Source organism: Carassius gibelio, chromosome A20 (assembly GCF_023724105.1).
Source record: "Carassius gibelio isolate Cgi1373 ecotype wild population from Czech Republic chromosome A20, carGib1.2-hapl.c, whole genome shotgun sequence".
NCBI classification, from domain to species: domain Eukaryota; kingdom Metazoa; phylum Chordata; class Actinopteri; order Cypriniformes; family Cyprinidae; genus Carassius; species Carassius gibelio.
The window spans coordinates 24,204,509-24,492,866 of NC_068390.1; the positions used below are offsets into that span (position 1 = coordinate 24,204,509).

The 288,358-nt window shown below is 35.9% G+C and overlaps 11 protein-coding genes across 20 annotated transcripts; 5 read left to right on the forward strand and 6 right to left on the reverse strand.

The window, feature by feature from the left end:
- The first annotated feature begins 251 nt into the window (after positions 1–251).
- Positions 252–10,100, forward strand: LOC127938090 (adenylate cyclase type 8-like). The gene is made up of 19 exons (XM_052534496.1): positions 252–656; positions 2,108–3,074; positions 3,250–3,399; positions 3,549–3,679; positions 3,998–4,109; positions 4,252–4,379; positions 4,552–4,710; positions 4,909–5,110; positions 5,243–5,428; positions 6,307–6,407; positions 6,538–6,742; positions 6,985–7,083; positions 7,170–7,342; positions 7,455–7,521; positions 7,670–7,828; positions 8,128–8,274; positions 8,378–8,470; positions 8,572–8,692; positions 9,163–10,100. Exons 2-19 carry the CDS (start codon positions 2,124–2,126, stop codon positions 9,588–9,590), a joined length of 3,612 nt encoding a protein of 1,203 aa, XP_052390456.1. The 5' UTR covers positions 252–656; positions 2,108–2,123; the 3' UTR covers positions 9,591–10,100.
- Positions 10,101–10,654: 554 nt separating this feature from the next.
- On the forward strand, positions 10,655–25,839 carry LOC127938729 (poly [ADP-ribose] polymerase 1). The gene is made up of 23 exons (XM_052535554.1): positions 10,655–10,910; positions 11,666–11,828; positions 11,958–12,073; positions 12,168–12,382; positions 15,207–15,288; positions 15,963–16,079; positions 16,209–16,385; positions 16,481–16,652; positions 17,824–17,964; positions 18,192–18,434; positions 19,170–19,235; positions 19,331–19,463; positions 19,805–20,000; positions 20,329–20,457; positions 20,568–20,651; positions 20,771–20,893; positions 20,972–21,100; positions 21,200–21,298; positions 22,633–22,785; positions 23,127–23,254; positions 24,577–24,638; positions 24,750–24,864; positions 25,009–25,839. Exons 1-23 carry the CDS (start codon positions 10,788–10,790, stop codon positions 25,088–25,090), a joined length of 3,048 nt encoding a protein of 1,015 aa, XP_052391514.1. The 5' UTR covers positions 10,655–10,787; the 3' UTR covers positions 25,091–25,839.
- A 2,614-nt stretch (positions 25,840–28,453) lies between these two features.
- On the forward strand, positions 28,454–35,666 carry LOC127937987 (protein lin-9 homolog). The gene is made up of 15 exons (XM_052534345.1): positions 28,454–28,576; positions 29,727–29,759; positions 29,855–29,946; positions 31,310–31,414; positions 31,504–31,634; positions 32,092–32,217; positions 32,382–32,539; positions 32,703–32,836; positions 32,922–33,047; positions 33,545–33,646; positions 33,733–33,813; positions 33,905–34,030; positions 34,189–34,371; positions 34,875–34,972; positions 35,102–35,666. Exons 1-15 carry the CDS (start codon positions 28,546–28,548, stop codon positions 35,205–35,207), a joined length of 1,632 nt encoding a protein of 543 aa, XP_052390305.1. The 5' UTR covers positions 28,454–28,545; the 3' UTR covers positions 35,208–35,666.
- A 126-nt stretch (positions 35,667–35,792) lies between these two features.
- Positions 35,793–37,667, reverse strand: LOC127937988 (homeobox protein OTX2-like). The gene is made up of 3 exons (XM_052534346.1): positions 37,396–37,667; positions 37,089–37,297; positions 35,793–36,799 (listed from the first exon to the last, which is right to left on the reverse strand). The coding sequence occupies exons 1-3, from the start codon at positions 37,493–37,495 to the stop codon at positions 36,128–36,130; spliced, it is 981 nt and encodes a 326-aa protein (XP_052390306.1). The 5' UTR covers positions 37,496–37,667; the 3' UTR covers positions 35,793–36,127.
- Positions 37,668–42,375: 4,708 nt separating this feature from the next.
- Positions 42,376–49,007, reverse strand: LOC127938063 (uncharacterized). The gene is made up of 21 exons (XM_052534456.1): positions 48,838–49,007; positions 48,637–48,740; positions 48,434–48,529; positions 48,223–48,347; positions 48,008–48,148; positions 47,824–47,928; positions 47,582–47,746; positions 47,416–47,512; positions 47,055–47,272; positions 46,836–46,989; positions 46,556–46,764; positions 46,364–46,481; positions 46,069–46,268; positions 45,888–46,002; positions 44,397–44,566; positions 44,217–44,326; positions 44,004–44,134; positions 43,616–43,805; positions 42,770–42,908; positions 42,605–42,701; positions 42,376–42,483 (listed from the first exon to the last, which is right to left on the reverse strand). The coding sequence occupies exons 1-21, from the start codon at positions 48,858–48,860 to the stop codon at positions 42,407–42,409; spliced, it is 2,784 nt and encodes a 927-aa protein (XP_052390416.1). The 5' UTR covers positions 48,861–49,007; the 3' UTR covers positions 42,376–42,406.
- A 3,181-nt stretch (positions 49,008–52,188) lies between these two features.
- LOC127938990 (matrilin-3-like) lies at positions 52,189–60,340 on the reverse strand. Of its 5 annotated transcripts, none has more exons than XM_052535955.1 (7): positions 60,118–60,340; positions 58,475–59,410; positions 57,213–57,788; positions 53,540–53,665; positions 52,789–52,887; positions 52,451–52,520; positions 52,189–52,366 (listed from the first exon to the last, which is right to left on the reverse strand). In XM_052535955.1, the coding sequence occupies exons 1-6, from the start codon at positions 60,272–60,274 to the stop codon at positions 52,465–52,467; spliced, it is 1,950 nt and encodes a 649-aa protein (XP_052391915.1). In that variant the 5' UTR covers positions 60,275–60,340; the 3' UTR covers positions 52,189–52,366; positions 52,451–52,464. The 5 variants fall into 5 exon arrangements, with proteins under 5 accessions (XP_052391915.1, XP_052391914.1, XP_052391917.1 ...); XM_052535954.1 differs by lacking the exon at positions 53,540–53,665 and adding an exon at positions 56,241–56,366; XM_052535957.1 differs by lacking the exons at positions 53,540–53,665; positions 58,475–59,410 and adding an exon at positions 56,241–56,366.
- A 198-nt stretch (positions 60,341–60,538) lies between these two features.
- On the reverse strand, positions 60,539–66,705 carry LOC127938994 (lysosomal-associated transmembrane protein 4A-like). The gene is made up of 7 exons (XM_052535962.1): positions 66,465–66,705; positions 64,288–64,408; positions 64,062–64,138; positions 63,053–63,175; positions 62,846–62,941; positions 62,648–62,746; positions 60,539–61,630 (listed from the first exon to the last, which is right to left on the reverse strand). The coding sequence occupies exons 1-7, from the start codon at positions 66,588–66,590 to the stop codon at positions 61,556–61,558; spliced, it is 717 nt and encodes a 238-aa protein (XP_052391922.1). The 5' UTR covers positions 66,591–66,705; the 3' UTR covers positions 60,539–61,555.
- Positions 66,706–69,014: 2,309 nt separating this feature from the next.
- LOC127938988 (MAP/microtubule affinity-regulating kinase 3) lies at positions 69,015–124,422 on the reverse strand. 5 transcript variants are annotated; one of them, XM_052535953.1, is made up of 19 exons: positions 123,773–124,422; positions 113,824–114,015; positions 113,241–113,294; positions 94,608–94,656; positions 89,859–89,924; positions 89,627–89,697; positions 86,850–86,906; positions 85,028–85,264; positions 84,535–84,654; positions 83,284–83,383; positions 81,455–81,567; positions 80,393–80,543; positions 80,102–80,313; positions 79,180–79,283; positions 77,108–77,287; positions 75,469–75,738; positions 74,845–74,871; positions 71,815–71,859; positions 69,015–70,500 (listed from the first exon to the last, which is right to left on the reverse strand). In XM_052535953.1, exons 1-19 carry the CDS (start codon positions 123,821–123,823, stop codon positions 70,155–70,157), a joined length of 2,445 nt encoding a protein of 814 aa, XP_052391913.1. In that variant the 5' UTR covers positions 123,824–124,422; the 3' UTR covers positions 69,015–70,154. The 5 variants fall into 5 exon arrangements, with proteins under 5 accessions (XP_052391913.1, XP_052391908.1, XP_052391909.1 ...); XM_052535948.1 differs by lacking the exon at positions 77,108–77,287; XM_052535949.1 differs by lacking the exons at positions 74,845–74,871; positions 77,108–77,287.
- Positions 124,423–126,744: 2,322 nt separating this feature from the next.
- LOC127938993 (chloride intracellular channel protein 5) lies at positions 126,745–139,551 on the forward strand. 2 transcript variants are annotated; one of them, XM_052535960.1, is made up of 6 exons: positions 126,745–127,464; positions 134,255–134,364; positions 134,726–134,851; positions 135,297–135,403; positions 136,456–136,637; positions 137,530–139,551. In XM_052535960.1, the coding sequence occupies exons 1-6, from the start codon at positions 126,949–126,951 to the stop codon at positions 137,692–137,694; spliced, it is 1,206 nt and encodes a 401-aa protein (XP_052391920.1). In that variant the 5' UTR covers positions 126,745–126,948; the 3' UTR covers positions 137,695–139,551. The 2 variants fall into 2 exon arrangements, with proteins under 2 accessions (XP_052391920.1, XP_052391921.1); XM_052535961.1 differs by lacking the exon at positions 126,745–127,464 and adding an exon at positions 130,706–130,969.
- Positions 139,552–148,177: 8,626 nt separating this feature from the next.
- On the reverse strand, positions 148,178–173,562 carry LOC127938991 (runt-related transcription factor 2-like). The gene is made up of 6 exons (XM_052535959.1): positions 173,002–173,562; positions 171,546–171,702; positions 169,599–169,703; positions 157,397–157,570; positions 155,523–155,684; positions 148,178–150,745 (listed from the first exon to the last, which is right to left on the reverse strand). Exons 1-6 carry the CDS (start codon positions 173,272–173,274, stop codon positions 150,258–150,260), a joined length of 1,359 nt encoding a protein of 452 aa, XP_052391919.1. The 5' UTR covers positions 173,275–173,562; the 3' UTR covers positions 148,178–150,257.
- Positions 173,563–268,795: 95,233 nt separating this feature from the next.
- On the forward strand, positions 268,796–280,966 carry LOC127938958 (opsin-5-like). The gene is made up of 4 exons (XM_052535892.1): positions 268,796–269,174; positions 273,524–273,817; positions 277,165–277,490; positions 279,960–280,966. Exons 1-4 carry the CDS (start codon positions 269,105–269,107, stop codon positions 280,380–280,382), a joined length of 1,113 nt encoding a protein of 370 aa, XP_052391852.1. The 5' UTR covers positions 268,796–269,104; the 3' UTR covers positions 280,383–280,966.
- Positions 280,967–288,358: the final 7,392 nt, after the last annotated feature.

Below are 288,358 nucleotides of genomic sequence, written 5' to 3' on the forward strand. Positions count from 1 at the left end.
CAGCCAATCAGATACTTTATTTTGGTATCGTTTACTCCTCTACCCAGCCTCTATATTTAAACTATCTATTCCTTTAAATATAATCGTATATAAGTTGTATGTGCCATTACATTGATTTGAGTCCTGTCTGTACTTATTTTGTATTCTTTGCATATAAATCATTTGTAATTTATATGGTTTATCTCTTATAATAATAACACATATTTCATGAGATAGAGTGTTGATAAGGTACTGAACTTTGACCCTGGAAGGTTCTTGTTATCCTCAGGTCTTCTCTGTGCATCATGTGACGTCAGTGATGGATGCTTTGAGTAGCCTGGGCATGAGTGCTGAGTAAGTAATCCTATTTGCGCAACTTGAGCTTCCGTCTCGCTTTCGACGCGGCAATCTGTTGATCACTTCTCAACTCAATGAATCAGAAAAAACATGTTCATCTCTCATGAAATGTATGTACTTTTTCATCACCAAGCTGGCATATAGATTGTGTAAGTATTTTGCTCATGCATTTCTTTTTCCTGAATTTTGAGAAGAGTGTTGTTCATAACAACAAGATGAAGAGAATCAAAGGAACGGCTCTTTGATGGAGCTGAACAACTGGATTTCTCAAAAAGCAGCAAAATGTACAAAAAGGCATTGGGAAGTTTGTTATCTAAAAGGTAAGCAAAATATTTTTTATTCTCATTATGTTAGGCTACATGATGATGTATAATAAATAGAGGTCGACTGATATTGGTTTTGTGACAACCGATTCCAATATCTTGGAAAGCAGGGTGGCCAAAGGCTGTTATAAAGCTGATATAATTTCATTCATTTTAATTAATATTTAAGAAATTTGAAATCATTTAAAAATTTATTTTTAAATAAATGTGTAAAATACACATACTTAGGATGACAAATTATTTTTCACTATTAAATATTTAATTAAAATATATTTAAAAAGGAAGTAAACACTCTAACCAACATTAGTGTATTCCAGAAAGTGTTTGTTTTGTTGGAAACTCAAGGTTTTTTAATCCCAGGAAAAGGGAAACTCAGTGTTTTTGGTTCCAATAAAAGACAAAACTAAATTTCTCTGTAAATTACCATACACTGAAAAAAGTATTTGTATTATTTTTTAATTCAAAACATCGACAGATATAAATATTTTTCTTTAAGTGCTCAACTAAGATTTTTTTTTTTTTAACAAATGTAAAATATCAAGGTTGTATTAACACATGCCACTGAAAAATGGACAGTTCAGCTGTGACATTCGGACAGCTGTGTCCTGTGTCACTGGATATTGTCCCGATCATGTCGCAGTATGTTGCCTACAGTTGTGACTGGCAGATGAGTTGAGCAGCTGTAATTGTAACACAAAAATACTAAATAAAAGGCTGAATTTAGTGATTTTTAAATAAATGCCCATTAAATGGATTTAACAGTCTATTATATGTTTTTCAAACACTACAGAAGGTGCGAAACCCTTCGTCTCTTGTTTTAGTGACTCATGCCACTGTCCACACTGACACATGCCACCGGATAGTGTCACTGAGCAATAGTGGCATGGGCCAATGGCATCTGTGCATCAGATTCATGTCACTTTAACATTAAAACTGCTGCTGGGCAGGTGCCTATATTTGAAAAATGCCAAATATCGGCCGATATATCGGCCTTTGCGATATTTTTTAGTTAAAATGTTTATATTTTAAAATGTTTAAACTGTATTGTACTTTGCAGTAATGATTGCATGAAAGATCTCTTGCATTGTAAACTTCTGTTTACACCTGAAATCTGCTAACTGATCTATGCTTTCTGGGAGAAAAGCTAATTATTTTGGGATCACAGGAATGGGATGGATTGTCTATGTTGATATAGAGTCACACAGAAAGGGATTGTTTATAGCAGATTACAGTATTATGTAGTTCAGTGCTAAATCTGGCAACCTCTTTTAGAGCACATGGTGACATCACAGGTCCAGTTTAAAAGTCTGATGGTGTGAACGATACGATAAAATGTTGTAACTTATTTAACTAATACAGTAAACAACAAAACTTGGAATGTAAAAGTTTTTGCTTTTCATTTCAGAAGCAAAATAAATGTGATGTAATTCCCCTTTTTCTCATTTCAGACGAGGATGACCCCTAATGGGCCACCTAAACTCTGAAGAGAGATTCAGCGAGTCACTATCTCAACCTGTTGTTGGCATGGTAACATTCAGTGACACATCTGACATGCACAAGATGCCGCCACCATCTTGTATACCCACTCCACTGTCGCCAGGCTTGCGGCGCAAACAACTGCTGTGGCAGAATGCTGTGAAACACATCATCAGCCAACGGGGGCTGAGACAGCAGTTTGGCGTCGAGCCGGCTCGGAAAATTCATGTCACTGATGCCTACATTGAGGAAATCAACCAACAAATACGCAGCAAAGCATCACGGGGTATAACAAAACGGCGTTCCTCGGTTGCCAGAGTTCATCCATCCTTTTTCGGGGAACGTAGCAGTTCATCCAGTACTAACACTAGAACATCTGCAGATTATGCCAGTGATGCTGACTTTTTTGTGCACTGGGGCCACATCATCCACGGGGTGTATGTGCCAACATTGAGACACATCTTCAAATCCAAAGACCTTGAGAAGCTCTACCAACGTCATTCCTCACATACTAGAAGAACCTCATTAGTTGTCACAAACATTATTGATGCAGCTGCCAAACTGCACCTGCTTTTGCTCTACCTGGCACTGGTGCCTGACGGTTCAGACATACTGCTAGGCTGGTTTACGGGGTTCTTCATGGCTTGTGCAATTACCCTGTGTGTTTTGGTACTTACCTGTAAACGCTCACATTCTCCAAGATGGTTGCATTATGCTGGTATGGCTAGCTGGTTGTCACAGACTGCTCAGGTATTGGGTGGGCTGGCATATGGGTTGGAAAGAGACCAATCCTGGTATGTTCTTTTCACCCTGTTTGCAACATACACCCTATTGCCACTGCCACTGTTCTGGGCTATTGGAGCTGGCACCCTCACTTCCATACTGCACCTCACTTCAGAGTCAATACGTCATGTCAGTGAAGTGGGACTTTTAAGAAAGGTAGAGATGGATTGGGTGTATGGATGATAGATATATGGAAAGGTCAATGAACATGCATATGGTGATTGATGAGTTCCCTATAGTTTACCAGAAAAATAATCTGTCAGACTAGTTTCCATTTCTTTTTCCTTTCCTTAGAGATTAGTTTTCAATGGCCCTCTTGGTTTGTCTTTAGATTATCGCCAAGGCTTTACTGTACACAAGCATGAATGTGGCAGGTCTGTTCATCCATTACCTGACCGACCGGTCCCAGAGACAAGCCTTTCTTGAGACACGTCGCTGCATTGAAGGCCGCATGAAACTAGAAACGGAAAACCAGAGACAGGCAAGAGAACTTGAATTCTTTATGTTGTGCTAACAATCTATTATCCTTTGTCCAGTACTATTAACAAATTTGTTTTAATATGAACATCTCATATGTGTAAAAGGTGGATAAGTGAAGATATTTTAGGACAGCGTTTGTTCCCTCCTCAGGAGCGGTTGGTGCTGTCAATCTTGCCCCGCTTTGTGGCCTTGGAGATGATTACCGATATGACTTCTATGGATGATGAGCTTGATCCACAAGAGTTTCACAGAATATATATCCATCAGTATAAAGATGTCAGGTATATAGCTATCTATATAGCTATATTTATCATAGCTTCTAACAAGGGATGTTTCATTGATAGTTAGACAGTAAAGATGAATATACTCTGACCATTCCATTAGCTGAGATCATTTGGTTTTCAAAAGCAGTAACAATTTTGATACTTATGGAAAGATGCAATTCATTACTTACTGATTGTAGATCAAAAAACGGTTTATAAAATTAGTAACACATTACACTGAATATCGTAAGCAGTTTTGCTTGTACAATGAACATTTTTTCTCGTAGTTATTTGACAGTCTTCATCATTATTTCACTCATTATCTTTCCTTTCTAGCATCCTCTTTGCTGATATTAAGGGCTTCACACTGTTATCCATGAACATGTCTGCTCAGGAGTTAGTGTGTTTACTCAATGAGCTCTTTGGACGTTTTGACCGGCTAGTCGAGGTATGCTTTCAATTTAAAGGTTTTTCTGAGGTTGGGATTTTAGAGTTTTATCATTTAACATCACTGAAAAACACCAAAGTACATTTTCAAAGTCACCTAAGACTTGTTCAATTGATGATTCCATTGTGTTTCCTCTTTCTAGGAATATGACTGCTTGAGGATAAAAATATTAGGGGACTGTTACTACTGTGTATCAGGGGTACCAGAGCCTCAGCGAGCACATGCACGCTGCTGTGTGGAGATGGGACTAGCTATGATCAGCACCACACGGTACAACGCAGTGCCTTTCCCTGTATTACCAAATGAGTAGTTCCCTGTGTTTCTGTAGAGTTAGAATTAGTGGGTCCACATATATTTGTGACTTAATCTGACACTAATTTACTATACTTCTGAGCTTATTTGTACAGTAAGTCATCAAGGAACTCTATCTGTATATTCGTAGATCTGTAAGGAAACAACTGAATTTTGACATGGATATGCGAATTGGGATCCACTCTGGCTCTGTTCTTTGTGGGGTTCTGGGTCTACAAAAATGGCAGTTTGATGTGTGGTCCAGGGATGTAGGCATTGCCAACATGCTTGAAGCAGGGGGGATCCCTGGGTGAGTGACCAAAACTTCATAAAGGAGATTTACCAGAAGTAAACATCATATAAACAGATCCCAATGTTACATTGCCTCAGTCTTTGCTCTAAGGCTTGAAACAAACTAGATACGAATGCTTCAAAAGTTTGACTTGGCTGTTACAAAGAACTACAATTGTGTGCAAGACTCCCTTTTGACCGTCTACGATGTCAACAGACGCATCCACATTTCACGTGCTACTTTGGACTGCCTGGATGGAAGCTACCAAACGGAGGACGGGCGTGGATATGAACGCAATGAGTTTCTACGAAAACACAAGATTGACACTTTCCTTATCTGCCATAAAGAGGAGGATCTAGATGAAATTGAAGCAGATCATTTTAAAACTCGGCAAAACTACCGCCCCTGGAACAAAGAGGTTCTATTTAGCAACATAATTGATTTAATATCTGTGCATTGCTTTCTTTCAGTAGAAGAAAGAAAAACATTGACAATGATTTACAATTTTTGTATAATGGGTCTTCTCCTCTGGTGAACTGTAAACTTACAGATCTTGGCCTCCTTCTCCAATGGCTCTTACACACAACTTCCTACATCCTCAGTGTGCAGATCTACATCCAAAGAGATCAACAAACGGATAGAGCATGCTATTGATCTCCGCAGCAGTGAGCGTATGCGTCAGGAGCACATCACTTCAGCTACGATGGTGTTTAAGGATACACATATTGAGGAGAAGGTATAATGGGCAGGATGTGACATGGTTGTTACATGGAGACAGTTGATTGGCTTTTAAAGGAACACTTACATTTTTTGGAAAATAGGCCAATTTTCCAACTCCTCTAGAATTAATCAGTTGAGTTTTACCGTTTTTGAATCCATTCAGCCGATCTCCCGGTCTGGCAGTAGCACTTTTAGCTTAGCTTAGCATAGATCATTGATTCTGATTAGATTGTTAGCATTTAGCACACAAATGACCAAAGAGTTTCTATATTCTTCGTATTTAAAACTTGACTCTTCTGTAGTTACGTCGTGTACTAAGATAGATGGAAAATGAAAAGTTGTGATTTTCTAGGTTGACATGACTAGGAACTATACTCTCATTCTGGCATAATAATCAAAGGATTTTGCTGCCACACCATGGGTGCAGCAGGCGCAAACTAGCACAAACTAGCTGGGGACTATTTTCAGCCAGAATGAGAGGAAAGTTCCTAGACATTTCATCTGAGGAAATCGCAACTTTTAATTTTCAGTCTGTCTTAGTACACAATGTAACCACAGAAGAGTCGAGTTTTAAATACGAAAAATATAGAAACTCTTTGGTCATTTTTGAGCGAAATGCTAACGGTCTAATCAGATTCAATTATATATGCTAAGCTAAGCAAGGTAAAACTCAACTGTTTAACTTTAGGGGAGTTGGAAAATGAGCCTATTTTTTTTTTTAACCACAACACTGTTCCACAACACTGGTCATATAAATCACTTTGCAATTTCCAATTTATCAAAACTTTTGTAGTTACTGAAATGTGTATGTACCCTAAGACTTGATTCTTTCCAAGTCCAAGGGTGTCTTCTGAAACAAAAAACTGACTATTTATATTTTGCTTCATGTTTCAGTTCTCACAGGTAAGGGATGAGATGTTTAAGACCAATCTAGTATGCTCCTTCATCATGTTTCTTCTTCTCATGGCTGTCCAAGCCCTCATTCCTGTACCCAGGTAAAGAATCTAGTCAATCAATGTTCAGCACCTGAATAAGATTATATTTCTGTCACTCTTACAAACCATTGAGCTTAGATATGTTAAACTCCCCCTCCATTCCCTTCTTTGTTCATTGTTTTACCTACAGGTTGTATTACTGGACAGCATTGCAGTTCGCTCTGTTCTTGCTTGGATATCTATTACTGCTTATGATTGTCCTGGCCGAAGAGTTCAGACATTCTCCCGGTGTCCTTCAGCAGTTCTGCTGCTGGATCCATGAAAACAACAGTATGCGGAACCTCCTCACTCTCACAGCTATATCCATCAACTTTAGCATGGCTCTGTTTGACATGGTGAGCCTTGTATAAGTTAATTTTTTTATGCAACTTGGAAGGCTGACACCATAAAAGTTTAAATTTCTGATCTTCTGCTTTAAACGTCATCAATTTGTCTCTAGAGTATACATACCCAAACATAATATATATAGTTATTTCGGGTGCTGTGGCATAGTGGATAAAGTTCAAGGCTTGTAACTTTAAGGTTGCTGATACAAGAACCATTGGGCATAGTAGTTTTTCATCTTGTGATTATCCAGATATGGTGTAACTCTACTGAGACAAGAGAAATAAGCACCAGTGAAACAGAGGGATATAAGACCAGCCAGAAGCCCCTTACTGCCTGCACATATCCAGAGGTGGGACTTCTGTATAAAACAGTTCTTTTATGAAGACTACACCTACCTGTTGTTCAATGTCATGCCTATTATATCTATGCATACAGTTCTTTGTTCTAAGCGGGGTGGTTTCTATGGTGACCTGTGCTGTGTTCTTGAGGCTGAGCTCTCTCTTAAAGTTGGCTATTCTGTTATTGGTGGTGGTCATGTATTCTTACTTCATTGAAGTGTCCTTCCACATGCTGTATGTACATGAACCAGAGCAGGAACAGTCAAGCAGGTGAGTTTCTATGCCAGATCTCTAACATATTTGATTTAGAAATGCCTTTAAAATACTTTCATGTGGTTATAATTTGTTTGCATTTCATACTCACATGGTCCCACTATCTCAGAAGGAAGGGAGTCTCAATTCTGTTGATGGCGATGTTTGTCATAGCTGTGTTCTACAATGGTCGACAGGTATGAGTATTCAGTTTTGACAATGCAATGCCCTGAAGCATTGTATTCTCTATAGCATGTATCCATTTATCTGGCAGGGAATGGGAAGATGTAGGAAAAATGGAATACACATCCATATTATCTGGATCTTGCTTATTCCCCAATTCAGTGGGAAGCAACAACACGGCTAGACTTCCTGTGGCGTTTGCAAGCTCAGCAGGAAGTGCAGGAGATGAGAGATCTGAGGGAACACAATGAGAGTCTGCTGCATAACATCCTGCCTGCACATGTTGCTCGTCACTTCCTAGAGAGGAACAGACATGATCAGGTATAGAGTCATATGAAAGCCACTATCAGTGATGATGTTAATTATGACTGAAAATGTGAGTGGTGCTTGCCTTTGCAAAAATGGCTCCCATGGTGTTAGGTTGGGCTTATCATCCACCAGGTGAAAACTGAAAGTCTGATGAAAAATACCACACCTCAGGTTTTAGGTATAATTAATGTCAATAGCAATTAAAGGTATCATTTAGATCCCTAAACCTTTAAGCTATGGTAATAATGATGCACCACTAATAAACTAAATAGACCAACTAAATGCCCAAACTTCATGTTATATTTATCCAGGAGCTGTATTCTCAGTCCTATGATGAGGTGGGGGTAATGTTTGCCTCCATCGCTGGCTTTAATGAATACTACGAGCAGAAGGAGATCAATCACGAGGGAGTTGAGTCTCTCAGACTGCTCAATGAGATCATTGCAGACTTCGATGAGGTAGGACTTTGAGCAAAGTTTATACTTTTTTTTTTTAACTGTTGTTTTTATCTCTCAGTGTTTCTTACAAAGCCACTATTGTTTTTGGTTCTCCCTGGAAAAGCTGTTGGAGGAGTCATATTTTTTGGACATTGAGAAAATCAAAACCATTGGGAGTTGCTACATGGCAGCATCTGGTCTATCACCTGATAAACAGGTAAACAATGTTAAAAACAGCCTTCTTTATTGAATATATACATTTGGAATTTCCCATTTACTGTCTATGCACCGTAATCGTTCTGTGTTCTATCCTGACAGTCTCGTGTTGTAAATGACTGGCATCATCTCAGTGAGTTGGTTCTGTTCGCTCTGGCTATGAAAGAGACCCTTAAAGAAATCAACAAAAAACATTCCTCAAACAATTTCCAGCTCCGCGTTGGTAATGGGTCAATGAATAGACCCCAGTCAGAGTATATGCCATATTTAATTTTGATGTGAATGAAGCTGTAAATAGAAATAGAAGAAAATATTTCTGTACTGTTGTTATGCACCTGGTTTTAGTAACAATACATTTCGACAAAATATGGGTTGTATGACAGATTGAACAGACTGTACTAACAGTCTTGTTTTGTTTCATGTTATGTTCAGCTAAGTTCTGCTAACTTACAGTTACGTTTTTCAGCAAATACTAACTTCAATTTCAGTCTACACCTATAGGATCAAATGCCTTCGACTTGACATTTTTGGATCTTGACAAACCCTGGTCATTAAACCCTTTCATTGTAAAATATTTTAGTTTTTACATCTCCTTAAATATGTCAGGTACTCTGATTATGAAGCCTATAAAGTTACCTGTAATTTATGCCAATAACCATGAGTATATATGAGTAATTTCAATGTACCCCCTAGGAATTGCCCATGGTCCTGTTGTTGCTGGGGTCATCGGTGCCACCAAACCGCAGTATGATATCTGGGGCATGACAGTGAATTTGGCAAGTCGAATGGACAGCACTGGAGTCAGTGGAAGGATTCAGGTCCCTGAGGCCACACGTAATATTTTAGAAGAATGGGGATTTGTGCTAGAGTTGCGTGGTGAGATATACATAAAGGGTGTCAGTGAGAGAAAAGGACATATCCGAACGTACTTCATCAGCACCAAAAGGCGTCCGCTGTCAAGAAACGGGATTACAGACAGAGGACAGAACAGACGGAGTGGGAGGACCACGCTTGCCGCTGTGGTCTTTGACCTTGTACAGGCCATTCACAGAGAGAAACAGAGAGGTACCAATGGAGGTTTCACTCTGCCAAACAACAACTTCGACAACTTAAAATTATGAAATGAAGCATCAAACCTATATTTACCATAATTTGAGGGGCCCCAGATGAAACACTGCCTTCATCGTTAAAAGGATACCTCAAATATCATATAAAATTCTTATATGGATTTGTCTATAAAGTAGAATAATTATTTATTTTGTACCTATTTCATAAATACCATATATTTTCATAAATTTCACACATTTAGTGAGGTTCTTGATAGGCTAGATTTCACTTTACTACAGCCAATGTAAATATGTTCAGAAAATCACATGAAAAATACAGTTTACAGAATTGTTCCTCATACATGCCTGACAGCATAAAGTAAAGAAAAAAAAAACTCATATGTACCATAGATACAAAGTGTGCACAAACTGTTACTTCTTTATGAGTTCTATGATCTCAAAAAATAATTGTGTACCTCACAGGATTATTAAAGACGATTCAGAAGATGTTATATATATTTTTTAACATCTATAATACTTGTTTTTAAGGTTAAATATAGTTTTAGCCTATATTTAGTATAGTATAAATTATTCTTTCTTATAGTACTGTGAATCCAATTGCATTTGTATATTTGCACAATTTGCATATTAAAATGAATGAATGAAAATAAATGTATGTATCTGCCTTTTGTCTGTTCTTTTCTTTATGCTAGAAATCCAGTTGCGTTCTCAGCAGAGTTCTTATTAAATTACAAAATTGAGTAAAAAAGCTCATCCCATTGCTTTCAAAAACGCTTTACCATGGTAAACAATTTCCCCCTGAAAATATAATTATTTGACCTCTGCTGTTTTAAAGAAGACATAAGGACCTAAAATAAGACAGAAAGGTATTTTTTTGAGGAAGCACATTGCTTACCATGGTATCTTTTGTAATGGACTTCTACGAGTGAATTAATAATTTATTAAAGTTATAATTGAAACATATCGACTCTGTTTCTTACCAATATGGAGATACACATGTTGTGTTGTTTTAAACGAGGCTATACATTTTCAGTGTTGAATTTCAATATTTAACACTACAGGTATTCGCCAGTAGCTCTGAGTTCGATTAACTAACCACTTTAGAGGAATGTAGACTCGATTGGTTTGGGCTGGTATTCTGCGCGGGTGCTTCTGCACGCGGGTTGAGCGCCGCTGTTGCATTGTAGTTGTTGCCCTTTCTGACCACAGTTAGATTGGAAACTTCTGCTTTTTACAATTATAAACGGAGGAATGGCTGATTCACAGGATGACAAGCTCTACAAAGCCGAATATGCGAAAAGCGGACGCGCCTCTTGCAAGAAATGCAAAGAAAACATAGCAAAAGACTCGCTGAGAATGGCCATTATGGTGCAGGTGAGGAATTGTGTGCAACTTCAGGCAATAGTAACTGATACAATAACATATGTGGTTTTGGAAATGCATTTGTGTTTTGCATTTATGTTCTAGGTGTAATCGATGCGATTGCATATAACTTTACAAGAGAATGTATTGATGTCATGAAATGAATCTCAGGCCCAGGAGGAGTTTAAATGGTGCACAGTCAAGGAAGGAAAGAATATTAGAAATCAGCTCTGAATTCCTATGGTCATCGGTTTACATTTGCTTTAAGTGATGTTTTGGGCAACATTAGCAAGAAACAAATGTAAAGAAGAATGTTGTTTTTGGTGCTTTTGATTTTGTGGGACTAATAAACACAAAACTGTTATATTAGCAATGCATTAATAATACAGTGAAGCCCAGTAAAAACGTGTTTTAAATGGCCAAGTCATGTCTGTTTTTAATTTTAGGTCTATGCATTTATGACCTATTAAACTCGTTGTTTACATTTGGTTGTTGTGACTGACTACTGAAACACCATAGACAAGAAAGAGCACTGTATTAAAAATGTATTTAAACCCTAATATTTGTTTAGACGTGATCTGTTAAGCTGTACATTTTCAGCTGTTATAGGACCGGAACTAACCAGTTTGGTGACCGCTGTGACGTTATGTTGTTATGTGCTTTCAGTTTCAGTTTGCATGCATTTCATGCATTGCTGCATAACACGGTTGCTGTATCCAGTTGGTTATTTCTTGTTTAATGGTCCAACACCTGTCTGTGTTCCACAGTCTCCCATGTTTGATGGCAAAGTGCCCCACTGGCACCATTTTTCCTGCTTTTGGCTCCGGGCTGCAGTACAGTCACCCTCTGACATATCTGGATTTACTGATCTCCGCTGGGATGACCAGCAAAAAGTGAAGAAAGCCATTGAGAGCGGAGGTGCTACAGAAGGTGATTTGTTAATTTTCCTTTTAACCTAAGCACAGATTTTGCTTTGTTGAGTTTGCCATATGGGCTGCAAAGTGGTTAGGCTTGAGTCACTAAGTCTTCATTAATTCATTGATCCTCATTGCTTTGCAGGGAAAGGAGAGCAGAAGGGAGCAGCTAAAGGAGAGAAGACACTGAATGACTTTGCAGTGGAGTACGCCAAATCCAACAGAAGCACCTGCAAGGGCTGTGATCAGAAAATCGAAAAGGTGTATTTTTGCATTACCTTTTGTTAAACAAATGATGCTTTTGAACACAACAAGTTAGTTATAAGTGTATCTGTTCTTCCCTGCTGGTGTTCAGGACCACATCCGTGTGTCAAAGAAGACGGTGGACCCAGAGAAACCTCAGCTTGGTCTAATCGATCGCTGGTACCACACGGGCTGCTTTGTGGGTCGCCGTGAGGAGCTATTGTTTAAACCAGAATACAGTGCCTCCCAGCTCAAAGGATTCGCAGCTCTTCGAGATGAAGACAAAAAGGAGCTGAAGACAAGACTTCCTGCAGTGAAGAATGAAGGGTGAGCTTGCAGTTTCTTATTTAGGTTGCGGTCATGTTGCATCAAACTATATAAGCACCGCTTTAGGATGCTTTTTGACTTGTTTATTCAGATTTACCAAAAAAATCTGCATAACTATTTATGTTTACTGGATAGGTTTGTGTAGCAATTTCAGCTTAAAAGATAGGCGTGCTCCAATTAATTGGCTACCAAATATCTATTTAAAAACTGCTGTAAATATTAATGTACCTACCAAATCTTTGTCGTGTATGTTCTGTATCATTGCTTTGAGATGCCACTCGTCACTTGATGTTCGTTGCCTATGTTCTGCCAATGCATTTGTCGTCGTTGGATCTACCTGGGGAAAGTTCTTGCACCCATTAGCAAAAGATGCCACATATATATTAATTTATTTTCTCTCTCCCCGTGTCACTTTTCACCCGTAGCTGTGATATGGGCTTTTATAAGCCTTTCATTCTAATGGGAAGAATGCTCTTGTTTGTGTTTGGTTAGCATAGTTTTAGACTTTAAATTGTACACGTATGTACACTTGGACACCCTGAAAGAGTTTGTGGTGATGACTGTACATTTAACTTGCTTATTACAAGACTACTTACAAATATAGACCCAGCTAACAAGTGTTATTATAGTATTGTTTCTATAATATTAAAGATAGTATTTATTGTCACGGGACGAGCACAAGACAGACACAGTGGGCGTGGCGTCAGGCCTCGGAGAGGCTTTTATTAACAGAAATCATAAAACAAAGGGAATAAAAGTGGCCAAAGGGGGAAAGTGTCCAAAATAACAGGGGATCTGGTGTCCTCGTTGTGCTGCGGGGTTTGTGTGGGTCGGGCAGTGTTCATCGAGGAAGGGTCCAGGCAAGGGGCGGAGTCCGGCGGCCGCACGCGCTCCCCTCCTTGGTCCGGGGCGCGAGGGGCGGCGGCTTCTCCTAGCGGCCGCGTCTCTCTCGTTGGCCGCGGCGCTGGTAGGGGATGGACGGCCCGGCATCCTGGCCCGTCGGCCGTGTATACGGGTGCGGTTCCCATCCGGATCGCGGGTCCGGCAGCTCACGTCTTGGTGGCGCGGGAGTCCCTCAACGCACCCTTCCTGGACCCACGAGGACACCAGTGTGCATGCACGGGGAAGAGACCGGTCTCCTGAGGAGAGGCGCGTTGGGCTTTTAAACAGCGGCGGTAATGAGGCTCCACTTCCTTCAGGTGTGCCCCATCACACGCCGCCAGCCCTGACTCGTCCAGCGCCCCTCCTCTCACACACCCACTCCAGTTGGGAGCCTGGTGAAGGGCGGCGATTTAGGACGGGGTGCCGGTGATAATCAGGGAGGAGGCAGCTGACTCGTCACATTCCCCCTCCCAAGCGACATCCCCGTCATCAGGGCGCCGCCCACACGGGAGTGCTACCATCCTCAACCAGGCTCCAAACGGTCGGAGTGGGCGGGGCTTCCTCTCCGGGCGGTCCTCCCTCTCGCAGCGCACCAGAGCAGGGACAGAGAAACCGGGTTTTAGTGACAGCCTCAACCAACCACAGGGTAAAATGACAATGGAAAAGTCACTTACCCCTTGTGTGGCTGGGAGGCTGTCCCCAGTTTTCCTCCGTCCCAGTCTGGGTTCTCACGAACGTTTGCAAGCGAGAGGGAGTGACGTCACCAGACGTTTCCCAACTGCGCTGTCTAGGCTCCGCCTTGCCCGCATTCTCCACCAGTGTCACGGGACGAGCACAAGACAGACACAGTGGGCGTGGCGTCAGGCCTCGGAGAGGCTTTTATTAACAGAAATCATAAAACAAAGGGAATAAAAGTGGCCAAAGGGGGAAAGTGTCCAAAATAACAGGGGATCTGGTGTCCTCGTTGTGCTGCGGGGTTTGTGTGGGTCGGGCAGTGTTCATCGAGGAAGGGTCCAGGCAAGGGGCGGAGTCCGGCGGCCGCACGCGCTCCCCTCCTTGGTCCGGGGCGCGAGGGGCGGCGGCTTCTCCTAGCGGCCGCGTCTCTCTCGTTGGCCGCGGCGCTGGTAGGGGATGGACGGCCCGGCATCCTGGCCCGTCGGCCGTGTATACGGGTGCGGTTCCCATCCGGATCGCGGGTCCGGCAGCTCACGTCTTGGTGGCGCGGGAGTCCCTCAACGCACCCTTCCTGGACCCACGAGGACACCAGTGTGCATGCACGGGGAAGAGACCGGTCTCCTGAGGAGAGGCGCGTTGGGCTTTTAAACAGCGGCGGTAATGAGGCTCCACTTCCTTCAGGTGTGCCCCATCACACGCCGCCAGCCCTGACTCGTCCAGCGCCCCTCCTCTCACACACCCACTCCAGTTGGGAGCCTGGTGAAGGGCGGCGATTTAGGACGGGGTGCCGGTGATAATCAGGGAGGAGGCAGCTGACTCGTCACATTATTTACTAATATTTTTAATATTAGCTTTCACTTTTATATTTGCAGCTTTTTAGTTTTTTTATATATATATTTATATTTAGCTTTTGTATTTCAGTTACTTACGGTGGCAGTATTGCTAATTAATTTTTTAGGATTGTTTTATCTAATATTTGTATTTTATTTTATTCAATCTTTATTTCAATTAAAAAAAATTATTTGTAATAGCTTTAGTTAATCATAACAAAGCTGTGTAGGTTATTACTTGCCTGGGTCAATGGTAAGTTGTACAATGTAGCATCATTATGCAGAAGAAATAGCAAGTGAAAGCTACAGCTGACCTTTCAGAATCCGCTGCAAAGAACTGAATTTTCAAATTATGTCCTTAGGATATAAATGCAACACATTGTGTTTTCATAAAGTGTTTTATGCTCATGCATCCGGTTGTTTTTTTTCTTTCTCAGGAAGAGAAAGATGGATGATGTAGATGGAGAAGTCTCCAAGAAACAGAAGAAAGATGATGAAAAACTGGAGCTGAAACTCAAGGTATGAGTTGTGTCTGATATCTTTCTTATGGCTAGGATTATTATGGATAACTTTTGCTTATAGTAACAAATGAATTTGCACCAATATAATGTAGAGATTTTGGTGCACGCTTTTCCATTTTTGCTGATTAGCCTATCTATTTATTATCTTAACAGGATTATATGGAATTACTGAATTTTTATTTGTTCAAATACACTTTATTATTTGCATTAATAAGTTATTTATCTAGTACCAGAAGAAACCTAAGAATTTTATTACCGGTACATTAGTTGTGCTATTTGTAGAAATGAGACTATGGTGTTTTCTCCCAACTTTTAAGTGATGTGTCATTCACCCATACTCAGAATTCGTGCTCTGCATTTAACCCATCCAAAGTGCACACACACAGCAGTGAACACACACACTGTGAACACACACCCGGAGCAGTGGTCAGTCATTTATGCTGCGGCGCCCCGGGGAGCAGTTTGGGGTTCGATGCCATGCTCAAGGGCACCTCAGTCGTGGTATTGCCAGGCCAAGATTCGAACCCACAACCCTAGGGTTAAGAGTCAAACTCTGTAACCACTAGGCCACGACATCCCCAGACTTTTAACTGATTGCTCTTAGTTTTTTTCCAGAAATTAAAAACTATATCAGTCTGAAAATGCTTTTGTCTGGTTCCTGATGTATTCTAGGAGCAAAGCCAGCTGATCTGGGGAATTAAGGACAAGCTGAAGAAATTCTGTTCTGTCAATGACATGAAGGAGCTGCTTATTGCCAACAATCAGGAAGTTCCCTCTGGGGAGTCAAATGTAAGTGTGAAAAACAGGAAAACTACTGACGTGCTGATTTGACCACTGTCAGTTTCAATAGCAGCATCAAACGTCATTTCAATATTTGTGTATCATTTCTCTAATGAAATGTGTCTATTTAATTGACAGATCATAGACCTGCTTTCAGATTGCATGGCTTTTGGGTCCTTGAAGCCTTGTGAGACTTGCAAAGGACAGCTTGTGTTTAAGAGTGATGCGTACTACTGTACTGGAAACATCTCTGCGTGGACCAAGTGTGTATTCAAGATTCAGACGCCTGATCGCAAAGACTGGGTCACTCCTAAGGTAAGCGCTGTAGATCTGTGGTAGTTGGGTATTCACATCTGCATGCAGGTGAATTTCAGCACCTAACATGTCCTGCAAATGTCATTCTTCCTCAGGAGTTCAGTGAGATTCCATTCCTGAAGAAGTTTAAGTTCAAACGGCAGGACCGTGTGTTTCCCAAAGATGCCCCTCCTGCAGCCCCCGCCCCTTCTGCTGCTGCTGCTGTGACCTCAGCCGGCCTGAGCGCATCCACTGCCACCAGTAAGAACCTCACGGAGGTGCCTGCAGGTCAGTGACTCCGAGAGAAACCTTGAGAAATACTGGGGCTTATTTAGTGGTCAATCATTGTAGGTTACTGAACAGTGGATACCCACACGAATAATGATAGCAAGGTAGATGCACACAAAATTAGTGAAATTATTTAGTTAAAGTTCATAAAGTAATTGATTAATGTGTATTTTCTGTTCAATTTGCAACAGTGTTTTAGGAATTGTATGTGCTTTTGTCACTGTTATTTTATTTATTTTAGTTTTAAAGCTAAATAGAAACATTTCTCATTTTTCTTTGTTATATATATTTTTTTTCTGATTTACTAGATTCATATTTTAATAGTTTTAACTTTAGTACAACATCAAATTTTATTTGGGAAAATAAAGAAAAACGTGAAAAATAAAAGTTGTGGACAATACGAGGCTACTGTGGCTGTTTTATTCATTTTAATAAATTACAGAGACAAAATGTTATTTGCATCTTGATGTTTCAGGGCTCCAGACTGGGCCTAAAAATAAACATTAGTTTGCTAGTTTAGTTTTTTTGCTGAAATTTGCAAGTAAGATAAAAAATGACAGAGACGTGTAAAGTTAAAGTGCAGAAAAACAGTGTCTTTTTCGTGCACAACTTGACCAAACTACAATATCAGCTGTGTGGACATTAAAAGTATCATTAACAATTCTCATTTAGAATCTGTACTGATTTGGCTTCTTGTTATCAAGCTCTTTAGTCTCTGCTGGTGTTTTCTGGTAATGTGTGAATGTGAACTTCCTATTATGGGCGGCAGTGGTATAATAAAAAAAACAGTGCTTTAAGCTAGAATAAAACTGATTTTTTTGTTTAAGAGAAGATGCTTTGATCTTTATTTTGGTGCATTGCACATTCAAAATATTCATACAGCTAAATATACTGTAGGCCATCAAATTTTTGTGAAAATCCTCAAAATTGCTGGTGGTGGCTGGCAACTTATTTTCAAAAATGCTGGCGGGGAAACATTTTAAAATGTGTTGATGGAAAAACGGCTGATCTCAAAATGGCCAGATATTGGACAGTTGCTTGGGTCTGCAGCTAGTTTTATTTATTATTCTCTTAAAAACTGATCCTTTGGCAAACACATTAAGTGGTTACTATTATGCAACGCTCTTTCAATTTTTATGAGTAAATTTTTTTTTCTCAACGTATTATCTAGACAAGCCTCTGACAGGACTGAAGCTACTGGCTGTGGGAAAACTTCGAAAGAACAAAGATGAGCTGAAAAATGCAGTGGAAGAACTGGGTGGAAAAATCACAGGCTCTGCCAACAAAGCTGCTCTGTGCCTCAGCAGCAAGAGTGAGTGATGTTCTCTGACTCTTTTCCAAACCTTAGTGAGCTCCCATGCTGTCCAAGTAGACAGATATTGTGTTTTACATGTTTGCAGACTGACTAAAATAAGTGATGCTCCGTACAAAACAAGGTGTGTTTGTTAACTAGGTGTCCTGCTTGTAGTTGCTGATTTGTCTCTTCCGGTTTTTCGTTAACTTGTTTATTTGTTGGCGTCCGTTCCTCTTGTATCTCAGAGGAGATTGAAAAAATGAGTAAGAAGATGGAGGAGGTGAGAGACTCAGGTGTGCGTGTGGTGGCAGAGGACTTCCTCACTGACATCAAGGGGTCCGGCAAGGCCCTCCAGGAGCTCATCTCCCTGCATGCCATCTCACCCTGGGGTGCTGAAGTTAAAGTCGAGTCCCAGGCTGCAGCCCCCGCCTCCAAATCCACTGGCGCTCAGTCCTCAAAGAGTACCGGCAGAGTCAAAGAGGAAGAAGGTAAGAGAGGCATTTCCATTTTCCTGAAAAACGTAGACAGAAAGAACAAATATTTGACTCCTGTATGCACCTGCATAAGATTAAATTTAATTACTTAAGTTTTACTGAAAGACTTTGAATTATATTAATAATGCATTTAAATTAAATAATAGTGTTTCGGAGTGAATCTTAATATGGCAAATGATTTTAGGCAGGATTTTATTAGGTGAAACATGTTAGGAAGTGATATGATTCAAATTATTATATTATAATGGAAGCACATTCACACATTCACTATTAACTAAGAATTCTTCCTGAACAAACTCTTAATTTGCTGCTCGTTAATAGTTAGTAAGGTAGTTGATAAGTGTAGGTATGGGATGGGTAAAAATAAGGGATCTAAAATATGGTCATGCAGAATAAGGCATCAATATTTGCTTTATAAGTACTAATAAACAGCAAATATGCTAGTAATAAGCAATTGTGTGTGTGTGTGTGTGTGTGTATATATATACAGTATATATTATCCACTTTTGAAAACATTAAGACATGCATTAAGAAATAAAATGTGTTTTTCTTTTGAAGTTGTTGTAGTTTTGTTCTAGGATTGATAAAACCTTTTTAATTGTCAAATTTCATTTATATACGTTCAATACATATATACGCTCAAATGCATAGACGATTTTTTATTTGTAAATCTTAAAAGGGATTGTTAGACACTTGCTGAATAACAGTCCTGTTTTCTTACTTCGGTAGGTGGAAGCAAATCGAAGAAAATGAAACTGACCGTGAAAGGAGGGGCAGCAGTTGATCCAGACTCAGGTGAGACGGACTCATTTTCCAGTCAGGATGTTCTGTTTGGATTTGTTCACTACACTTAGTTTGTGCAGTGCCTTAATCATGAATTGATTGCTCAGGTCTGGAAAACTGTGCTCACGTACTGGATCAGAATGGGAAGATTTACAGTGCCACACTGGGTCTCGTGGACATCGTCAGAGGGACGAACTCGTACTACAAACTACAGCTGCTGGAGGATGACGTCAAGAAACAGTGAGCATTTGGATTCCTTCTACATAAACATGATTTTATCCCAAACACAGAACTTCATTATTAGACAGCCAATTTAATTGTACAATATAGATAATCCATGGCAATTTCATACTGTATATACAAGTTTCTTTGATGTAATAGTACTTTGCAAGCAGCATTTTAACCAACAGCTGCTTCAAAACCTTTTTTTTTTTTTTTTGCAAATGTTTCCCATAAGGTATTTCTCTAATAAAAGTGTGAATTTAGGGTATGAATCAGTTCAGTTTACACTTTTTATGTGAAAAAGACCTTTTATTTATTTGAACTGATTTGTCTTGGGCATGCTTATGCTGCTTTTTTAGATACTGGGTGTTCAGGTCGTGGGGTCGAGTCGGCACCACCATTGGGGGAAACAAACTGGACAGTTTTTATGACAAGAACTCTGCCATGGACAATTTCTGCAGCGTGTATGAGGAAAAGACTGGGAATGCCTGGGCGTCCAGCAGTTTCACAAAATACCCCAACAAGTTTTATCCTCTAGAGATAGACTACGGACAGGTAAGAAGTGAAATCAAGCCAGAACACTGTTGGAAACATGAGAGTGTGATTTAAAAATTCCCTCATGCAGTATATCCAGGGTATGCAAGATCATGAGAAACCTGGTTCATAAAAAAATGGCATGTGTTAAGGAATATGATTTCAGTTTACATCTTGATATTTTTGATGTTTTAGCTCATTTTAAGCCTTGTTTTGTATTGTTTTTTTTAAATAAGTTAAAGCCATTTCACATTGGAAGTGTGCTAAGGCTTTCTACTGGGTCCTGGATTCTCTGATGGAGAGCCTACAAATATAAACATAGTGATAAACAAATAGTTTATGTACCTAGGACGAGGAGGCAGTGAAGAAGTTAACTGCGAGCGCAGGTGCCAAGTCCAAGCTGGACAAACCCATCCAAGACCTCATCCGAATGATCTTTGATGTGGAGAGCATGAAGAAAGCCATGGTTGAGTTTGAGGTGTGTTCACTTCTTTCTTTTCTTTTTTAGAAAATGTAAGACATGTAAGTGCAGTAAAATAGCACTAAAACGATCTACATTTGTTGTGGTCATATATTTCTCCTCTACAGATTGACTTGCAGAAGATGCCTTTGGGAAAACTGAGTAAGCGACAGATCCAGAGCGCTTATTCCCTCCTGAGTGAGGTCCAACAGGTTTGTCTTAGTGGTTCTGAAACCTGGATCTCAACCCTATATATGTATTAAAAGCCCAGTTCTTCCTATTTCAGTTTCCTTCATCCTAACGTCCTTATTGCTTTCATTCATTTCTGTAGGCTTTAGCTGATAGCGCAGCAGAAGCACAGATCTTAGATCTGTCCAATCGCTTCTACACACTGATACCTCACGACTTCGGTATGAAGAAACCACCACTGTTGAATAACACTGATTACATACAGGTATGACTTGGGCAACCATTTAAAAATTGTCAATGCAACAGTCTTGATGTGATTGCACTCAATTCTGTTGCATTTTAGCAAAAGGTGCAAATGCTGGACAACCTGTTGGACATCGAGGTGGCCTACAGCCTGCTACGAGGAGGAGTGGAGGACAATAAGAAAGATCCCATCGATATTAACTACGAGAAACTCAAAACCAAAATTGAGGTAAAATGTCTTTCACTGGAAGAACTGTGAAGTATCCATCTCTATAACCATGAAGTGGTCATGTTGTTGTAGTGATTGATACCGATGTTGTGTTTATAGGTGGTTGACCAGTCATCAAGTGAGGCTCAGCTTATCGTTCAATATGTGAAGAATACACACGCTGCTACTCACAACACCTACACACTGGATGTTGAGGAGGTGAGGTTAACCCTGTTGTTAACCCTACTGTATATGCATTATTTGTTTTGCCCCCACAATTATACTTACCAAACTTTTATTCAAAATAAATAAATAAAAAACTAAGCTTTTAAATGAAATCTTGGTAGGACATATTATTCGGGAAATATAGAGTGGTATTTATATGTATTTTATGCAATGAGTTTGCAGTACTGTTATAAAGGTCTCATTGATTTATATTCAAAGTTATCAAAATTGCATACTTTTTTCGACCCTATCAAAATCAGCAGCTGCACAAAATGAAATATTTTTGCTCAATTTTTGAGGAAAACATTTCTGGACTTTTCTCCATATAGTCGGCTTCCAACGTTGACCAATGGGTTGGAGGTCCAAATTGCAGTTTCGGTGCGGCTTCAAAGGGCTCTATACAATCCCAGCTGAGGGATAAGGGTCTTATCTAGCGAAACGATCGGTCATTTTCTAAATAAAAAAAACAAACTTATATACTTTTTAACCACAAATGATCCCTTTGAAGCTGTATTGAAACTGCTTTCAACTTTCAACCCATTGGTCCCCGTTGAAGTCCATTATATGGAGAAAGAGTCCTAGAATGTTTTCCTCAAAAACCTTAATTTCTTTTCTACTGAAGAAAAAAAGACATAAACATGTGACATGGGAGTGAATAAATTATCAGGAAATTTGAATTAAAATTTGAAAATGAACTTATCTTTCTTTTAAGGGGTTAGTTCACCCCAAAATGAAAATTGTCATTAATTACTCAACCTTATGTCTTTTCAAACCCTTTTAAGACCTTCGTTTATCTTCGGAACACAAGGTATTTTTGATGAAATTGGAGAGCTATCTGACCTTCCATATACAGCGACGAAACTGAAATGTCGAGAAACAGAGTTAATACATCGGTAAAATAGTTCATGTGACATCAGTGGCTCAACTTCAGTTTTGCGATGCTACGAGAATACTTTATTTTATTTTATTAATTTTTTTTGCGTAAAGAAAACAAAATTTTTTTTATTTACTTAACTATTCTTCTTCCCCGAATTACGTTGACTGTTCTACTGATGTATTCACTACGTTTCTGAGTTTCATATTGCGTTGCTGTCTATTGAGGGTCAGATAGGTCTCCGATTTCATCAAAATATCTTATTTTGTGTTCCGAAGATCAACATAGACCTTGCCGGGTTTGGAACAACATGAGAGCGAGTAATTAATGGCATCACTTTCATTTTGGGGTGAACTAACCCTTTAACCACTGCTTCATAAATGAGTTGAACCATAGCTGTAAAATAACACTATTATCTGTTATTACTATTACTACTGCGTTTTTGTATTGTTAGATCTTTAAGATTGACAGGGAAGGTGAGTCCCAGCGTTTCCGGCCCTTCAGAGAATTACACAACCGGCAGCTGCTGTGGCACGGCTCCCGCACCACTAACTACGCTGGTATCCTGTCTCAGGGTCTGCGTATCGCTCCTCCTGAAGCTCCAGTGGTAAGTGTCTGCACCTTCATTGACATTGGCTGCTTCTCTCTGGAAAAAAAAAAAAAAGAGCATGCAAAAACCTTTGTTGATTTAATTACTGTAATGGAGCAGTTTCTATCTTCTAGTGCTCATGAATGTTCTTGATATTTACAAGAACATTCATGAGTTTTGCCAATTATTGTAAACTTGTTGCCGTTTCTTCAAAACATGTTTTATTTAAAGATACGGCAGTGCCAAGCATTTTATCCTCTGAGGTCACATTTCATGACCCCTTACGTTGACATTTGACACACAGGCAATAGGACTGTACTCTAACCATATCTGTTCTGGTTATGTGATTTTTAATACAGACAGGTTACATGTTTGGCAAAGGTGTTTACTTTGCTGACATGGTTTCGAAGAGTGCAAACTACTGCCACACGTCTCAGGCTGATCCTGTTGGCCTCCTCCTGTTAGGAGAAGTTGCCCTCGGAAACATGTAAGAGATGCTCCTTTTGTCCTAGTTTCAACATGACTACAGTTTAACAAGTTAATATTCTAGAGTACAAAATTTGGGGTCAGTAAGAGAGAAAGATATAGATATAATATGTATATTTATTATATATATATATATATATATATATATATATATATATATATATATATATATATATATATATATATATATATATATATATATATATATATATATATATATATTAGGGCTGATCATTTAATGTGTTCGATTAATTAATTATGGAGAACAATAATGCATTAAAAATAACTCGCCCCAGATCTACCTGGATCATCTGTCATTTCATACAGTCGATTAATGACTAATATGAGGCAGGGCAACAACTTACAGCGCAATGGAGCCTAAAATACAAAGTACGGGGCAAAACACCCGTTTGAGATTGTGACTCATATTTGCATCACATACAGTAGTTAAAAAATATCAGATGGAGCACACGAGTGCAAATGTGATACTCATCTTTTATACAACAGTTCATTATTTTAGACACGATGTTGTCTGTTTTGCTCAATTTTGCCAACAAGAAGATAAAGACAAAGCAGAACTGTTCATTTCCGTTTTGAATGAATTTGGTGAACCATTTGGCGCGTTGAACCATTGGCTACATTGGCTTTGAAGTGGCGCTGCACAGACCGATCGGTGTGTGACATCAAAGTATTGCGAGAGCGATTCAAAAGCACAAGGAGTCGTCTGCTCTCTAAGCTCATGCAGTTCTTTGATGTCACACACCGATCGGTCTGATGGTGATGATCCGCTTTGAGTTGAACAAGCCTAATGATTCAATGAACCATTCGTAAAGAACCATTAACTTCTCTCCTGAATGAATCAGCCATTTGAACGAATCAATTGAATGAATAAATGACTTGATGACTTAATCATGAAGACATTTACCACAACCTACTGGCAGTTTTAGTTTATTATTTAGAGTATCATTATTTTTTTTATTATTATTTTCAATGTTGAAAATATTTCTTAATATTTTTGTGGAATCCACACTACATTTTTCTCAAAAAGTACAGCATTTATTTTACATGGCTTTTGTAATAAGTTACAAAATAAGTTTAATCTTTTTAAAATTTCTTTTATTTTGCATTTAATAAATTTGTATTATTACTATTTGTATTTTTTTTTTTACTGACCCCAAACTATTGAACAGAAGTGTATGTCAGCAGTTTGAAATTAGTAAAAATATATGCAAAGTATATTTGCAAAATGCACTTTTTTGATTCATTCTTGTCATTTACTACTCTAAAGATCTGATTGTGTTTTTTTTCTTCTTCTATTCGAAGGCATGAACTGAAAAAGGCCTCACACATTACAAAGTTACCAAAGGGTAAACACAGTGTAAAAGGTAAGATGGCTCTTCGTTCAGAAAGATACCTTTTTAAGCTGTTGTTTAAAATGTTCAAAGCTCAAAAAGTACAGAAGTTTCTGACAGAAATGTTTTAATGTCTGAATGAAGGTTTGGGAAGGACTGCTCCAGACCCAAGAGCTACTGTATCTCTGAATGGAGTGGATGTTCCTCTGGGCAAAGGCATCAACACAAACGCTGAAGACACAAGTCTGCTCTACAACGAGTATCCTTTTGTTTTCTGCATTGTTCATTTTCCTCCTTGCTGTTGTTTATCTGTTGTTTTAGGTAAATGTAAATCTCAACTATATTTAGACAATTGCACATTCACTGTCTTTCACAGTTTCCCTTGACTCTAACTTTCCTCCAGGTACATTGTGTATGATATTGCTCAGGTTAACCTGAAATACCTGCTGAAGATTCGCTTCAACTACCAGACCTCTCTCTGGTGAGACAGCAGATGAGATCTGTCCAGGTGGACAGGCTTTTGGACACCACTGAAGCCCACTGCCACAGCTTTAGCACCAAGACCAAGCAGCATATGGGTTGACAAATGATTAAATCGTTTCTCTAGTGCTTCGGCAGCACATTTTCTGTTGCTCTAATCTGTTAGTTTGGAGTTAAGTGGCTATACCTAAATCGTATTACAGCATTGTTGCAAATATTGCATAATACAGAACAGAGGATACATAATCACAGAAATGAGTGATCTGTGGAGATCTTGCTTCTAAGCTACCAATGATGATAGGTAGACAGTCTTCCATTTGATTCAAAGGCTTTCTTTGTTTAAATAGTTTTGCTAAACCTGGAATCAGGTTAACGGTTACATATCTAGTGTATATTTTTGTTTGTCTTCTTGATATAAAAAAAGAGAGTGTACGGTTTTAGAAAAAATGTTGTAAGCTAGCAAATAGCCTGCCATAAGTAAGTAACCTTTTACTAGAATTGCCAATGTATGGACAGATGTTTTGTATGTTAAATCTACTTTCCCAGTTTTGTTATTCAGTTTGAAGTCCTTATCAAAATGTACTCTGGCCAACTAAAATGGCAATGAAAACTAAAAGCAATGGCGGCTGCTGTACTCGTGCACTTGTAATCTTTAGTTTTTTGGTAAATGTTGCTCCACTACGGTTTTGTGGCAAGAAGCTGCTGCTGTCCTGACCGATGTCTTTGCATCATAAATAAAACCGTTTTTGGCTTATGTTTGAAGCTCATTTATTTGTCAGATGCTTCTATTCAGTTTCACAAATAATTTGTGTATGAGACAATCCAGAGAAAAAAAGATTTTTATTACATGGATATTTTAACTCAAATGTACCAAACCAGCTTATTTCTGTACATTTATAAATAAAATGTATCAGGACTTCATATTACAGCATTTGTTCTGACCAAATCTCTATGAAAAAGTTTTGTATATAAAAGTTTTTTTTTTTTTTTTTATAAAGCTATACACTATTGTATGTTGTTGGATATTTGCATTTAAATCATTTGACTAGTAAAGTAATCTAACTAATTATAGCTATGATCCTGTTTGAAGTCGCACAGTAAAAATGTTTATATCTTCAGGAACTATAATAAATGTAGATCTAGATTAACAAAAAAAGCATCATGGTACTATGGTTTTAGCAGTGTTGGGCTCATTACTCAAAAATTGTAATTTAATACGCCTTACAAAAATATTATTTACATCCCCTGAATATAAGCATTTCCATATTCCTAGCTTGCATGCTACACTGGTGACGTCATGTGTCTGTGCGAGCTGTGAAAATTATGAAGATAAATCTAGTTGTTTGATTTAAAATCAGTAGGAGTTTAGGCATCTAAACTAACAAGCTGCTAATATATGGTAACTGTAATATTACTGAATTCTTATTAAACTACTAGTTACTACAAAATGTAACAAATTTTTACTATGTTACTGTGTATGTGTGTCTCTGACACGAATGGAATTCATACTTTTACCTGTGGTAACTACGATTTTGCAACAAATTAACTTTGGCAGTGGTTCAAGGGTCAAAGGCCCATCATATAAGCTTTAATATATCCTCTGGTATCTTCTGCTATAAACCTGCTTATTTTCAAACTATTTTTATTAACAGAAAATATGACCGAGTTTCCGCGGGGTCTTAAAAAGTATTAATGATAAATCAATTTAGAAAAAATAAAGGCCCTTAAAAAGTATTAAATGCCATTTGCCAATGTATTACATTTCGTATCAGCTTTTCATTGTGTATATTTTCCGATTTTTGTGTTCGCTTCCGCAAACATTCTAATATTGTATATATTATCCGCGCATTATGGCGCCGCTGTCAGTATGTGGGTATTTAAATCCTTTTGAATGAACGCTCGCAGTCGCAGTTCACTTTCACTTTCACTTTTGCGATCACGCGCACACTGTGTGAAGCGAGCACACGACACGAGATATTTGTATTAATGAGCTCTAGTTCTGTTGAGGGGCAAATCCTCCAACATCTTGTCAGTCATCTCTCCTTACCTTTGACCCGTGATCAGTCAAATCTGACTACTGCAGCTCGTGTTGGATGGAGGGTTGTTGTTGTTATTGTTTTCCACGAAATTGGGCTGCTTTAAAACTGTTGCCATGGGTTGATTTTCCCCAGTCGGTTAAAGGTTTGAAATGCTGTATGCATAAATTACATTTGTTTGAAATGCTTGTACTGAAACATTGTTGCATTCTACCTGTAATAAAACTGTGCTAAAATGTTTTGGGCCACACTAGTAGGAAGACATTTTTTGAGCTGTGTTTATGAAAAATGTGCATAACAGTGACTGTAAAATATGTATTTTAGGGATGCAAATAATTTTTTATATTTGGGACATGGTAATTGCACTACTTTGGGCTGTTTTTTTTTTACTGGCATGGGATGTACAATTAAAATGATATAATAGTTGTGATCATTACTTTACCTTTCATGATCATTCAGACTTGATCATGGGCAGTGTTACTGACACTCTGTCAAGTCTGAATCAAATCAAGCACTCCATAATCACAGGTAAACTGTGTGATCACTCAGATGTTTGTCATGAGAAGAGTTCCACAAAACACCTATAGTTTGCAGACAGTTATAAGAGTTGATGTGACAAATACATCTCTTGAATATACAGTGTGAACTCATTGCCCATTAGCCCGGAGAGCTTTATTTCCCTCCTCAATAAGTTTTGTCAGTTGTTTTATTTAATGGTCTAATTCTTGTTTCTTGGGTTGCATTGGTTAGTCTCAATTCTCTTGTGCTTAATTCCCCTCTTCTGAATTATGTTGCATTGATAAGGAGTCATCACAAAGTAAGGCTGTTTAGTTGTGCTATCTTACAATCAATTTATAGTAAATTAAGTGAAAGTGTCACCGATGTAACCGATTAAAACATGGAGCGGTGATGAGGTCTTACAATGTATGGAAAGGGTCTTAAAAGGTATTAAATTTAACTGCATGATTTCTGTATGAGTGTAAATATGTTAAATTAATTAACTACAATTATTTTGTTATTCCAGCAAAGTATTCCTTAATAAAACAATTGTTCAGAATAATGTTTTGTAATGAAAATCATTTTTTATATTAAAAGATAAATAAATAAAAACTCAGTTTATGCCTTAATTTTACGTTTTTAGTCAGAATATTTTAAAATAAGAAAACTGAAGTCATCCTGAGGTTCCCTAATGGGCCCAACACTCCTGGTTGTGAATCAGTAAACTACGGCAAACTTTTCCAAAGCCTTTCCCAGTACTGATGTATTTTAAGATTCTTATTTCGTACCACGTTACCCAGGCTGTGCATGAAATCGCAAATATTTTGATAGTTTGTGATCGCAGACTGGAGTGTTTGAACTGCCCTCTCCGTCCCACAATGCATCGCGGCACTCGGCCTTTGAAAAACCGGCGCGGCTAATTCAAGATGGCGGAGCTCGAGCAGCTGTTAGACGAGAGTGAGTAATAAAACTAACTCCTCACTAGACCTTTATAACACTCTTGTCGAGCTTGTGTAGAGTTTAAAGGCGCTTTATAACAGTTTTTGTTTGACATAAATTTAAAGTGTTTTTCATTGTTGTGAGTGGTGTTAAAATAGACGCAAAGTTATTAGCGCTGGGGCTAACGTGCTAACAGTTAGCTTTCAGAAGCTACTACTATAAATAAATATCATACCTGAAGAGGTTTTCGCTTAACAGTCATTTTCTAATGCCTTATTTTTAACTAAAACTAATCTTAGGGTTGAAAACAGTAGCGTGGTGGTTAAATACGGACAGAGCTTAACTTCACGGACGTTTTTATGGTAGAAACTCGATGACAGCTGCTGGGTTTTGTTGTTCTTGTCAGTGTCAGTCTGATAGTATAGTAAAATACTCTCCATATAATAAATAAACACTTTCCATATGTCCACCGCACTCTTCCTATGTTAAAAATACACTCTCTATATGATGCAATGCTGGTGTCTAGATTTTAACTGGTTCATCACAATAAATCTCAGTAGATTTTTTTTTCGCTGACACAGATTTGCTTTGTTTTTATTGCATTAAGATTGCAAAGGATGCAATTCCTCATCTGTGCTGTTCGATTGTTTCTTGTTACTATTATATTATAATTACTACTGTTAATATTTGCAACAATGGCAATACTGCAGTGTTTACATTTTGAACTAGAGCAGTGATAAAAGACACGACATTGTAATATAGTCAGTACTATAAGCAGCTTATGTTACAAAGAGATTATTTGTGGTTTCTGAGTGGATCAGTCTGGTTAGTTATCCAAGTTAATATATATATATATATATATATATATATATATATATATATATATATATATATATATATATAATTTAAGGTTGTTATAGTAACTGCCCAAAGCATTGTTGGAATTATTATTATGCAGTTAAGCTTGTTATATTATTACTTTTAGTATCTTTGTGAAATGAGGTTAATATGAACTTAATAATGACCTATGCCTTTGCCCTAGGTGTGTTGCATAATTTTAAGATTTAGACACTTAATCATACCTTACTTTTGAAAATGTTATGTTTTGATATATATATATATCTCGAAGAAGAAGTCCATTGTTCATCAATTGTTCTTTTGTCTCTAGGCTCTTCAGCTAAAGCCCTTGTCAGTTTAAGAGGTAGGTCAGTCTACGTTTGTGACACCCACAACTAAAGCACTGTAAATTGTCACAAAATGCTGAGGCTTTACATACTGCACTGTTGTTTTCTACAGAAGGAAGTTTGTCTCATACTCTAAATGAAAAGAACAATTTACCAAAATCTCAGACCACCAGAGGACGGAGCAGTTACGTTTCTGTGGAAACGGTAAATTGTCATTAATGCTTCATACTTGTACTGTTTGCTGCAATTCCAGGTTGGCTTGTACCACCATGTTTAATTTTTGATGGGGATGAAAACAAAGCTGTGAGGGCACAGTGAGTACAATGCATTACAATTGGATTGTACTGTTGTTTAAAAACATAGCGATTGTTAAAGTGATTAAATGATTAAAAAAAAAAAACTCAGTAAAACTGTATGTTAGTTGTGTAAATTTTGTGATCTAGGACCCTTAAACAGCATTTGTCATTGTAAACATGGTTTAACCATCACAGCTTCCTTTTCATATGCCTTAAATTCAATATGGTGCCTAACCTGACTAAGGTCTATAAGGGCCTTTCACACCGCTTTAGTTCCAGAACTAAATGTACAGTACTGAAATACTGGTACGATTTTGTGCAAACTATTTCCCAGTACCATTTAAAGGGTTGCATTCGCGCCAACCATGTGTACTTGGATGTGACGTAAGACATTCAACAGCAATGTCATTTGTGCGCGGCGTTCAATGTTAACAAAGAAGAATAACGTTAACAACAGGAGGATGGAGGACGCTGTGATCAGAGCTGTGTTTTTGTTGTTTCTCGCGGGTTTCACAGTAATTGAATGTTGAAGTATAAATAAAGCATTTAAAAGAATGGAAAGGAGGATTAAGAATCTCCAGCGACAACTGGCAGTGCTACATTTGCTATAAGTTTCTGCACTGTATATTTATCGCTGTTCATCATACTTGTGAAATAAGTTGACACAATGTTTACAGTATGTTACACATCGTTTTAAATAGGGGTGCATGATAAATATCGGCCGATAATTAATGCACATCTCATCAGGTGCATGATTTCACATAGAGCAGCTGTTACTACACAGAGCCATGGTTAACTGACAAGCTGCGCAAAATCTATTCTGATAATGAATGTGGATTTGTGCAGCTTGTTACTCTGTATAGTAACAATTGCTCTATGTGAAATCACACACCTAATGGAATTTACCGCTGATTAGAGAACCGGCTTTACTGACGAGATGCGCAGTAATTATCGGCCGATATTTATTTTGCACCCCTAGTTTTAAATAATTGCGGGTGAGGGCCTTTTCGAACGCGTCTGGCCAATCAGTGTCTACTTATGTCTCCATTAGTACCGGATGTCCTGGTTAGACCCTGCTCCGGAGTAGGAGCTAATTTGGTTCTCGAAAAAGGCAGTCTGGTACTAAAATCACACCCAGTTCCTGTTCTGCGAAAACGCTCAAAAGTGAAAAGTATGAAAAGGTTCCTGCGGTTCAAAAGGCTCTTATGGTAGTAGTTTTGTGTCTGAATGTTTACAGTCCCTAAATGTCTCCTGTCTGCTTTGCCTTTCAGCCAACAAGGAGCTCAAAGAGGAGTCGACTGTCGTGTGAGGATGAGGAGCGGCCGCTCGCCTCCAGATCTCCCAGGAGAAGCCAGAGGGTCACCACTGTGCCTCAGGTGAAGGAGTTGTCCTGGATGCACTTTCCGAAGGATAGATTAATCTTTTAACATAAAGATCATTGGTATTGAATGTTTGCCATTTGCAGAAACTTACAAATGTTACAACACCAGACAAAAAGGCTTCACAGAAAATTGGACTGAGACTAAGAAACTTGCTCAAACTTCCTAAAGCACACAAATGGTGCATCTATGAATGGTTCTACTCAAATATTGACAGGTATGTTCTGTAGACCATATATTTTCAATCACTTTGTGCAGTTTTTATGTTGTTAATATTCACGTTATTATATTTGTATAATTTTGAGTATTGGAAAATGAGAGTAGTGTCTGCCTTCCATAAATATGAGATTGCATTTCCATTATTAATAGACTATTAGTATAAATAGACCCAGTAAATGGGCCTAAACAGTCTGCTTGGCTAATTAATTTTTTTATTAAAATATTTATTGCCCCTTGTATCAGTTCCAAAATCTTCTGATAGTCTTGTCATTTTATAATAAAAAAATGTCTGCGTTCAAATTTAGTAAATTCTAGATAAAGATTTTGTAAATAGTATTATGTATGTGTCATTTGCTAACTTTAAATTACATTAAGTATATATCAGCATTGTATTGGCATATTGCTAGAACGCTTATTTATTTATTTATTTATTTTATCTTTTTCATGTTCTTCAGGCCTTTATTTGAAGGAGACAATGACTTTTGCCTGTGTCTGAAGGAGTCTTTTCCCAATCTAAAGACCAGAAAGTTGACAAGAGTTGAATGGGGAACAATCAGAAGACTTATGGGCAAACCTCGAAGGTTAACTGACTGATCACTTTTAACCTTGCACAGTAATAAATGTCCATAACATCCTCATTATTAACAGTTATAATATGTATGAGTATAGACTGGCACATAATAGATGGGTTAGAATGCCGATATCTTGGATTCAGATGTTTGGACTTATGTCATGTGTTTTTCAGATGTTCCTCAGCATTCTTCGCCGAAGAGCGAATGGCTCTGAAACAGAAGAGGCAGAAGATGCGTCTCCTGCAGCAGAGGAAAATCACAGATATGTCTCTATGCAAAGACCTGCCAGATGAGATCCCCTTGCCCTTGGTCATTGGCACCAAAGTCACAGGTGAAGATCTGATTATACACGTTTAATATCTGAGCAATTCAAGATAGATTTGTTTTCAGATTTTGAGTTGAGTAAATTGAGTTCAAAGATTTTTTGGTTAATGAAATGTTTTGAATGAAAAAAAAAAATATATATATATTTTGTATTTTTCTTTAAAATGTAGCTCGTCTTAGAGGTGTCCACGATGGCCTGTTTACTGGTCAAATTGATGCAGTAGATACCAGTGCAGCAACGTATCGCGTGACCTTTGACAGAAATGGGCTTGGCACACACACTGTTCCTGACTACGAAGTGCTTGTAAGAAAATGTTGTTTCTGTTCATAAAAACAGTAAAGTGTCATTTGACTTGAATTGCTAAAACTGCCCAATGCTTTCTCTCCAGAGTAATGAACCTCATGAGACGATGCCCATATCAGCTTTTGCTCAGAAACAGCGGCCACCTCGTTTCCAGAACTTTCTGACCCCACCCCGCGGGTCTTATCCCGGCTCAACCCAGTCCATCTTAATGGTAAAATGTTTTTTGAATGGGGTGGTTAACTGGCATGTGATTATCTTGAAATGTTTTGTGAGATCCGTTCTGCTAAGATTGCAGGAAACATAGACAAAAACCATGCTAAGTGCTAATAATAAAGTGCAGCAACCTGTGGTTTGTTCCAGCCACAGTGTTTTCTTTGGTAAATAACTGAGTATGCAACCATTTTAAGAGTCATTTAGAAACCAAACACTAATTTTTTTAAAGAGTGTTCTCTTTAGTCTGTGTTATATTAATAATAATGGATATTGTTGGGCCATTTATACATTTTAGTGTTTTATTTAAGGATATTGTTGTTTTTGATATTATGACAGTTTTGGAACTATGCAGGGTCACACTTCATATTCAATGTAAAATCTGGGTCCTAAAGCAGAACTAGTTGAGAATTAATGACATGAATGATAAATGTTAAGTAATAATTGCACTAAAGTGTTCAGGAAAATAATCATAGCTTCTTCTTGCTCTGTTCCCAGGATAATGACCCTCTGTTCAGTCAGTCCCCCTGGAGAAGTAAACTAACAGGAACTGATGGAGAGACACTGGGTGGCTTTCCTGTCAAATTTCTTGTGCAAGTGGTGAGAATTCCCATTGCTAATGTTGTCTGTTTACTTGGCATTCACTTTACACAGAATTTCAACATTTTGTTTTATGTTTCTGCTAGACACGCCTGTCCAAAATCCTCATGATTAAAAAAGAACATATAAAGCATTTGAAGGAGATGAACACAGAAGCTGAGAAGCTGGTAAGATTTAAAGTCACCTGATGTGGTGTTGTTTTTGTGCATGTTCATTCAGTATTACACTATGCAACTGTTTCCACTGTTTTGTCTGCAGAAGTCTTATTCCATGCCGATTGGGTTGGACTTGCAGAAGAGATATGCCACAACAGTCCTGGACCTGGAACAGCTTAATAAAGACCTCAACAAAGTCCTTCATGAAGTACAGCAGTTTTGCTATGAGGTACTTATGTTTCTTTTATTCGCCCTCCGACATGACCACAGTTTTTTTTCTAGACCTTCAGTTCTGGTTTTCTTCAAAAAAAATCCTGGACATAAAGCATGCATTTAAATTCACTTTCACCCATTTCCCACTCACTTTGCATGATCTTCCCTGTTCAGCTGGCTCCAGATCAAGGCATGCAGCCTGCAGATCAGCCCAGTGAGTTGCGACGGCGCTGTGAAGAAGAGGCGCAGGAAGTTGTGCGTCAGTGTAATGCATTGCCTGAAGGAGAACAGCGTGTCCAGAACCCCAGCCTCACCCAACTCGTCTCTCATCTCACGGCACTCCTCCTGCAGATCAGGGTACCAGACTAAACAGTTTACAAAAACAGAACGTTTTTACATTTTCTGATGGGAAACATGCCTTATCATTATTAAAGTTTATTTTGACCATGCTATTTAAATAATTGCGCATTTTCTTTTTTCTCTGAATTCTGAGTTTGTCTCGTAATTCTATCTTTTCTTTGCCACAAAAAAGAAAAAGTAATTGTGACCTTTTATCTCACAAGTCTGACTTTTTTCCTCACCATTCTGGGTTTGTCTCATTCTGACTTTTTTTTTTTCTTCTAATTTTGAGACAAATGTCCAAAGATATTTTTTTTAATTCCCTGTCTGAAATAAGCATTAATGCATGTACAAAAAGCACGGACCAGGATCTTGTGACCTAGAACTACCATGATGAAGCTTGGTCAATACTAATTATTTAACAATTTAGCCAAGTTGTTCATCCAGCTCTGTCAAGCACTTTCAAATGCCACAAGTTCACATGCACATGTACCTCACATTTCTCTCCTTATTTAATGCAGTGTTTAGCCGAAGGGGGAGACCTAAATTCGTTTGAATTCAAATCGCTCACAGACTCTCTGAATGACATAAAGAGCTCAATAGATGACTCCAACCTCAGGTAATATATATTTGCTTGCATTTCTCTCTCTTTTCCTGCATTCATATTCTGTTGTTATTTTTCCCATTTTAAAAGTACTAGTTGCGCTGTGGAAGGAATTAATCATCTACAATGATCTCTTTTCTGCAGTTGTTTTCAGGATAATGTGGAGATCCATGTAGCACATATACAGAGCGGTCTGAGCCAGCTGGGTAACCTCCATGCTTTCTCTGCCAACAACACAAACACAACGTGACTGAAATAAACTTGCACACCTCCCGGGAATCCCATCTCATATCAGACAGCAACTCACCTCTTCAGTTCACCACTTTGTTATTTTGTGTTCATTCTGAAATAACAGTAACTTTACCTGCACAAGCAGTGCTAAAATTCCATGCCTGAAGACGCCAAAGTTGTCTGAAGATTTTCAACTAGCTGGCAAAAAAAAAGTAGAGTGTGAAGTTGTTTTGTAGATGTAACTGTTTTACATTATTTCAGATGTTGCTCACACTCAATTTGGTGCAGTTTGTTTTGACTGAAACTGTTTTGTGTAATTTTATTTCCTCTGTCTCTTTCACCAAGTGCATAGCTTTGAGTGCCCTGAGAGATGAGGTACTGTTCTGTCTGTTTTAAACTGTTCTGTATGTTTTAAATATGTACATTGTAGATAACTGTACAGTTCACTCAAACTATATCAATAAATTGATCATATATAGGGTAATGTGGACATTTTTTGACTTGCCAGATTTAGGTATTTTTGCAAAGCTACCAATCTGTTTATACAAGTCCTATAATAGACAGCTGTGTGGAATTAAACAGTTTGTCTTGTCCTTAGAAGAAGAAATGATCACCCAAATGCCCCTCTGGTGTATGTTTTAAAAGAGTTTGTTTTCTGTGGGGTTCTTTTTTAACCTGTTAACTGTATGCATGACACAAACATTTGTAAATAAATTGATTTCTATTATCTTCATAAAGGCTCAGAGTCTGCATTTTGATGTTTTATAAAAAAAGATTTATTAGAATGTAGAATGTCTCCCTTTACACCCACATTGTGTGATAAACATACATAACAATATACAATAATATCTGAAATATACAATAAATATCGCATTTTAAAACTTGAGATGTTCTTCAAAGCTTCAGATAAATTCTGTAAGAGTGTTAAAATTGAAAAAGCTAAATAAACCCATTAAAACCAGACATGGCTTCTCTTTCCCAATCCGAATCGGAATCTGAGAACTCGACGGCTTCGCTTGTTCTAATGGGAGAGAAAGTTCCAAAACTTCCTGGCTGGACCTTTACTGGCATATTTTGGACAGAACAGGCGACATGTTTGGGGGATGATGAAGACATCATGAAGTTATTCTGTGATGGGAGGGGTGGAATAACAACCTTCATCTCTGGCCCAATGGTCTTGTTTGGAGGGAAGTTATCATATTCCACCAAAAACTGCTTCATTGTAGATTTAGCATGGCTTGTGTTTATAAAAGGCCCATGTCCCTTTGGATACGGCTGTGTGTAAGTGCGTGGCACCACAACACTCAGGTGATCGGTCTTGATCTGGTTCTCCTCAGTTCTGCTGAACATGCATGGAATCGTGGTTGGGTTGTACACGTCACCTTTCATGGTGCAGATCTTCTCATCTGAAGAGTTGATCAGCTGTTGACTGAAGTTGTCCATCGTGGTGAAGTTTGGCAGTCTTTGTGTCTCCAGGCCAGTGTGATTCTGAGGTGTTGTAAACTGGTTCATAAGGAGACTGTTGGGGGTCAGGACATTTCCACTGGTCTTATTTGAAACAGGAATTCCCACTTGGCGCCGTGACTTGGCTCTTCGGTTCTGGAACCACACCTGAATAGAAGATTAGCACTGGTTTACTACATATTCAGTGTTATGCTAAGAAGTAAACAATAAAACCACACTGGTAAGTTGTTATATAGTACAATTTCATACAAAATATTACATTTTTCACGTTTACAACATGCTCCTACAGTTTACACCTAAGACAGGCTTCATAAGGCTAATCCTAAATACATATCAAAATGGTAGATTTTTCTTCCCCTTACTACTTTTGAAAGTATTTTATATTTTTTCAACAAAAAAAAAAACAAACAAACAAAAAAAAAAACATAAATCTCACCTGAATTCTCGACTCTGGCAAGCCGGTCAGTGCCTCAAGTTTCTCCCTTAAATAAATATCAGGGTATTTGGTGTCCAAGTAGACTTTCTCCAGGACGTCGATCTGCTGCTGCGTGAAGTTAGTGCGTTTTCTGCGGTGCGTAAACAAGCTCGCGCTGTCCGCTCTGGTGACGCCATGGAGGAACTTCATCCTGTCTTGAGCTACGTAATCTGAAGAGAAATTGAGGAAAAATAATTTAAGTTAGACGCTTTGATTACTTAGTTCCTCTCAAATGCATTTCCAGAGAGATTCCTGCGTAAACACCCACCTGTTGTGTGCATGTTAGTCCTCCTTTCCAAATCTGCAGTTGGAAACAGCTGGAACTGTTTTAAGTGTCCATTCCCAAGGTTGCCATGCACGACTGCCATTGTGACCTAACTCTACCGGTGGTCAGATTGAAATGATCGGACATCTCTACGAATGGCATTAAATATCCAGCCAGCCAGCCTTCTGTCAGAGGTGATCAAAGTAAGCCGAGTGGCGGCAGGACGCAGACATTCGTGGCACATTTGCATCTGTAAAAGGTTCGTGTGTGACTTTAATGGGATCTCCACCCGAATACACATGACTTGAAAAAACATGTACGTGTATTGTTGGGTTGAGGTGTGTTCTAGTCAGTTTGAAGCCTTGCACTTCCTGCAGACGGCTCACCTGAGCACAATATTCGTAGGCTAAAAGATCTTAACAGTGCATTTCTCTCAGTATATGAGACATCATGAACATGTCATTTGTGTAATAAGTCAGACAATAGTAAAGATTGCATTTTCACTAAAATGTTATATTAGCAGAATTTTTAAAATGTAGAAAATGCAGTTAAGTGAATTAATATTTTATATAGCTACATATGAAATATGAGAATTTCCAACAAAATGTAAATATGAATTAATCCACTGTATAATGTAATTTGTGTAAGAAAAAAATAATAATTATTAAAATCGGTATCGTCAGAAAATGTTTTTATATTAGCAGACATTTTATAAATTTAGTAAAAATGTATAATTGCATTCATATTTTATATACATAGCATAAAAATAAAATAGTCGCATGGATATGATAGAAAATCATGTAATTGGAGTAAAAAATAAAATAAAAAAAAAGAGTGAGAGATAAAATCAGAATATTAAGTGTTAAAATCTATTTTAGTAAAGAGCTACCCCTGGACACAAAGGTCTCCATACTCAAAATTATGGTATATTAAAATACCTTATTCTATAAGCAGTTTATAATATTTCTTTTTAGCATGGATTGATTGTTTTTTAATAGAATATAACAAGCAAATGTCATAGATAAATCTGGCCCTTAAGAGAACAACCTGTAAGGTTCATGTAAAGGCGTAACCTGACAAAGTTTCAGAGAAGTTTTCTTCACACAGACAATATATTCAGAATCCAGTCTGTCTGTGTTCTTTGTCCTGTCTGCAATTTGCATTTTCAGACCTGGCGAAATTACATTTTACTCCAACGACCATTTCTGTGTTGCTGAATGACTAGAAACTAAACTGAAAAAAAAAAAAAAAAAAAATCATATTGCAGTCGATTTGCAATAATGCACTCCTTTAATCCTCGTTTGACTCATTTTAAATGCCTCCACTAGATGAACATTTTCAACTTTGATCAGATCAAAAACCACAATGATTAACTCACCCATTCACAAATATCACCATCTAGAAACATCAAACATGTGGCCGTGTCTTTTGATGGAGCCAGCTATAGAAGCTAATGATCAGCCGTTAACACATCAGATGCCATCTCTGATAGACAGAGCTTTCTCACCTCCAACATACTGCCATAGACAGAGGGATTAGCCAGGGACAGTTTGCTCCTAATGCCAAAAAGTTGTTGACATCATTTGTCTAGACATTTGTCTAGAGTTTTTCCCTTCACTCTTACTTTTCTGAAAATGTAAAAACTAATCTAAATATACAAACATAAAAAGCAGGAAGAAAGGTAATAATAAAAAAATAAAAAAAATAAAGTTGTATCCTTAAAATTAACACTTTTTGTTAATGAACCTAATAACATCTATAAAATAAAATAAACTATATTCAAACTAGCGTGATGCAATAATGCAAACCCACAAATAAACATTCTCTCAGTTTCTCTTCATGGGATAATGTTCTTATGCCATATTTTAATCTTGGAACAATCTGTAAACAAATTGCATGCAAGTGCAGCTGTTCTTGCCAAGTAAAATCCAACATTAGTGATTTCGAAGCACAATGTGGCATTACATTTATATTCATGTAACCCAGCCACTGCACAACAATATCAACATTGCAACAGCCCAACTAATGTGCAATCAGCATAAAATGAAACAAACACACAAAAAAAACTAACAAAAATTGATATCATAATAGGACTCGATGAAGGATCTAATTTTGAGGATTTACGGTCATTGTGATATACATCTCCAAACCCTCCCATTGTAGAAAAACCATTGCAACACTTGTTTACGCTCTTAAATGTAGCATAAAATTTTTTTGGTCATGGAACACATTTACAATATGAATATCCCATGATTACAAAATCACATGTTGGTTGCCTACAAAGTTTGGGATCAAGTATTTCACTTGAAATATATATTAATCTCTCTGTATATATCTATCTATCTATACACACACACTTTTTAGAACCAGTGGCTTTCAAAGAGTAAAGAAGAAAACCCTTCAACATGAATGCACAAGCATGCAGTGATTACAGCTGATGTTATCAGAGGTGTGTCTGAAAAGGCTGTTTCATTCAGCTCAACTCTAATGATTTCCTTTTGTATTCACGCCGCTTCCCAAGCTTTTATTCCCCCATAATGTCCCATCACCCCAAAGACAAGTTTTTTATTCCAATCTGCATCATTACATTTAAGACTTCAAAAGAAATCGCTGATCCACAAACATTTAGCAGTTTGTGAGAAAATTACAGTTGCTGAGAGCCTGATATTGGCCAATAAAACATTTACGTTAAAATTTCAATCACTACTTTTGATCATGGTCTTTTCTGCATTTTGTAAATATCAGAACGTTTCAAGACTGATTCGAAATGTTAAGTAAAAATCATTTTATACAATATATATATACACACACAGCACCCAAAAATAAAAGGGACATAATGTGCAATAGGAAGTAGAAGTGTCAGTGTCATAAGTCTGGCACCCAGACCACAGCGAAGATAATTGTAGAAGTGTGAAGCTCTCCACCCCCAACATACATTCAAGATAAGCTGCTCACCTTTGAAGGAACCATTTAAAGCCAAAATCACAGGTTTACCATATTTTGTAGTTATTCCCTTTTGAATTAAGTATAACGGGAACACCCACAAAACAGGTACAGCTGTAGCTTATGATAATGTAAAGAAAGAGAAGTTTAAGTATATATGTGTGTGTGTGTGTGTGGTAATTGGGGCAATACCTTTGAAGTGTACATTTGCACTTTATTTACCCCTAAAGTCTACATATACATCAAGTACATCTTCGTATCTAAAGTGTACATATTAGTACCCTCTGATAAAGGTCTGCCACACTAGCTTTTGTTCCTTTTATTCTGAAAGTGTTTGAAAGAGGCCTCCTGCTGCCCAAGGCTGTGATTAATAAAAATAAAATAACACTGCAAAAAGAGTAATGTTGTGAAACATTACCATTTAAATTACTTCAATTTGCTTGTGGCCATGTATAGGCCAAGCATTTTGGAAAATGGATGAAGGTTTTCTATTAGTAGATGTTAAAATGAATTTTCAGCTTCTTTACTCCACACTTCAGTGTCACATGATCCTTCAAATATCATTCTAATGATGGTGATTTAATGCGATTTCTAATAATGATGCCGTGCTTTTGAATATGCAGAGAAACATTTCTTGTCAATGTTGATAACATTTGTGGTGCTTAATATTTTCTTCTAGACACTTTCAGGATTCTTCAATGGAAAGTTCAGTGTAAACTGTTCTTTTTGATCAATTCAGCATCATTGCTGAAAGTATTAATTTCTTTAAAAAAATCAGCACATGACTTGATGGTTTCCCACTTTGTTGTTAATGCTTTTTAAAATCACTCCTTACACATTTTCTACTCCACCTGCCAAAATCACTGCTTCTTTTCCAAGCCACCCTTTGACTGTGCTACTATTCTATATGCTCCACGTCAACCACAAACAGTCCACAAATGCAAGTTTGAGAATTCCCTCGTCTTTTTGCATCTTTTGGTAAAATTCTTCTGAAACCAAGCTGTGCCTTCAGTCCAAGAGCTCAAAGTGGACCAAACTGTTACCAATTGCAGTTGATATTGCACTGACATGTTCATTTGTTTTGGGTTTCAAAAACAACTCAAAAGACAAAATGTCAGATAATAAAGTTTTCGGTTTATTTTCTGTATTTTCAGTGGGGCCCACAGACTGTGATGTAAATGTCTATAAAAACTGCAGGCAAATATTTATATATAAAAATTAGAAGTTTGATAACTCGTGCTGAAAGTACAACCAAATGAGTGCGTTGCAAATAGGATCCAAATAAATATGACAATATTCGCAGTGCATTTCCGTATTTAGTTGCATTGTCTTTGCATGTGTTGTCATTGATGTGGGTCTCAAATAGCTAGGGTTTCTCTAGTTGGTGGGAAGTCGTGGCCTAGTAGTTAGAGTTTGACACCTAACCCTAGGGTTGTGGGTTCAAATCTTGGGCAGGCAATACCATGACTGAGGTGCCCCTGAGCAAGGCACCGAACCCTCAACTGCTCCCCGGGCGCCGCAGCATAAATGGCTGCCCACGGCTCCGGGTGTGTGTGTGTGTGTGTGTACTTTGGATGGGTTAAATGCAGAGCACAAATTCTGAGTATGGGTCACAATACTTGGCTGAATGTCAAGTCACACACACACACACACACACACAAAGGTTGAGGTTTCTTTGCCACCATTTTAGTGCAATTTAAAACACCATGTTTTTGTTAAATGGGTTATTAATATTTCAAGACTTTAAAATGTAGTAATCGACATGCAAGAAGCCATATTGTAACATGTGACAGGAAATTACAAGATTCCACTTGTGGACTGAATGGTGTTTGATTGGAAATAAATGTGCAAAATCTGTTTTTGAAGGCATGACGCAAAGAAACGGATGAACTGCAAAAAATAAAAATAAAACCACTGCCACCAGAAACTGTAAATGCCACGCCATCTAACTTCCCAAACTAAAAGCACTGTGACCTTAAGCAGAGGTTGCGCACCAGTACTCAAGCTCATGAAAATTAATTTACACTGGACATGCCAAGATAAAAGCCATTTGAATGAGACTTTATTAAGACTAAGAGCTTGAGAACATAATTTTTCTTGATGACAGCTGTACTCTCTGGGACTGGGCATTAGTCGTCTCTCTTCGTACTTGTCAAAACACACACACACACACACACACACACACACACACACACAAACCCCACAAGTTAACAGACCAGCTGGTAATATGTGCAAGCTTAAATTAAATTAATACATAGAATGGGCATACCTTTCTTTCCAGTTTTTAAAGGCAAGGGAGATGGACAGTGTCTCTTGCAGATTCCATCACTGTCGTCACAAAGCACAGCTTCACAGTGTACAAAAATCTGAGGAGAGTAATAGTCAGTGATATGCCCCAAATACACAAATAAGGTCTCAGATGAAATAAGATTACCTGATCTTGAAGTACGACATCATTCTCCACAAAAGTAAACATCTTGACTTCAAAGTGCTTCACATGCATTGGGAACGGAATGCTGTTAGGGTCAACAGGGTGGAAAACGGTCTCGTAACCATCAGCCAGATTCACACAGCTGTTGGGATCAAACAGACAAATTGGATTCAAAAATAAATAAATAAATGAAGGGGCAGTTTCTAAGATAGGGGTGGGCAGTAATGTTTAATAGACGAGGCTTGGTCGAGTTTACATACACTCTGCAGTGTTTTAAAATAAAAAAAAAACAAAAAATAAGAACGACCCCATTTAGTGCTGCCTTTCAGAAGCCCTCAGAACCCCCCCCCCCCCCCCCCCCACAGAAAAAGTTTGAGTTTACCCTGATCTTCAAATTCAAAGTCTTCACCTAAAGGTTCTTGCCTCATGTTTCCTTCTGGAGCATCAATGAGCATTGTCTTTTGTAATGGTTGTGTACATGTCCTTCAGTTGACCTCCGTGTGAAAAGACCTCACGATCATTGTTGGAAAGGGTTTAAATACGCAAAAGATGCTGGGAAACTAAAGGCCTGCTGTTATTCTGAAAAATCTTTCAGGTCAGTTAATACAAGGGACTTATGAACTACTAAAAATCACACGCACAAAAAAAAAAAAGCCTGTGGACATGGCCTTAAATCAGAAATATGTAACCTTTTGAACTGGGTCATTTCTGTAAATTTAACCATTTTGTCTTGTGGACCAAATGGAAACACCTTTTATGTGAAGTGCAGATACTGCGAAGTCCATGTAAACTTTTGGCCACAACTGTATGCATGTATTGTATTGATACACAACGTTTAAAAACTATTACCCATCCACTATCAAGTCCCATCGTGGAGTAGAGTTCCGGTCTTCTTTCAGAGTGGCCCAACAATTCTCCAAGACTAGCTCTATCTGAGGATCAGTGGACTGAAGCAGCATCACCTCAAAGAACAGAGGACTTCCTAGGTACTTTACAACTGGGTAATCCTCCTCTACATAGAACTGATTAAAAGAGCCATCTGGGTGGAGGGAGAAGAAAAAGCAACAAAATTCACAAAGTGCACTTATCTGAAGTTTTCCTGCCATTTTTAAATACCAACATATCATGGTTGACTTCAGGTGATTGGATCACAAAGTAGTATAAACTGCTCCAACAGAATCAAATCACCGGTCAAGTAGCATTGTGGAAGATCTCCTAAAATACAGCATTAGCATACCCAAAGCAAGTCTCAGTACAACTTGCAGCTCTCCAAAACCAGTCTCTGGCATGGGTTCATTTTCCCGCGGCTTTGTGAAGAATGCAATCGTCTGGGTATCATTTAGTATGTAAGAGCAGGACATGGTAACACTAACAAGGAGAAAGAATGCACTTTAAAAAGACATCCATTAGCAGGCGTGATGTACACCAATTCCAACAAATTCCATCTCACCGATACTCTGGATCTGGAGAAGCAGTAGGTACTCCTTTACTCAGCTGGTAAACTGGCAGCCCGTTACCCAAAGTGATTTCATTTTGATACGTCACAACGCCATCATGGAACTGAGGGAGAAACAAGAGCCTGAGATGGTGAGCATTTAATACAAGTACAACTAAAACATTACCTCCATACCGTTCTAGTGGTCCCACAACTGTTTGCTTCAAAAGAGAAGTAGGCAAAGTGATCATTGCTGAATTTGGGTCTACATGAGGGATCCCTCAGGGTAAGCTGATGAGGGACAAGCTGGGGTACGGATTCTACCTTCACTGCCAGGGCTGACATTGTGCCATTGCTGAAACACTCTTGAAAAGGTCAAGACAAAACCATTACTTCTCAATCCCAGTCCTCCCATACCACCGCTCTGCATTTTGTGCATGTCTCTTTAACACCAGATTCAGATGACCACCTTGTTAGAAGCGAGCCCATGCATAAACGGTGTTCCAATTGACATGGTGAAGCCTACAGTGTTCTTTGCTTCCTACTCCCCGAACACAGGAAATCCTGTGTTCTTTAGAGCATTCACAGATTTGCCCCACACCATGGCCTGCAATATTCTCACGCAGATGAAACTTACTGGAGAAGTGTGACAATACGCCCCTGTAAATAGTTTTTTTTTTTCCTCCGTGTGACGGAAATGTTATCCTTTACCATAATGTGATTTTGTTCTGGCACGACAAAAAAAAAAAAAAAAAAAAAAAAAAAAAAACCAAGACAAAAAAAAAAAAACAATGCATTTAAATCGCATCCAGTGAGGACGATAGCGGATTATGACTTGTAAAGCCTTTATGGGTTGCACATTGTGCCACGTAAACAAAACTATGTCTTTATTTGGGATCAGAGAAATGACAAACAAGCGCTACTCTACACTGCTCAAAACTCATGTTTTAATCAGTGGCAAATTCTTTAATTATGAAAAACGTACTCAAAAACGGAGTCGGAAGCACCAGGCAGTCCTTAAAGTTGGAATTGCCCCACTTTACAGAAGCACACCAAATTGTAGGTTACTCTGCCAGGAAACTGTCCTCGTCCTCTGTAAAATATGCTGCACACATGTGAATATATTTGTTTGAACAGTTCTGGAACGGTGTTGTAAATACAACTTAACCACTGATTTCTAGTGGGGTCTTCTTTTGGAAGGCCAAAACTCAGCTTCTCCACAACATGGCAGTGGCAATTGCGATTGTAAAAAAACAAAAAGGTTACACCCATCTTTGCGTGAACATTTGGCCAGCATTATGTTAATGTGTGTTACAATGAGGCGTTTTAGGAGGTTGTGGTCAACTTTTATAAAGGATTTCTTTGGATTTGAGATTTTGGTCTTTGCAATCTCTATTCGCCAAGAGCTTGTAACACTCCAAAGATAAAAGGAAAAATGGATCATATGATCCCCTTAAAAACTCATGTCTCATACGCTTGAATGTCCATTGAATGGAACATATACATTCCCCTCGAACTGGAATCATGTGAAGTTCACTTCTTAGGGTACTTCGTCAAATAGAACAGACATCTGAAGTGATAAGTGATGCAAACAAACGTGCAGAGCGGTGGTACACAAGGACTGGATTGGAGCCCTACGCCAGAGCCTGCTAAAAGCATTACAAACTACAGCTTGAAAGAACATACCAGTCATGGTCATGGGAAAATTGCAAGCCAAGGAGAAGTCACTTAGTGTCCATTTTTTTGAGGGATCCCACAGTAGCACATCAATCCGAGCCCTCAAGGATGATGCATACATCAGCTGAAAATTAAAGAGACAAATACTAAAAAGGTCTACACACACACACAAAAAAAAAGGAAGTCATACCTCATACACAACATCAGATGCAAGGAAAGGCACTGCCAAGCTTGTATGGGTGTTGTTCTCCTTTACACCATACTCTGCTTTCCGGTCTGGGGTCATGTCATGTGTACCAATCATAATATTAAAGTTTTTGCCCAGGTTTCCAAATGAAATCATGATGTGGAACTTTTCATCATCACAGGATCCTCTCACAGTTGGGAGAACTGGATGGGGAAATGATCCATTGACAATGACATTAAACCCTTGGGAATTGATAGTGGAGGGGTCTGACATCCTAATTAGCGGTGTCAGCACTTACTGACATCTTGAAGGGTTACGTCAACAGAGGAACTGTAGGAGAATGGAGTGTATTCAGGCAGGACCATAAAACCGTAGATGATGCCAAGAGTATAAACTCTAACAACCACATCAACTTGCTGCAATGAAAAAATGCAGATCAGAAGCAGCAATAAAGAAAAAAAAAAGGCTTTAAACGACATTAGACACTCACAGTTATCACAACAAAACTGTCAGAGAAGGGGACTTGAAGTCTAAATGCCTTGGAGCCATTTTGAAAGCGTTGTTCCTGTATGTTGATGCCCCTTGCATTGGCCTCTGCCACAGTAAGGACTTCAGTGGAAAAAGTGATGTTCACCAACTCAATGTCATTAAGGAAAGGACCCAAGAGTACATCAAACATCTTTTGGTCCACATCAGTGACTACAAGGGAATAGAAGTCATCAAGTTGCAAGCCATTTAAAAAAAAAAGCCAAAGAACAATCAACACTCACGGTCATCAAAGTGGGGTGGTCTAGGCATAAAAGGGGTCTGGATGGGGAATAGGACTTTGTATCTAGTAGTATCCATTGCTCCGTCACTCCACAGTAACTCCAGCATTGGCTCAATGTTATACGTAATGTGGTACTGGTTATTTACAGCATGACTCTACAACAGAATGACCATTAGGTTTAGCACAAGACTTAATGTTAAATTAAAGCGAGAAACCAAACCTTGTAGTAGCCATCTGGTCCACCGGTTGGTATTTTCATTACGATCAGGTCATCCACTATGGTCAAATAATAGCCTCTAGCTTCCATTTGCAAAGAATCTATCTGCTTTCCATCTATCCCCATGAACACCTCAAGGAGATTGGCTGCTCTAGAACTCATTAGTGGATTAAATCGGGGGAAGTTCCAGGTGATCATCTCATCCGTAAAAGAAAGCCCACCTGTAAGTGAAGCAAAAGATCAGGGTTCTTCCATCATGGTCACAGAGACCCACTTACCTGCAGTTTAGCAAGACACCGAACTGTGATTGGAGAACCCAAATGCTGCAAATATGATCATATGCTATTGGAGCGTTGTCACGTACCAGTCGGACATGCAGCAACAGTATCTAACATGGTTACGGACCACTCTTTCTTGAAGTAGGTGGTCACCTTGATGACTTTCATTGGCACGCCATTCACCTGTTAAACCAGTTACAACATTGGTTCAAGAAAAACTCTAAAGGCAGACACCACATTTTCTATACTCACATTTTCCACATAAGTCTCTGGCATGTCATAACCACTTCGAAGCACCAATCGAGACCTTGTTGTTGCTATGCTATATCCTGTTCTCAGGGCATCCTCTAACACCATAGCTTTTTGTTTGGGAGTGAAAAACACCATTCTCCAGATGTTTTGCCTAGAGGTAATGGCCTGGAAGGCATGGACAGAGCTCATTTGATCAGGCTGCATGTGCGGAGCGGAGTAAAATAAAAAAAACAAAAAGGTACCTCCGTAACCGTTTCGGACCACTGGTCACCAAATTTTTTTGATCGGGGCAGCATAACCTGCTTACGCAAAGCTGTAATTTCCTCTGGCAATCGGTTAACAGAAACCTAGGAGAAACCATTGTTAGGACACCTAAAAACACGGTTCCTTGAGGTTTCCGTGACTTAAGTGAGCCTAGGTCTTTACCTCCATGTAATTCCGAGTGCAAAGAACTTCACGGGGGGACCACTGGTCATAGTTACAGGTCTTTTCCACCTCAAAGACATCTTGTGCCGCTTTGACACCACGCATCCGGACGCGCATGTCAATATCAAACACAGCATCATCCTGAACACAGAAAGAACTACTGAAGTGAAAAACAGCAGAATACGACAACGGTTTAAACTCGGAGAGCTGGTTACCTCATTCCCGGCAAAACAGTTGAGGAGAGATGCAAAGACTTTGTAGTTACCCCAGGGATCAGAGTCTATACGAAAGCCACATTTAGCAGCCAGGCTTGGAGTTAAAGGTTCAATTTGGGAGCCATCTGAAAAGGGAAAATGCTAAGGTTATGACACGAGTGTAAATTACGATCATCTTTCTTGCCAACATAACTAATTGCAGGTAACTTACTGACAGCATCAAATTCAACTTCATTGCCAAAAGCTAGAGATTTATCTACAGTTAGCCTCATGTAACTTCCCAGACATGAAGTCTCCAGGCCTGTTCCTGAAAGAGACAGAATTTAAACAAAATGGGAGGAAACCAAACATTACTGGCAAATGTGGCCTACTACACCTAAACGAGTACACACACGTGCATACACAAAAACCTACGCTGGTTAAAATTCTGTGCTGGCACCACATTGAAACTCTTCTGTGTTGACAGAACATTGAAATTCTTCTGTGCCAAAACCATGACCATCAACAGCCAAAAAGTACTGAAAGAGAATTAAAACAAATGTAAAAAAAACACGGAAAGAAAGGAGAAAAAAAAAAACACTTTTTATTTTTTTTTAACACCAAAACCTAACTTACCAAATACAGAGAAACCATGTCATCTTTACTCAGAAACAAGGCTGTTTTGGGGGAGTAAAGATCTTTAGAAACCACTACAATTTAAATCTTTCTAACACAAAATCTCAAAATGATGTGCTTTCTGAGGGGAAATGTATAAATCATCTTCCTCTTGTGCTCAGGTGACGCTAGTCATCAAGTAAAGAGCAGGTGTCATGAATTAACTATTACCCCTCGGTATTTAGAGGGAGATCTCTCAAACACATTTCCGGAGCGAAAGCTGGGCTCTGCCAAAGATCATCAAGGAAAAAAAGTTTTATTACTTGGAATGGTATAAAGTGTTGGTTACTAAAAAGGTTGAATACATTTGGTACATTATAAATAGTTACTACAGTGTACACTGATGAGTAGTTTTTCCTTTGAGGTATTTTTAAACGTTAGGGTATAAACTATAATGTAATACAATTAGATATAAATCTACTAAAAAGTACAAATGATTTATGATTTCATGTTTGTTTTTGGAGTTAAATATGTCCCGGGCATTTTCTTGACCGGTCTCGTGAAATTCAACAAAATATATTTTCAAAGTTTACAATGCCTTTATTAAAAAAACAAAAACAAACAAACAACACATATATTTATTGCACCACTTGTGATAGAGAAATCTAATCAAAGTATTCTGAAATGTACATTCAGGCATTTTATGCATTCAATCATATTTTGATCACTGAGCAACAGAATTGCAGTTTACTGATCAATTAAGGACTATTAGCTGGTAAAAATAAATAAATAGCAAAATTAAAAAATCAGTCTAAATATAGAAACATTAAACGTTTGAATGTTATTTTAACTCAAGAATGCACAATCATCTCCATGACAATATAGTTGAATCAACAGTTCAATCAACTTAATTTGGATGAGAAATGTAAACTTTGATGACTAATTCTCATCAGCAGCATCTCTTCACCTTTTCTTCACTGTCCAGGAGTGTCTGACTCAACCTTTCTTTAGCATCTTTAAAATCAGGATTCAGCTCCAGGGCTCTCAGAAAGTCACTCTCAGCCTCCTTGAAGAAGCCTTAGGAGGAAAAAACACATTGAAATCAAATAGCACCCCTTAGTGGAACAGAGTTGGTTTAAGATAGTCTAGCTGGTCTCCCAGCCAAAACCAGCTCAGGTCGTCTTAAGAAGGGTTATGGGATTTTTTTTTTTTTCACAAGCACTGAGGTAATGCATGAAGAAAATAGTTAAAAACATGATCTACAGCAACTACAGACCATGTGTTATCGTTCAACTTTGTTTCTACCCAATCTTTAAGGTATCAATCCTCTGTTATACAGACAGTGTCACTTCAAACTGGCTGTTGATCTGTATGGCAGCTTCATAGAAGTCCACCCTCAGAAACTTCACCTGCCCTTGGTTATTATAGGCGATGGCCAAATCATGAGCACGGCAGTCTCTAGATAAACATAAAATGTGATTATTAGCGGAAACATTATCTTCATTTATCAACTAACTCAATGGAAGACGATCTGTACTTGACAGTTTACTCTGTGCTAATGTTTACCAGTGTCCTCCTGACTCATTTATTCAAATAAACAGTTGTTAATACCTTCATTTGATGCAAGACTCGATTAATTGTGTGTATAATTGCTCTGCTCGTTTATAATTCTTACTGTTGAACTCGTGTGTATTTTGTAGGCTCATGATGAGCTCGCATGAATATTAATTAGAACATAATTAGAACTGACGTTGGTTTACCTTTTTTCTAGAACGTCCAGTCACTGAACCTAATTAATATTCATGAGAATACGATAGTTTTCTGCAATCTGATTTGTTGTTTCTGTGCACTTGCGGTGTGCGATCGTCACCGTGAACACTTTCAAAGTGCCACATTAAATAATGATTGTATGCTGTCAAGGTAAATGCCCCTCAGCTAAATATATTAAATTCCTCCAAACATTTCGGTTAGGCTACCCTTAGCCTATTTGAATTTGCATAATATTTAGTTGATGATTATATATCAAAATACATTTTCACTTTATGTATATATTACAGTGTAAACGTGAAATAAGCAGTTATTTGCATCGCACTTAGGTTTACCTCATACAAAACATCAGTCTTCTGTGTAGCAGATGTTAATAGCTTGGTAGGCTAATGTACTGTAGCATATGCACTGATTACCATATCAAAATAACATACAGAAAATTCAAGTATCCTAAACTGAACTCACAAAAACAAACTTTGCACAGAAATTGACCTCTGGGTTTGTCGATAAGCACTGCCTTTCAGCATAACATTTTTTTTTAAGATGGACATGCATAACCTTTTTAACTGTGGTGATTGGCTGGGGAATTTCTCATCTCCATGCTTACCTGTGAAGTTAGGATGTGAAAATATTTACCAGACCTGTTTTTTTTTTGCCCAGTCTATGACGGAATTGATGGTGGAAGAGACACGTGGAAGATATACATGTAACACAGAAGGAATGCTTTGAAGATAATCATTTATGTCCACCACAGTGTGCCAGTCAAGGACAAGACAGCAGACATATTTTATACTTCAAAAGAATTGTGAAAGTCTCACATTTCAATCGTAGAAACTCGGCTAGGTTTTCAAGAGGTGAATGGTTTGAAATGTACCAGTGGTGCCTGGTGCACCTTCACCCAGATTTCAGTGAACTTCAAGACCTCATATTCTGGCAGATGCATTTTTCAAATGATCTGAATGGTCTTTGCATACCCTTATGACTCAAATATGGATGTTTGCTGTGAGAATTAACATGTTACAATGAAATCTAATGTGAGCAAAGCCTTGAACAGTCCTGATCTCTCCAAGAAAATGGTGGAGATATTGGTTTAGGCACATCTCACAGTGGCTGCAGACAGACGAGTTCTTCACATCTTACTGTTAAACCTATAGTCTGTCTAGCTGAACGACGTGAAGATGAGTCCTACAGGGACGGCTGTGCCATTTCAATACACCGTGAGCTCATGAAATCAAAACTGGACATATTATCAACTGGACAGACACTTTGAGACTGTTGATTAAAAGTATTTCAAGTTTTAATATAATGAATATTACTGCTTGATTATAAATATTATAGACTATAATGTCTATATCAAATTTTAACTACATGAGAGTCTAAATAAGATTAAACAATAATATGAACATTCTTTCTTTGATATGAACATAAGCAATAAAATACAACTTTGATAATGACCCATAGTAAAATTAGTTACAATATATTGTAGTCTATTTAAATGAAAAGAAAACTTTCAACCATTTCTGGGGAGCAAAAGAACATCATTATAGATACATTCCAGCCCTTAAACTCTTATCAATATTAATTCATATTTGAATATTATTCATATTCTTTTTTTTTTTTTGGATCTGTAAACATTTGTGAACGTGGTTTAAGAAACATAATCTGCGATCCATTTTTGAAGCCATAAAGAGGTTCATGCGATCAGTGTGGCCTTTAATGAAGCTTCAGAGGTGAAGCAGAAGCCGTCTTGTCGTCTAGTGCTCCATATCCACTCCAGCAATCACTGTAAGTACAAAGAAACAGAACAGATGATGTCAATTTTTAAATGTTTAATCATTAGAAATCAAGTCACAGATTCAATGCTTACCAAGAACTGCTCCGTTACATGCGTCCCAGCATGTTTTCCATTTGCTCAACCTTTCTTATGACAGCAGCAAGTATAATGACTGTTAAGGTTGAAGGGTTTGAATTACACCGTTTCAGAAAGAAATCATAAAGTCATAAAACGTTTTATAAAGAATGTGAAATGTGTGAATTGTTCTTTTCTGTTTAAAGAGAGATGACTTGCATTACATTCATCATGGGAAATGTTGCTCCACTTAATTCCCCAATGTACTTTGAGCATTATTGAAGAACGTTATTGTGACGTTACTTCAAACTAAATCAGGAAAAACCAAAGTTTGATTCAGGACTTAGGAAGGATATGTTTGCCGTTGAGGTCCTGTAGGGAGGTTTGTGTCTGCCTCTGGAAAGCCAGTCGGGCCTCACACATGCAGGGGTCCTGAACGATCTCCACCTTCACCTCTTCACATCACAAACAACAAACATCACAGGAATACCTCGCAAAATTAGGGGTAATTATAGATCAAATGATCTACCCCACAAGCACAAAGTGAAAGTTTCTTAGTAAATATGTAACACTTTGCAACAAAGTTCATGCAATGTTGTACTTTTCTGAATTCCTCACAACATTGTGAGAGTGTTACATAATATGAGATACAAATATAAGTTTGTATCGATGTTGAATCAGTGTTCAACTGACTAAACATGTCAAAAATTACAAGACACTGACAGATGAAGCTTTCCCTACTGAATCCAATTTATTTTAATGAATGATTTCTGAAACATGACTGAAATAATTCAGCGTTGCCATCACAGGAATAAATAGAAAACATGCCTTTCAGATTATAATAATATTTCACTTCCATCAATCATGAGGAAAATCATTCAAACGTCATATACTTTTTGGTTCTTGAAAGTTATATATTGTATCACCATATAATGTACTAATATTAATGTTTCAATAGTGCTTGTTTGATTTTTTTCCCCAATTTTGGATGGCTGTTGGATTCAATATTTCCAATATTGATGTCCATTGTCAATCTTTTTATTATTTGCGCCTACAACAAGTGAAGTGAACGGTAATAGAAGAAATAGTTCCTCTCTGAGCTCTTACGTTTTTTGGAACATGATTTCTTGTCTTCTTGTAACACAAAACCCCCATGGCACTGACAGTGATAGGAAGCATCATCATTGACGCAAATGTGTTCACATTCATGACCCAGCGCACAGTAGTCCAGACCTGCAATAAGTTCAAACTCTAGAGCCATGAAGCTAACAAAGCTCAGCAGCGTATCACAGAAAATACAACTAAATTATATTATACCTCTAAATATTCACTATTTCTCCTTAACAGAACATTAAACTCGGGACAAAGATTATTCAGCTAGCTACAGAAACCTATCATAAAATGGTATGATATCAATACCATTTATGACGGTCTAAAGCAGAAAACTCACTGGCACTGGCACTACCATCACCATCAGCGTCACTGGCTTTGAAACATGATTTCTTGTCCTGCATCAAGACAAAACCAGGAGGACACGTGCAGTAATATGAAGAACCGCTGGAGACGCATGTGTGTTGGCAGTCATGGCCCAACATACAGGCATCCACATCTGAAAAAAGTCATAGTGTCGACCAAAAGGTGGGGGATTTCAGAATACCCACTGGGAAATGTAAAAATTTCTCTTAAATAATATTAACAGAAATCTGATCACAGGTCTAATGATTTGATGGGATTTCATGTAATGTTTTTAGATCACAAAATGGTATGAATGAAGTCATAGTCATTTCTGATCGTAACTTACTAGCACTACCTTCACCATTTTGGTTGCCATCATTCTTTTTGTTTCGGTCCCCCTTGTGTACACTGTCACCATGTTCGTAAGCGCCAGCGCCTCTAATGGAGCATGTTCGCATGTCGTCGTTCAAGACAAAGCCTGAGCGACATTTGCAGTGATACGAGTTGCCACTGCTCACACAAATGTGTTGACAACTGTGTCCAATTTCACAGGCATCCATATCTAGAACAAGCCATAGGACATTTACAGTAACACTTGTGCAAGGAGATTTCCTTAAAAACAATTAAGTAAAACACCTGGGATTTTCTTTTGGCTTCTTAGGCTTTGGGGATACAATAAATGTTGTGTAAAAGTGGGAAATGTGATTATAGCCAAGCTTATCATCTCATTCGAGGCAAAAAAAAAAACTAACACTGATACTCACACTGACTTACCAATGAGATTTTTGGAAATAATTGGAAAAGTAAAAGCTTTGAACGCTTCACTGCAAATAATAATCTTGTTTCCAATGATTCCCTCCTACCTCCAAGCTTTCTAGTTAAAATATATATAAAAATGACTGAACAAGATAGATTTACTTTACATGCAAGACTGTATAAAATATTAAGACTTTTTACAAATTTTTTATAAAAATCTCCCAGTGCAGAATTACAAAATACACTTACATTTTATATTGAATCTATGTAAACAAATCTTAATATTTGTTGAAATCTAACTTTTTAAGTAAACTGGTCTTGTTTTAAGAATTTGTACGATAAACAAATTTTCCCGGCATTTTCAAGCCAACACATAACTAGCACACCTTTGTGCCATCAGATCCATTTGCCCCATATGAAAAACAATCTTCCTCTAAAAATGTAGATATGGTTTGTCATCTGTCTGAGATGTACAGCAACACGGACAATGTACTGTACGAAAGAGTAAAGAACAAAAAAGCCACAGTAATTCAACAGTGATTTTGAATGGGTTGAATCAGTGGTCAGAATTTCCTGCTAGTGAGCTAGACTGTAGAAGAAAAATAATTACATTGCACACATTTAGCTAAATTACAGCTTGTCCCAAACCCTAGTGAGCTGGCTCGAAACAAAATATCTGAAAACGCAAGGGCTGTTCCAAAACATCAGCTACAAGATTAAGGTGCCTTCTAAAATATAATTCTGGCCAAAATCTAGGGCAGCAGCGCATTCATAAATAGAGCTAATAAAATAGACATCTTTAACAAATATATATTATATTATATATATATATTATTCTCATAAAGTTGAGCATGCTAACATTGGACTATTTTGTGTTAAGTCTCCTGTATGCTTTATGGGAAGAGCACTTTCTATGTGAAAGTGTCCCAAATCCATCACTTGCATCACTGTTAGAATGCTGCCTATGTAGGCAGCAGACAGCATGGCAGCTCACTAGGTTTTGGAACAAAGTTTACATGTTCATGTAAGCTGTAACTTAGCACATACAATCAAATTAATGATATCTCGTGATATCATGTAATACAATCAGAATTACTGCTAGCTAAACGCAGAACCTGATTTTACCAAGTGAGACATGTTCCTGGGACAACATCTTTGTTGTCCCTGGAACAACATTGTGATTAACCAATCAGATTTGAAGAACCAGTTTATAGGTTTTGTGAAGTTTACGCTTAAAATCACTGTTTGGTGCTTGTACATCAGTGTCATTTATCTATAATTTCCTCTGATTTTAGGGATTACTCATGGTTAAGGTTAGGTTTAAGTGTAGGGATATGGTCAAGAATATATTTTTGGAGTAAAATGTTAATCCAGGGTCAACAAAATATGTTGACCTAGGAACACATCTAATTAAGCAAAATCAGGACGTGGCTAGCTAAACAGGTTAGTTAAATAGGATGGCAAGCGTTGTTGCAATGTAAGCATTCTCTATTATTAAGCTTAAGTTAGTTACTGTTAGAGAAAATCAAATTTGTTTGTACTAAGTATGTCTTCAAAATCTAAAGTAAAGCAGTAAGCATAATCTGCTGGCTCTTACGTTTTAGGGAACATGTTTTCTGGTCTTCGTTCAAAATATAGCCCTTCCGGCACTTGCAGTAAAAGGAGGAGCCACTGCTGACACATATGTGCTCACAGTCATGTCCCATTGCACAGGCGTCCAGACCTGGAACAAGCTTTCATTACTCAACTGGAGTGAGGAGGCCACTCTAGCAAGAGTAAGTTCATGGGCAAGCAACTGTCTGGATTTCTTAAAAAGTTTGCTTCAGTTTAAAAAAAAAAAAAAAAAGTCCCTTAAGGACACACTAGAAACTTAATGTGACTTCTTTTGGGTCTTATTTGATAAAATTACTCAAATGATATGCCCTTAGTTTGCATAGCATGTAGCATCATATCAGTGTTATGGTACTAGCTGGCAGCTGTGCTAAGCGTAACTAGCAAGCACTTTTCTAGCGCAGCAATTGTTTGAGAATTTTTTATGTCCAAAACATCAACTCTTGCCCTGAAAAAGACAAACAATTTTAATTATCCACAAACAGTCAAATATTCAAGGCTTTCAATTATCAGAGGTTTCTATGAAAAACATACTTGAAGTACACTAGTCTCACAACAATTGTGAAAAGACACTGACAATGTTAAATACCAACAGCATTCCATTCCAAGACCTTAATTCCACAAAAATAAGATGCAAAGCACAATTATTAGCAGATTCAAAGCATTCAAAAGAGCCAAACGTTAAAAGAATGCCTCTTTGAATGATCGGTGGACGTCATTTCTTAGCACTCACATACTGAAGAAAGATTTCCTTCAGAATGTGTAGCGATCCAATGATTCAAACTTCTGGAAAACAAGATTACCTTGAAAGATAGAATTTATGCATGTTGAATTATATTCATGTCTGACCCAACTGTTTTCCAGAGGATGAATCATCACCCACTTCCAAGAATTGAGATATATTTTGTAAACAGGAAAGACATAGAGCCCCATCCCCCATTTTTTGCATTAACCCTACCGCACAATGTCTCCCGGAACTTCGATGTGAGCTTCTCAATGACACCGTAGGTCTCCACGTAGAACACATGGTCCTCAAGTGGATTGCTGGCCATCAGCTTCAGAGACTGCATGTCAGCCCTGTCCACTCCGACTGCGTAAATCTCAATCCCTGAAGCTCGGGCTGCAGCCGACACCTCCTCGACTTGGTCTTGAGGACGTCCATCAGTGACAATGATGGCAACCTTTGAGATGTTCTTCGATTTAGGCCGTGCTCCTGACTTCTCAGTGAAGGCTTCCTCCATGGCTTTCTTGATGGCCATACCAGTCATGGTTCCTGCAGCCAAGGGTTCAATGCGGTTGATGGCTTGCTTTATGGAGTCCTTCGTGAGATGGTTTTTCAGCAGGAACTCAATTTTGACCGTGCTGGCATAGTTCACCACTGCAACACGTGTGGCATCTGGGCCAACGTCAAGAGTGTCCACCATGTCAGCCAGGAAGATCTTGACCTTCTCAAACTCACCTGGACGCACGCTACGTGAGCTGTCAATGATGAAAACCAGGTCCAGTGGACGGCTCCTACAATGTGGATCTGTGGCTGAGAGTTGAGCAGAGATTGTTAAGCACTTAGAAGCTGTTACTCTTTGTCAATATGATATAATGAAGACTGGAGTATTAGTTCATTAATGGATTAATAAAACAACAAGATTTAGAATGGTGTATGGTTGACCCAATGGAATGATAAATGTGAGTAAAGCATATTCTTTGCATGCAGGCCAACGGATTAGTCAGATTAGATTAGTCAGTTAACTAAGAAATGAGTTTGGTCACTTTTAAAATGACTTTTAAAACAAATCTCATCGGATCTCAGCAAAATGGCATACTTTGACACACTGGAGCAATATAATGGTTGTGGAATATGAAATATCAATTTCTGCTCTGCAAGGTACAAATGGAACAGGACACGACTAAGGATAATTGGGGCCTTAATGTCATTTTGCTTTGTCCACCTTTGAAACTAAAATCCTTACGATCCCTACTGCTTTTGTGTGACGTGTGTCCAGTCCTGCTCCTGGAAAGCCACTGTCCTGCAGAGTTTAGGTCTAATCCTGATTAAACACACCTGAACCAGCTAAGCAAAGTTTTCAGGATCAGTAAAAGCTTCAAGGCAGGTATGTTGGGGCTAAATTTTGCAGGACAATGTCCCTCCAGGAGCAGGATTGGATACCCCAGCATGAACAGATGGTGGGTTAAATGAAGCAGTACAGTATACATGAACTATACCTGTCCTCTCTGTGATGGCTACCCTGCTGTGGGTAATTATCCTGCCTGGTGCCTCTGGTAATGATTCTTGTGGCACAGTAGACATTGGTGGAAACTGTGGTGGGGTGGTCTGAATATGTGCCTCTTGGGAAAATGGCCCTGATCTGTGAGTGGACACTGGGAAAGGCTGGGGTGAAGTGCTTTGGGGATATGTTTCTGGGATCATTGTGGATCTTGGCAGGGATTCTAGGAAGGCACTTTGGTCATATGGCTCTAACACAGATTGGGGTGGGATTCCTTGAGGATACTGGCCTCTAGTATAGGTGAACTTTGGCAAGGTTTGGGATAAAGTGCTCTGGGAGTACATCTCTGGTGTAAGGGTGGATATTGGCAGGGATTGGGGTAAAGTCCCTTGTGCGTTTGGTTCTTGCGCCAATTTTGACAAGGATTGTGGCATAGGCTTTTGAGGCAGGGAGGGATTCAAAGATTGTGAGGCTGTCATTGATGGCTTCAATTGGTGAAAACTTGTCTCAGGAGCAACTGTTGAAATGGTGGGCTGGTTATTTGTTGATTGCTCCAGAGGAACCACAGATTTTTCTGGACCTAAATACAGTTCTTGTGGAACAAGAAGTGGTAGATTTGACACCATGCTTGACACGCCTGTACTTTCCCCTGATTCTCCTGTAAGTACAACTATTTGTTCTGGATCTTGAACTTTTCGGCAAACTATTGGTGCCCATTCACCTCTCAGGTGCATGCGTTCCTCAGGTGGAGAAGGGTCATTATTATTTGTATTATGCACCTTTGTGTTTGGTGTGTCTTTGAGCAAGTCATATATTTTGGGTTGAGAAGGAGCTGTGGGTCCTGGAAAAGCTACTGGGATAAGATGGGGCAAAATCTTCCTCCTCTGTTTGTTAGGGTGACCAGGTCCATCTAACCAGTATTTACTCCTGTATACTATGGACCGTCAGAAGGTTGAAGAGGAACAGGAAATGAGCCGAACAGAAAGTCAGACAAACTAATACAACTGGCATTGTTTGCAATACATGCCTTAATTCTTCTTTATTGTAACATTTTACAATACATCCCACTCAGATATTACACAAATTGTTTTGAAGGACTTATGCACTTAAAGGGATAGTTCACACAAAAATAGCTTGCTCTTTATATTTACTTACCCTTATGTTATTCCAAACCTGTATGTATTTGTATCTTCTGCAGAACACAAAATAAGATTTTTGAAGAGCATTGGGATCCATCGCATTGGAACCCACTGACTTCAATTGTTTGTGCAAAAGAGGCTTTTTAAAAATATGTATCTTGTGATACATATGAAAATCATACAGGTTGAGCAAATCAAGATAATTTGTATTTTTGGGTAAACTACCTCTACTCCACGTGCTTGAATGTGGATGTATTTTATTTCACATTTGATATTATAAATGCACTAGACATATTTCTAACTTTGTGCATTTCACTAGAAATTGAATTACATTCATATTCTTGTTACAGCATGCACAAATCCAACAAATAATTTTTGTAGTGCATCAAAGAAAATAATGAAACCATAAATGTTCCATTGCGGTGATGCAGCTCAAGATACAATGCAAACATTGAACTGAGAACATAATAACTAAGAAAATGTTTCAAGATCAGAAACTTACCTGCTGGGCTCAGTGTCCGTTGTGGAAACGCATTATTTCTTCTTTGTGCGTAAGTCTGTGCTAAAATGTGGGATGGATTGTAAAGGTCATAGGATTCACAGAGATCAGCCAGCAGAAAAGAGAGGCAATATACCAAACTCCCAATGAAGGACTTCATTGTTTCTCTGCTTTTCTCAAGTATTCAAGTTTGTGAGCGGTCCTCTTGACTAAACTGACACCAGTACGACTGTGACAGCATCCTAAACTGCACATTTGAAGGGCTGTGAAGAAACATGTCAGATTTTTGTCCAATCCAAATACAGGAGGAGGAGTCCCACCTCATATTACAAGGAATCTGAATTTTTTGAGTTACAGAAAATGCACATTGATTAATACTAACGACACAATGTACATTGTGGGGAAAAAAAGTCTGACAGCAGACTTCTGTTTTGAAATATTTATTAAAGTAATTAGATTACAGAACATGTACAAGAAAAGAAACAGACCACAAACTATTAACATGCATCCATTGATTTATACAGCACTAGCAGTTTCCTTTTTTAACTCTATATCATTGTCGTTCATGTGAGGATTCTTCTTGCGTGTTACCCAGCAGGTAACATAACAACAGATCACTGTGATGGCTGCTAACAAGATGGTGCACAATGGTTCAATGGATGGAGAACACGAACACACACTCATTATATAAACAAAATAAAAAGCGCTTTGAGTTCTTTCACTTTTTTAAGGATGAAAGTCTTACGTCCACTAATAAAGTACACAATGGAAAAAAAATATAATTTTGAACGATCCCACTGGATTATCTAAACAGATTTTTAATACAACAAAACAGATTTATTAGCCAAGGTGATTCTAAATGCAAGTGCCCTGTCATGGCTAAGTTGATTTTCACAATAGTTCTTCTACTATGACAATCAGGAAAAAACACAGCACTGAAAAGCATGGAAAAATAAAGATCTCAAGGTGGCAAGTAAAGTGAAAGCTTTCATTGGTAAAAATGTCAAACGGCAGATTACCTGCCCCATCTCAAGATTCATTTCATTAGTGATTGACTATGAACTATATAATTCAGTCATAAGCACAATTTATTGCAGAGCCCGAGTCATGATGTTCACAAAAGAGAATAGCATATCATATCTCAGATACAACATTAAGTAATTAAAATAAATCTTGCCTTAACCGATCTATTAGCCAACACTGTACCGCTTCAACCATTTTTCGCATAGTTTTACAAAAATAGATCTGCAGTGATGAGCTGTTACGAGAGTCATGCGAAAGAAATAGTCACGGATAAGTCTATGCAAATATGTAAGCTGCTGATGTGATGAGTGGACGCTGGGAGTCTAAACGCCCTCCATGGGTTGAAATGGAAGGCAGGATCGAAAGGCAGAGATGGGTGTCTGCACTGGCTTTTACTGAAGAAAGCAGTCAGGGGAATTCAAGCTGGCATGTAAGGAGGAGGAGGCTCCTTCGCTGGCATTGTCATGGCCATTTCATAGGTGGGAAGGATGTACTATGATAAAGAAAAGATCCCATTAAAATTAAACCAATCTGAAGCTACACAACACACTTTCCAGTGGTAACAAACAAAATCAATACAGCTGGTGTTCTCCTGAGGAGTGTCAGAAAAAAAACATTTGCTCAAAAACCTCTTTTGGAGGCAAAGAGTGCCCTCTGCTGTAGCAGAGTGAATGGTGTATCTGAAGGGGCTACTTTTTTACTTACCAGAGAGGTTAAGATGCTATCCTTCTCAAAACAAAATGACCACCAAAAAAATTAAATAATTGTATTTGTTCCTATCATCCACTAAAACAATCAGTGTTGTTACTGTTAACTAAAACTATATATATATATATATATATATATATATATATATATATATATATATATATATATATATATATAAAAAATAAAAAAAAATCAGTAATTTAAATACAGCTAAAATAAAAAGCAAAAGGCAAAATTAGAAAAGCTCACTTGGCAACTAACTAAAATAAATTTTAAGTACTAAAATGACTAAAATTTAAAATGAGTAAATATAGCTACATACAAAAAAAAAAAAAACTAATATAAATAAAATTGCTAAAACATACTAAAATGAATATGTATGAAAATGTTTATTCAAAATATTAAAATAATGCTATATTATAACACAGTATATAAATAATACTAACACTAAAACAACATTTGTACAGATAACACGTCTGTGCTCAAAGACAAACACTTTGTTTAACTTTACTCAAAAAGACCAACAACATATTTTAAAGAAATGAGGGAAACAGGGAGCAACAACTACGTCAATAATACATTTTTTATTTATACAGTCTGACTGTATAAAAGTATAAACCTTGTTATTGATTTAGTGCTTGGATTGGTACAGTGTTGTTGATTGTCATGTATAATACCTAATTACTTTCTCTAATGATACATATTATTTTTAGATTTAATCTAATTACAAAATTGTAATCTAATATCATCTTCTCAGGTGTAACCTACAATCAGGCTGGGAAGCCTGTTAAAATGGATTTACCTGAGGTGGGGTATCAAAAGCAGGATAGACAGCAATCTCTGGAGTGTTCCTGTTGTTTATGTACTTATAGCAGTTCCAAACGCAGTTGATCAAGTAGGCCTGAAAAAAAACCCCACAGTCAAAAAACAATCGGTGTCTTAAAATAAGACATATAACCGGTTCAGTGTCTGAAAAATCAGGTGAGGTTTATATATCTACCTTAAGGACAATGAGAACGGCAAAGAAGATGAGCACAAACAGCAGGAGACAGCTGGAGTCCATAGAGAGCAGGCTGTCTTTGTATGGGAAGTCCGGCTAGGAGAGAAGAGATATTTTTTATTTTCATTTAAGAATTCTTCCATTAACCTCTAGTGTCAGAGGCTCAAGAGACAAGCGGTCAGCACTGGCAGCAGACGGCAGACTGACCAGCTGGTCCAGGTAGTCCTTGATTCTGGGCAGGTACGTGAGGGAGCTGATGGCCACCAGGCAGCTCAGAGCAAAGTCAAACAGCTGGTAACAAAAGAACGGGATGAGCCAGCCATCACGATTCTACGCGAGAGGGAAAAAGAACAGCCATGTCATGAGGTGGCCTTTCGTTTTTAGACTGTTTCTCACCATTTTAATGCTGATGCAAACCTGTAAAACTCCAGGGAACCATGAATCATCCAGTTATTAAGCTAAAACGAGAAGCTGTGGTGAATAACTAAGCTCAGAGAATACTCAACATGGAAAGGGAGCTATTAGCAAGGCCATGACTCTACTGGAATAGCATTTCACTGCCTTTGAGGCCTAAAACTTGTGGTCAGAGGATATTCAGGGTTGAAACACATTTAAGCTCAATGTCCACTCGAGGTAAAAAGCTCAGGTATGGCAAATATGCATTGTCAGCAGAAAGTACTATACAACAAAAGTTCACTGATCCAACCTGGTTTTTAAAGATGACTTCAAGCAAGACTGTGAAGTACAGATGAACACAGTGGTGAAACACATTATTCTAGAATACATGACCCCATCAAACGTTTGGGGAAAAATTGATGCATTTTATTGTATTGCCTATAAATGTCAAAGAATGTATACAGTGTTCAATGCTCATTATAAGCAATATGACAACCCTTTTAACCCTTTTTTTTGCAAACCATTTTTTATTTATTTTGTACTTTTTTGTCCACCATCTTGTGGACACTACCAGCCTACTAAAAGTTATTAACTAATATATTTCTTGTTATGTTATAGTATTGCCAAGATTTAAGATCTGGTGACAATATATCATAATAATGAAGAATCAACAAGGCTGGTCATTTCTGACACAGAAAAAAACATCAGGTAAATAATTTTCAGCACAGCAAAAGGCTTAAAAATGCCAAAATGTTATTTTTTTTTAATCTTATATAATGTAAAATGATTAGCAAAGGTGTAACAATTTATAGAAACTTACAGTAATAGCTCCATACACCATCATGGCACTAATGGTGAGCATAAGGAGAGAGATGGCAAAGCCCACACAAGCATTCTCTGTGAGGTAAAAGAGAAAGAGAAATTATAAATATAAATTAAATTATAAAATATATAAAAACTGCTAAAAAGTAGAACTACATTGCACTATATTAGTATTAAATATAGATTTACAGCATTCAATTATCAAAAACATCTAATGAACGTACCTGACATCCTGTCTGAGGCAAAGTAATGCTCAATAACTTCATACTGCAGGTCAACAGTAGGGACGTTCTCAGGGTGAGTTACTGCCACAGTCAACAGAATACCCATCAACAGGTTCACCACCTTCAGAGTGAGATTAGATTAGTAAAAGTACAGATGGGATAGTAGGACATAATATTTAACCAGCCTCATGAATAAAACCACATTTTCACAGTGTCATGTGACTTTCTGAACAGTTTGTTAGTGCAGTTCAAAAGGACTGAAAATAGGTCAAGGTCTTAAAACATTTGCTTGCCAATCTTTACTAAGAAATGGAATATATAATAATAATAATAATAATAATAAAATAATAATAAATAAATAATCTGCCTCATTTAAAACCAGTCAATCTTAAATGGAAACATGTGGTCTAGTTTTCTGGAAACACCAAGGTCCAGACTCTGGCATACAATTATTTACGATTACATTTCCCACTGACAGTTAAAGACAGATTCATTTGTTACTGCCAGTGTCATTTTATTCAAATGTATTCATAAACCTTGCCAGGCAACAGATTGTTTAAAATCTAGTTGACACCCTAATTACTACTATATACTGTTATTTAAATTAAAGCTACCCTCTAATATATACTAATAGCTATATATTTCTAGATAATTTACTTTATTCAAACGTATTTCGTGCAAATGACCAACAAAATGAATGTCAATCCCATGACAGTCAGTGTTGGGGAGTAGCTAGTTAAATGTAACAGAGTTATGTAAAATAAATTCAACTGTAATCTGCTGCAAAAATGTTTGATTAAATTAGTTACTTATGAAAATGTTAACAATTACAAAAAAGGGGTTGCATCTGAAAATATTCACACACTTTGTGAAGACACTTTATAGACTTCCATTGATTTTCTATCAGGTTAATGATATTTTCTATCAGCTAACTCAACCCCAACCCCTAAAAAACATCTTTAGACACACTGTGTGCGTGTGTGTATTGCTTTCCTGTGCGCTCTCTCTCTCTCCCTAAAAAACTTGTTACTTCTCTGCCATTACCCCTGGACTAAGATAAAGCGAGCATGTAGTTTTTAGTATGTGTTTCTCTATTTCCAAGCATTTATAAATGTCCTCACTATGTCCCTAGTATATAAAATGTACTCACTATTGAGTTGTCATGATCTTCCACTATTTAAGTGAGGACATTTGTTTCTCACAATCATAGTTAAACCAGTACACACACACACACACACAGATTTAATTGATTTCTTTCTCCAAATGCACTGACTGTTCTAAAATATGAGACAACAATGTTTAAAAGTTTAGGACACAGAACAGGTCACACGCTTACTCGATAACTTTATTTGATAGCTTTATTTTTTTTTAAGATCTTAAGATTTTTCTTCCCCCAAGGCATTGTTAGATACCAGAGTTTCCTGACATTAGCTAGGTGAAGATTTGATTTCAAAAACAGTATCATAGCTATTAAACTATATATTGTTATGTTTTCCAAGTAAAAAGAGGTAATTAAGTCTGATTTTGTGATGGTTGTGCTTTAAATTTTTTTTTTAAATAATAATTCAAGTGGATTTTTGAAGATTTTGAAAGTCTGACTGTAGTCAGAATTCCACTGTAAGGTTTAAATGTTTCATTCAAAACATTCATTAGAAATTTATAAAAGTAGTCAAAAAGTAATCAGTTACATAACTTTAAAATAACTGAAATAGTTACGCTACTTATTACATTTTAACTGCGGTAACTTGTAATCCTGTTACATTTCCAAAGTAACCTTGCCAACACTGATGACAGTTTAGTCAATTCAACCTGAGGCCTCAGCTAGCGGTTAGCCGTCTACAAATAAAAGATAAATAATAAACACCTACAAATAATTGCCAAATCAAGTTATTCTACTTCAATAAACAGACAAGGTTCTTACAATTTGTTTAATAAACGTATAACTGGTTTAATCACGTTTATGTGCCTTATTTGCTGATAGTTTCAATTCAAAACATTGAGTTAGCCTAGCAATCGTTAACATCGAGCTAACGCTACAGAGTCAGAAAAAAACATCCACACAGACGCACTTTAAAACATAAACACACCTCTAAACTACGCGAGGAAAATCTACTGATGTATTTCATTTGTGTTTGAAAATATAAAACTATGTTTAATGTATGTTTTGAGCCTCGTACCATGTACCATGTACCCAGGATGATGGTTCCAGTCCGCACGTGACAGCAGCCGCAGCAGCGCGCGCTGTACAGTCGGTCTCGAGATGGTTTGAAACGCATGTCGTTCTCGGTGCTTTGAAGAAACATCGAGGAAAAGAGACGAAATGAGTCTCCCGTGTCAAAAACAACAGCAGCGCTCGATCCTTCGAGCAAAACTCCTGATTAGAGTTGTGACGTTCGCGAACGAACCGATTCTTTTGAACGGCTCATAAACATGAACGATGGGAGCCGAGTCGCGACTGGAGAGGAGCCGTTCTTTCTATCGTTCTTTTTTCCTATGCGTGTTCATACAAATGAGCTCCGCCAGGAGACAGAACAGTTATAGGGGGAGGGGCGCACCCAGCGCAGGCCAACCCTTTATAGCGTGATGATATTAGTTATTAGTTGTGCATGCATTTACATTGCATTTTGTGTTCATTTAAAACTTATTTTAAAATCATTAAAAATGTTCTTTTGTGATACTGTACTTGTATAGAAATGTTTCACTAAAAGCTGTTTTCCACAGACATTCATTGCAGCCCACTTTGTTATTGTTCATTGACTTGAAGGGGCTGATGTCCTATTTGCAAAGTTTACAGTAGTAATAGTATGTAGTATGTAGACATTTCCATTTTATTTATTCTAATTTTATCTACTTAAAAAAAAAATTAGTTTTCTATCAAAATGTTCTTGTGTGATAACAATGTTCTTGTGTGGAAGTGTTTGTAGTAAAAGCTGTTTTGCACAGAAATTCATTGCAGCCGGCTTTGTTTTTTATGTTTATTTGTGAGTAGGTATTGTATGAATAACATAAGTCAACGTAGTTTTACACACACACACACACACACACACACACACACACACACACACACTTTGTACTAAAGGTAAATCAAAATAATGATGTCACTGTCTAAGCAGAGGGATTTGTGCAACCCTATGGAATATAGTCGACACATGAGAAATGAGGTAATAATCAATATTTCAGAATAATTCAAACTCAGATATTGGTGTGTGATATCTGAGCTTTAATTATTTGACTACAAATCTCACCTCATAATACCTCCCAGTGATTATTTCCAGGATAAACTGAGATGCTCCCAAGCTGGCTTCTTAAAACTGACTAAATATTTAAAAAGAGCCAAAAGAGCCATTCTTTTGAACGGCTCTTTGAAAGGAACGGATCGCGAAGATCCGGATCCCCTCAAAGAGCCATAAATCCCATCACTACTCCTGATGGACGAGAAACAACGGGGGCGTGGTCAAAGACAAATCATAGCGATGCCCGACTCAGAAATGAATCAATCATTTGAGTCGGATCTTTTTTGTTTAACGCTGTTTTTATACCGTCTATGGTTAGAACCAGTTCACAAGATTGAAGTGGTCAGGCCTGAATCAGACTGAGCAGGAATCATACTGAATGAATCGTTCGTGAGTCGAACTAAACGCTTTTTATGGATCAGGCTGAACCGAGTGATTCTCGATTGAGCATCGCTAACTAGCTGACTGAACCGAGAACCGTCATCCGAGGAAAAACCGAGGATTTGACCGATTGCATTACAAATATATGTTCATATAGATTTATTCATATTTAAATAAATATAGAAACGAAATGAATCATATGTATGTTTCAGTTAGAATATGTTATTTAAGCTAACTGTCGTTTAGAACCGATTCGCTCAAAGGAATCACTAACACATCACTACTGAATCATGCGAGGGAAACGGGGCGTGGCTAGACGGACCACGAGTGGAAATTAATGGTATTTTGTCAGAGTTTAATCATGCATGTCTGCGCATACATTTATTACTGCAGTGGTGGGTCCTTAAGGAGAAATCGCACAGGAGGGGGACGATGTGCATGAACTCACCCAGCTAAAGACAGACGAAGCTCAGTGCTGGATGCTTTTCTCGGAAAAGCTTTTATGAGAGCTGTTATATAATAGATAAAATGCTGTAAATTATGTAAGAAATCAGGTGATAGACCAGAGATAGACAGTGGCAGCTTGCAAAGATAAATATGTGTTACTGCTAACAGTACAATTTTAGGGTATAATGCAGTCTGATCTTCCAAAAGACCAATATATTATTATTATTATTATTATTATTATTATTATTAACTAGACAGTTTTATACACCTATTCCGTTGTCTACATTGTAAATATTAAAGTATGGATTTTTGCAAATTCTCTCAAAGGATGCTGACCAGTGGTTGAGGAAATTATAATCTTTGGTGCAGAAATAGACCTTAAACCGAGACCCAGATCCAGACCAAGACCTAAAGCTTGGAGACCAAGAATAATAAGATCACAACATCATGACATAACATCACAACATAAAGACAAGCCTTTGACAGTGCTGAGTATGAGGTTATATCTGGTACTGAAGATCTTCTAAAACTCCCAACTTTATTTTAAGTGTATCAGCTGTTAAAACAAATGCAATGTTCCACCTGTTAGTTCATAGACAATAAGCGTAAATATGTCTGCATTGTGTCTCGTCAAACCAGTCCTACAAAATCCACTCTGCAAATCACTGATTTTCAGTCGTTTTAATGGAGACACTGATTAACCTTATTCTGTGATGAGTTACATTAATTTCCATAGTTTCCGACTTACAGTCAGACTTAGAAAAGAAAAGTATATCAATGTGCTGTTGCTGCAAAACTAAGGTACATTATTTACATTCCAAAAAAAAAAAAAAGAAGAGAAACATCAAAATGAAATAATAATAATAATAACAGTGCTGATGGTTCTTAGGGATGGGAGTGAATACTGAAGCCTAGAAATTGCAAGTTAAAGTTCTGAAGTGAACTGTGTCCCAGAATGACCCTATGGTGCGCCCCGGGGGCCGGAGCCAAAGCAAAGACATTTCAAGAACATCTGAGGGCATTTCATGATCTCTTCAGACGTTTGAAAAACACTTTGTAAGAAATAAAAATACTTCAAATACTTCAACAGACCGGGAAGGAAAACGTTCCCGATCTCATTCTTAACATTCCATTGCAGTGGCCCGTATGAATCCGGGAGGTTTCCTGAAGTGCACTTGCTCCTGAGGCCGTGGGTCGCCTCCTTGGCACCAGAATCTTTCAGATCCCGTCATGTCTAGCACTAAAAATCAACAGGTGGAAATATCCTGAAGAGGGACGGGTTGATGGAAACTGAGGGGAATGGATGCACTGGAGATGAATGGTTCTATGTGAGGAAATGTGCAAATCGTTTTCCTAACTAAATCAATGCTGGCCATTTTGTTTTGGCATTCAAGGACTGGAACAATAAAGAAAAAAAAATAATGGAGTGATTAACCGTCCCTCTTCTGTCTGTCTGGTTAAAATACACATTTTCAGTGACAGGTGTTAATTTTTCCCAACAGGGCACCTGCTGCAGTAGTGCATTAACCAAAAAAGAAAGAAATGAAACCGTCATTGTTTTCCTACAGTTTGAAACCATCCCACAATAATAACGACAATAATAATATTAATAATGCTTCAAAATGCAGGAAATTATTGCCTAAGGCATGATTCTATACAATATTTTCAGTACATACTTTGTAAGTGTTTAAGGAAAACAATCTTTGTATCTGCTACTTGTTCAAAAAGAATGTACAGCTTGATTAATCTAGTTTTGTGCCTTAGTCCTTTTTGCTGCTTTTTTCACATTTGTAACTTTTTTCCCCTTTACAGCTTCAGTTCGTTGGCAATTTTCGAGGCAATGTTCTTGAAAGCGATGGATGTTCCTGATATCCGCTTAAAGCGCACGCCGTTTAGCGAGAGGCGGGGCAGTTTGCACACCTCCATCTCCCATTGGACCAAGCTCTCGGCGTGGCCGTCGCCGTGGACGCATAGAAGCAGGAAGCGCTCGCGCTGCTCGTAATCACAGTTGTTGGCGTCCAGGACTTTGCGGATCTCGCGCATCATCTCTGTGGGCTCCATGGAGGAGGTGGTCTTCATGCTCCATGTGAAGCGTAGCGAGCGGGGTTTGGCGTCTTTATGTTCCTCTTTCTGATCCCCAGACACATTACGACTGCAGGAGAGAAGAGAGAACCGTCAGAGAAATGTTTAGACCTGGAAGTGTGAACATGAGAACAATAATGACAGAAATGTTCACAAGTACGCAACATGAATACACAAACACTTGGCTAATGCATCGATCCCATTGCATTTTTCTAGGGTGCCACTATAGTTTTTATTTTTATTGTATTTCAGTATTTTAGATTCCAAATAGCTTTTATGTTGTTTGTCCATAAAATTAAATTGAACCTATTTGTGTGTAGTTGTTGTTTGTTTTCAATAAAGACAATATTTTAACTCCATAAGGCCGCATTAAATAGATCCAAACTGACAGACTTTACTTTTTGGAAAAGTAGCTTCATTTATTAAATCATCAACACATCCACTACCAAACAAAAATCTGGGCCAATGTTTTTTCCTTTTCTTTTTTTAACTGAATGAAATAACAGTTTTTATTTCGCAAGAACGCATTCAATTGTGCAAAAGCGAAAATAGAGACATTTATGATGTTAGAAAAAGATTAGAAAGATTTCCATTTCAAATAAATGCTGTTTTTCACTTTTTATTCATCAAAGAATTCTGGAAAAAAAATGTCTGCTGAAAATTCAGCTCTGCAACAGGAATGAATTATATTTTTCAAAACATAAACATCATTAAACTAGAGTTTGCATAGCTGGAAGTGTTTGCGTTCACATACTCGTTTGTTTCAGACCTTCGTAGTGAAGATGCTGGTGTGGGTAAATAATAAAAAAAAAAAAAGTTCTTACACAACTTTTCACTGTTTTCAGTGACAACACATGCACTGAAGCACCTGTGCGCATTCGACATGCAGTGAACACAAAAATCACCATGCAGAGACACAGAAACAGTGCAGTGAACCACTATGATGTTACACAGTGTTGTGGCTGGTTTTGGGAGTGATTTCAGTGTTATTATTTTAACAAACCCTTATACCTAAGGGTTGCTTTGACCTTTACTCTTGCCTTAACGTACAGCACTAAATAATCATGTTTCACTTTCTTCTTCTTGCCACAAGAGGGCAGAGCAATAGAGCTAGATGCCAATGCAAACAAAAGCTTATTTCTGTTGTGAAAGATCACAATAAATTAATATTCACAAAACAGATTATCAGAAGCTCACATAAACCTCAGTGGTTAAACTCAGTGCACTTGATCTTTGGGAAATTGTGTCAAATGCCAGTTTATGTACGTTTGTAGATTTATTCAAAACAGTGAGGTTAAGTCTGTGGAGTAATGTCAGGACTATAAATGTCCAAAAGCAGAGATGGTATAAAATCAGAACTGTATGACCAGATGTCCTGTCTCACCTTGAATCCTCATACCTCCCATTTCTATCGCATTCTGCCGGCACTCTTTAAAAAACCAGGATGAAAAAGAGAAAAATAGTTTAGTGGCAAGAAAATCGGAGACTCAGCTGATCAAGGAAAGAAAGATAAGACAACAATAGCTTTTCAGACATCCTAGAGCATCAAAGTTAGAGAGAACGCCAACAACAGATACAATTTCCTGTGTAAGAGGAGAGGAACATTGGACATGCACTTAAAAATTGACCTGTGTGGAGATATGAAATGGGAGAGGAGAAGACAGAGGGTATTACAGATACCCCCCCGTACCCCTATGATTCAACTTCCTGTTCTAAATAGATTCCATGCAGTGGACACAACTGAGCTCATTTTGTCTGGTAAGTAAGAAAAAACACGATTTAAAAGGAAGGGCTCTTATAATAAAAAAAAAATAATAATAATGTGGGGTAAGCTGTGCCACTTTTTACCCAAGCTGTCTGCTGGGAAGGGGAGAAATGACAAAGCTTTAAAATTAATATTGATAATAATAAATATTTGTTCTTTATTTTTGCCATATTATATCCGGATGTCTGCTATTAAATGATATAAGAAATAAAGCTGAAAGCTATTGTTGACACAACTTACCCCAAACCACATGACACACTTTTCCCTTTTGGGAAAGTTGCTTCAATGAATAATGGCAATTTACAGTACACTTAAGATTTTATATTGTTACAAAACATTTATTATTTCAATAAAAAATTTTTTTTTTAGCTTTCCATTCATCAAAGAATTTTGAAATAAGATGAGAATGAGTTCTGAAGCATCACATGAAATTAATAATACTTAAATTAATATTTCATAATATTACTTTTTTTATATATATATATAAATGCAGCCATGTGGAGCAAAAGTATATTTAAAACACAAAAACATACAAAAATCTGACTTTTTAATAATAGTGTATGATGTATATCTGGGGTAATTATATATCAAATAAATATATTTACGATATGAATAATTCTAGCATAAAAATTATTTATTTTCAGTTTAGACAGCAGTGTATGATGGGCTGTTTCTGAATGCATGTTAATGTGATAAGCAGTGCATAGTTCTCTAGAAGCCACTGATCGGAAATCTCCCTTTTTATGACATCAATGCTACACAATACAAAACACACTAAATAGAGAAATATTCATTTTTAAGACATTAATCATCCATTGTACAAAATAAAATATGTACTAGAAGAGTGGGAGAGGTCACGGGCAGAGAGCAGCGGTCAGAGGTCAGAGGTCAGAGGAGAGGATGCTGGCGGGTAAGTGCTCTTATGCTGCCTTTGACATGAACATCTCTCTAACTTCTGAAAGGAATATTACTGGTTAAAATCACTGCCAATACCGAGCACCCTTCTGTATCTAAACTGAGGAACGAGTGAGATTTATTTTCTTCTGTAATCAGATGCTGTCACTAGAGTTTCATTTGTTTATATCCCGGTATATCCCGGTATATTCTTTTAATATAATTAATATACCAGCTTCCCTTCAAGAGCAGAATCCAAACAAAATAAGCCAAGTTTTCTCATTTACATAGAACAAGAGCCTGCAATGTCTTTAAAAACTCTTGATAAGTATTATCTGACCAACTTCTGGATTACAGAAATCAGAAGTTCTCCATCCAAAAAAGTCATAACAGCACTGTTGGGAATGAAAACGCTGGGATTGCGAGACCACCTGGACGAACAGTATGACAGGGTAGGTCAAGAAGGAAGAGGTGGAATCAGAAAATCCTGGACAAATGCTACTTCTAGAGGTCTGGCGCATGATGGGTGAAACTGGGAAAGGGTGGTTGTCGCAAAAGGCAGTCTTGGTACCTTAACTCCAGAAATCTTGTAAAGAACCCCTCAATCACCACATCTGTCAGTTGCTAAATTAAGAGCCCAGTAGGGTGGCCTGAATTACACAACCAAGAGCAAGTCTGTTACCATATCGCAGGAAATGCATGTGCTAATGATGACCTATATAAACATCACAAAACCCATCAGGAACAAACCATATTTCACACCAAAAAAAGAAAAAGAAACAAATTTCTCAAATTTTTTATATTAATTTAATAATAACTTATTTTAGGACCATAATGGATTTTTGCACAACATTTTCATATAAATTAAACATTTAACTGCTAAATAATCATTACTGTAATACAGAAAAAGGTTCTCATTACTGTAAAGCAAAAAGAATTGAATTACTATTAAAAAGTTAGAAAATGATTTAATATTGTATAAATGGTCCAGTATTTATATCATGGTAGTATTTGTTGTACTGCATTAAATTTAGGTGGATTTAAAGAAAAATCGTTGTATTACTATATCACAATATTATAATTAAAAGGATAATAAATTAAAATTAAAATACATTTTAATATTTAAATAAATAAAATCAGAGAATCAACACAAATGAAGACAAATTTAAATATATATATATATATATATATATACATATATATATATATATATATATATATATATATATTACAAGACTCAATAAATATCAGATTTAAATAATGAAATAAAATAAAATAATTTCCAATTTCTTTTGAGTTTAGTTAAAATGTAACCCAGGTATGTTTTATTCAGTTTTTATTTTAAGTTAAGTTAAGGAGAATTCATTGATTTTATAGGGATATCATCGTAGTAATGTTCCCACTATTGAATGCTGGAGGATATTATCTAAATGTGCAAAACACACACAGCCTTCCTTGAAATAAGGCGTGAATGGAAGATGAGGCTCTAATGTATCAAACTGTAAGGAGACGAATGAATCTACTGTGCTCAGTTGTAACCTGTGAACAGGCATGCATGGGTGATTAGTAATGTCTGCCATGTGCTGCTCATCAGAAAACAGCAGAAGTCTCAGGCATGCTCAGTCGCACTCCGATTAAGAGACAGTGAGTCACAAAGGTGAGTGACAAACGATTAATCGAAAACATCTTCACACTAGTGTTAGAGTTTAACTTCATATCCCTAGTAAACTGCACACAGCCCACCGAGGGTCCTACCTTTTGGTAAACCTGAATGACATATTTCTAAAAAAAAAAAAAAACCGAAAACAGAGACAGTGATCATCTAGAGTAGATGTGTCGTCTCTTGAGGAACTTTAGGGGAGTCAGATGCCACTGCCACTGATCTGGGGTTGTCACAAATAGTTCTAATATGCCAAAACCATCCAGTGTTGGGAAGTCAAAGCTACTAACTGAACTACATTTTTCAGTAGTTTTATAGCAGCTGTTTACAAAATAAGAACTCTTTTGAATTAACAAACCACTTCTAAACGAAGCACTAATCAAACTGTTATGGTAGCCTGCTTCCACCACAGAATGAAAAAAAAAAAAGTTGGAATTGCGAGATATAAAAATGATATATTTCGCAATTCTATTTATATCTCACAATTTTGTCTTCTTTTCTCAGAAAACAAATTCCAAATTGTGAGAAAAATGAGAATAGTGAGATAAAACGTTTTTTTATTCTTCGGCAGAAACGTTTCCATAAACGGTTGCATTGTAATGCTCATAAGTTTCAAATTCCCAAACTCCAAATGAGAACATTTTCATTCTTATTCCACTGAAAACCGAGTTCCATAGGGAATAATGGCTTGTTATAGGTGGACTCAAGTGTTTGTTTACCTGCGCGTGAGCTTGGATGTGAGCTTTGTGAAGAGGTTTGTTGATCCGCGGCTCCGGGACTGTGAGAGCGGCGTGGCATCGTGAGATAAGGTTGGAGAGGCTGGGGGTCCGTTATAGGTGGCCGTGCGTCGCTCCCTCAGCTGGCCTCCGTGGAAAGTGCTGCGGCTTAGCGTGCCTCGTGGGAAACGCAGGCGGTCCGGGGGAGTCGCGCTACTAATGCTGTGGGTGGAGGCACCGGGGTTCCGCTGACTCGTCTGAGCCGCGCTCGTACTGAAGAGAGAAGAATCAGGGTCACAGTATGATGAAATAGGAAAATCAGCAAACAACTCTGAGTACATGTAAAACCAGCTGGTCTTTGGACACTTAAAGAGATTAAAATTGAATTCTGTTATCATTAACACATCTTCATATCATTCCAAACTTGTATGACTCTTTTTTTATCTTTGGAAGACCACAGAAGATATTTTGAAAAATGTTTTTGTTGTTTTTACAATAGAAGTCAATGGCGCAATATTTTAGATTTCGAAGTCAATATTTTAAAATACATTAAAATACTTTATTTTGTGTTCTGCAGCTTTGAAATAACATGCGGCTGAGTAAATGATGTGGTGTTGATATTATTAACAAAGTATTACAGATAATTTTCGTTAACTGAAATAAAGCAGAATTAAAAGAAAATATAACTATTTGATGAAAAATACTTAAACTAAGATGTTGAAAATAAGATTAAAGCACTACAGTTACTAAAACTTAAATACAAATAAATGAAAGCTAAATAAAAAATTACAAAAGCAATTTTTTTAAACAAAGTCTAAGGTGAAAAGTAAATAAAAACTGATATAAAAAATAAAAGTAAATTCAAAATATTCATAAATACTATAAAAGTATACAAATAATAATAAAATGACAGAGATTATGCCTGAATTAGCATTTTAGAAAATAAAAATGAAATGTAATTTCTTTAAGCAACTATCCCTTTAAACCACAGTTACACGTCATGGAATATTACAACAGAATGTAACAAAATAGCAAACCAAAACAATAGATCTGCAAACAAACTATGCTAGACTTTTTCTCAGAAATAATGAATGTGCTTGCATTTAAAAAGCAGTGTTTTCTTGATTTTTAGTGGATATATGACATCAGTTCTACTCAAATTCACACAGGTTTCCAAGCAGAGCAACCACAGGTTTAGTTCCTCACATTAATTATGAACATATTCTACATATTTTAGTCTGGTTAAGTCGCTATTATAGGTCTTCAAAATAACGAACATCTATAATAGTGACTAATAGAGCCCTTTAACAATACGTGCTCAAAAAATCTTTATTTTGCATATGTATTTCTTGAACACTAGAATGATCAAAATAATCATAATATATCTCAACAGTCCTTTCACTAGTCATTAAGTAGGTTAATGTAGTTTATATCCTATATTAGTGGGTTTAGACACAAGGAAGTTAGTAAATGGTTTAAATGGGAATATGCAGGAAATCCTCAAACGTTAAAACGCAACAGAAGCTCCACGCCGACTCCTCCTGGCACTTTAGGGATGAGACGAGGGTCAGAGGGCGTTAGAGAGGAGTGCGATGGAGAGAGACACACTAAGATTAGAGACAGACGCTAAACTCGACTTTACTTGGGCCTGAAGAGATCAGAGGTGCCGTCGTTGGGCGGCAAGGTTGTGCGGCAGGTGTGTCCAGAGGCCGAGAGTGACGTGGCCTTTTGGTGCCGCAGACGGACTGAGGCTGATGAGCTGGCGAGAGCAACAGCGTACGCCGTCGGACTCGTGCTGACACATCCCGACATTTTACTCAGGCTGGCCAATGGCAGGCAGGCAGATAAACAGCAGTGAGATGGATCAAACATAGTATTTACAAAGAAAGCAGAGCATATGAGATAAAAACTGTGAGCAGAGAAGAATACAAAGAGAGAGAAAATATAGGATACGGATGGATCACGATGATCGACAAGTTGTTCAAAACTGACTAGTCAACATAAATGTGAGTCTGATTGAATCTCCCCATATAAAGGGTTGGTTTTAGGCCAAATAAAAAAAGAACAAAAAAATCTTCAAAAATGTAGTGGATGAGGATAAGTAAAGGATGATAAATTGCTCACTTTTGATTGAACTATTCCTTTAAGACTAGTCCACTGTTGCTTTGAATTTTGCATTGAATTCAGCACATAGTTTGTCTCTCTCTGTGGACTGCATGGTAAAGCGAAGCGCTTCGGCATGGCAGACTGGCACAGCAAGGTTTTAATACAAACATCCCAAATGAATCTGGAGGAAGCATGTCGTGGTTTGCCCATATATGTCATATTCTCCATCTGTATTTCCACAGATCTTCAGCCAGAAAATGAATCAATATTCAAAATATAATATATTTTATAGCCTTAGATGTTAAAATTCAGCTATTTAGTTTAAGTTGCACTTGATAAAGTAATGTAATGTAAAATATTAAAGGGGTCATATGATGCAATTTCAAGTTTTCCTTTCTATTTGAAGTGTTACATGCTCTTGGCGCTTAACGAAGATCTGTACAGTTGCCATATGTTGTCCATATGTTCACATGTTCACGCAAAGAAAGAAAGCGTACTTTTTATTCTCTCTGGTGCCACCGGTGCCATTTCGTGGAGAAGCTGTGTGTTTTATTGTGAAAGTGAAACTACTTTGTTTGGCCTTCTAAAAGAGCACGATATCCGCTTCGTCATGCCTAGAGCTGATCTGTGCTGGTCGCTGAGGAAATACATCAACTTCATGCTGTGGATCGCCAGATCGGCTTTCATTGTGGACGAAGTGGATTCCAACCCGGGGTCGTCACATGTGGTTGCCGCAACCCCCAGACGCTCCTTCATCGAATCCACCAGCCGTTCCTTGTTATAGCCGCCGGCTGCCACTCACTGAAGCCACTGTCCATTCCTCTTTCTTTGGAAGGACAGTCTGGCACCTTACTCACAGTATGTAAGTTTGTTTTCATATGTAAAGGATTTGCCACTGATGATTCAAATGTGAGTTTTGAGCAGTGTAGAGTTGCACTTGTTGTTTGTAATTTCTTCGATCACAAATGCAGACATGGTTTTAATGTTTACGTGGCACGATATGCAACGGAACATGTAAAAAGACAGTATAAGTCATTATAATAAGTAATTATGTTCCCACTGGATGCAACAACTGTCCTGTTATGCTGATGTTCTGACCAGGACACGGCATAACAGTATATGTTCAGGGACGTAACATAGATGGCCAATCAGAGCACACCTCGCTTTTCTGAGTGATGAGCCTTGTAAAAAAATTTCCCATTTCAGAAGGCAGGGCATAGAGGGCAAACAATGTACATTATGTGGAAAAGAATGTTTTTTGAACCTTAAACCACATAAACACATTTCATTGCACCAAATACACAAAATAATGTTCTTTTTAGCAGCATCATATGACCCGTTTAAACCAAAGCTCCATCTTCAAATACTGCATGGGTGATGGGGGCTAACAGATGACTCTCCACAAACATTTATGTAGGTGTTGATAAGAGCAACAGTTTTTGTGAAAATATTTGGTTGAGGGAGGATAAAAAGACGCAAGTAGTTCCTCGTTGTCAGTCACTGTTTTGATCAACATGGAGGTGTTTCCTGTAAACCGGTGTTAACGCTGAAAGGCAAAAGGGAGATTCACAACTTTTGACCTAAAACTGAGAGGTCTCAGGGGCTCACCTGTTCTCTTTGCCGTTCTGGACGACGGAGTGACGATCTGCAGCGTTCCTCTCACTACACACATATGTGTTTCTCCTGGTCATACCACTAGACACGGAATTGCTCTGAAGAAATAAATATTATAGTGTGAGTCTTAACTGTTTTAAATGAAACACCAAAATGAAATTTTTTATTTAGCCGAAAACCTAAAATAAATATGTTTAATAATCACATAATTATGTTTCTACACCAATTAGTTGTTAAAATGGAAAAAGAAAAAATTATGAACATTAAGGAACATCAAAATCACATTTATTATTTGAAATTTGTTATAAACTTAGAATTTTTTTTAAGTAGCAAAGCACTAATGTTTAGTTAAGTTTTGTTCATGCATCAACTAAAACAGCATAGACTTAAAGATCTCGGTTTAAACTAAAAGATAGACTAAAAACAAGAAATCAATATTTATTACACCTGACATTTACCTGATTAAAAAGTACTCATTCCATCAATAATTTTAGCCCTCCAAAACTAATTTGGGCAAATCCCAAAAAAACATTTTCTGATGACAAAATTGTGTCGATTCATAAAATAACTAAACAAATTTTTTTTATAAAGCTTTAGTACATTTTTTTTGTGTGTTTTTGTCATTTTAAGAATTATATATATATATATATATATATATATATATATATATATATTACATTTTAAGTACTTCCAGTTAAAATGAGAAATTTTGTCTTGGCAACTAGTTGAATTTATTTTTTATTTTTTTGCATTTTATTCCATTTCATATTCCATTTCACAAGGTTGATTTTATTTTTAATGGTACTAGTTTTAGGTAACTATAATAACCCTGGTTCCAAATTGTTAGATTCTCATGAATTCAATTTTGTCATACAAACAACGACATTACAAGAGATCTTGGGTGTTACCAACTTACCCCAGGGGCACCGGTGCTCTTTTTGCTGTCAGGAATGTCGGCCTTGTTTGGATTGTTGGCGTTGCCCAGCATGGGGCTCGGTGGAGTCATGCCACGGCTTCCAGATGAGCTGCTCTTCCGTGCCTGTGCACTGCCCTCCTCTTTATGGTCACTTTCTGCAGAAGTGGTCTGACTTCTCTTGGGGTAACCCACAGAGGGAACGGTTGGACCAGCTGTAGAGGTGAGGAACGGAGATTAGCAAGTCAAAGATCTGACCGTAAGCACCATGTAAAGCCCAAAAAACATGCTTACCCTGGTCACTGTAACGACGCTGTTTCTGGTTGGAGGAGACGTTCTTTTGGACTTTGAGGTGAGATGGTGACTGGCCGTTATTGTGCTCACTATTGGGTCTGGCCTTTGCCAAAGAGAGGTTACTGCTGGAGCTGGAATCACTCACCTCTAACTGTGATCACACAAAACAAAACATAAAAACTGCATGAGGCGACAAAAAAATCCCCCTTTTTTGTCTGGATGAAAATGGAGGATTAATGCACAGTGAGAAATTAGGGAAAGTAACTGGCTAATCCAGTTTAATAAGATAACCAGTGATACGGGTTTAGAATGACTGACATGCTACAAGTTTAAAACATTTATAAACATATGTAGCCAGATGTTTGACTACGGCTATAAAGACTAGGCCACACTGCAGCTCATTCTGTTTCCTGTCTGCTTCAGCAGGAAAGTATTGTCTATCCGACATGACCTTTATGGGTGGGTGAATCTAAAATCGATGACACCACAATAATAGAGCACAGTGCAACTAAGTGGTAACTCATTGAAATAAAGGTACAGCAATTTCCATGATATTTTGTAAAGATAACGTCAAATACATGAGTGAAATTTTTATTTTGTGCTTACATTTCCAAAGAGACTATAAATCTGCAAACAAAGCAACTGTATCGTTGCAACAGTATATATGTATTACTTGCTGGCCTTGAGGCTGAGACTAAGTGTCAAATCACACGAACATATCTTACTCAGACACACTGCAGTTCAAAAGTAAGATTTAGTTAGCAAGAGTGAATTCAATTAATCAAATGCCACATTAAAAAAATGCTGTTCTTCTGAACCTTCTACCAATCAAAGAATATATATATATTATATACTATATTTATAGTATATAAAGTTTTACATTTAATTTTTTTCATACAATGCAGACTAGCTGAACATAAAAGACTTTAAAAAAATATTTAAAAATCTTACCAAATCCCACACTCCTGAACAGTACTGTATGCTCTAATTTAGCTAGATCTTTAACCTCCAACTGTGCATTGCAACCAAACTGCCTTAAAACAGGCATGTGAACTAACTCACCTCAGTGGACTTCCTTCCTAAAAGCAGGTAAGTAGCCGTGATTTCGTCGTACTTCATCCTGGTTAGAGATTCGTGGATTTCCTCCCTTGAGTAACCCATTCCTACCATAATATCTGCAACAAACCATATGCCAACAGTCAATGAAAGATACTGTTACCAGTTAGTTGAGAATCAAAACTGGTTTAGTTCTTCAAAAGCCAAAACAAGCTCAATAATGGCACAAGAATAAACAGCATTGCGCCTTTTAAAAACAACTGATAAAAACCTGTGCATCTAGACCTGTGCATATTTGTGCACAAAAAAATCTGAAAACTGAGATACATGAATCTAAATGCCATCCTAGAACATCGAAAACATGTTTTAAGGTTTATTCCAAATTCTTCATGGACAACGTCTGGCTACTTTTTATCTCAGCAGCCCTCATAAGTAAAAAAGAGTGACCTAGTATAATTCCTGGTATCATTTTAGCTTTAATGTGAAAAAAGTGATTCAATGACGTTACAGTTTCACATGCTAGTTTCATGTGATAGCCTCGGCTCAATTGAACTGTTCCTGCACTCGCTGTGAATGCTGTTCGGGACGCAGAACTGGGGCTCTGAGATCAATTGAGACGGGCCTGCAGCAGCAGTGGAAAGAACAGGGCCTGTCTGGCATCAGCTACCATCGACCCCTGCACGCCACTGAAACCCACAGGCACAACAACCACTATCAACATCACGTTGAAGAAAGCATACCAGACTAACAGCTTCTGTGGACCCCAAAAAAATGGTGTTCGACTCTTAGGACATAAAGCAATGCGATAAAGCCAAACCATCCAAATATTCATATCTCCCTTAATGGCACTCTGGCTCACTTCCATGAAAACACACTAACAACAATAAAATGATGAGCAGGCAGGAAAGCTCTTATTACTTCTCTAAAGCTGGATTCTGTTTTGTCTACCCAGCTAAAAACGTGAATGCTAACATGCGTTGCTGCGGTGGTAACAAATGTCAGTTCTAGGGTTGCCTTAAAATATGCAGTTAAACTGGACTTATTATTCAGGTACATTATCATTAAAATTTTTGTGGTCAGAAAGATTTTATTAATACTTTTATTCGATAAATAAGTATATGCATTAAAATTATAAAAGTGACAGTAAAGATTTATAATCTTTTACAAAAGATTTCTATTTCAAGCAAATGTTCTTTTGAACTTTCTATTCTAAAAACTAAGCAGCATAATTGTTTTTAGCATTGATAATAATAAATGTTTTCTGAGTAGCATATCTGCATATTAGAATGATTTCTGAAGGACCATGTGACACTGAAGAATGGAGTAATGATGCTGAAAATTCAGCTTTGCATCACAGGCATTAATTATGTTTTAAACACATTAAAATAGAAAACAGTTATTGTTTTATCGTATATGTTTTTACTGTATGATCAAATAAATGGAGCATCAGTGAGCATGAGACATCTTTCAAAAAAAATATTTAAAAAAAATCTTACAGACGCCATAGTTTTGCATAGCTAGAAGGGTTTGCATTCACATACTTGCATTGAAAATGTTTTGTACCTAAAATTAATGACCCTTCCCTTCATTTCTGAAACAATCGGGTCTAACTGGGAAGTTTCACATTTAAAACCAAGAGTTCTGCTTTTTTTATTCAAAACAACTTTGTGGAAACAGCAGTAAGGAACATGTCATCATCCACAATTGGTATGAATTTGAAAACAAAAACAAAACAAACATTTACAAATAAAGATCCTTTAATTTTTTGCATGTAAAAGTCCCATTAGACTTAGGCTCAGTTTCTACACATGCATGTAAGAGTGCCGATTTCATACCGATTCTCTTCTGATCTGAGATGTCGAGCTCCGGCTCCACAAACGGCTTGAGCTCGTCCTCATCACAGCCTGCGTTGATCCATCGATCCTTCATGATTTGCTGAAACAGACATAAAACAAGGGCTGTGTGAAAGGTTCTGCTAGATCATGAACATGCATGATTATGCAGGAAGCAAAAAACATGTTTTAAAGTGGGTCAACTGGAAGAATCTTGACACAAAATACAATCTGTTCCTTAAAGGTGGAACAGATTTGTGCAACAACACTGCTGTACGAAGTTACTATGACTTGAAATTAAAATCTAAAAATGTTAATGTTAAGGTTTTAGATTTATGCATGCGTAGTTCTGGACCGAGTGTTTTCGTTTTGCGTATCATTTCATCATATGTAGTGCTAAATAATATGAATATGAAAACGCAGCCACATATTAAGGAGTGGTATAACAGTGCACAGTGTTTCTCAAATCCTCAATTATTCATCAGTGGACGTCATTTCATTCTGAGTTTCCTGCACCATTACTATAATTCAGCAGGTGCATTATGGGCCGTGAAGTGACCAGTAACAGTAACCTGCACCTAAAGCCCCAAACACTGGAGGCGCTGTCTCACTAGAAGATCACTAGAGATCACATGCAAGTTTAAAGCAGGGTGTGTCTGGTCATGAGCTTCATGTGAAATTAATTGGGAAGTGAAAGCATGCTGTGATGAAAGTGTGCACTCCGGCTAAAGGCTATGATGGAAGGAGAATAGAAGGAAGGAGATGAGATGACATGATTTGTTTATTGGGAATGTGGGAGAGAGGTTTCTGTTTTTATTAATCAAGGCACCTTCTATGAACACTATACACTTTGGTGTCCCTTTACGTTCTTAAAACATTAGATACATAAACTCAGATCCTTTTTTGTTGTTGTAAGATCTACTGAAAATGTTTGATTAACCATAAAATAAAAATAGCTAGTTTGAAACATATCAGATATTATATCTGTGAAGCCATTGTCATAATAAATAACTATAAAATAAACATTATCTTTTTTAATTTCATGAATTTTGAATATTTAATTTAGATTTTTATTGCTAGAAAAAAACTAAAATTATTTTTATAACGTGTAATAATAACATGATCAAACAATTATTCCCTCTAATTGTTGGGAAATATAACTACTAACCAACATTCAAATGAAAACATTAGCAATTTATTTTTTATTTTGTACCGTATCTGTGTAACGTGCCATGAGTCTTTACAGTTTCTCACCTCAAGTGTTCCCCGTTTGACAGGGTTCAGCACCAGGAAGCGTTTCAGGAGGTTCTCACAGTCAGTCGACATGTAGAAGGGAATCCGATATTTGCCCCTCAACACCCGCTCACGAAGTTCCTGCAGGTAAAAAGATCATTTTGGTTGTAAAATATCTGATTGGATATGATTTTGAAATCAAAAAGCCAGTATATGCCCAAATCTTTACTGAGATTAAGAATCATTATTTAATTATTTTGTGTCTTTATTGACTGTTATCACTATTTTACAAAAGTAATGAGCCACGAGAGGTTGCACGATACAATGATTTTACCATTCTCCTCTGCATTATAGTATAATGTATAACTTCATAGGGCTTACTGCTTTAACAAATCACTGATTTCATGCAGCATCTTTCATGAGTCACTACACAAATCCACAGGCTTCTCGGTTGTATGAATCTCTGTGAAGGTTTAGGAGTGCAAATGTGACCTTCAGGGTTGAGCACACTAACCTTTAGATTCTGTCCATCAAAGGGCAGTGATCCACTGACCAGTGTGTAAAGGATGACCCCCAGACTCCACACATCCACCTCCGGACCGTCATACTTTTTGCCCTGGAAAAGCTCAGGGGCCGCATACGGAGGGCTGCCGCAAAATGTGTCTAGTTTGTTCCCGATAGTGAATTCATTACTGAAACCGAAGTCTGCGATCTTAATGTTCATATCAGCATCCAGCAGTAGGTTTTCTGCCTGCATGACAGAACAAAAGAAGGTGAGACAAAAAGTCATTTTTCATGCAGACTGAGTTTGTTGATGATTAATGAAATGCAAAGTGAAATTATACTCTCATCACATGAAAACTGAGAAGGACTTGTCTTTGCAATGCTTCACAGCAAAACCAAAATGAAGAAATAGTCACTTATAATTCAACTAATTTGAAATGGATTTAATTTTATGAATATCAATATAAATATAAGAATTGTATTTATTACATATTTTTAAATAAACATGAATTTAATTATATAATCTTACAATAAAACAGTTATAATAATAATGAAACTATAATAAATCATATTTAATTTAAATTTAATTTAATATTATTTAAATAATAATTACATTATTAAATTAGTGTATTTATACCTTTTTTTGTATCGCCTTCAATTTATACACATTAAAAGATATATACTATACTAAGATGTACTGATTAAAAATTAAATAAAAATACTAATAAATAAAATGTTACTAATAATCAGTGATGTGAATATAAAATAAAACACTAAAAAGAATTAATAATTTGAATGATTAAAATTTAAAAAGAATAAAGGACCATGAAAATAAATCTGTGTTTCATTTCTTTTTTCCATGAAATAAGACCAAGACTTTTGTGAGAATCTGCAATTCGCGATCCCGATCTGAACTCCCAAACTGACTCAAATGATTCATCAACCCGCTCCGAACTCCCGAACTGACTCAAATGATTCGCGATCCCCAAACTGACTGAAATGATTCGCGATCCCGCTTTGAACTCCCGAACTGACTCAAATGATTCGCGATCCCCAAACTGACTGAAATGATTCGCGATCCCGCTTTGAACTCCCGAACTGATTCGAATGATTCGCGATCCCCAAACTGACTCAAATGATTCGCGATCCCGCTTTGATCTCCCGAACTGATTCAAATGATTCGCGAACCCGCTCCGAACTGCCGAGCTGATTAAAATGATTCGTGTGCCAGCTAATTTTTTTTTTCAAGAACAAATAATGAGCAGAGATCATTAAATCTAAATTTATCATAACGTTTCTTAGTTATATAAATCTACAATCCAGTCATTATTTGTAGGTTAACATTCAATTATGAATCCCATATTTTGGACCTCACAGTATGCATATTGTAAATGTCATTTCTCTAAGATGCTCCTTACTAACATACATTTAACCAGACACAGACAGCAAAAGAAAGAGTGAAAGTGACAGCACATAACACAACAAAAAAGACCCACAGTTCCACCTGACAGCTTTTTAGACAGCTTCACTCTGACACTGGCCTCATGCATCATTTACAGAGCATCAGTCAAGAAACAAAGTGTGTAATGGAGCATGGAGACTTGGAGGGGGAAAGCAGACGCAAGAGAGACTGGAGAGAGGAAGCAGGATCTTCAGGGGCTCTATCCTGCTCAGAGACATGACCACTAATTGATTTAATCAAACGGTCTGTACCAAAGAAATGGCTTAAGCATCATTTTGGTACAAAAGACGCATCTAGATGCAGGGCTTTTGAGAGAATAGCAGTACTGGGAGGATACTTTTTGTTTGTTGGGACAGAAATATGATCTTACCTTGAGATCTCTGTGGACAATGTGTTTTTGATGGCAATACTGAACCGCTGATACAATCTGAAGAAGAAAAGGAGACAAAGGGGTTTTAGAGCGTGGAGCGAGAGAGACAGAACTGACTGGTGTAACAGCCAATATGCCACATTATCTGGCATCATCGCTTTTTCCCAGAATGCCATTGATTTGACGGGGGAACATGTGTGCTGTGGTTCTGACACATGGTCTGGGATGATGAATGATGGGGGAGAGAGAGGCTTGCTGAAGCACAGCCGACGCTTGGAGCTCGAAAGCATCCGAATCTGGGTGTGAGACTGAGGGACCTTATTTCTTTTTAAATAGAGGATCATTTAAAAAGTAACATATTATATATTATTTTTGAAGGAGCACGTGACACTGAAGACTGGAGTAATGATGCTGAAAAATTCAGCATTGCCTAACGGGCAAAAAACTCAATTTTAAAATTCATGAAAAAAGAAATTGTAAAAATATATTTCATAAAAAGTTTATTTTTACCCTATCTATTTTCTAAATGCATGTTATAGATGGTATTGTGAACAATTTCTCCACATATAAGTTGACCTTATATACTTTTAATAAAAACATCCTAACTGGATCTTCCTGTGAAAATGACAGACTTCTCCAAACTCTTGAACGTTCGTGTAAGTTTGGCTGCTACAAAGAGATGACCAGCTAGACGCTCCTCACATTAAACACAGCGGGCAGGAAAAGTTATCATAGGTGACAAATACGACCACAATTACAGTATTTCTATAATGACATTCGAAATTGAACAAGATTCGCTTCCCAATGTTGATTTTGAAGGGAAATCTGCAGTGGAGCCCATTATATTAGCTAAAACATTCAATAAACCAACACGTACAAATGAAAGATTTCCAAAAGCATTACTTCAATAAAACATTGTGGATTGTAATATGGATTTCCTTATTGAGTTCTCAAATGCACAAGACTCCTGATACTGTTTAATATTCATGCAGCACTCTCCATGTCCCAGACATCAGAAACGGGGACAGATTTCCATTTCTTTCTCCGGCTGGTGGAAGAATCTGGTGGTTTTTACTGCTCTGCTCAGAAATCTCAGCAGTGCTTCATGCCTGACCCAGATAAGCTGTCTCCACAGCAGAGGAGAGGAGGATGGGAGGGAGACCCCATCGCTATGACTACAGATGTCTGCATCAGCTGTGGGCAAACCCACCGTACTTGTCCATTAGACCGATGGGTCACAGTGGGAAGCAGGGAAGTTGAAAGGGGTCTTCGGGTAATTAAAAGGAGCAAATGATTCTGTCAGTGGGGGGCTGTCTCATTAGAGCTCTCTCACTGCACTCAACACCTGGAGGTTTTTTGTTAATGGCACAATTTGGCCTAAATGCGGCATCAAGCAACAGTAAAAGCTTATTGTTGCCATCACTGCATGTATTTGTCACCCATGATAAATTTATTACAAGTAGTTTATGATAATAGAGGGATTATTAAGATTAATGAAGAAGCATCGGGCTGCTCACCTTTATGTAGAAAAAAAATAACTTGTTTGTAAATAATCTAAGATAATAAAATAATTGAATATATACATTTTTGAGTTAAATATAATTTTTTTAATAAATGAAAAAAAAATCGTAATATTATTTAATATTCATAATATTATTTAAAACATGTCAATAGTGCCATTCATTTTTTTATTTTTTTATTTATCGATTTTGAAGATTTTTGCTGACACAAAATTACTACTTTTATTATCATTAGCTAAAACTATAACCATAAAAAAATCAATATTTCATTACTTGAAATAAAATTAAAATTAAATAAAAAACAAGGCAAATAGCAAAATTTCTCGTTTTCGTTTAGTTCTAAAATAACTAAATAAACTAAAACTCAATTAAAACTATATAAAACGTAAATCAAAAGATAAATAATACCACTAATAATAATAATTAAAACAAAAACTTCTATTATAAAATGTTAACAAAAATTATAATAGTATCTCAGTGACACTTAAATAACAATGGGATACGAACAAACCGCTTACTGCAACAAAAGTATGTAAAACCGTAGATAATATGCAATAATAAATGTTTAAAGCTGTTGTTTGCTATATTATCATCACATTATATCGAGTGTGTACCTTGAATTTAGAATAAATGAAGGTTATTGATATTATAAAAAATTAATATTTATTTGAATAACATAAAATTCTATTTAAGTGCATCTTGTGTAAAAATGGCTTAACTTTTGGAAGTCTGATAAAAAAAAATCGAGAAAGAGATTAATTTAGTTTTTAAATATTATCAATGTAAGTTACATTAGTTTGGTCACTCTAGAAGTGCAATGCACTGTTGTCTAATAGCTTTGCTCTTCTGAATACTGAGCACTTTGCAGAACATTAGTGTCCTTGTATTCTATGCATAGAGAAAATTGCATAATATGCACAGTAAACGTATTGTAAAAATGGCATTATTCTATTTTTACAACACACGGCTGCTGCGATGTCAGCAAATTAACTTTGACGAGGACTTGTGGTTTTCCTAAAGTGTTCTTAAACTGTTCAAACTGTATTTAGTTTATGACCCCAAACCAAAAGTCATGTATATGGGCCACATCCGGCCCACTGGGAAACCCTTCACGCAGCTGCCACAGGATCCATCAGCCGCCACTCACACAAGCGTCGCCCAATTGCAGTTCAGAGCTTGGTGTTTCCATGGCAACCAGGAGATGCATTAATGTGTAGGGCGGGACAGGGCTGTATTGAGTACACTGCAGTACTGTACCTGTCTAAATTTAGCTCTGGCCTCCTTCTCCTTCATTCGCCCATGTGCTACGAGGTAGTCAAACACCTCCCCTGTGGAGAGAGGAGACGCACATGGCCAATTATATAGTGTTCATGCGTTCTCAGTTTCATATGCTTCATTATGCAGAATTTCAGAGCTGGTTGCACAAGATTACATAACATAATATGAAGCTCATAAGCAGTCTGTGTCATATTAGCTTTATCAAACTCACCACCACTGGCGTACTCCATCACCAGATAAAGTGTCTTCTCTGTTTCTATGACCTCAAACAGCTTTACTGTAGAAAGAGACCGAGAAAGTCACACATGAAATCAGTGATCATTATTCTGCTTTTTTTAAATTATTCAGACAAATGCATTTTTGCTTGTATTGCAGGCCCATATGACAGTTGTCTGTTATCGTGGATGCAGCAAAACTCAAAAGTAAAAGTTTGTGGTTAAGGGTGTCAAGTCTTATGGACTCGTAATTTTTTTTAATTATAATTATAATGTAACAATGTTACAATAAAATAATGTTAGAATAAAAAAAAAATATATATATAATTTCTCTTTTATTCTGGTTACACTTTACAATGATTTTAAATTCCTTAACATTATGCAACAGGCATTCTGATCTAATAATAATTTTTTTTTTTTTGCATTTTTGTCATATAAAAAATTATGTATATAAATATATATTATTAAAAAAACCTCTGCATTTATTTGATCAAAAATACTGTAAAGACTAATCTTGTGAAACATTATAACAATTTAAAGTATCTAGTTTCCCTTTTCATTATATTTTACAGTTTATTTTATTGTATTTTATTCCGGTGATGGTAGAGCAGAATTTTCAGCAGCCCTTATTCCAGTCTTCATTGTCGCATTTTTATTATTATCAATATGAAACAGTTGTGCCTTTAAATATTTTAATGGAAACAATGACGAATAGATATTCCAAAAGATCTGCATTTATTTTAAAGAGGGAATTACATGTAATTTTAAAGAGGGAATTATATGTAAAAATGTATTTAATTACACTTTTGATCAGTGTAAACTTTTTAACGGTTGTGTTCATTTATATGGAACAAAATAGAGCCTAGTATTATAGTGTAAAATATAGTGTGAAAGTAGAGCTCACTGTTAAATTCATGTTGATATTTAAATTTGTGTTTTTATTTATACAGTTTGCAATGCTAAAAAGTAAAAGTAGAAATTAACATTGACGCAGATGAATAAATGCAGTTAAACTATTGTACATTGTTAGTTTAAAATTCCTAATGAATTCACTAAATGATGTTAGCTTTATTCTTCTGATTTTGGAATGTGATGATACAACCTGGACATTTCTTCATAAGTAAAGTCAAGTATTTTCTAAAACCCTTTGATTCAGCATCTTGATGACATTCTACAGCTGTACTCAAAGTGTCTAAATGAGCTAAAATGTAATTCAGTTCAGAGTTTGCCTGAAGAGCTCTTCCCTGTTGACCTGTAACTGGACAGACATGCACCGTGGCTCCAGGAAAACATGAATGCATATGAATTCTCCTGTTTGAGACGGGAGTGGTGGGCCAGGTTTAAGTAACACTACCCAACAGCACAACATCAAACATGTACTCCCAACATGCACGCTAAATTTAGTAATGCTATAAATGCCAGTGAAGGCAGTGCTCTTCTTCTGTGACAGCGTTGTTTGAGTTCAGAGGCACATAAACACACACTTAAAGCTTTTGTGATCTGTTAACAAAACTTCATCTTTCAGGCTAGTATGCTTCTGCCATCATTAAAAATCTAAATTGTGTCATTATTTACTCACTCACATGTTGTTCCAAATTAAATTTTCAGAATAATTATTATACAACTCTTGCAAGTTAATGACAGATTATAATGATTATCTCTGAACACGTCTGTCAAGCTATGAAACGGACTAAACAACAAGAAAAAAAAAAACACAAGTCTTCTAAAGTTCTATGATCGCTTTGTGTGAGAAACAGACTGATGTTTAAGTTGTTATTAATACACAACTCACTGTTTTTAATAGAGTGGAACAAAGTAAGAATCACATGTTTAGTGATTAACTTTGGTGGAGGCAGCAGTCTGCATTATTTCAACTAGATAAATATTTAAGAAGTATATATATATATATATATATATATATATATATATATATATATATATATATATATATATATATATATATATATATATATATATATATGGATTTTGGAAGTTTTTTAAAACATTTGTTTCATATTTAATTGGTTCCACATTTTTTGCAGATTTTTACTTTTAAACACATTTAAAATGTGTCATTTATTTATTTTATTTGACATCAAGGTGTATGCCGTCCCTCCAAGCTTTCTTGTTTATTTTGCTAATAAACGTTCTACGTTTCTTATTTATTTGGTTATATAGTAATAAAATTTCTCACCGTCACAACCAGTGGCAGAGATGTAACTATTTGAAAATCTGGACTATCAGGGTGCAAAAAAAATAAATAAAAAATAAGGTAAACATTTAGAAAATTGCCTTTGAAGTTGTCCAAGTGGAGTTCTTAGCAATGCATATTAATAATCTAAAATTAAGTTTTAATATATTTACAGTAGGCAATGTACAAAATATCTTCATGGAACATGATCTTAATATCCAACTGATTTTTGGCATAAAAGAAAAATCTATAATTTTGACCCATACAATGTTTTTTTGGCTATTGCTACAAATATACCCCAGCGACTTAAGTCTGGTTTTGTGCTCCAGGGTCTCACACACACACACACACACATATATATAAATATTCAATATTATACTTTATCATATTACATTATATAAAATGTTTTAGATTTTTCCTTCACTATGTTATTCACAAAGCATCATGGGACTAAAGTTAGTTTTGTCTGATTTTTAAATACTTTTTTGCATCATATCAGTTTGCATTATTGTGATTTACCTTGGTTTATAGCTTAAATACTTTAAGGCTTTAAGAATACTTGAAAATAAAGGCTTTTAATTTCAGGTTTTCTCACATTAAAAAGCCTTGGAATAAAGTGGAAAAAGTGAGAGCTTTGTTTGTTTGTTTGTTTTGAGCTTCTCAGACATGCTTGATACATTACAAGAGTTCCATAGTGGTTTTTCAATTATTTCTACAGAAATCTTTCAACAAACCAAAAATAACAGCATACAGGTTGAAACAACTTGAGGGCGAGTACATAATGCTAAAACTTTCTTTTAGCGCTGCCCTGAATGTGCCAGGCTCAGAGTTTGACACATCCCTACCCACATCACCGCCACCCACATCCTCCTCTAGGAATCCACTCCAGATTTTTCCCTCATTTGCGAAAAAAAGGACAAAAAGTAGGTCATCTTTGGGGCAGTGACAGCATGTGACCAGACACTGGACACTAAAGGAGTAGACGATGCCCGAGCGTGTGTTTTACACAGATAATTGCAGAGGGCATAACGTGGAATCGGAAGGAAGTGTTTTCATGACGAAACACTGGATTTCTGATTCCTGGAAAGACGCTCTACATTCTGTGAAATGATGAGTGCAGATGAAAGACAATCGAATGAGGGGCGAGCGAGGAGAAAGGCTGGCTTTAAGAGGTTAAGTGAGGAGGCTGACGGAGGTAAATTCTGAATGAAAGAGAAAGGTTAGGAAGTGTGTGGGCCGTAGTTAGCAATTACTTTTCCTCCTACTCACTGTTAACACGTGTTAATCTTTATGACGTATGCATTAAACACTTTCACTGGTTCAGTCATCCATATGTGAAACATGCATAATGTGCCGTTGGGACAGACATGTATATCACAACACAAACTTACACAGTACAGACAAACTGAAAACTGTAGCGTTGGGAAGTCTGATTCATTCGAGCAATTCAGTTCATTTGGACGCTGCGTTTCAGTGAAGTGACTGAAAGAAATCATTTGTACTGTATTGTTTAAGTTTTTATTCATAAGTGTTCTCAGAAGTCCTCACTGCATTTTTTTCTGGAGCAAAAAATATATTTAATTAAATTGCAAAGACATCTGACCGACAGACAATATAAAGGTCACAGACCGAATTGGACAAATTCAATAAACCCTAACACTTTAAAGTCATCTATCTAGGCATTCTGGCATTATGAATGCTTGAAGCCTTGCAGAAACAGAGACTACATAGTAAAGATACATGTTTTCAATAAACATTATATAATTAAGCTATTTTTTTTATGTGCAAAAACATCCTAAATATGCTGATTTGCTGAACAAGAAGCATTAATTAAATATGTTGGAGACCAGTTGTGCTGCTTGTGTTTTGTTCTCACATATTTATTTTGAATAATTGTTTTTCTGTAACTATGTAAAAGTTTCACTGTCATTTTTGATCATTTTAATGCATCCTTGCTTGATAAAAGAATTAAATTCTTAAAACAATCTTGCAGACCTTAAACATTTGAACATCAGCTGTCTTTATATTTTAAGAAGGGAGTTCCTCATAAGGGCATCATCATATTTAGAAGTATTTGTCATTACAAAGTTTGAAAACTCTTGTAACCATTTCATAGTTTCATCACTGTTTCATCTATCAGCATCCAGAACTAGAACTACATATTTAATAATAGAGAACAAGGGTCTCTCATGAACACAAACACCTGCTCATGTCTGGGAATGGTGGATGGGGGTCAGCTGAGGGCTTATTAAGGTACTGGGGTGAGTGAGGGTCAGGGGCCACACAGAGATGACATCATCAGACAGCATGTGCAGGCCATCAGATGATGGATGCTCAACAATGGAACACACAGAGGCATACAGGAGTGCTTTTGTGCTGCCGGGAGGAGCCGCTCGGCCGTCTGAATAGGAGCGGTGTGGCGGCTCTGGGAAAAGTAGAGGGAGTTCCTGCACTGGGGATTAGAGAGGCCTCCACTGCAGACTACAGTCCACCACATTCCCAAACATCTCCACAGACACAGAGAAAAAGAGACAGAGACTGTAGGACAACTTACCAATATTTGGATGATTTAGAATCTTCATTATTCTTACTTCCCTTAAGAGCTGAAAGAGAAGACAGAAAAAGCAAAACCAGAAGATGAGCTAGATTTTTACAAAAAAAAAAAAAAGTCTACTTTTCAATAAAGTCTACTTTTCAAAAGTTTGAGGTCAATCTTTTTTCTTTTTTTTCTTGAAAGTAATTATAACTGTTCTTTTGAAATTTCAATTATCCAAAGAATCCTGAAAAAACAAACATTTTAAATAGTTTTTCACAAAAATATGAACGGTTTTCAACACTGATAATAATAAATGTTTTTGAGCAGCAAATTGGCATATAAGAATTACTGAAGGATTATTTGACACTGAAAACTGAAACAAAATACAAAAATCATATTTCATTTCAACTAGTAGTAAAAAAAAAATCCTGTAGACATACTTACTGTAGAAACAACAAAAGTAATAAAAATAACAAAAACACAAAAAACTGCTATAATGGAAAATACAAAATTAACATCTATATAATGTAATTCAAAATATAAAAAAACAAAAACTAAACTAGTATTTTAATGATACTTAATTAACACCCCCATCATAGAAATATTTTGTATTTTCAAATATATTAATACAAAAATATTTGTAATTGTAATAATATTTCCTAATATTACTGTTTTTACAATGCAGGTTTGCATAAACAAAATAAACTTCTTTTTAAAAAATTTTTTTAACATATATTACCAAACCCAAACTTTTGAACGTACTCTAAATATGGAAGGAAGTTTCCTCCTTTAACATGAATTTATGGGAAATTAGTTTTATTGTTCACCAAGCAAAAATACATGCAGGATTATTTAGAAAATTATAGAACACTGGCTGTTCGAGTCAATGAAAAAAAACAACTCACTTTTACAATTCCTATTCAATTTCCCATACAACTACAAGGCTTGTGGACCAAAATTAAATAAAAATGCCTTGTATTTCCTGTCACATCATTCTCTCTTTATGTTATGACCATATATCAATGCATTAAAGGAATACTCTACTTTTTTCGAAAATAGGCTAATTTTGAAACTCCCCTAGAGTTAAACAGTTGAGTTTTTGAATCCATTCAGCCGATCTTATAACAATATTGCACAGCGCCTGAAAATATTTGCTGGGGACAATTTTCAGGCGCTGCATGATATCATGGAGCATGCTTCACCAAAGGTATGCAGCAAAATCCCTTAATTTTTATGCTGGAATGAGAGTATAGTTCCTAGCCATATTGGCCTAGAAAATCGCAACTTTTAATTTTCCGTCGGTCTTACATGCTTAGAAACTAAGAAACTCTTTGCTCATTTTTGAGCGAGATGCTAATGGTCTAATCAGATTCAATGAAATGCTAAGCTAAGCTAAAGTGCTACCGCCAGACCCGGAGACCGGCTGAATGGATTTGAAAATGACGAAACTCAAATGTTGACCTCTAGGGGAGTTGGAAAATGAGCCTATTTTTCAAAAATAGTATAGTGTTCCTTTAACTCTCTCAAGCCTTTCAAAAACACTTAAGCATTTCAGCCAGGACTCTTCACCTTCAAACACAAACCTATTATTTTCAAGAGTCTAGTATGTACGTCACTCTGACGCTTGCAGTCACACTCCAAAAGACACTGAAAACGTGAGAAACAGTAAAATGTACAAAATGTTTTGTGCCCGTTTAACAGAGTTCAATAGTCAGTAGTCATTGGATGAAAAGAAACTACCAAAAATCAATACAACCCTCTGAGTACAGGGCCAATTATGCTCTTAGTCAGCCAGCAATGTTCTAAACCAGCAATCTATACTAAAGCACTAGTACAAACCCTATTCACATGCTTTCTCTTATATCTGAACAAGTGGACACGGTCAGGCACTACAGAGATGCAGAATCACCTGAGCTGACATCACAGTGGATGCTTGTGGCCATTGAACCCCATCGCTGTAGTACAGTAGATGCCCAGAGTAGGTCAGATCCACATGATGGCATCTTAGTTCAACAGGTCAGAGAGTGTAAAAGACTAAATTAGCTGAAAACACAGCTTTTGACTTTGTGCATGAAGAGTGGCAACACAATCTGTTCATGCAGCCATTGTGCAGTTTATTTTCGACACATTTAGGATTGAATCTACAGTGCCACAGCAAAATAATTTTTTTTATCAAATAGGCAGACTTTACTAAATGTGATGAGAAAAAAGTAAACAGTGCCAACATAACACATATTTCTATTACAATGTCTTCGTTCTTGTAAGCAAATTAACCAACAAGGATAATAATAATTGTAAGAAATAGCATACAACCAAGGTATTTTTCATTAATTTATACAGTTATGCATTGCTGTTATGCAGCATCTCATTTGATTGTAAATTAAAATTGTTTTTGCAAATTAAGCATTTTTATTTCATGACATTTTAAAAGACTGATTAAAAAATAAAACCGATTTCATGGTACTGAAAATTAAAAGATAGCTCCGTTGAGATTAATTGCGAGGAAACAAATTATTTTAAAATTCATTCTCAAGGTCTTTTTAATATTGTGATGAATATCAATATTGCACGATATGGAAAAAATATATAACGGGATAATATTTTTGGAAATATCGCCCAGCCGTAATCAGAATGGTCAAAAAGCCTCACAAACGAATCCATTCCTGAATGAACTCCCTAACCCATTAACAGTAATGAATTATCCAAAAGACTCACACATGAGTTATTATTTTGAATCAGTATAATTATTCCTTTACTGAATTAACTCGCTTTATTTGTTAGAATGGTAATAAATCATCAAAAAAAGAGTCCAGAACTCATGAGTTTTCTATCTGAATCAGTATGATGACTCCTTCACTAAATGAACAGAGTGGTAATGAATCAGCCAAAAAGACTTAAAAAGTCAGTCCTTCAAATCCTTTACTGAATGAAGTGCCTGAATCTGTTAGAACAGTAAAGAATCATACAATAAGATTCACAAACTCATCATTTTCTGATAAACCCTTTACTGAATGAAATGAATGAACAGTCAAATACAGTGAACAGTGATTTTGTGTGAATCTTAAATTTGTATTATTGCAGACTGGTTGTCCATATGACAATATTGAAAATAAATAAATATAAAAAATTACATTAAAATAAAAAAAATAAAAAAACTACACTAAAATAAGGCTTTAATAATATATAAAAACGGTATTATATATTTATACGCAGAATTATGCAGGAAACACTGATCTTACCAAAACATACACAACAATAAGCTGATATATAAAACTACAAAACAGTGCCGTGTGGTCCCATGATAATCGGGGCCTGATAACAGGATGATGGCGTTTAAACTGACAAAACAGTTTGCCGAGATCATGGTCTGGGGTTTTTCCTTGTTTTTATTGCAGAAAGATGGATGCTGGGAGCACATGTTCTAGAAAAGACTGCACAGCAGTAGTTTTAGCCCACAGCCACCAATTACAGATCGCTAATTAAAGAGAGCGAGGTCTCCGCTAATGAGCGGAAGCCATCCAGACATAGATGGGCATGGTGTCTAGAGCAGAGCTGCTCTGAGGTGGAACATCAGCTGTTTAACATCTTCTGTGAATCGTGAAAGATGAGTCATCAGTGGTATCAGAGATGTGGATGGACCACCACAGCTTACGGTTTAGATGTCAACACAGCACACTGCTGAGAGTGTAAAACAATTACTCATCATTGACCCATCCGCATCACTCATAAGAGAAAAAAAGGATGCAATGAGGAATAAGAATTAAAGTTAACTGATGAATAAAAAGTTATAATGATTTATATTAAAAGATTCTAAAAAGTGCTTCTGCAAAGCACTATATACGGATAATGCTATGAAAATTAGCTCAAACGGAAGTCTCACAATAAAAATAAATGTAAAAAGACAATTAAGAATTCAGATATTATGTATTTCTGGAATCGTCTCGAAGCGTCGGTTTAACAGAGCGAGGTAAGATGAAGATGCAAACCATTTAATAATAATCAAATTTTAACGATACTTTTTACGATAGAAATGTTAAATGACCGACAGCTACAGCCAGTGATGGAAACTACTGGAATATGGCCATTTTGAGAGAGAGAGAGAGAGAGAGAGAGAGAGAGAGAGAATATTCAGTATTCAGATTGCGGTTTAAGGTTTAATGTACATTATTGTTTCTACACTATTTTCCACCTTTCTGAAACGCATTTTTTTTTTTTTTTTTTTTTTTTTTTTTTTTTTTTACAAAGCGCATGAAAAGTGAGGTGTGATCTGATTGACCAACTATCCAGGTGACAGTATGCCCATCTACTTGATCAAATTCTAGGTGGACTGAATGTTTGCCTGTAAATAACACACTGTGTAGATGCCATACTCGTCAGCATCAAGTGCCGATGTTGTGTGTAGGAGTATAGCTGCACTGCAGAGAAAAGCTCTCTACAACACATGCATGCTATTTTGTAAATGGATGCAATTTTGTCTCTAATATACCTACAAGCAATTAGCGCAGAATTTGTTAAGTGCTCACATGCATGTGGGTTATAGTGCACATTCAACATTACTGCATACAAACAATTGCAGTATGCGCTTTTATGTGCGCATCTCAAAAAATGTGTTTTTCTCACGGCCTGAGGTGGAAGCTACTTCCTGTGTTTCCCAAGGAATACACTCAATAGTGTTCTATTGGAAAACACACCTATTCACTGGAGTTTCACAAAGTGATGATACTTCTCTTTGCAATCGCTGAACACCCTCTGCCTTTGCCTTTAGTTCTACACATGGGAAAAGCACACCAAGATGGAGTTGAATGTTGTCAATTCATCAGACACGAGGTTTGTAGTATTTTAAGGGAAAATGAGTATTTGATTATTGGTTGATGCCACTATGGAATCTCAGATGTAAGCAAAATCAATTTAACCATAACCAAAGAACTGAACTTATTCAGGTCTGGCCCCACTATTTACAATCTAATTTGAATATTCGATTTCACTTGGAGGTACACAGAAAAAAAAAATGTTGTAGGATTTATGTTGAAACAATATTCACAAAATGCTAGTAGATTTAACAAATAAGCAAGTAACAAACTGAATTAAACATGAGATTCTGTAGTAGAATTACAATACTTTAAAACATTTTAAATAGTATTTTCTCAAACATACTCTGATCATTTTTAGTTTTAAATGAAATGAAAAGTACAATTAAGTGAGGCCCAAAGACGCATGATGAGCACAAATAGACTAGTTGGAGAAACCACAGAAAACAGCTACGTGTCTACTCAGAGCTCTTGAAGTGACAGGAAGAGGTTTTGTCTGTGCTTTCATATTCACTAACTAAAAGCCAAACAGAGCATTAAATGTAGGCCTGTCAATTTAAAACATTAGTGCAAGTAATTATAAAATAACATTCCTAAGGAATTAGCATCAGAGCCACTGAAGTACTTGAATTAATCACCTGAGCCATAAATGCCATTCGACTAATCACTCTGGAGATGCAGAAAATGACAAGTTTGATTGGCTGATGGCATCAAAAGAACGTGCAAATTCCTCACAAATAACCATATTGAGCAGTGACATCAAAGACAGCACAGCAGAGAGGAAATGTATATTCCAGTTCATGATTTGAACTCTAAAAAATTTTTGTGTAATTTTTGCCTTAGTAAAAAAAAAAAACTTAACTTGACTGATTTTATTTGAACACATTTTAAAATGTAATTTAGTCCTGTGATACAAAGCTGAATTTTCAGCATCATTACTAAAGTCTTCAGTGTCACATGATCCTTCAGAAATCATTCTGTGTTTATTTGCTGCTTAAGAAACATTTTTATTTCTATTATTAAGGTTGAAAATGGTTGTGCTTATATTTTTGTCGATTTATTTCAGGATCCTTCAATGATTTATTTTTCTTTATTATTATTTTCCATTCTTTTATGACTATAAAGTCATAAAGCGTCCTGTGTTGATGTGAAGGAAAAGTAAAAATGCCAGCTAATTTCCTGAGGTTAGTAAAATAGCCCCACCCTCCACTGTCCAAACACCAATCACAAACTGGTCACTCTGGATCCCAGCAGGCAACTGGCAGTGGAGAAACAGGAAACCGTTCCGCAGTCCCTCAACAATCACTGCACACTCCCCTCCTCTCTCAGCACATCTCATAAACAGGAAGTCACCCCGTCCTTTGTTCTGACGTCCACACAGCACACACAGTTCTTACCTCTACAACTGCACATCTGTAGCACATGAGCTGCTGCGGTAAAACAGACAGACCAGCGGTTCACATGTTCAGATATGAACTAGATACACACAACAATAATGCTAAATAATTTGACTGAATAAGTCTCAAATTGCACTAGTTTCAAGTATTCAGCAGCCAATTATATTCACAAATAGTGGTTCACACAATTTGTGTTGGGAAATGTTTACTTTTTTAAAACAGTTTATTTTTCTACACTATTTGCATTTTTAAATAATTAAAAATAATACTATTTAACATTTTGTCTAAACAGAAAAAAATAACATTAAAAAATAAATGTGAATGCTAGAAGTACATTTATGCATCACATAATTATAATATACAGTATGAAAAAAAAACATTTGCTAAATATTAAATTTAATGGTGTTATTCAATTATTAGTGTTTCTAAAGATTAACTATGTCAGCATTAGATAATGGCTAATTTAATTTAAATAGAGGAAATAGGTGAATAAATATCAGTAAATACTCAGTATTAAAAAATATACAGTGCATTCCTAATTACATGGTTATTTGCATTTCATTATTTGCATTTGCACTATCCCATTGTCCTGTTGTCTGAAATCAGAACAAACCTCCAACCCATTTTCAGGTCATATAATGTCTCATATTGGTCAAAACTACCAACAATAGCAACACTGTCTACATGACAGAGAAGTAGATTAAAAAAGTATGTACAGTGCTAGAATCTCTTAAAAAGGACAAATAAGGCACAAAAACTCATGCACGCATACACAAGAACAAACACACACAAGGTCTATTTCATTATCTTTTTTTTTTTTTTGTGCTCTTTTGAAACAAAACATGCCCTTTCAAATAAACAATACATTAAACCCAACTGGGTTTACTTTAGAAGAGCAAGCATCTCTCTTTGAGCACTTCGAATCGATGATCTGTCAAACAGAATGGCCCTAAACCACTAACCACAACAGGAAGTCAAACTTAATGCACAAACACGTGCTATATAACACACAAACATACGACTCAAACTATATTTCCTATTTTAGTAAACATCTGGCCCTCAGATCTCATATTCAGTTCCTTCTGGAGCTAAAGGTGAAACACTGTCCAGTGTCCACCTGATTTGGATGACTTTTGGACAAAGGGGATAAAGTGAAAGTGGGACACAGACATATTTAGATGAAATAATCCAGAGATGAAGGGTATGAGGCAGCTCAATGAATCCTCGAGGTGATATTTACTTCCTAAAAGATTTAATTTAATTTTCTTTTCCTCCTTTCATAAATCCAGGCTGCCAGCCAAGATATTAGGGCAATATATATATAATAAAAAAACCTGATAATCATACAGCTTATGGGAACTATAACAGTAGAAAGGGGATATGTTAAAAGTAATATAAAACACGTTTGGGCAGGACATACAAGTTTGGACACACTTAAGGGTGAGTGAACGCAGACCCTCATCACAATTACTGAACATTATAATTACAGAACATTATGAGATTTGCTCAGAGGAATCTTACTTTCCCTTTTTTAACTTCCTCCACGGCACATTTCCCCGTTTAAGGTGCATGCAAACAGCAGTTACCGTTCCTCACACTGCTCCACTTCTGAGAACATCAAACACTCTCAAATTACTCATGAAAAGAGATCAAATAACTGCTCAGAATGCAGCATGAAAACAAATCCTGCTAGGTTGTCATTAGTGCTTCATTATGTGCTTGTTTAAGGATCTTTTAGAAAAGGCCATACAAGAAATTGAGGCAATAACTGCTTTGCATATTTTTCTTAAGAAAATGTGTTTAGGAGGTGCTTGTTCTGAATGTTTGCCAGCAGTGATGCGCGGGTCAATGTACAGTATAAACAACCCGCACCCGACCGATGTTTTCAACTAACCCGCCCGCAACTCGGACCGCAAAAAAAGAAAAAGAAAAAGAAAATATTGTACCCGACCCGCTTCCTGACCCACATTTTTTAAAAGTAGTAAATGCGTCACCCCTTTGTATTAATTTAATTACTTAAATAGGCTATAGCCAACAGGATAATAAGAGTTATGACCGCACACATAAGGCTTGCCACAAAGAACCGGTAATGATTATGAATATGTCTAAATTAGCAAGGAGACATTTAATTGTTTAGTGATAAACTGGTGTTTTCTGTGTCTCTGCTAAGATGAAGTTGACGATGCAGACTCGTCATGAACGCCAGAGAGAAATCCACGTTTCACATGGATTACATAATCAGATAGTAGCCTATTTATTTTGGTTTGAATTTTTTTCATTTAAAAGTAGACATTTCAAGATTTCTGTAATATATTGCCTATATTTCTTTTTAAACCCACCTGACCCAAAATATCACCCAAAGTTTCTACAGCTTTTTTCTTAGCTATTTCAGAATCTGGGGCTAACTTGTTACTAATATCATTAAAAATATTTTTGGATGACTCGTAACCGATCAACCTGCCAGGACATTGCTTAGCGGTTTGATAAAGTGTTCAGAGTGTTTATGAGTACACTGCAAGTTCAAAATTTGGGGTCTACTCTGTATAATAAAAAAAAAGAGAAAGAAAGAAAACAAAACAAAAAAGAAAGAAGTCTCTTAGGCTCACCAAAGCTAAACTGGTTTGATTCAAATCACCGTAAAAACATTATTATTGTAACATTTTTGTATTTTAATATATTTTAAAATGTAATTTATTACTGTCATGCAAAGCCGAATTTTCAGCATCATTACTCCGGTCTTCAGTGTCACATCCTTCAGAAATCATTTTAATATGCTGATTTGCTGCTCAAACATTGCTGATGCAAACATGCTAAAAAAAAACTTTAAGAACTTAAAATAGAAACTTCAAGATCGAAATATTTAGATGTTTCTTTGTACAAAAATATAGAGCATCTAGGTTTAGATGTGGAGTTGTTTGTTTTAACGCTGTTCAGCGATGCTGGTGAATCAGTCTGCTTTGATCACAACCAACCGTTCACAAACCATTCATTCTGCCAGACGCACACACAAGACAGGACCAAAATATCCAAAAGGTAGACTAAATATCAGCCGCAACAACATCCTGAACTTCAAGCAGGATCAAAGAGATTAAACAACTAAGCTGAAATGAAAGACAAAATTCAAAGAAATGCTGTAGGCTCAAGCATAGTTTCATAACAATGTACAGTACAAACTGACCTCGAAAGAGTTAAAACATGTCAATCAAGTGGGGAAAAAGCACAACGGGACATATCGAGCCTGCTTTGTCTTATAGCTTTAGCCTAACTCGGACAGGTCTCATTTGCCATGAAGAAATTAGGTAAATCTGAGTTTCACAGACATTCTCTGTGATCCTGTCTGAATAAAACAAGACAACAGTGGCAAAATCACAGCACAAATGACCTAGAGTTTTTCAATTAACTCGGGAAATTGAATCCCAAGCAAATAGGAATGTTTGTGATTGTGGTATAGTATTCTTTTCATAACGCTTCTCCTTGCCTTTATTGAATACTGTAACTAAAGCTTAAAGCTAAATATATCAAACCTAAATACTGTTTTGCTGCATGGTGCACCTTTATTATGAATTTAGACATTCTTGGCATTTCAAAACCAAGTTCGTGCTTCTAGTAGAGCCAGTTGAACTACAAGAAACAAGTAAATAATTCTTTGCATACTTTCATAAATCTCTTTTACACTACTATTCAAAGATTTGTTTAGAATATGTTTTTGATGTCTTCTGCTCAACAAGGATTTCTTTTGATGTCCTTAATATCTTCGGCTCACCAAGGCTGAATTTATTTGATCAAAAATACAAAATATTTTTACATGTATTTTAAAGTGTAATTAAATCCTGTAATGACAAAGCTCAGGTTTCAGCATAATTCAGCTTAATTCAATCTTCAGTGTCACATGATCCTTCAGAAATCATTTGAATATGCTGATCAAGAAACATTTCTCATTATTATCAATATTGAAAACATTTGCTGCTTCATTTTTTTTATATAAACTAAAAGCTAAAAAAAAAAAAACACAATTTATTAGAAAAATGTAATCTCATTACTTTCACTTTTTGAACAATTTAATGCATCCTTGCTGAATAACATTTTTAGTTTTAATTTCTTTCCTGACCCCAAACTTTTGAATGGTAGTGTACATAATTACACAATTAATCACATACAATGCATATAATATTGTCACATCCAGACTATACACTCCTATGCTAAATATAACTGCAGATTTCTCGCCCATCCACACACATGCATACCTTATGTTGCTAATTTTAATTCAAATGGGCCACAGAAAATTTATCTCAACCAAATCATAAGCATCACAGACATTTTCTTAAATGTGTCTAAGCAGCTATAGTTAAAATCTATGAAACAAGACCTGCTTCCTGTACGGTCTGTCTTAGGGCTGTGCAATATGGACCAAAAAAACCTATCACTTTTTTTTTTATACATTTAGCAATTTCGATTTTAATCACGATGTTGACACACACAGACATGCTTTACAGTCATAAATGCCTTCAGTATAAATTTGAAACATATTTCCAAAAGAAAACCAATGAGAGCTTTATCAAAAAGTTGTAACATGTCTCTAGAACAGACTTAAGACAAAATAATCACTAAGTAAAGATGTCAAACAAAATCTAGACATATCGCTAAACATTTTAATAAAAAAATAAAATAAAACCCGTAGTCAGGGAATGTTTTTTTTTTTTTGCCATGCATCGGTGCCTCAGGTGTTATATGTTTTGCCCAATATATTTATTGCCCAAGGTTCACACGTACTCCGGTTCAGAAGCAGCAATGAGAGCACATTATTGTAACGCAAAAGCACATTAAAATAATGCACGAGGGTGAATCTATCTGCTTGCACACAGATTTGCTCAGATCATAGACTGTATAAGGCTCAGATACACACTGCCTTACAACGTGTCTCCTCTCGCTCAACCTGTGTCCTGTGCACTCACAACTCTCTCTGTGCTCATGCGCAAGATATTAAATCTTTTCTCATCTTTCTATTTGTAACCTTTTCTGTTCTCATCTTTTTACTGCGTGCAGTGTGAACGTTCTGATCCGTTAACATGGGCTCGAAAAAAAAAAGGCTACGCATCACAGACAGAGTGTGTGAACCTGGAGTTAGGCATATGCCCAGTCTGCACTGTTCTCGTGCTCCACTTAGGTGCGCTGCATCCTGATTGGTTCAGATAACATACTGCGGGAGGCCGGGGCTGCATAAAATCGTGCTATAAAGCTATTTAGAAATCGCGATTTTATTTCGATTAATCGCACAGCCCTAGTCTGTCTGCCATCTAATAACAATTTCCAGACAAAATTAAGAAAATATTCCATCCTTAACACACCTTTCTTTTCAAACTGGTGAAGACCTGGTGATTAAATGCATTAGGCACATATTGCTTTAAATGTACAGTATTTGTGTGTTTTTGTGGACTGGAAAGAGTAAAAGAGTGTCCTGATGTGACTACAGCATATCTCTTACTGACTCATGAGATTAAACTTTTCGCTAGAAATATTTCCGTGAATCAAGCATCTACACATCAACTGATCAGTGACAGTAAATCAAACAAAACATTTTTATTTCAAATAAGTGCTGTTCTTTTGAATTTTCCATTCATCAAAAACATATTTTAAATATTTTAAATACATTCTATTTTAAATATACTAAAATAAAATATTTACTGCAAAATGGAGTCATAATGCTGAAAATTCTAATTGGCATCACAGGAAAAAATTACATTTTACACATTTTACACAAAAAATTATAAATTGTAATAATATTTCACAACATTACTGTTTTTCCTGTATTTTTTTATAAAATAAATGCAGCCTTGATGAGCATAAAAGACTTCTTACATTAACAAATCTTACCGACTCCAAACTTTTGAAAGGTTAAACACACATCATGGTTATATTTGTCTCACTGAATGTAATATCAGCTCATTTTAATTTACTCTTGATTTCCATCTTTGCACTACAGTAATGAGCAAATAATAGAAAAAAGATCTTAAAAACAGGAAAAATATAATTTATTGGTGAAATTCAATCACCATGGCATTGAGATCCATCGATTTCAATCCATATTTTGAAATATATTCATTGTACCATATTTTGATGATTTCAAAATATAAATCACCATACCATTTTCCAAAAAAATTAAAATAAATTGTTGTTCCAGGCTCACTTCCTGAGCTTTCATGTGTGCTTGAATCCTTTTGATATGATGTTTGTTTACAAAAATTGCAGTGTGAATTGCTTCAATAATTGTACATTTCTAAACGCCAGTATTAGAGGAATGTAGTGTGCTAATACCAAAGATTCACGATTAAAAATATCTAATCTGGTTGACAGGATAAAAACAGGAAATGGGATATCCATGATATCAGCAGCTGAAAAAAAAAAAAAGAACAAAGTAGCCACTGGGAGCGAATGAAAGGTGCCACATTTGTGCATTTAAGATCCTTATAAAAGTAATTCATATAATTATGCTTCTTTATAGACAGTATTTTCGATTATTTTAGATGGTAACCAAAACAGGACAGGAACAACCAATCCAGATGTTAAAAAATATCAGGTCGAATCCAGACATAATAAGGCAAACAAGTAACAAATAGACCTGCACAGATGCATTGCTTTCTAGATGATATAAGCACAAATAGGGTCAATGCCAGTGGGACGACAAGCCCGCAAAATGTTGCCAGATTGCAGAGGTTTTGTAAACATTCACATTCCATTTCTTAAATCTCTATCATTTTCCTTCATGTAGTTGTATAATCATCCAGGAGAACACCTATTATGCTCCTATGATTTCGTTGATGTGGAAAACACGGACGAAATGTTGGAATCCAGTCTAACAAAGAATGTCAGAGAAATTGTCAAATTTTGAACGAATATATCAAAAGTAGGGCCGTACTACAAATAAAACCACGGTATTACACATACTCAAGCATGTTACGTAATGCTTTTGGTGTTTTCAGCATTTCATTTGATAAAACTATCATCGTATCATATACACACAGTCCTTTTCAACGTAATAATAAAACTTTATTTTAATACTTCCATGTTCTAATTTAAGCAGTGAACCTCAACCTCAATCTTTTCACTTTGTTTGCCAAAAATAAAAAGAATTGCTAAATTTTCATTTGGTTACATTTTTAAAGACTAAATTGTTAATGTTTTATGCCTTCATTTGATTATCACCACTAATAAATTTGCATCATAAATAAATAAAATATAAATAAAAAATAAAACATTTTTCAGATCCCTATTACTGTAAATAAATAAATAAACAAATATATGTGAAAAAATACATAAATAAAATGTTTTCAAATAGTATCAATTAATTTGATTAGACAAGCTTTTTGATTATTAAATATTTCATTAAATCAGTAAACCATTAATTAAACCTTTAAAACAGAGTCCAGAAAATAAAACAGAAAACAGAATTTAGGAAAAAATAAAACAGATTTTATAGGGCCCTAAATATGCAACTGTTAACTTTTAATAAGTAATCAAGGAACATTTATTATCATTATCAATGTTGAAATCTGTTGTGCTGCTTAATATTTTGTTTAAACATCACACAATTTTTCAAGATTGTCTGAGGAATTGAAAGTTTAAAAGTACAGCATTTATTTGAAATAGAAATCTTCTGTAACATTACAAATGTTGATACATTTTACATGTACTTGCAAATTATTAAATTTTTGCAATTTTTTGTTAAGTTTCATGATTTCAATTACTTATACTTTTTGGACTGCCAATAAAAAAAATAATAATAAGAATCTGAAAAAATAAAATGGAATTTTGGAAAAAATAAAACTCATTTATAGGGCTCTGCACTCTTAAAAATAAAGGTGCCTAAAAGTTTCTTCACAGCAATACCATAGAAGAACCATTTTTGTTTTCACAAAGAACCATTCAGTCAAAGGTTTTTTTAAAGAACCATCTCTTTCTTACCTTTTTATGATCTAAAGAACCATATTTTGCCACAAAGAACATTTTGTGAAACAGAAATGTTCAGATGTTTAAGGCTCTTTATAGAACCATTTAGAGAAAAAGGTTCTTCTATAGCATCGTGAAACATCTTTATTTTTAATAGTGTGACCTATAATTGCTAAAATACCCCTAAGCACTTGTCCTTTCCTCATGAACACACACAAAGGAGAGACCGAACCATCTGTGCATCGCACTAGAAATAAGCATATCTAAACAGGTGTTGGGCGATGTTGCCTTAGGCCGAATAAAATAAAATATGATCAAGAATAAACTTAGGATTTAAGGCTTTCTCAGAGGAGAAATGGTGACTCATCCCATTTTTTTCATATCCCTGATCTCAGATGTTCCTCATTCACTAGAAAGGTAATGCTGTATGAGAGTTTCTAGGATACCTGTGCAGAAAAAAATCATCTGGGATCATTGAACGGCACTGCTCTCTTACTTCAACACCCACACACACATGATCTAAAAACATGCAGCCATGATGTTCACGTGCTTCTTTCAGCTACTGAACGCTTGGTCTGCTTCCGCGCTCTCAACCTCAACTCCATCGCAGGTTTGTCAATCGCTGATATTCATAGATAAAAAGAGGTTAATTATAACAAGGAGATGGAACATGCACCAGAGACTGTCCTGTCTTCCCACTCTCGGAGGTTGCGTAAGAGGTCGCACCAACGAAAAAAGAAAAGAAAAAAAGGCATCGGTGAGAGACAAAGAGGAGAAGTGAAGTGGTCATTGTCTGTGAGAGGGCCTGAGGTGTGTGGGTGGATGCTGTTTTTGAATATTAAGGTTAACGGCAAAGCGCTGCGTGCCAAATGAAACGGCGGCTCCAAGACTTGTAAAAACTGACTCGGTATCAAGCATAGCAATTTTCTCTATGTCTAGTATCACTGCATGTCTTCAAATTGCACTGTAAGTGTCAATAAGATCTCAAGAGTTTCTTATGCTGAGTGATAAACCACAAAGAGCTGCTAACAGCAAACATGAAATGAGAAACATGAACACAAAAGTGCATGGCACTTCAGTTTTTATTTTCAATGTTATATTTTATATATATATATATATATATATATATATATATATATATATATATATATATATATATATATATATATATATATATATATGTGTGTGTGTGTGTGTGTGTGTGTTTGTGTGTGTGAGTGTTTTTGTAATATCACTTTGTAGAAATTTGTATTGCGAAAGAATCTATACAAATCAAATGTAACCGAAATGAATAATACTAAAAATTACGTGTTAGGTGCTAGAAAAAATGTACACACCACCTTAATCATAAATAAATATTATTTTAAAATAACTACAATAATACAAATAATGGTGTGGTATTACTACATTTATTTAGATAAATGCTAAATAAAAGTGTATTCATCCCCCTCCAAATAAATAAATAAATATTTATATTATAACTACTAAATTAACTAAATTATAACTACTACTTCTATTAATGCTGTGGAATTTTACATTAGATAAATAAAATTCTTTTAAAAATGAATACACCCCCAAGGGTGCATCATCAATAGTTTTGGTCAGTTTTCCCAGAAAAGAAAAACTATACATTTTTACTACACATAAAAGGTCATCTTGTTATTATATAGGAGTACACACAAGCAAAGAGATGACCTGAATGCAAACAAATATAAACTAAAAGCCAGAAAACGATAAATGTGATTTGATACGGTCTCATATTAACAACTAAAAACTCCTGAAAACAACCAGAAACATAATTAAATGTACAGTTCGTTCAAAACAGAGTCCTGTCATCACGTTCATACCCTCATGTTGTTCCAAACCTGTATGACTGTCTGTCTTCTGGGGAACACGAAAGAAAAGAATTCGAGGAATGCTGAAAACCAAAACAACATCGGACCCATTGACTTTCATTGTATGGACAGGCATTTTTTCTAATAAATCTTCTTTTGCATTCCTCAGAAATAAAGTCATACAGGTTTATGATGGCAAGTAAATGACTGGTGAAGTATGCCTTTAATAGCATAATTTATAGTTCTTTATTAATGCAGGGAGTGATATAAACGACGACAGTATGGGTCAGACTTTCAGATCTAGCTCTATCACTGCCATCCAAGCCTCGGTCTGTCCACTACTGAAGATTTTATTATTTAACCAAACGGGGTCACCGCTTCCAATTCACTTCCACATGTGGGTCTCATTAGAAAGTCCAGAAAAGAAAACAACAAGCGACTTACACAACAAGCAACACTCAAGATCCCAACACAGATAAACTGCCATTCTAAAAGATTGGTTTTGCACCCGATACTGAATCTAATGCTTAAGTGAAAAATAGGATAAGATAGAAAGATAAAGCTGAAACCAGAACTGAATACAAGTTCTTCCAGTCAATTGGAAGATAAAACAATCCGTGACCCAGTTTTGCTTGAGAGTTTTTTTTACATTTATTTATTTTTATCCAAAACGACTTGCAAGGAAAGTCTCTAACTTCTTTAATTGCAGCTATTGCAAAATTTATAGATGCTGTATGTAAAATTTTGACTCTACTAAAGCATAAAAACACCATAATATGTTTGCAGATATTAACGAAATGTGCTAAGTTAACATACTTGTTTATTTGAAAAACAATGCTACAGTCAGTTATTCTCCTTTGAAAATGTGCGTTCTGGGCCAGAATGTCAGTCTCTGTTTTGGTTTGTGAAACCCGCTCACCGCCCGTTTAGTTACCCAATTGTATTTAGACATCCTGGGTTGCCAGTTGAAGGAAAACAGCACATTTAATTTCATTCATCATCAAGTGCGCTCGTTCCTGTTGGTGTCGTCAATCTGGTAACCTACATGAGCATCGAGTCTAAATAGGAGGGGCCGGGTGAAAAAAAACCCTCTCCAGTATTTTTTTATTTGAACTGCAATACCTAGTTCAACCACTGTGCCAATCCTACATATATATTCGCAGTCTAGCATCTTACCCATTTGGCTACCATTACCCCAACATCCCCTTTTGTTAAAATAATATGAAAGATCAGACATGAGATATCAGAAATGTCAAGCAGTGAAAGTGAGTAACAGGTTCTGAATCAGCACTGATAGTGAGTCAGCCTCCTGTCCAGAACTATGCAGTACAGACGAGCAGTCATTACACACATAGACAGTGATAGCAAACATCCTCTTAGCAGAGATAATGTTTTTGAAAGAAGTCTATTATGCTCACCACCATGGATGCATTTTACTGCATATTGCAAAAAAGAAAAACTGAGTGTATTATTATTTTTTTTTATTAATTTGTCATTCTAAATATATATATGTGTGTGTGTGTGTGTGTGTGTGTGTGTGTATAACAAATGAAACAAATGCATGGAATTTAAATATAATACCATGCATATATCTTGGTCTTACATGTCACCGGCTGCATTACTCTTTATACATCTGTATCAGCCATAACAAATTTGAGCCACTTTAAAAACAACATCTAGCTATTCATTTGCCAACCACAATCACTTTGCAAATGAGTTCCTCCTTTCATGCCTTCGATCAAGAATGCCATGTAAAGCAAACCAAACAATGACAGATACTTTACAATACTAACCAACAGGCCTTCAATAATCAACCTCAGGTTATTGAGGACATGACATCTTCATTGCAAATACATACTAGGGGTAGCAGTGGACTGCACTGGGGCTCGATCACACCCAGTCTTTGCCCCTTATATCCCAAACGGATCACCATCTCTGCTCCAGAGACACAACCTAAGCCATGGGCTGTCATTCAACTCACAAATGGAAAACGGCCTAAATCAATGGCCTGGAAAAACAAGTGCCAGCTAATTATAGGGAAAAGGCAGCCAGTGGAAGAGAACATCAACACCTCACATTGGCCTCAATGTGACAATGTGATCTATACAGTCCATCCGGAGGTAAGAAACACACTCTGGTCACATTTTTTGGCATGAAATATGACGAACTCCAGGAGACCCAAGCTAAGCAAAAAGTTCCATCTAAACACTCTGATTTCCACTCTGCATATGTGTAGTTATTATACGAGACTCTCATTCTGATTTCTCTACTCCGGCTATTATTAGCGGCCTCTGAAATCCAAGTCCACAGAGGATTCCTCCATCAGCTACCGCTCTCCCATCATGCACCACTCCAAACAGAAGTGCCTTTGATTTTTGGTCTGCATCTTGTGCTGATGAAAACAAATGTGTCAACTAATGTCAAATCAAAAAGATAACGGATTTTAAAAATAGGCATTAAAAAGAAAGCGCTCCAAAAGCAACTGTCCCTCGCAAATAAATACAGTCATGCTATCTACATACTGTATGTGGTGAATGTTTAATTCGTCTGGAATTGCATTCTCGCACACTCTTATCCTTAAACAGGTTAAAAGAGAGAAGGCTAGGGCAGACTGAGAACTAGAAGGACTGGATTTTTATAGCTCAATAGTAATCCTGAAATGTTTACCTTTTGAAGGCTGGTAGGATTAAGCTGTGTCTTATCAATTATTTTGATGGCCACCTGCAGGAAAAAAAGAGAAGAAGAAAAAATGTATTTCACTACCTTGTTCAATGAAATCGGACGAGTAGCCAGTAAAAGAGCATCAATATTACGATTTTATCTCCGCAGCTCAACTCAACAAGCATTTGGGTCATATTTTAACCAACAAAATTATTTAAATCAATGTTTTATTATTTAAAACAACAACAAGAACAACAAAAAAAACTCACTATTTATTTATAGTAATTTACTAATTACATTGCTATTTAGAGATTTTTATTTATTTATTTACTGCATAATGACATTATTTTATAAGAAAAAATGTAAATAAATTTTTTTTTTGTCAGGACAAGGACTTTCAATACTGTATTTAAGGGATACATTTGCATCACAGTAATTAGATTTTGGGTAGAAAATGTGTTTAACTGAAAAATAAAAAAAAATAAAAAGCCAAACTCTGCTGTGTGTGTGTGTTTATATATATATATATATATATAGCAAAATTGTGCAAAGTCCAAAAGTTCTCCATTGAGATGTTCAGGAAGCTCACCTCTCGTCCTGTGAGAATGTGTCGTGCCAATTTGACCTTGGCAAAGTTGCCCTTGCCGATAGTTTTGAGGAGCCGGTAGTTGCCGATATGTGGCGTTTCATCGGCACAGGAGGCGATGGAGTTCCGACAGCGGGCCCCTGAACGCCCTGGACGGGACGCCACTTCATTTCGCCCATCCGTGTGTGATGTGTGCTGGAGACAGATAAAAAAAAAAAAAAAAAAAGATTAGTAAAGACAAATGTAGTACTGGTCAAAAGTTTGGAGTCTGTTAGAATGTTTTTTTTGTTTTATAAAGAAAGTCAATTTTGTGCTCAAGGACAGATTACAATAATCAGAATTGAAAGTGTAGACATTTATAATTTTACAAAAGATTTCGGTTTCAAATTAAAGTTTTTCTTCCTAGCATTCTATTTATTAAAAAATCTTTTTAAAAAAATGTAGTACCAGTTCCAGGAAAACAGCAGAACAACTGTTTTCAACATTGATCATACAAAAAAAATAAAAAAATAATCATGAGCAGCAAATCACCATATTAGAATTTTTGAAGGATCATGTGACACTGCAAAATGGAGTCATGATGCTGAAAATTCAGATTTGCATTACAGGAATAAATTACATTTTACAAAAGAAAAAAAACATTCTAAATAGTAAAAATATTTCACAATATTACAGTTTTTGCTGTATTTTTTTAATCGAACAAATGCAGCCTTGTTGAGCATAAGAGAGCTTTCTCAATCCTAAACTTCCATTTCATTTTGTGTGACTGCAACAGTCTTTCAATTAGATAAAACTGTCAGAATGTGCCATTAAAAAGTTTGAATTAATATTCTACTCATGTTAGAGATCTCCTTATACTACATTTGTTTTGGTAGTCTGACAGCTGTTAAACGCCAGGTAAATGAAAATATAAGGAATGTCAAAAGCTGTTTGCATGAAAATATCTGAACCCAACAACCTCAAAGAGGAGCTTCACTGCAGGAAATATCTTCATTTCCTCCCATCAAGGATAAATATCTGTGAACCAAGCCAGTCAAAGAGTTACAGTTGACATCTGTTTGTGCTACAGTATGATGCCTCTAAAGCTTCCCCTCATAAGGGAGACATGTAAATAAAGTAATCTGGACAAAATGTCAGATGGTTTCCTGGATTTCTGCTTTGACTTCCTTTTTCGCTGAAAAATACTGGAGCTGCATCCTTTTACAAATAGATACTTTTACTATTTTCTGTTTTTTTAAAGACAAAGTTTCTTCCTGCCAGTCAAGTATAAGTAATATTTGGTCACTTATAAAAACGGACATCAGTGATTTTATGTGAATATTATATAGGAATTTAAAGTGACAGTAAATTTAAAGGAATAGTTCACCCAAAAATTTCCTACAGTGAAAAAGTAGGCTAAATATCCTGTCGTCCTCTCACATCAGAATCCACAGACATATTCGCATTAGACATTTTTGTAAACAGTGTTTAATCTGTGCATATTTCTCTCCTGATTCAAACTAAAGAAAAAAGCAATATGGAAACGGGGCTTATATTTCACGTGAAAGTGATGGTTCGAACCTTGATGGATTTGATTCTTACAAACACGCAGCTTTTCACTTCACAAGATGACGTTGTGTGGATTACTTGTGAATTACAGTGATGTTTTTATCAGCTGTTTGGACTCAAATTCTGACGGCACCCATTTACTGCAGAGGATTCATTGATGAACAAGTGATGCAATGCTCAATTTCTCCAAATCTGCTCCAATGAAGGAACAAACTCATCTACATCTTGATCTAAATTTTCAGCAGATTAAAATTTTTCGGTAAACCATTTGTTTTAAGTTTGACAGTGAATATGAAGTTATAAGAAAATAAAGACAACTGAGTTCAGCGTAGGGCTGCATGATGTGTCGTTTAAGCACTGATATCGCAATGTACAAATCCACGACAGTCACTGCGATGTAGGCAGTGTTAATTTCGTTGACTAAATATTTTCGTCATTATTTTCGTCACGAATATATTTTTGCTGACGAAAACGAAACGAAAACTAAAATAGAAGGCACTGATGGAGACTAAAACTATGACTAAATTGATTGACATTATCGTCAACGAATAAAGGACGAGACGAAAATAGACTGTGACGAAAATCAAATCAGCAGACGGGAGAGATGCGAGGAATGAGCAAAAGAACCGGCAAAACAGAACAGACTGCATGAGAGAAGAGAACCAATCAGAGCCTGACTTATTGAGACGTGAAGCGAAGGTTTTCAGTTTTTATGAGCTCCCGGGAAGTCGGCATTCGAAGAGGTGAAGGTGATAGGGACTTTAAGCAACAGCCTCTGGTGGAACGGCAACGCCATTCTGGCGTTGTATTGCGCCTGCGCGAATTTAACTGCTACTTTGTGACGTTCTAATTTAACGGTCTACTACGGGAGAACAGCTGATTTGCCAGAGTCGCTACAACGTGAGAGGTTAGGTAAATAAATGTTATGTTTTTAGACTTATTTACATCATACAATATTAAAAACTCCTCTTCTGACAAAAGATTGTCATTTAACGCCAAAAGCAATCCTTCTCTTGCTTTTTTAAATTATATATTTTTTTGGATCTCAATAAATGAATTAATGCTGCGTTGCGCTGTTCTGTTTTACCGTTGCTTAGTGACTTTTACGTTCTTGGCTACAGCGGTGTGACGGCAAACTTCCGGTCGCTGTAGCCGTTCCATTCGCAGCTGTTGCTTAAAGTCCCTACTGTCTAAAAGAGCGACAAAATGTCCACAGCTCACTTCACGTTTGACGACGAACAAAACAAAACAAAGTGTAAAGCACGCAGAGCGCCCATTCGTGGCAAGAACACAACCAATTTGAAAAGACATTTACAGACGAGCCACCCGGACATTTTCTCAAATGTAATTTCACAACGATGTTCTTTTGTTTATTGAGCTAAGCAAAATTGGAATAGTGCAGTGCGTAGATGTTGTAGCATTAAATATTACGAACTGAAAAGTACTGTAAAATAGCCCCTTCTTCAAATTAGATGCGAGCACAATACTAATACGTAATATCATGATAAATACATTTGATTAATACTAATGTTTAGTATATTTTATAATGTTCTACTTGTTGACAATATCACAAATATTTCTATATTAGTCATGTGAAACATGAATGTTCACATCCTATCATTATACATACAAATCTAGCAATATTGTAGTATTTAAAACATACAATATTGCTAGACAAATGAATACCTTATAAAATCTTGTTACTTTTTTTATCCACCTAGCTGCCAACTTATTAAATATTTACTTTAAATGTATGCACTTATTGTTCAGCTCAGCTGTAAACTTTAAGGTCCTGGACCTAACTTTATTTTTCTTTTATTGATGGTCAGTTGGCAGCTAGTTATTGTTTACATTATCATGACAGTGTTTGCTGCTGCATAAAAGCTTTTGAATCGAAATAAAGACACAGTTGTGTTGAAATAAAGTTGAATTTGTGTTTTATATATTTTGGTTAAGTTTGTTTCCTATACCAGTTGTAAAAAATTGTCTAGTAAATCTGTTATTGATTTTAGTCTTATTTTAGTCGACTAAAATACCAAGCAATTTTAGTCGACTAAAATACCAAGCAATTTTAGTCGACTAAAATAAGACTAAAATTAAAACAAATCAGATGACTAAAACTTGACTAAAACTAAAAAGAATTATAGTCAAAAGACTAAGACTAAAACTAAATTAAAATTTCGTGTCAAAATTAACACTGGATGTAGGTTGTCGTAGTTCATCCGTTATTCATTAACTGTACGGGCCAGCTGCTCCCCGGCCCTTGACGAATGTGATAAAAAATGTGAGAGAAAATTTGATTAGATTTCATATCGCAATATATATCGCAGAAAAATAAAATATCGCAATGTCATTTTTTCTCAATATCGTGCAGCCCTAGTTCAGCGCCACTAATGATGATGTTAACATAACAAATTAGCATTACTCAAAAGACAAAAGCTACTGAATCAATAACTGTAATGGATGAGCGATGATAATTAGTGGCCATGGTTGTAGTAAATCATGTCAGCATCACTGAGCAAACAAAAGGCAGAGATGACACCATCGCTTCGCACAGCGATAACTCATCTATGATACATTTTCAAGCAGCATGCCGGTCCATCTGGAACAGAGGGACTTAAATTAGCCATCAAAAGAACTCCAATAGACATCTTAATAATAATATCCAATGTAGATGAACAGACCACAGCATGCGTGCTGCCGGGATGAAGAAAAATGAACAAGATCTCTCAATAAAGGATCCAGGAAATGAGGTATGACGTGGATGGAGACTGAAACAGATCAATGAGATGTTGCCTGCATCACTGCGAGTAATGCCATTCATGTCATGAAAGACCTTAAGCATTACAAAATTGGCTAGTACTAGTAGAAAACTAGTACTAGTAAACTAAAAGATGATCCTGTAGCCTACAAACTACACCAGATTTGACAGTAATGTCACAAGTGTGAGTACCTGTTTTTATTACGTGGTCACTATTGCTTGATATTGTTTGATATGTACTGACTATTTATACATTTTTAACCTAAATCACAGCAGCGTTCATCTATGAAGGATCTAGGCGGACAAACATACACAACTGTTAGCTAATCATACCAGTGTCTACAAGATACCACAGCTATTCAAACAGAGAGTCAAAACAGGACATAAAATTGCCTATTACTACTAAATTATGATGTCTTTTGATGTAAAACATCTTTATAACATTACAAGTGGACCTTAGAGAACACTACAAAATAATAAAAAGGCCGTTGCAATTACCCCTTTTTCCTGTGAAACAAAGCTGTATTTTCAGCATCATTACTCCAGTCTTCAGTGTCACATGATCCTTCAGAAATCATTCTAATATACTGATTTGGTGAAAACGATTTTTTTTATCAATGTAAAAGGCCTTATTGTAATTTTTGATCAATTTAACGTGTCCTTACTGAAAAAAATATTAACTTCTTATTTTTATTTTTATTTTGATTGATAATTTACATTCTGCATGATGACACATCTGGTTTTAAGGTCCCAGATTGACATATTAGTATGTGAGTCATTAAGTTGTTAGTTATTAACTTAATAAAAAGGAATAAAAGAATGAAATCAAGAACAATTATAGGAAGTACTCACAAACCACTTCCCTATATGGGGAACAAAATATTAATTTCCATTACTGATCCTCATGTCACAAGCATTAACTTGATTCCAATAAACTACTAAAGAGAGCCAATCACAATGATTTGTGCTTCTGGTCTTATTGTGAACTATTAAGAAAAAGCAGCTTGTCTTTATGATCAAACACATGTGAGTCTAATCTACTTTCCAATGGATTCAATCAAGTTCTGTCCTATATATTTTTCACTCAAAAATATGTTTCATAACAAGTGAAATGGGCTGCAAATGGCAATTCACATTCAGTAAAAGTAACAGAAAAAGATACATCGCACAGAGATATTATAAACCAACCAGTATGATAGAAATCCATGCACAACATACTAAAAAGCACATTTGTAATGGTATTGTGAGAGCATTCTGCCACCCTGTAATTTATGTGATTCATCAGAGCTTTGTTCCCAGGCTAATACTGAACCCTAAAATGAGTAATATGGCAGATATAGTTTGTAACTAAAAATGTCAGACTCACTCGATGAATAATATCACAGTAAATAGGAACTGGTTAACATTATTACAGAAAATAATGATACATTTACATCTAAACAGGGGGATTTAAAAAGTCTAAACCTATATTCAAACCTAACAATTAAATACAAAAAAAGTAAATGTAATATTAATTAATGTTTACATTCAAAATGGTTACCTAGATTAAACTAGATTAGCAAACAATTTTCAAAGGCCAATCTGAGGAACGCACATTTTTCAGATACAAAACATTATTCAAACTAGCTGTGATTTGTAGAAAAGCAGGTGATGAGTCATTGCTATTTTTTGTCTAATAAGAGACTGAACACTTAAGTCTTAAATGCATGAATGACTGCATTAAAAAAAAACATGTAGTGAAAAGTCTGAGCAAAACCATTTAAAATCATTATTTAGGACCATGACAGATCCTTAAAAAGACGGTGTCCTAAATTCTCCCTCTAGGACAAGCGCTCTCATCTAGGACATTCTAGAGCACAGAGTCACAACATGAAAACCGCCTATAATAACATCGTTCTTGCTGATAGGATCTCAACACAGTTTCATTTTAAATGTCTCAATACAACTTCAGTCAATATCTGATGCAGCCAGTGTTACAACAAAATCAATCGGGTTCTACGCCATTTAAAGGGCTTATCACAACAGTCACTGTAATTCTGATTAAACATTTGCCAAATATGCTCGAAAATCTCACAGCCTGGACCGGTTTCAATGGCATTATACATTAAAACCTTCCTGTGTCAACAAATCTTCTTCCTTTCTGACACTTAATGGCTTTGCACATTACAACGGGCTCATTACAAACGGCATTTTCCCTCTATTCTAAATTTAATCAGCCTAATTAGAATGAGTAATTAGCACTTACTATAGCTATGCGATGCCTCTTGACAGAGTGGGAGCCCTTCATTCTAGCATTGGCGATCTGAATGGCGTCGAAACTGACAGGCGGTCCGTTTTTGTGATGCTGACAGCTCATTGATTGCCTGGCACAAACCGATGCTCAGAGGAGCATGAAAACATTTCCGACACTTGTCGTTAGATGTCTGACGGGTGCAGAGAATTAGAGCTCTTTCTCTCTCTCTAACTCTCTCTAACTCTCTCTGGGTAGCAAAGAAGGGAATTGTCGTCACTCAAGGACTAACCAGTGGTGAGACTGCATAATCAGGCAGGTAAGGTCTCCTCACTTATCTGTTTGTCGCTTTTCTAACCAATGAAGCACAAGAGCTCAAGCACAATAAACTCTATTCATACAGCGCTTTTTTATAGATACTGTAATTCAAAATGCATTTCAAATGAGTGGAGAACTCGATATTCTTTTTTCAGTTTATTTATTATTTTTATGGATTTCATTTAAACACTGCACATCACTGCAAAATTTTACTGTGTGGAGTAGTGTTATTTAACTATTTGAATCACAATTTTTCTAAATTCTTGTATTATTGTCAAGCATGCAGTTTGTATGACCTACTATTAATTGATTGCTCACATGGAATATTAAAGGTCACGTTTTTCGTGTTTTTTTTTGAAGCTTTGATTGTGTTTACAGTGTGCAATATAAAATGTGTTCATGTTCCACGTCTAAAAAAAAACTGTATTTTTCACACGATTTACTTACTTGTATACTGCTGTTTTCACTGTCATAAAAACGGGCTGATGCTTTCCTTGTTCTATAAAGTCCCTCCTTCAGAAATATGTAACGATTTCTGATTGTGCCAGCGGTTCCTGTGTTGTGATTCGACAGCAGCGGAGCGCGCGCTGCCCTCCTGGAAACGCGATTGGGGTAGTTTTGGAGTAGTTTTGAGAAGCAAGTGGGCAGTATTTGTTGTGAAAACCTGGCAATCCTGATCTGAACGCACGTTCTGGAGATGTACTTCTAATCACAGAACGCCTTTACTGACGAATGAAAATACATAGTTTTACATGTGGATTATAATTTTCGGGAACAAGTTAAACATAAATTGTAACCATTGATCTCTAAGTACAACGTCCCTGGAAAGGCCAAACAAAGATGATTGGACTCCGAGATGAAAATAACAGCGTTTCGACGACATACAGTACCCCTTTTTTGTGTATTCCTGTGGGCGGAGGTTAGTCAAAAAACGGTTCTAGTGACGTCATTACTGCAGGAAGTAGAGGGATGTAGTCCAAACTGGTCATTCGATGTAAGCGAATTCTGTTAAATAAAATATCTCTTTTGGCATCGAACTTTGAGCTTGAGAATTTTACAGATATTATTTACACTCTAACAACAACATTACACACTAACTAAAGTTTGAAACATGGGATCACGAAGAACGGGACCTTTAATACTTTTAAATGATTACAGCACTGTCTATGTGAACTGCAAATAAAGTTGCAGCTAAAACAAAAAACAGTTTCCACTAGTGTATGTAGCATGCAGAGTGGAACATTATGTCACACTATAGGAAACATTGTTACAATGTACCTCTGTAGTGAAAATATTGCAACAAAGTATCGTTGTAGTGAAAATACAGTGTAACATTATCACTAGCAGAAATATGTATATATGTAACCTGTAAGAGACAAAAATGTTATATTGAATCAGTTTAGTGGAATTACTGTTATGCTGTACTGGAAATATTATTAAATATCATTATATTTTAAATGGTCAAATACTGTAAAATGGGAATGGAAATACCGTTACAATGAAGCTGAAATATTGTCATTTCATTGTAGTAAAAAAAAACAAAACAAAGATTACACTTGAACAGAAAGAAACAATGCTTCACACTGTAAGAGACATTGTTACACTGTACCTGTTGTGAAATTATTGTTACAAAGTATCATTGTAATGAAAATACAGTGTAACATTAACACTAACATAAATAATGATACATTGTATCATTGAGTAATCTGTAGCAGAATAATGTTAACTTGTGTCAATTCAGTGGAAACACGCATAAGGTAGCCTATATTGGAAATATTGTTCAATATTTCCATAATGGAAATACTGCTACTCAGTAAAACTTTAGTGGAAATACTGTTACTTGAATTTTATTGCATTTTATCACTGTAGTGAAAAAGACCATATTTGAGTGGAAACAATGTTTTACACACTATAGGAAACATTGTTACACTGTATCTATGTAGCAAAAATGTTGTGACAAAGTAACATTGTATTGGAAATACAGTGTAACATTATCACTAGGAGAAATACTGCTACACTGTATCATTATGTGATCTGTAACAGAACAAATTTTACACTGATTCAGTTTAGTGGAAATACTGTTATGCTGTACTGGAAATATTGTTAAATATAATTATATTTGAAATATTGTCACTAAAGTTGTAATGAACATACTGAAACACACTGAATCATTGTAGTGAAAAAAGATTACACTTGAGCAGAAACAATGCTTCACACTATAAGTTACACTGTACCTCTGTGCATTCATATTGTTACAAAGGATCAGTGTAGTGGAAATACAGTGTAAACACTCTAGCAGAACCACTGCTAAACTGATTCATTATGTAGCAGAAAATGATACATTGTATCAGTATAGTAAAAACACTGTTGCTGTATTGGAAAGAGTTAAATATCATTATACTGAAAAAAATATTGTTACTCTGAAAAAAACGTAAATAAGAAATATTGTTACTCACTGTACTAAAAATTGTTACATTGAAACAAAAACAATGCTTCACAATATAGGAAACATTTGTTACAATCTAACTCTGTAGCAGAAATATCTTAAAAACCTATCACTGTAGCTGAAATAATATGCAATCAGCGGAAAAACACTACGCTGCATCACTTTGTTACTCTGTATCGGAAATATTGTTACAGGAAACCGCACGAGGGTGACTTGACAGTTCTTTTGCGAAGTGAAGCTGCGCGTGAGAGTCACGAAGATTTTTTTTTTTTTTTTTTAAGAAAATAATAAAACCAAACAATATAAATACAATACAACATTTAAATGCTAGGGGGAGGTATAATCAATATTACAAGAATACTTTAAAGAGTGTTTATGCTTGTAAATCATGCCTGCTGATGTTTATTCTTTTTAAAAACCGTCACACCGGCGACGGAACAGTACTTGCTTATGAAGCGGTGTAAAAACATGAGGAGAGTGTCACACCTGTGGGAAACAAGTTCACAACCCTGCTAATAGTGTCATCATCGACATATGTTGCGCGAGCGCGCCCGCCCTAAAGTTTAAAAGTGGATATGGATTTTACAGCCAAATGAAGACTGTAAAATACAAAGAAATTCCAGTGAACCACAATGGAATTCATACTTACGTTTTCTGTATCTCTCTCATTGACAGTAGGAAGTGGTGTTCTAGTTGACATTTTAATGTGTCTTTTATCTCCAAAGTGCTTCCTGCAGTCCAAGTGTGTCTGATCACAGCAAGCTTCAGTTCGCAGGGTGGACAGCCGCCGGGCTCCAGCTGATGAAGATCATGGATTCGATCAACATCAAATTCCAGCACAAATAAAAGATCCAGATTAATGCAATAATTTATCCAGACGCATAACGGCACAACAGGTCACCGGTGACACAAAGGAGCAACTCTCCATAAAGATCTGGCAACCAGCAGGTCATAACCAATATGATGCGCTGGGTTACTTAAAAGAAGAAAAAAAAAAACTTTGCCAAAAGTGCCTATTGTAAACTTAAGCACAGACAGTTCCCAGGCCCCTCAGAAACTGCATACAGCGTTCAGACAAGGAAAAGGGGAGGGGGCGTCCGCTTCAAACCGGTTCTGGATCTTGATGTAAGCTTTCCGAATGTGCAGTTTCGTTCCTTGGTTCTAGACAATCTGCTCTAAACCACTCCAGATTGATTAAAATCCTCCCATCCAGAAGTGTAGGGTACACCAGTCCAGACAGAGCTCAGTCCAAGATGGCTGCGTGCGGGCTGATGGTGCCAAGCCAAACCCAGCGCAGCGGCAGCGCAGCCGGAGGAAGTGAGGACAAAGGCGGCTGCACAAGCTCATTGGCCGGCGCGGCGCTGTTTGTTGTTGCTGGGGTGATTACTAAGGAGAAAAATGTACCTGTCTGTCGCACAAAAACCCGGCAAAATTACTCAGTGCTCTATGTTAGGATCGCCCATCCCAGTGATGTCCGTGACCATGAGAATGCTGGACTCTGGAAATCATTTAACTAGTTTATAAAAAGTCAGTGAATGTTTTACCATGTTCCATAGTATGCTACTGTACATTGGAGTACAAAGTAAATAGTGTGGTAAAATAAATAAATAAATAGAAATTAAGACTCTAGTACTTCCTTGTAATGTTTACACATTACCCAATTATATTCATTTACAGCAATGAATTTATTTGCTATTACCCACAAAGGCTATTTTGCTGGGGGTTTTTGATGAGCTGCACTGTTGTGCACATTCTCTGTGCTAGAAAGACTAAACCATATGTGTGTGTGTGTGTGTTTGTGTCTGTATACAGTACAGACCAAAAGTTTGGACACACCTTCTCATTCAAAGAGTTTTCTTTATTTTCATTACTTTGAAAATTGTAGAGACACACTGAAGGCATCAAGGGCTATTTGACAAAGAAGGAGAGTGATGGGGTGCTGCACCAGATGACCTGGCCTCCACAGTCACCGGACCTGAACCCAATCGAGATGGTTTAGGGGTGAGCTGGACCGCAGACAGAAGGCAAAAGGGCCAACAAGTGCTAAGTATCTCTCGGGGAACTCCTTCAAGACTGTTGGAAGACCATTTCAGGTGACTACCTCTTGAAGCTCATCAAGAGAATGCCAAGAGTGTGCAAAGCAGTAATCAAAGCAAAAGGTGGCTACTTTGAAGAACCTACAATATGACATATTTTCAGTTGTTTCACACTTTTTTGTTATGTATATAATTCCATATATAATTCCACATGTGTTAATTCATAGTTTTGATGCCTTCAGTGTGAATCTACAATTGTCATAGTCATGAAAATAAAGAAAACTCTTTGAATGAGGAGGTGTGTCCAAACTTTTGGTCTGTACTGTATATATATATATATATATGTGTGTGTGTGTGTGTGTGTGTGTGTATTATGAGCTGAATTTCCTTGAACAAAAGTCAAGGGAGCTTTCATACATGATCCCAAAAAAAGGTTTACATATGAACAGAATTTGCAAGTCTCCAGCACTCCCAACTAATACAATAACCAAAGTGTGACTGTTTGGCATGACTTATATGATGACATTCAAATTTAATGGGTGGGGGACATATGTAAAAAAAAATACATATGTAGGGTAATAAATCACAAGGGTTCATAACTTTTGTCAGAAATTCCCTGATTTAAGACGATGATAAACAATGTCCGAACTCACAACATGCCATTTTTCAATGTCCCAAACATCAATGTAATGATATAATTTTAGATTTATATGAAGTATGTATTTATTAAAGTAAATGTTAGAACGTAACGTGGATATTTTCCAGCATCTTTCCAATGCAATGAGCTGATGGACTGATACTTGGTGTAGTGCTGGATTACTGTCTTCAATATACCTGATCACTCACTGTCCTCTAGTGGTCATAACTGAGCATTTCTGAAAATTATTTGATTTCCTTAACGTTCCAGGAAAGCTTTTTTTGTTGTTTAGCAAATAAGCAGATGAAAACACACGGACAGGTAAGACTGGCTTTATCGTGTGTACAACAACACACCATGGAAGAACACTTTTGTGTTTAAACGTAAGCTTAGGCCTACTGTCCGACCTCGCTCAGAAATTACTCATAACATCCGAATCACTTGTGTGTTATCATACTGGCATATCTGTGTTGAAGCTGAATATTTAAAAGCAAAATCTTGAAAAGCGCAAACTGTGCTGCCAACACAAGGAATTGTTTTTGGTTTTAGAGCTCTTTTAATACATTTACACACACACACACACACACACACACACACACACACACACACACACACACACACACACACACACACACACACACATATATATATACACACACACACTATATATTGTCTCAATAAATGGCTCAGTAGGAGCTTAACCTTCTTAAATTTTGAATGTTAATCTCAGGAGATCGAACGAAATTTTATATTATTTTGAATAAACCTAAACAAATTAAACTAGTTTGGGACCAAAAGTAGGTTTAGTTACTGAAAACGTATACCCTATTATACCATCAATTAAATTTTTTTCGATATTTTTTCTTACAATAATTTTATTAACAAGGTTGAATTTGTATTATTAACATTATTAATAATACATATTTTGCGCTATAAATAAATAACATAACAGGAAAAAGCCAACTTTTTTCACTCAAGTTTTCGCTGGCTCCTCTCAGGAGGATATGAAGAGTCACTTATTTTATGACATAATCATCGAGTAAAGTTCATTTATAAGTGAGCTGTCATCGTCCGCTGCATCAGCTGAGGCTCGACTTTCCAACTTCTCCAGACGTCCTAACACTTCTCCACAGTCCTGGAAGAGCTTCAATCATGGCCACAAACGTCCAAGAAAACATATATGAACAAATCGAAGAGACGAACGAAAACATATATGACAGACCGTATGAGAACGTGAACAGCAACCCAGAGCCGAAATATGAGAATCAAGACACGAGTAAGGAAATTCCAGAGGAACCGCTGTACAGCACGGTCAATCAACCGTCTCCAGACTACATGAATACGAGAGGAACATCTCAAGAGGAAGAAGAACAGCCGTCACCCTCCAGTGAACCAGGAGAGCAGCTCGAAAGCGAGATCACGGTGGCCTCTCTGACGAATGGAGATGTTTACGGATCTTCATCTTTTGAGGAACCTGGAGACCCTTATGATGACCAGCCCTCACTGGACCACGATGACCTGCTCATGGCTTACAGTCTCCCAGAAGACGGATCTCCAGAACCGGAGGAGGTGGTTGACTACAGCCTGAAGGACGTGGAGAACAGCACCGTGGAAGAGACAGCTGCAGCTCCCGACCCGAATCAGCCTAATATTGCGCTTTTTGTCAAGGTAAGGGCTGCTGGTTTAACAACTGCATAAGAGAACCTAAACTTTATATTTGATTTTATTTTATTAAAGAAAGAAGGCATTAAAGTTGGCGTTACATGAGTCTGAAGGTCAGTTGGGTGTGGTTTGTGATAGCATACCTTTGGCCCTTAAAGACAAGGTGTAAATTAATTTCTCAAACCTTTCATGCCTAGCTCTTAAAAAAAAAAAAAAAAAAAACCCGGAGCCCTATTTTAATTTAAATATAATACTCCAATGTTATATACTGTATATATATATATATATATATATATATATATATATATATATATATATATATATATATATATTCTAATTTTCCTCTTGACAATACATAAATTATGCTAAAATATAATTATCATAATAACTCAATACCAAATGAGTAAAATGATAAATCACGCTGAATCATTTTCAGCATTTCAATCACTGTCCCTCAAGTCTCATTTGACAAGCCTGCTCAATCTCAGTCCAAAGTAGGGGCTAGTTATTTTTGGCATTCTGAATTAATTTTGTCTTATGTAAATGAAAAATTGATTTGACATTCAAGAATGCAAATGAAGATCAGGCGGATTGGAATGTGGTTAAAACAAGTTGTAATGAAGAAATGGGATGTAAATATCCTAGTTTAATGTAGCAGGTAAATACAAATCAATGATAAGCACAATTGGTTTGATTCATTCAGGTAAGATTTTCCTCTTGATCATTAACATGAATAGGGTTTTCAAATGTTCCTCTGCTTGCTCACAGTCTATGAGAATTAGACATCCTGAACTGATTGCATTTCCTTTGGAAGATTCACAGGCAATATGAATAATCATTAACTTAAAGTCCTGACCTGAGTAAATTAACTCATTGCCTCGCTTTGCTTTTGACAGAAGAACACATTAGTCTCTGTACATGATGCGATCACTCAGCCGACTGAGCCACTGTGATTGAGACCTTTTCATACTCATGTTTACATCACATTCTGTGACAAACGTGCCACACTATCAATGGAATTAAGAATACATTTATTTTCAGTTTATAATTGAAAATGGCAATCACAGATGCACCAGGGTGTGACACACATTTTGCGCTCAAGAAACCCTCAGAACAATTCAAACATTACATAACTTTATGGCCACATATAAAAAAGCAGGAATAGTTGTTGTTGAGTGGCACAGCGCAAGGCTGCCTTTATTACAAATCCTCCAAGAGAACTTACATAAATGACAAAAAACTAAAAACCATAACAGCCCTGGTCAAGTAAGTGTTGACCTTGGTTAATAATTTAATCTTATTGGCTGCACTTAATGGGGCAATGAACAGCAGAATAAGCAGACGGTTTTGATTAAAGTTTACATAGCCACCTCTACTAAATGTTACAGATGTTACTAATTAGATTCAATATTAACATTTTAAAATGTACATTAACTATATGCAATAGTTTAAATCTTGTTATTAAAAAAATAAAACAAAATAATAATAATAATGATAATAATAATAATAAAAAAAATAATATATATATATACATATATATATATATATATATATATATATATATATATATATATATATTTTATTTTTTTTATTTTTATGACAATCTATTTATTTAGAGACAAAATATTCTGATTAAATGACAGTGTCCATTTCTGGTATTTAAATGTCAAGCAGCATCAGCAATGTGATAATCAGATGAAGATATTCAGATCCCCCCAGACAACTGCTAATTTGGTTAGAACAACATCAGACTGTAAAATATTCCTTAAACGTTTAAAACACATAGCTATTTTAAAACAATTTTAGCACTTTGGCTCAGCCAAAACACCCCAGCGCAATATGCACAATGCAGAAGTTAATTATTCACTGCAGTGATAACATTTAACCTGTTGGGAACTGAGCCATGAAAAAAAGATGTTTGAGACTCATCTGTTTCTGAGAATGTTTAGTTGGACTTCAGTCTGAAGCTCTTCATCCAGTGGCATTATTTAACTCTTATTCCAACTCATTTAAGGTGAGAGATGATCTACTGTTGCACTTAAGACGCATAATCAGTGATGTAACCTGTGTTCACAGGCCATTTGAATAACTGAGGAAAATTCCTTTCCTACTTGAAAATGATTAAAATTGATTCATATATTTCCCTTGAATTCTATTGTATGGAAAGCCTGTGTAGCCTCTTGCCACCTCTTCCTAGTGCAACATGAATATTGTTATTCTACCAGTAGAGGAAGCTGTTCAGGCTACTATGATAAATTCTATTGCATGCACTTGTAGCACAAAAATACATTTCCTACAGCATAATGATGTTACTAATGTCCAAATTCATTTTTCTAATAGTGGGTCCTTAATAAGATGTAAAAGCATAATATAATGAGATTTAAGACAGACCTTTTTAGAATTATTTGAATAAACGACACTCTAATTTGGTCATTATTTTTACAGACACATGCAGTTGTAGCATGTTGTTTTCAGTGTTAAATATAATTTAAATACAATTATAGTTTTTATTAATATTTTGAATCAGTTTTTAATTAAAACTTTTTTCCGTCATTTTTAAATTTAAAATTAAATTCTCTTGTACATTTTTTTTTGTTTTAATCATATATATATACTGGATATCATCCAAAAGCAGTGTCACATTTTATTTTATAATTTGGCAACATATTTATCCCACAGGTAAAAGCAGTCTGAAGCTAAAGAAACAGACCAAGCACATTAATAGAGATTTACTTGTTTAGTATTCACATATAATTTTCACTCATATCCAGGATAGTCAGCTCTATTTTGGGAAACCAAATGAGTAATCTTCATTTCACGTTCATTTGTCACATCAGGAAATTCCGAATGCAAATTCACGCTATAAACCAAAGCCAGCTCATAAAAAATTTAACAGGGAATCTTATTCTCGTGGGCTCCACAAGATGATCAAATATAACCTGCCGTTGCCTGCCAGCGTGCTGCCTGTGACTCGGACCGCATTAAAAATGCATGTGACTCATTCCTCTACTCAGAGTATCTGGGCCATGAACATGTCACATAGTTACACAGGGACAGAATGGTGCATAAGTTAAGTGGCAGAGACTCTAAAGCTTATATATTTTATGCCAAAACTTTTATATGAACATATGAACATATATATTTATTCTCATTTTTCACTCAAGTTCATCAGAGCTACTTGTGGCAGGGGCAGGGGAGAGTAAAGCCCCGCCCCCAACTAAAGCCTCTCACCTATTCCCTCTCTTTTACATCACTCGTGTTTGGGAGAGAGCTAGATTCACCTTTCATCTTGGCTTTAGCTGACATCAATGCACCTGGTGCCATTGGCTGGCCGTCAAGAACAGGACAAAGAGAATCTAAGAAAGCGTGGCAAAACCTTGACATTTAACCCAAAATATCTGCAAAATACTGCTGGGAGGATGTAGGGGACAGATCAGGAGGGATACCTGAATCAAAGAAAGTGTCTATAATGGGAGACGCTCAAGAACCTGATATTGAGTTGTTTGTCAAGGTAAGGAGAGAAATCTAGCATTAGAAAGAGCTTTATGGAGTTAAAAGCCTCTTATAAAGTCAGTGTAACTCAGTAGCTGTTCTAGAGTAACGTGAGCATATTTGACTAAGGTCATGACCAGGTTGAAAGTAGAATAAATACCAGTAGTTCTTGTGCATTGGATTATGGATCATCAGTTGCATATAATTTGGTGCTAAAATAATATACCCTCAGTATTTATTATTCAGATACTTTTGTTAGAAATACCATCACTAAATACCAACAAGCTAATAATTATTTTCACAATATGGTCAGTAACTGATAAACAAAACTTTTTTTGTTGTTGTTGCTATTTTATACCAATTATAATAAAACACCGAAAACTAAATTCAGTCATTTTAAATGGTAAAAGTGTACAGTACCATAATGTACAGTAATTATTAATGTTTTTAGTGATTTAAGAAGGAAATGTGCATTCACTTTCTATATATATATATATATATATATATATATATATATATATATATATATATATATATATATATATATATATATGTAAAAATTTCTGTCTCCACACACACAAATGCAATAATAAATTCAGTTTTTAAAAGTAATCATTGCAAACAATGCATAAAACTTATTGGATCTGAATATTATGGGAAAATAGCAGCAACATATGAAAAGTATTATAAAGCAAACATAAACATACAGTACACTGACAAAGCACTAGTACTGTACATGCTTCAGTTATGAGTATATGATTAAAGTGAATACGTGTTTTGTGTTCCAACAGCAGCAATGCTGAATCAACTTAATTAAAAAAATGTCAGAAACAAACAAATCCTCTTCCAGGCACTAATCTTTTTATTAAACACTATAAATCAAGTACACAATGCATTTTCATTCAGTCACACCCCGGTCTGTTTACAGCCCTGATCTGCCGGCCAACAGAGCAACCGGTCCTATAGCAAACGGCCTATTGTCCTGCGCTTTCTAGATTGTAGAGGCTCATTGTTCTGCATCCAGTTCTCTCTCTGTTCTGAATTTGCCAGAATGGACAGATGAGTGGAAATGGAAGTCCCCTGACCTTTCACATACCATCTGCCTCATTTATCTATGTGTTATGCAATGTATTTTCTCTTATGATTGAACCGTGTAATGAAAACAAACTGTGTTAAAGTAGAAAAGATGCAAAACAGAAGTATTTTCACTAGTGGACACTGTACATCTATCATATATTTGACAGAATGCTCCTCGTGTTCTTCTCACAACAAGGTCTCAGTTAATGAATGCAGTGTGCATAATTCATATTATGCTGGGTATTATGTCACAGTGTAAGCTATAGCTGGTCTCATGATAGTGGTGCTGCTGTGATGGGTCACCTGATCTCCTCCTGCTGAAGCGTAGAGTAGCAGTGTGAATGTGATAAGCACTGTCACTGACTGATAACAGAGGTCATTTGTACTCTCCATATAAATGAGTTGAATTAGAGTAACTGTATAATCTGTAATACTCATTTTTGACTTTTAAAATTTAAAAATGAGCATAAGCACATTTGTTCTTGCTTCTTGCTGCAATTTAATGATGTCCAGGCTACTTTAAAAGAGACATGGCGACCTCGAGGTGGTCAATGAGGGAACTGCAGTTGTCTGACAATTATTGATCAGAATATGATTATGAATTAAAAACTTTTGTGTTTGTGAAAAAAAGTGTGTTAAACAAAATTACAACATTAACAATTTTTGTGAAGCTAAAGTGTGGCTGACAGTTTCATTGTAAAGAAATTATGTTTTATGCTCCTGACATAAAAAGTAACCGAAAGTTTAAAAGGGATAGTTCACCCAGAAATAAAAATGAATCATTTAGTCACCCTCATGTCATTCCAACCTGTATGAATTTCTTTCATACAGTCGACTCCCGAACTATTTTTTTTTTGTTTTGGTTACCCGCATTCTTCAAAATATATTATTTTGTGCTCAATAGAAGAAGAGAAACTGATATAAATTTGGGACAATTTGAGGGTGTGTAAATGATGACCGTATTTTCAGTTTAAGGTGAACTGATTTAAGGTTTTAGGTGAAATAATACTTTAAAAAAACTATAATAATATGTTTTGAGAAAAATTGTTCATATAATATCTCAAGCAGAGTAAGGTGGTGCTAGCAAAACCAAGGTCATGGGTTTGATTGTCAAGGAAAGCAAGAATGGATAAAATGTAAATGTATTCCTTGAATACAATGTAATTTGCTTCAGATAAATGTGACACTGGGCCATAAAAATAGTCTTTACTCGCTGGGGTATATTTTTAGTAATAGCCAAAAAAAACATTGTATGGGTCAAAATGATTGATTTTTATTTTATGCCAAAAATCATTAGAATATTAAGTAAAGATCATGTTCCATGAAGATATTTTTTTAATTTCCTACTGTTAAAATATCAAAGCTTAATTTTTGATTAGTAATATGCACTGTTAAGAATTCATTTGGACACATTTAAAGATGATTTTCTCAGTATTTAGATTTTTTACACCCTCAGAATTCCAGATTTTCAAATAGTTGTATCTCAGCCAAATATTGTCTGCCTAATAACATTGTAAAAAATAGTAAATGATGGTATAGTAATAGTATGAATAGTAAATTTTTTTAAAAGAAATGTATATTTATACATTATCTGAAAGCTGAATAAATAAGCTTTTTATTGATCTATGGATTATTAGTAATAATCCATAGATCAATAAAAAGCTTATTTATTCAGCTTTCAGATAATGTATAAATATACATTTCTTTTAAAAAAATTGACACTTAAGACCAGGGTCACAAATGTCTGCCAAATGCATAAATGTAAATGTAATTGTTAACGATTATGCAAAACACAAGAAATAATGATAATAATAATAATATTTACTATTTTAAGGAACACAGCTAACATGCAATACATTATGCCCACTTTTTGTAAAACCTCTGGTATATCCTCTGAGATTTAAGGATTTAGATTTTCATGTAATATAAAATGCATTTAACTGATTTTATTTAATGTAATTCTAAAGCGATTCTTATTTTACTTGAAAATGTCCTTGTAGTTAGACTTCAGGTTAACTCTTTTCTCAATGTCCATTGAAACATTGCAGCAGCAGGGGGCGTCATGACACTTTATCATTCTCAATCCATTCTGGTTTCTTCGCTCTAGAACATGAGAACTGGTCTCCACCAAATCTTTGGCTCATGTTATTGGCATTGAGCTCAAATTCAGACTAACTGATCCTTGGATCCTTGGTGATGTATATGTAAAGATGTGTTGTATTTGTAGGCTGGCTGTGATGGCGAAAGCATCGGCAACTGTCCCTTCTCCCAACGCCTCTTCATGATCCTCTGGCTCAAAGGTGTGGTGTTTAACGTCACCACTGTTGACCTGAAGAGGTGAGAACTTCACTGACCTGAGATCGAATGACGTGAAACTTCAATAAGTATATCAATAACAAATGCCACCTCTTCATGTTATTAATTTACATTTTCATTGGATATTAAAATGGAAAAACCTAAAAAAAAAAAAAATAGTGATATATAGTGAGTGATATATAGTGAGTGATATTGTTAAAATATGATCAATTTACCTTATAAAAAAATCAACGCAGGAATATCTAGTTCATATTTTGTCTCTGCAAATATGAAAATGAAAAAGAATCGAATCTAAAATCTCTATTTTCTATGCAGTGCAATGCTGGGCTGGTTGAGTAATAAAATTAAGAAGGTCATAAAATGTTATTTTATTTTAATTCAGGAAGCCGGCTGATTTGCACAATTTGGCTCCAGGAACTCACCCTCCTTTCCTGACCTTCAACGGTGAGGTGAAGACAGACATTAATAAGATTGAGGAGTTTCTGGAGGAGGTTTTGGCACCACCACAGTAAGCTAATTTTCACAAATACACGTGAGACGAATCGTGACCATATAGAAAATCTGCTGTTCTCAACTGGTGATGCTTCGGGACCCAGATTTTCCATTGGACATCAATCATGGTCAAATACATCACCAGAACGGTTTACCCAGTAAACCTTTCAAATCTATTAATATTACTAATAATAGAATATCTAGCATCACAGCCTGTGCAAATTATTTGGAGAGGTTATAAAAATTATTTATTAAGCGTTTATTTGTTATATCTTTATTTGCATTTAGCATTTTTATTTTCTATGGCCTTTGAGAACAGGCCTACAGCCCATTTTTGGGTCAAAAGCCACCAGTTAAGAACAGCAACCCTAGACTTTTTATGCAGTGTATGTTGTATTTAACATCACATGTGAACTAGAACTGTAAAGAAAACTGTCTATGTACCCTTCCTTGTGTCCAAGGTACCCTAAACTTGCAGCCAGGCACAGGGAGTCAAACACAGCTGGGAATGACATATTTGCAAAGTTCTCAGCTTTCATTAAAAACACTAAGCCAGCTGCGAATGAAGGTATGCATGTCAAAATGGATCAAACCGAATGAATGAATGAATAGATTTATTGTATTTTGGTCAGTACTCTGAAACTGTACAAAGTTAAATTCAGTTAACTCCATATAGCATCCACAGTAATAGAATTGTCCTTTTTTAAGATTGGTTAAATGTTCAGTAGGGATTTGCTGAAACAGACATTCTGGCTGATGCGATTACTAGTTCAAATTTTATAATATTTTTGTTGTGGTTGATAACCTATGATGACTGATATTTATTTGCAGTTTTGCCAAATTTTAAACAATGTCCACATGGAACCTGGTACAGACAAATACATTTTTGTTTGTTTTAATAATAGTAATAAATACACACATAGGAATATTTCATATTTAAAAGTAAAAGTTTAAATGTTTATTGTTAATGAAAATAATGTTGTTATTCAGTAAGATGCATTCAATTGATTAAAAGTGACAGTAAAGACATTTATAATGTTACAAAAAGATTAAAATTTAAAATATGTGCTATTCTTTTGAACTTTACATTCATCAAATTTCTGAAAAAAACAAAACAAACAAAAACAAAAAAAACAGTTGTGCTGCTTGGCGGGGATTTAATAATAATAATAATAATAATAATAATAATATATATGCTAATTTAAAATAAAATATTTTTCCACAAAACATTCACACAAGTTTTCAAAACTGATAAGAAGAAATCAATAGATTACATTTGAAAATATATTAAAATAGAATAGTTATTTTAAATTGTAATAATGTTTCACAGTATTATTGCTTTTACCTTTTTAATTTTTTTCCCCATACTAAAGTGTATTTTTTAAATATATTATATTATATTAATATTATAACATTGGTAAGAAAAAACAACAACAACTGTCTAATGGCAAACTAATCAGATTAACACCAATATTAAAAAAAAACATATTTAAAATAATATTGACCATATGGTCGCCAACATACATATTATAAATGTTTCAAAATGTTTTGGGATTCACCATCAAATACTGTGCACAGTAATAAACACTGATTATTAAGAAATGTGTGATGTTTTGTTAGCTCTTCAGAAGGGTTTAACAAAGGCCCTCAAGAAGCTGGACGATTACCTGAACAGTCCCTTGCCTGATGAGGTAGATGCCGACAGCATGGAGGAGGAGAAGGCCTCCAACCGCAAGTTCCTGGATGGGAATGAGCTGACTCTGGCAGACTGCAACCTGCTGCCAAAGCTCCACATAGTGAAGGTGAGCCGAAGTGCTAAGGGGGACTTGTCTCTAGAATTGACCTGCAGTGTTTGGGGGGTAACCAAGGAGGCCTGTAATACCTGGTCAGATGATGACGATGATGATATAGCACTTTATTGTCAGACAAATCTGAAATGTTTCTTGTGTCACAGTATATATGTTTACAACAATCAACATCCTTTAATAATAACATGCACACCCATTGATCTCAATGACAGTTTTGGTATGGCATAGAAAGCTTGGCTGTAATTATAGGTTTGTAAGATTTTTAAATGTGTTCTAAAGAAGACTATTATGCTCACCAAAGCTGCTTTTAATTAATAAAGTAATATTGTGAAATATTATTACAAATCAAATAACAGTTTTCTATGTTAAAATGCAATTTATTCCTGATGCAAAGCTGAATTTCAGCATCATTACTCCAGTCTTTATTGTCACATGATCCTTCAGAATTAATTTACATATGCTTATTTACTGTTCAATTTTCTTTTTGTTATAAATGTTGAAAAGAGTTGATGCTAAATATTTGTGATACCCTTTTTTGCCTTTATTTGAAATAGAAGTATTTTGTAACATAAATGTCTTTACTGTCACTTTTGATTGTTTATTGTATCCTTTCTAAATAAAAGCAGTCATTTCTTTTCAAAAAGATATCTTACTGACACTAAACATTTGAATGGTAGTGTATATGTTTTAAAAGTTTAAATAGCAGTGGTCTAGTAGTAAGCAAACATGAGCAGACATGAGTTGTAATGCAATGCAGATTTGAGTCCCCTTAGCACAGATACAGCAGTGCAAAATAGAGGTTAAACTACAAGGGCTACATTTGTTTTGTTTTTTATTTTTATTTTTTTATTTTCATTAATCTATTTTTATGCACTTTTTTTTGCAGGTTGTTGGCAAGAAATATAGGAACTATGACATTCCCAACGATTTTACAGGCGTGTGGCGTTATCTGAACAATGCTTATGAGCAAGAAGAGTTCACCAACACCTGTGCCGCAGACAATGAGATCGAATTAGCATATAAGGATGTGGCTAAGAGGCTAACTAAGTAAACTAATTTGACAAAAAAAAAAGACTTGGGGTAGATCTTTTCTTGGGGAAGAGATCATGTTTTCCATGTAATTCAAAGCTGTTGATCTCAAACTACAAGTTAGTAGTTTCATTCATTCTGGGTCCTGATAATCAATCACAAATTCACTAAAGACTGGTGCTCTGTTATGAAACACCACATTTGCCTGTCTGCAAGTACCGTGAGTCAAATGTGAATCCAAAACTTCAGCAATCCTCACTCATCTGTTGCTCATATAAACACTGTCCCAAGCGACTTTATTATTGTATCTCTATTTAAAGAGATTTCACAGAGATTACTGTTTTCTATAGTTCTTCCTGTTTTATACTATTTATCATCTTATGCACTGTTTCTTGAGACATGGAATAAAATGTCACAAAACTTAATAATTCACTGCATAAGAGTGAATTAAAGATTTGTGTCACTAAAACATTTACTAGAACACATTATCAGTTTTTTATGATTAAAATGAAATGATACTGTTCATACAGTAAGACATTATGATTCACAACCTCTGAAACCACCTTCCCTCAGCCTGAAACTTAGGCTAATTCTTCATAAAGATTTAAATATACAAGTATATTCAACTAAAAAAAAAATCTGAAAAATAAATATGTAATTCAAATTATATTTTTAAGCATGCGTTACAAAATATTTTAATTACTTTAAATTGTGAGGCTGGTAAATGAGTAAATGTTTTTTAATTAAGTCTCATGCTGACCAAAGTGTTTAATAAAAAATACAGTAAAAACAGTAATATTGTGATTTCTTTTATACAATATCTTTTAAAAACCCAGACAAACCCCAAACTTTAGAAACGTAGCGTAAACTTTTAACTTTTTTTTTTTTGTTTAAGCTATTTTGTCCCAGTACTCAAGAATTGGTGCATAACATAACCTCTCTGATTGTTTTCTATTAGTCAAAAATGACAGCTGAAAAAAGAGATTGTTCAGGTATTTCAAATCTGTAAGAATTATTCACACACGTCTCCTATGGTTTAACAATGTCTGTCAATATTGCTTTCCATTATGTTTTCATTATTATTTGTGTATAACACATGAAAAAATCTGATGTGAACAGTAGGATAAACTTAAAGCAAAAAGGTACATCCTGGGCAGCTTCAAAACCAATCATATATCATTTATGGATTTGTACGTTTCATGCTATTTTATTCGATTTTTTTCTGAAGGAGCACTACATTTTTTTATTTTATGTTTATTTTTTATTTTTTTTTAGGTGCAATGATTTAATGAGGTGCTAATTTAATATGTGCCTTCATTAAAAGAAATGCAGTGTGGCAAATACAGCTTATGCTCATGCTGTTAATGATTACTACATAACTATCCTGCTCTTTTAAAGCCACTAGCAGAGTTTACGAAAAAGGTTTATAGAAAATTCCTCATTGCCTCATCATGTAATTTCCTTGTAAAGTACAAGTTGTTCAGACGTTCCTCTGTTATTCCTCACAACTCATAATTTTGTTTTAAAATTTTGTTTGGGCTTATCTGAAAGTGTTTAACATCAATCAGCCCTGAGTATATCACACTTAAATATTTATTCACAACCCTGTTCATGGGAAATTAACAAGTTGAGATGGAAAGGAGATTCAAAACACACAGCGGTCCACCGAAATGGAGAATAAGGAAATCTGATCGGGCGTTCATCCATGTCTCCTCCTCTCCACTTAGCGCTGCTGGAATATCATTGGGCCCATGATAGCTCCTTGTGGAGCTCCTGCTCTTGTGTGGTTTGGACAAGCGTTTGATATGAAATGAGAATGTGGCGCCAGAGAGGCCTATTCCAAGTAAAGCTTTATGAATAAAATAATATTTTCACAGTTTGACTTGCATTATTTATTTTTCCCTGCGCACACATTTTTGCTAATTTATACAGTTATATGGATCCGTTTGTAAGGAAATTGATATTTATTGTAATTGAAAGCTAACTGTGCAGTTACATTTCTAGATTATTCTGTGTATTTGGACACTTAAGCCGCTCAGAAAAATGTATGAAATTCATTGCACTAGATCTATATGACTATCTGTCTGTCTGTGTCTAAATGTCTAAATTACTGAAGAAATATCCATGTATATATTTAAAAGTTATATATATGTTTTCTTAATGAGGTGGAAAGGCTATTATATTATCAGATGGTATGTCACAGACATCTAAACTGGGTTTCATTGTCCATTAAACGCAAAGAAACAAACTTTGATCTGGTCGTTTCATCCATGGGCAAAAATGAGTGATGTCTGCTAACAGATTTAAACATGAGCTTTCAGGACATGGATCAAAGCTCTACCTTTGGTTCCATTCTCTCATTATGGGGAAAAATCCATCCTAGCCTGTCTCTATTTTTCCTTAAAAAAGCCTCAAAAGTCTCCGAAGACCTGTGCCCGTCAGATTTACAATAGGGAATGGGACTATTTACTAGAAGTAGAAGGCGTCCAGAAATAACAGTGCAAAAAAATTAATGGAGCCTGCTATATTTTTCCACACAAGTAAGAAAATATGCTATAGGTCTTGTGCCTCACTGGTTTGTAACTCTAACATTTTCTGCCTTCAATCTCTGCATCCACATTCAGCGTTTCTGATAATATACAATGCGGCATAAAAGGGTTAGTTCACCCAAAAATGAAAATTATGTTATTAATGACTCACCCTCATGTCGTTCCAAACCCATAAGACCTGTGAACCTGTGTTCATTTTCAGAAGACATTTTAAGATATTTTAGATTTAGTCCGAGAGCTCTCAGTCCCTCCATTGAAACTGTGTATACTGTCTACTCTCCATGTCCAGAAAGGTAATAAAAACATCATCAAAGCACTCCATGTGACATCAAAGGGTCAGTTAGAATTTGTTGAAGCATCGAAAATACATTTTGGTCCAAAAATAACAAAAACTACGACTTTAATCAGCATTGTCTTCTCTTCCGGGTCTGTTGTTGAGCGCGTTCACTGCAGTGTAGTGATGTCCGGTTCGTGAACGAATCACTTGATTTAACCAGTTCTTCTTGAACCAGTTCACCAAATCGAACTGAATCGTTTGAAACGGTTCGCATCTCCAATACGCATTAATCCACAAATGTCTTAAGCTGTTAACTTTTTAATGTGGGTGACACTCCTTCTGAGTTAAAACAAACCAATGTCCTGGAGTAATTCATGTACTCAAACAGTACACTGACTGAACTGCTGTGAAGAGAGAACTGAAGATGAACACCGAGCCGAGCCAGATAACGAATTAAAGATTGACTTGTTCTCGAGTCAAGAACCGCTTGCATCAGTTTTTGGGGATTTGCATGTTCACTAAGTTTACGATTAAATGTAATATTAGAAATAACCAATGTAATCTACGGAGCCCTGCACATGACATGAAAAAAAATGTAAAGACTAAATCGTGTGCATTCTCTCAATGTACTAAAATGTGCACACGATCACTATTGCGTTCCCTCGATTTGCTACTGTGTTCCCTCAATTTTCTTAATTGTGCAAGCCATTTAGCAAATAAAGGGAATGAATTAGTAAATCGTGCACACAATTTATAAATAGAATGAACAAAATAGTAAATCGAGGGAACACAATAGTAATCGTGTGCACGTTTTAGTACATTGAGAGAATTCACATGATTTAGTCTACTATTTTTTCCTGCATGCTATGTGCGGGGCTTTGTAGAACACTGTGTCAACAACTGTGTCATAAATGGACACTTACAAAGGTAGGTGCAGTAATGCGCTGACTTGACCGATTAGCGATTGGCTCTTACATTCAGAAGGCGGGGCTTCCTGAGATTTTGTTCTAAAATAAGGATCTAATCCTAAAGTATTTTGTTTTTAAATACTATTGTTTTCAGTTGTTGGTGAAGTGTTATTTTGGTTTCCAATTACTGAGGAGAGGCTACGCCAGGTCTTTAAGATGGCGGCCGCAACAAAAAAAGTCACATGACTGAAACCCGCCAAGGCCACTTTAGGCAACGGCTCTGACTTTAGAGGTTTACGTCATAATCACGTGATCCTGAGTGGCGCATCTTAGAGATTTGAGAGCACTGAGGTAATTTATTTTTAAAGTTTGCTAAGAATTAAACCAATTTAAATCGAACGTAAAATATAAATTATTTACACATTTTTATTTCAGCTAAATGCAAAAGAACCATTGAAGTTAAATTTAATTAAATTCGCAAATTGGCTATATTTAACAAATTGTTATTTTACACATTTCTGCTTTCAACGCTTCTATTTTCTTAACAGTATACTATGAATTTGTATAAAAAATCTGAATTTTCCTAACTGCAGTTAATCCCCTTTCTTTTGCTATTACAGCTGACAGTAAAAAAAAAAAAATAATAAAATAATAAAATAAAATATATATAAAATATAATAATAATAATAATTGAAAAATGGACGCTGGAACATTTTTGTGATTAATTAATCACCTTCATTTTGTTTTAAATGGGTCAAATTACGTTGCTAAAAATAACATTATGTATTTGATGTAATGTAAGGTGTTTATGTGGTTTAATTTTAAAAAGAACACATTATCTGCAGTTGCAGATCATATCCAGCAGATGGAGGTAGGCTATTACAGCAACATGATATTCTAATCACATTTTGAAATATGTATCTGTGGCACAGCCAGACACATATCTTAAATAGTACATAACTGTGTCCAAAGAAATGTTGGACTGTGAACTAGATGAACAAAGTATCAAATTACTACAATCAGTGACAGCTGAAAATGAATCAGTGTTTGAATTAGTGTCTGTTAGTGTCTTTGTGACTTGACCATATAAACAACAGTCAGTTCTAAAGCTCGGAACAGTAAAAATAAATAAAAAAGAACAATATATCGTCAGATTTATTGAGTATACAAAACCGTATATTATTGCTGAACTTCTACGACTCTTGCGAGTCACCCTATTTAGCCTCATTTTGGTTGCATGTTTGCAGTTCCTCTCCGGATTTCAGTAATATTTAGTTTTTAGGATCACATGAAAGTTTACTGTTGATTTGTGGTCTAGCAGAATGAACTGGTCTCCAGAATTCTGACACAAATGCATTATATCAATTTTATTAGAGCAAAGTGGAAGAAACATAAATCAGAGTTTTTCTTGGAGAAGCGAAATATCAGGTTTTCCCTCACAATCGTAATGAAGTTGCCATGTGACTGACATGCAGTGGGATTTGATGGAGATTGTTAATCTGACAGGCACACGCCTGTGGCTTCGGTAGAAGCATGAAGACCTAACCAGAGGGATTTCTGGCTCTGCAGAGCTTCAGTCTGGCAGACGAACTGGACATCAAAGAGGAGCAGTAGGGTTTAGTATGAACCATGTCATACAGATCTGATCCAGATCCACAAACACAGGGAAATCAGATACTTTTGGTGTCATTTGTATTCCTTATGTACATATATAGTTAATGCCATAGTTAATGAATAGTTAATGCCAACTTCTACCATGTCATTTTGTTTTTGTAAAAGCAAAAACAAAAGATTTTATTTGACATTTTCTGTTTTTCACTTGTATAATTTGTTATAGTGAGATTGTCATAGTAAGTATATTTAAAAACAATCATTAAATAGCTACTGTATTGCTAATAATTTTTTTTGTATATATTCAGAAACTTGCAGCATTATTTTCAGCTTTTAAAAAACTGTTATAATGTTTGCATTTCTAAAGGCATAATCATATCAGACAATGCAATAAATTAACAAACTGTATTAAGTGGTAGCCTGCAATTGTTAAATAGCTATTTTTTTTTTTTTTTTTTACCAGATTTAACCCATACAAATTAGTTTTGTTGGCAGGAATTACTGTATTAAGGTTGGTTCAGTGATGTTACTGTAAATAACATTTTTGATTGAATATTTAAAAAAGATTTTAACGTTTTTAGTGTACTTAAAAATTATTCATATTTTATGTTTAAATTCTACAGAATCTTACATTTACACTTTGTCATTAACAGACACTTTTATCCAAAGTGACTTACAAATGAGGACAATAGAATCTTTATTACTTTATCAAACTGAAAAAAAAAACACAGAATGACCTTATTTGTCAGTATAGAGAATTTAGTTTTTGTATGTGTGTGTGTATTTTAAGATGAGACATTTATTACTCAGCTATATTTCATTTTGAATAATTGTGCCCGCTATATTATTATTTTCCTCAAAAGCGATTGATCAAAGCCAGACCTGTAAAAGAGATTTTCTTCATTAGCTTTTAACATGGAATCATATGGTGAGCAGAAAGGGTGATTACAGCCTCAGCAAAAACAGATTGTCATTTCAGTTTTTCATTTAAGTATGGAAATGTTGCTCTTCCTGTAGTGGCAGGATGTGGCTGCATGTGGAGACAGTTTCGCCTGAGAGGACCTTAATTCATTTAAGACATGACTTGGTGCCTCTGTACGAAACCGGGACAGCTGAGCTCCTTCTCGGTGCTCCATCATACGATATATCTCTCCACATAAGAGTACAATCTGCTGTTCCTGAGCCCGGCTTTACCCACAGAAGCTCTCGCAAGTCCTCAGCTGTCAAGAAAATTCATTTTATCATTCAGCCTTATAAATCATTGCAAGCTCCACAGGAAATCGAGAAAGTTTGACTTTCCAGTCATAAACCATAAAATCTGTCATTAATATAATAACATGCATTGGGATATTTGGAGACAGGGCTAAATGAGTACCAGACCTGGGCATCAATAAAATGGTCTGGCTTGCAACATTGGGCAGGATTGCGCCATCGTTTTCCAAAATACATGATCAGAAATAATAGGTATAATGTCACCAGGACTATATGTCACTCATCATGGGAGCTCTCTGGAAACGTGATTTGACCGGTTTGCATTACCAGTTCATCAGTTCTCAATTAACACTCAGTCACCTCAAAAGGTTTATAGGGCAGTTCCTTTGATGAGAAACATTTCTTTACTCCTCTGTGACTGTCTGAGGCTCAAGATGGAGTTTCTATCCAAATATTTCACATTTTATTGTTTGGCTCAATCCTATGGAAAAAGGCTGTTTTGCATAAATATTTGGCATGCTGCTGAACTCTGTCTATCATATGCAAGTCGATCTTTGCTGAGATGCTCACTTATATTGAGCTGCTTTTGACAGGTTAGATTGAAGATAACTCAAGTCTCCTGGCACTAACCTATAGATTTAACAATGAGATCTATTGTTCATCTGGTAGCTGTCCAGGGTCCTGATATCAGAGCCGTTTGGTCAACACCTACCTTGATTATCATTTAATGTGTTTGAGTGTAATTTGACCAAAACTGCTCCGAAGTTTCTTAACAAGACAGTACAGGCAAACCTTTTGTTTTTTTTAATGCACTGCTCAATTTTGGGCTTTTTTGCTTTATATTGTGTGTTGTTTCAGATTAGTGGAAAGACAAAATACACTTGCAAGTGTTTATTTTATTGCACTTTATTGATTTTTTATTTGTAGATTTCAAATATAATACATATCTTCACAGGCCATTTTCTCGAAATGAGTTATTTTTTCATGCACTGAGTCAGAAATTTCATCTTCAGTAGCACTTCCTAAACTTTTCAGTTTTTTCTATATTCTTCAGGTTTTTACAAAGGAGTCTGTACACACACACACACACACACACACACGCACACACACACACACACACACACACACACACACAGAGAAACACTTCAAATAATCAAACACTTCAAATAATAACTTTGTTGCTTTACAGCATGATTTGAAGACGGATAGAGTATTTGTTTTATCCTACTATATATCCCAACAGACTAAAGGTTCGACCTACTAGAGTCAAGAATTTTGAACCTGCATTATCCAATGTTTAGATTTCTATTCTTGAAATTTATGCAGATTAGTGCATATTTATTAGCATTTTTAAACATTTCAGAAAACACAAATGCATTTATTTATTTATTTTGCTATATTCAGCAGGAGTGTCTTGCCTGAAATGGGTCACATAGCACCACTTTGACTTTGGAACAGTCTGGGGACAACTTTATAAAAGTTGTGCTCAATAAATATATACATTTGATCTTTTTTATGCAATGATCATGATTCTTATTTGGATTATTTAGAGGCATTTACACTCTCTTTTTATGATTATATGAATTAGTATTTTCAAGAAGCGCACAGAGCTCATATTGATCTCTCTCCAAAAGACAAAATTAAAATACAGCAATGATATTAAAGCACCAGATGGTGCAGGTGTGCTAATGTGACTGTATCTGGACCTCCTCATTGTGTTATATCCAATTAAAAACAATCCCAAGATGAGACTGCTTTTATTACCAAAATATTGACTGTAAAATAACCATATTCTACTGGATGAGAACAAAACTAAAACTACTTGATTATAAATTAGTTGATCTGGATCACACTATTGTATTCGGTAAAGCTTCTTTTGAAGTCGTGTTAATTTTGAAGTGCTTTAACCTCATTGACAGTGACTGAATGAAACTGAATCAACATGAAACTCAGTTAATATGAATATCGACACTATTGTCTTCTTTAAAGTTGCTTTATTGATGGGTAGAAGTTGTTTGATAAAAGATTAACATTGTTCTATGCTCACTATCAGCGGAAATTGAAGTCACTGTATAATTGTTGATTTTTATTTAATTTTGGAACAACATAAGGCTGTGTAAATGATCAAATCTTCATTTTGGGTGGACTGTTCCTTTGAATTAATATTTCATTTGATTTTTTATTTCGTTTTAAGCATAAACTTCACTAAATTGAGCTATATTTGTGTAGGAAAACAAAGCAAAGCAAAACAACAACAACCTAAATTAAGAAGTGTGACTTTGCTTTTAAGGTATATTTGTTTTTCAGGTACAGTATATAGCCTTGTTTAAAAGCTGTTTAGATTTGGCCTTTTCTTTAGTGCCCTTAAGCAGACTGTTTGCAGACAGAGTGAAGGTTGTCTTGGGTTGTTTGACACAGAGGTGCTGACTGCTTTGTGGGTGGGTCTCTCTCCTGACACTAATTGAAAGATTGATGTTAAAGGGAGCTTTTCTTGACCAAGAACAATATGGTACCAGATACAGCACCCTCTCAAATATTCAACACACCCAGTATTACTTCAGATTCCACTGGATTTAATAGTGTACAGTAGGGTCCAAAAGTCAGAGAGCACAGTAAAAACATTGGATTTAAAATCTAATTTAGATCTGGAAATATACAGAACAGATTGTTGATGCATTGAAAACTAAGAAACATTCTGAACAATTTCTTTGTTATCCAGCCAGAATAAAAGAATAGTTTACCCAAAAATGACATTTGTGCTGAGACTTGAATAACCCTCAGGCCACTCTGTAGATGAGCCTGTTTCTTCATCAGAACAGATTTTTAGAAATTTAGCATTACATCACTAGCTCACCAATGGATCCTCTGCAATAAATCCTCTGCAGTAAAAATATCACAATAATCCACAAGTAATCCACATCACTCCAGTCCATTGATAAATGTGTAGTGAAAAGCTGTGTTTGTAAGAAACAAATCAGTAATAATGCTTGTAAATAGTGCTTGATCAGACTACTTTTTCACTGGAAAAAGAAAGCAATTTTATAGATAGAGGGGTGTTTTGCCAGAAGCAATGTTTTGAAGTTGATCGTCTTAATAATGTATTTATTTATTACATATCTGCCATTTTTAATTTCACAAAACAATAAATGATGGATTGGAGTCTGGTGGATTATCGTGATGTTTTTATCAGCTGTTTGGACTCTCATTATGATGGCACCCATTCACTGCAGAGGATCCATCGGTGAGCAAGTGATGCAATGCTCAATTTCTCCAAACTAAGAAACAAATTCATCTACATCTTGGATGGCCAGAGGCAGAGTGTATATTTTCAGCTATTTTTCAGTTTTGGTGAACTTACTCCTTTACGGACCTTGTTGTCCCTGGCTCATTAATTGCTGGATGCAGATCAGAACAACTAAAGTGTGAGCATGAAACTTGCTTTACCCACTCAGTTCATATTCATGGAAATCCCAGGAGCTCTCCTGGTTTGAATGGAAATGGATCACTCTCTTATTATGCCCGTTATGTCTACAAGTAATGTGTAACAGTTCCAATTTAACAGACATCCGAACCAGAGAGACAAACGCAGCAATGAGGCCAGCAGTGCACTTCCAGGACCATCCAAAGCAAATGTTGATCCAGACTTCAGTCCAAGTCAGTGCGTTCGACAGTAGTGCGCAATCCCTGAGCTGCTTCCCAGCTTTCATCTCCAGCCAGGTACCTTCAAGGTTCATTGATAAGGCAGTGAAACTGTATGTAAATGGAACAACCTGACGCATGGACTTCTGGCCATTAGTCTTCCCTAAAGCCCCAATGTGACTTTTAATCAACGTCAAACGGGGAAAAAGAGACAGAGGAGAAAGTTTAATGACGGAGATGATATATTTAAAGAGGAACAAAGTAATGCCAGGAAATTATGATAGAACACTACTTTCGAGACGGACGAGATCATTGCAAAAAATTATTTTTATTTCTCTTACAAAGAAAACTTTATTTATTATAACAACATACAACAATCCAAAAAGCCAATTTCTTTCACTGTTGTCATGATAATTTGCCTTAACCCCCTTTTCTATCCGTGGATAAAAGAGAAGAGGCTTTCACAGGGAAGAAAGGCGAGATCATTTAAACACAGATGTGCAAAGGAAACAAAGCATGCAAGAACCAGGGACAAATTTGCCACAAATTGCCCTCAGTTAACCTGTCAGATAAATACTAATTTACAAAAGAAGAAATGAGATAATTTAACAAAACTAGGGTGGTGTATTTACCTCCGAATGTCTCTGAATGTTGTAAACATTTCGTACACTCACAGCTATTTCAACGAATAGGTAAGACGCCCTGATTTGATGCCGTGAGGCTGTCAGGATGGGATAACTGGGAATGCAGACCCGGATCCTGTGATGAATTCAAGCAACCATGACTAGTCCTACCAGACATGCAATACTGGAAAACTGTTAAGTTAAAGAAGGTCAGAAACACATCCAACTCTATTGTAATTTAATTGCTTAAATATAGGCTTTACAAGCCAAATAATGAGCACTGCTTTGAGGAAAGCTTTCAGTTGTTTGGTGAGGTCTGTATAGTTCCAGCGGTAAGGCACTTGATGAGTATAACTCTGTTAGACAATTATAGTTGGGTAAATCAGTCTGTTGATGACTGGTGAACAAGAGGAAAACTAGTATTCTGAAATTATGAAGCTAATTTGCACATTTCTGTGGTGATAATGAAGATTTTCATTAGCAAAACTGACCATATCAATGGAATAAAATATAGCTACACAACTGGTCAAAAGTTTGGGCATGATTTTTTAAAATGTTTTAGAAAGAAGTCTCTTTTTTGTGAACATTTATTTGCTCAAAACAGAGTAAAAACAATAATGCTGTGAAATATTATTTAAATTAAATCTGAACATTATGTTAAAGTGTAATTTATTCCTGTGATGCAAAGCTGAATTTTTAGCATCATTACTCCAGTCTTCAGTGATCCTTTTTAAAAATAAATATAATATGCTGATTTGCTGCTCGAAACACATGTATTATTATTATTATTATAAACATTGAAAACTGAAAATATTGAGAACAATTTCATATGTTGAAAACTAAAATAATTTATAGCTGCATTGTTGCAACTGGTATTATAGTGCCATAACTGAGTTTATTACCACTTTTTTGAGGATATGTATTGCTCCAGTTATGCGGAAAAGAATATCCGTGTACGACACATCCAGAACCTTCAATATTCCCCCACTGGAAACCTTTCCCAGCCACATTTGATTAAGCAACATTATAAATTATCCCAGCACATGCACATCAAAGGAAGCTTGATCTAGCATATTGGCAAACACTTTTGAGCATCCGTGGCTGTTTCTTTGGTTTAAAGCTTTAAAACAGTGAAAAAGTATTTAGTATCAAGCAATATTAACTGCTTACAAATGTAGTGTACTTAGACACAGAGACTTCAGCATACAACTCTGTGTGATCAATTAAGGCACAGAAATTACCGTAAATTAGTTGCATAAACTTGAACATAGATGCTTTACAAAAATATTCCCTCTATGACTCAAGTTCCAAATACATTAACGAATCTATGGCTTTTATAAGTTACTTTAAATCCTTTTATCAAATACGTATAACTTAAATGCTTAACTTAAAAAAAAAAAAGCACAAAAAGAGATATTTGATCACAAACAGTCATACAGGTGTTGTTCAGTGCTTTAAACGATATATTAAAAAACATGCCAAGACAAGTAAATAATAACATAATGCTAATAAAATACTCCATCCATCTCTGTTCCTTCAATTCCAAATAATCCCGCCTATGATTCCCAGAGGTCAAAAGGTCCAGAATAATGTACAACAACAACAAAGTCCAATGTAAAAAATACTTCCCTTTTAACAGGCTCATAAATACTCATGTTAGTGAGGGAAAGTAGCTCAGCGAGACAGGATGAACATCCTAGTAAGGTTTGTGCTTTAAAACCATGCCGTTTGTTTGGAGTTTCTATGCTCACGTAACTGATCAATGATCAATATGGCCTCCACACGCCTTCGTCCATTCTACCAGCAGGATGAAGCAGAGTGGGGGAGTTGCTATGACTACCGTCTCCCTCCACCCCCCCACTTCCATCAGCCTGGACCGGGAGGTTTGGGTTAACCAGGCTGGTTCCTGTGGACGCGGTAGTACAAGGTGGCATCATCCGGGTGGGCGATCGGTCTCCTCCCGGAACCATAGAGAACTGGTAGGAGCCCGAGGAGGCACCGTAGTAGAGATAAGGTGTGCTGCTGCTCTGGAAGGGTCCGCTTTGGTTCTGGGTGGAGCCGGGGTACGGCGGAGGAAGGTAGGTGTGGTAGTGAGCGCTGCCGAGGGACATTCCGGTGGTGACGGGGGTGGGCGTGTACGTGAAGGTGGCTGGGTAGTGCATTCTGGGACTGGAAAACCGGCTCTCGGTGAGTGAGGAGAAAGCAGGGAACTGACGCTCAAACTGGCCAGGAAAAGGACTCAGATCTGTCGAACCTACAGAAACAAATGTTGAGGTTACTTTTTATAGAAGTATGGAAGGATTTAAATACCATTGAAGACAGAAATTACAGTGATGAACAATCATGAGAACACAGTTGAGTTATATTGAATTTTTTCCCCACTTGATTTAACTACAACCCTGTTTAACCAAGAGCCAGTTGCATAAGCAGCCACTATGTTAAAACTAGTTTGACCAAATACTAATTATCCAAGGGGTAATCAGTCTTAGTTTTTAGATTTAAGTTAGACCAATCTACCTTTTTGTAACTGACTTTTAAGAGTTTTGACCAGTTTTGAAGAAACTAAAACTCGAATTAACTGTTTGCTATTGGAATATATTTTAAAATGTAATTTATTCCTGTGATGACAGTTGAATTTACTCCAGTCTTCAGTGTCACGTTCGTTCAGAAATCATTTTTGTATGCAGATTTTCTGCTTAAAGCTGCAGTAGGTAACTTTTGTAAAAATATATTTTTTACATATTTGTTAAACCTGTCATTATGTCCTGACAGTAGAATATGAGACAGATAATCTGTGAAAAAATCAAGCTCCTCTGGCTCCTCCCAGTGGTCCTATTGCCATTTGCAGAAAGTCATCCGCTCCCGGTAAGAAACAACCAATCAGAGCTGCGGTCCGTAACTTTGTTTGTGTTCAAAATGTAGACAAATGTATATAATAAGCGAAAACACCATGAATCCATTTTCCAAACCGTGATTTTGGCTTGTCCTGAATCACTAGGGTGCACCTATAATAAGTGTTTATGTTCAGACTATTTTAGATTGCTTCGGGGGTACCGCGGCGGAGTAACCCAGTACCTTTGTGATTCTTCATAGACATAAACAGAGAGAAGTAGTTCCGGCTACGATGTTCTTCCGCAAGACGCAAGCAATTCTGTTTATTAACCGCTAGAGCGTCAAAAGTTACCTACCGCAGCTTTAAGAAACTTTTTTTTATACATTGTTAAATGTGAAAAACAGATGTTTTATAATTTGTGTGGCAACCACGATACCTTTTTCAGGATTCTATGATAAATGAAAAGTTCCAAATAACACTTACTTCAAACACAAATATTTTGTAACATAAATGTTAATTCTTTAATGCATCCTTGCTGAATACATTTATTAATATCTTTTAAAATATGTTAAAAAATATATTAAATATAATAATCCTGTGCATTTTAAACTAGTTAAAAAAAAAGGTTAATCTAAAAACCAAATTTAAATGACAGAATGTAGCTATTAAAAAACAACCATTAACTTTAAATTAGATACATGCAGAGGAGAACAGTTAATCGATTAGCTGGCTTCACTTCATTGTGGTTATTCCTCTTTGTCACAGACAAGTTCATGTGTATGTGTATTCATGTGTGCGGTTATATGTCTCAGTTCATTTGTCTCTGGGGTATGTATATGCCTGTGAAGTGTGTGTGTGTGTGCATCTGCATTGGCTGCCGCACATAAAACACAACTAGGATGCATAATCGGTCACACATTTGGAAACGTTTAGAGGGGTGCGAGGCAGCATCACAGCAAGAGAGACAGACGTCTGCACTGTTGTGGGCTCCTGGTATCTTCAGCATTATAAACCCAGGCAAAAACAGTCCATCTGCCCTTTTGTCCTTAACATATTCTTTATTTCCTTTCAAAAATCAGAAACCGCTAATGGTCTTTAGCTAGTGCTAGCGCCAAGGAAGGAACAAAAAGAAACAGCCTCGGCTCCCTGGAGCAGAATGGTTTTCATAAATCACACGGCGTCTTTCTTGTCACCATGTCTGCGCCTGTGGGCCAACTGGGTGGCATGGTTAAACGTGGGCGATTTGCAGAGGCATAGCTTGTCACTAACGCTCATGTCTCCTTTTCCCCTCAATACCCATCCCCTTTTTCTTTTATATTCAAAATCTTTGATTCAAGCGGCTGCCGATAATGGTTTTCTGGCCCTAGGGTATTACAGAGAGCCTGTGCTCTGAATAATAGGCCAAATGATAAAAGCAAAAAAATTCTCTGCTAGTCACCAAACATCTATAGATGAGATGGTGCTGGTCTTGAGAACAGATGCTATGCCTGTAGAACTTATAATTTTATGGTAAGAACATTTTTTTCATGTGAACTGAACAATTATTGGTTATTTACAAGTTTAAGCCATATCTACATGAGGAATGATGTTACCATACAACAGTGCAGTAGTTTTTACTCTTTGTTTGCTACAGTGCTAAAGCTAAGCCTCTAACTTTCTAAACCTGACTACTATTTAAAATCATACATTTCAAGCTCCATTGCACAAATGATTTTTATTTTTTTTTTAGAAACGAATCAGACCTATAATTCATATTGCAACTAGTGTTGCTTAATCTAAAGCTATAAAAAACTGAAATAAAAACCTTGAATTATACGAAAATCATAAATTCTGCCTTGACAACTAACTTATAAGTTAATAAAATTAAAATGAAAACAAATGAAAACAATTTAGAAATATAGAAAAACCTAATAAATCATGAAAATATAAAATAATGAAAATATAAAAATAATAGCTAATTCAAAATATGAAAAAAAAACTATGTCAGCAAATAAATAGTACTAAATGACACAAATGTGTTATAAGTGCTACTATAGATAATTTAGCATTATCTGTTAGCATTTACAGATAGTTTTCTCTTTCAGTTCTACTATTGTCATGGCAGAGCAGCAGTTTGAAAAAAAAGAGGTCTGTTAAAGGTGAAGGGCATAGTATTTTTTTATGCTAAAATACATGTATCCCAATTTAATATGTGGAAACAATAAGACATTGGTAGACAGACTTCCATTAAGATCAACAGCAGTTTTTCAGAAATCTGAAATTCTGCTTGGTGGCAAAATAAATAAATAAAAGCTACAATATTAAAAGTAAAGAATGTAATATATATATATATATATATATATATATATATATATATATATATATATATATATATATATATATATATATATATATTACATTCTTCAATTTCAAAAATTGTAGCCAAAAATCTAAAGAATAACAACCCAAGCAAAAACATAACTATTGCCCCCTTGAGTTCGGAAGTATATCACAAAACACTAGACATAGTGCAAAGATGAATTGTCCTGAAAAGTTTTTATATCTGCAATGGAAAACAATAATGCATATTTGTACTGTTCCTCTTACAGTTAAGTTGCAGGACACATCAAAGAGCCATGTCCTTATCTCACATCAAACCTATTATTAACCATATCTCATGTGCCGAGATCAAATGAAAGGATGATATGCCTAAATTAATTATAAATGACAGGCGGGTGGCAGGCGTCTAGAAGCTGGCAGCCAGCGCTCAGGCGAGGGAGATTCTTGTTTAATCACTTTAAGCCTCTCCAGGTTCTCAGGAATGAATAAGGGTGTAGTATGGCATGAACACACTTACCTGGCACTGAGTCAAACAGGTGTTTTGAAATGGAAACTTGTCTATCTACATTTATTCTTTAAAGGGTGCGTTTCTGGGTGTGTTGCAGGGCACACAAGGACAAATTAGCTTATGGGGTGCAAGTCGGGCACCAAGTGGCCTTCCATTCCCCAAAGGTTCTCTGGGAAGCGTAACGCTATAAAGCTACTTTATTTGCCAGCCACCGGCCTGTTATTATGTCTTGGTCTGTTATTAACTATATACCACGCAGGATCAAAGCCATGGAAAGAGGAGCAAAGGAAACCATTTTTTCCTTCCCCACAAGTTTTAAAAATACGCTCATGGAGCAGTCCAATTTTAAAAAGCTTCTCCGTTTACATATCTACAGCACCATTAGCTAATAAAAATCAAGCAAATCTGAGACTGTGTTTCTAACGAATTATGACACTGAAATTTAATGCTATGATTTGTTTAATATGACTGACAGAACATTACAGAAAAATTACAATTTCAGAAAATAGCCCTCCCAAAATGAAGCCCCACACTTTTTCTTCATCGTTACTGATTTTCATGAATCTGATTAAACTGTCATCTAACACATTTAAGAGTAAATTCACAAAATTTACAACACTTTTGTGCACATTTCAGTGTAAAAACCTCTCTAAAGCTAATTAAAAAACAATTAAATTTTAAAACCATAATAGCATATAAATATATATAAAAAAAATAACACTGAATACAAGTGTTTGCTGCTATAGTAGAAATGAGCATAATCTGTTAACATGTATTCTTAGTTTTCTCTTTCAGGTCTTCTGTTATGGCAGAGCAGCAGTTAAAAAAAAAAGTTAGTCAAAGTGTATATTTTTTTTAAATGCTGTAAAATTTTTGCATTTTCCCTGAAACCTGTCTGAAAACAGTTATTATTTTTGGAGTTCTGCTTGGTGGCGCATACATGAAATATTGCTGCACCAGGAATATTTAAATTAAGTTATTGTGATTCTTTTAAGCACATACATACTTATTTTGTTATGCAAATTTGATTCAAATTCAGCTGATTCACCAAATTCAGTGACATTTTTCTTTTTAAGTGTGGTAAATTTCGGAGACATTTAAAAAAAAAAGAGAGATTTAAGATTTAATTCAAAAAAAAATTAATAGGCTTTAATCTCATAAATTAAAACATTTAAACTTGTAAATTCACCTTAGTTTTCAAATATCTTTCAAAAGCTGTATAAACACAGTTGCATCATTCACACAAATCCCCATCCTTCTACAGTTAAAGTGCAAATCACCATAAAACACGTGCCCACCCTGCTGCCCACTGCAGTGTCAGACGCGAGGGGTAGGGGGCGCACCTGCTGTAGGGCTGAAGCTGGAGGTTACCTGGGAGGCGTCTGGGCACATCGCTGATGGACGGCAGCCCTGTGGCCCGGCTGGAAGAGAGCGGGGTGGTGGAGTGCACGGACGGGGAGGCCATGGGACCCAGGTAGGATGGGTACGTCTGGTCATATGACCAAGGTGGGGAAGATTGAGCCTGGCGTGGATCTAAAGGTACAAATAGAGAGAAGGTCAAAGAAAATGAGTTACACGGATAGTCCACCCAAAAATAAAACGCCTGTCATCATTTACTTACATATTGTTTCAAACCTGTAAGATTTTCTTTCTTCTGTGGAACACAAAATTAGAAATTTCAAGAATGTTGTCAACTAAACAATTTTCGGGTCTCATTAACTTCCATTGTTTGGACAAAAATGCAATAGAATCAATATGTTATTTATTTATTTATAGGTTTCAGTGTGTGTGTGTGTGTGTGTGTGTATATATATATATATATATATATATATATATATATATATATATATATATATATATATATATATGTGTGTGTGTGTGTGTGTGTGTGTGTGTTTGTATATACTGTATATATATATATATATATATATATATATATATATATATATATATATATATATATATATATATATATATATATATATTTATACACACACACACACACACACACGTTTGTTTTTGTGAAAAGTGGTGACATCCCATAGGCGTAATGGTTTTTATACTGTACAAACTGTATATTCTATGGCCCTTCACCAACCCTACACCTAACCCTAACCCTCTTTGTGAATTGCTTTCTCAAAAAAACTCATTCTGTATGATTTCTAAGCGTTTTGAAAAATGGGGACATGGGTTAAGTCCTCATAAGTCACTCTCTCCTTGTAATACCTGTGTCATACCCATGCCATTATAGTTGTGTCCTGATATGTCACAAAAACAAGAGCACACACCCACACACACACACACACACACACACACACAGTACGTATATACACTTTAATATGTGTTAATTAATCAGTATATCTTGTCATTAATTTAATTAAAACGGACAATTCAACTGCTCTATTTATATTTGTCTGTCTCATCTAGAGCCTTTGTGTGGTCAGAAAATACAATGTGATCCCTTGGGCAAAGCATTTAAGTGAAGGCATTCTCAAATGTTTGTCTAAGATAACATATTCCATTCCTTATAATTCAAGCTTTCTGTCATGCCAAGTATCAATTTTAAAGCAGGCAAATAATCGCCAGAGTCAACAAAATACGGTGCATTCATTCTCAGATTGAGTCACTTGGCTTGCACCCGGTACAGTAACAGGACCCCGAGTACAGGACATGCGCTCTCAGAGCAGTAATTAAGGACAGGTGATATCCTGTTCTCTCACAGTGACACAACGCACTGCCGTAGGCTGTCCGCACTCGCTTTCCACTTGTCCATCATGTTGCAGTGTGCGATTTCAGCTTAGATAAACTACTTTGTGCTTAGACGAATAGAAATTACTGTAACAGTGACAGACACCAGATCTGCTTGGGAGGATGAGTAAATATAATCACTGTAAGTGAAGACTTTACTAAAAGAAACAATAATTCTGACAGGTTAGCGGCGACTGTAAGTATCATTTACTTCATTCATGTAGGTTTACTTGCAGATGATATCAATAAAACATTTGTAAATGAACACTGCCTGCGTATTTTATGAACTACAAGTAACTTTTTAAACCTTTTAAAATTGTATAGTCTATCTATCTATCTATCTATCTATCTATCTATCTATCTATCTATCTATCTATCTATCTATCTATCTATCTATCTATCTATCTATCTATCTATCTATCTATCTATCTATCTATCTTTATAATCATCAGGAAGCACCTCTCAGAATAGAATAGAATAGAATAGAAATGTCATACCTGTTATCTGCGTCTGCCCCTGAGGTGTGAAGGAGTTGGGGTTGCTAAGCGAGGGCCGTGGCGTTTGTGTTGGCATGGTAACCCGCATGGTGGTCTGCCGGATACGCTCCAGTTCACTGAGGCGGTCAGAGAAGAGTCCGGCCTTCGGCGAGTCATCCAGCTTCGGCCTGTGCCCTGCAAACAACATACTGCCTTTAATAAAAAAAAAAAAAAATTAAATAATAATAATCTAAAATTAAAGAATGTACAAGTACACCACAATATGACAAATATGTCACTTATCAGAGCAATTTGATGAATTTGGCTGCAAATAAATACAAGCAACATGCAGTCTGATTCACGAACAAATGATTCTTATGAGCCAGTTCTTTTGAATCATTCAAAAAGACTCACAAACTCTGGAAAAGCAAATACTGGACTGAGGTCATTTTTTAGAAATTAATTAATGCATTTGCACTCTAAATGTACTCACAACAATGATTTTAATGTTATTATGTAAGCATTAAATGTCCAAATATTTAAGTTATTAAACGAATGATGTGACATTCAGATATTATTATTATTATTATTATTATTAATCAATCAACAGTTTATCAAGTAAAGAAATGACATGAAATCTAATTTGTTTTCTAATTCACTATACAGTAAGCAATTATAAGCACACACACATACACATATATATTTTTTTATATATAAACTAATATTATTACGCACCATATAATTTACTCTAAGCATTTTTATTGGGTCTTGAAATAGAATGTATCTCCTAGCGTGAAAATGTTTGTCTATGATGTGTATGTATTGTATGTCATAGGTTTGACCATGAGACAGGTGTTCCATTTCCCCTCTTTATAAGAGTTTTCATTATGGCCCATGGCATTGAAATCTTTCAAGCCACAATCTACCATGACTCTAAACTAAATCTAATTTAATTTTATAAAGTTTTAAATATTCCATATTCCATATCCTTAAAATATCTATTAATCTGTCCCATCAGGGCGGGGATTTGGCTTTGAGAATGAAGTGCTATGCTTGGCCTATAATAACACACTCAACCTTCCCAAACAAGATGAAACTCATATAATACAAGACTGCATATGCCTCCTCTGAGCACAATGCTTGATGACACTGGCCAGCAACTTTCTGGAATGCTAGAAGAAGAGCGTTTAAGAGTCGAAAGCCTCAAGTCTATTCTCTGCAAATTAGAGAAGGATAAGACAGCAGCGCATGCGGCCCAATACACAACTAGCCCCTTTTCCACATTAAAACGACCCAGTGGTTCCCTCAGACTGCAGCAGTTTTTTGGAGAAGGCCGTAAAGTAAATATCAAACAGGAGAAAGAGAAAAACTCCTGCTGGAGTTGGCAGCGCTCCAGTTGGCCCCGACAGAACAAGTTACCTCTATATTTCGACTAACCGGCCTGTGCCAGAAGAACAAAGAGAAGCTGCAAACACTCAGAAAAGTTTCATAATCAAATCGCTAAAGTACTTTAGAATGTCTACAATATAAACTACTGTATGAATCAGTATTTTTAAGGGTGAAGTGTCATTTTTAATTTTCTTAATATGTAAAAACAGCTATAATTAATTCAAAGATGCTGATAGACTGTATTTAGAGGAGCAATCTTTCATCTCAGCACCCCAACAATTTATAGTATTTTTGTCTTGTTATATATATATATATATATTGCAGTGTATTTTACCAACCTATGTCAGGAAAGGTGTTTAAAAACATTCTTTCATTATTTCCACTTCATCCTTAATATCATGCATGTCTTCTGTAGAAGCATGAGAAATTACAATAATAAAGTATTTCATCACAACGAAAACATTACAGCTAATGGAAAAAACATTAACTTGACTCTGAGTGTAATTTTGGGACATCGTTGCATTGCACTCCGCCTCTGAACTTGCAGGCAATGTGACACATATGTAAAAGCTAAAAACCAGCATAACTCAACCTCCCAAGAAGTGCAGCACTTGAGAAAACCATACCTTTTCACACAAAGCCAAATAAAAAGCCAAACTATATTTTTTTTTAGACAAACTGAATCCAGACAGCAATACTAACATAAATCATGTTGGGGAAATCAAACAGACAAATATGTGCTTCAGCAGAAGTTACAATAAGACCACATACAGGTAATAGGAACACCGGAGATACATTTGCAAAACAATGGGAATTTTCAGCAAGAGTTCTGGAACGTTAAGTGGCCTGTTTTTGATTCTGTCTGAGGAATATGTAGCCACCTCGGTTTGGATAATGTATCCGGTTATATTTACTCACCCACAAAGTATCTCTTGTGGGAGGGGGCAGCCAAGTGGTTAACAATCTGGACTGCTAATGTTTTAAGGTTCAATCCCAACGGTGTGGATAAAATACAAAACCAGGAACTAGTGTTAGAAAGATCACAAGCACCTTTGTGCGGTTCTGTTGAGCTCGACAGGTTGCCTCAGGGCAGCTGTCACTGGACCGCTGAAGAACCTCTGATCAAGTATAGCTAAAAACTAAATAATGCTCTCTCCCACACATGCATGTCAAAAGCTGTGACAATAATAAAATATACATATATCTTGTTTTATGCTTCTGAGAAAAAGAAAAAAAAAATTGTTGGCTGGAGCTGTGGTCTAGTGGTTTTGTGTCTGATTGGCAACATTACTTGCTTTTGTTTCTTCCCCTTCTTCTCCACGATTCCTGTCTACTCTCTATTTGTCAGTCAAAACTGAAAAAAACACTAACCGAAAAAGGCTAAAATAAAACAAATAAAAAAAATGAAACACAAACATGTTTGAGACATTAATAATTATGCGCATTGGAAAGCTACGGCAATTAGACAGAGACAGACAGACAGATATACAGATAGTAAATGATTATGTTCATTTTGTGATTTTATTGTTGTTTTACCTTGAGTTAACCACAGATGTCCATGCAAAAAAATTTCATTTTTTGAATTTTTTTAATTGAGAACTTACCCCTGCTGAAATGCAGGCTTCATGACTTTAAGGGTCCTAAAATATCTTAGTGACAGACAGTAAAGGAATGAGCACAGGGACATCATCTGTATGAGCAAAGGTATTTAAGAGAGCCAGGAAACCAGATGATATCACTGCTGGAGGGAAAGTCCCAAAAATTCCTGTCATCCCCCAACCAGTGGAGTGCAATTTTCGATAGCTAGCACTTCCACGTCCAATCACGGAGTGGAAGGGCTAACACATTCATTCCAGATGTTTAAATAGCCCTGTGGGATGTGGCCCAGTCTCTAGCTGACACAGATCTTATCTCAGGTCGAGAATCACAGAGCAAGAGAATTATAATGGAGTAATTACTGTTTTCAGGCTTCCTTTTTTGATAGGGTTAGTCGGTATATGATCACACCAGTGTGGTTGAGTGTGAAATATATGATCTGAGGTTTCTTGGAACATTATATGAACAGCATGAGAAGCTGTTTGCACAAGTGAATCTATACAAACACTAATGATCCGATAACAAATTCTGATGATGGTAATGAGCAATAGACAGGACATAATGAATTGAAGTCATAGTCAGTGTCAGTTCAACTTTGTCTTTATATATATATATATATATATATATATATATATATATATATATATATATATATATATATATATATATATATATATATATATATATGTATATATATGCAGATGAATTTTACACAGCCTTCTTTGATCATATACCAAGGGTGCTGATATTTTTGGCCATGACTGTACACACACACACACACACACACACACACACAAATACATACATATACAATATTTAATTAGGTTATATAAATGTATTATTTAATATAAATATAATTTATTCTTAATTTATTAAAATAATATATATAATTATATTTCATTTAATAAATTAGTTTAATTAGTTTGCATTTAGAATTTGTAATTTCAAACAACTGTTTTCTATTTTAAATTTTATTTTTCTACTTTATTCCTGTGCAAAAGCTGAATTTTCAGCAGCCATATTCAGAGTCACATGATCCATTAGAAAACATTTGAAATATATTAAAATAGAAAACCGTTATTTTTACCTGTTATAACATTTCAGAATATTATTATCTTTACTGTGTTTTTGGTCAAATGAATGCAGCCTTGGTGAACATAAAATACTTTTCAAAAACATAAAGAAATCGTAATCATTCCAAACCTTTGAACGGTATATGATTAAAACAAATAAAAATAAATTAAATAAAAAGCAGTATTATAGGAATAAAGTCATTAAAGCTTTGAATCTAATTTTGTATTTTAGAACAGATTTCTCAATAACAAGTGTTTTCATGTCAACTGTAATATTTCAAGAGAATAAGTATTTGAGAGAAGGCTAAAATAACCCAAAATATCTTCCTTATCTGTCTCGGTCAGTGGTGCTGTTTCACCTCAAACAAACATTGGTACTGTATATGACATGACTACCTGTGAGTGAGGTCAGTGTAAATGTCACAAAAACATCTACTGAATGCCATCTTAACATCTGACAGAGAATAGTTTGGAGACATCTTACAGATCTTTCCCAACGAATAGTCAATGCACATACAGCAGCCCGGAAATTATGGAAATTCATCACTGGCCGTCATCAACAAGCTTTCTGAGAAAGTCAGCGGAAGAACGGAATAAACTGGAAAAGAAAATCAGAGAAAGAGCGGTGGGGAGGAGAAAAAGGAAAGTGGGAGGAAAAAGCCAGGCTGTTGTGGAGTACTGCCAGGTGTCTGTGTGGTCTTTACATTTCAGCATTTAGGAGGCAAGCCAAGCAGAGAAGGGGTACAGAGACACACACACACCAACGCAAAAGGCCCTCGGCCCTTTTCAAACCGCAGGCACACTTCTTCATCACCTCCATGCGGATATGAAAGCAGGGTTACTCGAAACCGGGCGCCATCTGTATTTCTCGACTTCTAACGATGCACCGATGTACGCAGCGACTGTCCAAACCAGACGCAAACACACACAGCCTGAGCCTGTGACCCCGGCTGTTGGCACCTTCACACGCAGCCTGAACGGATCGAGCCTGCGGTTCTCTCTCCTTCTACTCTCTTGTTTTGGTTGGTTTTATGTGAGCAGTTCCCATTGTAAACTTAACTCGAGCTAAAGTGACCCCTCTGCTAAGCAAAACCCACTTCTTTTTAACTTCATTCATTGTAAGCTTCAGCATTGCCTATCAGTCCTGTGTGGTCTGTTTTAAAAGTAGGTTCGCACAACGCACCAGAACTGCTTTTTTTACTGTAATATCAGCTGCTGTTATTGCTAAGGCTAAATTATTATCCCCTTTCAATTTGTTGATGTCTGAGATTGTCAAAACAATGAGACTCGTGTCAGAATTTTGTGATTTTAGCTTCAAGCAAATCCTCTTGTAAAGAGATTTTAAGCAGATTTACTTGTGGTCTCTGTGACTTCTAACAGTCGTGCCATTTGACTGCTGTGATTGAGCTGTGGAGAGGCGAAGATGCATAGAGCGCTTCCTAAAGGTGCTACGCAGAGTGACAGTCTAACACTAAATCCAAAATTACACAGGGCGCCCCGTGCAGGTATGTTAGTTTAACCAACCCCACCCCGGCTATTAGATCAAATGACGCTTAATGAGTGCTCTTAGGAGTTAGTGTGTATACAAAGACTTAGACACACACACACTTCATCAAGGCTGCAGCAAACCACAAGCAGACATCTTTTGTTAGTATATTTTTTGATTTTCTTAAAAAAAAATAAAAACAACTGGTACTAGCAATATGTCATGCATATTATTTAGCAACTGGTAATTTATTTCACTTTCTATACCACTGACAGTGCACTGTTGAAATTAATAAGGCACAGTTTAAAGTAACCAATAAAATGCTATTTTAGTTGTATAGTATAGTTATTCATATATAGTATAAATAGTTATTAAAAATTTTTTTACTTACCCTACACTGTTTAACGGTATATTACCGTTTAACAGTTTAGGGTATAATACTTTTTTAAAATAATTTTCTATGCATCTTTTCTAATCTTGAAAACACTGATAATAAGAAAAACTGTTTAATGAGTAATGGCTGCTAAAAATTTTAGTTTGCCATCACAGGACTACATTTTTAAATTAAAATAACTAATTATTATTATTTAATAATTATTTTAAATTGTTATAATATCTCACAGTATTACTTTTTTATTGTATTTTCGAGACTTTTTTCAACAATATAAAAATCTTACTTTTACTTTACCTTAATGGAAAAAAGAGAAGAAATTAAAGACAAAGGTGTCTGGTAAATTAATAAAAGAATAGGTTGAAACATCCACCTTGCAACTTAGAAACAATACAGTACTTTGTGTACACTATGTGTTATACAGTATTGTTAACTTCATTCAGATTGTTGTCAGCTTACAGAATAGCAGCCATGTGGCAACAAGTAGCAACCGCTTTCTAGCAATAATCTTTAAAATAGCAAAAAACCTCTCCATAACTCAATTCAAATGTTAGGAGAGCAGGGTTGCACTGTTAAAGTCTGTTCACACCAAGGACGTCAATTATAAAAATAACGATAAAGACATAGTTCTAAAAATCATCCTTTATATTAAAGAAAAGCCAAGTCCACATTACAGACATAACAATAAAGAGATAGATAAATGACATCGTTGGAATCACTTTCAAAACAAATTGTTATTTTCCAGCTGATGAACGCTAAAAACAATGACAGCCAATCAGAATCCTGCTCTAACGGGCACAACAATTTAAAGCGTGCACTTCTGGCTACCAGAACACCTCACGTGTGAGCCAATCAAGAAGAAACTCGCTGAGAGACGTCTGTCACAGTCAAATACTCAACGCTCTCGTTGTCTAGCTCTTTCCTGGCCCTATTGATTCACAGTTCATATGGCACCCATCAAAATCTATTAGATACACAAACACAATAATACACTTCCTGTACTGGATGTCCCCCTCAGAATGAGGCCTGTGTGTCGTGGACAAAGAAAAACACGACCCAAGTGAACATTACAGGCACCCGTACTGGACTTAATGAGGATATTTTGACTGAAATACTAATAATTTTATGTACAAAAACATGTTACAGTTATTTCTATGATTCTCAAAATATATAAACATGTTCCATCAGGTGTTTGGCTGACAGCACACTGTAGGCATTGTCTAGACATGCGAGACGGGCCTCTTCCTTAATTACCTGCTCATTAACACCAATCTGAGGTTTAATGAGGCAGAATTATAAATGAGGCGTTCTTCGATAAAATCAGGGTGAAAAAATGTGAAATTATTAAGAGGGCACGTGTAATTAGTCCCGTAAGGATCAGTGTCAGTGAACATATGGACGTGTGCACGTGCTCAGCGCGCAGGTGATGTTTAACCAGGACTCTGTTCATTTATTTCTGGTTTCATTTATTTCTCCCTTGTCCCTGCTTAAATGAAGCCATGCTTTGAGGCTCGTTTTAAGTTTTAAGTTTCCAAACACCTGCAAAGAGCCTGTAGTTGCCTCAAGATGCTGACATTTGATTTGTATCCATACAGTCATACAGTCTACCTATTATATTTGGTGTACAAGACAGTAAAAGATGTCACAGCAACATAGTTCTCATGTGATGTCACTATGCTGGCCATATGACCTCATCATGTTGCATGTTGTTATTTTAACAATTGTGGCTAGAAAGGGAAAGTCAAGTTTAGTGCCTTTGCATTATGGTAAATATAGTAGGTATTAATGCAGTTCTTCTCTGGCATAAGTAGTCCTATCATACACTTTATCTCAAGTCTTGATGATAAAGTGTATGATAGGACTACTGGCATACATAAAGAAAATTGGCATATTATGCACAGTACATGGCTAACTAAAACTATAATTAAAATGTATTTTATGTACACTAGCTGCCAAGGCATCAATTCAAGTTCTAAAATAAATAAAGTACAAATAAATAGGAAATATATAGACATACTTAACATAATATAAATTACAAACAACAACAACAAAATAACTAGAAATAATAAATAGAAAAAATCAAAATATTAACTATAGAAGTAACAGTGTACATATATACTGCAACAATAGTAACAACAGTATGTATGTTAGTATTCAATTTCAGTATGCAACCATATACTGAATCCCACAATGCAATGCACTCTCTTTTGGTGTATCATGGACGTGGCGTTCTTAAAGCTGCAGTAGGTAACTTTTGTAAAAATATTTTTTTTACATATTTGTTAAACCTGTCATTATGTCCTGACAGTAGAATATGAGACAGATAATCTGTGAAAAAATCAAGCTCCTCTGGCTCCTCCCAGTGGTCCTATTTCCATTTGCAGAAATACATCACTCCCGTTAAGAAACAACCAATCAGAGCTGCGGTCCGTAACTTTGTTTGTGTTCAAAATGTAGAAAAATGTATATAATAAGCGAGTACACCATGAATCCATTTTCCAAACCGTGTTTTTAGCTTGTCCTGAATCACTAGGGTGCACCTATAATAAGTGTTTATATTCGGACTATTTCAGATTGCTTCAGGGGTACCGCGGCGGAGTAACCCAGTACCTTTGTGATTCTTCATAGACATAAACAGAGAGAAGTAGTTCCGGCTACGATGTTCTTCCGCAAGATGCAAGCAGTTCTGTTTATTAACCGCTAGAGTGTCAAAAGTTACTGACTGCAGCTTTAATTGCAATCTGACAGGATATTGTAAAAGTAGAATAATATTTAAGACAGAGCCGAGACAGGAGCTTTACAATATCAAATCAGCAGTACAAAAAAGCCGCCCACAAAAGACCTCGGTACTCTGAGCCTTTCATCTGTTCATACGCACAATAACACCTGCAAGCCTTTCAAAACTTCACTTATAGATAAGGCAGGAATAGAGGAAGTCTTCAACATCAAAGACAAGGCCTGTAGTTGCTAGAGGCCATTGTAATACAATGAAGAATCAAGACCATATACAGTCGTTGTGTCTAAGTGCCTCTAAATACTAGTACCATATGTGTTCATTGAGAATAGTCTGAAATCCAGAGAGAAAAAGAGAGGCAGAAATGTTGTTAGGGATGTGATAGGCTTCATTTCTATGCCAAGACGAAAGTATACATTTTTTCATAATAAAGTAAAACAGCTGCTTGCCAGACCAGTTGGCACTGCAAGATGTAGTAGTTTTTTTTTGCTCTTTTATAAGTCCCATTAAAACAAGCTGATGCAAGCACAATGTTACTGTGGTAGAACCTCTATGCAGACACTAACCTAGCGCTCAGACAGACAGCTTGTTAAGATAACACTGACAGACCAGCTGGCTTCCAGAAACATCCTGGAAACGTGTCAATTCTCTATAGTCAACCTGAAGTCAAAATGAACTCTTCCAGTGCACACAATAATAGTCAAATAAATAATAATTAAATACTTTAAACGTTTTAAAAATCAAAATTTTTTTCTTTACAATTTAAATACTACTACTGGTACTACTACTACTACTACTACTTCTAGTAATAATAATAACTGACATATTAATTACATATTTAAATATTAATAAGAATATAAAAAGTTTAAATAAAATATGGTCTATTTTGATTCATCAAGAATTTAAAAGTCTGTTTTTAACAAACCACTGTTGTGTTTATGTATCTCTAACTACATAACAGATGTCACTTGAACAAAGTCAGAATAGATTGATTACGGTTACAAATTGTTAACTTTTATTATTGGCTTATAAATCTCGCATCACAGTATAATGGCTCTAGACTCATTTTACACAGGAAATTTTAACCTGCATTTCAGTGAGCGAGACAGACTGACGGTTCAGTGAGGAAGTGAGTTGTCTGAATGATTCGGTCCAATGACTCCAGTGTTTAAACAGGAATCATTCAGCAAATGGTCCAACTGATTCATTAAAAAGAAAAGAAACTAGTGATTTGTTCATGAATCAGACAGCAAATATTACATCAGCGGTTTCCAATTCCAGTACTCGTGCCCCCCTGCTCTGAACATTTTGTATGTGTCTCTTATGGCTTCAGATGTTTGTTCTGTTCGAGCGTAAGCTTCTTGCGAAGTGGACATCGGTGGATATTCCACCATGATTCCAGTTCGAGGCGAACATATATGTTCCATTCAAAGTGCACTGAAGTGTGCGAGACGTGAATTTAAATGATATTTATTTACAGAGGTATATGATGTCACACTTGTCCGTGTGTGAAGACATTGCACAGCACAAATCTGCGATTGAATGTTTCCGAAGTGAAGTAAACCTCAACAGATTTCCCCTTCTCAGGGAGTAGGGAGTTATGAACACTGTGTAGGGACCATGTCAATGGGAACACTGTTCATGCAAGAAGCTCACTTCTAACGAGACGATTATCTGAATCAGGTGTGTTAACAAAGAGAGAGACATGCAAAATATGCAGAGATGTGGGGCGCAAAGACTCGGATTGAGAACCGATATGTAACATGAAGTTTTCCTCTCTCGTCAGTTCACAACTTTTAATATTCCCCTGAATATCCCATTTCACTCAGAAGTTTTATATATATATATATATATATATATATATATATATATATATGTGGCGAGTGGGGCGGGGCCGAGAGGCGTGGGAACGAGGAGTGAGGCCAGGTGTAGTGATTGGAGATGAGCTGCACCTGCGCCCCACCGCCGGTATCAAGTCCCACGTAGGAGATGGAAGGATATAAAACTGGAGTGACGACCGTGAAGGACGAGAGAGGACCAGGCCTGGGACATTATTTTATGTTTTGGTTTTTATTTGCGCGCACCAGTCGTCCGCGAGGGGCTGGTGCGCCGTTTTGTATTTATTTTGTGATTATTAAAATGTATTTTGATTGTGCGCCGATTCCCGCCTCCTTCTTCCCGATGAGTAAGAAGTTCATATTGTTACAGTGGTGCCGAAACCCGGGAGAAGGAGGGACGCGCTGCTGAAGATCCCTCGCCGCTGTGGTGAATCCGCGGTGCCCTCGAGCAGGCGAGGTATGTGCCGCCAGGGACGCTCGAGGCGGTGGGCTGGAGCGAGTTGCCGGGGACGGGCGAGCTCGCTGCTGACCGCCCACGACAAGGAGGGGCGGCTGCCGTCCGTGAGGGAGCGGAGGAGTCGGCGCCGTTCGCCAGGGGGCCGGAGCCTGCCGCCTCCGTGACGGAATCCGGAGGGGCAGGGAACGGGGGACTCCTGCCGCTGCCCAAAATCGGAGGAGCCGTCACCGTCCATCGGGCGGTGGAGGAGTGTCGCGCCGTCCGCCGAGGGCCGTCCAGTGCCACCGCCAGGCACCGCGGAGGAGATCACCCAGCTGGTGGAGGGCCGAGCAGCAGTGCGTCTGGGAACCGGATTTTTTTTTTTTTTTTTTTTCTCTCTCCCCTCTCTCGTCCTTGTCGCTCCTCCTTCCATCTCCTTTTCTCTTGCCTCGTCTGTCCTACCCCCAGGTTCCTGCAGGTTCCCGTGAGCGGTCCCCCCCCGGAGGGAAGGGGGGGGGGGAGTAGAGCGCAGTCTCGAGGGTACCCCCCCGGCCTGCAAGGGGCGATGGGGGTATGTGGCGAGTGGGGCGGGGCCGAGAGGCGTGGGAACGAGGAGTGAGGCCAGGTGTAGTGATTGGAGATGAGCTGCACCTGCGCCCCACCGCCAGTATCGAGTCCCACGTAGGAGATGGAAGGATATAAAACTGGAGTGACGACCGTGAAGGACGAGAGAGGACCAGGCCTGGGACATTATTTTATGTTTTGGTTTTTATTTGCGCGCACCAGTCGTCCGCGAGGGGCTGGTGCGCCGTTTTGTATTTATTTTGTGATTATTAAAATGTATTTTGATTGTGCGCCGGTTCCCGCCTCCTTCTTCCCGATGAGTAAGAAGTTCATATTGTTACAATATATATATATATATATATATATATATATATATATATATATATACAGTATACATGATTAGAATTCAGCATAATCAATGAAAATGATTGATTTAATTTTACTTCTATGCAGTAACAGCAATCCAGAAACCTCAACTTTGTTCAAAGCAAAATGAAAGTCATCAGTCTGCCTACCCAGAGAGAATTACTTCGGGCAATGATTTTATGACTTTAGATTGAGGCAGAAATCAAAAAATAAATAAATCAATCACTAGCGCATGCACCGAATGACCGCAAGCCTTTAATGAGGTACGATTGCGGCCCAACAGAGAGGTGAACGTGATGACAGGCCTCATGGATGTGGTTAGTCACAGCAGTAATGTAAGGTGTACTCACTCCTGGGCTCCCGCGGTCCGTCCACCGTGACCTTTATGGCTCTGTGGTAAGTGGCCACTTGCGGTGGGTTTGTGAATACTGTAATCGTCAGGGTGAAGCTCTTCCCTGTGCAAACACAGAAACATTTAAGGGCTTTACTCACTGTCAAAGCAAGACTGAGCATGCTTGTAATTCAGGGGACATTTGAAGATTTTAATATTAGCGATAATGATTTCAGAATACTTTTTGTGCTAGTTTTTTGTTTAATTTTAATGTTCTCAGAACAGAGATCAGTGGGCTGCTGGGAAATTGTGCACCGCTACAATCTAGACAGCTCACTTCCCTAAACACTGTTTCCAGACAATTTGTGCTCTCTGTTGGTTTAAAACAGGGGAACAAGGGATTAACATGACGCTCCAATGGTTCCTACTCATGAATGCCCGTGGTTTGCTGGAGACAGGAAGTAGTGGGTGGAATACTTTGGCAACGCTGGGAAACAGCTGGCAAGATGCGTGGAATCTCAGCACCACACAGCAGCACAGATCTGTTGACACTGATTTTATAAGACTTGGAATACGACCAAATGGCTCTCATAATGTAAAAATAATTTGCATAATATAGAGCATGTCATTGTGACCTGGAATCATGAAGATTTACAAGTAAAGGGAACCAAAAAGATTCCTGTTGCTATTTCATGTTTTTTTTTTTTTACAAAATATAAATGTGAAGTGTGTAAATCTTCAAATGTTAAAATATTTTTCGCGGTTCCCCATGAAAAGCCAACAATAAATATATATATATATATATATATATATATATATATAGTAAGTAATATATATATATATAGTAAGTAATATATATATATATATAGTACACATTTTTGAATGAAGCCTGTGTCTCTCAATTTGGCTCAACCATAGTTGTGAGTTTGGAGGTGTGGCCATCTGTTTTACCGGCCAATTGCAGACAAGGAGAGGGTTCGGGAAGCATCATTACTTTTACAATTTTGTGCACTGATTCTAAAAGCACAGAATTTACAACTTCAAGTTGAAAAAGAATAATACTCTGAACAATACGTAAAATTATATAACACGCAAAAGACTCTTATGCAGACAGATAAGTTACCGTAATTTAATGAGCGCATTCTTACCGGCAATGTGGTGATGTGGTTTCACAACGGTGTTGGCTCGTAACTGATAGCTCAGCACACAGACTGACTACAATTATTCTAAGAATGTCATGTGTCCCTGTGTGACCGCGTGCCTCTGTTACCAAATCTCCCTGGAGAATTTCTCCACATGACATTGTGCAAGTGTAGATAAACACAAAACGATTAAGCTTAATAGAAAGACGCATGGTGTGATAATATAATCTGTAATAGGGTAAGCCTGTGTAAATACACATAAACTGTTATGAAGTGTATCATTAGTTGCACTAGCAGTTAAACGTTCGGGCTTGCTTGAAATTGTTTTATATGATTTTAAAATAGTTTCATGCTAAAATGTTATAAAATAATGTTGTAGGTAAATATGAATTGTTCCTACATATCACCTGTGTGTAGCCTAATTCTGCATTTTAATAGATACATATTTTTTTGAATAGATAGATAATGATAGAAAAGCATCAACTAGTGTCTAGCATCCAAGGGAACTCCTTCAATACTGGTTAAAAAGCATCCCAGGATGATTTGTTTAACATACATTTTTTTCCCCATACTTCCATTGTTGGTTATTTCAATGGTTTGATAGCTGCTAGTATTCTAAAATGAAAGCATCAACAATTAAAAAGGTGTGGCCAAACTTTTTGATTGGTTTTGACAATCACGTGCGAACATGCAATGACTGAAAGTTAAGCTCATGTATGATTTCCTGCACATGAATACATTTCCCAATGTAACCTGCATGATAAAGAATTTTAAAGGTTCAACGATCAGAATCTATCTAAATATTTCTCAAAAGGTGGACTGACCTCTTCCGCTTCGGCCCACAAAGCGCAAATCGTTGAAGCGGGCCACCTGGTTCTTCATTACACCTGAAGCATTCCTGAGCTCAGCTGAATAATTCTCATCATTCCCAGCCATCACTGTGACCACCGTCCCGTCAGGAACCTCTCCCAGGGCCACCACCTGTCGAGAGAACAATGATGCAAGGTTTTACACTGTGCATGTGTGCATATGCAAGACATTCGGATCAGCAGCTACTTCAGACACTTCCTGTAAGTTATTTAATAGCAAAATTTCATGCAAATAATTGCATATAAATGCATATTTATGCAGACTTAATGTGGAAAGAAAATGAGCAATTATAATTATTAACGATATTAATTAATATTATATATTAATATTACTACTAATAATAGTATATAGTATCATTATTTAAAACAAAAATATAACAGATACATTATTTTTAATGCAAAAGTGGCACGGTTGAAGGGATCAAAAAAGGTTCTGGTGAGAGGGCCTAGAAAATGATGAATTCATTTATTTAATAAATCTATATTTAGACTTTCCTTGTATGCCTATGCTGTGTGTGTGTCTATCTATCATTATAGTTATTAAACATTTTTAAAAATTAGGGTACAGATTTATTACTACAGTTGATATATTAGTCACATACATATTGCTCCCAAGGCAATATATTTGCATATCATTTTGCAACTCTATTTCATCATTACTAATCTATCTACTTATCTGGCAAATTACCCTAACAGCTACCCACACCTGCACAGGCCTGACCAAAAACACAAGCCAAGAGCAAAGATTCTGCCCCAAGCCTGAATTACACATCAAACAATGAATAATGCCAGAGCAATTTCATTCTTTCTTATTAAGTTAAACCTTTTCCAGTTAAGTCTAGTGCTACGAAAACACAATCTGTTCACACACTCTTATAAATAGAGTTTAAATAGTACAATGGCACGATTCAGTCCACTGACACACTAACTATCCGTGACAAATTGAAAAAATTGTACAAGACAAACACATTCAGCAGAACCGACTGAAATTCATCAAATTATAAGAGGTACTTTTTGTAAATTGAAGCTGATAGAAATGTTACTATAAATAATAATAATTACAATCTAAATATACAATCTCAATCCCTAGCATATACCACACTTCACTAAATTTAAGCAACACTTTTCATATTTTACCAGGTTAGGCTATATATTATCATTAATGCTGTTTAAATATGTGTAGAATATTAGAATACTAATTATATTCGTATTTGTCATTGCTGCAATCAACAGTGTGCTAAAACGGCATACAAGTTTGACCTCCACAAGCTTCATATTTTTCACTTGATAAAGTTATGTTGACATAAAAACTAACACACAACAATCGTCTAAAACAATTTCCACTTACACTTAATAAATGACTACATTCATAAAGATTAAATTTAAAGCCGATTGAAAAACAAGCTCTTACCTTAAACGCAACAGGTAGCGTTTTATTACACCTCCAATGAGAAGGCAAAACCGAGCAGAGAAAGTTTGGACTGTCGGTCCGCACCAGTTCTGCGGGGTGGTCGGCGATGATCTCGGCCATGGAGCGGTTCTCTTGCGCGCGGAGTCTTGGCACCACCGCGCTGTCCTGCTGCTGCTGCTGCTGCTGTCCTGCGCTAGGGTTCACATCATTCATCTTCACCGACACCGGCGGACTGAACCTCCGGCCGGCGCTGGGATCTACGGGAATGCGCATCACAACAGTCGAAATTAGCCAAAGCCGAACGTATGTCCTCCGTTTGCGTAAACTGAGCGCCGTCAGTCCCTCTCCGCGCGCTCAGCGCTGCAGTCTGATGAGTTTGGGAAGTGCTGCGGGTTACACACACTCAAGCAGACTTCAATTGGCGCTTTGCGCGCAGTCGTCATTAACTACGTTTCCTGTATTAAAAGGCGCTTAATTCACAGCCACAAGGAGAATTCGCACGGTTTGGTCAGCTATCAGAAAGGATTTTAAGACGTTATAGTTCTTTTCATAACAGATTAGACAAACCGTCTAAAAAATATTCAGAAGACATCGGTGTTTCCAACGGAACTAGAGCGCGCTGGCACGCAATCGTTTCCAGTCCGGATAAAGACTTACAGTCGGTCGGATTTCATTGTATATAAACAATAACAGTTATAAACAATAACAGTTACATTAGCATCGATAATAATAAATATAAGGTGATATTTTTTCTTTGATGTGTAGGATCAGTGAAGTTTTACGTAATCGCGCTCCCTGGAGAGCGCAGGATCAAATTAGGCTTAAAAGGATGCAAAGATCTCAGGAGGCGAAATGTTTGCTGCTTCCAATGTGGTTGTTCTTTGAAGACAGGGATTTCTCTTTTTTGTGGTTCATATAGTTCCAGCATCATGCAATTATTACACTGATGCCACTCGAACACGTGATGTCCTGATCACATCATACAATTTCAACTAAAGTCTTTCTACAGCTACAGATCAGTGAGCATTCATATCTTCAGTCACTTTAACCTGTGAAAGTTTAAAACTGCACGGCTGTTATCACTTATAATAACTGAATGAAAAAAGGATCAATTGCCTCTTGTGGTTCTAAACAGATTAAATTACTGCATTAAGAGAAAATCATTTTTATGGTTTCCTTAAAATCGGTCACATAAAGGACAGTATTCAATTAGGGACCTTTTTCTATGCACAATGACAATGGAGAACTGGCATGCGCAGAAATTAAATCATACATGGTGATTACAACATGAACTTCACAAATTGTGCGTGTGTTTTCATATACTGGCCAAAGAAAAAAAAAAAGACTAATTTGATGTATATATATATATATTTTAATGCAGATTATATTTTGAATTTGGAAAGTTTTAATCGAGTGAATATTTTTTCACCAGTTTCTTTACAGGCACATACCTTAACGTTTTGATTATAAAACAGAACATAAAGCTATTGAATATGTCCACTATTATAGCCCAAGAAAGACATGTTGCCCTTTTGTGACAACATGCCCCAAGAGCTGGTTATATGTTTGTCAAACTATAAGGGGTAAGTTGTACCATTAATAATAAGATTTTTCAACCATAATTGAACAGTGAAACAATTCATTTAATAACAAGAATAATAATAAAAATACAATAATACCAATAATACCTAACCCTTAATAATAATAATAATAATAATAATAATAATAATAATAATAATAATAATAATAATAATAATAAAGTATTTGTTGTGTCCAACAAATACTATGATTATTAGATGTTTAACATTTATAATACCCTCCTATCCAAAAATAAAGGCTTTCATAGAAACTTCAGTGTTTAACTAAAAACTGCTCATATCTCTGAGAATGATAGAGTCATAGAGTGCTGGGATAATTTGAATGAGCCATAATGTCAGTATATTTTCAAAATCACAATATACATTTGCTACACACACCTCTACCTCATGAAGCACAGACTAAACAGGCTGCCACTTTAACACCTATGTTTCTTTTGACTCCATGAACAGTGTATCCATACACAACCTTCAATATTCTGGCGGTGCACGTGTCAAATACTAATGCTAACTTTCCATCTCTCAGTGATACTGTAGATGGCAATCTCTCCCTCTGACTCAACAGGCTCACGGATAGTAACTGACCCAAGTCATATGCGTTGCAATATGTTTCACACATTTAAAAACAATATCAGAATAATGGGTCCATAACTTTGATGGGAAGACAGACACAGCCAGTAAACCAAATAGGACACAAAGAAAGCGTCTAATTATTCTTGGCAGAAGCATGCAAGAGAAATCAAACTTGTTTAATCAGTGACAACAGTCAATCAAAATTTTTCCAAATGCTTGGTACCAACTTTGGCTTTAACTTATCCTAATATTTCAGTAATAAGGAAAAACATATGACTGAAATGTGAAAGATCATAAAGAAAGGTAAGAACTTTATAATGTGTCCAGGAAACACTGCCACCTTTAGATATTTGACATTTTTTGCCAATCAAAAGCAACTTGAGCTGGAAAACGGTAAAGTAGCTTAGTACCGCTCACATATGTTGTATGAAAGTCTTGCAGGGTGGCATGAGTGGGGGTGGCGGTGGTCTCATGGGTACGTTTTGAGTATCTTGTACGTGGGAGGGATAGAAACAGCTTCAGGAAGCACTGACATGCATCTGGCACATTGTGAAAAATAGTTTGAGTTATACAAGTTGCGACTGAATTACACTCAATCTCCATTTGCCCCGAGCACTGAAAATGTGTTCAAGATTGGAGGTTATTAAAGATCAATTTACAATTCATAAAAAGACAAATCTGAGTTACAATGGTATTAAAAACACCATGTGTGCTATTCCAACAGTTTTTCCTGATTTTTGCTCAATCACTGATGTGTTTGGCCAATAAAATATACCTAATGCAAGAAAGAGATGATTTATGTTAATTCCTCACAGATGCATGCTCTCAATCAGATGCACGCGAAATTCGTGGCTATCGATGATGCAAATAAAACTTAATAAGAGAAATAAAGCAACTGTCGACATGTCCAAACACGGAGGCGTGTTAAATCATATACACAACTAGATATCAAAGAGCATTTGTCACATCTGAATCCACTTTGTCAGTACAGTATGGCCGCCATCTGCCAGCAATATCAGCGTGGAGCAGCAAACACACGTGATCCGAGTGGCCCAATGTGCCTCGAGAGCTCTACCCACTTCTTTTCGGGTATTGTGTTTGATCTCCTAATGAGACCAGAGGAGCCCACACAGCTGGCTATGATGTGCTACAAAGACGAGGGGTTAGAAGCCGTCCACCGAGCAAGAACCCGGGATTACCGCTCACTATTCTGAGCGGTTTGTCACCAGACACTCATGCTGGATTCGAACCAGCTCAAACGCTGATGATGTGATAAACCGAATGTAACCGGACCCTTATCTGCTGATGGCCTGATATGCCGAGCTCTTAACGGGGTTGACAGCGTAATCCAGCGCGGGTAGCTAATCAAAAACTGCCAGTGTATTGAAAAAAGGCCAGTTTCAACACAACCAGACAAGTAGTCGTGCAAAAATAAACAACCCCCCCCCCCCCACCATGGTGAATTATAAGTGATGACACGGGACAAAGAAACCATTGTTGACTGGTAATGTAAACATGAAGAGACACTGAGCTCGAGAGCTTTAATGACATCCAAATGACTCCAATTCAGATTCATACAGCCCTGGGATTATGTAACGTGCTACATGAGTGTTTTTCTCTGCTTCTTTCTCGTCCCGCATTCTTTCGACTGTTGAGAGGAAAAGTACAGCCACTTAAGTCCCTGGATCAGGGCTCCATTTCACAGTGGTGCATTTTTTGAGACACTTAATTATGGCTTTATGTGGGGAGCAATTTGATGGGGCTATGGAGGCTTCCAATTTTAAATAGTTACTTTCCATCCTTGGCACGCTTGAGGAGAACATACGTGCACTAGCGGGATGGTGATGATTCATATGCAAAATTCATAGCCTTACCTCACCAGGAAGACCTTCTCAATATCCTTTTAACCTCCAGATTTAATCTGAGCCCATAATTGCCGTTTTGTCATTGACTGGTTAGTGACATCAGCACTGCAGACAAGACCTTCAGGACTTTGGGTTGCCAGACAGCAAACTGGGCCCGTGTTATGGTTGCAGATTTCAGGAACACGATGGTTTTTTGGAAATGCACTGTGTTGGTTATGGAAAGTGGAGTGGGCGGCCTGTGGTGGTGGTGGTGATGATGGAGAAGTGGGGGCTGGTTTTGGGGGGGTGGTGGTGGTGGTAGCGGCAGGCTACAAAGACAATTTCCCTTTTGCTCTCATTGGCATGACTGTCTGCCGCCTCTAGCCTTCACGGAGGTCCTTAATTGAGATCACTTGCACATAAAAATAGGAACAGAAAAGGAACTTTTGCGGCTTGTGAAGGGGAAAGGGGGGATATAATTGCTGTTAATATGCGACAAAGGCTCCCATTAAAATACCCTTAACATTGAAGTCAAGTAGGAGACAGAGGGCAATTGCTAATGTGACGGTTTGGAGATTTATCATCTTCCCTGACTTCAAGAACTGTGTAAGTGTGTGACTAGTTTTGTATCGGTTCAGTTCCCCCATGTGAATTGTGTGTGTTGAGAAACATTTCACACTGATATTCCAATGAAGCCTTTAACTGGAATTTGTCAACATGTAGAAATACATTGTTTATAAATATTAAAGATATAATAATTAAATATTGAGTTTGTGTCTATTTTTACTTGCTGCATTTACGTTTTTGCATAATGAGGTAACCATAGCATGAATAAGCTGCTCGATCATACCCTTTCTCAGAGAAATTAGCAATTTTCAGTTAAACGCCTAAATTTCTATGAAAACCTTTCTCTTTGGATTGGATTGGATTGGATTTTTACATTACATAAGAACGAAACTACTATCATTTATACATTCAATAATCACAAAATAGACATTTTTTAAAGATTAATATTACAAAAGAATTTACGATATGCCCCTCTTTCTGCCAGTTACATAGTGGAAAACAAATTAATTTGACAAATTAAAAAAACGCTTAATTCGCTGGGATAAAAAAAAAGTACATTTTGCTTAATGCAAGTTACTCAATATTTACTCTTTTTTTCATCCAATTCAAAGTATTATTGCTTAAGTGGTAAAATACTGTCTTTTTAGCCACTGTTTCTTGTTGTTTTATCACCCGAAACCTCACAAAACCTAAAATAAAACATTTACTTCCATTGAGATGCATAGGTTAGGGTTTGCATTTCCAACTGATATCTGCGGTGTAACTGAGCGAGTGTGGACTGGTGATTTATTCAGCAGAGTCTGAGGAATAATCAAGGGATCAGTCTGAAGCAGACCCTCACACCAAGCACTCCTGGACGAGGGTCGGGTATCACTTCTGTACAAGAGCATGCTTATTTTGGACCAGATTAACCTTGAGAATTCCACCTCACACTTTTCCCTTCCGCTGTGGATTGCACGGTTCTATACTTCCTCTCTGAAACGGCCTGGTTAGTTGAAAAATATTTACAGTTATTATGCCGTTCTCATGTATCCACAGTCAGTTAGTGTGCAAGGTAAAACTAATAGCAGATTTATGTAGGGGGATTTCACCTCATCCCGCAGTAGATTGAAGATGATTTATTGGCTGTATAATGCGAACTACTGATGGATTGAGTAACTGGAGGACAACCTAAACAGACAGGTATCCAGAAAGCAACTCGCAAGGGAACTTTCCCATCACCTCGCTGCTGTACAGCTCCGGCTTTATTTCACTGTTTGGATACAGGAGGGTTCATGCTCAGGTGTTTAAAATAGAAAAAGTCTGGATGAAGGAAAAAAGCAGCTGCAATGAGTTGCTTTCTCTTGAACGTATACCTTAGGAAAGCGGTAAGATATAACCTGGCTTTATGTGCACAGCAGTGGATAAAATTAATTATTCCAGCATGTCAAAAGTCTGTGGGACCAGGTGATTTGCTTGGCTACTATTCTGATATTTCTTTTGCATAAAAATAAGGCTGCCATTGTTTGCTCGAAATTTAGTCATTCTCATGGGGGAGCAAAGCTGTCCAGCTTTCTATTCTTTCAAGAGATTTCAACTATAGTTGGTCGTTCCCGGTGCTTAAGGGAAAACGGTAACACAACCCAAAAACCTAAGGAAAAAAAGTTTAGTCTTCTCAGTCTCTGACTTTCGTGAAGGTTCCTGCAACAGGCTAAATGCAGAGGTGGGTAGAGTACCCAAAAACTTTACTCAAGTAAAAGTAAAAGTAATTCTAGAAATATTTACTCAAGTAAAAGTAAAAGTACTAGTCTTGAATAGTTACTTGAGTAAGAGTAAAAGAGTATCGGATAAAAAATCTACTCAAGTAGTTAGTTACTAGTTACTTTGGGTCATATATACGGAGCCTTTTTTTATATAGATATATAGACAAAAAATGTATGTAATGTATGTGTGTGTGTATAAATGTATATATTTCATCAGCCTTTAATCCAATTTATGTAATTTATTATAAAACCCTGTCTGTTTATTTAAGTAACAAATATAGGTATCATGCCATAACATATTTTTAATACGACTGACTTTATTTTAAATGTGAATTTAACATTGAAAGTTAATGTGATATAAATATTGCTACTAATCTTTCATTGTTCAGAAAGAGAGCAAATAACATTTACATTATTAAACATAATTTTCACTGACAGTCTAGATTTCAATCACTCTCAGAAACTACCATTAAAATCACTGAAACTGTTAACACTGTGAAATCAATATCTTAATTATAGATTCGTACACACATCTGCACTTTGTTGTTTCTGACGAGAGAATTCGGCAGAAAGAGGTATTCAGTAAGTGAGCGAGTGAAGGAAGCACCGGCATTTCAGCGATGACTCATCGGAACACCTCTGATTGGCCATTGCATTCAAAAGCTCAACAGAACCGTGTGTGATTGGTTAATGCGCAGCGCTGTAAAAACGCGTCTGTCTCTGGCTCAGCGCCAGCAAGCGATCACAGATCTGAATTTAGCAGCTGATGATATGACTTGCTGAACGTACTCGCACTGGTGTGATTGTATTAAAATTAATAAAATCTTAATCGGCTATTCTTTGTCTTTTGGAAGCTGCATTCAACCTGTTATAAGCCACACACGTACAACAAACTAATGTCACAGTGGTATCATGTACTGTAATCGAATGTAGCCCAAGTTATTACCTGTTAAACAGTAGACAGCACACGCGTTCATCTAATAAGGATCTCCATCGCAAGCAAATAATAGCCTTTGCAGATTAGCTTTCAATTCAGTGCAGTTCCATAGCCCCGTTTTCAACGCTGCTAATATTCTTAAACGTTACAACTCTGAGTGAACCGCTTCAGACGCTCAGCTCGTGAGGCAGGGAGCTGAACGACTCATTCAAACTGATTCATGAACCAATTCACTCGTTTGCAAATTGGTTTGATCAAGCCTTTGAACAGAGTTGACTCAAAAGAATGAATCATTCGCGAATGGGCATCGCTCATTGTCCAGAGAAAAGTAGACGGCGCGTTTGGAATAAACTGAAGCATTTATTGCATTAAGATAAAGTAACGAGTGGGGCGTCGCCCACAGTAACGAAGTAAAAGTACAGATTTTTCCCAAAAAATGTACTCAAGTAAGAGTATAAAGTACCCATCTTTAAATATACTCCGAAAAGTATTCGTTACCCCGAAAAATTACTCAAGTAAATGTAACGAAGTAAATGTAACTCGTTACTACCCACCTCTGGCTAAATGTGATAGCAGGGAGGTAATTGAGAGAAAATGCTACTGCAAGTATAGGGTAATGATACTGCCACAATGACTTTAGGGTTTGGGAATATTTTCTTTTGGAACCAACTCCAGCCTGCAAAGATTATATTCATCCTCTTTGAACTCTCTCACCCTGTTACAGCACTGGAAGTTGATTGAATGTGTTTAAATGGCCTAAAAAAATAATCGGTTCTCAACATGCAGACATCTCTTTTTAAATCCATAGCAAGATAAATGTTTTTGTTACTTTTGACCAATTTAATGCATTTTTTTTCTGAATAAAATATTGATTTCTTAAAAAAAAAAAAAAAAAAAGTACCCAAACATTTGAATGATATATTTTTTTACGTCTTATAGTATTCACCATCTTTTGTCATTGTGCTTTATGGGATTAGATTCACTGTGATGGCTTCACCAAATATTAATTCTATAATAACAGATATTCTTGAGGCACCCCTGAAGATGATATACCAGTGAATGTGTTCCCATAGATTGAAATGATTCATGACTTCCGCAGCTCTTTTTTGTGTAGCTACACTGAAACTTCAGTAAATGCAAAAGCTATTTTTCCACAGCAGCCCAAATGTGTGCCACATTTTGAAATCCAACTGATATCTAATTTAGGCTATTGAACCAAACTCAGAACATTTGACTGACTTCCCAAATCCCATTGGGAAAATTTATATCATTTGTAATCATAGCACTTGAGAGGTACGCCTGTGGTTTGCCTGCGACACACCAGTGCAATCTAGACATTTTCAGAATTGAACAAAATAACTCTTTGGCATTTAACTGCAGGGAGCTCAGATGTCTCAAATACACTGCATTGCTCAGTTTAACTCCTAAAAAGAGGGTCAAACAACAATAAACTGTCTAAATTATAAAAAAATATACTAAGCCTTACAGCAATTGTGACTTTTTGAAATGCAATATTTATTCTCCCATTATGATACTTTATTAACATTATTAATATGAAAGGATAAAAATAAATGTAATGTGTTCAAAAAATTGCTGCAAGTATTACATTGAATTAAATATGATTTTCTTTTTTAAGTTGAGTGACTGACATAGTGTTTTCTACTAAAACTAAAGATGCCGTGACTAGAAAAATAATATTACCCTTGTGAAGATCTCCACTAGACATCAAGATCTTGATCTAAATGTGCAACACATTTAAGTCTAATTAAATCAACATAAGTTACTTTGCTGGTTAAAAGCCCTGGAGGCCATCCAATTACACTAATTATATATGTTATTGTGTAAATGGCCCCAGGGCCAGACTGTTTGATCTTACTAAAACACCAATTTCACCAATCAAATGGAAATAAATCACACAACAAAACAGAAAACTGTGAAAACTTTTTGTACTTTAAAAACAGTTGCCTCCTATGAACTTAACCCTCGAGGAACTATAAATCAGTGCTTCTCAACCCAACATGTGCAGGTCTGTTCTGATTGGTCTGGAGACAACAGCGGAAATAAAACACTAAATGCACATGACATGCAATGACATGACATATTCCTATTCGGTTTATTTTGTTATTTTTTATTTAAAATTATGTAAAGTCAGAATTTTTAATTTTTGTCTAGCAATTGGTCTAGCATCTCAGAATTATTGTGAGTCCATTCTTCTTAGAAATCTCAGTTTACATGTCACAATTATGTTTTTTTTTCTGCTAAAAAAGAAAAATACTCTTCTATTTCCAAACACTTTCTTTTTTTCTTCCCAGAATTGTGAGTTGAATATGTTGAATTTGCAAATTAATAAACCTGCAAGCTGGTTGTTAGAAATGTGCGAGTTTACAGCAAATACAACTTTATAACTTTTAACTTTTAAAACACTTTTTCATGCAATTCATATCTTACAGTTTAGAGATTATATCAAGCAATTCTGAGTTTAAATCTAACAATTCTGAGTGATTTCTCTTATTAGATTTTTTTTTTTATTCTACAGCAGAAATGAGATTTCATAGCATGTAGACCCAAACACAAAAAGAAATGCATACACTTAGCACTTAGCATGCCGTCACATCACCACAGGGTCATGCCGAAGGCAAATAACAGTAAAGAGCTGGCTCTGTTAGACTTGGGTTAACCGTACTGTAATTCTGAAGCCCTGAGGAGTGTACCAGTGGCAATTTGGTTGCTGTTTACCAGAGAGATAAATTCCACTGTCCCTGAAGGGCAAGGTCATGGGCAGCGCCACGCGTGGGCTGAGTGTGTACACCGGTGGTCAAGTGTAGGTTGGTATGAACATGTGGCTAGAGTGAGTTCACATATATGTGGGATTGTTTCAAGGACTATTTGAATTTGGATGACAACGGGCTCCTTTGTTTCCACAGAGGGTCTTCCAGATGCTTGTTTCTCAGTTCATTTGTGATTAAAAGAAGCTTGTGAAATTGCAAAGCAACATGATGCCAGATATCTTTATGTCTTCACACTCTTCGGCAGTCATCATTTTAATTTATTTTGTATTTTGTACTTACAACAATTACCACTTTAAATACACTGTTCCCAAATTTTATTGCTTTTTAAGTTGTGATTAATTTGAAGTTTGTTGAATGAAGAATGAGAGACCAAAATATGACTAAAGAAAGCACATTCATGTATGTCAAGTATAATCTTTCCATACAATAGTGCCTTTCTTCTAAAGAAAAAAAAAGATATAAAGAATAAAAAGACTGGCCTAAAAATACTGCTGTCATGAAAAAATGCTGTCATTCTTTCTTTGAAGTGCATTTTCTCATAGAGTGTTTCTTTTGTCACTAAGAGTTTGAAACAATACCAATACCAAAAAATAAATAAATAAATAAATAAAAATAACTAACTTCACTTCTCTGTTCACAAATAGTTTTTGCAATATTATGATTTTTCATTTGGTGATATGTGATCAATCCCATAAAATAAATTTCAAGAAAAAAATTAAGCAACACTGATCAGTTTATCAACTGATATTAATAAGAAATATTTCTTGAGCATCAAATCAGCATATTAGAATGATTTTTTAAAGATCATGTGAGACTGAAGACTGAATTAATGATGCTGAAACTTCAGCTTTGTATCACAGGATACAAACAGGATATATTCAAATAGAAAACAGTTATTTTTAAACGGTAATATTTCACAGTAATACAGTTTTACTGTATTTTCGATCAAATAAATGCAGTCTTGGTGAGAACAAGAGACTTCTTTTGAAAACATTAAAAAAATCTAACTGACCCCAAGTTTCTATCTACACTACAGTACATAGAACATTACAAATAAGCCACTTGTGAAGTTTGATAGTTAGGATGCCCTCTGAGTAGCCAGTAGTAGGCCGTGAATCAGCTCACTACTTTGGAACAGAGCAGATGTGAAAAAAAAAAAAAAAAAATCGCAATATGCTTTAAATCCTCAAGTTTCTTGTTAAATCAGTGTTTTTGCCATTCTCTCGCCTAAAAGAACAGACATTCCAGTTCCCACATACACATCAAAACAACACAGAGACATGCACGCCACCAGCAAATCAACTAATGTGCTGTAATTATATGTTACCACTTTGAAGTGCCTAGTATTTGCTGCCCGTGCATATTTACCCTTACTATTCAAAGAACATTAAAGAGCATCTAAAATCAAACTCAGGAGGACACGTTGAAGTGTAAAAGACCTGTCCTGTTTGACTAAAGTTCAAAGACCTGTTTTGAAAACTTTAAAGGGCTTTCTCTCTGTATCCTGCCTGAATACGTGTTGAGTAAAGTGAATTGAGAGCTAAAAAGAATATCCAGCCCCTTGCATGGAGTTCCCAGGACACTATTAGTGTGACATCAAAGGCAATTACCGAACGCAGTGCCAAGGTGTGCGCTTTCCGTCTCTCTCTCTGGCCTTTGTGCTGCATGCATATTTCATTCCGGCCTTTGTGAAAGTGTGTGTGGGCCACTGTAGGCTGAAACGCCTCCCAGAAACCTTTGTGTCCAGTGCGGGACGCAGCGCAGGTGGCATGTCAGTGATTCGAGGGGGGTTTTACAACACATTAGGGCCTTTTGTGCCGTGTGTGATTGAGCTATCGCGTTTAAACGTGTGGGAGGAAACAAGACGAGGGCGATGAAGAAGACACAAAGGCCTCCACCGAAGCAGATGGGTGGTGTCTGATCTGGCCGTTTGTCTCTTGTGACATACTACTGCTCCAGTTCTGAGGCGCAAGGTGATCCCTGCCTTTTTACTTCTTCCTGTTCGTGTCACTGAGCCACTCAGATTACAGCATTAGGCTTGTGTGGGCGTCCACAGCCAGGGCTGGTGTCACAGTGCCAACAAACTGCTCTTCAGGTGTGCAACTGATCCATTTAACACCTCTGCCCTTAAGGGGCTGTGTGGGATGGTAATTGAACCAAATTAAGAGATGGTACCTGTTGCATCATGACGCTATATGTCCAGCCTTTGTCATTTCCGGCACTCAGTCTGTGCATATGCTGCCACCTTGACAAAAGAGATCAGTTTCATGCTCTTCAGCTGTATGACTAAGTGCATTAATCAAATTACTTCTTTCTTTTCTCTACCAGTTTCATCTGGAGGATCAAAGGCTGGTGTCGCACACAATAATATATCCCACCCATGTTAATCAAAATTTAACAGACATTATTTATTATTTATATAGCTAATTCATTATTTATTTATCTTAGGTTTTGGACAGGTACAGTCATCAAATATATTTTCAGCTCACACCAATTTCAGTGGTGTTGTAAAATAAAGTCATATAATTAAAGTGCTACGCACATTTATTTATATAGCGCTTTTCATAATATCCATAATTTTAAATCATGTTGGGGACTTCTGAAATGAAAATTGATGTTACATTTGCATCTGATGTTTTCATAGACACCATTTATCTTACACTATGATCAAGCATTCAATATTATAATAGTTTGGTCACAGCTCTGTCATCATTTACTCAACCTCAAGTCTTTTCAAACTTGTTACACAAAAGAAAACATGTTACATGAATGATGCTGGTGTCCAAACAACACTGGACCCCACTGACGTGATTGTATGGATAAAAATATTTGTAAATAAAGATATTTGTAAATAAATCTATGTTCCACAGAAGAAAGAACATCATACAGATTCGGAACAACATCAGTATATGATGACATTTACAATTTGGGATGAACATTCACATTAACATTGTTTTCATTGAAACCGAGTTACAGCAAAAACTCAACATTTTTAAAAAGAGAACTCAAATGTAATTGTTTTTAAACACTTTACATTGTTTAAAAAAAACATGATTAATATGCAATATTGTAATCATAATGAGCCAATCATAACAATTAAAAGAGCACAGATTGGCATCATAACATTACCATGACATGGTAACCAGCCATTCACAGGCACCGCCTCGTGTCATGTGACTTTTCTCATTTCCAATTTTCAAATCCAAACAATGCAAAATAAATAAATAAATAAAATTAATGGACAGTGTCACTACATTTTTACAGATATATCCATCTGGCTGTGCTTGTCAAGCATTTCACTTGTATAATTGTCGCATGGAAGTAGTTATCATTTACTGAGAAATTAAGCAGATAGATAGATAGATAGATAGATAGATAGATAGATAGATAGATAGATAGATAGATAGATAGATAGATAGATAGATAGATAGATAGATAGATAGATAGATAGATAGATAGATAGATAGATAGATAGATAGATAGATAGATAGATATAGACTATAAGTCCTTTAATAAAAGTCACAGTGTAGACACAAAACTCTACCTGACTATTAGCGAATGAATACACCCCAAGGACCATTCAATATCTAAAAATTGCTGTCGAAATTACATGTTTGCTCGCCAGCTACAATTAAATAGCACTAAATGAATATGGCTTTGATGATATTTTAAGTTGGTCCTCTCCTTCACAGAAGCTGCAGCTCAGGGTCAGAGATTTTCCCCTCGCTTCAATTACCTATTGATGAGAGGGCTTCTCTGCTCTGGCACTGCTTTGGAAAAAGTAAGTCTGGTTTGCTTTTAAGATGTCTTAGGAATGACGGCGGGTTGTGGGATCTGAGCAGACGACACGGGCAACAGAAGCTGCCTTTTAATACTTTGTCTGATGTTGCTCACAAATTATTTAGAATTCTTGGATTCTCTGGAATGCTTATGGACTTTGAGTCCTTAGAGTCACTAAACAGACTTAGTCTCTTTCATCACTCTTAGTTTATTATTTTTTTATATTTCTCTCTTATATTATTGCTAAATGATAATAGCTACCATGGGATAATAGTCAATACAGCTCGGTTTTGATAATGAGCAACAAAATATGCCCTTGAGAAACCTAGAGAGTCTGTCTCATGCCACACATGTAGACAATTACTCCACACCCATCTGCCATTAGGCAGCGTTACAGAGAATGTTTTCTACTTAATTAAATCCAAATCTCTCAATAGTGGAGCCTGAATGAAATATAATGTGTCTGTTTGGGTCTGGATTCTTTTCTGCTGCCTCCTTCTTCATCGGTCGTGACATATATCAGCTCACACTAATGTGAACATTTTCAAACGATCTAATTTTAAATGAGTTCAAATATATAAATGTGTTTATTAATTACAATTGGCAAATATGTAAAATGAATTAAGTTAAACTGATCAACATGTGTCTCACACACACTTTAAACTTTACAGAGACCTCAGTGCTGTATGTTTAGAATAATATTAGTAACTTCAAAAATTAGCCTTTTATTTTCATCACCATATTTTTCTTATATGTTCTTCTGATCTGAACAAAATCTATAAACCAGATAACACTAAAAAGAGGTTTAAATCTGAATCACAAAGTCACAAAATTAAGTCAACAAAATTTAAAAACATTGAAGAAATATACTATAAAATAATTATTACAGTACTCATGTTTTATATCTGGAGTATTTAAGAACACACATAGTAATTTATTTCATGAATGACATATAAAGCATACAAGTCGAAGTAATTTTGAGCTACTAGACTGGACTGGTTGTCTCTAATATCACAAACAGACCATGAGGGTTAAACAGATCTGGTATCAGAATGCAATTATCCACCAAATCTAAAATGTTGCTTTAAATCAAAATATGGCTATTTTAAAATATTGCATATCACTAAACCAAGCATCTGCTGTACCTCTCTTAATAAAAACCACACTGAAATTGAACAAAGGTAGGGTATCAGGTGGGCTTTTTAAGAAATGCTCCCCATCAGCAAGTGCTAAGCTGTCCCCATCCTGTTCTCATCCTAGTCTAGTCTCACCCCTGGGAGCATGCCGAGGATCAGAGGTTAATATGCTAATAGAAGGCACTGATTGCTACAAGTGGCTCTCGGCAGAGAACAGCACGAGTGCTGAGGGAACAGACCTCGCACAGCTGTGTTTGCAAAGCAGACCTTCAGACCTGAAAACAGCTTTACAACATTTCTCTTGGAGGATTCTGTAAAAGCCATACATCAGAATGAATGGGTTCTCTTACTTTCCCTCCATGACATGAGAAAGTCATATTTCTTTATGCACAATATAGGTTTGTGCTTGCCTGTTAGTTAGTTAGTTTTTTAAAAATTTTATTTCAGACATTCTTATATACCGTTACATATATATATATATATATATATATATATATATATATATATATATATATATATATATATATATATATATTATAGTACATAATACAGTATATTTAAAAATATGATTTAAAAATAAATATAATTCTGGAGCCCTCAATGGCATAGCAATATCAATAATAAGAAATTTTAATATATATATATATATATATATATATATATATATATATATATATATATATATATATATATATATATATATATATATATATATATATATATATATATATATATATATATATATATATATATATATATGTATATATATAAATGCAGGCAAGCAGACTTAGAAAGATGCATAGTAAACTTCACTATATTTTAATTCTTTTAAAAATAAGAACTTTTTAAGACTTTAAGGTGCCTTTCTCAACTGTAACACTTCTGGGCTTTCATCTAGTACACACACCCACTAACCTAACAGTCAAACCTTCACTTAGTTTCTTTTATATTAGATTTCACACCCTTGCCTTTATGATGCACATCCCAAAAGACATGCATTATGCTGTAAATGACACTCCAGCACCCAATCTGTCCTACATGGGTTCCTGCATGCAGCCAGGCTTTCCGAAGGTTGGCCTTGCAGAATATTTGTAAACATCAACACATGATTGTTGCCTCTAAAAACACAGATCCTTATAATACACTCTACGGCATGGTCAAAACCAGGGTGAAAACCTCAGGCACTTACCCCAGAAGAAGTTCTGCTGACATGGGGTCATAGAACTAAAGAGGCTGTTGGATGCCATGGTCGCCCAAATTTTGCTTCTCTGTGGTTTTCGGTGACCCTTGATGCCTCTTAGTTTGAGAGTGCGTGGTGTGCCAGGGGAAGATGCAAAAAAGGAAAAAACCACAAAAACATCCACAAAAAATGCGTTTTTGCATCAACTACTTTCATGACCACAAGTAATGACCAGTTCTGGCTTAGGAAAAAAATGCAAAAATCTATCGCCTTATTGGACAACTCAGCACCAAGCTAGCTGCAGAGGATAGCGTACTTACTGGTTGGTGCGGTCCTCAAACCTGAAGCTGACCGGCGACAGTCAACCATTTACGTGCCGCCGTGCAAAAATCCTAAGCTGAACTTTTCTGTGGTTCTGTGGTTGCTCGGGAGGTGAGCAGAGCCTTCACACAAACCCAAAGAGGCACAAGCCTTTAAAAAATCTTTTTTCTTTCCCTCAGAACACTGTCACTGGAGAAGCAGGGTCACATGCTTGTGACATCACTGCAGTGGTGTTGGGCCAACTTTTTTCCTCCGCTGCCGTCCTCTGTTTTCCTTCTTCTGGAGACGCGTGGTTCGCCGGCTCTTCCTGGCACTGGAGAGGGAAGGGGTGGGTGTGATGCTGCTGCTCACCCCTTGTGAGTCATGAGTCTATGGAGGGGGGCGTGAATGCAGAGCGTCTCCCTCTCTGCATATGTTCACACTTCTTTCCCTCCTGCTCTTTTTCTACCTCTCCATCCTTCTTAGTCGGTTGACTTGCTGCAGCCTGTCTCCACTGACCCTAAGGTGATGTGAGGAGAGCTGCTTATAATGTGGAGGTGTGCATCTCTTCTTTCAGTGTCTTACTCAGAGACACACAACATATGCCTGGCACTGTGCATCTATCTTAGTATGAGTGTGCGTGTGTGAGTAAGTCAGCCTTTCTGTTCTCCAAATGAGGGATTCCTGTAAGAGGCAATGCATTATTTGGTACCTGACAGCCGGGTGTGTGAAGAAGAGCATGTGACAAACCACTATCACGCTCTGTGACTCACCGGTTTCACACGGCACGCAGATGTATGCCTGGCAGTGGCTCTGGGTGGCTCTGTGATCCTGTTTGTAGGTATTTGCTTAAACAGATCAAGAACGATGTCGTTAGAATGTATAAAAAGTCTGGAATGTATGGTATGTATCCGATATTTAATTTCAGCGCAAAGTCAACCTGATGGCAAAAAATTATTTTCTCCTTCAGACTTAAGACTTTTTTTTTTTTTTTTACGTTTTCCATTCAAATATCTAAACATTCCTTAAAAAAAAAAAAAAAAAAAAAAAAATTCCCATCAAGTAGTGGTGATACGTGACAAAATGAGACATTGTTGATTTATACGTCATGTTGTTCTGTGCATGCAACTTTAGAGACGAGTGACCTGGTGCTCAATGAAGCAATGAAGCAAAAAAATATTCACAGACCCCATGGAGCATTGCATATTGAAATAAAATAATAATAAGGTAATTTCTGGTTCAAGTTTAATGCAGTATTCATTCAAAAAGTTTTTCCCCTTTTAAACGCCTTCGGAGTTAACTCTTAGTCCCTTGCAGTGTAGCAAACTACCTAAAAAAACTATTAACTGCAGTTTAAATGTATTAAATCATTAGTAGCTTGAAGCTTAGCCATGTAAAGTTTCACAGTTGCATGATAAACAGGTAAGTTAAGATTATAAACAATGGTATTGCATTGCTTGCACAAAATTATGTGACACATGGACTTGTTGGGGGAAAACATCTATAGTACCACAATATACCTTAAAGGACTTTCAACTGAATATTTAAATGCTTCAGAAAGTGGAACACATTCTACAATTTGAATAACTTTTAAGTTTTTTTTTTTTGCTATGTTAATTATGAAAGACATTAAACAATATCAAGGCACACCCAGCGGCTCAAAGCTCATTACCAATTCTTGTGTAAATATTTTTTACTCTCTTCACACCCACATCACAAATGCATTACACTTACTTAAATATTAGCATTGTCTCTTATAACTGAACGCATCTAAATATGACAATGTGCTACTTGATGGTAATACAGCCACCCTTATTATTGTCCCTTGATGTCATTAAATGTTCATGAAAAAGTTAATTTCAGACATACACGTGCCGTTCAAAATAAAAACTGTTTTCAAGGTAGTTAATTTTAGACATAATATTTAAAATCTGCAAATGAACACCACATAATGAAAGACCAATTTGGAAGGCAAAATGTTTTCAAAATGTTAAAAATAAATCTGCAATAACAGATCATATATATACACACACACGTTAAGACTTGGCTCGATGTCCTGCCCGTAGCCGTATGAAACGAACAGGCAGGTACAGTGATTTAGTTTAACAGGCTACATCTGTAAAACGCCAGGCTAGTTTATACTGTGGCCACCTCTGAATTAACATGCTTTTATAGGAAACAAACACCACTTGCAAGCAGTTCCTGTTGGCAGGAGCTACAAATACAAATATTGAGCATCGCTGAAGGTGGGGATGTACTATATTAAGACGATCCAGAATATTACAGAGGAGATGGACTCATGATATACTGTTTAGCCTTCAGAACAGGGCCATTCAATTGGTGGCTGTCCAATCATCTTCATCCGTCCCGTGGCAAGAGTATGCGCAGGTTGCCCAACCTGATCTCACGGCAATTCATCCATTTTTTCATACGTATTTTACGAGGTGGCAAATTGGAATTCATACCACACCTAACACCACCACTAAGCTAAACGGTCACAGAAATCGTACAAAATTGTACAAGTAAGGTCGCATGAATTCCTACGAATTAGCCACATCTTAAAATTCATACAAATTGCTTGTTAGATAGCATTGAGTCATGCACAGCCCTTGAATTGTTTCTTGAAGACAAGAAACAAAAGAAAAAGAGAAATCTCTGGACTATTGTAGCTTGAATAAAATGTTAATCTATATAGTTTATGCATATGCAATTAACAGTTTATTTGAAAAATTTTCTTAAATAAATTTTTTACATATTTTTCAGAGCCTATTAAATTATTTAAAAAAATAACATCTTTCAATTATACTATATTACTGAATGGCAATAATTAATTGCTAAAATTAAGGTTAAAATATATTTAATAGAGACATCAGCATCATGATATCAAAAATACTGACCTTTGTTAATAACAGGCTACTTAGTAAAGAGATGCCATTCTTAAAATATATCACCTTTATGTTGTTTATACATTGATTTGGAGGTTCAGTGTGAAATTATGACAACATATACATATGCAATTAATCACGATTACAGAAAAATGTGCAATTAATTCGTTTTTTTTTTTTTATCGACTGACAGACAGCACTAATATTAAACTTTTATAGATATTAGTGTTGGTAATATTAGTTCATTTTACTGCTGAATATACAATTTAAATGTAATTTCTTATTTTATAGGCCCACCACTGCCTTGGCCCCCAAACTCAAACTCAAATGAAACTAAATGAATAGCTCTGCTCTATAAAGACCATGGCACATCCAAAAAGAAAGAAACTCAATACGTGAAGTAATATTTCCAAAAGGATGTTTATATTTTTAATGTGGATTGTTTGGTATGGTCTGTAAGGTATAATTTGAATGAAATAGATATTTTTCTTTTGCCGTCCAATGGTGAGTTTACATCTTCAAGTGACCTAGAGGGCATTTCTTGTGGTGTCTGCTCAACTGTTTTTGGAGTTGCAGCTTGGAAGGAAAATAAAAATCGCCCTCAGTGTTGAATGGGGGGTTTGGGTGGGCAGAGGGGATGTTTAATATCGAATGGCACCCTTTCAAGTACAACATGCATTAAAAATAACTCCTAGAGCTGAAAGTAAATCAAAATTGTTTAACAAAAGAGTTAAAAAAAAGAAAGTAAGAAAGAAAAAAGTCAAGAAACAGCGAAACAACATTAACATTGCTAAAGAAGATATTTTAGTTCGGTGGCCTAACCACTGCAGACTTAGGCAATTTCTTACTCTCTGCCATTTTAATCATGAATCCCATCCAGGATAAACATGAGTCTACCTACACAGCAGTTCAAAACGCCAAGAGTCTCTGGGGAACTTCAGATGATTTCCAAAGTTTCCTTCACAGGTCAAAAATTGTTGGAGGGCATTTTGAGCTCTCTGTGTACATATACATTTATTGATTTTTCTTCTTCGTGATTTATGAATAGCTTACATGTCCGCTGAAGGTACACGGACTTCTACAGAGCTCTCTGAGCACAAGAATTGCAAAATAATAAATACAGATAATTATGTATTAATAAATACAAAAAGGATTAAACAGACAACAGAAAGCTTGCCTGTTTGAAATTAATAATATATTTTTCAAACAATTTAGAAAGATTTGTTGTAGTAGAATTTACACACAACATGTTTTTCTGCAGTTGATGCAGAAAAGAAACATCAGGTAAAGAAACATCATTCTGGGAAATGTACATACACTGCTGTTTGGACTGGATACGATTTTTGTAACATTTCATATGCCCAGAAAGGCCGCATTTATTTGATCAAAAATACATTAAAAACAGTAATATCATGACATATTATTACAATTTCAAATAACTTTTTTATTGTTATTTTTATTGTTTTTAAAGTTTTATTTTAGTATATTAAAATGTAATTTATTCCTGTAAATCAAAGTTGAATTTTCAGCATCATAACTCTTCAGTCTTCAGTGTCGCATGATCCTTCAGAAATCATTCTAACATGATGATTTGCTGCATAAGAAACATTTCTTATTATTAATGTTGAAAACAGTTGTGCGCATATATATATATATATATATATATATATATATATATATATATATATATATATATATATATATATATATATATATATATATATATATATATTCAAACTTTTAAATGGTGGTATATGAGGATTCATTAAAATTAATCAGAATTAACAACATATATTGCCTAAAAACCCTCTAAATTAAAAATGTAAGATATTTCTATAGACTTTTTCAATTCATTATATTGTGTATTTCCATATTATGAACATATATATATATATTTTTTGCCTATACAGTCAACAGCAACCTATCTCTAAGTTGCCAGACAATGCATATCTGTCATGTTTTTTTTTTAAAGATATTTAAGATGTCAATAAAACAGATTGATGGATGGATAGATAAATAGATCATTTTATTGAAAGTGCTCACTTTGACAGAAAAACCAGCCATATGTCACTGTGATCTACACTGCATTTATATATTTAACGTCTTTTACTCTTGGCCCATTTAAATTCTAAATCCTGAACTGAAATCAAGACATTTTTTAAATTCTGACAACAGGGATTATTCAAATATTTTAAAAGTCTCAAATCAAGAACAAAATCATTGATATATAAATTTATAAAATTTGTAGTTATAATAGAAATGCACTGCGTTGCAATGCATGCCAGATCTGCAAAGCTATGAACATTCTGCACCTAAAAAAAGCAGACATTGTGATTAGAGGTTGGAGTTCAGACACATCTGTCATTAAACATGTTGATGAGATGAATAGTTTAAAGTGGTCTGGTTCAAAACATGCTTATTCAACATTCTTGTGTACAAGAGTAAATAGTCTGCTGAACCACCCTTGCACAAATATTTCAATAATGGGTTATGCACATATAAGACAAAGAACAGCATAGCACTTATTTAAAACTCTTGATGAAAAGTGGGAAAATGTATCCACCTTATTCTTAACACAGCCATTTGTAACTTGAATGTGCGAAATATTATCCAGAGTCACTGACTTCCAGTTATTTTAGCTGTGCAAAAACAGCCATGCTGCTTGATATTGCAAATTATTCTTAATTTAATTTATTATGATAATCAGAAACACTACCATTTACTGCACATTGTTATTCTTCAAGTTATTTACCTTCAGTGGCTAATGAATCAGACACCACAGAAAATACTTCCGCTGTGCAAAATAAGGATGGATACATTTTTCCACTTTACATCCAGAGTTTTAAATAATATTTATTCACCTATTTGTGAAATGAAAGCATGCGCACTATTGATCTAGCATGAGAGGAACACCAGACATCTTCACCTCTCTACCCATTCTTCATCAAAGAATAGCCGAGGGCCTTTGCTTGATTAGTTTGTTACCTTCAGGTCCAAAAGCAGCGTCATTTTATTTCGGTTTACTCCACGGACACATACATGCTGGATTTGGTGATGATCGGTGGCTATACTGAATGCTCCCTATTCAGTCATTTCGCCCTTAGTGGTGATTTTGGCCTGAACCCAGGGCTGTACCTTCAGTAAGTATTACTCAAATATTTACTCTGCTGCTATATTGAGATGGAACCAGGCAAAGATGATTTAATGGGCTCACCAAAGAGTCTGCCTCGGTGCCAACAATCCTCCATTCTGGTGGTCTGTTCAATCCTCAGAGTTCAGATAGTAACGGATGGTTTTATCGCCCTGAGACATCATGATTCAGCAGCAACACTGACACACCTCCAGCTAGTGTTGGATTGTGGGTATAAGGAACGCAGCCTGTGGAGTAAAACCTGATGATAATCGCAGATGACTGAATTTGGGATTTCAGTACTGAAATTCATTAACACCTTAATTAGTTTGGATGTCATTATATTGATGTGTAATTTTAAGAAAATGGATTAAGCATTTGGGTCATTTTGTTTTGAACCGGTCACTGATTTAATAAGATGCTCATTTGGGTCAGAAGTGAAAGCTTAAAGGCTGGATCCAACATATATATTTACTCGACTGTTTGCTGACCATTCCTCAAACAACTGACCCTGTGCAAATGACCATACGCAAGACAGTTTAAACACCTGGGAAGTTTTTCTCCTTTCCCTCAAATGTCGTCTTTCAACCCTGACTTAATTTGGACAACAAATAAAAGTATTTTTCCTCATCTTGACATTTAGAAAAGCATGAAAAGGAAAAAAAGAAAAGCCTGTGTTTTTATTTAGGCATGCAAATCTCCACTAAAAATAAGCTTAGGGGAATTTCTTGGTTTGGTTAACTTCTGCCTTTACCTCAAGCAAGTTGTTGAATCTGACCAGCTCATGTCTCACAAAATATTATAGTTCCTGTAATAAAACCCAGCTTTTCAAGAGTTCACAGTTTCATGCATAATTGACACATTTGATGTTAGCATTACTAGGCTTCACTGGTAGGGAAACAATGGCTGAAGGACATTTTCTAAATTTAGACAGACGTTACTCAGCAAGCACAAAACGCTTTCACAACATTGCATTTTGGTTTCAATCAGGTCCCGTCACTGCACAATGTTTTAAAAAGTTGTCTGCAAACCACACTGTAAAATTTAAATAATACATTTACATTTATGATATTGTGTTAAAAATTTGACAACATTGTATTTTGGTTTCAATCAGGTACAGTCTACAAATTACAAATGTAAAAATCATAAAACAATATATATATATATATATATATATATATATATATATATATATATATATATATATATATATATATATATATACTTGGCAGACATTTTTATCTAAAAACAAAAACTTACAAATATAAATAAGTATAAATAATGTGGCCAATACCTTTGAGAAATGTTGGAAGTAAATGTAGTAACCAGCATTTACCAAATGGGAAGTAACCATCCCTCATTCATTTTTGTGATATTTGTTACTGATTTTTAATGTATAATAAATGTTTTGCTATCGACTACAACCTCAAAGTATAGACATACTGTATGTTTATTACGCACATAGAATGAACGTTATCCCAACCTCTTCACTTCATATTTACGATACAGCTCAACTGGACCTGACAATCAAAATACTATGACAGCGCTCCTGAACCTGAGCACCTTTCCTTCTCTCACTACAGTTTGTGTAATGTCTTTCTTTCTTTGATGGGAAAGATTTGAGTATGGATCTGATATTCTCGAATTGCTTGCTTTGGAAGTGCGAGGGCAAACCTTGGAAGCCTGCAGACTCCTGATGCAGTGTTCATTTGAAAAGAACCTTCCATTATCGCTAACCTTTCAAGGAAATGTGTTATTTTATTCCTTTTAATATTTTCTCTGTTTTACGATTACTCTTACATGTGTGGTCAATAAGGCAGAATATGCTTCTGTGAAAATCTCCAGTAAGGCCTGTAATAGGACGAAATTACACCTAGTTCTTGGGTGGTCATAATGAGGACCATTTGACTTTTAAAATAATCTGTTTGCATGAAAATGTATTACTTCAGGTTTTCCTTTTTGCTTTAATTTCTCTTTCAGTAGAGTGGAGAAGACTAATTTCCTCCCATGATTGTATTACAGGTCTCAGTAATTTGGTCATCGTCAACAGTAATGTTTGTAGTAAAGGTAAGGGAGCAGTAACACTTCCACTGCTCTCCTATAAAAACTTTATACACTTTATTGGATTGTGGATTTGAAAACCTTATTTGTTAACGTAATCTGTTTAACACTGGAATTATTTGGGTGTTTCTTGAACTATGAGCGATTTTGGCCCTTTCAGAAAATAGCAGTGTTTATTTACACTAAGTGCAAATAGCACACCGTGTTGGCAGAGGCACTAACTCCACTCACAAATGTGTGGTTAGATTAGTCAGTATTACAAAAGACACCACCTAAACAACAGATCCAGTGGTGCAGGTGCTAAAATGAGTGGCAGTGCCTTTTTGACACAACTGACCCAAGTTCGAATCCACCTTTTGCCAAACTTTTCCCTTTTCACATCACATATCAGATCGAAAAGGCATTTATTTTTAATAAAATCAAGGAAATAATTGAAAAGTGTCAAATAAAGCGCTTCAGTTAGGGTTAGGCTGAGGTGTAGGGAAGGCTTTTTGTATAAAACAATTTTGCCCAATAAAGTGGCATTCATTTAAAAAAATTAATAAAAATGATCATTTAGACTCTAGTGTATTATTGCATTTTGCTTTTATAATGTACCACGATAATGAGGTGCAAATATCTGTCACTTGCACTAAGTAGTTTAAATAGCATCTAACTTATTGCAAAGAAAATACTGCTATTTTTATATAGCGTAAATGAAATATATCGATATTTGCATTTTGTGTAATTTGCACTAGTTCAATTTGTCAACAATGTCTCCATACGCATACAATGCCTAATCATTTTTATTTTAAGTATTTTCACCACATCTCAAATTGTGTGTATTGTTTACTAGCATTCTGGTGGAAATTACATTTATGGAATAAAATGTCTACTTGATTTCTCTTGCCAAGTCTAATGTAATAGCTAAAACTGTATGTATCTTAAACGCAATGAAGCTATTTTCATAATTTGACAAAACAATATACAAAATTATAATAATATTTTGGAAAGAAGTAATTTTTTTTAAAATTAAAGTTCAGATTTTGGGTTGTAGGGGAAATAAGGCCACAATTATGGGATAAAATACATGTTAAAAATGAATGATTTCATACAATATAAAATCTCTTCAAATATAAAGTTCATATAATAAACATGGTAAAAGTTTTTTTTTTGAAATTATGATTAGTTTTATGATGAATATTAATATTTTTGTAAGGTGTAAAAACAATAAAATCTATGCAAATAATTAAAATCTATAGACTTAATGTGACCTTCATATCATAAAACAAACAAACAAACAACAACAACAACAAAAAAAACCTGCATAAATTCAACCCCAAGTGACCAAAGTTGAAGAAACACCCATTTATTTTCAAAATCACCCCCCCCCCCCACCTCCATATCCACATAACCAAATAAAGACTACAAAAATCTTATTTTTCTGGAAAAGAGCTGCACTCACACTATGAAGCACTTGTTTTGTTTACGCAGTGCTAATGGACTAGCGAATCAAGCTAATGAGGTTCTCACTGCAAACTTGAGTGGCACTAATAACATTAATGTGAATCTACAGATTTGTTGGTTTTGTGGTAAATCAAATCTTGAATTGATCAGTAAACACTCTGGGTAATGTGGTCACTAAGACTGAATTAGAGAGATGGAGAGATTGAAAGGGAACTGGAAGGAGGAAGCTTGTTTCCTTCTCTGATCGATATATATGATTCTGTCTTTCCTCTAGTCGCTGTCCAGTTACTCTACTAAAAAGGCTTACACAACCTGATATCCTTCATACAAACAAACAAGCAGAGCAGACTACACTTTAGTCAGGAAAGACAGTGCAATTCATTTGACATGCATGAAGTATGTGATGGAAGTACAGTCCATTTATTATGCTGTACAACAGATAACGGAGAATCAAACTGACCGGACATTTAAAATGCATCTTTTGTCAAAAGAATGTGTAAAAATCCAAGCCAAGGTGAAGTCTAAGGTCAGTAAAATTATAATATATATATATATAATTTTTGTTATGTACTCAAGAATGCATTAAATTACTCAAAAGAAACAGTAAAACATTTATACTGTTAAAAAGTTTTTCATTTCAAATAAATGTTGTTTTGAACTTTCTATTCATAAAAGAATCCTGAAGAAATGTATCAGATTCCACAAACACATCAAGCATCACAACTCTCTTCATAATTAATAATAATAAGAAATAGTCTTTGAGCAGCAAATCAGCTTATTCGAATGAGTTCTGAAAGATCATGTGACTCTGAAAACTGGAGTAATGATGCTGAAAATTCAGATTTGCATCACAGAAATGAATTACATTTCAATATATCTTCAAAATAGAAAACAGATTTTAATAATATTTTTGTACTGCTGGGACAGCTGTGGCCTAATAGTTAAAGACTTGGACTAGTTACCTGAAGGTTGCCGGTATGAGGCTTGGTGCTGGCAGGTGTTGTAGGTGGGGGAGAGTGAATAAACAGCCCTCTCTTCCACCCTCAATACCCATGGCTGAAGTACCCTCGAGCAAGGCACCTCCAGTTGGTCCTCAGGTGCTGGATATCTGCCTACTGTTCATGGTGTGTTCACTTCTCACTGCTGTGTGTGTGCACTTGGATGGGTTAAATGCAGAGCACCAATTCTGAGTATGGGTTACCATACTTGGCAAATGTCACGACTTTCACGGTCACTGTTTTTGTGTTCAAATAAATGCAATCTTGGTAATCAAGAGACTTCTTTCAAAAATATTTAAAAAATTGCACCCAACACTTTTGACCGGTATCTAACCAGTGATGAGATAATAATGGTCTAGCAGAACTTAACTAGTGTTTCCTAACCAATGCTTTAAACATCCATGTCAGTATCAGAAATGTGGATTTCTGATAGAAACAGCTGACTGTTCTGATATTTAAACAACAACAACTGCAAAACATTAAAATCTCACTGGGACAAATTCTTGAAGTTGAAAAAAAAAATAGAATAGAATAGAATAGAATATGTACCTAGTTTCAGCTCAATTGCTCAGTAACACTTTCACCACTGTGATTCAAGGTGATTCCTCAGTCGGTGTCACCCTGTCTACAGCTTCACCTCACATATGGTTTGAATTCTGTAGTCAGAAGTGAACTGAGAGCTGACGAGAGACGCTTCTATCTCAGTAAACCCACAAAGTCATTGGCAAATCTGAATAATTAGGAGCAAGCGATGCAGGGAGCGACTCCTGGTCCTGGTCCAGAGCGTATTTCAAAGATCGTCACACCAGCTGACCAATTTTTTGATGTATAGATGTGTTTTTAATGACACAGACTAATAATATATTACTCAAGTTAAATACAGACATTGTAATTAATGTTGGCGTGAGCCTAATAAAGAGTCGATGAATGGAACACGCTTGTATTATGAAATACAGCGACGATAATGCTCTACAGCCCAATTCTTCACTTCAGAGTCTCGAAAATGATCATTTCAACATTTAGTCACAGTTTTCCTGTGCAGTTAATCAAGTCTGTGAAATAAATCTACTGTCTACTAAGCTGGGCTGAAGACACGTCCTGTACACATGCTCTGCTAGAGAAAGAGATGTGATTTTAAAACTTCAAGAGAATTATACAAAAAGTTATTTTCATATAAGTTATGTACCATTTGTGCGGCAGAGTTGAGAGGACTTTTGGCATTTTTTAAAGAGATGGCAGTCTTAAAAAAACATAGACCAGAATGTTGTATATCTGCTGCATCCTCCACAAACTAACACTTTTGTGGAGGCAAGGAAGAAATACAGATTTGTTTGTGTGTGTTTAACTGATCTGCACATATTCTGATGGAAAGACGTAATTCTTACAGTGTACAAAATAATATTTTGACGTTAGAGATTGAGTATGTTTTACAAGAAAACACTATTTCAGTCTTTCTACTTCAAAATGTCATGTTCAATTCAGTGTTACATGCTATTTCTTGCCACTTAAATTAACTGTGAAATTTTCATCATTGATAATAATCAGAAATGTTTCTTGAGTTAGAATGATTTCTGAAGGATCATGTGACACTGAAGACTGGAGTAATGAAGATGAAACTTCAGCTTTGCAGCACAGGAACAAATTGCATATTAAAATATATTAAAATAAAGAATAGTGATTACAAATTGTAACATTTCACAATATTCCTATTACAAATATGTTATAATATTTCACAATATTTAAAAATTAATGAAATATGCTTGGTGAATTCTTGCAAAAACATTTTTGTTTAAATCTTCAGATGCTAAACTTTTGGACAGTTGTATGTTTACAAATGAGTTTGAACAGAAATTCAATACTGTAACTAATATAAAAGATTCTACTATGTCAGCCAGATCAGGGGCAATGGTAACTAACTTGTTTGTTTTGTGAGTGTTGGCCATACTGACAGCTGGAAAGGCAGTGCCCTATCGATGCCAAAAGAGTAAACCAGGTTAAAAGACTTTGAAAGTTGTTTAAATTAGGTTTCAAAAACAACATAAAACAGCATTCACCAAACATTTAACTTTCTTGAGCAAAAAGGAATATTCACTTAAAAATGATTTTATCCATTCATTTACCTATGAAGAACACTAAAGCTATACGGGTAAAATATATATTTTTAAATATATAGTGTTTTTTACTTTTTAATTATATATGGCATATATTTAAATATGGCATGTTTATTTACACATATATAAAATATGATTATATAAAATGATTATATATAAAATTAATTAAACAAAAGCAGACACTACCCAATACTGGACAGCAGAAGGAAAAAAAGAAGAAAAAAAAAAACAAGAAAAATAAGTCAAAAAATAAAGAATAACAGTTAAAAATAACTCTCACAATCATAATTGCCCCAGTTTAAATAATAATAATAATTCTGAGATAATTATACAATGCTAAATAAAAGACAAAGAAAAATAACACTGTAAAAAATGGAGAGAGCTATGTACTTACTATTTACTATTTACCAAACTTATGGTAACTATATTACACATCATATTTTTGAGTTGTTTTTCCAGGCTTTATTTTTCTTTTAATGGAATCACGTGAATTCTCCTAAATTAATTAATCTATGACATAATTAATTTAATATAATTAGTCAAACGTGCTAATTTATTTTAAGTTGATTCTCAAAAGTCTGTGATTTTGAGTTTAAAAAAAAAGAAAAACTGTATACAGCCAGACAGCTCAAGTAAGAAAATACTTTATAAATACTGGAAAACACTGCACTAGCACTAGCAAAGCTACTGCATGTTGTTTAAGGCTTAATGGCTTAGAGGAGTAGTATCCATAACCAGAAGCTCTACTCTTCTGCACAATGGTAATGATTGCACTGTGGAATGGAAACTTTAATGTAACAGAAACTCTTTCAAATGTCAAACATAACTGAACATTAAACATAAATAGAAGTTTCCCTTCACTAAAAATTTCTAAATTTAATCTACATATCCAACCATATGGAAAGCATGCTGAGAACTAACAATCACCTCTAAAATAAAACTGCAAAATTAAGCTAATTCTCTTAAAACATAAAGGTAGCCTTCTTTCCTTCTTTATTATTATTTTTTTTTTTTCATTTCCTCAATTCAATCGCCAAAACACTGAATCACAGTTTTTATTTTAATTAAATATACACAATATTTTTAATTATCACCTTATTTTTTTTTTATGAAAATTACAAGACCCATGATTTATTTTTATTATTTTTTTTTTTTGTTTACAGTGAAATCAAAACACTAGCACAAAATGCATGCGCTTTTCTGCTTGGTGTGTGAATGTCGTCTGGGTTCTCTTTGTCCTCAGAGGAAGTTTTAAGTGGGTGGTTTGAAGACCGACTGTGGTGCAGATATATTTCTGGTTTTGCTGTGGGTTGGACACTCCCAAGAACCTCACCAGAAGTATGCAGATCAAGGCCGTGCTATAGAGCAGACGATTAACAGCATTAAACCATGACCTATTGAGGTCGGTCTTTTTCCTCTTGCTTGGAAGTAATCTAATGGTGGTATTAATTGAGTTTTCTCGTCGCTTGAAATAAGAACCTCTTCCTTTTTTAATCACATTTTAGTTCAGCTGAATGGACTGACATAGCATGCTTGGCTAAACAGTAAACGAATTTCAAATTCCAAAATGCCGTTGGAAGTGGGCAGAAAAACATTAAAATGCCATTTATATGCATTTTATGCATTGCAAACCGTGACCATATCCTGTTATTGAAGGGATGGCAGCTCTGCTGCGTTGTGACAGCGTAAACTCATATGGTACGCGATGCCCTGCTGGAACTGGCAATGCATGTTTAGTCATACATTAGGAAGAGGGATTTTTTTAAGTGCTATCTGATGCTTGGGGTGGAGAGTGTGGACACAGTGGGCTTTTTTAGGCATGCCTTAGAATGGACGCACAATAATTTGACCATTTACTGTGGTTGTGTGATGGTGTATTGCCACTGTTATATTGGTTTGGAATGTACTATTCTATTTTTGGGTGGGCTTTACTCAAGAGTTGGGTTTTCAACTACTTATATCTGCAGATCATATCCAAGGCCTCTTGGATTTCAACAAGTCCAGTGTAAAATATAAATCAAGCCGTTTACATTTTCTAAAGGAATTTTAAATACATCTTTTGCTCTTTTTTCTCCACATTCGCAGGCTATGCCAAAGAAAAACAGCATGCCGTGCAGCACTGATGTCTGTTTTTAATATTAACAGGCATGAGTTTGATATTCTGAAACATAGCAAAATAAGCAGTATTTCTATATAACTGGAGCCGGCTGGTGAAGCGAACAAAATAACCCGTTCACATCCACCACTAGGAGCTATCTGTGTTTATTTATCTGGACAGAGCATATCTATGGTGTTTCAACGTTAACTGACAGCCTTCAAAATATTTAATAGAAAGGCACCAAACAGGAGAAACTTCAAAAGGCCTCCATCGTCACAAATACTAGCCTAGATTATTATTGTCAGGCTGTTAGCTTATATCAATCATATCAAACTAAAGAATTATAGGGGAAAATTAATAAAATACAGCATGTTGTGGTGGCAATGCTTTGGCATTTTCTCCCAGAATACATCAAAATAAAATTAATATAAAATAAATTAATTAAAATGAAATAAGAACACAAAATAAAATAAAACTACACTACAAAATTTAACAAAATAAAATAAAATATACTAAATAAAAAAAAAATACTAATACTATTTAAAAAATATTAAAACAAATAATAATAATGTTTTTTTTTTTTCATGTGAATTCATCATTATGGTGATTAGTGTTGAATAGTTGGGATCCTGGGCCTTATTTATAAGCTAAGCTTTATGATTGATTTGTATCTTATATTTAAAAAAAAAAGTTTAAAGTAAACTTTAACCAAACACTCACAGAAATCGACTCTCAGGTTGAACATTATAAAACCATCAACAAATGAAAATAAAGCAGCAATATCAAAATGCCTGAAGTGAATGTAACTTACTGAATTCATGCCTTCGAAACTGTCTGAATCTGGAACAGGGTGAAAATAACAAATGAAGATAAGGTGATGACATGCTTTGATTTGGACCATAGACATTTGCACAGGAAGCTTTTTAATGAGGTGAAGCGATCATACGCTGAAAGCCCCATAATCATATTAGTCCATTAATAATAATGCGAAGTGAGAGCACAGTGGTTCAAAGAGCCAATGTCATTGTGGAGATACTGTGGGTCCGGTCTGGCAGTTCTGCTTTGTTTGTTGTGCTCGTTTCTGTCAAGTCATTGGAAATACGGCATCAGCCAACTGTTCGGCGTCTTGTTCGTACTGTGGCTGCACTCCTGATCAGTGTCACTTTAATTGCAACCGAATCTATCTGGCTTCATGGAACTAATTTAAATGTGTATAATTTTGTATTTCTAAAAACTATGTCATCCCAAATATGTAAATGTTTAAGAGGCAGCCATCTCTGCTTGGCTCTGAGGAATATGGCTTCAATAAACTTGAGTGTCAAGCATGCTTGATTTATTTGAAGTGGAGGGGAAGACTTTAATATGAGGCACATGTTTTCAATAGATAGCTGACGTTTGAACCGATAAATCACCAGAAGATGTAGAACAGCAATGCAGCAGGCAGCCAGTGATTTGTAAGTAATATAGGGCAGGCATACAATACTCTACTTCAGATGATTCACATGCAATTTTTTCCTGTTGGCTACAATTTAGACTGCATGCAATCCGGACAATAATTACGGAGCGCACTGGATAGAGATCCCTGGAGACAGCAAGCTTTTGTCTGATTATGATGGCAAAGGAACAATAACTATAGCAGATCAATAAGTGATTTTCTACTCAACAAAATGTCCAATGCTGCTGTCTTCACATGTATTATCAATGGATGAAGGGGTCGTAAAACAAATGACAAATTAATTTATATATATATATATATATTAATTTGACATTTGTTATTATTATTTTTTTTTCCAGGTCAGTATAATTAAAAGCAATTTAAGAATAGATAAATTAGCTTAATTACTTAGGTGAGCTGCATTGTTATTATAGCTAACTAAAACTAAAATCAAACAACCATTTTTGCTACTTGAAATAAATTCAGGTTAAAGCTGAATCTATATATATATATATATATATATATATATATATATATATATATATATATATATATATATATATATATATATATATATATATATATTCAAGATTTTTATTCATCACATACACAATTATATAGAGCATATATAAAATAATAATCAGTTTGTCAGCCTGTTTTAAAATAGCCATAATTCTTTAGGTGGTGTGCCTTTTAAATCAAATCAATGTCATCATAAATACAGTACAGACTATAAACAGCCCTTTGCATTTTCTGTGCTGTTCTCGGCTTCTTGTGTTTCACTGCAAGACAAACGAATGATTGTAGTCAAAGCCTGTTTGTGCATAGTTGTGCCAGATCAAAAGCCGCACAGACTAACAAATGGAGAAATTCACAAAACTGTTATGAATTACGGGGCTTTCCTCCATAGACAAAACACTGGCAACGACTCCAGCACTCTGTGAGGCTTACCACTCACTAACTACTACAAAAATCTGCCAAAAAACACCATTTATTGATAAAAAGTCTTTCTGCAGAATCATGCATTGAAGGCACAACAGCAGACTTGGCCTATGATTAATATGCTTTACGAACACAAATTATAGCTTACAAGTGTTTTTCACTGGCATCTCGGCCCTCCAGACCACTATGGTCCAGATACAACATTGAGCTTGATGCCTTGATTAAAATTATAGTGTGCATTTGAAACGAAAAACTGCATCATCTATTGATAAAATCCCTCAGCAAACAAATACATCCAAAACATCTCTGTTGCTGAGCAGTTCAGCATAACACATTCAACGTTCACAGATTGATCTATAAACCAGAGTGGGAGGGTTTGTGTATGTGAAGCATCAAAAGAAACAGTCTCAGAACACCATATGTACTCAATGTCGAACGCCCAACTTGATGTGTGAACAGCCAGAGGCCATAACATATGGAGATCCTCTGTATATTCAGCTTTATAGACATGCAACAAAATGTTGATTTACTCATCTTAAAGGGATAGTTACTCTTTCTTGTGTCATTCCAAATGTTCTTTATTTTCTTTAAACATTGTTTAATTTTTGTTTTGTAACAACTGCATCATCTCATTGTTTGACATGCAGGTGAATAAATAATGACAGAATTTTTATTTTCGGGTTCTATGCAAAATCTAAGATTGCCTTACTGCAAAGTTCAAACTGTATCAGAATGTTAAAAATGGCTTCTATAGTCCATTTAAACATTTAGTCAGTGCAGTGGTTTTCAATCAGAGGTGCAGGGCCTGTAGGGTTCCTCAGTAAACCTCCAAGAACAAGCCAAAAAAAAAAAAAAAAAAAAAATTATATATTTCAAATTTTTATAAAACTCCACAACTTAGTTTTTCTTCTTCTTCTTAAATCTGGATGTATGAGGTATCCTTTAAAAACAAACCAACAAACCAACAAAAAAACAACAACTGTGATTTCTAGACCTTGAAAGTCATGGAAATTAATAAAATCGTAAAAGTCTATTGCCATTTTTTTAATGAATATACATTCTTATAGTTTTGCAAAGCCCTAAAATGTTTAATCAGGGAGAAATTGTGGGTATAATATATATATATATATATATATATATATATATATATATATATATATATATATATATATATATATATATATATATATATATATATATATAATTTATTTATTTTTTATTATTATTATTTTTTTTTTCTGTGCAGTAAAGGAAATAATTAATAAATAACAAAAAAATGTATGAAAATAAATAAATACATTTAGGATTAAATAACCTCTAATTTATACAGAGCTCTAAAGGGACATGGGAAAATATGTGGTGGGAGGAAAAAATATTTTTAAATCTAAGTAAAACTTTTTCGTTCTTTCGCAAAGATAATTGTGTTTGCTCGCAAAACTTTTGCATCCCCTAGGCAAACATTTCCTTTTAACTTTACAGCTTGCAGTGGTTCATACAGCTCTGTACAGTATGTTCACACTGGAGTGGTTCATAGAGTTTTAAGACAGTGTTATAAAAGGCTGAATATGGTATACAGTTTATTAATAAAATAAACTACATACAGGAAAGCAGATAAGCACAGAATATGAACAGAAAGTGTTAAATTGCACATTAAGTGTTTCCTCCCATAGAAGCCGTTATAAGCCATTATAAGCCGCTTAATGAAGACGGTGATAAAAAAAAGTCCAAATATGCTATAGAAATGATAAAAAAATATAAACTGTGTACATGCAAGCACATGAGCCCAGAATATGAACAGGCTAAATTACATGATAAACATTTTCTCAATTTTCGAGAGAGTGCAAAAGATTTGAAAATTACTTTTTCCTCCTACCCCATTTGTTTTTGCCACCACCACATCCCTTTAGGGGCTTAGTAAATTTAGGATTAAACACGTATAAATTTATTAATTTTTATTAGTGCTGTCAAAATTAGCGCGTTAACGCATTCGATTAATTTGAAATATTTAACGCGTTAAAAAAAAATAACGCAATTAACGCGGTTGCAGTTTTTTTTTATTTCCAGTTGTGGCCTATGTGTGTTCAACGTGCAAAGAAATATGGATAAGACCAAGGAAGGACTTTTAGACGGAAAGTTTCAGTATAAAACTCTGCCGGATTACTCTCCAGTCTGCCACAAGAAACATTACTCTTCATTTAGTCTGCCACAAGAAACAGCAACATTAAAATCATGAACTCAAATGTCATTGTTTAAAAAAAAAAAAAAAAACAATGACTGTAACAGTGTGTAAATCAGACCTTTCTGTAACGCTAACGTTAATAAGCTTAAACGAAAATAACAAAATAATTGTGTAGCGGAGTATTTTTTGTACACAGTGCCGCGAACTGTCAATCACTCCTGTACGCGTGCATCACTGTCCTCCTCAGCTGCAGCAACTTGCGCTCTCTCTCTCAGGGGCGGCGTTAGGGGTGGGCTAAGGGGGCTGGAGCCCCGAATGTTTTCAGTAAAGCCCCGAATGTTTTTATTACCACCATGCCATCAATGAGTTTTCATGCCCAATAAAGTAATTTATATTAGAATTTAAATAAATAAATAAATAAATATCTCTCGACTCAAGTCCGCAGTGTCTGTAAATTTACCCAAGTAAGTACGCGTCAGGCCCGGCTGCAGGATGAAATGACTGAGGGGGCATGTGAAATTGTTAAGGGGGCTTAACTTTATTACACCATCAAAATGCTTTGATGGCTGTCATGTTCATCAGCTGTACTCTCAATCACACTTTCAGTGTTCTTTTTGTGGTCTGAAATACGCTGCATATACTTTCTTATGTCCATTTTTAATGATATTAATGATAATTCACACTTTGGCTGAAACTGAATTGCTGATAATATCACATGTTCAGATATTTGCTCGATGGACACCGAATGGCGCGGGGTTGGATAAAACCACGCCCCTTGCTTTAAATTTAAACAACTGTATTTTCCATGTGATTTAAAGCTGCGGTAGGGAACTTTTGACGCTCTAGCGGTTAATAAACAGAACTGCTTGCGTCTTGCGGAAGAACATCGTAGCCGGAACTACTTCTCTCTGTTTATGTCTATGAAGAATCACAAAGGTACTGGGTTACTCCGCCGCGGTACCCCCGAAGCAATCTAAAATAGTCCGAATATAAACACTTATTATAGGTGCACCCTAGTGATTCAGGACAAGCCAAAAACACGGTTTGGAAAATGGATTCATGGTGTACTCGCTTATTATATACATTTTTCTACATTTTGAACACAAAGTTACGGACCGCAGCTCTGATTGGTTATTTTTTACCGGGAGCGAAGGAGTTTCTGCAAATGGCAATAGGACCACTGGGAGGATCCAGAGGAGCTTGATTTTTTTCAGATTATCTGTCTCATATTCTACTGTCAGGACATAATGACAGGTTTAATAAATATGTAAAACATTTTTTTTACAAAAGTTCCCTACAGCACCTTTAATACCCACATCAGGAAATCACACAGCCAAGCCAGCGTCATTTATTATGAATAATTAACCCTTTCACACTAAAGTTTAAAATATTCTAACTGACTCCTGAGAGTAAGATTTTTCAAGGCGACAGTTATTTTAGAACGTTCCCCCTTAATGTTTCCATGGCAACGCGTCATATTTGTCACGTGAAACACAGCAGCTACAACAACTGTATAACAGATGTAGGCTATCCTTCCTTTCGTTTTTCCTTTTTTATTCGAAATATTCACAAACTTACTTACCATGTCATCAACTATCCTATATGCCGATTCTCAAATATGTGTAAGTGAGTGTGTTTGGTCGTTTTAAAATCTTTATAACAATAGAGTAAACTTTATAGATAGCCTACTTCCACTGTGTTTATCTGATTTTAAAAACACACGCCGGCTAATTACATTTGAATAGATTGTTTTTGCTGCTTTCACAGACTCCAAATGTAGCCTATTGTTTTACCAGTGCTTACGTGTAGCCTATTTAAATGTATGAAATCTAAAATAAACATTATGAGGTTGAAAACACTGCATAGTTGTGATATGACAGCGCTGAGCTCGTCCGTCTCTGGCTCAGCGCCAACCAACGCGACACTAGCACTTGCTTCCACAGACATCAGTGTGTATTTTACAAACTCCAAATGTAGGCTGTTATTTTACCAGTGCTTATGTGTATTTAAATGTCTGAAATCTAAAATAAACATTAAGAGGTTGAAAACACTACATAGTTGTGATATATGACAGCGCTGAGCTAGTCCGTATCTGGCTCAGCGCCAACCAACGCGAAAGATATTTGAATCTGGCAGTAATGTCACGAGTCACAACACTGAACATTCTAAATCCCATGGGGATAAGGTTAAATTATTATTTAACTCAAAAGGTTTACCATTTATTTTTAACCATGAATACAAAAATGAAACAGAGGGGGCACAAGTCAGATCTGAGGGGGCATTGCCCCCTTTTGCCCCCTCGTGGCGCCGGGCCTGGTACGCGTTGTCATTCACATCCAACGAAAACCGCCCACTGAGTCTAGTGCTTCTGACTGACATGTAAACTGGCCAACCATGGATGAGTGTCTGTACGATCCAGCCAATGAAATTAGATCTTTTGGAGGCAGGCGGTTTGTTGGCGTGTAGTATTTTACTAGATCAATTTATTCGAAAATTAAAATGGATATTTCAAAATTAATCTTCTTCTTCTTAAAAAAAAGAAGTAAAACCCCCCAGCCAAAACACTTGAATGCCAAGATACAACAGCTTACTTCAGGTATCTGTAACTTTTATATTTATTTTTCGGTTTTAAATTGTGTCTGATTTAACGTCACATTTTGAACATCGAACAGTTAACGGTTGCGCAGCACAGTCTGTAGGGGACACACACACACACACACACTTTTTTTTCTGAATTAATCATCCGTTTCTAACGAATCCATTGATTAAATGACTGACCGACTCACTCATTAAGGCAGTCGGCATGCCGCCACCTAGTGGCAAAGTACCATTCTATTCTTTTTTTTCATAATTTCATATTTCTGTAGCCTATTCCAAATTGTATATTTGATACATTAACCTTCTTATGATTAGTTATGCAATTTGTAAGTGCTGTGTAAGTCCTCCTTCAAAAATATAAGTGTATAGAGCCCTGCGTTTATAATTATACTTGGCTTTAAACACAGAGATAAAGTCCTTTGACCGGTATATCTTTATAGAGTAAGAGTATGTCAGTGCACTGCTTCATGTTTGCTTCTTATCCCTGTTCTACCAGGACGAGTGTAGCCAGTCAGGCTTGATTGGAAAATAAAATAAAACAGAGACAGAGACAAAAAAAAAAAAAAAAAAAGTGAGATAGAGACACAACATCAGCATATGTGTCAGGATACAAGGGATAAACTTTAAATAAAATGTTTTAAAAATTGTTTTTATTGTTTTTGTATATTTTAAACTAGGTAAATCTTTCTGATTTATTAAAATAAAAAGTCACATACATGGATTTTTCTGGGCTAAGCCCCGGATCTCCACTCACCCTAGAACCACCCCTGCTCTTCATCAAGCTTTAAAACAAAAAGGGGACAAAAAGATCATATTGTCTTTGTGCATAGGCTATAGATTAATTAGATAAATGAATATCTAAATTTGTGCCTTGCCGTCTATGGTATTTTTTTAGAACTTAGAAAAAAGATGCTGCAGCCAATGAGCAGCCAGCGGGGGCTGCAGGACGACTCAACCTCCGCAGACAGTTTTTAATGTTTATCAGACAATAAATACTCAAGATTTTGCTTTAGTATAACTCACAACGAGTTTCACACACCTTCTCCGGCCACGTTGAGTTGTTGACACTTAACAGTGGGAAAAGCGACACATGCGCTATTCACTTGTATAACTTAAGGGTGAATGGGTAATGTAGTTTCTGCTCTGGGTGGGATGAATTAGGAAGCTTGCATTGTGAAGGGCGCTCTGAAAATCGGCAGTGCAGGTAAAAGATTAAAACCTCTATTAAAACAGATGTCCAAATGAGCGTACCGGTACGCTACAAGCACGTTCTGGGCGCACGGAGAGGTGGCGGTACGCTCAAGAGCTATATTTGGAAGTGGCGGTACTGAGTACCAGTGCGTACCGGCCCACTTAAAGCACTGGCAATGACTATACTTTGGAATTTTTTTGCAGTCCACTTAGAATTCAACATGGAAATCATTTTTGTTTTTTATTGGCATTGATTGTTTTGAAATTCAAATGGTACTTACATGCCTGTGTTTTTATTTCTGTAATAAATATGGCTTTCAAGCCAACAGTTAATTTGGAGGATATTGATGGTTTATTGCAGGTATGTTGTTTACATGAGAAAATCTGTGTTACAAGTTAAACAAAAATTCCAATAAACAATCATATTTTGAATTTAAATAGTTTCTTTGTCTTGAGTTTACATTAATTATTTACATTTACATTTACATATCCAAAAGTTTCAGTCTTTTAATTGCGATTAATCGCGATTAATCGCGATTAATTTTTTAAAATTGTGCGATTAATTAGTTAATTTTTTTTAATCGATTGACAGCACTAATTTTTATATGTTTTACCATAGACTTCATCAGTTGTTTTTAATTTACTGGAAAATGATTATATATATATATATATATATATATATATATATATATATATATATATATATATATATATATATATATATATATTAAGAGTGTCAGGTCTTGAATGTTTCTGTGGACAGTGGGGAACCAAAAGGTGTAGGACTACTACTTTAATGTGAACTGGACTGTGCATGAAGAAAACATAATTTTACATGTTCCACAAAAAAAGCTTCCAATTAGATTAAAAAAGGTTTTACAGCCTATTAAAGTTCCACATAAATGTTTTTAAAGATACAATGCTTTACAGAACCCAGAAACCAGTAAGATGCTCTGAAAAACCTTTTTTATATCTAAAGTACATTAGGGCCTAACTTAAATCAAAGAAGAGCTTAAAAAGAGCAAAAACATATTCTTGATTACAATAAAGTTCTGTCCTGATGCTGTAAAGAACCAGTGAACAACTATTATTTTCAAGAACATTCTCACTCATATGGAAATAAATGTAAACTGAATCCAGGTTTTGCTGACAGTGTTTGGAGTTGTGAAACACATACTCAGATTTACAGCATGTTCAGTTGTTCCACACACACCCTTGATGGTTTGAACATGACCACCAGCTGAGTTATGTAGCCCTAAAACGGGCTAGTATTGGTTTTAAAGGCGGCAATGTATATTTTGATGCTCATTTCTCCTGAAATGCTTCACCTCATAGTGAAGAGAAGCGAGTCAGACCGTTTCTATGGTTTTCCACTTCTGTGTTTCTGCACGGTCACCACTTCTGTGTTTATCCTAATTGGCTCATATTGTGTCTCTCCTGCATCCTGAAAGACATATCTCATAATGTTTGACTCTGTAAAATGGTCTGAAGTGTTTGATTATTAAGACCGTTTTGAGTGGAGAGGGAAAGTCACTGGAAAAGGCCAGAAACGGAGGATAAACATGACCATACTGGTGCCATAGCACACCAATGCATGAATCTGACTGCTGGGCAGTGTGTGGGTTAATTTCCTCACCTGTGTGTGGGTGTTTCCTTAACCAAGAAGCTAACCAAAAAAAAAAAAATAACCTACTCATAAGGATAACAAATGTATGTCTGAAAAACTTGCATGCTTTTCCGTCTGTCTGCCTTATTTCATAACTCTTAATTCGAATTCCTCCACAAGTTTCAATTTTAACTCAGAATAGATTCAACTAGTTGTATTTAATTTTTCTTGTGTCCTTTTTTATTCCCTGAGAAATGGGAATCGTTTTCCTCAATGCACATTTTATTTTGTGCACCGTTAAGAACGTCTTAGATCTTAACATGTATTTATAGGTCAAAAAAACATTCCCAATTAACTCTTCCTTTTTCTCTTATTTAGAGCAAGTTAAAAGGCTTTTACAAGTTGGCTGCATATGTTATGTTGCTTTTACAATGGGGAAAAATAGAAACAGAACAAATGCACTTTTACAGTAAAGTTAGTCAGATGCAGGCGACAAAACATGCAAAGCAAGAAAAAGACTTTAAAGTTCTGCTTTGGTGGCTGGTTCACATCCTGGCTGATTTGTGCCTATATTCACATTAAATTTCTTTTGTCTTTTTAAGAATGGTTGTTAAATGTTGCGCACTAAGAAACCGCCTTTTAATGACATCTTGTTTTTGTTTGTTTTTTTGCCTTTATTTGGAAGGTCTCTAATTAAACTCTATATGAATGTCTTTAAATGTGGTTTTCTGCATCTTCGGCTTGTCAGGAAACAATTCATCACCTGCTAGCTGGTTGGCCAACCAGTGTTTTAAATGACTATTTTTCTATTTAAGTAATACTGGAAAACTTTATTTATTTTTTTTCACAATCAAATCCATGTCCATGTGTCTGGAAACACTTTTAGATGTAACTAATTAAACTGGACAATTAAGTCCTTTCACAAGTCACTTCCAGTGGTCTAACTTCCATGAGACCAGCTTAGATCTAGTCATGCAAAATAAATAAATGAATTAATAAAGAAATACATTTTGTGCCGTTTATATAGTTCACAACCTTAATTTAATTAATGCTACCAAACTAAATTAAATAAATGTTGCCAAACTATACAAATTTCTAAAATCTGGTGCAGTATGTACCAAAAATAAGATGATTAACCATAATAATACTGATGGCAACATAGGTCACATTATAAATTAGATTTAGATCACATTATAAAATGAAATGTTTGCCTTTTTCATGACCAGTTACTAATAAATACTAATTACTGATATGTATATAAAGTGCACAGTCCATCAAAAAAAAAAAAAAAAAAAAAAAAAAAAAAAAAAAAAAAAATTAATACATTTAACCAGTTAAAAGGTTTTGAAGGTAATTAACAGTTACCTTCTCTGTATTTTCAATAAAATAAATCTCTCTTTTTCTTTTTTTTTTTTATGACTAATGAAACATAGAAGCTTCCACTTCGGGGAAATTTTGCATTTTGCACTTTATCCACCTCTGAATGAAGTTAACATATATGTTTTTATCAATCAATTAAAATCACAAACTTTTTTTTTTTTTTTTTTGCAAGGTAACTGTTTCTCCTTGCCTCTCACAGAATCACATCTGGGCATGCCGAGACTTTTGCCTGACCCGCTGAATGAAGCTCTTCCAACCTTTTTCGTCTGAGTATGTGTTTTTGCTCTGGTAAATTAGTCTGTCAAATTAGCCCATGGGCTATGTCAACATTCCTGAGTCTGATGCATCAGAACATCACCTGATATTACATTTTAATACAAATAACACGCTGGAAGATGAAAAAAGGGGTCATTAGCAGCATGTTTTGTTAACATAGTAAATAATAATAATAATAGACTGCAAACTTCATTTATATGCTTTGCAGTTACAGTGGAGGAGAGTATAACACATAATCTACAGTGAAGATCATCCCCACCAGCTTTCCACAGGGAACGCACAACACTGTCCGCCTTGAATATTGGTAGAATCAAGCCGCCACGTGCAGGAATGAACTTGTGTTAATATATCAACATCATAAGACCCTCATTATTACCTCATCATCCAGACACAACAGCGTCTCATCAAAGAACTCCAGGCTTAGACCGGCCTCTTTTTTGTTTGTTATGAGGATGAAATGGATCAGATGATAGCAGTCTTTGGTTAACAGTATAACCAGACTTGGAGAACAGCAGGCCCAGACAGAATCTGAAGGAATGGTTGCATTTTATAAAAGGATGTGTCAAATATAGCTGAGTGTGATACACTTGTACTCATAGCTAAATTAATAATTAGGCAAAATGCCTCATAAACAAACACACAAACAGTGCTGGATACTGTATGTAGAGCTGAATGGTAGTCTTTCAAATCTGTTAGGGCCTGGATATCATCCATTTTTCTCTCTGTAACCACACTATGTGATAAAAGGATGTGTATCAAAAATAATTCAGTTATACAAAGTTTTTGATTTCAATCAGTGTAAGGAAATATTCCATCATTTAAAACAGAATTGAAGGTCTTATTGATACTGTTGTATACACTGGACAAAAGTATCTGCCATCTGACTTGGTCTAATCTAAATGATTGTGTCAATAGAGGGTCCAGGTCATATTTCATCCAAAAATAAAAAAAAAAACAAAAAATAAATCTTATTTTAGGACTATTAAGATTTTTCTTCCCTCACATTGTGAGATTATTTTTTCTGTGACAACTATCCCCTCAATGAGAAAAAATTTCACTTTTATTATTATTTTAAATCTTATTATTGTTTTAATGTACAAATATATATTAATAGTAAACACATTTCTACAACATTTGTTGTACTGCTATTGTAACTGATGCAGATTTAAATATAAAAACTATATTAGTTAATAAAGTAATATATATAGTAATATAGTAATTAAAATTATATGTAAGCTTGTTTTTGCCACAAGATAAAAAACATTTAAAAAGGTAATTGTGACTATTTTTCTTGTTATACAGAGTTTAAATCTCACATTTCAGTTTTTTTTCTGCCACAGAATAATAAAAAAAAGCGGTAATTGCAAATTTTAGATTTTACATCTCACAAACTTTTTCTCAGAATTGCGAGTTTTAAATTGCCAATTTCAAGTTAAAATATTTTTCTGACTTAAGTCGGACTTTTTTTAATCTTGTATGGTGAGAAAAAAGTCTGAAAAAGTTTTTTACATTTACATTTATTTATTTTTAATCCCATGTCGGAAAAACAAGCTTCCATATTGAGAATAAAGGGAATTGTATATATATATATATATATATATATATATATATATATATATATATATATATATATATATATATATATATATATATATATATATATATGTAAAACTTCACTATACGATAATGAAAACTCTGAAGGAAATGGACCTCACTTTTCTTTCATGTAGAATAGGATTTATTTTTATTCAGGGTGAAATATGGCATGTTTCTGTGTAATGCACCTAAGTACTGTAGAGACTATAATAAATTCTGTGCTCTCCACCCAGTACAAGTATAAATTAGCGCAGGGCAGAGGGCACTTGCAGGCTTACTGACTGGACTGTAAACGTGGTCATGCTACTTATATGGAGACTGCACCAGTAATACGGTAAATAATAAGATAAATTCACTCCAGATGTGGCAATCATCCCCAGCCCTCAACCTGACAGTGTGCACAGCAGCATCTGCAGTAGCATTTCAGTGATCGACTCTCCCTCTGTCTCTTTTTCACAGTCACACGCATACACAAACACTGCGGATAGTCCACAATGTTTGCGTTTTTTCAAGAGATTGCTTCCATACCTGCATTGCAAACACTCATTGACTGCGTTTCCTTCCACTCAAGCTGAAATAAAGGCCTTATTAGCAAATAGTGTTTATTTAACCCCTTAATAGATGCACTCTGGTGAAACTAGGTGGAGGCCTTTCTCAAAACAAAGCCTTTGGTTCTTGGCAGCTGACATTTTGATTAATGTGAACTAACACTGCAATTACTAGTGTTGCTATTGAAGATCTGGGACCCAGTGTCAAATACTACATTACACTAACATTAGCACTACATTAGCTATAATCACAAGATACTGTAACAACAAAAAAAAAAATTAAGTATCTCAAATGAATCTAAAATATATGTAAACTAATGTGAAAGCCAGGGGCGATTCTAAGATTTTGATTTTAGGGGAGCTCAGCCCCCAATAAGGGTATGATTAAAAAATATTATTTGACTATTAGGGTAGGGTTGTATACTACTAACCTTATTGCAATCCACTATTCCATTGTATTCCCTGTATTTCATATATGGGAGTAGGAGTACTGACTGAGCCATATACAACACTGTAAAAAAAAACTAATACAGTTTTTTAGATGTGACCAGTCACTGGAAAATTTTGAATTGGGAATGTAGATTTATTTATTTTTTTTACAATAAAGACTAACTGATTCAGTACTAGGACATTCATGTTTATCCTTTGATGATACCACTGCTTTTTCTTATGAAATGTACGTGGAAATCGGCAGAATATTAAAACAACATAAGGGTTCAATGACTGCAATGAATCTTGGGAACACAGTGGTATTGTGTGTGTGTGTGTGTGTGAGGCTGTCTGTTCTATTCTCACCTGACTGTTGCTCATTTGCAGACCTACTCCTGCACAACAAAAAAATGTTGTATATCCATCTACAATTAAATATAAATTATTATATTTTTTTATTATTATTATTATTATAAATTTTTAGCTTTTTAGCCTTTATAATCAACAATACGGTTGGTTATACATCAAGTCAGCCCCTGAAAATGTATTTCATTTCAAATCATTTAACTAACCAGCTAACATTCATTAAGAATATAGACAAAACATGTATTAATGTAATTGTCTATTGGCAATATGTTTAATCTGTTCTATATTTATTTCAATTTATTAAAAATAACACAATTATCAATTTGCCACTTCTATAACTCAATTACTTAAAAAAAAAAAAAATCACAGATCCCTTTACTCTTACTCTAATATATGTATCATGATACACTAATGATTCATTATTACTTAATACAAAATTATATTTAATAATAGAAAACAAAATATCTCCACATGATGTTTCTCTCTCTGTGCCATTTAGTGCTTTCAGACAATGATGTGTGTCGTTAATAATTTATTTTGCATGGCTGCATAATGTAATGCCGAAATACACAATAATATGTTTTCAATTTTAAAAAGTAAATTAAAATAAATCATGATCATTTTCTAAAGTATGTTTTCATGGGTGTTAATCGCTTCATTTTTGTTGGAAGAAAAAACAACTGTCACACTGTGATAAAGGCTGAAGGTGAACGCAGCGAAGACGTACTGGTATTGGATGCGAGAACACACACACGCACGCACACACACACCTTGTACTCTCTGATGTTCGCTCTGCTCGGCGCCACTGTGGATTGAAAAACGCGCTGAATCCATGCAGACTCAGATCAGGGGAGGAGCCGGAACTTGATGCAGCTTGCCACCGTCTCAAATGAGTTTTTAAAGGGGACTGAAGCGATCACTAATTAATTAATCAAATAATTTTTTAGGGGGGCTGGGCATAAGTTTAGGGGGGCTGAGGCCTAGCGACGCCCCTGGTGAAAGCTAATGTTAAGGACTACAAGAAACATTACAAAAGTAGTGTGAATTATGAAAATTTTCAAGAATATAATTTAAATAATTAGTAACACTTTAAGGACCAATTTTCATTATTAACTGACATGCATATTGTAGCTGTTCATTAGTACTTATAAAACACATATTAATGCCTTATTCTGCATGTCCATATTTTAGATCCCATAATCCTACCCCATTCCTAAACTTAACACCAGCCTAACTTAAACTGATTTATGAGTTTCATTTATGATTTACAAAGATTTATGAGTTTGATTGTATTTTAACACCACCAAAAAGCCACAAAGTGAGATTTTGATAATATCCATAGAAGCAGTAGAACAAGTAATATTAACATCTATTGATCTTCATTATGTTGTTAGCATTTAAAAGCTTCCTGTCTTGTCAGTAAGTGAAAATGAAAAAACTAAATTGTATTAACACGTCGATTCTTTTCAGATAAAAATCACTTGAGCATTATAAATTGTAATTAGGATTTCCGAAATCATAAGTAGGAACTTGTGAATGCATCATGTTTATATAATCAATAAAACAGCTTTGAAGAGGAAAAGCTACATGAAAAACTAAGCCATAATGTACAGATTGTATAAGTATCCTGCCATATAAAGTAGCTTTGCCAACATGACAAATAATGAGAAAAACTAATTATGACACTTTGCTGTTTTAGCAGAGCAACTCAGAGGAAACTAATTCAGCTCATTATGCTGAAGTCAAATTTGCTTTATGGAAGTGCTTCTAACAAGTCTTTTAGTCATTAGAACCAACACAATGAGGAAATAGTTTTTACAGGAAAATAAATTCCCTTGATACGCTTTTAAGGACCAGAGAAGGCAGTGTCTCTATCAAATTACATTACGAGACAAAAATGACAGCGTAAATGAAATCAAGCAAACTGGTAGCGCTTTTACAGATGGTGCATGGCCTATGTGTTCGCTGAGGTGTGCATGTCAAATTACTATGCAGAGTTTGGTGATCAGCAAAAATAGCAGTTCTGTTGATTGAGTCGTGGTGGTTTGACCAAATGTAGTCGAGAGCAGTTGCAGCTTTCCTGTCCATTTAGAGTCCAAAGCATGTATGAAAAAAGACGTCACAACAGGAAAAAAAGGAAAGGAAGTTTGCTTAGCTGCTGTTTTGGAGCCAGGTGCAAAAGCTGGTCAGACTCTCTCTCTCTCGTATGTGATCGTTTTAAGTCAGTTTTCATCATCTAACATCTTTATCAAACCCATGGGCCTAGTTTGTGTTTTCTTTTTCTCCTCCTTCTTGGGGGGCCGGCTCTGTAAATTACAGCGGGTGATGGAGAGCGGTCCCTCGTGCCTTTGCACATGATTAATCCATTTAAACGTCCACGTAAAACATGCACCACTAAGAGTCTTTTTGATTACGAGTAGTTGGGTTGTAAAATGCCTCTGCAGACTTTGCTCTTTTCGACTGTGACTTTTTTTGCCTCTTAGATTTTCCTTTTTTTTTTTTCATTCTTTCTTATGCTACATTTGCCTGTAAAGTTAAATGGTTTTACTGAGTGGAAAGGATGGCGCAGAGATTTGACCCGCAGGAGATGGTGCGCTGTATAGACTGCTAGGAAGAGCTGTTTTCTATCTCTTCAAACTAATAACAATAGGCGTTTTACTGAGTTTAATTCTTTTTTTGTTGGCTGCAAATATATTGATGTGATATTTAAATGCAATTAACATGGGAGGAGTAAAGCAATAAGATAATCATTTGGAGTAATCTCAAGAAACTCTCAGACTAAGAAAATGCATGCCATTGAATGCAGATATTAGCAAAGACCTGATTTCTTAAATGTAGGGTTATTTTGATTTCAGCATCCAGTTTCCAGATTTCCAGTATTAGAGCACCACACTTCAGAGGACAGTTTCAGAGAGGCGACCAAAAACAGGGGCCATTCAAGACAAACTTCTCTCATTACTATTTCTATCGCATTTTATTAGCTCAAAGCATCATGAGGATCTATGCTGGCCTTGTTTGTTATTTGTTTGCGTGTTTGTGAGGGTTTCAAACCCCAAGCCTGTGGCAGTCTGGGTGGTCGTCTAGGCTGCCAAAGATGCCCACTGAATGTTTTGATTCAGAGATTTATTTTATTTGTATTCAGGATGAATATGCAAAATGGAAAGTGCGATCCTCTTTAGCACATCCTGTTAACAGCAGGTCGTTCATCCGTCCAGACTGTGGTTGGTCTGCTGAGACGCTGGCTGGCATACACAGATGACCAAGGTGCGTTGGCACACCCCACCTACTCTCAGTTTAGTGGATAAACATTTATTCACCAGTCCAAGTGTATAATCACCCTTTCTGAGCAAGAGCATAAAAATATACCAATGAAGTTTAATGTTTTTTTTATTTGGTATATTGATGATATCCAATAGTTCTATGCTATTCTAACATACAGTGGTTACAATAAATTGGCTCATATTAGCAGTGAAAAGAAGCATATTTTATTGAGGCAAGTATATATCCTAGAGCTGTTTGATTATATTTATATACAGTGGTGTTTACATTATTTTCAAAAGCATTTTTACAAATATGATGGGATTACCTTGTTACATGCCAAAGTGACACTTAGTGTAATTAGCCAGTTATTATACTGTAAACATGATCAGTTGTTTTATAATTCTTACAATTCTTCTTCTTTAAAAACTCCCAGCAATTCACATCGTTTGTTTACTTCAGGCTCACTGAATAGAGATTTGATCTTCTGTAAGGTTTATAAAAAAGAAAAGAAAGAAACTACTCAGTCTCCACACTTGCTTTGTATTCAGTCTGCCCGGGCTGCTACTCAAGTCATCTGGTACGTATTACCTGCACACATGCTCCAGACAGCACCGGCTGACATTCAGGGTTAAACAAATCCAGCCAGTACACAGGCAATAGATCAGTCCAACACCAGTGTCTCACACTGGCTACTGTGTATATCCACTGCCTGTTTTTCTACAGCTGCAACAGACTGAACAGCATGTTCTAGCACAGCTTTTGTTTTGTTACTGTCATACTAGCGGATTCTTCCAAGAGAACATAAAGTGCATTAATTGCAAGGACAGTCTCTAAACCCTGAGGCTAAGGAGTAAGTTCACTTTACAGTTGTGCCAGTTTTATGAACAAAGTTTCAGAACAAAAATTGTTCTTATTCACTAACCAGTCACAACCAGTCTTACTATCTAATTTAAATATGCAGCTGCAAATTAGGAGCTTACACAAAAATAAACAGCGTGTGAGATCTCTATCTGGAACAGTTAGCATGGTCCAGTTACTCTTATTGGTTCCAGAATTTTGCAAGTAGCTGCGTATGTGTGAAATAACCATTTCTGCAAGCAAGATATAAATAACAAATGTTTCATTATATTACACTTTAAACGTTGACGATCAAAATATTTGATGGGTTTTAGTTGGGAAAACTTAAATTAAGCATATCAATTCAAACAAATGAACTTTTATGTGTATTTGGATATAATTTGGCTGCTTCAACACTAACTGCGGTTACTGAAACCACGCCTTCTGTCTTTGTGTGAACATTTGGATGGCATTATGCAAATGTTTCCACATAGTGATGTAGACATGTGGAGGCGTGTTTGAATGAGCCATTTTAGGGAGGCCTGGCAGAGTCTTAACTTTGATAAAGATCATCTCTTTGGATTTGCGACTTTAGTCTTTGCAACTTTACAGATTTTCTTTATGCACCAAGAGCTTGAAACACTCCAAAGAGAAAGGAACATTTTTAAATTACATCGACATATTCAGGTTTACACTGTATACTGTTGATGTTTTGCCATCATCTGAGACAAAAGGAAAGGCCCAAACTTGTAATACTTCTCACAAAACGAAATGTTTTATGTACTAAGCTTAACACGCTGTTGCCATTACCTGCCTTATCAACACTAATTCACGATCAATTCGTATGCATTTTACAAGGTAACTAATTCGCACGACCTCACTCGCAAGATTTTGTACGATTTGTCTAGAACCCAGTTACGGGTAGGTTTAGGATGGGGTTAGGTGTAGGTCATTCGTACAAATTCATAGGAATTGTGCAACTTAAAATACGTGTGATTTAACAACAAATCGTATGAATTCGTACAAGTGAGGTTGTACGAATTAATCACCTCGTAAAATATGTACGAATTGCTGTGAGATTGGATTGGTCATTCCCCCGATCTAACTCTGATTTCATTTCAAGTTTGTCAAATTTAAGATGAATTGCAATTCGTATGACTGCAATAAGTGAATTGTCAAATCAATTTAAATTAATTTTATTTCTACTTTCTTCAATTAAATTACTGTTTTTTATTCTCGATTACCTCTTTTATGTCTCAAACAACCTTGGTGCACATCACAGATTTCTAATCACATACTCTTTCTCTCTATATAAATTTAATGCAAATAAAATCTTCAGTCTATATTTTAAAGCTTTCTTACAAGCCACAATATGTTAAAAACTAAAATTTGTCAAAATAAATATTCGCAGTTCATATAAATGTCCTGTTTATCTACAAAATTGTTGCATATTTTCAATTTCTTGACACGTATTGCCGTTATATTAATATTTTTCAATCGATTTAATTGCCACTTTCCTAAATTAAAAATCAAATCACAATTTTTTACATCAATTACCTTATGTATGGCTCAAACAAGCTGGCAGCAGATTGCTGATTTCTAATCACATACTCTAGGAGGTTCTGCACCAGCAGAGGACCTGCCATTGAGATGAATGGGAACGCTAACAGATAGCTCTTTCCAGGTATCACAGACCTCCTTGGATTGAACCAATAATCATATTATGGGTTAGCTGTCTAAATCACATATCAAGATCTCAGATTATAAGTCTACAACTGCAACTTAAAGTTATTAATGATGTGTCATTCACTGAATAGAAAATGGCTAAGAAATCAAAGACAAAAATGTGATGTTCTAGCAGATGTCATCTGTTAAATGCTGATTTATCAGCTTATGAAACGGGCCTTAAACAAGTAATGGCTAGCTCTGAGTTTCACTCATGAATATGGGACCCCCGCATGTACAGAAAGCTTGAAATCATTTTAGTTTTTACCCTCTGTCCGATTTCTCACTTCATCACATATCAATTGGAACTGACAGCATAATTATCAGATCATCCAGAATTGATCTTCATCCACATGGGTCAGTTCCAAGAAAAGAGGGAGGGTGAAAAGGAATAAATAAAGGGGTGGAAGAAAAAAAAGCAACCATCCTCTTTGGAGAGCTGGCGATGGTTCAGTCATCTTGTCAGCGAGACACGTATGGTTACAGGGAGGCAGCAGTTTGGAGATTGTGTTCCGGGTGTTCCCTTGATGTACCCTGACAGGAACCAGATTCAGAGCCGAGCGGCGGCGTCTGAGCTCTTTTCTTTTTATTTGTCTGGCTCCTTCTGGTTTTTCCTGGCCCTGTAGAGCCGGTTCGCAAAGTCTGAGGCCATTTATGCAGCTTGCTAGCTTTAGTGGGAATAACAAATACAGGGAGAAAAAGTCTTAACTTTCTGTAACAGAGGAGGAGACCACAATCATGCTATTGTTCACAATAAGAAAAAAATAGAAATAAACGAGGAGGTCAATTTTGGTGTGTTTTTCAGATGGTTGTCAGCTTAAACAGATATCAACATAAGCTACATAACAGCATTCATATGTGGCATGCAGTTCTTAGTATAAGAAAAAAATCTAAAAATACAGTCAAATGTTAACATACATATACATTTATGCAGTACAAATCAAAAGCAGGAGTTTCAAGTTCATGAAGGAATCATTACACTTAAATATCCATCAAACTTATTGGCAAATTCTTGTTATCCAATGAATTATGTAGCATTAAATTGTGTTCCCACTTCAAAAATATCATGCTAAAATTGTAAAATTGCCTCCAAGTAACTTACATCTGATCCCAGTTTGTCCTGTTGATTTACAATTAGACTAAGAAACAATGTTGTGTAACATACAATTTATTAATTAACAGTCTTTGACAACTTTGAAAAATGAATTGGAAACCTACTAATGAAAAGTAAAGTAAAAGTACATGAACAGTATTTCAATTCAAGGTGGGCGGCAGAACACAACTAAATATGATAGTTTGAAAAATTATTTTAATAAAATGCTACAACAGATTAGTGAATCATTATTTTTAACCGACTCATTTAAGTTAAACATCTGAACTAGCAATTCGCTAAAATGAAACCGATTTCCTAATTCTTCATATTTCAATTGGGGTTGGGTAGTACAATTAATATTAATAAATAGAATATATATATTTTTAGAAGGAGGATATCATAATATTTAGACTTATAATCTGAATATTTACAGTTATGCTACTGAACAACGCAATGTTAGCAGTGTCATTACTTTAATTCATTTATTATGAAAGTCAACTGACATTAGTTTCATGGACACACAGAACATCCCCCGTCTTTCATATGAAGCTATTGGCAAGTTTGTTTGGGCACTTCACGGATTTATTCAGCATGATTTCATGACTGCATACTTTGGGCTTTATCTTAACAGTCAGGTCATCTCATTACATCACTGACTCTGAACTCTGATGTGGAGAGCCATGGTTTGGCTCTCTCAGTGCTGTTCTGTTAATACGTTTAGCACAAAGATGGTCCAGGCCGACAGTAATTAAACTTCATAGCAACACAAACCAACAGCTTTCACTTAAGAGTCAGTTCTAACCACCTCCACTCTGTGCTGCATTACACAGTGCGGAACAGGGCCCGTCCTGTGCCAAATCTGTCCCTTTCACACCATTCTCAGACAGTTTTCCACCTCAAATGCAGAAAAAAAAACCCTGGTTGTGGGTGGTTTACAGGGGTCAGTCCACCGACAGAGTGCACATTTCATGAGAACGCAGCCACTTAATTCTGCACCATTCGTCAGATTAACTCATTTACATGAGGACAGCTATCATTTTGTGCAAACGCTGACATTGATAAATGAGGCGTTTCAGTTAATAAGCAATACAAACAAATGAGAGGTCTTGAGAGAGAAGATGGTCCTCATTTAACTCCTGCTTGTTGTCTTACTGGGATTGCTTCCATATGATTGCTGCATTAATTCAAGCAGAATCGGAACAGGACTCGTGATTTAAAAGATTTGGTTTTTATTAGGTGGAAAAACAAACCTTGTAGTTTGAAACTAACAAAACACTGAAAATTCCATCCGCATGTTAAAATTTAGTTTGATATATATCCAATAGGTTTGTGATTTTATCTGTTTTACAGTGCAGTGGATCAGACTTACTGAATATATGTATGTGTGTGTTACCATAAAATGTTCCCCCATAAATTAGTGTCAATTTGCACCCGCTTTTTATTTTCAGAGTGTGCTAAAATATTTTTAAATCAAATTAGCAATGCCATAAATGACCATCTGATTGCCAGCAGGGATCCGTGCCGTTTGGAAATGGAAAATTTAAATGTGCATTGAAAAATGATAAATTATTGAACAGAGACCAAAACATATCAGCACTCTGACTGAGCCTTTTTTCCCGCCTGAGTAAAAATATTAGCACAAAAAGTCCTTATTAAGGTTGGCGATGTTATTTTAACTAGTTTGAATCACCTTTGGTCTCTGCGAATCCCTGGGAGCTTATAAGTTCTCTCAAGCAACAGAAGCAGCGCATGAAAAGTTTAACGCAACACTAGCAGAGAACAAGCACTCCTGTCTTCTCTACTTGAGCATGGTAAAGCCGGGTGAGACAGAAATGACAGAGGAGACAGCGGATCCCAATATGTCTCCTGAAATCCACCTGTACACAAATTGTGATAAACAGTCTAAAATAATTAAGATTGTTTATGCAAATTCAATTAGGTGTAAAAGTCATTTCTTTTAACCACCATTTATTCTCAATGGCATCAGTATTTGAGTGTTGGAAAGCTACTTTGAAAATTGATCTTGCCAAGTTACGTTTCATGAGAGTCAACTTTTGGAAAAGGCACTACAAACTACTAACATACGCTAACTAGCGGTGGGCAATATCTTTTAATATAATGCATTATAAAATCAGAGCTGTGTTTTTCTTCAATAAGTAACAATGAGGGGTTTGTTTCAGTGTATGAATCAACTGACAGATTAGGGAGACAGAACATTAAATTTGAGAGAACAAATGTACACTTAATGCACGTCATGACCAGGATTTCTATATTGCCAAAAATATCCAGGTTTTGGCTTTGTTTGAGCTGTGCAGACCAATCGTTGTATGGCATCAGAGTACTTTGATGTCATGCACTGTTCGGTAATTCAGAATGGCACAAGGAATCCAGCAATCATGATTTTCTGACTAACTTTTGAAAAATTTCTGGTATCTCATAACCTGTAGGTGGCACTGTTCAAAACAAAGATGAATATCAAAATTCAGACATTTCTCTGTGGCTCGGTCTGAAGATCATCTAAACCAATTTTTTGTAAGAATTGGACAAATTTGAAAGAAGGAGTAGAGACTAGAGTATTTACACATTTAAAACCCCATTTGTCAAACCACAAGTTATTTAAAGTGAACTGAAAGGAATTTTTTTTTTTACTAAAACACTTACAGAACCTAAAATGTATTTATATACAAATATATATAACATATTAAAACATACATTTTGATGTATTCATACAAATTTTAACCTAATGTTAATTTAAAAAAGCTCACAGGCCTGTTATGTATCGACTAGTCTTGTATTCAACAATAAAAGTACATAAAGTGTGAACTTTTATCACTTGCAGCAATGATTTCCATATGAAATATGCACACATCTGGTTTTCAAATTCATCTTATTGTACTCATGAAGGCCTTAAAACGGTAAAAAAAGAAGAAAAATTTGCATTTTGCATAGCTAAAAAGTTATCAAAGTTATCAAAACGTATTTTCAGTGTCTTGTTTTAAAGCTTTTCTCTTTAAATCTTCATAAAAGTTATGTTTTCTTTGACATTCACACTGCACTAGCATGAAATGATCCGTTCACTGACTTCCTGTTCAGCTAGAATAATTGTTTCATGCTATCATTTACTTAACACTTGTATAAAACTAAACTCTTGAACATTTTTGAATTGAACAGAATAAAATGCACTGGCATTTCGAGCCCTCTCACGTTGAAATCGCAGAACTGGGTTTTGTTGCAGGACTTTACTAAATATCCCATGCCGAAACAAAAATAACACTTTCTGTGCGAGTTAGATTCCGCTGTGCAGCCATGCCCCTAAATGATGGCGGCATACATAATGACCTCAGCCAGGCCTAAGTAATTTTGGATGCCACTTTCAATCAGCAACATAACCACAAAACGTTACAGTGATGCAGAGTGATGCTTTTGGAAATAACATCCTTCACTGTAAAATTATTATCAATATACGCATTGAGAAAATGGGAACAGGTGGGAAAAACAACAAATATAAAAATGAAACCTCAAAGAGCAGATGACAGCTGGGACGTTTCATCTCAAACCACGGCAGAATGGATGATGGCAGCTGGATTACAGTGCCACATGGAGGATTGCAGGCCACTCTTGTAATGCCCAGGGGTCTGTGCGTGGTTTTGCCCCTTTGGTAATAAGTAAGATACTGCATGCAGCCTCACAACGAACGTCTGCAACATGCTGCTAAAATTAACTCCCTAAAACCAGATGAAATTCCCTAAAGAATAAACCTTCTTGCCTCTATTACACAAAGGGCTTCCAAGTACATTGGCTGAAAGAAAAGCAGCAGAGGGGTAACCGAAGAAGTTAATTGACTTTTGTCTGGTATGCACATAGTGGATTGTGTTTCGGGCTCAAACAAGTGGCCATAAACTGCATGCCTCAATCTGTCAGTATACAGTCAAATACAGTCAATACATGAATGATTTAATTCAGAACTTCCATGGAAAATTCCATGTTTGCAATAGTGTCTCAAAGGATGTTCGGGTTGGTGCTTGTAAGCCGATGCCAACAATGTAAATCATCACATAAAATATCACCAAATTTTGAGGTACCAGATGGAAGAAGCTATTATAATGAATTCCTAACCCTACAACGGTGCTAAAAATTCTGATAATGATGTTTCAGACAAAATTACATGACTGCTTTTCCTCAACTTTGAATATAACATATTCAATCATTTTTATTTAATGTATCTGTGTAAAAAAATGATCAGATTTATGTCGAATATATATGTGCCCTGGGTTTCATTGTTGGGTATGGCACAATATAAGCATACATTCTGATCATTTCTTGGTAACTTGAAATTATCATTAAAGGCCAGCAATAAATATATTTTTTTTATTCCATGATGTCAATAATCAAATATGTCCCTTGGCAGCTGTGCTGTCTGATTACTTGATTAAAATTGTTTCTTTTTTTGAAGATTATTCAGTAAACACATCTTTATATCTTTGCTAATTAAGGTTTGTATAAACACAGATCAATTAAAACACAGTTTAGAGATGCTTCAGTTTTAAATTCAATCATTTTAATATATATATTTTTTATATATATAGTTTGCACAGTCCCTTATCAATGCATCATAAATTGTATGTTTTTATGCTGATATTGACCATATTTTGTTTAACAAAAATTTTGGAAGGCACTGTAAGTATAAGCTACTGTATATAAGTGATATTTACATTAATTTTAATTTATAAAAGAATAGGGAGATGTTTCAGTTAATTAATTTTGAAAGCCTCATTCATGTCAAAATCTCAGTTCAATAATTTTTTTTTTAATTCATACTTCAAGTGAGGGTGATGCTCTTTCAAAGAACATTGGGTCTGCTTTCTGAAAATGAACTAAATCTTTAGAGTTATAAGTAACACCAGACCAGGAATTTCCTTAAAAGAAGGAACTGGAAGTTTGAGTGGGAGTTTTAACAGGGTTTGCAGGCTTTGTCCAGGTGGAAACACACACACACACACACACACAAACTTATACACACTCAGCTGGGCCTCACATGTTCATGGACGCCTTCCAACATTTGTGTCGGTAAGGACTTCCTCTCTGCTTACCTGTGTGCTTTTGGCAGCCATGAGGGTCATGGAGAACCTGAGGGAGAGCTGACCTTGTGTCTGACCCGCTCAGGCCACACACCGGAGTTCCTTTCAGCCACATCAAAGCAGCCATTTGTCTTATGTAACATATAGTGGTCTAATTCTGAGGGACACCCAAACAGCTTCTTTTTTTAGTTTTGTTTTAAATTACAACTGGATCAAGAAAAGCAAGTGCAGGGCAGCGTTATGTCCTCAGGCAGAAAAACCTTAAATGAATCATGTGGGGAAGTGAAGAAAAAGAGAGAGAGGGGGGGAGAGAGAGATGAATGCCTTGCTGAATAAAAGTATTGATTTTTTGAAAAAAAAAAAAAAACGTACTGAATATGTCCATGTTTGGGTGAAATTAAGGAGGTGTCAGATAAAATCTCTCTGTACATAAATGACCAGTTGACTCATTGACTCTTTGCTGGGAAGTGCAATTAAAGGCCAGAGACAACAATCTAAGACATGAAACTCCCTAAAATAAAATAAAAATATAGGCTACTGCCCAAGGTCTTCCCTCTTTTAAACAAGATTTGTAAAAAGCAAAATACACATTTATATAAGTGTCCAGTTGTAATTCTATGGTTTGTGGTGTGCTTCAGCAAAGTGGTTGAGGTCAGAGCTAACAATTGGATGGAGACGTTTTACCAATCTGTCTGTAATAAGTGTAGGGTGCAATGAATGAATGAATGAATATATATATATATATATATATATATATATATATATATATATATATATATATATATATATATATATATATATATATATACAGACATATATGTGATATAAACACATACAAAAATACCTTAAACTTATTTATTACCTCAGCTAGTTGTCAAGGAATCATTTCTCATTTTCATTTAGTTTAATTTGAAGTATTTAAAAACCTAATAATAATATATGTAAAAATAAAGTATAACATTTTATTACATATTATATATTTGTATTTTATATAAATACAATTATATTTTTGGTTTAGTTTAATTTGAAGTACTTAAATACATGAAACTGAAAACCTAATTAAAACTTTAGAAATGACAAAAAACAGCAAAATTCCTAAAACGAAGTAAAATAAAAAATGCCAAAACCAAAAATACCAAAATTAAATCTAATTCAAAATATTAACAAAAACTACAAAGCGTAGTCAGTTATACTAAAATAACACTAATGACACCATAAATATGACAACCTCAAAGAAACATGAACAAATCTATGCAAAGCAAAGAGTATACAACCCAGACTACAGCACAGATTCACTTGTAATGAGAATAAAGAGAACACTCTAGTTACAGAGCCACAAAGTCATTAATTAGAACCACTATTTCTTCTATTTTTTCCAGATTTCACCTCTCAAGGTGTTTCCTGCTTTTCTAGCCGAGGTTTTCCTCTGTGGTCTCGCCTGCTCTCCAGATACTCATTATAAATAGGAGTGCATTAAGTTTCTCTAGGTGGGGATAAATATGAGGCACATCTCTCTCTCTCTCGTGTGGGGCAAGGAGAGCAGCTCTGGCCCCTGTGATCTCCGGCAGAGCCTGCATGAGCTCTCTCTGTCAGGAGCAGAACCTCCCCACCCTCTGCGGCCCATCAATCACTGCTGCAGGCTCTCTCAGATCTCCACGCAAAACCCTTCAGTTATTCACTGGCTCTGTACGCCGCTTCACATGGGAGCATTTAGGAGAGGGAAAAAAGGCAAGAAGTCCCTTTGTCCCTGTATTTTTGAGGAAGGGGGGCTGGATTTTCATTGATGCGATAAAGTGGATAATCATCTATTATTAAGGATTTAACCCACAGATATTCTAACAGATTTATAGCGGAATTACTTTACTCTGCCGTTGCTGTAAATTATAAAGATTTTGCAATTGATGAGGAAGCTCCTGAGAAATGTAGGACTTTCTATCAGTCTAATGTGTTCTTAATATGATTGCTGAAGTTAACGTGCATTAAATCTTTTAGATAAATTGTTTAACTTTTAATGCATGAATGGACTTTTATATTACTATTGCTTATATATTTTTGTCAACAAGTCTAAAATGTTATTAATAACTTCAAAAATTCATGAAATTAAATTGCAATTAATTTGAGTTTTAGTATTGGCCACATTAACCTTCGTATTCAGAATCAACTCCTCATATTCTTGAGCTGATTTTCTGCAGACATTCTAAGAAGTGTCTCTATAAGATCGCTGGTTGACATAGAAGAGCTGAATAACAAGATGACTTTGTGACATCAGCCAGAAATGAAGAGCAGAGACATAAATCATCACAATATCTAATTCTATTTAGAAATAAATAAATAACTAACTTGCTTATTGTGATTGTTTGGTTACAGACCACATAATGTATATATAAAAAAATACATATCATAAAATAAAATAAAAATATAATTAAACTGAGTATATAAAAAAATGAAAAATAAATAAATGAAATTTAATTAAATGATTTATTTTTTTTAAAAAAATAGTAGGTATATAAATGGAGACTATTACTTGTGGCAGCAATCTATGATTTAAAAGCATGATAACTTATTTAGACATGCGAGTGAAGGAAAAACGCTTAGTCAACAAAATTATCTAAACAGCAAATAGCAGGAGAGACACTGAACCTGAGAGAGTGCAGCATGGCGTCTATTCTGAGCTGGCCAATGTTGACCTCATAACCCACTTACCAAACTAAAGACCCTGTTTACTGGAAGCATGTCTCACAGCAGACAATAAAACTCCTCTGACCTTCGCTGATCCCACGCATTTGACTGAGTTCCAAGGATCAGAGCATTCAAACACACTGGTCCACTGATGCCATGAAAAGAGTGCTGGAGAATCATCACTGCTGATGCATTCTGTATCATGTGATCAAGCCTTTATCAAACACGTGGCTCATGTCAGAGAGCGATGACAAGTGACTATGATTACGGCATCACTTCTCTATTTTTGGAGTGTTTAGACTCGTATTAAGGGTGCCGTTAATGAGCTCTTTATACATGTTTGGTGAGCAATCCATAGAACATATAGAAATTATAATGGTCATCGGCATGGGTGACATTTAACTCTTGGGGTCAATACAGCACAGTCAAGAATATCTTAAACAGGTTGCCAGCTTTTACTAAACTGTGGACTAGTTTTGATTGATTTGATTTGATTTTAACGGCGATGCTTACCATTTGAAGTGTCTATTGATTGCTTTTCATTTTCAACCAGAAATGTGCATGCTGTTTCTGATGTTGAATGCGTCTGTTTGTTTGTTTGTTTGTTTGTTTTCAGTTGGCAAATCCAGTCACTTGAAATGTATCCATTTTGGACTCACTGCAACCAAATGTGAGACACAAAGACAAAAAATAAAATAAATCAGTTGCGGGACTATATTCAAGCCAGTCATAGATTGCTGGAAATGAAATTACTGGTTGATATGGCCATATCTTAGTAAAGTTGACACATGTTTTTGTTCATTGAACTGTATCTCGCTCTGAACGCATGAGTCCAAGTTCCAGAATAAATCAATGAAGGCTCTTACGTTTATTTTTGTCCTGTCCATTGCTATGGTTATCACTGTGTAAATTATTGCTATTTCGAGAGTGAATCCTATATAAATATGCAGATTTAATTCACAAAAATTTTGCAGTGTGTATCTATCCGAAAAAACTAAAGTTTCATACAAAATCCCTAGAAGTGCGCTCCATTTATGATCACTAAAAAGCCATCACTCATCTTAGTTCTACGCGATCTCACAAAGGTCCATTATAATCAATTAAGCTCTCTAAACTTCACAATAAATTGTAGTTAGTTATGAGAGGATTCATGAGTGTGCAAAACTGCACTTAATAAAGTTTTCAGTGGTGAGTTCATTCATTAAATCAGTAAATACACACAACATCTTTCACAGATAGTGTATTTAACTTATACATTTATATCTAGATTACCAACAGTAAATATATTTAACATACAAATATATATTTCATTTTATATTCAGCAAAATTAAAAACTGTTTTGGTTTAACAATGTTTTGAACATAGTTTGGAAGTAAAAATATGCCTAATTAAAGCAACAAGCAGCGTAGGCTTTAGGAAAAACAGTGAATGGTGGCCAATATGGATTTTAAGTAATAAATAAAGGAGAAATATGTCAGTCATTTATATCATCAAAATTCATCAAATTTATATTCCCACTCATGAGTTTAATCAACACCATTACTTCAATTCTGAATATTAAATAAATGTTTCAGATTCTGCTTGTTTGACTGCACAATGCGTTCTGTGACTGTCTTTTTATGAGGCCTGCTCCTTGCTGTACTGCCTAGACCTCAGAACCTTGTGGTGATGGGGGGTTAAAGTCCCCGCCCACATCAAAAAGATCCCGACCCTTCCTGACCCCACAAGATGGCGGACAGCCGCCTGCCGACTACGCCCCCTCTGCCCAGGATGTAATGACGGAGGCATCAAACAGCATTTATAATCCTGAAGCAGGACGTTTTAAAGTGGTCAGCTCCAGGAGCACTGGAATTGTTGAGCACAATTTGCGGTCGCTGCATTTTCTTGTAAAAGAACCACGTCCTGGCAGAGTTCAATTCTGCCCCTTTTTCTAGTGCATTTGGAAATGTAGGAGACATTTTATATCGTATAACCATTTCATGCTAATTTGGGATGAGGAAGAGTCATGTGTATGGTTTTGAAATGGAAATGTTGGTGTATTAATATGACAGAATGACCTAATCATACTTTTTTGTACCTGGAAAATGAAAACGATAGCTACTGCTGAAATTTCCACTGCTTCACCGACTCCAACCTGCAATTAAAAAAAAAAAAAAACTCAAATAATTATAATTTTAATTCTTATTTTGTCATTAGTATTATCATTATTAGTAAAAGGCTGTAATAGGATTTTTATGTTTTACTGTCAGTGAAATGTATAATTATAAAATACGTTGGTTTAGTCTGAGGTGGTCTCGAACATTATGGACTGAATCTATCAGGGATTTTCAAGCAAACCTGTCTTACTTTAGAAACTAAAATCAGTTTTCCTAGACAGACTTTACAATTTTACACCTCATAAATGTGTTATACTGAGGTACAACTGTATGGCTTAAATTTTCATAGAGTGATGTTTTGCTTATTTTATGAATTTCAGGAAAAAACAACCATAGCCTGTTGTGATGTCCTTTATCATTAAAAGTTCTTCTCCTAATGACCAACATTGGTAGCACAAGTCACAATATTTGTTTCATGTTTCCTCTTGTGGGATGTTGAGAATGCAGAAAACAATGACAAGGGAAAACATTAAAATTATGCAAAACATTATTTATGTAATTTATTTAATTTTACAAAAACAAGAACAATTCAGAAAATATGTTACTGTTCAAATGTTTGGGGTTTATATATAATGCTTGCCAAGGCAGTGTTACTTTAGTATCATTGACATACTAAAACAGTTTTGTTAATATTTTGAATTCAATTTTATTTTTATATTTTTCAGTTTCAATTATATTTTAGTTATCATTGTGCTGTGTGTTTTTCATAAGTGTTTCTTATAAATGTAATTAATTGTGCTGCTTAATATTTTTGAGGAAGCCAAGGTACAAATTATCAGGATTCTTTGGAGAACACAAAGTTCAAAAGAACAGTATTTATTTAAAAATAGAAACCTTTTATAACACTATGAATATGTCTTTACAGTCAATTTTGATTAATTTAATGAACTCTTGCTGAATAAAAGTATTAATGTCTTTAAATCTTGCAGTAGTGGTGGAATAACGTGCATACACTTATTTTTAGTGCGTCTCTTGAGATCGGGGAGTGAGGTTTACCTGCACAGCACTACTCGCTGGCCCCCGTTACATATATATATATATATATATAAATGCTGTTTAGAAAATTAAATCTGTTATCATGCTAAGGTGCTGACTGAAAGCCGGCGACTCCACAGTAGAGACAGGCTTGCATGTTTTCAACAATGTTTCACCTGTATGAGAAAAACATACAGAGAATCACTTAAGACACTTTGCTGTAGACCTATTCCACATAATACTATTCATTAAAACTGTATGTTAACACGTAGGAGATTGCTGCATGAATCCATAAGTAGGCTACAGTTTACAAATCCATGGGAACAGATTGCGACACTGTGCGCTCAGATTATGAATTTGTACAGATTCAAAAACCGAGGGTATGGTTTACAAAATCTGAGCGCACGGATTGGAAATTGGTGGGCTAGGATAGGACATTCGAACCAGAGAGACACAGCTTACATTTTGCTAAAAGGTTTTTGTCTTTATGCTCAACTAAATGTAAAAAATAATGAGCATATTTCCACTTTGAGAAACTCGTGTTGCTCTCACCTTGACTCGCCATGACTGCCACACATACTTGAATAACGGAAACATGCCCACAGTGCGTCTTCGTGTTTACAGTGGTTGCATCCACCAATCCTACAATGCGTTGCTGCTGCAAACAGGTTAGGCTGCACTTCATTCAAAATTATTTATTTATTTTTAAAAATAATGGACAATGCACCATATGGTAACATATGGTAGTAAATGTATTTAAAAAAGTAATGCATTACAGTATTAGTTACTGTCAAAAGTAAGTGCATTAACGCGTTAATAATAACCCGTTACTGCCCAACACTGGACAAACTGACTCAAATGATTCGCGATCCCCAAACTGACTCAAATGATTCGTGAACCCGCTTTGAACTCCCGAACTGACTCAAATGATTCGCGAACCCGCTACGAACTCCCAAACTGACTCAAATGATTTGCGATTCCCAGACTGACTCAAATGATTCGCGAACACCAAACTGACTCAAATGATTCACCATCCTGCTCCAAACTGACTATGATTCGCGAACCAGCTCCGAACTCCCGAACTGACTCAAATTATTCACGCTCCGAACTCCCAAATTGACTCAAATGATTCGCGATCCCCAAACTGACTCAAATGATTCGCGATCCCGCTCCGAGCACCCGAACAGACTCAAATGATTCGCGATCACCGAACTGACTCAAATGATTAACGATCCCGCTTTCTGAACTCCCGAACTAAATGATTCCCGAAACCGCTTTGAACTCTCGAACTGACTCAAATGATTCGCGAACCCGATCTGAACTCCCGAACTGACTCAAATGATTTGCGATCCCCAAATTGACTCAAATGATTCGCGAACCCGCTCCGAACTCCCGAACTGACTCAAATGATTCGCGTTCCCCAAACTGACTCAAATGATTCGCGAACCCGCTCCGAACTCCCGAAACTGACTCAAATGATTCATGTTCTGAACTCCCAAACTGACTCAAATGATTCACAATCCCAAGTTCCCATCCAAATCAAATGACACCGCCAGTGCTGCTATTGGCTTAGTTCTCTAATTTCATAACTTTTACTGAAATTTAGGTACGAAAAGTATGTTGTTAACAAAAAAAATCAATATTTGAAGCTGTTGTGCTTCAAAAGCTCTTGCAGCAGCTCAACACTGGTTTTCTCTGAAGTGGTCGGATCACATCAGATTGTGGTTAATCTTGCACATCTTGATTTATATCTACTCTTCTTATATCTTACTCTACTTATATCTGCAATGCACCATATGGTAATGGTAATGGAGTTAAAAAGTATTTAAAAAGTAATGCATTAAAGTATTAGTTACTGTCAAAAGTAACTGCGTTACAAATAACCCACTACTGCCCAACACTTACCAATAATTACAACCTGATTCAAAACTGAAAATGACATTATGCCTTCTCGATTCCTTTGAAACTCACTGCTCTTTTCTCTTTAAGAATGCAGTTTGATTTCTAACTGAACAAACTTCAGTCACAGATACCGTCGAGAAGAAAAGAGCACCAAACATGAGCAGTGACAGGACAGACGGCCTTTGGGGTGTCGTGGGACAGTCCAAATTAGAGCACTGTCTGTACAGGAAGGAAACGATTCAATACAATGTGCTATTACTTCCTGTTTAACATCCTTGTATTATAAACGGATAAAGGCAGGCTGGCCGGGATCTAAACACTTGGCCTTTTTATTTATGTGTCTTGCCCTGGAAGTCGTCGGAAGCTGACGGGCTGCCAGAATCCCCATAGATATTTGCCTCGTGTGCACCGGAGGTTGTTATCAACATGGCTGTGATAAAGGATAAATGATGTCTTAAGAGGCTCACCCTCCGAAAACTCCACATATGTGTACCAAGCTTAAAAATACAAGCCTTTGAATACAACCCCCTCACATATTGAGGGCTTCATAAATCACTCACACACACACACCGGTCAGTGTACTTTTGGCACATCATCAGACGGCCCTCTGGTGAATACTTCTACCTGTCATTCTAGAGAAGCCACGAGTTAATTAATGTATAGCAATCGAATTCCTCAGCCTCGGAACGAACACACAGTCTCTGTATCTCGACTTCCCCGGGATTATTTTTCTTGGTCCTTGTTATGCTAAGACGCAGTGCGCGTTTGGATATTTATGGATCTGTACAAATGCACAAGGATGAATTAAAACTCAACTGCTGGGACAGCCGCTAAGTAAACAGGAGTGTTTATTCATACGATCTGGGGTTTGATGCGTTTTCGCTGGATGACAGATGAATTTATCAGCTTCACTTTTGTCACAGCTCCATCATGCTCTGTAAGGCTTTTCGGGGGAAGTTTGAACCCCCGCTGTACCAATGTGAATATATTATTTAACTCTGGCAAACATCTGTATATATAATGTCCCATTCTGGTGTAAATAATCAAGGTCATGTCGTATACACATTTCCTGTAGTTTCTCTACACAACATATGCATTGTTATGCGATTTCTATCTATCTGTATGCTCATCATTATGCACTATTTAAAATTAGGGATATGAATCACATGAATCAAACTGAAAGATTCTAGATCTGATTCAATTAAAAGTTCTATTAACAATTATTGTAGTTCTTTTGAGTAAGAAATAAATTGATTTACAGTTCATATAAGCTTCAGTGAAACTTACACAGACTGTCAGGAGTCGTTTTAGGGCTGTCATCTGATTAAAAATCATACTAATTATATATTAATTAATTACTTATATTCATTGAATAGACATTCAATTTATTATTCTTCTCTCATTCTTTTTTACGATATAGAAGTCTTATAGTGTATTTTAATATACATGCATAATTTCTTATATTACACATATAAAACACAGTATATAAGAAAAAAGTTAATTGTTAAATATATATTTATATTTTGTGTATGTGTGTATATATACCGTATATACATACATACACACACATGTGACAAATTGCAAGTCCATCTTTACATGAAAAGTAAAACTCTGTCGCTAAATTAGTGTTTTTTAATTCATTTATAAACTTTATAAGGAGATAATCGTTTGCAGTCATCTAATATTTTTAGTATGATTCCTCAACTTCAGTTTAACAAATAGATCCAACTTTGCATGGCATGAATCTTGTGAAAGAGTCTTTACAAGCTTACAGAAATCAGATGGCATGGGAGGTTTAACTTTCTCTCTTTTGTTTTAAACCAGGTGTAGATTAGATCTATTTTGCTGTGTTGGAACGAGAAAGCAGCGCTTCCAGTGTGTCCATAATGCAATAGTAAAAACAAACAGCTGTGGTGAGTGTTTAGACAGAGCTAAATTAAACCCAGGTACTGCACTGTACACCCAGCTGCCATAATCCTGTTAAGACCTGTCAATCACAAACAAAGAAATCTATGAAGCTAAAAATAAAAAAAAAATTGTGTTCTTCTCAACCCCTGAATCTGCATTTCTTGAATCTGGAGTGGCTACATAGTACTTGAGAGCATTAAAATGTTATCAGTTAGTCATCACGATGAATTAAAAATTTGGGGTGTACCTCAAATGCCAAGAGTGTGTGTGTTTTTTTATGTCTCACATCATTTTCGTATCATTGTCAGTTTGGAACGGATGTGCATGAAATGATGTGAACATGCCAATGCTGACATTCTATTTACATTGTATGTCAATTATTGTGTTTAAGCACTATAAGACTCTAACACAGATTGAGATAGCTTGAGATCATAAAGGCTCCACTGAAGTTTGATTGATGGGGTGATGTTAGCGCAGTGGATAAGACACATGCCTTTGGTGTGAGAGACCTGGGTTTGAATCCACTGTGAGACACCAATGTTTCCCTGAGCAAGACACTTAACCCCTAGTTGCTCAAGAGGTGTGCGACCTCTGAAATATAAACAATTGTAAGTCGCTTTTAAAAATCTAACTTATAGCTAACATGAAATGTATTAATCAAATTTCATAAATAGACACTATAAGTCTATATATATATATATATATATATATATATATATATATATATATATATACACACACACACACACACACACACACCCTGTATTTATGTGTGCACATGCAAAAAAAAGCTAAATTATTAGCTTTATTAAAATTTGCAATTTGCTAAATTTATATGGAAATATACAAAAAATTATTTTTAATAATAAAAAAACGAATTTTATATCAAATGCTTCTTGTGTGTCAAAGTTTATTTATCAACTCACTTTTAAAAGGACATTTTATTACATTTATGAGGATGTAAAACAGAAAATGTCAGCCCTCCACTCCCACTGAACATCTGCACTGATGAATGTGTCATCTCCTAACGAGCTTTTAATTTTCTTAGGGTTTAATTTTGCAAACAAGGTCTTCTCCGTACGAGTCAGCAGCACGGCGAGAGTCTTCACTCAGTAACAATACGCGAGTTTGCAGCATCAACTGGGACTGACGGCCCCTCGTCAGCTAACACCCATGCCGGCGCCACAAGAACACGCCAAACCCTCCTGGAAAAAAAATTCACTGCTCTCTGGAGGGTCCTCGCTCGACTGTTCGCTCTTTTCCTGTCTATCTTGGGCTGGGATGAAGTCTATGTTTTTAGGAAAATTCCTCTGGCGTGACCCCGTAGGCCCAGCGTCTTCCCTGCGATCATTAGAAGCAGACCCCCGTCTTGTGTTTGTCCTATGCAAACAGCTCAGCTACCACTTCATCCATCTAGTTTAGCCTGCCCTGAAACTCCATGCAGCTCCTGAATGACGTATTTTTTCAGTTTTTCCGACACAGTCGCATGGGTTTTCCTCCCTGTGGTCTCGGACCTGTCTGCTATACCTCCTTTAACTCCCACTGACTGCTGCCACTGCATCAAATATTTAACAAGGAGTTTCAAACATATCCGTAAATCAGCAGTGCGTGTCCGTGTGCCCTACATCCGCTCAAACGTGCAGACATCCTTACTTGGCACATAATTCATCTCCAAAGCTATTGAAACAGCAGGAAGTGTGAAGAAAGGACATTTAAAAGAGGAAAGGTTGAGTAAGACGTGTATGTTTGTGAAATGTCGCCATCTCTTGGTGATTTATGGTGAAGAGCTACGTTCCAGGCCTACTGAAGTTCTTATACCAAAGGACTAAAATAACTCAGATGAAAAAATCCTTGGTTAAAGAAAAATTGGCATAACTGACTAGTGAATTCACTTCTAATTTCTTTCCGGCATTCAAGTACTCAATTTTATGAATAAGAATAATTTCTGTGACCGACGACAGCATAATTGCATGGACAAAATCATGTTCTCACCATTCTACTCACATTTATATGTTCCCAAAGGCCATGTTAGGAGGTTATGAAGATGAAGGCAGTCAGATGAACTGGTCACCAGAGGGCCAGGCAGCTGAAATTTCATTCTTGATGAAAGATGCCATAGCCATAGAGTGTTGATGCCAGCTGATTCAGAATGCAAAGTCCCATTCACTGAGCCATCATAACAGAAAGTCTGTTCTATAACCAAAAATGGGTAAAAAAAAAAAAAAAAAAAAAGTGACATGACATTAAAATAAATTCTAATAATAATTTACATTTAAATAAAATAATTTAATTAAAATATTTAAATAATTTACATTTAAATAAAAAATATTATTCCCTACAATATTACTAAAACTTCATGAAAGGCAGAACACTAATATTAACAAAACTAATATCTCAGTGATACTAAAATAACAATGCCTGAGAGCAGCTAAACCAGCTCACACCAGCAAGGCATCTGAGGTTTCATTTTAAGTTAATGTTGTTGTTGTTTTTCATTCAGCAGGAAATGCATCAGTATCGACCAAACATCAGTACAAAATGTACATTTACACATTATGTACAAATACTAATAATGTTTATAAGATGATGATTTAGGACGAAATATGTTTTGCCGTAACGGTTTGACTTCAGATCTTAAACACTCCTTGTAAATGCATAAAACATGGTAGATCACTGCAAGAGAGAGCTGAGAAGTGTTCAACATTTGGATTATTTTACCTTTCCCACCATCACACCTCAGTAGAAGAGAGGAACTGGCAGCGAACTCAGGAACTCAGCGCTCTTGTTATTGGTGACACAAGAGAGCTCTATCATCTCTCAGCTGCGGCTGATTTGGTTGCCTTTGGAAGAACAGTGGCTAAACAGGAAAGGAGAGGAATGGGTGCGTTAAATCAGTTCCACTCTCTTGTAAATTACAGCCCTGCATTTTTTATTTCCTCTCCACATACAATGTAATTCATTGGCGTCCAAGCCAAACATGGGCCAGCAGCCTTTGCTGTGCGCGAGAACAAACCATCCTCTTTTGCGCTGTCAAAAACATGATGAAATGCACACATTCCTTATGTCAAGCTGAAAAGTTTAGAGCCTGTAGATCAACACTAAAACAAAAGGGGCTATTGGAAATGAGAGGGACTGCGGGATGTGACTGACAGGGTCCTGCCTCGGAATCAACCTCATTCCTGCAAGAACAAAACTGTGTGAAAAGTTTCTAAAATTTCACACATGGAGTTTCAGAGGGGTCTTGTAGGTATATTGTATTCATGGACTTCATAATTTGCCTGAAGATATTGTCTTGGCAGTACAAACCACAAGATCAAATGCTGGAAAAGCTGTCATAATATTGTGTTTTATCTCAAAGGCTTTATCTTAATTCCATCTGAAATCTGTAGACCTTTCAATCATATAATCATTTAAAGCATTAGAGGAGATTTCTTTCGCTATTCGTTTTTTTTTTCTATAAATGGTTGCTATTTTCACATTTTATGGATTACATACACTGAAAAAAAAAATGTTGCTGTAGGATTCTGCATAATAAAACAGCTCAGCATTTTTTTGCTCAATAAAACAGTAATATTGTGAAATAATATTCAAATTTCAAATAACTGTTACAGATCCATTAAAATGACTATCACATGGCAGATCATTTCGTTTTAAGGGGTACTGACTGAGATGCTGTGGCGATGTGTATGAATATATCTGTATGTGGGAGTATAAGGCTGGGGGTGACCGTCACTGAAACTCACTGTTCGGAAGGAAACCCAAACATTTAACAAACACGTATGATGCTTGGAGGCCCTCCATTGTCATTTTCACTTGGGACCGGCTCTTGTCAGAAGAAACCTCAATGCTTTGGATGTCCCAGCCGAGGCGGGAGAGCTCAAATGTCCTGTACTGTGTGTCTACACATTATTATGTTTCGTTTTGATTTCACGCCAAGCCCAGTCTAACCATATGAATGAGAAGCATAACAGTTCTGCTCATTTCATCCAATCGTGAAAAAACATGAGCATACTACAGTACGGAGACCAGATGTTTTCACTTGGGCATGTGCTTTGTTTTGCTCTCACAATGTAGCGCCACTGCGCTGGCATGTCGCTCTGGCAGCTCCAGAACTGCTGTTTCAGTCCAACACGCTAATCAATGGATCTGAAATATGCCAAAACATCCCTGTAAGAGCAATAAACTGCAACACATCAAACGACCCACTACCACGTCGCATATTTCAAACCGATTTTGTTAGTGAACCAGAACATTTTACACATGAAAATATTGTGAACGTCAATTGCACTAACATTAATTTCCGTACTATTTTCAGATATGTGAATACTTAAGGAAACCAACCTTGCAGAATTAGCCATTCATGCATATCACAAGTGTGCAGTATGTAATTCCAGGCCTTACGATTATGTCTTGGCTACTTCGCAAGCATCACAGTTTAGTCAGGTATGCACCATTGGACACATAAATAATCTTGCCTTCCTCAGAAGAATGACAAGTGACGCCAGACAGGCGCATTCACTATAGCAGTCGAGTGAAAGAAACCCTTAATTATCCATTGGCTCGTGGGTCAAATGAAGTCTCAATGATTTGGAATGACAACAGAGGAAGAAAAGTTTCCTCCAACCACTTCTGTCCCCCAAATCGATAACCAGCAGACCTCAAGCTCTTGATGACTTCTCCAGAAGGATACAAAGGCCGTTCAACTGTGGTTGCTGTTTGAAATTATGTGACAACATTTTATGAGCTCTGAAACCTCAGAAACTTTTAGTGTCTTGCCAAAATTGATCCCGGCAGATCTCTTTCATGGGGCCTCTTATAAAATTAGGGATGCCTTAATGGAAATAATTCCCTTAATTGCTGCCATCATGTACAACGAATGGTTGAGAGTAAGGTATTTATTTTTTTTTACAGTCTACACTAATCTGTAATACACACACACACACCCACACACACACATTATGATTTATGACAGTGATTTATGTTATAAATTCATGGCAACCGTATTCAATCATCAGTTCTTTAAAAAAGAAAAATGTATGATTACAAAACCATTTCATAGTTTACAATAAATTATTAAAATAACAATAATAACTCAAATAACAATGATATATAATCTTTAAATTTAGTATATTATAAACAGTCCAAAATTATTCTAGGTGAAACAAAACATGGCCATTATATATACTTTTAAATAAATAAATATCTAATTTAATTTAATATCAAGTATAATTTTATTTAACATGGACAGTCTATTCAGATATGTTTTACTTTTTAATTCCTATACATAAATCACAAACCAGTTTCTCTAACTCCTTGATTGAGATAATATAAAGTTTGTATAATTATTAGGATAGATGTGGTTTAGAAAAGGTCAAATGTGTTTTGAAAAAATACATGATTATAATATTGTGCATGCTCTGTTTATATATATTTTTGACATTAAAACAACATTTCTGAATGTTTAAAACATTCCCCTGGAATCTCCACTATGATTTCTAGATGTTGATCTTGGGATTGCAATTGGACGCCAACTCCCGAAGCCAGCATATGTTGAAAGCAAGTTTAGAAATTGGGTGTAGGTTTACATATTTTCTCCAGTTTCGGTCACACTGTATGTTCAACTCCACTGAATGTCAATCGGAATGGAGTGGAGAGAAGGAGAGAATCTCTGTTTGGTTTGTAAGTGTGTCAGGATTCAAAGGCAAACAGGAAATGCGATTACAGCTCATTTGGTCTCATGACTAGGCCCAATTTCACAGCTATTTCTGCGAGACACCATCTGGTAAGTAGTTCTCACTTTCATCTTTCTTGCACAGTGTAAAGCACCTTTTTGTGGTTTCATTCCCTTAGAATGTAATACCCCTAATTTTCTACAAGCTGTTTATACTGTACACTCTGAGTGTGGACTGTGGACACATACGAGGACCTGGAACAAACCGAGGCCTGTGTTTGTGGAAAAACCACCATTAACGAACGGCCGACAAGGATTCAGTTACTATTTGACATTTTTGGGGCCAAAGGTTTAATATTAGTACAGGCTGGAGCTTAAATATATATTATTTTCATAACCTGGGTGGCAAATGAAGGATTATGTGTATCTGGTTAAACATACAGCATAAATTCAACATGTCCAATATTTGCAGTGAAACACACAAGATCTGAACACACAAAATGTAAAATAAAGTCATGAAATTTAAATACTGAGTTCTACTAAATTTATGTTCAGGATTACAGCATTTAAAAATATATTTAATCATTTTATACTTAACTGACTATAAACATATCCTAGTTCTTTTTTTCACTATGAAAGCCTGTTTCTGCCACTGAATGATGGTAATTGTTAATGTTTTGTGAGCTATAAACTTGCAATTGTGAGAAAAAAAAGTTTATATCATGCAAAACTCAGAATTGTGAGAACTTAAGTCACAATTACATTTTTTTTTTTTTTAATCCAGTGCGGGAAAACAAGCGTCCATTCTAATTAAAGGAATATCTCACCTCATCTCACTTTTTTTCAAATACCTTGCTCTTTTCACACAACAAAATTACCAAACACACACACACACACACACACACGCACACACACACACACACACAAACACACACACACACACACACACACACATATATATATATATATATATATATATATATATATATATATATATATATATATATATATTAGGGCTGTCAAATCAATTAAAGCATCTTACTTTGCATTCCACAGAAGGAAAGAAAGTCAAATAGGATTGATGAAAGGTTGAAAGGAAGACAGAATTTTGGGGTAAATTATTCCTTATCCAATTTTAAATCATCTATGACATGAAGCATAAAATGGCTGGAAATACATACATTAAACAAACGAAGTATATTTGAAAAATAATACCTCGTCAGCTTGTGATTTAAAACTTTCCTCCAGCTTTAAACTTCTTAGCATTCGTGATTGTTCCTGGCAAGAGCTTATAAAAACCATATTATCTGTAATTTAATTGCTGAAACAACCACAATTAGTGGGGTAAATCGTATTACATAGTCGTGGAGACTGTGTTTTCGGTCATCCAAGCCCTTTGGTACCTGCGCCAAGACACTGAGCCCAGCAGCACTTTTGCTGGACCACCCAAACGTCAAGGAGGAAAAACCAAGGGTTTGAGCCACAGACTTAGAATAATCTCAGCCTCCTCTTAAAAAGCTTTAACAAAGGACTGATCCCCCTTCATTAACTCACAGGCATATGCTGATTGAAGGTTTCAGTTTTCCATGACTGGACAGTTTCGCAATAGAGTTCGTAAGTGAAGCAGGCTGCCCAGAGCTGCCACTTCACTCATGAATGAGTAGTAGCCGTTGGCGTACATTTCATACATGAAACCAGCTTAAGAACATATTACTAAAACCACTGTGCACTGTTTTGCATTTTCGCCATTTATCATACAAAGAATTATCATTATTATTTTTATACTGAGATGACCTATTGTTGTATTCATGCATTGACCCAATACCCTGAGGCTCAAGTCTCTCTGCTCTATCTGAGATGCTGTATATCAGACTGTCATACAGTAGCCTAGGAAAAAAAAATGAATAGAGAGAGTTTATATGAAGCAAATTCTGGATTCTTACACCATATAATCATTGTGCAATACTGCTCCCTCTTGGTAGAGACTTTAAAAGTTCATTTGAGAAAACAAAAGTGTGAAAGAAAGAAAAATATAAAGAAAGAAAGAAAGATATAAAAGATAATATAAAATAATATAAAAGTTAAATATATTAAATTCAACTTAGAATACTTACTGATTTCTATAATAATATAGTAATACAATATTTTAATAGTGTAACTTTTAATTATATTTTTATTGTGCTTCATTTCTAATCAAGTTGTAATTGTCAAATTCAAAAAGTGAAAATCAATCATTCAATCATACAAAAATATCAAAAATAGATATCTATTAAAATATAATCAAAAAATTACCACAAAAATATTTTAAATACAAAATCCAATGTGTTGCAGTGTGGCAATATTCTCAATCAATATATTTTTGTCACAATTTTTTATTAATTTTTTTTTACTTTTAAACATATATCAACATAAATATTTGTTCTTTTAAACTCTTTAAGATTTAATGGAAAATTTGTACTTTTAAACAATTACTTGTCACAACATTTAAAATGACCTGGCAATCAAGATAAATGGTGAAATTGATGATGGCTAGCTGCAGAATCGTATATCCTTTCATTTTCCCCACATAAATTCAAATAAATAAATAAATAGATTAAATTCAAGACCTGAATTCAAGACCACATTAAAGTTGACTAATGCAAATTTAAAGCGATACTTCACCCAAAAAAATAAAATAAAATAATTACTCACCCTCAAGCTGTTCTAGGCCTATATGAGTAAAACAATCAAAGTTATACGGACTATAAGTCGCACCTGAGTATAAGTCACATCAGTCCAAAACTACGTCATGATGAGGAAAAAAAAAACATAATATGTAAGTCGCACTGGACTATAAGTCGCATTTATTTAGAACCAGGAGAAAACATTACCGTCTACAGCCATGAGAGGGCGCTCTGTGTCTTCATTGGTTCATTTCTCTTGGTTTATTTTGATAAATAAGTCGCACCTGACTATAAGTCGCAGGACCAGCCAAACTATGAGGAAAAAGTGTGACTTATAGTCCGGAAAATATGGTACTTAAAAATGTTCTGGATCTTCCAAGCTTGAGAATGGCACTGAATGGTGGTCCAGATTTTGAATCCTAAAAAAGTGCATCCATTCATCATGTAAAGTGCCTTCAGAAGTGAATCAATGCATTAAATATCCATATTTAAAACTTTATAAACTGCCGTATGCACATTTATGAGAGAGTAGCGTTGCAGCGGATGACATTCTTCCGTACATGATAAGAAATAAATATCCTGTACTAAAGAACAATACTACTCCAGTAATGGACTGTCTGTCTTTCTGTCACCATGTGATGCAGAACTGTTTTTGTAAAACACTGTGATTCTCCTTCCAGTACTATTATTTACTTCTGTGGCAAACAATACTTTAAAAAAATGAATGTGATTTGCATAAAAAATGCATTTCCCTGACCTGAACATAAAGCTTCATGTGTAAGAGCTAGAGTGTGGACTGATGCAATTTTAACATAAAGTTCTTTATTAATCAAAGGCATTTATCAATAGACAGCTTCAATTAAATGAACAACATTCAGTTTTAATGTTTCCTCCTGATTAAAACTTAAAGATTTAAAGCCCCATTAAGGATGCAGCAAAAGGAATGCTCTAATTTGAAGAGGAGGGAATCACTTATGAAAGTGGTAAAACATTATACTGGATTAAAACGAAATATTAATGTAATATATTAAATATGGATATTGAAGTGAAAAGACTGTGTAGTTACGGCATCCACCAGCAGGAGCCATGCTAACCATCCAAACGGTGACCACTTGTTCATTACTCGGTTTGCTGCAGTTTAGTCACTATAGTGTTTAGTGTATTTATTAGGTATTTCAGTCTAGTTAATCTGTTGTTTGGGACTCTCTTTCGTCCTTCTGTCTCAGCATCTCAGTGTATTTAAAGCTTACAGGAGACCCTTCTCCCCTGTCAGCCTGTAAATCCTGCACTCAGCTGCTCAGCCTCATAATTCTAAATCATTTAAGAAACATCTTTGAAGGGAAGTGCTGGATTTTTTATTTTTATTTTTTGCTGGAAGATAGACCACATAAAAAAATAAATGTACTACAAGTCAAAAGTAAAATAAATAATTAAAAAAACCTTATTTGGTCAGCAAGGCTGTGTCTATTTTATCATAAAATTAAGTAAAATAATAGTAAAATATATGACTTAAAATAACTGTTGTCTATATCATAATATATTTTTTAAATGTAATTTATTCCTGTGATGCAAAGCTGTATTTTCAACATCATTACTCCAGTCTGAAGTCTCACATAGCACTTCAGAAAGCATTCTACTGATTTGGTGCTCAAGAATCATGTTATTTCAAGACTTCTTAATTAATCCAAAGTTTGACAGGTTGTGTTATTAATCATCTACTTTATCTCATTTTACAATGTTTAGTAAATTGCAATGCAGAACTAGCAAAAGCTTCACAAACCTTCTTTTATGTGCTTAAGATCTCACTGGGTTTGAAGTTGACAGCCTTTGAAGTAAAACAGTGCTTAAGGAAACTAAAATTTGTGACAACAAGATCCAAACATGCCATTAGTTCACCCTGTAATTACATAAGTTTCCTAAAATGTGTTTAAGATTGATTAACCTGTTTTTCAGCATTGTGCTGAATTAAGTCACTAATGCTTCTACAAATGAAGCCCAAATGCCTCTGGAAAGTCCTTGAACCCATCAGTTCTATTGATCACTGATGATTGATCATTTTTACTGGTTTAAATATAGCAATCTAATCAATCAAGCGGGACTGTTGAGAAAATACTTACTGTAGTAAATCTGGAAGTGTGTTTACAGCAGTGCATGCTGGGTAAAAGAAGGGCTTTTTGAGAGCTACAAGGCAATTTGTGTCACAAAGGCTACAAGTCACAATTCACATCTGTCCTAAATAGAATTCAAATTATTGCAAAGTATATAGTTATTCTTAATTTTTTTTTTTTTTGACATATTTCTAGGGAATATTATAAGTAAAGCAACATGGGAAACAGCAAATGTCACTGTAGGCCTGAACCTTTTCTTCAGTGTTATGCAGAGCCACAGAAAAACATGTGCATGTGATCGAAGCCACAGACCACTACAGAGTAAAGATTATATTCATCAAGACTTACAGTACAAGACTTGCAAAGATTTGAATTTGGCGAAATTTTTATGCTTTTACTTTTGTATTTATGAAAAGGGTTTTGAATTTACAAATCGGATTTATTAACCCTCTGGGGACGGATTGGGCGGTACCGCCCAAAATGGCATACTTTTACAAATGTGTAGTTATCTCAAAAACTATTAATGCTAGAGAGATGCGGTTTTTTTGCCGTCTTCCTCAGATTCCGCTGAAAACAGCGGTGTCCAGTTTGTATATTACACACTTCCCTTATTGCGCAATACCACTGCGTAAACAGGCCAATGAAAACGATTGTGCTAGGCAGATTCAACAAGCAACAGCCAATGGAAAAATTGCCGCTGGGAGGAGTCTTTTTCTAACCCAATCAGAGGAAGGTTATGTCTTCTAGCGATTCAGAGGACTCTGTAGCTCTGCTGTAGCCTTGTAAAAGCTGGCTGGACGAAAGTAAAAGACATATAATCAATAAGCGTTCAGAGAATCAGCATCAGGGTGGAGAAAGCAGAACGCGATCGGAGTATTAGCGAGCACAAAGAGCTAAATTCGAGCGATCGGAGAATCAGCATCACGTGGAGAAAGCAGAAAGCAATCGGAGTGTTAGCGAGCACAAAGAGATAAATTCGAGAGAGATACAGCATTATTACAGAATTGTTTTATCAAAATGGCAAGCAGTAAAAGATTTACGGCAGAACAAACTCTGGAACAATTACTGGAAAGGCCTGGAGAGGCCTTGCTTTGCTCACTGGCATGCCTAGGACTGTTTTTTAAAAAAGTTAATTATTGAATTGTTCTTTACACATTTGATTAAACAATAACACATTTCTGTCAAGCAAAGAGTTTGAAAAAATATATTTTCTTTGTTCAAAAACTGTTCTATATTGTGTGTTTTTCAGTAATAAATGACAAAAATCTAATTTTCGTTTTTGAAATTCTCTAGTTTATTGTAAAATTTTTCACTCATACTTCCTTTATATAAACATATTGCATGCATGCTTATGGTAGCTTAGGGTCTTCTGAATCCATAGATACCAAACACAGGGTGTGTCATCTCCTTTACATATGATTTATAAGCCCAAATATAAAAATAGAGAAAACAGACCAAAAAGGGCTTAGTCCCCAAAAAAAAAAAAAACGCCTAGGACTGTTTGTAAATAAAGTTAATTATTTAATTGTTCTTTACACATTTGATTGAACATTAACCCATTTCTGTCAAGCAAAGAGTTTGAAAAATATATTTTTGGGTCAAAAACTTTTAACTATTGTTGTGTGAGGTAGGATTTTCAGTAATAAATGACAAAAATCTAATTTTCGTCTTTGAAATTCTCTAGTTTATTGTACAATTTTTCACTCATACTTCCTTTATAGACATATTGCATGCATGCTTATGGTAGCTTAGGGTCTTCTGAATCCATTGATACCAAATACATGGTGGTCCATCCTCATTACATATGGTTTATAAGCCGAAATGTAAAAATAGAGAAAACGGACCAAAAAGGGCTTAGTCCCCTAAGGGTTAAATGTAAATTGTGCTGTGCATTTTTTAATTTTGTTTTGTAAATGTATTATTTTTTAGACTGACCTGGCTCCATACACACCCCTGTTGTGAAGTAGTGAACCATTAGTAGCCAATTCCACAACCTTTAGTCAAAGCCAAGCAAACTAAAGTACATTTCTAAAATGACTTCCTCCAAGAAACGAACTGTGAAATAGAACAGCGAGGGGTGAAAATCCATTCACCGGTTCAGTAGTTTGCTTTCAATGTCATTGCTAGATGACATTTGTTCTGACAGCCTTCAGAAAAAAACTGAAGGTGTATGAATGATAAAATTCATATAAAAGATAAAAAAGATTTTTCCACATTAGATCCCCAACATTTCCCATGAACAAAAAGATTTCCACCCGCTGACAGCTACTACAGCAGGGACCATATCCAAAAAGGATAAAATGTCCTTTATAATTATGGAGAGTAAATGATGGACATGAATAATGGAAGAAAATTATGGTAAACAAACTCTTTGAGAAATATCAGAGTTAGTCATCCTTTTGAATCTTCTACATTAATGTATATTTTGTGTGCGTTAGTAGTTCTGTGTCATGTGCTTTTTCTTATTATTACTGAATGTTTCTATAGGTGAATCTCAATAAATTAGAATGTCGTGAAAAGTTCTTCACTCAAATTCTTGAATCGATTTTGCTTGACAATCCACATAAGGCTGTGGTTCTCTCAGTTGGTTGTAAATCTTTTTCTTCCACACTTTTCCTTCCGCTCAACTTTCTGTTAACATGCTTGGATACAGCACTCTGTGAACAACCAGCTTCTTTGGCAATTAATGTGTGTGGCTTACCCTCCTTATGAAGGGTGTCAATGATTGTCTTCTGGACAACTGTCAGATCAGTCTTTCCCATGATTGTGTAGCCTAGTGAACCAAACTGAGAGACCATTTTGTCATGGCAGCTCAATACATTACCAAAAAAAAAGAAAAAAGAATGAATGCGAGGGGCGATGGGGCTATGTGATGAGTGAGGCAGGGCCGAGAGCCATGGGAATGGAGCTAGGCTGGTGGAGTAATTTGTCTCCACACAGGTTCTGTTCTGGGTTAGAGATCTCAAACTGAAGTTGGACCAATCAGATGTGAGAGAAGTGACACATGTCTGACACAAAGTTGCTCTTCCAGTTTATCTTGCTCCAAATTAAAGGTCACTAATGCGAAACCAATTTTTTTTTTTTTTGAAGAAGTCTGGCTTTAATGATAATTACCGAGTCATTTTATGATTTATATAGTTATTGTGATTCTTCTTCATATTATTATTTGTCTTTTACACACAAGCAATTTTAGTTCAACAGTTATTATAAATCGTTTATTTTAAAGGGGGGGTGAAATCCTCGTTTTCACTCAATATCCTGTTAATCTTGAGTACCTGTAGAGTAGTACTGCATCCTTCATAACTCCAAAAAGTCTTTAGTTTTATTATATTTAAAAGAGAAAGATAGTCTGTACTGTTTTTTCCCGGAAAAACACGAGCGCCTGGAGGCGTGACGTGTGGGCGGAGCTAAAGAATCACGAGCGCGGGTAGGCATTTGCATTGAGAGCGTTTGGAAGCTGTGACATTACTGTGAGGAAAAAAACATCATCCAAAACAAACCATGGCTAACAGTTAGATTCAGCGTATATTTAATTTGAGCAGCAGCAGCAACGACTACAGCAGGACGTCTCTATGTGGTATGTATTGAAACTGTGTATATTTGCTTAGCGGGTTTTGGAAAATGACTAAGTTCCACTTTATGTCGTCTTTTTTTTTTTTTTTTTTTTAAGCTGTACATGTGGAAAGTGCAGTTTGATGACAACATCGCATGTTGTTTACTTGATGTGCTTACACGCCGATAGCTAAGTTAACAACACAGAGATATTTGAAGCAGTTTTACTCACCGCCTGCGGTTCCAACACACGATCGTGACCCTTTTTCGTTGGGACTGCATTATCCTTAAGAAATAAACGATACGCAAATCCGGCTTCAAACTGGGCCTTGTTTGTAAAACAAGCATTTTCGAAATGCAGGGAACAAACAAAAACACTTGCACAACTCCGTTGATGCTCTGTAAAAATAAACTCCATCCACTGGTCCCTTAATGTTTTTTTTTTTTTTTTTTTTGGTAATCTGTGCAGGGTTGTTTTGCCCTGGCAACCAAAAACACACTTCTTTTGTGACTTTTCGCGACGCTCTCGCTCTGAGCGCGTGCTCTTCCGGCAGAAGTTCCCTTAGGACCCATATAAGGAAATTCCGCTCCATCTAACGTCACACAGAGCCATACTCGAAAAAAACTTTCTGAAACTTGTGACAAACCCGGAAGAGGTATTTTTGGAACAAAAATACTCCTTCAAACGTACAACTTAATTTTTGAAACTGTCCATATTTAGCATGGGAATCCAACTCTTTAACAGTGTAAAAAACTCAGTATGCATGAAATAGCATTTCACCCCCCCTTTAAATAAATATTAATGTATACAGATCATGTAATATAAGTAAGCTGTAGTATCAAAAGATTGCATTTAAAAAACAATAAATCTGACCTTACATGTTCGAGTCTCTATCACTATTTTCAAATGTATAAACTAAATTAACAAGTTTCACTTGTCACTGCACTGATAGAGCAAGATTATTTATTTTATTTGTCCTCATTCTTTTCAAATTTGTCATATTCTTCAATCTCTTAACCTTTAGCAAAACCTTTAACCTTTAGTTGTGAATCTTGAATCTCGAATCTTGAAAACTGTCAATGCTAACAAGTCCTTCAGTGAGATATGAATGACACGCTCATTCCTACTGTAGGATGGATCATTGGGCTATATACATACATGCTGTTCAATCTAGTTTGGTTTAATATAGTCATATTCATGTTCTACCTTTACACTTTTGAATTTCTGATGACCAAAGTGAAACAATCATTGCAATTTCTTTGTTCGTGGAACCTTATCACTGGCTTCTAGATGGTTGTTGTCATATTCTTGTGACCAAAGATAGCCTGTGAAAATGTTCTGACAGTAAATAAAACCTGAAGTGGACTTATTGGTTACATTACATTATTATAATCATGATTTTAAGTTGTGTGTGTGTGTGTGTGTGTGTGTATGTGTGTCTTGAATAAAAGCACAAAGTCGTCACAGTTGTAAGCATATGGTCATGCTAACTTTGAACTTATGCAACAAAGGTTTGCACACAACAATACATCTTCAAAAATAAAGTAATATCAGGCTAATGTTTTTAAAGAATGGTTCACACTTTGGTCACCCATTGAGGCTTAATTTTAGGAGAAATTCTGGAATTTAATAATGCAAAATTCAAATGGTGATTGAAAATGAAATATGTGCACTTGTGCAGTCAGTTTGTAATATCTGATCAAGAAAGATGGCAGCTGTTTAGCAACATTATTTATACATTGTTTTAAATGCACTTACATGACATTAGGTTTCATGCACAGTATCACTGCAACATCTAACAGGTTGTGACAGATCTTGCTATACTGAATCTCCAGGAACCTGCAGAAGCTGTGTGCAATGAGGAGAACAGTTTGATGCTGCAGACTGTCATGTTGGCACACCAGGGAGAGATATAATCCTAATCAACAGGATGGCACTGAAGTCAGCACACGGGTGAATGAGTTTGCTTAAATTATCCATGTATGAAGAGTGATTACTATGAAAGAAAAGGTGGGAAAAAATGATTAAGTGCATGGTGCAAATGATTTTGATTACATGATGTCAAACTGGAATGTTTTACTGGGGAAGTGGAGGTGAAATTGAAAACCCTTAGATGAGATTTGCAGTCAATTCAGATGGAGAAGCTGGAATTGATCGATACACCTCTAAACTGTCTTCTGCTGTTGATTATAGGGGACATTCTTGCTGGTGGTGGGTAAGTACTGCTTTTTCGTTCTGCTATTGAAAAATACAAGCTAGGTTTTACATTTTCCTATACTAATGACAACCATTTGAATTATACAGTACCTGTAGGAAGTCCTGTTGAATGTATGAAGAAGTTTCATAGCCTTCTTCATGGGTTCTGTATAAATATGAATAGCTGTCACTGGTGAAATATATCATCTGTTGGATCAACATTCACTGATTTGATAAATGCATTTAGTCTAAATGAGATTTTAAGAAACTAAAACATATCCCTTTTTTCTTGAAGTCGTTTGATATATATATATATATATATATATATATATATATATATATATATATATATATTATTGTTATTTTTATAAACAAGGGCTTCACATATCATGTTTCACTGGCTTTACCCCAGAGACACAGTAGTCAACACTGGTGACTGACTAGAAATGACCAAGCAATGGTTTGTCCAAAAGTTCATGCAAAGAGAAAAAAAAAGCCCTGCAATCAAGTGTTTTAGTCTTTTTTTTTCCATCTTAGATCAGTATAAGCCTCAAGTACATATTCATCACTCATTAAATTGCATAAAATTATCAATCTAGCCTCTGTCCCAGGTCAGAGATTATAATGTCACTGATATATTACGCAATTCACCATCAGTAACAGCAAAGAAATGTCAAAGTCAGAGAACCATGGAAACCAAAGTGAATTTTATATTGTATGAGACAAGATACTTCCACATAAATTCCCAAGCATTTAACTGCAGCTGATGTTAAAAGCCACTATATGTTAATGAATCTCTTGTATTATCAAAAACAAACTCAGCAACAAACGCTTATACTGCATAGAAACACAGTCACAACATGTTCTAAAGACTGTGCTCATCTTTAAGACTTCACTCAACATATGATTTTTAAGAACACAGATATAAAAAGGTAGGTCCATTTCATGCTCTTTGCAACATAAATAAAATATTCTGCAAAAGATTCTCCACAGCATGCTAATAACTGAAGGAAAAAAAAGAGATCTCTTTAGTAACATTAAATGCAAACTCTCTTGCCTCTCAGAGGTTTCTCCTGGGGAAAAAGACCTAATCTCACATGTGTCTCCTTGAAGAGATCTCAACAATTTCAACCAAAGTTCCTTCTGTGGAGCTGAAGAAGTGCTCTTTTCATCTCTTTTAAGGTCAGAGGAATAAGATCACTGAACATGTTCCTCCTACTGTATGCCCTTTGGGAGGGTTAGCCGTATACAGTAAATACATTTATTTATTTATTTTTCATTGCAACCACTACATATTCTTTAAAAAAAAAAAAAGAAAGAAAAAAAAAATTGGTGAAGGATTTATTTTGAAACAATTCTCACTCGCAAATGATTACATGGGAATGGCAAGTTACATTAAATTAGTGTGACATTTTGAAACAGAAAGACTAAAATCATACTTTTCTTGTAAAAATATAATACTCTTTGTTTTATTTACATAAACTTGTACATCTAGGTGAAGGAGTCTACAAACGTAACATGCGAAGGTATCTTTATAGACAGGATGCAACACTATATTGAAGGCAGTGTTTTTGAGCTTTTGGACGGACACCCACCCACCAGTTTGTGCAGAGCGCAGGACAGAGCAGCGTTTCCTGAAGGTGCCCACCTGATGTGCTCAAGTGAATGTGTTTGTGCTCCACTGAGCTGTACAGAGCAAATTACTGAGCTGATGAGTGTCTTTGTAATGCTTTCAGAGACATCTCACTTGACTGTGCAAATCCCTAATAATGCACTAAGAAATATCTAACCATGATTTACGAATTTAACCCATTCCTCTCTAGTTCCCAATAATGTACAGTTGAAGGGGTGTAAGTAAATAATGAGCTCTTAAAATCTTATCTTTAGAGCTAGTTATGTAAACAGTTGAACTGCTCCGTACACTAAATTAACACCAGTTTAATGCTTTCCTGCCAAGGATGCTATGCCATATCCGGCGCTTTGTCTGATTAGAGTGAGATTAAACTGAATATAAAGCAGTATTGTTCTTTTGCTTAATTACTTTTTAGTACCTCACAATGAAGACAAATCAGAAAAACTGTGAAAAAAACATGCTGTAATTATCTTTCTAATTAGCAGCTGCCTGCGTTCTCAATGCAGTCAATGCAAGAGCAGTAAAGCGACATATTCATGACTGAGTGCATCATGCTACACCTGCAAAGAATACCTGTAAGGCTTTTCTGACAATCTGTTTTAATCCTGTCATAAGGTTAATATCCCTGCCTGGATTAATCGGTCTATTTATGAACCTGACATGAACAGATGTTGACATTGTTAAAAGGTCAGTAACGTGACATTAAATGTGCTAACGTGAAAAGATCTGCTTCCATCAAACTACAGATAAAGCATCTCTTAAGGCTGCCTTTGTCACACAACAGCCTTGTGTTGGTTATATTTTAATTGGAAATTTAATGAGAAAAACGGCAAGTTATTAATTGCATAAACGAATTGAGGAAGTGTTTCCTTTGCATTACATACAATAGTAGACAGCGTCCTATAAAATACTTATATTTTTGCAGAACTCCATATCTATACATAATGCACTGTTCCAATTGAAATGAACACTAGTAGCAGTAAAATGGCAACAACTTTTATTCCTTTTCACACAAATTTTGATTATGGAGGCAGATTTACCATTGTGCACGATTTGTAAACTAATTCATTTTGACATTTGCATCACATAACCATCTCCATAATAACGGCTTTTTGGTAGAGGTGTAATGATATACTGTACCAATGCCACGGTTATGTTCAAATCACGGTTCGGTTAGTTCGCTGTGGGGGTAGGGTTCATGGTAGAGACCTGCACTCCCGTAAAATTGAAATTAACAAAAATGAACAGTGGTTTGTGAATGTTGATGCTTTAATAATAAATATTTTGGGATTTATGCTTGGCAAGGTGACACGGAAGTTATTATTTCATGTGCATTTAACAGATGTACTATTTTATACAATATTTGTATAATTTATATGGTGTTATGTAATATTACATTTAATGTAAATTTCATGGATGCTTTGAACAAAATATATATAGGCTACATTAATGCAAGCTTTTGCAGGGGGGGATGAAACATAACACTTTATATAATGTGTGTTTTTGCGTGTGTGTGTGTGTGTGTGTGTGTGTGTGTGTGTGTGTGTGTGTGTGTATATATATATATATATATATATATATATATATATATATATATATATATATATATATATGTTTATTTATTTACATTTACATTTATGCATTTAGCAGACACTTTTATTCAAAGCAACTTACAGTGCATTCCGGCTATAATTTTTATATATATATAATTTTTTTTTTTTTACCAGTATTCACTTCACTTCACAATAAATTTGTAGTCAACATTTGAAGTGGATCAAAGTCTTTCTAATACAGTTGCATAAGGTTTTAATTTGCCTCAAGCGCCATGGCTGCTGCTGCTTAAAACTGAATAATTGAATATTACTGTACAGATGTCATCTATCAAAAACACTCGTGTTTTTCTTAAGAATATTTCCAAGAACACTGTTGACTACACAAGAGAATCAGTCAGATCTCTTCCCTGCTTTCTTACTGCCTTTGGCTAGACTGACATGACGTGCCTTGCTGTTCAACCTGGGGTATGCTAAATTGACCTTCAGGTGGATTTTCATCCAGAACAGAAATTTATTTTCACCTGCAGCGTCATCATGGTTGCTTTGTGACATTTAGATTTTTCACCGGTATTACAGTTGTCCCTTCAGCTTATTGAGCTAAAGAAAATATATTTATACAAGCAAACATTATTTCATCAGCATCTTCAAACAAAATACACCGTACCAATACATAAGTGCTGACATTATTTATCAATTTATTATAATTATTTTAGATTTAATACATCTACAATATTATGTACCTGTTAACTCAGTATGAGTCAGGTTAAGTCAATTTAACTCTTTACAAGTTACCATATCAATAGTTAAAGTGTAATCTCACAGCTAATACCTGGATTGGAGGTGACCTTTCCTGCCTGTACTATGGCCTGATGGGTATGATCTTCAGTGTGGCCAGCATCATGCCTCTGAGCGCCGAAGGGGTTAGTGAGATATCTGGTCACAGGAAAACCTTCTGAAATAAGGTACTGTGCTGATTCCATTAGGGCCTAAATGACATCAAAACAACATCTTATAAAGTAAAAATATTCATCATTTTATTGATTCAGTATTTCATTTCATTTCATTGTTGTTGCATCCAAGAACATTGGGTTTTGGTACACAAGAGGTCAATGTGTGTTTAATTAAACATATTTTTTCCCGGGCAAACTGCATACAAGGTGATCACAGTTATATAATCAAAAATCTGAATAGATAGATGAAACATCTGTTGTTTTTGAGTTTTTCTATTGTTAAATCAAGAAAGCAGAATTATCACAAATGGCAGGAAGCCACAAATAACATCGCCAGCACAAATGCCAGGAATGACGGAATGTAAATTGTGCCATTATGTGCTATGCTATTATGTTAAAGTAAAGTTTTCAGTGGTTGAAGCTGAAAGAAAATAGAGCTATTTACATCAAGAATCTATTCTTCTATATTGTGATGTTCATCCAAGTTTTCAAATTAACAACAGACTGTGTACACATTTCAAAAGAGGTTTCTTGTCTAAATAGGCTAATTGCATTGAGTTCTGTCCTTCTCATTTTTTTTTTTTTTTGTGCATTTACATTGCAGTACTAGACTGCGCTCGGCAAACAGAATGACTCTTTAATGAGTGGTTGAAAAAATATTAAATACTTCATTATCCAGAATGAGCTTTTGAAATCTCCTTAAGTACCTAAATGTAGACTCTTATATATTTTAATTTTGTCATTTATTTGCACCCAAAATGTGACTGCTTGCTCTTGAAACACAGGAACATCATCTATCCTTTAAATCTTTATTGACGCATGAAAACTCATTGGAGATTACAGACAGTCATAATGATGGCTCATCTTTAACTCAAGGGATCTATTTAAACAGCCATTATTCTTTTCAAATTATCAACCTGTTAAATGCCTTTAAATATCCTCTCCATTTACAAAGAAACTCTACATGGGGTTGGGGGGGTTGGGGGATTTGGTTATTGACAGTGGATGATCTTTTGCCTATGAAGAACAACATCAAGTAACGTTTTCTTGTCTATCTGTTTCAGACAGCAAGTTTAAAAATAAAAACTATAAGTATACAGATTGGTGTCATCTGGCTGTATTCACTGCTCTGGGATGGGGAAGATATGGACCAGAACCCTTCGGTTTGGCCTCTGTGCACTGGGCCGAGTACCAGCACTCCTTAAATGGCTCTTTGTTCATCATGGCCTTAGCCATCCTGTGCACCCTGATCCCATGCGCGCTCAACCTATTCTCCTACACTGGCATCGCCTGGAAGCTCCACAAGGCCTATCAGTCCATCCAGAGCACTGGAAAACAAAGTACATTTTGCCATTGATTTAAGGATTCATCTATACAGCACATACAAGGTGCAAGTGTTTTTGCTAGTTTCAGCCTGACACAGTTCTCTTTTTCCCATCCTGCGCTGCTTTGTTAGCCGGTCTGGAAATGAAGTGTGTTCAGGCGCATTGATATTTTGAGGAACTGAAAATAGGCAAATATTAAAATTACAGGATTACAATGCAAAAGAATATTATTGTGTAGGCTACATAAATATAAAAATGCCTTTATGACAAAATGGAAAGTCATCGCATGCATCGGAATTGTTTGCAAAATTTTGTCAAAATATCTTTAATATGACCACACCTTTATTGTGCATATTTGATTTCCCAAGTTTTTATCGGAAATATTGTTTTGATTGCATTCTTTCCAAATTTCCTTCTAGGTGACGATATGTACACTGAACATTATAGCTAGGGTTTTTATATTTATTTTAAAGGACAAGTTTGATGATTTTCAACCAGCTTTGTATTGTTACAGTGTCATAGTATATGGAAATGACCTTTTGTATTTTTTCTCCATGTTACCTGTACCCAAATCCTCTGCCCGTGGTTGTCATCAAAAGCCCACCAGATGATGCAAAGCATCAAGGCTGTCACAAGTGTTTAACATCATCTCGTGGACTTTTGCTGGAAGATGAACTGGGAGATCTGGGTGCAGATAACATGGAGAAAGACAATATAAAGATGGTTAAAAATCAGCAAACTTATCCTCTAAGCTTTTAACAACATGTAGGGTCACAGTACGTGCAAACCCTGGAGTGTTCACACATCTGCAGGAGGCTTAACAGTTTTTCCTGCTACAGTGACAGACGCCGATTCACACCCAAGCTCCATCTTCTGCCCACAAGTGTTTTTTTTTTTTAATCTTAAAACTAAAATGAATGTTTTTGCTGTTTGGTGCCCAGATTACAGAAGCGGGTGAAGTGGTTAAAGTTCAAGCTCCATCCAGTCCTTAAAGGTCACTAATGGATGTAAAGGATTTCCAAGAAATAGCCTTGTTATTTTCCAGCCACTTGCATCTAAAGCTTAATAGTGTTTTTTTTTTTTTAGATGTATTGTCAGGGCTTTTCCCCCTGGAGCTAAGGGCAAAATGGTATTTCTGCAATACTTTCCCTGAACCTGCTGTCAGCTCTGATATTTAAGCACAGTTTATGTTGTTTAAGCCTTAATTATCAAATGGTACATGTGCAGCCATCACTCTAAATTAATGAATTAATGCCTTTTTAAAGGGAATAGTTAACCCAAAAAGGACATTTTGCTGTAAAAGTACTCACTCTCAGGCCATTAAAGATGTAATTAGGCTTGTTTCTGGATCATAACAGATGTTGAGAATTTTAGCGTTATATCACTTGCTCACCAATGGGTGCCGTATGAATGGGAGTTTAAACTGCTGATAAAAACATCACAATGATCCACACCCACACAACAGCTCATATTTTACAAATTTAAAGTCAGCTTTCATTTCACAAGACAGCTACACTGTAAAAAATTTCTTGTTGTTTTTACAAAAACTTTTTGGCAGCTGTGGTTGCCAGAATAATTTTAAAAAAATACAGAAAACTGTAAACACATTTACGTCAAATACTGTTAATTTTACAATATAAAGCTGTAATTTACAAACAAGAAAATGTGAATATAAACCAGTAAATTCAACAACACACAAAATTAAATCTGTTTTGTACCTTGAAAATACTGACAACCACCATAATAATAAAGATGGTACTGTATAAGAGAAAGCCACATGAAGTATCAAAGCTCATCACAAGTAGCTTCACCACAAGCAGAAGTATATATTAACATATAGAAGGTGCACATTTATGGAAACACAAAACACCATCATGGTAACACACGTGATACTTAAATAATGCAAAAAAATTTCATTAAGCAACAGAAGATGTAACATAAAGCTCAAATGTACATAACTGATAACAAGAACTATTTAAAAACATGATTATTTAAACAAAATACTTTCAAACGTGGAGTGTCACGCAGGGAATTCTGGGAATATCAGTTTACAGTTTTAGACTGTAAATTATACATTGATTTGTTCTTTTTTTACTTCTAAAAGCTGTATAATTAACAGAATTTTACTGTAAATTTACATTAAATGCTTTGTTAGATCTTTTACAGTTTTTCCCTGTATATAGTACGGGAACTTACTGTTAACCTATTATCAGTTTTTTTTCGTAGCGTTTTTACAAAATTTTACAGTTAAAATTACACTTATTTTTTACAGTGTATCAATAGACTGGAGTCATGTGAATTACTTGTGAATTGTTGTTTTAATCATTCTGGTGGCACCCATTCACTGCAGAGGATCCACTGGTGTGCAAATGATAGAATGCTACATTTCTTCAAATCTGTTCAGATGAAGAAACAAAATCATTTACATCTTGGAGGCAAATTTTAATTAATTAATTTTAATTAATTTTAATTTGTGGGTGGAATTTATCATTAACTTCTGCTTTCAGTTTTTTCTCCTGTTTTTCAGATGGGCATCCTGATCAGTGCCAGCTTTATTGAGTCTTGGGCGCCCTACGTATTCATCAGTCCCTGGACAATGTTTCACTCTGATGGCAAAGATGCCGTCCTATTGTCAGCTTGCTACATTGCCTTTTTGCAAAATGCTCAATGGTGTACAACCCTTTTATTTATCATGTTTTCCACAAATAACTCCTCAGAGAGCTTCGGCAGATCCGTATCTGCTGTTGCAGGCACGCTGTGAGCAAAATAACACTCTGTAGAGGAGCAGAACTCTCAGAGAAAACTAGCAGGGCACAAGAGACAGCAGAAGAGTGAACGCACACTAAATAAAAAGGAAACGATTGCTAGAGGGATTGCAACCTAGGAACGCTTGGACTTGGTATGCAATGGTATGCAAGAGCATTAAGTCTGTGTCTGCAGCCCAAAGTAGTGCATTACTGCATGAACATAGGACATGAAATAAAGTAAGTGGCAGAGGAAATTTTAAGTACAGATTAAATATAAAATATGACTACAAACACATTCCCTTGTGTTCTTTGTTCAGTGGCAAACTCATGTTTATCTGCCTGAACAATATCTTATTCTTTTCATTTTTATTGCTGCCTTACCTTTTCATTTTCAGTTGATTTTTGTGAGATCAGAGCTGTTGTAATCTTTATAAATGATAAATGCGTTATAAGAAGAGACAATTGTTGATCGATTTCTCAATCTTAATTAAATTGTTGTTGTTGTTTTTTTGCAAACCTTTGTCACAATAATTTTGTCTTATGTTCCTTACAGTTTTCTATTGAACCTGTTTTTCATTAATAATTTTCTTGTATTTTCCTCCTGTATACTTCATACTACACTATTGTTGTGAATCTTTCTTTTATCAGTACCACATATCCACATGTATTGCATCCAAAGCTGTAATTACTGGTGAAAGGGGCTGAACATCAGGTGATGTACACAGATTGAAAGGATCCTGTTAATGGCAGTTTGCAGGACTCCTTCAAAACAAACACCCCATTGAGACCTCAATTAAAAAAGTCATGCTCACCATGTCAAATTATAGAGAACAGATGCTACCTTGCTGTTGGACAGAATTCTTTGAAACCTAATAAAGCCACATTGTTTTCCTTTTTTGGTGTTTCCTTCAGTTGTGATCACTTTTTATCAGCACATTAATACAACTTGAAAACATTTAAACATTAAATTATTTGTGCAACACTGCAAATGCCTTTTATGTATGTTACTGTTTTCACCTTGTCCCACACAATCACAAATATTTAAAACAAGATTAGATTGAAGCATATTAAATATAAAATAATTGTAAAATCTAAAAGAATGCAATAACATGTATCATATATTTATTAATATATATATATATATATATATATATATATATATATATATATATATATATATATATATAATATTAAATAAAAATAATTTATCATATGTACAAAATTATGTATCTTAATTTTTGGAAATTAATATGTGTGTGTGTGTGTGTGTGTGTGTGTGTGTGCAGTGCGTATAGAAAATAATTTTGGTCATTGGCTTAGGTTTTATAATTTTTCATAAAACCACTACTGAGAGCAGTAATGACCAGTTAACATAGGAAACTCATCCCTGTGTTGTGCCGATTTCTGCACCCCTGCCAGATTATTACCCCCTAGTATTGGTAGGTTTAGGAGTAGACGTGGGGTTAGGATTAGGCAAGTAGACGTGGGGTTAGGATTAGGTAATCAGGTAGTGATTTCAGTGAAGGGAGTAGTAATCTGGCAGAGGTGCAGAATTCGGCACAACACCAGCAGCTTTCCATTCCCATCTTAACTATCATCAGAGAAGCACTAGCATCTGACACTGACACTATAGCGTCATCACCAGCATCATCAAACAGAATCGCAGAAATAATTGTGTCTAAAAACCTCAACCCACATCAGCCATTGATTGAGCCATTTATCTTAAGTGTAACAATTATACTGTAGCACATCTTCCCATTGAGATTGAAGTGAAGTGCTACATACAGCATAGCCAATTTGCATTGGCCATAACACTAATACAATTAAAGCTGAACCCTGTGAAACTTTCAGAGCTTTAAATCACTTTCATAGAGGAAAGGTTGACAGATCCATGATCTGATAAGATTTTCCCAGAGATCTTAATCACAAGGAAAGACACTGTCTAGCCACTTGGTAATTTCAGTGCTTTTCACATGATCTGATTACTCAAACCACATTTGGGAGCAAACTAGCATATTAAGTGATTAGTCCAATATAGTCTAGGGTATTCATTTCTATTACATCCTGAAGCCTGATAAAATTTTTTAAAGTAATCCCAAACCTGTAAGCAATGAATCTCACTTTCCCATTATGACATTAGTCCCTTTAAAGATATAGCTCACCCAAAAATGAAAATTCTCTCATCATTTACTCACTCTTAAGTGGTTCCAAACCTGCACGAGTTTCTTTCTTCTGCACAACTCAAAAGATTATATTTTGTTGTGTTGGTAACCAAGCAGACCATATTTGTCAGAGAAAAAATCTTTAGATTTCTGACTTTGAACTTCAGTTTTTGTGGTAGCTGTGTAGTATCACTGTTGAAGAGTAATTAACTGAAGTGGATTTACTTATTGTAGAGTTAATGGAAGTTATCATGAGCATTATAACATTCAAAGCAGATGTCATAACAAATGTCTGTAGACCGGGACCCTTTTAAACAGAGTGGTTCATAATTCATACGACCTTACCTTCACATTGTCGGTGAATACAGAGTTCTGAAAGGGGGCAGAGCTACAGAAGGTCTATAGGTGCCACTTTTCTAAAATTTATTAATGTATGCACTCCCTTCCACGTCAATTCTTGAATGTATTCAATAAATGCATTTATAGCAACACACTATAAAACTGATTAAAATGACATCTGGAATTCAACATATGGCCATAACTAAGGCTAATGATTAATGTTTCAAAAAAGTGTTGTTTTTTAAAAAAAAGAACTGCCCATGCATAATCAAATTGCATACTTGCATAACACCAGATGTAAGATGGTAAATCCAGATACTGAAATCCAGATATTTAATATAGATACTGTTGTAAGTTACACATGATTTCAGATATAAGAGTTATGAATAATCCAAATGTATTGAGAACTCTGATTGAGTTACGCAAATGTGTCATGAGAAAGGACAAAACAAAAATCATATGCAAAGGAGGAATAGGACTGCATATGGGAGAACAAAGAAAGGATCCCCTGGTAAGCAAGTGATATAATGCAAAATTTCTCCAGATCTGTTCCAATGAACAAACAAACTCATCTACATATTTGATGGCCTGAGGATGAGTACTTTTCCAGCAATTTTTCATTTTTCAGTGAACTGTTTCAATGCTGCAGAAGAACCAGCTGAAGAAATAAAGGTGAGATTCAGATGAAAAACACAGCTTTAATTATGAATTTCCTCAGAGCATTTGTCTCGTTTCTGCTGTGCACACGTGCAGAATAGATCCTCTAGGTGGATATCTGAATCTAACAGCTTATTTGACATTTCCGAACACTTAAACCTCCATTCAGAGACATCAAATAGCAGAACAGAATCATCTCGGTGTCCTTTACTTCAAAATGGCTCCAGACTTGATAATGCATTATAGTAAATTATTATTATTATTATTATTATTTTACTTAAGGATGAAAGTCCCAGTTTGTTTTATTCAAATGAATTTAGGTCAGGAAATTCTACTCTTGGGAAAAAGAAAAAACTGTGGCTTTCTGATTTGATTTGATTTAATTTGTGGAGATGAATCAACTTGTTTCTTTTCATGTTTTCCGTTTCTGTAATCAAGCGTGTTTTGTGATCTTTTTTTGATTGCAATTTATGGCTGTTGTACAGTGACAATAATCCACAAGTATTCCACATGACTCCAGCCCATCAGTTAATGTCTTGTGAAGCAAAAATATTTGTGTTTGTAATAACAATAAAAAAAAAGATCCACCATTAAAATGTTTCTAACTCTAAACTTTCTAAACTCTTACCTCAGGTTTAAGACTCCTCACAATCTCATTTGATTTAAACAGACATTTTAAACTGTATATGTATATACAGGTCTATCTATCTATCTATCTATCTATCTATCTATCTATCTATCTATCTGTCTGTCTGTCTGTCTGTCTGTCTGTCTGTCTGTCTCTGTCTGTCTGTCTGTCTGTCTGTCTGAAGTCATCACAAAGCCCCTCCTGTTGATGAATTCTCTGAAGCGCACTCTTGTAGAGATGTTCTGTTAGAGGCAGGGTTGAGGGCGTCCAGCGCGCACCGGTAACCTCTCATGGGGAGTTCTTGTGTTTTACTCGTTATTGAGCGCAGAAAACGCCACAGCTTCATCCTGTCGGTCTGTTATTGAGGTGCTGACTTCATTTAATCGCGTTCTTTTCTCTCTCTTGGACGCTAGATGTTTCTGACAGCTGACAGCGGTGTGGATCATCTATAGCTTCTTGTTCCAGCGGAATTTCGCGGCGCGTATATTTTCGGTAACTTATTTCCGAAGCGCAACGATCCATGTCGAGCGCGTTTATCTCGGTGAATTAACAACTTCTTGTCCTGTTGAAGATCTCACTTGTCCTCATGGATATTTATTCCTCTAAACTATCACCCGCTGTGGATTATGTAGTTGGTGCGTTCCTGCTGCTCATTGGTAAGATTGAGTTACTAGATCCTCCAACTTCCCCCCCCCCCCCCCCTTACTGATTCTAGTGCGTAATGGTGAGTTTTTCTCTTTCCAAATGGATAGGCTACTGAAACTCTCCTCCAAACTACACTGAAAAAAGGGTTAATATCTAAATAAAGGCCTTTTTTAAAAAAAAAAAAATCTTATCATCATTGAACCGACATATAGGCCTACATTTATACTAACAAAAAACAGGTGGAAATAGTTCTTAAGGTTACAACTGCAGACTTCCACTCTTTACAGTGTAAACCTCCTATTTCACACTTTTTGGGTATACAAGCAAAAAAAAAAAAAAGAAAAAGAAAAGTTAAATACATCATGAAGGTGGATTTATCATGGTATTCCTTCATTAATGTAAATTTGAGCCAATTTGTCACATTTATTTTAAGTACTAATCCAAGTTTATGCAATGTCTTAAATCAAATGTTTATTGCCCAGAACAATCACATGATATTTTTGTGTGTTACCTCAGAACTTGAACTTCTGAACTTATCTTAAAATCTTTCTCTTATTCTTCCCATCATTCATTTCATTCACTAAATGATCTGAGAATCAAGTTATTGTTTATATTTTAATGGTAGTTTCCTCTGTGACCACATGCTCTACTATAGGTTAGGTGTGTTCAGTGAACTTTCTTTTTTCTTCAGCAACAATTGTTTTTCAGTTGCTGGCTTTTGGAATTTTATTTTATTTTTTTTTATTTTTTTTGCCCTGGTCTCCCCTATACCATAAATAGTGTTAGCAGCTCTTTAAGACACCTGATAACAAGTAGAGAATAATAAGTAATAAATAAATAGATAAAAGAAACATAAACATTATAAACAGCATAAACATTCTAAACCCTAAACAGTAGAACAGCGACTGTATATGTAATAAAGTGAGATTAGTACAGTACTCGTGATATTGCATATTAAAAACAACATATACATAGTGAGCAGTATAAATGGTATTGTAGCAGCAATGTACTATTATAAAGTGGGAAGTGCAAGATGTTCATGAATTGTCAGCAGTGTTCACTGTTATATATACTGTTGGCAGATAGTGTGGATATTGTGAGTTCAGGTTTGATAGAGAGCATTCACAGATCTGGGGAAAAAGTGTTAAATCGGGTAGTTCGAGCATAAATTTCTTTATGATGTCTGCCTGATGACAGCAGTTCAGAGAGGTCATGGCCAGGATGTATGAAGTCCTTACAGATGTTTGTTGCCTTCCTGAGACACCGTGTTCTGTCCTCCAGCACTGGGAGTTGAGTCCCAATGATCCTTTGTGAGCTGGAGTAAACATGCTGAAGCACTCTCCTGTCCGCTGCAGTGCAGCTGAGATACCACGCTAAAATACAGTTTTGATGCTCTCTGTAGAGCAGCGGTAAAAGGTTGCCAGCAGTTCTTGTGCCAGTCTGTCTTTTTTCACTGTTCTCAGGAAATACTTGCAGAGGTGTTAGTGGTCCGTTAAGGTCCTCTGTGATCTGAACGCATAAAAAATAAATACTGGGAACCGTCTCCACCCTTTCTCCACTGATGAAGCATAACCGGAGCATAATTCTGATTCTGGGAATTCCTGAAGTCAATGATGAGCTCCTTGGTCTTCCCAGTATTCACACACAGACAGGTTATTCCTCAAACACCAGTCTTCTAGATTCTCTATCTTGTGATCAGCCCCACTAAAGTCATGTCATCTGCAAACTTTAATATGGTATTAGTGTCAAATGTAGGAACACAGTCGCGGGTGAAGAGGGAGTACTGGACAGAGCACATACCCCTGTGGTGTACCTGTGCTCAGAGTGATGGTGGACAATGTGTAGGGGCCCAATCTTTTGGAGTTTTCTGAGCAGTTTGCAGTGGATGACAGTGTTGAATAAATGTAGGCATCCTCTCATTCTCTCCCATTCTTTGTCATCAACAGTATTCATTAATTTCAATCATTCATTTAGTATTTATATTGAGAATTTAAGAGTTGTGTCATGGATTTCAAGGTACAGTAATCTGAGTATAACGAGTTGTAAAGAGACCAAGGTTATTTTAGCTGATCAGTAGATAGGTTTAACTGTGAAAGATGCAGTTGTGCCTGAGGCAAGAGAAAATCATGTTTGTCTGAGGATAGAGTAATCATTATTATTCCAAGGATGAAGAGACTGATACTGGGTCTCTATTTTCTTTGCACAACCACTGTTGACATACTCTTTTCAAAAACAAGCCATATCCTTCGAGACCTCCAGGTCACCAGAGCAGATAGCATGTGCCACTCAAGTCTTTTCCAATTTTCTATGGTTCAGAGTCCAATTTTACTTTACAAAATTGCGTTGTAAATGGCACAGGGAGACATGGAATTTACATAGAAATCCTTCTTCAAAGTGCTTTCACACTGATGTAGCGTTTCATTTGGTTGCTTTGAGAAAAGGTCTTTGCAACTGCTTGATAAACCTTTGATGCAGTTGGCAGAAGGAGCATGGAAGTTAATAAATTTAGAGGAGCAGATATTGGTATTGTTTAATTTAGAGACAAATGCCTCTGTTTTCAGCTGCAGGGAGATCATATATATTCACTTGTAATGCTTTCAAACATAAGACTACAGATGGCTTGTATTAAACGTAATCCACATAATCTAGCAGATAACCTGGATGAAGGATTTTCAGTACAGCACAGATCAAACCTGATAATGCTAGTAAAATGTAACATTCAAAAACTTTAAATAGTTTCTCTTTCATTTCATGTCATGTTAGATGATACAGCATGTGGGTTTGGAATTAAAACCAACCTATAACTTAATACGACTCATTTCTAATGAGATTGTGCAGGTTGTGTGGGTCTTGCATTTAAGATTCTCGGTTGGAACTGTAAAATGCAGTAATAGATTTGAATTTATTTATGCATTATTTTGTATTTAAATAAGCATGAAAATACTACCATGATTTACAAGTGATACATCTTTTTTTGTGTCGTCATGAAAATTTGATTTTATTACACTACAGAAATGAGAATCAGTCAGGAAATTGATTTTTTTTTTTTTTCTTTTTTTTATATGAATGAAAATATTTATGATAAAAATGTCATTAGGCTATTTGTTTCTTTAAGCATAATATAAATTATTTTATTTTATTTTTGGTGTGAAATATGTTCCTGACATGTTATGCAACATTTACTCCATTAGATCTTGATTGATTGTTGTGTAAAACATATTATAATTTGTCCTTATAGCTTCAACTGTAGCTATAACCCATGGGTTAGATTCCTGAACTAATTAATTGATTAAAAAATATATATGTCTTAAATGCAATATAAGTTGTTCATATAAAGTGTCTGCCAAATGCATACAATAAATGTAAGTCTTAAAGCTATTATATACTGCTAAAAATGCAGTCTAAAGCTCCATGGTTTATGAATGGTCTATCGTAAATTGTAGAATAAGTGTCTTGACAACTCTGTGTGAAACAGCACATTGCTGAAGGACAAACTAGAAGGTTATGGAGGAGCCATTATGACAGATTACTCAGATAAAAGTGAGGCAGAGACACAAAGAAAGGAAAGCAGAGACTGTTTGAAACATGGGGTTAAGACTACTGGAAGAATTTGTCTTTAGGACTTGATCTCAACATTTTCTCAAAAACACTAAATAATATGACCTGCAGATTAAAAGGAGACTAATAATGCCAAAAACACGGGGTTTGAACTAAAAATAATAATAATAATTTTTTAATGCAATCCATACCACTCTGGATGAAACCATCTGCAAAATGCATGCAAAAAACTATACATTAATATAAACATTTAAAAATATAAATAAAATTTATGTAAACATATTATACACTGATTTTCTATAGGGGGGTAGTGTTAGCCAGTCATTATCTCAAAATCAAAAACAGTAAATAAAATGTTTATTTAATATATGGATTAAATTTATATGACCTTTTTTATTATATGTGAGAATGATGAGATCATAAGACTTGACAACAGCTTCATATTCACAAAATATTTGAGCACACAATGCAGCAGGTGACTAATTGAGAATTACAAATGTAATTATTTAGTTACACGAAACGGCATGGGTCATAGCTTCACATACATTATCATTCAAAAGTTCAGGGTCAGTAATTAGTGTGTTTTTTTTAATTAACACTTTTACTCTGTTAAAAAAAATTCAACACAACAGTTTTCAACATTAATAATAAGATTAAATGTTTCTTGAGCACCTCACCTCAATGATTTCTGGAGGATCGAATGACACTAAAGATTGGAGTAATGATGCTGAAAAATCAGTGTTACATCACAGGAATAAACACCTAATTCTTTGTATGTCTTCTTTTTATCTTTCGCATGCAGCAATTATTTCCATTGCGGGGAATTTGATGGTTCTTGTGATGGCATACAAGCGGTCGAACCACATGAAGCCTCCTGAGATTCTGAGTGTGAATCTTGCTGTGACAGATATGGGAGCCGCTGTCACCATGTACCCGCTGGCTGTAGCCTCAGCGTGGAACCACCATTGGATAGGGGGAGACATCACCTGTGTGTACTACGGCCTGATGGGATTTTTCTTTGGAGCAGCTAGCATTATGACCCTAACAATTATGGCTATTGTTCGCTTCATCGTGTCTTTAACGCTCCAGTCACCCAGTGAGTTCCTCTTGGCTCTATCCTTGAACCTATTTCTATTCTGACTCCTGCATGGATTTCTAATGAGTGGTACAACCTCAATGCTCCTGAGATAACATGGAACTGCCTTTTCTTACCATATTAATAATCTGTTTAGAATGACAATGATGAATGTTTCAGAATAGCAGTAGTTAACTTTTTTTTTTTATATATGTTCGGTAATCAGATTCAGTTTACATATATTATTGAAGCCTTTTCCCTCTGTTGTGACAAAAAGTAGGCAAGCTGTTTGGAGTCACTTTGACCCTAGCAAAACACATCGCAAGTCTCCAAAACAGGACCCCAAACATATAACTTTCCAAAATGTAATTGAACACAATTTTTGCATGTTATCTTTTGACTTTTCAAATCTGTTCTTATAAGATGAAGAGAATCCAAGTAATAAATGAATATTCCAGTACAATTTAAGCTTAATCATACGTATTTTTGATTATACTGATAACAACAAAACAAATATTTCCAATTAAAATCTGTGTTTACAGTGGAAGTAATTGTTAAAACTATATGACTCTTTCAATAGTGTAGCCATGACACGCAAACAAAGGGGGGTGTAAACATAGTTTTATGTATTACTTTTTCAGTGTAGTTATATGCAGTTTTACAATGCAACACCATAAACTCTAAAACAAATATGATTATTTATACAGTTTTCAGCTCAAATAACACATTTTAAGGCAAATTAAGGCAAGTGCTTTTATGTAATTATAAACCTTCTATTTCTGCTTTTAAATCCTCCAAACATTGGCCACATTCACTTCCATGAGTTGAAATATTTATTGTGATACTCAACATTATGCCACAAATTGCTGCAAAGGGCAACAGGGACGGCAATTCAGTATGCCTGTACAAATTAAAAAAAAATATTTAAGTCAGAAAACTATAGGGCTTATAGAAAAGCTAAGATCGACTTTTTAATCAATTTAATTTGTTTTAAAAATGTTCATATCTAAATAATTAACATTTATTTCAACGAAGATAATTGTAGCAGCACTTATAAACACAAATGTACTGTATGTTTTCTCCTGCTGTTTCAACACCCCAGCAATGAAAGCAAATGAGCATTCATAAGTATATCACATCTGATATCTTCTGAATAGGTTATGTAAACAGCCAATCACTTCTAATTTATTTAACTATATTACAGGCAAAGCAAGGTTTCGGTATCCTTGAATGGTGAGTGGTCTGGTTTCATCTCTGTAAGAGGTCATGTTCTTGCTGAGAGCTTATGGGGAGCTCTGTTACAGCAGATAGTTGTCATTTGCATACAAACTCAACATGACAGTTCAGTAAAGCTAACTTAATAGAGATTTTTGGCTGACTCATGCCGGGAGACAAACACTGAATTATTGAAATGAAACTTAGCATGGGAATAACTACTCCGTAGGGAAATAACCCAGATTTTTTTTTTTTTTTTTGTGTGTTCATTTAGTGTCAGACGTTTGTTTGTGCATCTATAATCTGGAAAAGCACACAATCCCTGGTTTTCTGGGAAAAGACCACCTACAGTATATATGTGCTACAGAGGACGTTTTAAGCTTTAATCAAGTTTTGCAATTATTCCATTAGAAAGGTAAATGTCAGAGCATCTAATGTACAATTAAATTATCTAGAGTACCTATGAAAATTTATACATTTAAATTAATACATTAAATTAAAAAAAAATTGGGAAATACTGAATCACAGAAAACAATGTGGGTCATATGGCCAAATGTAATCAAATAAAAAAATATATACTCATCACAAAAAATATTGTTAAATTACTCATGGCCTAACATTTGATATACTTTGGTAAAATATACATTTGAATAAAATTAGAAATATTGATTTAATTATTTACATTGTTTGACACTGTAGCCTCAACCAACCCAAATGGGTTCATTCACTTGCTCCTTTATTGGAGATAAACACAAAAATATGGCTCTTTGTGAGCAGACTGAATGTTTATCAGGCAATTTGAACTCAAAAAGCAGCTCATAAATAAGAAAGAGGGAGACAAATTGTCATATAAAACCAGATTATTTTTATTTATTCTTAAAGGTGCCATAGACTGCATTGATACAATATTTTAAATTGTTCTCTGATGTCCCCAGATTGTGTATATGAAGTTTTATCTCAAAATATCTCACAGATTGTTTTTAATAGCTTGTTGAAATTGCCACTTTTAGGGTATGAGCCAAAACGTGCTTTCATTTGTGTTTACATTTACATTTACATTTAATCATTTAGCAGACGCTTTTTATCCAAAGCGACTTACAAATGAGAACAATAGAAGCAGTCAGGTCAAAAAGAGAACAACAAGAGTATACAAGTGCCATGACAAGTCTCAGTTAGTCTAGCATAGACTAGGGATAGACTGTTTGTCCCCTTTAAATGAAAATGAGCTGTTGCTCCCACCTCTCTTTTCAGACGAGTGCAGAGCAGACTTCAAGAGCTCATGCTCGCAGGCATACCGGTGTTACGGTTTAACCGGTGGTGACTGTGTTACTGACCTCACATTCCTTCCAAATGCAATTTTTAACTACCACATTTACAAGTATATTTACAATCATTCTGGTAGCACATTAAGGCAGCATTAGTAAACACACAGAGACAATGGTAGCTTTAGCAACATTAGCCTTACAGAGAACCAAGAAGCTTTTTTGGAAAACAAAATATAATGCGTGATGCTTATTTTGTCCGTAGTCTGTTTGTTTGCACACAAAACATTACTATCGATCACTCTTTTCAGAAGCAATTGTTGCACAACTCCAGCGCTGAACTGACCCTCATTTGTGAGGCAGTCCAGTTTAAAATGTTAGCACAAATGTATAGGACTTTTCAATTTTTTTCCCAGACATTTCTGCGGTCTATGGAGACTCCTATGTTAGTTGGTGCATCCCAACACACGACACTTTTAATGTTTCTTTGGCGCTGACATTGTACCTCCAGCAGCTACAGCAAGAGAACAGTAATGGCAGACCGCAGCTTCTCACTCAAGGATGCATATATGTTAATATGACACAGAGCATCACAAGTGGGCGGGACTTTCACCAGCTATGTCGTCATAGTATTGAGAAATCTGGAACTTCTAGTGTGGAGAGACTGTTTATGAATTATTGGGATTATAAAACAATGAGTGGGTGGACTTTTACCATTATAGGCTGGTTGTTTTCACACACTGCTGCCACACAACTGTGTTCAAACACCTTATAAAAATGATTTTGCATTCTATGGCACCTTTAAGTGAATAAAATACAAAAAAAAAAAATGTAACAAATGCTTTTGTATGTAAATTCTCTTTTCATACCTTTAACTGTTTCTGTCCACAGAAGAGAAAATCAGCAAAAGGAATGCTAAGATCCTTGTGGCGACCACTTGGCTGTACGCGCTGCTCTGGGCTCTTTTTCCATTGATTGGCTGGGGAAAATACGGCCCGGAGTCCTTTGGCCTGTCTTGTACTCTGGCCTGGAGAGACATGAAGGAACATAGCCAGTCTTTTGTCATTACCATCTTCCTTATGAACCTCATCCTCCCAGCCATCATCATCATCTTATGCTACTCTGCTATAGCTGTGAAACTATACATCACCTACAAGTCTATGGACGACACCAACCGCATACCTAACATGATAAAGATGCAGCGGCGACTCATGGTGGTGAGTCTGTTGTACATTTTGAATTCATCTAAATGTGATATGAAACCCAAGAGCATTGAAGCTTTCTAGCTGATACTAGCTATCCTCAATAACTCACACAAGATGTGTACAGAACAGCAATACAGATGCAGATGCAATTATCAGTTATTTTAACTAGGTATGGTAAGGTCATTGTGGCCAGGCATCAATTTGACACTTCTTTAAATATTTATTTACATATTAAAAATATATTTTAATTTTAAATAAAAAAGGCACAGACACACAAGAATCCCTATTTAGCAACCTGTACTAAGGAATATAGTTCACTAAAAAAAAATTAAATTCTGTCTTTTTTTTTACTTGCTCTTCCAAACCTATATGAATTTGTTTCCTCTCTGGAACACAATAGATGTTTTTCACAGGATAGTTTCCAGGGTTTAGTACATTCAAACTTGCTGCCTCAAGATGCATTCACAAACAGCTACATTTCCACCCTATTCCTAAGTTACATTTTGTAGAAAATCAGAGCATTGCAAAAACAGTTTGCAAAGAAAGAAACATTTCTATTCCATGTGTTCAAGAAAATCTAAATCATCACTTGAATCTGGCACAAGAAAGAAGAAAGAAAGAAGTTTTGGAAAGAAATAGCCAATCAACTGAGCAAATTATTTAGTCACATGATTTGCTGAGACGCATGCCTGTTTTCTATAAATTTATGTGTTTCCAAAGTAGTTTACACACATCTTCCAACAGAATACAAAATTTTACAAGTGCAAGTTTTCTTGTGCAAAACTGTATTGTTTCCATATAATATGTTATGCTATATTATAAAATACATTGCCTTTTAAGGTGGCAAGATTGAATGTAGATACTAGGCGTAATATTTTTAACTACAATTATGCATTCAAGAAAAGACAATGGATGTAATTGCTCTCTCAAAGTATGAACTAGATAGAAATGGTTTAGTCTTAGCTAACAGACGTACATAATAATAATAAAAAAGATCTCACCACAGCGTTAATTTGTCTGTCCAACTTTAAATCACTATCCAGAAAAAAATCCCAAATGTTTTATGTTGGAATTAACAAATCCAGTCAAAGATGTTGCATTCAAGCACTGTAGCACATCATGCTTTCTAGGGCCAAACACAATAACATCGGTTTTATTTTCATTAAACTAAAATTTTTTGCAGCCATCCAGTCCTTAACATTGTGTAAGCATGGTAATAAAGTGTCAAGTGGATTTGAATTGAACTCACTTACGGGAAATAAATCTGCATATCATCAGCATAACAATGGAATGACAATCCAACAAATTAGCCCCCAACGGTAGGGAGAAAATAATTGGATCAAGAATTGAACCTTGTGGGACTCCCCAAGGAAGATGTAATCTTGAAAAATTACAGCCCCCAATATTAACATTAAAAATCTGTTTAATAAAATTAAATGAAAACAGAAAATATAAAAAATAAAATCTAATTGAAAATTACAAAAACTATAATAATATATGAATAATATTAGTTGTATGCTGTTGATATGTGAAAAAGAGAAGCCTAACATGGAAAAACGCTTGTTTGTGTTCCACAGAAGAAAGAAAATAATAGATGTTGTACGAACAAACCAACAATCTTTCAGTTACTAATGCTTACATCCCACCCCACTCAAACGCTGCTTCTTTCAGAAATCCCATCATGAACATTTTTTTTATTTCTAGATTTATAACGCTGAGGAAAATGTCTCCCAGTAGTAAGAATCTGATTTTCATAACAGGTGAACATAACACATTCAAAACCGAGCTCTATTCATCCCTAATGTGCTTGAGCTTTCGCAAAGCAACAACCAAACCGCTGTAAATGATTCAATACCCACATCATTTATTTTCCAATGTTCTTATCTGTGAATATTCCTCCCACGTGAGACCACTTCACTGGTGCTGTAGGCAGAAGCTTCACGTCATATATGAAGGTTGTTCATTCATATTTCACATTGAGAATGTATTCACAAAGACATTGCATAACACAAAATAGGCCATGTTGTTTATGATGGTCAGTGTGTTCCACTGAGATCTTCTCTTGCTTGCTTCCTAATCTAATTGTCAAATAAACATGACCTGTAAAAAATTATAATACTGTATATGTAATGTTATAAGACTGGTAAGTTCCCTTATCCGATGATCTAATGGGATATTTCATGTAATTTTACAGTAAAATATTGTCAGGGCAACATTTGTTTCTTCATGGGAACAGATTAGGAGGAATTTAGTATTACATCCATCTGCAATGAATGGGTGCCATCCGAGTGAGAGTCCAAGCAGCTGATAAAAACATCACTATAATCCTCAAGTAATCCACTCCACTCCAGTCCATCAATTAACATCTTGTGAATCGAAAAGCTGCATATTTGTACTTTTACATGTGTATAGAACGTACATCAAACAGATCAAGAGCGTAGACCAAAACAGATCTGAATGTGTTATTCTTTGCTTTTGCAGATCGCTGTATTGATCAGCATTGGGTTTGTTGGCTGCTGGGCACCATATGGCATCATCAGCCTGTGGTCCATCTACCGGCCCAGTGACTCAATCCCTCCTGAGGTCAGCATGCTACCTTGTCTGTTCGCCAAGTCGTCCACTGTGTACAACCCGTTCATCTACTATATCTTCAGCAAGGCCTTTAAACAAGAAGTCAACCAGTTGGGCCACCTCTGTGGGAGATCCAACATCTGCTGTACTTCTGATGCTAGAAACAGCCCAGAGAATACCATCTACCTCGTGTGTGACATGAACAAGTCCAAATCTGGAGCAGAAGAACAAACAATCGAGAACAACAGGGAGAATGAGAATCAAACTGATGCCAAATCAGTAGGATCTGGGATGTACACTCTTAAGAGTGAATCTGTACAGAACTCTGATTAGTGGAAACTTTTGAGTTATTTTTGCCTGGTTAAAGGCACACAGAGTGGTCCGTGGACACTTGAATGAACTTTTGTTTCTTTTTTTCATTCCACCAGCTGCAATACCACTCCATATCATTGTATGGCATAGTGCATGGCTGTGTGATATTAGAAATGAGGCGTTTAGATGTTGTCTAATGGATTTCATGATAAAAAGTGTCATTTTGTTGACACATTGAATACACTCCAAGAGAAATTATCTTTATTCAAATGGTTCGGCCAAATATGAAAATTCTGTCATGATTTACTTACACTCATGTCATTCCAAACCTGTAAGAACCCATATTTTAGGTTCATTGACATTGTGCATAAGCTTATGCTTTTATTAGTTGCATGGTGATTTATACTGCCAGACTCCTTAACAGCCAAAAAGCACATTAAAGTATCATAAAACTAGTCCATATGATCCATGCAATATATTCCAAGTCTCCTTACGTTATATAATGGCGTTGCATCACAGTGAAATTTAAGTTGTTAAGCTGTCAAATATTTTCTGTGTTTTTATTCAGTTTATGAAGGCACTGCAAATGTAATTGTGTGTGTGTGTGTGTGTATATATATATATATATATATATATATATATATAATGTGTGTGTGTGTGTGTGTGTGTGTGTGTGTGTGTGTGTGTGTGTGTGTGTGTGTGTGTGTGTGTGTGTGTGTGTGTGATTTTACAGTACTACTGTATTTAGTAATTGCTAGTTTTATTGTAAATATGTACTAAATTTAATACAGACTTGCTTTCTGCTCCCTGATATCTTTATATAGATTATACATATTACACATAACATCTATAGATCTTTGTTACCGTAGTGTGTCAAATCAACATACCAATTCAAACAGCACAATTAGCGCAACACTTTGCAGTAGGATATACAGGTTGTTTTCCACCATTAATGAGAATGTTTGTGGTGGTTCACCCTGCAGGCTCTGTCTGTCTGTGAAGCACATGATATCCGTTTATGAAAAGGACTTTTTATTCTGCATATTACCTGGGGAGGAACATAAAAATACAGCTCTGGAGAAAAAGTTTCTCTGGTTTTACTATTTTTATCATAGGTATGTGTTTGAGTAAAACAATTTTCAATAAACATTATTCTATAAACTATTGACAACATTTCTCCCAATTTCCAAATAAGATTTGTCATTTAGTATATTCATTTGCAGAAAATTACAACTGGTCAAAATAACGGACCTCGAATAATGCAAACAAAACAACTTCATATTAATTCGGCCACATTCCAGAGGTTTTCAGTGAGGTTCAGGACTTGAGATTGGGCTGGCCATGACAGGGTCTCGATCTGGTGGTCCTCCATCCACACCTTGACTGTCCTGCTGGAAAAAACAATCCTCAAGCAGGAGGAAGCTAGTTTTCTTCCAGGACAACCTTGTACATGGCTTGATTCATGTACCCTTCACAAAGATGAATGTGCCCCATTCCAGCCTTGCTGAAGCACCCCCCAGATCATTACTGATCCTCCAATTTCACAGTGGGTGCGAGATACTGTGGCTTGTAGGCCTCTCCAGGTCTCCATCAAACCATTAGACGTCCAGGTGTTGGGTAAAGCTGAAAATTGGACTCATCAGAGACGGTTCAATCCTTACTGCCTCAGATTCCAGATGAACACATATAATCAATAAAGTTGTTAAACGCAGTGAAACGTCCCAGTTGGAGCAATGCTTGTCCTATCAGATAAAGTTTTACTATGTAAATATACTCACTGCACTGAAAAATGTTCACCAAATTCTTTTCCAATAAACAGTACATCATGGAATATTGTTGTTGTTGTTTTTCCTGATATAAAAACAATTAATTGGCACTTAAAAAAGAGCAATGCTGTCTGGTTTATTTAGACTGGATTTCAGCCACAAATACAGTGACCAGGGGTTAATACTATGTTTGTGTTCAGTGGAAACGTGTGAAGTCTACAAGACAGACTTCTGTTAGAGTTCCTCAAAACAGAGCTTACAGAGAAAACAGAATTAATTTAGACACTTTTTGACAGCAAGAAGAAATTATAAAGTCTTTAAGCTCAAAGCTTACAAGTGACAATATATATGTTCTAGGTCTATTGAAAGAAATTGTTAAATAAACCAAGTTGTTATTAATATCACTAAATATCAAACATTACCAATGTTGTGACTGTTTTCATGCCAAAAATGTTACTTCCTATAGAAAAAATAAACTATAATGAACTGTTTTTGCTAGGATTTTACAGAAGACTTACAGGATGGAAAGTAATAGAAGCCCCTAAATTGGGTTACAAAACTGATTATTTATTTTTTCTTCACTAATGCACTTCATTTATTTGGTTTGAGGCATTTAAGTTTGCACACAATCTAGGCTCATTATATTTTACTGTGTGAACAAATGCAGACAGTGTACATGAAAATATTCTTCTGTCGAAACTAAGCTACACAAACGTTATTTACAAGTATTTTTGGCTAATGCTGGTGATACAGGTGTAAGAAAATCAGTTTATTTTATAACACACACACACACAAACACACACACACACACGCACACACACACACACACACACACACACACACACACATATATATATATATATATATATATATATTAAATAAAAAAAACATATTTGAATAAAAAGTGTTCATAAGCTTTAGCTGCCTGTAGGGGAACATGTTTTAATAATTTCCTGGCATTAATGCAGAAGACTGTGCTTTGAGGGCTGCAGCAAGCCTTCAGTCACATCTATAATTTCAGTCACAGCAGGTAAGAGGAAATAGGACAAAAAACCATGACTAATAGGAATTTTCACTTTTTAGTGACCTGGATCTGCCATGACAGAGTTCACACACATACACGTAACACATCATACATCACACATCATAACACTTGGTTCTAAATGTTTATCAAATGGGCACAGGGATGCTGGGAAATGTCAACGAATGGACACATGACACACGCTCACAAAAAAAGGTAATGAAGGTAACATTAGGTAAAAAGGTAATGAATCATTAAGCATCATGAAGATATATATATATACACACATTCATGTAGATTTACATGGAAACATCAAGGTCAGCACTTCCCTCACTGTACATCAGAAAATCTATTGAAATGTTACAGCTTAGAAAAGAGTGGTGACCTATAATAAAGAACAGCATCAAACCAATATCTCATCACCCAGCTCCATACTGTAAGATCAAACTTTCAATAAGATCTGCATGGGTAATTTGAATGATTAATCTCTCTGCAGAATCCATAGCCCCAGGATCTGTACATTACCATGACAATCAGAGCTCACGCCGGTGAAGATGACCCTCACTCACATGTGCTCACCTCAAGCCATCGCTCTTCCACAGATAACAGCATTATCCAGCTAAAATGACTCACCACTGGGGACTCGACTAATGGCCGGTCCTGAGAGCTCTCATAATCCCCTCTGAAAGCCTTTCAAAGGCTTGATTCTTAGAACTGCGGTTTTCTTGAAGATGAATTTTAACACTGGGTTGGCTTAACAACCTTTAGGTTGGATGAGTAAATACAGCTGGATAACATAAATTTGTGCAAATGAAAATCTCATATTTATGCAATTTTTATGTGGATAAATGCTAAAAATAGAAGTCTAAAAATAAGATTAAAATCAAAGCCTAAAAATAAGGTTTATACAAAAACACACATTGAAAAAAGGCACGAAAACATTTGCTGAATGTTATTCTAATGTCAGACATTTTATCAACATATTCACACAACTGAATAGATGAAAATATTTGAAAATATTTTTAAACTGTTGCATAAACCTGTCAACAACATAAACAGGCCCACAGCAGGAGTGACTATCCTAGCTGCTTCTGCAAAGCTCACAGCTCATGTGACATGGACAAAATGTCAGACCGAATCATACTTCCTGTCATACTTGTTTGCTCTTGTTTGGAAATGTCAAGTTAGAGGCATGGTTTTTTGAAGGGGACACACATGGGGCTAAACATGCTGGCAGGTGCTCATTAGTGCCTGCTGAGATTCGCTCTCGTTTAGGATGATGGACACCAAAGTGTGAACTTCCTTTCAAAAAAAGAAATTAGTGAAATTGCCAGCATAAAACCACTTGTTTTCAAAAGGAATCGTTCACCCCAAAATTAAATTTTTTGCTGAAGATTTACTCACCCTCAGGCCATCCAGGATGTTGTTGAGTTTGTTTCTTCATCTGAAAAGATTTTGAGAAATTAAGCATTATATCACTTGCCCATCAATGGATGCTCTGAAGTGAATGGGTGCCGTCAGAAAAAAAGAGTTAATTGGTGAGCAAGTAATGAATTCATAAATTTCTCCAAATCTGTTCCGATGAATTAACAAACTAATCTAAATCTTGGATGACCACAAGAGACTTATACATTTTCAGCAGATTTTCATTTTTGTGTGAATTAACCCTTTAACTGAGAATCCTTCACGTGAACATTGTTATACTCAAAGCATGGTTTAGGAGTGCATCACAAAACATCATAAAATCAGGTAAAAGGCAGTCACAGGAAGCAGAACACATCAAGCCAAGCCAAGAATTAAAGCTTCTATTACTTTTCTATATAACATACATTATCCAAGTTAAGTTATTGTACTTATGGTGTTTTATATTGTGGAATAAAACTACAAAACAGCTTAACTCTGATGAGAACATTTTTGAAAGCAAAAGATGATGTAAGAAAAGGGCTGGTGACCACATTACATTTTAATGTTGATTTTAATGCATCATGTCAAACTATACACATTTTAGACAAAATCAAAAACTGCTTTTACACGTTTTCAAACAAACGTTCAATCCACTCAGAGGGCCGATATCACACTGATTACACCTTGCTGTGATATTTATTGGAACTTCAAACGTTTTCCACTTTTTCTCAGTCAATATACTCCTGAATTGCTGTCTTGCTGTGGGCTTAAGTGCATTTTGAGATGTTAGTGTGACTGTGGTTACATGGCCTGTCGGTTCTTCTCCAGGCTTTTTTCAATGTTGTCAAGAATATCCACCGCTGCTCGAGGAATTCTGCATTTTAATATTCATGTTCATCATGGCTCAGTATTTGGCTCATGACCCTCCTTGAGAACCGCTGATTCAAACCCTGCCTTGTACGGCAAATCACATCCCAGAAGAAGCTGACTGGCATGCCAAACACTACAGCGAATCTACCTGAGAGATCTGATACAGTACAAACAAACGGTTTGCATGCACTAAAAGGATTTCATGTCTGCTTCAATAACCACAGCTTCACCCATCACCGGCTCACACTCATTACATGTTAACACTCAATAATCAATTAATAGCACTCAGGCAAGAAGTCAAAGGAACTAAAAACACCTCCAGACCTCAAGCAAACTAACATAAGCTGAAACAGAATCTATTCATGCATTCATGGACAAGTACAAAGAAGACACAGCATTTCCACCCTCGCAGCAACAAGGTTATTGTATGCATATAGGCGGCTACGCACCATCCCATGTTCATACACACTAGCTAAGAGATTATTACGTGGGAAATAATCTGCACGACTGACCTATACAGGTCCTAATTACACCCTACTTTGAAGGAGTTAACCGCCTGGATGCAGATTTATCTTCATTATGTTGGAAGAGCAAATGGCCTTTGGTTGAAGGTTTGGATTTCAAATTTAGTTAGGAAGGATTTAGTTAGTTATTTGATCTGAGCCTAAAACAGCGGGGTGATGTTAATAATTAGGCAATATTGAAAATAGCAGCGTAACTAGATGTTAGTGTTTAAAAGTTTGGGGTAAGCATGTTTATTTTTTGTTATTATTATTATTCAGCAAGTATGCATTAAACTGATATTAAAGTACTGACATTTATAATAAAAAAAAAAGATTTCCTTTCCAAATAAATGCTGTGCTACTGAAATGTATGCATCAAAGAATCCTGAAAAAAATCACATTTTTCACAAGAGTATTAAGCAGCAAAACTGTTTTCAACATTGATAATAATAAGAAGAAATGTTTCTTAAAGGGACACTGAGTAGGAATTACTCCCATCTAGTGGTGAAATTGTATTTTGCATTCAAACTAACTTTGCTCTCCAGCGCCTCGCTTTTTCAAATGCGCGTTGCATCTACGGTAGGCGATATGTACCAAAAAGCTTTGACAGGATGTCTTCTAATAGCACTTCGTCGAGTTTTCCTTCAGGTGAACAACAGGTGTGTTATTTCAAACAAACTGCAACATGACAACTAACAAACGAATGTTACAGTATGAATTACTGACTGTGGAAAACATGAAATATTGTAATTAGTAGTTATGTCTAATTTATTCGTTATATTTTCTGAATTATATGCATTGTTAGATATAAAAAAAATATTATAATATAGACTGTAACACTGACTTACCTGTCGAGAAGAAAACTGGCCACTTCAGCGTCTCTTTTGAAATCTTTATCAAGCATTAGCTCATTCCACCTAGAAAAAGCTTCCCCGACATTAACTCTTGTTTTCTGTAATCTACGGTCACGTTTCCTTTTACGTTCTATTTTTGACTGTTTTGGCGACGATGTTTTCTTCTCCTGTGGCGCGGCATATGTATGGTCCATAATAAGAATGCAATCCAGACTTTTAAACTTGCCGGTGCAGTTTCAAGCGCCTCTCACTGCTCTGCACCTGCGTTTCTGTTTCTGACCGAAAACGCGCTGTGGAAACGCGTTGGCTTAGTACTTTTTGTCCCTCTCTGCTATTATAGTTTTGCAAGATGGCGGAACTACATGGAACCCTCCGTCAACCTACCGTCCCATGTATATAAAGATAATAAATTCTTCATTTACGAGGATTAGTTTAAACATTGGCATAGGTATTTGTACACCATTAAGGGCATATTTATGAATAAAAATATTGATTTTAGATAATAAAATACCTAAAAAGTTACTTATTGTCCCTTTAAGCAGCAAATCATCATATTTGAATGGTTTCTGAAGGATCATGTGACAGCGAAGACTGGAATAATGTTGCTGAAAATTCAGCTTTGAATCACAGGAATAAATTATATTGTAAAATAAATAAAAAAAAGAAAGAATTTAAAATTTGCAATAATATTTCAGTTTACCGTAATTCTGATATATTTTTTTAAATGCATCCTTGATGAGCTTATGAGAAAAAAATCTTACTGACCACAAACTTTTGAACAGAAGAGTATTTACATTTTACACTTAGCAGATGCATTAACATTCCACTTTTACATTGTTATTAGTTAAAGCATTCTGCAGGAATCAAAGCCTTGAACTTCTTGTTTCTATCGCTGCACTCAGAGCTATAATAATCTCTTATATACTGTGCAATAATGTGTGTACAACTCAATTCCATCTAAAAAACAACTGCATAATACCAAAAGCTGTGGAAAACAAGTATTAAATGACCATTAAAGGATCTTGTTGCTACTATAAAATAGTCAAAATACTGTACATCCACCTGCTAATGATCAGTGAGCTCACGTGAATAGAATTCAGCATAAATATGGCAAAGGTCAGACTGCTTATTTAATTGACTCCGGATCGTCATGTTACTCTGCAGCAGAAATGAACAGTAACGAAGTACATTTACTTAATTACTGTACTTAAGTACACTTTTTAAGTATCTGTACTTTACCAGAGTACTTTTTTTTTTGTGTGGAAACTTATGACTTTAACTTCACCACATTTCAATCAAACTCCTCGAAGTAGAAAGTCGTTGCTATGTGGCAGCTTTAAAATTCAGTGGGTATTTTTAATTTTTTTCTCTAAAATGTGATTTGTTTATTTTTTTTTTATTTTTTTATTTTTTTTAGACAGCCTATCAGTAAACCCTTGTAGGGTTACATGAAGTGATTTCCCAGCATTTTTGAACACTGACCATTTGCAAATGTGATATTTATTTACAACAATTCAATAATAATACGTTAAAACTGTAGTATGTACTGTATTAGACACAATATTGTCTGATTTTTCAA

What these genes read in the sequence shown, in the direction of transcription:
- LOC127938090 (XM_052534496.1), top strand. Translation starts at nt 2,124, where the DNA reads ATGGGCCACCTAAACTCTGAAGAGAGATTCAGCGAGTCACTATCTCAA. An exon ending in AAGTGGGACTTTTAAGAAAG is followed by an intron (nt 3,075 to 3,249) that starts GTAGAGATGGAT and finishes GTTTGTCTTTAG; the next exon opens with ATTATCGCCAAGGCTTTACT. An exon ending in CTGCCTGCACATATCCAGAG is followed by an intron (nt 7,084 to 7,169) that starts GTGGGACTTCTG and finishes CTATGCATACAG; the next exon opens with TTCTTTGTTCTAAGCGGGGT.
- LOC127938729 (XM_052535554.1), top strand. Translation starts at nt 10,788, where the DNA reads ATGGCTGATTCACAGGATGACAAGCTCTACAAAGCCGAATATGCGAAA. An exon ending in CAGAGTCAAAGAGGAAGAAG is followed by an intron (nt 18,435 to 19,169) that starts GTAAGAGAGGCA and finishes TTACTTCGGTAG; the next exon opens with GTGGAAGCAAATCGAAGAAA. An exon ending in TCCTGAGTGAGGTCCAACAG is followed by an intron (nt 20,652 to 20,770) that starts GTTTGTCTTAGT and finishes TCATTTCTGTAG; the next exon opens with GCTTTAGCTGATAGCGCAGC.
- LOC127937987 (XM_052534345.1), top strand. Translation starts at nt 28,546, where the DNA reads ATGGCGGAGCTCGAGCAGCTGTTAGACGAGA. An exon ending in TTCTACTCAAATATTGACAG is followed by an intron (nt 31,635 to 32,091) that starts GTATGTTCTGTA and finishes CATGTTCTTCAG; the next exon opens with GCCTTTATTTGAAGGAGACA. An exon ending in CATTGGCACCAAAGTCACAG is followed by an intron (nt 32,540 to 32,702) that starts GTGAAGATCTGA and finishes TTTAAAATGTAG; the next exon opens with CTCGTCTTAGAGGTGTCCAC.
- LOC127937988 (XM_052534346.1), bottom strand. Translation starts at nt 37,495, where the DNA reads ATGGCAGTCGTGCATGGCAACCTTGGGAATGGACACTTAAAACAGTTC. An exon ending in GACTAACATGCACACAACAG is followed by an intron (nt 37,298 to 37,395) that starts GTGGGTGTTTAC and finishes ATTTCTCTTCAG; the next exon opens with ATTACGTAGCTCAAGACAGG. An exon ending in TGCCAGAGTCGAGAATTCAG is followed by an intron (nt 36,800 to 37,088) that starts GTGAGATTTATG and finishes TCTTCTATTCAG; the next exon opens with GTGTGGTTCCAGAACCGAAG.
- LOC127938063 (XM_052534456.1), bottom strand. Translation starts at nt 48,860, where the DNA reads ATGACATGGTTTCTCTGTATTTG. An exon ending in ACATGGTTTCTCTGTATTTG is followed by an intron (nt 48,741 to 48,837) that starts GTAAGTTAGGTT and finishes ATTCTCTTTCAG; the next exon opens with TACTTTTTGGCTGTTGATGG. An exon ending in CATCTGATGTTGTGTATGAG is followed by an intron (nt 46,003 to 46,068) that starts GTATGACTTCCT and finishes TTTAATTTTCAG; the next exon opens with CTGATGTATGCATCATCCTT.
- LOC127938990 (XM_052535955.1), bottom strand. Translation starts at nt 60,274, where the DNA reads ATGAAGTCCTTCATTGGGAGTTTGGTATATTGCCTCTCTTTTCTGCTG. An exon ending in AGCCATCACAGAGAGGACAG is followed by an intron (nt 57,789 to 58,474) that starts GTATAGTTCATG and finishes CTCAACTCTCAG; the next exon opens with CCACAGATCCACATTGTAGG. An exon ending in ACAGGACCTCAACGGCAAAC is followed by an intron (nt 52,521 to 52,788) that starts ATATCCTTCCTA and finishes CAGTCATTATAC; the next exon opens with TTGCTGCTGTCATAAGAAAG.
- LOC127938994 (XM_052535962.1), bottom strand. Translation starts at nt 66,590, where the DNA reads ATGTTTCTTCAAAGCACCGAGAACGACATGCGTTTCAAACCATCTCGA. An exon ending in TGGTGTATGGAGCTATTACT is followed by an intron (nt 63,176 to 64,061) that starts GTAAGTTTCTAT and finishes CCTCTCGCGTAG; the next exon opens with AATCGTGATGGCTGGCTCAT. An exon ending in CCGTTCTCATTGTCCTTAAG is followed by an intron (nt 62,747 to 62,845) that starts GTAGATATATAA and finishes GTTTTTTTTCAG; the next exon opens with GCCTACTTGATCAACTGCGT.
- LOC127938988 (XM_052535953.1), bottom strand. Translation starts at nt 123,823, where the DNA reads ATGTCAACTAGAACACCACTTCCTACTGTCAATGAGAGAGATACAGAA. An exon ending in ATGAGAGAGATACAGAAAAC is followed by an intron (nt 114,016 to 123,772) that starts GTAAGTATGAAT and finishes ATCTGTCTCCAG; the next exon opens with CACACATCACACACGGATGG. An exon ending in TTGATGGACAGAATCTAAAG is followed by an intron (nt 84,655 to 85,027) that starts GTTAGTGTGCTC and finishes TTTTACCTGCAG; the next exon opens with GAACTTCGTGAGCGGGTGTT.
- LOC127938993 (XM_052535960.1), top strand. Translation starts at nt 126,949, where the DNA reads ATGGCCACAAACGTCCAAGAAAACATATATGAACAAATCGAAGAGACG. An exon ending in ATATTGCGCTTTTTGTCAAG is followed by an intron (nt 127,465 to 134,254) that starts GTAAGGGCTGCT and finishes TTGTATTTGTAG; the next exon opens with GCTGGCTGTGATGGCGAAAG. An exon ending in CAAAGCTCCACATAGTGAAG is followed by an intron (nt 136,638 to 137,529) that starts GTGAGCCGAAGT and finishes TTTTTTTTGCAG; the next exon opens with GTTGTTGGCAAGAAATATAG.
- LOC127938991 (XM_052535959.1), bottom strand. Translation starts at nt 173,274, where the DNA reads ATGCGCATTCCCGTAGATCCCAGCGCCGGCCGGAGGTTCAGTCCGCCG. An exon ending in TGTGGGCCGAAGCGGAAGAG is followed by an intron (nt 169,704 to 171,545) that starts GTCAGTCCACCT and finishes GTGTTTGCACAG; the next exon opens with GGAAGAGCTTCACCCTGACG. An exon ending in GGGGCAGACGCAGATAACAG is followed by an intron (nt 155,685 to 157,396) that starts GTATGACATTTC and finishes TTGTACCTTTAG; the next exon opens with ATCCACGCCAGGCTCAATCT.
- LOC127938958 (XM_052535892.1), top strand. Translation starts at nt 269,105, where the DNA reads ATGGATATTTATTCCTCTAAACTATCACCCGCTGTGGATTATGTAGTT. An exon ending in TGCGTTCCTGCTGCTCATTG is followed by an intron (nt 269,175 to 273,523) that starts GTAAGATTGAGT and finishes TTTCGCATGCAG; the next exon opens with CAATTATTTCCATTGCGGGG. An exon ending in TTTAACGCTCCAGTCACCCA is followed by an intron (nt 273,818 to 277,164) that starts GTGAGTTCCTCT and finishes TTCTGTCCACAG; the next exon opens with AAGAGAAAATCAGCAAAAGG.